Raw genomic sequence first — 243,793 nt, 5'->3', positions numbered from 1 at the left:
GATATCTTAAAACTGCTGGCATTTCACTATCTGATCTTTGAAGTCCTGTTAATATTTTCCTTTTGCTCTTGTTCCTCTAAAATCAAATTTTCTACTTGAAAGAATACAGTCCAAGAACACACACGGCCGCGCCTGCCCAACTGCCCAGTGGAACAGGTTCGCCCTTCCCGCCCTCAGGCCGGGGAGGGACCATAACTTCCAGGCCCTCGGACCACGAGCCTGACGCCGCGCGGAAGGCCAAGGTCCTCCGGCCTCGGGGGCGGATCGTGACGGCATGCCTCAGGGAAGGGCCGGCAGGCGGCGCCTCACTGTCTGCCCACATCCCTCTCTTTACAGTTGAGGAAAGGCGGGTGGGCGCAGGGCGACACTCGGAAGCCCAGAGTGACACTGAAAGGTGCCCAAACACGTCAGTGTCCTTCACACCTCGGGCCGGTTTCCCTCCTCCTCCTCACCGAGGACGCGTCCCGCTGGGCTCCCAGTCCTTCCCCTCTTCTTTCCCCCGGGGCTGCCCCCGACCCCCCAAAAAAGGAAGGCGCACCACACGCTGCGGGGCAAAGTGACCGCTCCAGGGGGCGGAGCATGCGCGGTGGCGACGCCGCTTCGGACGCCTCCACGTCGCGCTCTGCCGCGCAGGCGCAGGCTCCGCCCCCTGGACTCTCCGCCTTCACGGGCCGCGCCCCCTCGGCGAGGGTCAGAGGCCGCGGGGCGGGCGGCGGTGACGCGCGCGGAAGCGCCGTGGGTAGCCTCGGAAGCCGGCGGGCAGCAGAGCAGCGGCGGCCACGGCCGGGCGCCCCGACGGCAGGGGCCCCGGATCGCTCGGAGGCGCTGACCCCCTGCGGCCCCGCCGTCGTCCTCGGCGGCCCCATGAGTCGGGAGACCATGCCCCAGCCGGGAGCCTGGTTGGGCGCAAGCCGTGCCGAGAAGCTGGCGCGGGAGGCGGGGGCCGTGTCTCCGGGCCCCGGCAGAGCCGCCCCGCGGGAAGGCGGGAAGTCGGCGGCCAGCGGGCAGCCGCGGGCCGCGGTGCGGTGCCCGGCAGAGCAGTAAGTCGCAGAGCGCGGGCGGTGGGAGGGGGCACAGGGCTCGGTCCCCTCCGGGAGGCTGGGCGTGGGATGGGGTGGGCTGGGAAGCAGCCGGCAGAGGGCCCTGCGTACCCTCGATTCTAAGTGAGGTAGTCGGGGCAGCGGCGTCTGAAGACAGTTGTAACCAGAGTACAAAGGTTTTTTCCGGAGGGACCCTCTCCCAGTTATGGTCACCTAGTGCCTCCTCCCCCGTTTATTGTCTATCTGCAAAACTCTGAAGTTAAGAAAGCGCCAGAAACTTGGGAAACAAACCCGAGAAGCGTACTGTATTATAACAACACCCAGTGGATTTTTCCTCCAACCTGGTAGGAAAATGGAGCCATGCGGCAGGTGTGTTCTTGAAGGCTGGTCGCCGCTTGATGAGCGTCCCACCTGTTGCTAGACTTCGCGCGGAGTCTGATCCAATCTGGTTGCTTGTTAACGGCTTACCAGCTATCCCCATTTAGTTTTAAATACGGAAGGGAGCGCGGGTTAGATCCATTCCTTACGGAACTGTGAAAAAGCGGCATCAATCAGAAGCGTTTATAGGTTCTGCGAGGGGATGGGGGTGGAAGCAGAATACACAGTTGAAGGCTGAAACTTTTCTACACTTTCCAAGCTCTAACCACATGTAAATGCCTTTGAATTCCCAAATTGAGTAAAGCATTCCGACAACCGGTTTGACAGATAACGTAATTGGCAGGAAAACAGAATTTTAAAGTGTGTTTAAATGCTTTTTTAAAAATATAAAGTTTTGCATTTCCTAAAAAGGAGTCCTTTGCAGGATTGTTATGCAGCTAGTGTATTGTAATACTCTCCTTTGCGTGGTTCTTTACCATGGGCTATGGCATTCTCATTTATTGAGCACCCAAACCCTTTTCGATGTAATTATCCACACTTAATGAATGGCCACTGGGAAGTATTTAGAGTAGGAGGTTTCAAACTCTGGCCCCCAGGAGTGAGGAGGTAGGTAACCTTGGTAAAGCTGGCCAGGTAGGTGTTCTCTGTTGGGGGTAGTCTAAGTTTCAGCCTATAAGTTGGCCTTTCTATATTAAAAAACAAACGGATATTCGGACTTTTATCTGAAATGTCCTGACTTTAAAATACATATTTTTTAATTGAAACCCATAACAGGTCCATGTGTGAGCTGATGTGACCTGTGGTTTCAATTTTGCTCCTTGAGTTGGAGATCTCAGACTCTGCAGCCTGTAAAATAGGAGCGTCTTCTGCCTCTCCCCCCTCCCCCCTCTATCCCCCCCCCCCCCAAGCCCATGCAGGTGCCTAACTGCTGCCACCTCACTTCTGCCCCCATCTAATGGCCTTGGTGCTCAGATGCTGCTCCTCAGCCTCTGCAGAGCAGTTTCGTGTCCCCTGGGTGATGCAGAAATTATGAAGTGAGCGTTATGTTCCCGAAAGTATACATAGTTATTTGGCAACTTTTCCTGCTGCGTGTGGTTCCCAGAGTCTGTGGGAAATGGGTCATGGTGTGGAAGGAGCGCTCCTTCCTGATGAAAAGGTCTTGTGGCCTCTTCTGTCTTCTGCCAGTAGAATTATAGATTTAGAGCTGAAAGGAACCTAAAAAGCTCAGCCTAGGTTTGTCATTTTACACATTAGGAAACTGAGTTGCAGATCGATAGGTACAGCTTGCCCAGGGAGACACAGGGAGTAGGTTTCAAGGCCAAGTTCCCTGATGCCTGGGTGGGAACCTCCTCCAGTCTCTTTCTGGCTTCCTCAGCAAAGCAGGCAGAGGGACATGAATTAAGACAGCAAACTTCAGATTTTTGTTTTCCTGGACTAGATGTTTCATTTTGTAGTTTATTTAGAGCTTAATTTCTTTTTCTTCCTGCTTTTGTTGTCGATGATCTTATTCTCTTTAACTCATAAGAGAACAAGAGGGAGCAAGGAAAGGAGGTGAAGATAACTTAAGGTGTCACCAACTGCCGAACATCACATCTTATATTTTTGAGCTTTCTTGCCAATTATATAGGCAGTGAGGCTATTTCTGTTTGCTCTGTGATATTTTCTTAAGGGCTAGAGAAACTGCATCTTATAAACTGCTTATTTTATAGTTTGCAATATAATGTGTGCACATCAGTTCTTATATGATGAAATATGCAACCTAATGGTTGGGTAAAGATTTAAATAAACAGTGTAATGTCTGAATTACAACCTAAAATACTTTTAAAGTGTGTTTTTCTGTCATTGGAGCCAACTCTGTTCTTCTCAACCTAAGAATTGGGTTTGCCCTGCACAGGAATTTGAATAAAATATTTGTACCTGAATATATGAAATAGCATAAAACTACAGATGTTTTGAGATACCTTGCAGTCATTTTTAATGCATTCTATAGACAGTAATTATGAGTACAAACCATAGCCCAACTTTATAGCCATCAATCATTTCAGATGTCTCTTTGAAGTGTGCAGTGATACATATGGGAAGGGATGGATCATTACTTAGGCAGTGCTGTAAGATACTGATTCTTTTAGACCAGCGATTTTCAACCGGTAGGCTGCAAGAATTTTTAAAACTTGCAATATTTGACTATTGAGTCAAAAGCACTGACCTCTTTCCCCTTAGATTATCAAATGAAAAAAATGACAACAGCCACCCTGGCCGGTGTGGCTCAGTTGGTTGAAACATTGTCCCATATACCTAGGTTTCGGGTACAGAAGGCAACTCATCAGTGTTCTCTCTCACATCGATGTTTCTCTCTCTCTCTCTCTCCCCCCCCCCACTCCCTCTTTCTCTCTCTTCCTCTCCCTTTTCCTCTCTCTAAAATCAAAAAGCATATCCTCAGGTGAGGATTAAAGAAAAAAATAATAGCAGCCAATACAACAATAGCATCCAGTGTAGATGATTTAAAAAAAAAATTATATGTATTTTTTTTTTTTTTTCAGATCAGCAAAATGTATTTTTTTGATGTACCGAAGAATTTTAGTAATTAGTTGGGTGTGCCATTAGATGAAAAAGTTTGAAAATTGCTGCTTTAGACTAAGTTCACTGCATTTCCTAAGGGAGAGAAGTACAAAGAATGACACAAAAACCAAATGGATAAGCTACTTTGTGAATCTTTTCCCCCTTCATCCCTCTCTCCCTTCTTTTCTTTCCTTCTTAGCTCTTTTGAGGTTGACTGGCATCCTACCCCACCCCCCTTAAGCCCTGAGAATGGGGCTCCTGAAGGAGCCCCATTTAAATACCTGGTAGGTCAGATCAGATTCAGTTGGCTTTTTTTTTTTGGACGCATCTTCATTGCTTGTATCATCAGCAGGTCTCTTATGCTTCATCTCCTGCTCAGTCCTACATTTGAAACTTATGCTATGTCCATGCCTTCGCTTAGGGAAGTGAGAAGCGAGACTGCTTTGTGGCTCTTCTCTGCCCACCTGCCTCGTGGTGGGACAGGGTTTGAATCTGCGGTCCCTGGGCTGGCTGTGGGTGGGTAGGGGGAGCATGTCTGTGAACTCCTCAAATTGAAGGCAACTCTTTATGTGTATTTATGTGTTTCTGGGCTGAGATTCTGATGAGCTGTGGCTTCTCAAAAGATCTGTGAATAACAACTAATTGTTAAAACATTGTTCTTGGGTGTTGCTAAATATACTACTGTGCTAGTGTGTTTTCCCACCCAGCTCACACCTCAGGAGCTTCTAGGGGCTATATTTGATGGGGTTTCAGCTATGCCCACCTGCCTGCCCCTTCCCTCACCTGGATGTAGAGCCAGCTTCTTAGGGCTTAGATATCTTTGAGAATCAAGCCTCACTGCTGAGGGTTCAGGGTCGTCCCCATATACCTCTGGAAGTCGCGTGGAGTATCATGAGCCAGTAATGGAAAGTCCAGTTTCAGAAGGGTGGTGGAATTTTGGCCTGGGTGCTGGTACTTTCCTGCATTTGATGTGTTGTCCACCCATCTCTACAACTGGTAAGCGGTGGAGAAAGGCTCGGTTGAATGGTCTTTGCTTTTCCTGTGTGGGAAGGTGCATTGGTGTCACAGTGGTTGACACTGTCTCACCAACACTGCCTGGGCCACTAGTCTCCCATGACAGGCCAGGTTAAGCATGAACTGCAGTGTTCAAGTTAAGGGAGCTGAACAAAATCATCTTCATCTTAGCTTTTTTAGACAAGGGGAAGTTGGTGCAAGTGTTCATAATGGTGAGGGATTAAAATGCTGTCTTGTTAGCTTTGCATATATGTCAGCATTGACTTTTTTCATGTTAGATCTTACTTGTATCAGAAATTGAAAAATTGGCTTCACAAAATGTGTTCTGCTTCACTGAGCTCTGTGTTTTTAGTTTATAGCTTTTGTTTTTAGGAATAGTGTAATTTTGTTTCTATGTAGTAAGCATTTTTAAATTAAGTTTTCAAAAATGTATTGTTATATAGGTCTTTGAACAGCAAGAGGAAGCTTATAATTTAGAATGCAATCTCATGTAACTTTCTCAATGGTGTATGTTGCCTTAATATTAATAAAATATGTTACCTCTAGCATAAGAGAAAATGGGAACTTGAATATACACACTTTAAAATAACATTATGGTGCTAAACTAAACATTTTCTAAGGAGGAGTTGCTAACAGTTTGGTTTTAAAATTTAATTCAACTGTATAATTGCGTGTGATTCACATGCCATGGTCCCTAGGAAATCAAGTCACATTTATGACTTTGTCTTACTTTTCTTTGCTGGTACTAGTTCCGGAGGGAACTTTGCTGTGGTAATCATTTAAGTCTGTGTGCTTCAGTGGCCTCTTTTGTGCCAAATGGTAGACATGCCCCCCTCCCCCATTTGGCACTTACAAAAGATTGGCACATTTCTGAAACGGTAACATTTTATTTATCATTTAATATCCTTTTCCTATTATTATTTCACTGTTTTCCTTTCCCGTAACAAAAATTCAGACCTCTAGCTATTTTAGATTCACAGCTTTAAATAAAATTTCATTTTTGTTGTTTTCAGCTTTAATATTTTGATATTTAAAAAGTTTAAAACAAAAGTTTATTGAGTGAAGTATTTTCTTAAATTAGTTTTCTTGCTCTCACACATCTCTCTCTTTCTAGTTGGTAGTGCTTATGTTGAATAAATATCTTATTTTGGCTATTAAATGTCTTGTTTTTTAACATACTGATTGAGCTTTATTGCTTAAACTTAAAAATTACCTTCTCTACAAGGAAATACAGCTTTAGGATAATTTTTAAGATGGCCTTTAAAGGCCATGTTACAATTTTCTTGGTGACCTTAGAAAACTAGCAAGTGTCCTTGGTGGCCATGGAAGTTAGCAAATATTTGTGCACGAGATCTGAATGAAATCTAGTTGTGGCTAAACTAATTTGAATATACTCTGGGCCCCGTTCATCAATTTCTGCTTTGTTTCTTTTGTATATCCTGAAACACTGCCTTTTAAAAAATTTCCAACTAGAGGCCCCGTGCACGAAATTCATGCATGCATTGGGTGCGGGGTGGGGTCCTTCAGCCTGGCCTGCGCCCTCTCTGGGCGGGACCCCTTGCTCCTTGCCGCCCGCCTGCTCACTGCTCCTTACTGCTCGGCTTGCTGCTCCTTAGCGCTGCTGTGGGGGTGGGAGAGGCTCCTGCCACTGCTGCTGTGCTTGCCAGTTGTGAGCCTGGCTTTTGGCTGAGCGGCGCTCCAGCTGTGGGAGTGCACTGACCACCAGGGGGCAGCTCCTGCGTTGTGCGTCTGACCCCTGGTGGTCAGTGCGCGTCATAGCGACCAGTCGTTCTGGTCGTTCCTCTATAACGGTTGCTGGGCTTTTATTATATAGATAATCTCACTTTCTGTTTCTGTCTTCCCTTTGATTTCTTTCCGTTCCTCTCTTGTTGGCCTTTGTGGAAATTTGTATTTGTGACTGGACTGAGAAATGTTTGTTCAGAGAACCCCATCTGGGCACTGGTATTGCGATTGCACTTTGGTTACTTTGTAGATTGAAAAGGAAGAGGACAAAGTATAGCCAAATGTGCATGTAGCACAGCTACAGAATTTCCCCGGAGGTAGAATGTTTAACGACTAATAGATTCCTGGTCTGTTAGAAGTAAGAACTGGAAGAGGAACCATGTAGATCAGCGATTTTCAACCTGGTGCCTCAGGAATTTTAAAACATGTGATACCTATTTTGTCAAGGGCACTGACCTCTTCTCCTTCAGATTGTCAAATAAAAAACTGACAACAGCCAACACAAGAGTAGCTGTCCAGTGTGAAACAATCAAAATGATACCTATTTTTTTTGTCAGATTGGCAAAAAATACATTTTTTGGTGTGCTGCAGAATTTTACTAATTAGTTTATGAGTACTATGAGATGATGTAGGTCATTTAGATCTTATCCAGTCTTCTCTTTATGAAGACGAGAGAACCGAGGACAAGATTAGGTAAGTGCTTGCCCAAAGAAATGCTTCTAGTAATATTTTGAAAGTGATTCACTTGAGTGTTTCTGTTATAGGATCAGAATTTTTCACATTTGATCAAGCTCGGAACGTGGCCCGAAAGATATTAAATTAGCAAAAGAAGAACTAACACATTTAGTCACTTTTTATTTTAGGTGTTTGATGTATAGGCTCTGGGAATCTGGTTTCTGTTTGTTTTGAACTCTGGCACAGGCTCCATGGGTGACATCACACCTTTTACTTGAAATCTGACTGGAGCCAGAGTATGTGGAAAGTACCTTTTCCCTAATATGACCCCTCAACCCCAGAACATTAAAAAAATCAGCCCAGCCCTGATGTGTTTGGCTCAGTGGATAGAGCGTCGGCCTGCGGACTGAAGGGTCCCGGGTTCGATTCCAGTCAAGGGCATGTACCTGGGTTGCAGGCACATCCCCAGTGGGAGGTGTGCAGGAGGCAGCTGATCGATGTTTCTCTCTCATCGATGTTTCTAACTAACTATCCTCTCCCTTTCCTCTCTGTAAGAAATCAATAAAATATATTTAAAAAAAAAATCAGCCCACACATACCCCAGCACCTTTATTTTAGAGAGAAAAGGGGGATGAGAAATGATTATTGTTTATTAATACTTTGAACCAATGGATATAGTATGAGAATTAATAGGAATAGCTAACTTTGAGTGCTGAATATTTTACATTGTCTCTTCCCATAACAACCCTTTGAGGTGGGTACTCTTACTGTCCTTGGTTAAATTTAGGCGCTGAGAGGTGTAGTTTAGTTCCACAGTCATACATACGGCTGATAAGGGCTGCAGTGAGGACATTTTAACTCTGGGTTCCCACTCCAGCCATGGCATTCTACAGCAGGGTCCCCACATAGTACATGTCCTGCTGTGGTAGGCCCATTGCCCATCAGGCAGAGGGAATGGGGAGAGCCAATCACAGGTTGTGAAAGTGCTTGGCTGGGAAACCTTGGACTGGTGTGGGTGTGTGTAGGGAATCACGGAATACTGGCTAGACTGGTAGGTTAAGTCCACATTTTAGACTTTTCTGCTTATTTGGGAGCCATTGAAGAGTTTCAGGTGGGGTGGGGAGAAGCAGATATATTAGATTCCCCACCTCTCTCAGCACACCTTCATCTGTCTCTCCCCTCACCCCTTCCTCTTTCTTCCAGCTGTACTAGGCCATGGAGAAGGAGCAGGGGAACTAAGGGAATTGGGGATGGGAGTATTTCAGTCGTTCACTTAATTCCTTATTGTTTATTGACCTATTAACTCCTCCTTCCTGTGTGCCATTGTGCATGGAGCCTCTTGTCATGTGTGAGGGTGGGGGTGTGCTGTCATCGGGAAGGAGTATAGGGAATTGAGGGTCTGATCACTCCTTGTGTGTACATTAGTCAGTTTCCTTGGTCTCAGTTCTCGGTGTCTCCTGTACCTTCTGAAGTACTTGGCCTTTCTGGGGTTCTGCAGGGTTTACTGGTCTTCTCTTCAACAGATGCCCTTCCACAGGCAGCAGGGCTCCCTGTCCTTCGTCATTTACTCCTCGTTTGTCCACTTTTGGACTTTCACATGTCTTGTGGTTTTAGCAAAGGTAGTGTTTCTGTTGCTCCTCATTGTCATGTTGTGGTGTAAGTTGAGGGGGAGAGAAGGCACCCTAAAACCAAAAGTCCCATCATCTTTGTCTAGCAACCTTATCTCCCTTTCTAATACTTAGTAGGTTCTTGTTAGTTCAGTAAGTGAGACTAGAGACTCTTTAGGAAACTGTTATATAAGTACCAAGTCAGTAGCAGTGGCAGCAGTAAGAGTATGTGGGACAGTAGGGATATGCTCAGCGGAACATGAATATGAGGGTCATAGAGCAGGGGGAGCCTTGGAAGGTATTTATTTTTTTAGCTCTGGTGACTTGTAATAATTGATGCTCGCCTATTGTTGTTATTAGAGTACCTATTGTCAAGTTTGCTTGTGACATTAAGATGGGCCATCGGCCTGCATACCTATATGAACACTTTTAATAGCACTGTATTTATTCTTGGAACTTGATAGACTATGACAGTGCTTCATTGATAAGACACATGCTAAGATGCTTACATGTGCAGATGAGGCATTAATAGACTTGTAATTAAAATGGCCTCAGAGCCAGGTAGCAAATGGAGTGATGTAAAATGTCTCATTTGAAGTGAGAAACTCTGAAGTGAAATGATAGAAACACAAGTATCGAAGATGAAAGACCCATATTTTATCAGATTGTCATTAATATGAAAAAAATTAAACTTTAAATGTCTTATCAATTTTTAAGCACCTGCATTTGTGATAAGAGGGAAACTGTCAGTGCAACAGCTTTGAAATGTCTCATTTGGTGTGATTTCAGCGAGGAGGACATGTATCGTGCTGCGGATGAAATAGAAAAGGAGAAAGAGTTACTTATACATGAAAGAGGGTTATCAGGTATGTTTGGAACTGTTTTATTTATTGTTTTATTGTTCTACTGTTTATAGTAGAAAATGCTGTTAAATCCGTATATCCATGTTCATAAAATATTAAGATGTACTTCCTAAGGGATATGCATATGGTCTTAGCTGTGTGCAATTATTCATTTTGTTAAAGTCTGGTGAGTATTGTTTCCTGAGGTCTTAACATTTTATTGGAAGTATTCTTTTCATTGCATTTTTGCACCCATCAGGATTTGTTGAATCTCTTGACACTACCCTCTCTTAGTTCTTGATTTCCTTACATTCTTGGAGGTGGAGTTTGGATTTGCAATGCAGTTTTCATTTCACATGGGAAGACTAATAGAGAACTGTGTCTTTGCATCAGATGGCCATGCGGATTTAACTGACTTATAAGAAAGAATGATCATGGGATTGGTAGCACTAATTCTCTCGTTTCATGATTTTGTGTCCATGTTTCTGCTCAGTCATGCCTGCTCTTCTCACCCCAACCAGGGCCCTTTGACCCATCATTGCTGCTAGAGCGAGGCATTACATCCTGGCATCCTCCACTGTGGGCACAGCCAGAAGGGCTGTGTGTGAAGTACCTCCTTACTTGTGCAGGAGCTGAGTGGGGATGCTCCAATTGGGGATTTGTCATAGATGAGGCACAAGTGGCATTTTCTCTCTTATTCCCAGTGTAATGTGTGTGTTCTAGTGGTTTGTTTTGAGAACTAGCTTCTGTTTATTTTATGGTTAACAAAAGCATTACCGCCCTAGCCGGTTTGGCTCTGTGGATAGAGCGTCGGCCTGGGGACTGAAGGGTCCCGGGTTCGATTCCAGTCAAGGGCATGTACCTTGGTTGCGGGCACATCCCCAGTGGGGGGTGTGCAGGAGGCAGCTGATCGATGCTTCTCTCTCATTGATGTTTCCATCTCTCTATCTTTCTCCCTTCCTCTCTGTAAAAAATCAATAAAATATGTTTTAAAAAAAAGAAAAAGAAAAAAATAGGTTAGTTGCTAATTTAAAAAAAAAAAAAAAAAAAAAAAAAAGCATTACCGTATGTGTAATTCGGAAGAAATGATACAAAGTGGGGTTTTGTTGATGGTTTTCAAGTCTTCCTCAGCTAGGAATTGGTGGAACTCCTCACTGGTGGCCATAGGAGATGTTCTTTGTAGGGGCCTGGTCAGATGTATTCTTGGGCCACACTGTTCTAGTCCTCCATGAAATTGCTGAGGATGCTTGGTTTCTGCTGCAATTGCACAGAATTCACTTCTGATGCAGAGTTCTTATTAGTCATACTAGAGGCTCAGTGCACGAAATTCATGCACTCGGGGTGGGGCGGTTTCCCTCAGCCCGGCCTGCACCCTCTTGCAGTCCAGGAGCCCTCGAGGGATGTCCATCTGACAGCGTAGGCCCGCTCCTCGTGAGCCCAGCTTCTGGCTGAGCGGCACTTCCCCTGTGGGAGCGCACTGACCACCAGGGGGCAGCTCCTGCGTTGAGCGTCTGCCCCCTGGTGGTCAGTGCATATCATAGCAACCGGTTGTTCTGCTGTTTGATCAATTTGCATATTAGCCTTTTATTATATAGGATTCCTGAGGAAGAAGTGATTCTTTGGCTATTGTGCATTCTTGCTACATTTGCAGAGACCTCACTTTCTCCTTCACTCTGAAGGCTCTTTTTTGCCTGCCAGTACAGCCCTAATGCAGGCAGTTTAGCTTTTCAGTGGGCCTGGTCACTTCCAGCGTTAGTCTGAGATTAAAATGGACCCCTTTATATGCTTTCTTGCATCTCAGCCCTCTGGGTTTATTCAGTGCCCTCCTGAAATAACAGCCTTTGGAAGGGCCTCTGTAAGGATCTGTTGGTGGGAAGCTCTGTATGTTTGAAAATTTTATTTCAAGAAACCAAGATGGCGGCATAGGTAAGCACCTAAACTGCTGCCTCGCACAACAATTTCAAAACTACAACTAAAAGACAGAATGGACATCATCCAGAACCACAGGAAGGCTGGCTGAGTGGAAATTCTACAACTAGAAGGAAAGAGGAAAGCTCACAGAGAATCAGAGGAGCGGCAAAGGGCTGAGGTATGGAGACACGCACGCAGAGAGGAAGGGCGGCTGAGTGCTTGGCTGACTTTCTCTGGTGGGAGGGGGAAGGAAGGCCCCGACTGTACTGAACCCCAGTTCCGACTGCACTGAACCCCAGTTCCGGGTGAAACCCCGTGGACCCAGGCTCATACAGGGGGAGTCTAGACTGTCAGGTAGAGAGAAAGGCACGCGGAAACTCGGAGACTCGGGGGAGCCGCGGTGGGCCGGGGTCTGGAGGCGCACGCGTGCGAGTGCTCGCAGAGAAGACTGAATGCGGAGGTTGCCGCAGGCATTCCCTAGCGGAAGGGAGTTGGAAGCTCCTGACTGCACTGAACCCCAGTTCCGAATGCACTGAACCCCAGTTCCGGGCGAGCCCCTGGGGACCCACGCTCTTACGGGGGGAATCTGGACTGTCAGGCGGAAACTCAGGGGAGCTGCGGAAGGCAGAGGTCTGGAGGCACGCGCTCAAGGGCAGGGCTGACGGGAAGCCAAGACTGTCTGCTCTGCCCTGAGACTCCGCCCCATCCAAGCTGAGCACAGAGGCTTTTGCAATTTTGCAAGTCTAATCCTATAAGGCTGTCTCCAGCACCAAACTCCCAGCGTAGACACAGCTGATCCTCACAGCCAACTGGCCTGGAGGTCAGTTCCTCCCAGTGATACCAACAACAATCAAGACTTAACTACAACAAGGCTGTGCACACAGTCCACAAAGGGGTGCACCAAGAGTGTCCACCTCAGGTTAACTGGGGAGGCCGACCCACTGGGCCATATAGGAAACCTAGCATACAAAGCTACCCTACCAACTCAGGGAAGCAGCGAAAATGCGGAGACAAAGAAACAGATCACAAATGAGAGAAATGGAGGAAAACAAATGACTGGATATAGAATTCAAAACCACGGTTATAAGGCTTTTTAAGAATATCCTAGAAAAGGCTGATAAATTTAGCAAGACCCTCGAAGATATGAAAAAGGACCAACTAGAAATTAAACATACACTGACTGAAATAAAAAATATTATGCAGAGACCCAACAGCAGCCTGGAGGAACACAAGAATCAAGGCAAAGATTTGAAATACAAAGAAGCAAAAAACACTCAACCAGAAAAGCAAAAAGAAAAAAGAATCCAAAAAGTTGAAGATAGTGTAAGAAGCCTCTGGGACAACTTCAAGCGTACCAACATCAGAATTATGGGGGTGCCAGAAGAAGAGAGAGAGCAAGATACTGAAAACCTATTTGAAGAAATAGTGACCGAAAACTTCCCCCACCTGGTGAAAGAAATAGACTTACAAGTCCAGGAAGCGCACAGAACCCCAAACAAAAGGAATCCAAAGGGGACCACACCAAGACACATCATAATTAAAATGCCAAGAGCAAAAGACAGGGAATATTAAAAGCAGCAAGAGAAAAACAGTTAATTACCTACAAGGGAGCACCCATACGATTGTCAGCTGATTTCTCAACAGAAACTATGCAGGCCAGATGGGAGTGGCAAGAAATATTCTAAGTGATGAATAGCAAGAACCTACAACCAAGATTACTCTACCCAGCAAAGTTATCATTCAGAATGGAAGGTCAGATAAAGAGCTTCACAGATAAGAAAAAGCTAAAGGAGTTCACCACCACCAAACCACTATTATATGAAATGCTAAAAGGTATTCTTTAAAAAGAGGAAGAAGAAAAAAGTAAAGATAAAAATTAGGAACAACAAATACATATCTATAAACAAGTGAACCTAAAAATCAAGTGAATTAAAAATCTGAGGAACAGAATAACTGGTGAATATAATAGAATCAGGGGCATAGAAAAGGAGTGGACTGATAATTCTCAGGGGGAAAGGAGTATGGGGGTGCAGGAAGAGACTGGACAAAAATCGTACACCTATGGATGAGGACAGTGTGGGGGGAGGTAAGGGCAGAGGGTGGGGTGGGAACCGGGTGGAGGGGAGCTATGCGGGGGGGGGGGGGGGGGGAGGAGAAACAATTGTAATAATCTGAACAATAAAGATTTATTAAATTAAAAAAAATTTTATTTCACTTTTTTCCTTGAGTAACTCCAGATGAATAGTTGTTGCCTGTAATCTTTTTGAAGAATATTTTATTGTGTTGTATTCTGGTTTCTGTTGTTAGTTAAAACATTGCAGTCAGACTAATCCTTGGTAGATAATCTGCCTTTTCCTTCTTCTCTTTGTCTTAGGTGTTTCTCCTTGATAACTCTAAAGTGTGGATTTTTTTTAACGTGTTGCTTGATATTTTTTTCTATTTGCATTTCTGGGTGTACCAGTTTTCATCCGTTCGGGAGAATTCTCAGCTATTATCTTTATGAATATTGCCTTTTCCAGTTCTCTATTTACTCCTTCCAGAACTCTAATTAGATATTTGCTAGCCCCTATTCAGTCATCCGAGGCTCCCAATTACACACGCTTTCATATATATTTTTAATCTTGTAGCCTCTGTTGCATTCTAGATGGTTTATTCAGACCTATTTTCTTTCTCTACCACTCCTCCCCCATTTGCCTGGTCGTTTTTGTTAGTTTATTGTTCTCTGCTCATGTTTTTAATTTCTTTATTTTTTAAAGCATTTTAAACATACTCTTCTGCATCTGGTAATTTCATTTTTTAAAAATCCTGATAGATATAATTATGCCATTTGCTATTTTGCTTATTTCTTTCTTTAAAGTTTGAATTATAAGCTCAGCTCTTGCATATCTGTGAGAGTTCACGCAACTTGGCTTGAGTGTGAGAAAATTTGGCCTTGTTTCTTCCAGGCACCCAGGGTGTCACCTCCCTTGGGCCACTTTATATGAATTTCTAGACTTGTGTTTCCAGGGTCTCGTGGCTAATCTGAATTTACACCCTGTCCCTGTCTGAGAGCTGGCCTGTGGTTATGAATTCTCAAGTCAGAGTTCAGGTCAACAAGGTTTTCTTACGTTCACTCTTTGTTAGTGAAAAGGTTTCTTACACCTTCTCCAGGGATCAGCATACTATGGCTCCCTAGCCAAACTTGACGTGCCACCTGGTTTTGTAGATAAAATGTCATTAGAACTTCTCAGTTACATATTATCAGTGGTGGCTTTCATGCATGGTAAAGTGGAGTAGTTGTGACAGAACTTTATGGCCCCCAAAGCCTATGTTATTTATTGTCTGGTTCATTATAGAAAAGATGTGTAATTCTTGCCCTTCCCCCTCCCCCCTCCCCACATTTGCCTGGTCTTTTTTTTTTCTTTTTTTAATATATTTTATTGATTTTTTACAGAGAGGAAGGGAGAGAGATAGAGAGTTAGAAACATCAATGAGAGAGAAACATCGATTAGCTGCCTCCTGCACACCCCCTACTGGGGATGTGCCTGCAACCAAGGTACATGCCCTTGACCGGACTCGAACCTGGGACCCTTCAGTCTGCAGGCCAGTGCTCTTTCCACTGAGCCAAACCAGCTAGGGCTGCCTGGTCTTTTTTGATAGCTTATTGTTGAGTCTCAGCTTTCTGGAGGGGTTCATCTGTAACTTCCCATCTCCCAAGGGTCTGATATTTGACTTTTTCACCACATGGTGTTAAGAACCAGGCCTTTTGTTTGTTTCATCTCCTGGTTACCTTCTGTTTTTCAGCCTCTTCCCCCCTTTTCCCATTAGAAATGTTCTTTCTGCTAGTCAGAGTCTATGTGGTTTGCAATTAAAGAAAGGAGGTGTTGTACACTCTCAGCTGCTTGCTGTCTGTCCTGCGCCTCCAGCCCCTGGCCTAGAGGTTGGCATTCAGTGGCTGTAGAGCCTGCCTCTCAAAAAATAGCAGCAGGATGGGAATTAAAGTACCATTTTGATCTAGCAGCTGTGCAGGTACCCCGTGTCCTCACCCTCACTGCCTCATGTGCACATCTGACTCAGCACAAGATTGTGGCCTGGGCCTGGCTTCTTGGCCAAGTGAGGTGCCCTGCTTCTTCTCCTCAGGCCTGAGTGGTAGGCCTGCCTGCCTGCCTGCCCTGCCCAGGAGGCAGGTGTCATTTTGGCATGTGCAGGAATGACGACTGCAAGCAAGGAGAGGAGGAAGGCTGGACTTTCTTCCCTGGAGGCCTCTCCTGAGCAGGAAGCGTGCTCTGCCTGGTGGAGAATGTGGCCCAGTAAATGTCCTTGACTCTGGACATTAGCAGTTCCTCATGGTTTGTGGGGAGGCGAGTGGAAAAGCAGAGATAAGGCAACTCTTTCCTCTACTAAATAGTCAAAAAATGTTTCTTGAATTTAAAGCGATAGGTCTTTATTTGAAGATTGGATGTGCAGCATTGGTATTTGTGGTCTCTGTATAATGTAGGGTTCTGTTTCACCTTTAAGCCAATCCTGACTTATGCTACAGGAGTTGTCAGCTACATGTATCTATGTTGTCTGTATACGTGTCTGTATTCCCCTTTTCATACAAGGTTTATTTTCTTTATAAAGGGATTCACCATGAGATTTTAAAAAATAGACAGTTCTTAATGTTTTACATTAAAAAAAATGATTTACCTGAACTACAGGAAGGGCTTAGAGGCTTCTTTTTTGTGCTCCTTAGTCATCTCAGCATCCTTCACACCCTTGCTTGTGAATGCCTGTTGTCTTTTTTCAGTAGTCTCTTTAAACCCATTCAGGACAAAATCTGGGTCGTAAGCCTTCATATTCCTAGCTCAGTGGTTGGCATACTGCGGCTCGCGAGCCACGGTTTGCCGCTCTGTTGACTAATGAGTTTGCCGACCACTGACCTAGACTCTCGATTCCAATAATTACAGGCTGTTGTTGTTCCTTGTGATTAAGCCCCTATCCCAGTGGTCGGCAAACTCATTAGTCAACAGAGTGGCAAACCGCGAGCCGCAGTTTGCTGACCACTGTCCTAGCTCAGTGGTTGATGTGTATTAGACACTCAGTAAATATTTGTTGAATTGAGCCGAATATAATATTTTTATTTTATGTCAACTTCCTCTGGAGTGGATACATTTTAAGGTTCTTCTGTGTTTATATCCTAATTTCTTTGCTAACGTTTACTTCTTCAATAATTTTTAAAAAGAAAGTCAAGATATGCCTGAGAATTTACTTCCCTTTCTTCCTAAAACATACACATAGATATATGCATATGCGTGTATATGTGTAGACCACAAAATCCAACCCCAAACAATAAGGAAAACTAAAGGCCATTTTCTTACTATATCATTTGTCTGATCATAAGTTGTATTTTTAATTTTGTTTTATTAGAGTAAAATGAGGTCTGTGGTTCAACTAACATTGAGAGCCCTTTTAGTTTTTGACTTATTATCAATTATTGTAGTCTTTGGGGATCAGGGCAGGATATAAATTAATAAAAACAAATACATGTTTTGTTACCGAAGTGTTATCTCTTTGTATAATGGATGAGAAAAACTTATTACAAGTAATTAGATGTATTTTCTCATAGCTCAGACTGTTCCATGTTTAATTGATTGAAACAGTATTTGTGGACACCTGTGTCTGAGCAGCTGCAGGTTCTGGGGACACAGCCTGGAAATAAAATAAGCCCCTGCCCTCAAGGAGCTGTGTTTTACTGTGTTTGTGTGTGGGTGTAGGTGTGAGTGTGGAGTGGGGTGGGGCGGGGAGGGGGATACAGAAAAAGAAATATGTTGGGTGTTGATCATTGCCAAGAAGAAAAAGAGAACAGTGTTAAGAATATAGAGTGAAGGTGTGCGACATTTTGATATAGGGGTCTCAGAGGTGAGCAGAGGCCTGCATGGAATGTGGGAGCAGGTGCCTAGGGAAGAGCTAGATGTATTGGAGGAATACAGGGGAGGCTGCAGGTGGAGCAGGAGATATCTGTGAGGGGAGTGGTGACAGCCAAGTCCAGAGAGACAGTTAGGCCAGGACAGCGGCCCTTGTAGGTAGTAAGGACATCAATTCTACTCCACCTGAGATGGGAGGCCCCAGGAGCTCTCAGAACCCCGGAGTGATGGATATCGTTAAAGTTCATCACTCTGGCTGCCAATGGGAGAATGGCTAGTAGGGTGTGTGATAAAGGAGACTGGTTGGGAGACCACTGTGGTTATCTAGGAGCGAGGGGATAGTGGTCTGGATCAGATGGTCGGCAATGGTGAGATCCCAGATTTTTTTTTAATGCAATGAGAGAAAGTAATCCCTGCATAAAGAAGTACCGTTGTTCTGATTATGCTTTTTTTTTCATTATTTCCCCCTCTCTGTTTCTGTTTGACTCTTTAACAGAACCTAAATTAAGTGTAGCTCCTGAAATGGATATCATGGACTACTGCAAAAAAGAATGGAGGGGAAATACTCAAAAAGCTACATGTATGAAAAAGGTATGACACCTACATGCACATATTTCAAATAGTCTGTCATAGGTAATTATTTAGTGTGTCCTTTTATATTGTTAGACATTAATTATGACAATTGCTATTACACTATGTAAATATTAGTGTTCTGATTTTAGAGATAAGGAACAGCTGCCAAAGATAAGGGACTTTTTCCAAGTCCCAGTATTAAAATAGAATCATCAGTTTTTTAGTAACATGATTTCCTTGAAAAACACAGAAATGACTCTGCTGTTTAGAGTTGGGCCAGCCATTGTCCTCTTGGATTCATTTGGGAATGCCCTTCTGGCCTGGTGAGGTAAAAGATGTCCTATCCCCTACTGTCCCCACCTGGGTTTGGTTTCATGCCCTCCAGTCTTAGGGGCTGGGCCCTCCTGCACTCCCCAAGCACAGGGATCTGGAACTCCTCCCCTCATTTAGGGTGTCCCAGGAGCTGTCCCCTCTCAACACCATTGCACAGATTGGTGACCCTAAGGTAGTCTCCCAGGCTGTAGGACATGCCATGGTCCTGTTGTGACTGGGCTGGCTCGTTGCTCAGGTCAGATCCCCTGACTCATTCCTACTGCACAGCTAGCTGAACAGCACACCATTGCTTGCCCTTGAACGTGTCCTGAATCCAACATTCCTTACTAGTGTGAACCATGCAAAATTGCTACCATTCGACAGTTGTGAGCTGCAAAAATGAGTTTCAGTCTAACTCTTCCACCACCTCTTGTAAATTCTGTGTTATATCCCCTGCTCATTTTTCTCTTGGGTTTATTTGCATTATGAATTTGAATGCACTTCTTATATACTGGAGATATTGATCTATTATACTTGGTAGATATTTTTCTAATATATTTTTTTGTTTGTAACTATTGTTTAGGATTTAAAATGTTTAAATAGCCCTAGCTGGTTTGGTTCAGTGGATAGAGCGTCGGCCTGTGGACTGAAGGGTCCCAGGTTCGATTCTGGTCAAGGGCATGAACCTTGGTTGCGGGCACATCCCCAGTAGTGGGTGTGCAGGAGGCAGCTGATCGATGTTTCTCTCTCATCAATGTTTCTAACACTCTATCCCTCTCCCTTCCTCTCTGTAAAAAAATCAATAAAATATATATATAAAAATAATGTTTAAATATTTGAATACATTTGGTCTTTTTCTCAGAGCTTGTTTTTGTAGACAGTATTGCATATCTTTCGGCAGGCAACTCAGCTGCCCAGGCCTGCCCGGAAATGAGCTGATCTTAACTCAGAGTGTAGCTGTCACTTTTCAAGCTCTGAGAGCAAATGTCAGCTCTGCCCCCTGCAGGTGTGGACTGCAGGCTCTTTGTGTCTCAGTTCCTTGTGAGAGAACTCAATCAGGAAATAGCGGGACTCTCAGTTCCTGCCAGCGGTGAAGGGTGAAGAACATCTAGATTTGTGAGGCTCTGCTGAATGTGCATATCAGCCACGCATAGATTTTCTAACAACCTTCACCTGGTATCAGACTAGATAACCAGTAGGCCAGTATCTAAACAACACAGGCATAGCTCATTTTATTGTGCTTTGCTTTGTCGCAACCCTGTGTTGAGCAGGTGTATTGATGCCATTTTTCCATCAGGCTCAGGTGATTGTTAGCATTTTTTTAGCAATAAAGTAGGGTGTTTGTTGTTTTTTTCTTTTTTTTTTTCAGTTTCAGTTTACATTCAGTATTATTTTGTATTGGTGTCAGGTGTACAGCATAGTGGTTTCACAATCATATACTTTACAAGTGTTCCCCTGATATATCCGGTATCCAGCTGGCACATACATAGTTATTACAATATTATTGACTATATTCCCTATGTTGTACTTTATATCCCTATGACTATTTTGTAACTACCAATTGTGTGTTTTTAATTAAGGAATATACATTGCTTTTTTAGGCATAATATTATTGCACACTTAATAGACTACAGTGCAGTGTAAACATAACTTGTATATGCATTGGGAAACCAAAAAATTCAGGTGACTTGCTTTATTGAGATATTCACTTTACTGCGGTGGTCTGGAACTGAGCCTATAATATCTCCTAGGTATACCCATATTTTTTCATCTTCCCCAGAAATACTGTCACTGACTTGCAATTTTATTATATGACCTCATTCTCTTTAAAGGATTTTTCTAACAACTGGAACCTGGAAGTCCATAATTGAAGATGACCCCTAAGTTATCCAAATATTCCATATTTTGGAACTTATGCTGAAATCATTTCTCTGTCATTTTATTTTAAGAAAAAGATTTGACCCTGTGGTTGGATTTTTCAGGGACCAAAATTTAATCAAAGGCACATCAGTTAGAAAAACGTCGTCATATCAGGACTCGTGGCCATAATTAGAGCATCTCGGGCCTGATAACATCTTGGGTCTCAGTTCTTTTTTTAGTCCTCATTTGTCTGTTTGGGTATTCTTTTGGAGATGTGTATAAATACAAATTTAATTTTGAAAGCTTAACTCACCTCTGAAATAGCGTGAGTAATGTATGCATTTTGAGAGGTGCAGTTGCTGTTGAGCTATCATGAAAATTCAAGTTAATTGAGGGTCCACCATAGTGAAGAGATGCACATTAGTAGACATGAGTCTGCTTGATGGACCTTTATCTGTCACAGTGATTGGACCACTACCTAAAAATGGGATTCTCAAAATTTTGTTATAAAGAACTAATTTCATACCCACTAAGAACACTGCCCTGTGACTTGGACCTTGAACACAGCTCATGATGAGGGTGCAGCACTTGGACACAGGGTGGCTCTCTGTGTGGTGAGAGTGAGACTCCTTTCTTTGAGTGAGTGCAGGGTAGGAAGCGGTCTCCAGAAACTGTCGAGGAAGAACAGGCCAAGCGAAAGGATAGACAGGATCGAAGTGAGCGAGTTGGGGGAGCACTGAGGTTGATATGATGCCTGAGCAGTGCCCAGCCAGGGAGATCAGATCATCAGAGGCCTGTGGACCGGTCACTAGGATTTTATAGTGTCCTTTTGTAGAGTATACTTCAAAATATTCCATTTGAGTGCTGTTTTTGAGAGCATGTCACTGAACTTTTTCATTTCCTCCTTTCACTTCCAGATTGAACAAGAATGACAAATCCACTTTTAAAATAGTATAACAGAATTATCCAAGAATTAGACATTTTTAAATGTGCCATGGAAATTTGGGATTTTGGGGTGTGTGTGTCTGTATGTGTTTTAATACAGAGATACAAATGTAGTACATCTTTCTCTTCTTTCCTATCTTTTCATTGAAGAGTTTAGGGTCAATTTAAATACAGATTAAGCCCTTCAGAATTATCTATAATAATAAAAGCGTAATATGCTAATTAGACTGGACAGCTGAACGACCTTCCCGATGTCATTCTGGATGTCCTTTTGGATGAAGCTGCCATGGCGGGGGCCGAGGCAGAGGTGGTTAGTGGTGACCAGGCAGGCAGGCGAGCAGTTCGGGGCCATCAGGCAGGGAGGTGAGCAGTTAGGGGCGATCAGGCAGGCAAGCAGAGTGGTTAGGGGCGATCAGGCAGGCAGAGGTGGTTAGGGGTGATCAGGCAGGCAGGTGAGCAGTTAGGGATGATGAGGCAGGCAGGCAGAGCGTTCAGGGGTGATCAGGCAGGTAGGCAGAGTGGTTAGGGGCGATGAGACAGGCAGGCAGGTGAGCAGTTAGGAGCCAGTGATCCTGGATTGCAAGAGGGTGCAGGCCGGGCTGAGGAACCCCCACCCCCCCATCACCTCCCGTGCACGAATTTTGTGCACCCAGCCTCTAGTCAATACATAATTACAATTATCCATACATTCAGTTATCAATACATAAATCAATACATAAGTGTGCAACAATTGCTTAGGAAGGGACATATAACTCCAACTTTGAGAGTGGTTAGTATTTTAATAATACTTGGTGTATTACTTATATGTTATAATGTATTGCATCTGTTAACATGCTGATATTTTGTACAGTAATAACATTTGTTAATATCTTTTGATTAATAAAGAAAGAATTACAATGTCTTACATGAAGGACTCAACCGGTCTTGTTTCCAGTCTTTTATGGGCACATTTTTTCCACAAGAATAAAACTCTCCCTGAAGTTAGTAACAACCATTTTGAATTCTTTGATGCTTTCACCCAGGGCTACGAAGAGGTATCTCAGAAATTCACCTCCATAAGGCGAGTCCGCGGAGATAACTACTGTGCGCTGAGGGCCACGCTGTTCCAGGCCATGAGCCAGCCAGCGGGGCTGCCCTCCTGGCTGCAGGACCCGGAGCTCACGCTGGTACGCTGCTGCTGCAGGTTTGCGTCCGTAATGTTTCCAATCGTTTCTGTGAGAAAGACTTCCCTTTTCTGCCCGTGCTCTGTGCTAGCCCAGTCTGCAATATGACGTCAGCATGTGGGTTCATTGGGTTTTGTGTGGTTGGGATGATTTTGCATAGTAAAAGTGACCAAAAATAGTATTTCCCAGAAGAGAAAAATGATAAAATTCATTTGAACAGTTGAGCTGAATTAGTGAGCAGGTGTTAAGAGTTTGTAAAGGAGCAGTTTGGTTTCCGTGCTGCTGCTGAATTAAATGGAGTGTGCATTGGTCTTTCTGAGAACCTGCTGGGGTTTTAGGGTGCTCATTTCTGTAATTCTAGCACCAGTTCGAGAAACTAGCACCCTCTGTGCAGTATTAGGAGGATTGGCTTCGTAGGTGGTTGGGTAGCAGCACTAGAAGCGGGTGATTGATGTCACCTTGGGAGGGGCTTCCTGGGAGGTGAAGGTCGGGCATCTGAGATGTGGTAGTGACACCCAGGAAATCATGTCTCATTGTGTCGTTGTGTCCACACACATCAGATGAGGTCACATCATAGGTTGGGTGATAGAATACCCCAAAAGAGTTTGGTGGAAGGGAATGATTGAGCAAAACTGACAATAGGGCATAATTAGAAAAAAATTGGAGGTCTTGTGCTTATATTTTTTTAAAAAGCAAAAACAAAACTCAAAGTGCTAGCTGTGGGATATCCACCTTACTGGCAACTTATGAGGGGGAAAAGGACATGAGGATCTTAATTGATTGCAAGCCCCACATAAGCCCGGGTGACGTGATGGCCGGCAGTGGGAGGGGAGCCCTGCTTTAAAGGTGCGCTTCCAACAGCGACAGCCCATTTTGGTCAGCTCCCATCTCAAGGAGCAAGTGCAACTCTGTGCCATTCCTCAGAACAGATGGGAGTGTGACCACGGCGATTCATCTCGTTTTGGGAACAGTGAAGGAGCTGGGGTATTTGAAGTTGAAGGGGCCTAGAAGAAAGGATTTTTAGCTGCCAGCTAAGCTAATTAGAGGTCTGTTAGGTGGATGAATGATTACATGCCTTCAGTGGGCAAAACCAGAACCAGTGGGTGGAGGATACTACTGTCCATCCTGTGATTATCCATTGTATAAACCGATATAAATCAGCACACCTGTGTAAACTGTGAAAGCTATTTTTTTTTTTCTAAGCAAAGATATGTTATCTTAAGCAGGTTACTCAGTATTAGCTTACTGTTTTTTTTTTTTTAAATATAGAGACAAAAGCAGTTGATCCACTAGGCTGTTTTGTCCTTTGCAAATCATGACATTTATAGGTAGTGAAAAATTTCAGAATTGCTGATTACTTGGCAAAAGCATGCCTGTGGCTGGCTATAAGACACTTAGGGAAGCAAATGTGAGTGATTTCACTCTTTTTTGCTTTAGCTTTAGTATTTGACTGTCATAATTTAATAGATCGTGACATAAAATTTCCCTTGTTTTAGGCTGAGCCTTTTTCTTTAAGGGGCTATTTAAATTTATGGATTTAATTGACATAATGAATTTGAATTTTTATATTTCCCAAGAAACTCTGATGTAGTAGTGTGCTGCATAATTAAACATATAAAATATGCCCCATGAAAGTAAAGCATAGTGTTCCTTTTATTTTATTGACAGGATGCCTATAGGTATTAAAAGCAGTCAAGGTGGATTGTGCTTGCTTTCTGATCCCCATTAGAATATGTTGCGTGAATGAGCAGTGGGGCTTTAAGATGATTTTCCTGATTTAATTTGAGTCACGTGGAAATAGTTTTTAAATTCTCAAGTGCTCTTCCCAATTTCTTCCTTTTCTGTGAATATCTGCCAACAAATACAGTTTCTCTCTTGGAGCATAATCTGATTAGTTAGTTGGTCACAGTGGTATTATTGGCATTATTTTTGAATGCCAAGAGGCCGGTGCCACAGAAGAAGCGGCTTATGCCTGGCTGTGACTTTAGTATTTAAGTTTATTAAACTTTCGTTCTGTTAATGCCAGCTAAAGAAATGACTATTCTTTTCTTGTTCTCCTCTAACTAGAAGACTTGTTCTCCTTTTGGCTTTCCAACCCCCAGCGACTTTCCTTGATTTGAGCACTGTTTTTACAGGGACAGTTTTATCGATCGCTTGAGCAGGTGACACTTGTACCACATGCTTCATATTTGAGGTGCCAGAGCAGGAAGGGGTACCAGACTTGGTTGTTGCACTTGACCAAGCTATTTTCTAAGCACCTCCCAGTTGTCCCTCGTGCTCTCCGAGGATGCCATTGCACTCCTGTTCTCACTGACAAGGGCCAGGTTGAGTGAGGGAGTGGGTGGCGCAGCGTGACTGGAAGATGTTGGGGTGGAACTAAGTGCATAGACGGCGGGGTGGTGAGGCCTTCTGAGGCTGGCAGTGCACCCAAGGGTGTTGGGGTACCTGGATCACCTTGCCCCAGAAATGGGGTCTCTCCATCTCTAGGAACTACTTGTAACTCTGTAATAAGTAAACATCTTAATATTTATTTGTTAACACAGATGCTTAAGACAAGTAGATCAAGTGAAACTTAAATAATTCTCTGGCTATGAAACAAAATCTTACTGAGGTTTTGGTATGAAAGTGAGTGTGACCATTTACTCCCCATCTTCCTGATATAGCAGAATAACTTGTATTGTGTCACATTAAGTAAAACTCTGCTTGCTGTTAGAACTTGGTATAAATTATTTGTGTTAAAATTGGGTCGGCTTGGTACATTAAATACTTGGACCAGGCCCACAATAAGTCTCTGACAATGGATCTCTCTCAGTTTACCCTGATCCTTGCTCTTTCTGAAATACCAGGGGCCTCTTTTGACCACTACCCTGTGTCCAATGACAGTCATATGGCCTGGCCAGTTCATGGCACAACACCTCTGGTTATTGTGTGTGCATTGGCCGTTTAGAAGTCCTGGCCACATGTGGGGACACAGAAAGGCTGCCCCAGCAGGCAGGTTAGAGGGAATCTGGTGTTAGCATTATTAGGGTCTCCTGAACTGCACTGGCTTAAGTAACCCACCTCTTCAGCTTTTGGGGTCAGACAGGTCCTGGGACACCTAAGTTTTTGTGTGAACCCAGAACCAGCCTCAGCCCATGGCTGTGCTGTGCTGTGCTGAACATCCCTTGACCTTAGTGTACATTCCATCAAGACTGTGTGAGCCCAGGGAAGCTGTCTTTTGTTACCAAGGAACGCGTGCCCTTTCGCTAGTTGTATTGAAAGGTGTTCCCTGTTGCATTTTGCCCTCTTCCCTCTCTCCTAGAATAGGACATGGAAGGGATGCGAGAGAGCTGGGCTGAGAGCCTCTCCCCTTAGTCTGATCTCAGTGGAGAGAGCCTGGACTTGGCTTTCTGCCTGTGCTCAGCTCCTCTGGCCTCGCTCCTTCCCCGCCTGGGAGGTTAAGCTTTGTCCTCACTGCCCCTCGGACAGTTCAGCTGTCCCTCACCTCCTGTCCTTGCCTGGGCTCCCTATGTGTTGTTTCTGCATCTGTCAGATCCCAGTTTTGGTATCTGACCGCAGGCAGATTACCTAACAACCTTGGAGGTGCTTGGCGTGGCTGTTCTTAAACTTGGAACAGGCCTAGGTCCCTGAGAGGTGGTGCCCTTCAGGGTAGTCCTTTGCTTTCCAAGTTTTCTAAGCTTTAGAATGTCTCTGAGTGGGTGGGACCTGTGGTAGTGTTTGCTTAGAGTGGGTTAGACTCTAAGGTATATTGAAACTTATTTTATGAGTTAGTTTTAGGAATGACACATTTTTATTTGCTATCCCTTTAATCATGGTGTTGGTTTTAAGAATTATAGACTTGTTAGAGAAAACAGGGTGTTTTTATAATTCAGTCACAGATTGAATTATACTTAAGCTAATTACCTATTTTATTCTTAAATATTTCCCATCATTATTTCGTGTTTAAGTCTTGTTTCTTGCTCAAATTTATAACAGAAGTCCAGTCTCTTAAGGTGCAGGAGAAAAGAATGGCTATTTGTGTGTTCTATGTATTATGAGCCCTGAAAGCACTTAAAATTATGTTCACTTTTTTCTTCTGAATAAATAATTCCAACTCAATTATTTTTTTTCTTTGTAGTTTCTTTTTCACACCTTATTTTTTGGACTTTCTCCACTGTCTCCTAGAACTGTGCACTCTGAGTTGGAGGATTGCTCTAGCAACACTGAGCAATACATGGAAGGATCGAGGAGATGGACTTTTATTTGGGTTTCTGGCTGCATAGTTAGATCTTTGGGGTCTCCTGGGTAATTCAGCTGAGTGTTGTGCCTGCTTTTTAGATACCTGCACAGTGTCCCGTGATTCTCAGATGGGCTTATGGGCTTCCCTTACTCGGTTCCCAGCTCACATCTGTATAGCCAAGATTTTCTGCTCACTTGCACTTCTGTATGCCCAGTTGTGATTTTAGCTTGTTGCCACTTGAGGGCATTTTAGGTTCTGGATGAAACTGAGAACCTAATTTAAGGTTTGCAGCAGAGCTGCCCGCATGCTGCCAAAATGCAGGACAGTGTGGGCACGGAGCTGGGTGGCTCGTGGGTGGGTGGTCCTTTGTCATTATGATAAGCCCCTTCCCCCTTATGAGTGAGTGTGGATGAGCATCACTGGGGGAACTGCAAGAGGAATTTACATCCCAATGGTGGTTTTGTTTTTTGCAGAGATGAAACCACCTTTGTTTTACATGATTGGTATAGACTGAGAAGGTAAAACTGGAATTACCATTATGAAAGGGTAGGCAGGGTCTTAGATTCCGGAAGAACTGAACATATGGTCTCATTCAAAACTATTTATGCCCTAGCCAGTTTGGCTCAGTGGATAGAGCTTCGGCCTTTGGACTAAAGAGTCCCGAGTTCAATTCCAGTCAAGGGCACATGCCCGGTTGCAGGCTCGATCCCCAGTAGGGAGCATGCAGGAGGCAGCCAATCAATGATTCTTTCCCATCAGTGATGTTTCTATCTCTCCTTCTCCTTTCTTCTCTGAAATCAATAAAAATATGTTTTTTAAAAACCACCTATTTATAACTGTTAAACAAGCTCAGGTTCCACATAGGATGTCGTAGGAATTAATTATTCTTTAATGATCTTTTGACAGGGAGGTGAACTTTTTTTTCCCCTCTAAATTTTATAGCAGTGACACGACATGCCTGTGCCCAACCTAATAATATGGATTTTTCTCCTGACACACTGGAGACTGTTGGGAGAATGAGTTCCCATGCTGTCATCCATCAAGTTGTGTCCCATCTTGTCTTTCAGACTCCAGATTTCACTGATGATTGGGGGGAAATTACAAAAGAGAAGCAGGCAAAGTATGAGTTCAGCTGCCACTTCTTTAATGAGCTAGGCCAGTGGTCAGCAAACTGCGGCTCACGAGCCACATGCAGCTCGCGAGCCGCGGTTTGCCGCTCTGTTGACTAATGAGTTTGCCGACCACTGAGCTAGGCCATCACAGCTCTCTTAACCTCTACTTCTTATTCTCAGTGCTGTTTTTTATCTTACTATACTAAGCAGTGGAACTAGATACAATATTGCTTCATTGAATATTAAAACTTTGAGTATATGTGTTAATATCAAAATTATGTTTTATTTTTCTAGTCAGGAAGGGAGCTGGTTTTTACTTTATCCTGGACCATCTTACAAGTCCTGGAGCCCCTTCCAGAGTCAGGCAGTATGGAGTGCTAGGGAGGCTGCCAGAGACCCAGCAGCTGGAGGCTTCTGTGAAGAGGCTCCTTCACGTACACTCACAAAGTGCTGTGCAGGGTTCCTGGCTGAGGTGGTTGTGCAGGGTAGATTGAGCCCCTGTATCTCAACCCAAACCTTCATTTCACTCTAGTAGTCCTCCTTAGGGCAGTACTTTCTGGGATCCTCACTTCCAGGTTTAGGTGATTCAGCCTCAACTCACATGACAGGTTTGCAGGGATTAATTCTGGAAACGAAGGTAGGAACATTAGTGATAAAGAAATGGGAGAAAGAGGACAAAGGGCTTTGTGGTTTCTTACAGCTTGGTTTGTGTGATGGACTTTTCGGAAGGTTAATGTTCTTTGTCTCTGTTTCTTCATACTCCAGTTACCAGAAAAACTCATAAGCAAATACAGCTGGATCAAGCAGTGGAAACTTGGATTGAAATTTGAGGGGAAGAGCGAGGACCTGGTTGATAAAATTAAGGAGTCCCTCACTTTACTAAGGAAGAAGGTTTGGAACATGTAATTTTCTTTCTTTGTGAAGTGCAAAAGCTCCTGCTCCTAATTGCCCCAGCAGACCATTTTTTCCTCTTGAATTTATTGGAGTGACATTGGTTAATAAAATTATATAGGATTCAGGTATGCAATTCTATAATACATCATCTGTATATTGTATTATGTGTTCACCACCCAAGTCAAAGTCTCCTTTTATCACCATTTATCCCCCCTCAGCAGACCACTTCATAGTCCTCACTTAGTGGATTACCAGATGTTCTTGGCTGGTTTTTAGGCAAAATAATTTTGGACCAACACAAACCCTTCCTGTGAGGTCTTTGGTAAAATTGAGAAATATTAACATCAATTATTCTTGGAGGAGATGATATGTTTAATGACTTGTTTAACTGTGTTAAAAGGAAACCATAACAAATATAGTCTTTGTACTAAGTCATACTAACAAGTTTCAGTGATACATTTAGTCCATATTTTTCTTTTAAAAAAATGTTTTTATTGAATTGAGAGAGAGGAAGGGAGAGGAAGAAAAAGACAGAAACATCAATATGAGAAAAACATGGATCGGCTGCCTTCTACATGCACCCAACCAGGGATCAAGTTCAAACCCTGGGAATGTGCCCTGACTGGGAACTGAACCAGTGACCTTTCAGTGGTGCACAGGATGATGCTCAACTAGCTGAGCCACACCGGCTAGGGACAGTCCAAATTTCTTATCGTAATATCAGCGATATGAATTCATGCCCCATTAGACTTTCAGCTTCATGAAAGACTATTCATTTCTTTATACCCAGTGCCTAGACCTGAGCCTGACACACAATAGGCATTCGGTAAATACCTTGTTGATGGATGAACTGAGGACCTGACTTCCTGGAACCTAGTTTGGGTTTGCAGTCATAGAAGTATTTACTGCATAGGAACAGTATTTACTGTCATAGGAACACTAGTGATGGAATGGGAGGACAAGGAAGACAGAGGGATTCCTTTGTTCTTGCATGTTAAGCAGAGCACAGGATTTGTGGGGGTTGGAGACCTGTGCTGCCCAGTCCCTGGGTCAGTGGAGAGTTGAGGACAGGGCTCTGGCCCTGTAGGAGTGAGTGAGAAGGCTCTGTTCAGTCACTTGTGATTTCCTTTTTATCTCTTTTAAGTTCTCGTGAAATTGCAATTTTTGCTTTTTTTAGGTGTATCTAGGGTAACTGGATCCTCATTTTGGGGAATGTTTAAGTGATTGCAATTTACAGTAATGTGAAAATTATTAATAAACTGAGCTACATTCCCAGCACTTTCTATGGGCCAGGCCATACACTAAAAGTTGTATGTATTTAATTCTTACAACTACCAAGGTGATGTTGCTATGGTTATCCCATTTTTACAGCTGAGAAAACTAAGGCCCCTCAGTTGGTTAATGCCCTGCAAAAGCCATCAGCTGCTTGGGTGAGGCCTTCATTCCATCCTGACTCTAGCTATGCTCTTGACTGGCAACTTGTCTACTTCTGGAAAATGAGGTGTTCCAGCTTTCAACCCACTTGTTGGAGAGTCCTGTGGTGCTGTCATTACCATTAAAATTTACTCTTGGATTTAAAATTTTAATGAGTTTTCAGGGGAGCAGTAGTTACTGGTGATTCATAAGGACTAGTTTTATATTGGCATCTTCTATTCTCATTTACTTTAATTTAAAAGTACATGTATTTATGGGGTTTTCTTGTTCACATAAAGAGTGTGCCTATTTTAGCTGAATACCTGACACTGCTCTATTCTTAATCAGGAGTCATTTAGAATTTCCTGAATGGATTTATTCATTTGAAACTTTTAAGAGGTTAGAAGGTTAAATTTAGTAAACTAATATTTAGGAGATCCCCTAAGCTTCCTTGCCCATCTTCATTTTTGAAGTTTTCTGGATAACTGTACCTGTAAGCCCCCTTACAGAGAGGAGTAATTTTAGCTCTTCACAGCTTCGCACCCAGGACTCACACGTGCATGTTAGGTCTTCCATAAATATTTCCGATTGATTGAGTCTCATTACCTGTGAAGTTAGGGTTCCAAATTGCCATTCCACAGTCCCAGTGCTTCTCCTTAGTGCATTGTACTTTTGTTTCAAATTAATGGGGCAGAAACTGAATAAGGATTTGTGTGGTCTAAAGAGTAGTACCATTGTTTGAGCTGGAAACTTGAATGTTGTGACCTACGGTTGCCTACTTTTGAAAATGATTTTGTGCTCAAAGTATGGAAGTATACCAGGGACTTTTAGAACAAAAATGTAATTATTATGTAACTTTTTTTATTGCAGTGGGCAGGCTTGGCTGAACTGAGAACTGCTGAAGCAAGGCAGATAGCTTGTGATGAACTGTTCACAAATGAAGAGGAAGAATACAGCCTTTATGAAGCTGTAAAATTTTTAATGTTACACAGAGCCATTGAACTATATGATGATAAAGAGAAGGGAGAGGACGTACCATTTTTCTCTGTGCTTCTGTTTGCTCGGGACACATCCAGTGACCCTGGACAGCTACTGAGGAACCATCTAAATCAGGTGGGACACACTGGTGGCCTCGAACAGGTGAGTTATACCTTGGCGTATTACCCCAGAACACCAGCGTTAACCATCAAACGTTATCTCATAGTGCTTGGGTGTCAGGAATTCAGGGGCAGCTTAGTGGGAGACTCTGGCTTGAGGTCTCAGGTGGTTGTAATCATCTGAGGACTTGACTCGGGTTGGAGGATCCATGTCCAACATGGCTCACTCACCTGGCTATTGGCAGGAGGCCTCAGTTCCTCACTGGTAGGGGGTAGTTCCTTGCCATGTGGGGCTTTATGTAGATAGGGCTCACAACATGGCAACTGGCTTCTCTCAGAAAGTAATTCAAGGAGAGAGTGGGGAAGAAGCTACAATGCCTTTTATGATCTAATCTTGGAATTCACACCCCATCACACTTACCCATATAATATTTGTTAGCAAGTCACTAAGTTCACCTCTTACAGAATTGTGAACCTATTTTAGGACTAACATGGTTATCTCAGCCTGGGCTTGCTTCTGAAGGTGGTAATGGGATCAGTATCTTTGGATCTGGTAGTCTAAAAAAAAAGAGTCATGTGAAGGGTGTTTAATCTTGGCAGCTGTAGCTGTATTAGCTAGGGTCCTTTAAAAATAGAAATGGGGTCACCTTAGCCAGTAGAGCGCAGGCTGCTCTTGGATCTTTTACACAGAGACCCAATGCAGTACTGTCCTAGGAGGCAACAGTTGGCTCGCTTTGCACTCTCTGTCTTTGGCAAGTTCATTACGTTGCCTTAAAAAGCTTACGTCTTTTTTTAGTTGAATAGCCAACCACTAAAGTCACATTAAGGCTACCCTTCCAAAGTGCTTCCTTCCTTCTTCCATGGCTGGCTCTTTGGCTTGCCTTTTCCTGGTCTGTCTGAAAGAGCAAAGATGATGGTCATGCTGGGTCAGGCAGGATTGAAGATAATTATTTTAAAAATAATCTGTACTTGTAAGTTACCTAATGTCTCCTGAACAGTAGCAAGTACATTGCAGTGAAAAGCCTGGTAGAGCATGTTTTGCATGTTAGGCTGAAGTTGGTCCTTTCTGGGTCTCCACAAGGTCTGCTGTTATGGAGAGTCCAATTTTTAAAAAACAGCTTTATTGAGATAATTTACCTACCATAAAGTTTGCCCTTTTAAAGTATGCAGCTCAATGGGTTTTTAATATGTTTACAGAGTTTTGCAGCTATCACAGTCTAATTTTAGACTATTTTATCACCCCTAAAAGAAACCTCATGCCCATTCTTACTCCCCACCAGTTCTAGGCAGCCAGTAATCTACTTTCTGTCACCTTAGATTTGTCTACTATGGAGAGAGTTCATATAAATGGAATCATAAATCATATAATATGTGGTCTTTTGTGACTAGTTTCTTCCACAGCTTAGTGTTTTTAAGGTTCATGCATATTGTATCATGTGTCAATTCTTCATTCCTTTTTATTGACAAATACTATTCCATGGTATGAATATATCACATTTTATTCATCAGTTGATGGATATTTGGTTCATTCCTTTTTTAACTATTCTGAAAAATCCTGCTGTGAACATTCATGTGCAAGTTTTTTGTGTGGACATATGTTTTCAGTTCTCTTGGTTATGTACCTGGGAGTGGAATTGCTGGGGCACATGGCAGTTCTTTATTTAGTGTGGAGGAGCAGCTGTATCATTGGTCATTCCCACCTGCAGTGTTTCTGAGTCCCACATCCACACCTCACATAACATACAGGTAACCATTTTAAAGTGTACAGCTCAGTGGCCTTTAGTACATTTACCTGTTGTGTGGCCATCACCTGTATCAAATCATTTCATGCCCGAAAAGAAAAGACCTGGTAAGCAGTCACTCCCCACATCTTTTGTTTTTTTTTTTTTGTGTTTTTTTTTTAAATATATTTTATTGATATTTTACAGAGAGGAAGGGAGAGGGATAGAGAGCTAGAAACATCGATGAGAGAGAAACATCGATCAGCTGCCTCCTGCACACCTCCCACTGGGGATGTGCCCTCAACCAAGGTACATGCCCTTGACCGGAATCGAACCTGGGACCCTTCAGTCCGCAGGCCGACGCTCTATCCACTGAGCCAAACCGGTTTCGGCTCTTTTGTTGTTTTGATTGGAGCCATTCTACAGGGTGTGATGCGGTATCTCACCATGGTTTTGATTCCATTCCCTTGATGACTTTTCATGTGCATATTGGGCATTTGCATATCTTCTTTGGAGAACTGTTTGGACTCTGCTCAGTTTTTAAATTGGTCATTTGTTTTTTTATTGAGTTGTAAGAATTGTGATAAATTCTGGTTACAAGTCCCTCATCAGATACGATCTATTCTTGGTGATTTGCTTGTTTACAACGACCATATGAAAGAGGGCTAGGGCTAGGTCCGTGGGGAGGAAGAAGGGTTTTGGCTTAGTCGGCATGGCCTGGGACACCTGGGATGGAGCAGGAGGTAAGTGGCATCTTTTAGGGTGGCTGCCCTTCACTTACCCGTTTGTTCTGCTCCCCAGATTGAAATGTTCCTGCTGGCCTATGCTGTGCGCCACACCATCCAGGTGTACCGGCTCTCCAAGTACAGCACTGAGGAGTTCATCACGGTCTACCCCACAGACCCACCCAGGGACTGGCCGGTGGTGACCCTGATCGCCGAGGACGATCGGCACTACAACATCCCCGTCAGAGTGTGTGAGGAGACGAGTTTGTGAGAGACATAAACCCGGACAGCCTGGCAGCAGGGCCAAAGTGTGCGGGCAGCTCCTCAGCTCGGGCCTCGGCCTGCTGGTCTCTTAGAATGAATTACGTGGACTCTTGGACCCTGTGAGCCAAGCTGGCCTGGGATGTTCTGAAGACTAGCTTCTGATAATGAGTTAACCAAGTTTTCTCCTCATTTATGATGCAATATGTTTTAGTGGGACCTTTCAGAGCCACATCTGTTGGAAGGTGCATACTCCATCTTTTCCATAAAACAAATACTTTAGTATCAGGAGAATATGTTTTTTATCTCTAACCAAACTTTCTCTATTAGTAAACTGGCTTTCAATTTTATTTTTAATAGTAATTTGTTTTGGTGGTAATGGGTCTCTGTGGTGCCCTTCTTATGCAGTCTGCTTACGCGGTATAATTCTGGGATGGAGTCTGCTAATGGCACAGTCTCAACATCCTCTGATAGTCCTGGCAAGCAGTGATTTGGATTTACATACTAATTAAAGCTACCTTAAACAGATTATTTAATAGAAGATTGAGAATTGGTTTTTTAAAGGCTGAAGAGGAGCAGGAGGGAGACTATGGCACCTGGAAATCCTTGCTCTTCGAGGACATGACCAGTGTTGAGGCCGCAGCCACACCAGGTCTGGTGCTGGGTGCAAGTGGTGTGCTTTAGTGTCGGGCTGTTTATTACTCTGTGGCTCACTATTAGAGTCAGAACAGAGCTCAGATCTCCCTGCGTTTTTAGAGGAGGAAACCAAGGCCAAATGACCGCAGGCACTCATCTGAGTTTAGGGGTGGGATAAGCTGGATCCAGGTCTTCCTGTGCCCTTTTCCTGCTATTTTTTAGGATGTTTCTATTGCCAAATACATCTGCTGGCAGGATCTCAGGTTTTTCATGAGTGAGTTTAAGCAGAAGTGTGTACTAAAGCAGTGCAAAAGTATGGCTATGCTGCATCTGCCCCTGGTTTGTTTTGGAAAGCCTGAGGGAGGCAGTGTTCTGGGCCATGATAAGTTGCCTGCATGGTGACCGGGTGGTGGTTACGGGGCAGCCTAGCTGAGCGTGGCCTGCATTAGGACTTGAATTGTCTACGTGAGGCGTGGACTGTGGACACTGCTCACAGTAACCAGACACGTCACTCTTTAAGGTTGTACCAGCAGCACCTGAATTGGCTCAGCATTAGTGGAGGTGGTGTTTCCCTAAAGCACTGAGCTTTATTTTAGAATAACTTAAATCTTTATTTGGTGCAGTTTAATAGTTTATAAGCTCTCTAATCTGTGTTTTTTCAGAGGGGTGAACCTTTTTTGAAAATCTAAGTTTTGCTTTCAATTCAAATTCTTAGTTGAGAAAACTCAGAGGCCACACAAAACTACACAGACTGTTACGTTAGTATTTTCCCCATGACCTCGTCAGTACTAGTCACCACATTTTGGTAGATGCTAATTCCCTGAATCAAATTCTGCTCTAAATGTGTGTGGATTGGAGAGGCTTGTGTTTTTCACTGTGAAATGCAATGGTGCCTGGATAGGAGGTGCCTAGAAGCCACGTTCAAGTAATAATAATGACTTCTTGTTGGCTTTGATGCTTCATTTTAGTATTTGTAACATAACAGGAAATACATACCATTCTTGAATATTTTTAAAAGCATAACTTCAGCCGAAACCAGTTTGGTTCAGTGGATAGAGCGTCGGCCTGTGGACTAAAGGGTCCCAGGTTCGATTCCGGTCAAGGGCATGTACCCTGGTTGTGGGCACATCCCCAGTGGGAGGTGTGCAGGAGGCAGCTGATCAATGTTTCTCTCTCATCAATGTTTCTAGCTCTCTATCCCTCTCCCTTCCTCTCTGTAAAATATCAATAAAATATATTAAAAACACAACACATAACTTCAAATGTGTGGGTTGAACAAGGCAGCAGGGGTCTGTGTTCCTCTGACCGTTTGTTCATACCCACCATTGAATGTAATGGTACTCATGACCATTTGTCTTTGAAGTTTGAAAATAATCTAAGTGAACTTGAACTGGACTTCTGGGCAACTTAATTGTTTACATTTTATACTTTTTTCTTGTTTCTATGTATGATGTTGTTAAATTGTGGTCTTCACTCCTACACTGATAAAAATTCAAAAAGGTAAGTTTAATTGGTTTTCTGTCCCAAGGCCTTATTTGACTCTGCTCTCAGACATCGTCCAGGCTTAGCGGGGTCACAGCATAAGAGGAGCAAAGCTGTCCATGAAACAGTGCTTCAGGAAATACAGACGATTGGCCAACTTTAAAAATAACATATGTTTGTTGCAACATGCAACTTCAATTACTCAGATTCCTAATTCCATTTCTCATTCCTGGTCTTGGGCTGGTCAGTGACATGAGCAGAATAAAAATGTAATTGAGACCAAAATGGATTCAAGAGAACAATTATTTTAGAAGGACCTCTAAAATGATCAAGTATCTAGAAGGAAAGTTAGTGGGAACTGCACTGTGCTTACTTTCAATCCCAGTTTATTGCAAGAGTTCAGATTTTGGACCCTATGATTTTGGCAGAAAGATGATCTCCACCTTAAGCAGGCATGACTTATTCCTGAGTTCATTTAAAGTACATTTAAATATTAATGGTACATAAAAAATTAATAAAGAATTTCTGTGTAGCAAGTTCCATGGCATTAGCTTTGCTCCTTTAGAATTTTTTCTGGCTCCCCTCCTCACCTGCATATACAGCTGTTCATCTCACCCATACACGTGGAACGGTGATGTCGGCAGTGGAGAACATGAGGCCAGTGTGTGATTTTTCACTTGTGATCTAGACGTAGGTGGAATTTGATCTGAAATGCTTGCAGTTCCTCTTCCTTCGAATACGGCATATCTGAAAATGTTTTAAATGCACAGAACAAGACTGACCCTGTTTTCTTTATATAGCAATTTCCACTTTTATTATACTGTTATATATTCAGTTAATGCCTTACGAAATTTTTCTTTAAGAAAAACAGACATTGCCTTTGTGTTCTTTCATTAGTCTTACCAGGTAAAATCTCAGACCACATGCACTAACACCTCTGATGGGAGAAACAGCCTTTGCAGGTTATATGCTTGTTTTCTTTTTAGTATTTTTGTTTTAAGAGGCTGTGCTAGTCCTCCTGCTCTCACCCTCACCCCTACATGCTGTTTTCTTCCAGATAATGACTGAAGTGCTTATGAAAATGACATCATTGCATTTAATGATGTAGCGCCTTTACTATCAGCATAGATGTAGGACTCCAGTATTCTTCCTGGCTATTCTCCTTTCTGATGTTAAAATAAAGTTAGATTATCTTCTTTTCTCTCTCTCTTAAGCAACACTTTGCAGGTACTCCCCCTTGAAAGCCAGAAAGTTATTTTCAGAAGTATATACCTCCAGGGCATCTCACTTGTAGGCATACATCAAAATAAATGCCTTTTTAAAAGATCTGTGACTACTGTGAAGTGAATCTTAAATGTGTGTGAAAGGCCTGGAGTGTCCTCAAATAGTTTAGCAGAAGCAGAATCCAGTGTCAAGTCATTTAAAAATGGCCCAAGGAACTGTACAAAGTGAACCTAAGGAGGACTGATTTTAGATAAGAAATGTCACATAGAAACAAAGCAACAGATGCCCTGCTGACCTCCTGGGCTTAAATTATAAAAGAATACAAATCTGAAAGAGGGGAGGACTTATGTGGGTGGATTCTGCAAATTCCTTTTTCTAAAGTTTATTCCCCACGTAACAGAAGTGTAACATTTAATGCCTTTGGGTAACCTCATTGGTGATCTCTTCTGAGGGGTGGAGAGACCAGGGAGCCAGTGCTGAGTTGTACAGAGAATAAAGATGGGCACCTCTTTTAAACGTTTATGTAATTCTATTTATAACCTGGAGCCATGGAAAGCACAAAACTAAACTAATTTGACTCCCTGCACAGCATCTTAGTGGCAGTAGCATTGGGAGCAAGGTGGGCTCGCCATGCCCAGGAGGGGTGTGTGTGTTGTATGTGCATGCAAGCACATACATGTATATAAATGTATGTGTGCTGAAGTCACATAGTGACTGTCTCATGTCAGGAGGCCTACAACAGGGGGCCCAGCAGAATTGGGTAGGGTGGAGGGGAGCTGTCCCATTTGTATTTTTTTATGGTAAATTGAAATTTATGACTGGAAATGGTGGAATGGGTTAGTGTGTATAATTAAACTATACAGAGTGGCCATTGATTCTGAAAATACATTAATTGTATTGAAATGTTATATCAACAAACCATTTATTGTATGTCTCTGTTCCCAGGCCTTATGGTCACCTGTATATTTAAATATTTCAAATGCTTATTAATAGCCAGAGCTATTAATGGAGAACATTGACTGGAGTTTTATCTCAGTCTTGTTGATTTCTTGGGTGTAAGTCTGGGTCAGGGATGAAATTGCCAAAACATGGGTAACAGCAAGGAAACGGTCCAGTCCGGGCTTGAAATTTCAAGTTAGCAGTCGTTTCCCTGTGGTTAAACTTAATAAAGTAATTTTGTATTTAATTTTAACAGTTGTATTATATTGAAAAATGCCTTCGCATAAATGGTGCTATAGTATGGTACCCCTCCCTTTCAGGTTCACTCTGATTACTTCTGAGTATTTAGATATGGGAACAAAGAGCCAAAATGAATGTATTTAATGAGTTATCTGCTCTTTTCCATTGCTTTTATAGAAATGTATTGTCACCTGCCCTGGTATTTCTCCTGCTGCAGGCGGGGCTGGGAAGGGAGAGCAGCAGGAAAACGAGGTGTGAACCTGGCCCTGCTCTTCTTGGCTTGTTTAGTCAAGTCTCTGTTTACACTATAAAATGTCAACATTTGTCAAAAAATTCTCCTGCTCTGAAAAACATGCCCAGGCTCTGGTCCGTTTGGGGCCTCGCCTCCCACCTGCCTCTGCAGCGGGACACCTGGCTCAGGGCATAAGAGTTTCCTTTGTGACTTGTTGAGTCTCATCTTCACAGTAAAAAAATAAACAGAAAATAAAAACTCAGAAGCCTGGCTGTGTTGCTGTAGTTCAGTGCCTGCCTTTGAGGACTTATTGGGGTCCAGTGCTTTAACTTTCCAGTACCCCCAAACAGGCCTGCGGTGCCCAGTGACTTCACAGTGTGAACCCATAGGATGTGCTTACCCCAGATTAGGTGCCTGGTTCTGGAATTGGGTTTGGGTTCAGTATCAGTCCCATCATCCACTATTAGGGTGAGCTGGGGCCAGTCACTTGACCTCCCCCCATCTGCATCCCCACCACACAGCCTGTCTTGTGAGGGAGGGGCGTGAAGTGAGGTGTACAACACTTGAGAGACTTCGAGGAAGGTCCCCTCAGCCTGCAAGGGAGGGCTACAGCCATAATCCAGACCCAGCTTTCCTGGATGTTAGACAAGGAGAGGCCTGCTGTCTGTGCAACCTTCTTCGGTGCTCAAAACTATTCAGACGGATGGAAATGCACCCGGAAGTGTGATAGCAAGAACTGTGCATTGCCCGTCAACCAGAAGTGAATGATGTGAAATGGGGGAAGACTGGGCTTTCAAAGGTATTCCTGGGCATAGAGAATGAAGGATGAGCCAGCAGAGACCTGCCTGCCTGTTAGTGGAAGAACTGCTTCCGGCCCCCTGTACAGCCCCAGAGAGGCAGAACAGAATTGGCCTTTGGGTGGAAAAGCTCTGGGTGACATTCAACCCCCCAATTCCCTAAAGCTCCATGACCCCGCAGCCCCAGCCTCCACCCTCAAGGATGACTGTGAGGTTTGATGACAGTGGTCTGCTACTTTACATTCACTGGGACGATTTAGACTATTTCTTACAGCCTAAAACAGTGCTTTCTAAATACTCCTGTAGTGCCATCTCCCCAAGTCAGGAACTGGAGTGCAGTTTAGGGCAGATGAAATGCTCTCATGATGTGCTGTGCTGTTTATTTAGGAAATGGCCCTCCTCCAAATGTCAGCATGCTGAGAGTAAAAAGCACATATACTACATGATTATATCCTAATTGTGCTAGATGGTAAGGAATTGTGATGTACTAAATTTTTTTTTTTTAAATCTGTAAGAGCCCAACCACTATGCTCAATTAATATTTGACAAAGGAGGCAGGAGCATACATTGGAGCAGAAACATTCACTTCAATAAATGGTGTTGGAAAAATTGGACAGGTACATGCAAAAAATGAAACTAGCCCACCAACTTACACCATACACAAGAATAAACTCAAAGTGGATAAAAGAAATGTAAGGCATGAAACCATAAAAATCTTAGAAGAAAACATAGGTAGTAAAATCTCAGACATCTTATGCAGCAATATGTTTGAGGATACATCTCCTACAGCAAAGGAAACTAAGGAGAGAATAAACAAATGGGACTACATCAAAATAAAAAGCTGCTGCACAATAAAAGAGACTACCATCAAATTGAAAAGGAAACCCACTGAATGGGAGAACATATTTGCCAATAATACATCTGATAAGGGGTTAATATCCAAAATATAGAAAGTACTCATACAACTCAACAAAAAGAAGACAATCCAATTTAAAAAATGGGCAGACGACCTGAATAGAAATTTCTCCAAGGAGGGCATACAAATGGCCGAGACTCATGAAAACATGCTCAAAATCACTAATCATCAGAGAAATGCAAATTAAAACCACAATGACATATCACCTCACACCTGTCAGAATGGCTATCATAAAAAAATCAACAAACAACAGTGCTGGCGAGGATGTGGAGAAAAAGGAACACTAGTTCACTACTGATGGGAATGCAGATTGGTACAGCCACTGTGGAAAACATTATGGAGTTTCCTCAAAAAATTAAAAATGGAACTTCCATTTGACCCAGCGATCCCACTTCTGGGAATATATCCTAAAACCCCCAAAACACCAGTCGGAAAGAATATACCCCTATGTTCAAAGCAGCGTTATTTACAATAGCTAAGATTTGGAAACAGCCCAAGTCCCCATCAGTAAATGAATGGATAAAAAAGCTGTGGGCCATTTACACTGGAATACTGTGCAACTGTATAAAAGAGGGATCACTTACCCTTTGGAACAGCATGGATGGACCTGGAAAATACGCTAAGTGAAATAAGCCAAACTGAGAAAGACAGATATCACATGATCTCACTTATTTGCGGAATCTAACGAACAAAATGAATTGACCAACAAAATAAGACCCGAAGCAGGGAGGACAGACCCCAACATACCTCGATGTGTGGTTGGGGGACGAGAAGAGATAAACCAAAGAACTTATCTATATATATAAAAGCCAAGCAACTGGAATGACGGAACAACCGGAATGACTGGTTGCTATGACGTGCACTGTGATGGCCAACTGGCCCAATCGGGGCCCCGATTGCCCCCCCCCCAATCGGGGGTGGGGCTGGCCGGCAAGCCTTCTGTGTCCCCCCTGCAAACCCAGCCCCAATTGGCCCCCATTGTGAGGGGCGGCTGGACCCCACCCGTGCACGAATTTGTGCACCAGGCCTCTAGTATACTTATATGCATAGTCCATGGATATGGGCAATAGGGTAGTGAAGACCTTGGGGGTGGGTAGGGACTGGCAGGAGTGGGGTGGAGGGGAACGGGAGATAACTGTAATACTATCAACAATAAAAAACACATTGAAAATAAAATAAAAATAAGAAGAGAGAGTTGGAGAGGAGAAGGTCACAGGAGGGAGGGCTGATGTGCAGGCGACCTAGGGTCAGAGCATGTTCAGGTGAGGAAAGTGTGAATGCCTTCATTCATTCACCAAAGAGTGCCTGGTCAGGGCAGCTCAGTTCCAAATCCAGAGGCAAGGATGAGCTGGCCCAGCCCTGCCCTCCCTGTCCCTCCCAGACCCTCTCTTACCCTCCCCACCTTTGAGACCCCACTTGCCTCTGTACAAATGAGCTGAACTGGCATGACTCCAGGGGTAGAATCACAAAGCAACTTTATTTTTGTTTCCTACAGCTCGAGTAGGAGAACACCACCCTGCTCATGCTTGGATAATAAAGAGACCTTATTATTTCAAGTTGCCAAATGCTGTTCCAGTTGTAAAATTGGAGTAACCCATCTGGTATAGGAGTCAAAGGTGGCTAATTTTGAACTCCCTGTCTGGCCCTCCAGTGTTGGGGAAGAGGAGGCAGGGCAGGGGGGCAGGGGAGCAAAGACCTTACTCGGTGCCTGCTGTCCTGAGCCAGCCTCACTCCCTGGGCCTGGCCAGTTCTCATGCTCCCGGTCTTGCCTGGGGTTCTCTCTGGGATCTTTGGAGATCCCTTCATGCCCACCTCCTGCCCCAGTTCAGGGCCCCAGGTCAGCTTGCTGATCAGTGTGGCCCAGGTCTGGTTCGTGGGGAAGACTAGCACCCTGTGCCATGTCAGACTGAGTGTGGGCCAGCACGCCCAGAGCCCCTCTCCTGCGGCTCCCTGTTCTGTCAGATCTGACAGGGCACCTAGACACCGAATCCCACCACAGTAGGGCCCATTGCAAGCTCCCCGAGTACCCCCTGAAAAGCCCTCTCTCTAGGCTTAAGGTATCGGGGACTCTCCCACACATTTGTATACACCCCTGAAGAGGAGAAACCGTCTTTCCAGATTCTCTTTCTAAATGTCTCCTCTTTTATGCCCTCATGGTGAATGAAGAGTCAAGGAGAAGATTTGGAATAGGGCCAGGGGTTCAGGTGCTGGAGCAGGAGGCTGGGTGCCATCAGGAGTCCCTATTGTGTGTTGCTACTGCTTTTTGGGGGTTAGCATCCTCCTGTTCCCTGGCTGGGCTCTCATTTACTACACACGGTCCAGGCTCAGCCCGGTGCCCACCCATGTCCCTGCAGGGCCATCCTGGCAGCAACCCAGCACCTAGAGAGAGAGGAAGGGCCGGCCAGGAAGGGCTGGTGAAGGGGTTGGGGGGCAGGTGGTCAGACCGCTGGGAATGGTGGTACAGGTTGTGCACTGCAGAATTCCAGGAGGGGTCATTTCCATCCTGGTCTGGCAGCCGTGAGCCTGGACAAGGCTCCTGCAGCATCCAGGCCCTCGGGGTCCAAGAACACCTGAGGGAGGGAGGAGTGAGAGACAGAGGAGGAAGGGCCGAAGGCAGTGACTTGAGGGCAGAAGGGTGGGTGGAGCAGGTTTCTGGGTGGTGATGACGTCATTCACCTAGTCAGGAGAAAGCATGGGAGGGGTGGAGAAGAGCTGTGCCGGGAGGGGCTGAAGGCCAAGGCCTCGCCGGCCCCTCTGAGATGTTGGGAGGTGGCTGGAACAAGCCAGGGCTGGGCAAGCAGCCCCGAGGATCATCGTGAATTTGGAATCGGAACAGGCCCAGATTAGGTCACCTGGGAACATGCAGAACTAGATTCCCAGCTAAGGAGGGAGCAAGCCCAGGGCCTGGGAGCCATTTTATTCTTTTACAAAGAAGGTGGAATTAAACAGCATTTAGAACAGTTGTGGGTGAGGAAGGTGCTGAAATCTGTGCAGTGGGGGCATGTGGGGGAAGGCAGAGCAGAGCTAAGTTAGTGTGTGGAGTTGCCAGGCATGGTGGAGAAGTCGCTCTTTGAACCAGTCATGCACGAATTTGTGAGCTTCTGTCCCACCAAGGTAAGAATCAGGGTCAGATTTAGGGTTTAGGATTTAGGGTTAGGGTTTAGGGTTAAGGTTAGGGTTTAGGGTTAGGGCTAGAGTTTGGGTTTAGGGTTAGTGTTAGGGTTAGGATTTAGGGTTAGGGTTAGGATTTAGGGTTAGGATTAGGGTTAGGGTCACGGTTAGGATTGCTTCTGTCTTGGAGCTGACCCAACCAGTGTGCCTCAGCCACTTTCCCTCAGAGTATGAATGTGATGAAAGAACTTGGGCGTAGAGGTGAATGATAATTATTGTATTTGTTCATTCCTTACTGGTCTTTCGATTCAAAGCACCCGGGAGCACCTGAGCTGAGCCAGTCTGACTAGAGAGGCTGCAGAGGAGGGAAAACAGATGGGGGTCAGTGGGTGTGTGTGGGAGTGTCATGGAGTAGATTTCTCAGTGGATGGTAAAGTGATTCACCTGGCTGTCAGGTGGGAGCGTGGGAGAGATTTGCCCTCGTGGTACTGCTGTGGGGAAAATTCACGATTTGATGCCAGCAAGGCTCCCCAGCGTGACATTACAGCAGGGCAGGAAGACACGCCATCTCCCAAGTGCCATGGGTGGAACGAAAGATGACTTCTTAGACTTAAAAATCATGGCAGTGTTAAAGCATTAGTGGCAGAAAAGGGAAGTGTGGTAGAGGTAGGGCTGAGACCTAGGATTTTAACTCAAAGCCATGTAATGAAGCAGCTCAGGGGAAAAAGACCAATCCACGCAAGTCAGTGGAATGCCTACACCCTTGTTGATTACAGGTATCTTAACACATTGCGGGCAGATCACGAGCATTCTCGTGTTCTCATATTACACAGTGTTTTACATAAATGTTAAAGGCCCCCCTTAAAATTAAATACCCATTGCATTTTGAAGTTATTTATTACATGTTCTTACAAGCTAATATCTTATTAAAGTATGATACTTTGTAAAACGTTTTTTGTACTTGTTCAGTAGAAACTTATCTGGCCACTGGGTAAAGCTAGCAATAAAACTACTGGTGCACAATGTATTAAAACACTTTCTCCATGTCACCTCCCATAGAAGTTCACAAAAATTAAGGGCCGAGATTCTTTGAGGTTAAGACATTACATTTAAAAAAAGAGGCATGCCTTTCATGTAAAGATTGATAAGAACAGTCTCTTAGATGTGGGCAGGAGGGGATTTCAGGGTTCTGTTCCTCTGGCTTTCCTAGCACCCCTCTAAGTCTGGTACCCCTTTTTAGAAGGGAAGAGAAGTTGGGGTTCAGAGAAGTACTTTCAGTATTACTGTAGTTATGGGAAGTACAAATTTATTTTAATACAAAGTAGAGCTTGAAGAAATAGGTCATATTTAAATACTAAGGCATTTAGAGAACTATCCCAGTGGTTAGAGGTTTTAGCTACCAAGGCAAAGGGCGAAATTTTAATATCTCCAGTACGTTTGACAAAAAAAGGAAATTGCAGTCAGCTGCCATGTAATTTGGGGTGTGTAAACAGACTCATGGTTGGAATAAGACAATCAAGAAGCTAAAAGCAATCGCAATTGTATGCCAACTGTTGAAACTTTACTTAAACTAAAATTAGAATATGAAAGCTACTTGACAATATATGAGCACAAATCCCCCAAATAATTTTTAAAAAGCAAAGTAGATAGAAATTCTCTTAACAATGCAAAAGCTTACATCTGTTAAGTACATATACAGCACTTGTTTAAATGCAACGTATATTTTATATTGACCTCTGCAGTCAATTTTAATCAAAGGCTGCACAACTATTTTAACGTAATTGGTTTCAACAGTTTAAATTAAATCCACAGTTTTGCTGTGAAACTGAAAAGCCCGTGAATTGACCACCAAGCCCACGTGGAATGACTCCCACTAGACTTAATTTTATTTTTTAAAAAACCTGGATCACTGCTGATGATCTGATCTGAAATGAAGAATGAGGTAATTTTATTTTTCCATGGCAGGATCCCGTGCCGTGTTCTAAATCCTAGATCATACATAGAATGTTGGCCCAGAAGGAGCCTGAGCAGGAATGGCCCGGGCCTCTCATTGGACAGGTGACCAAGGTGAGGCCGGAGAGGTGTGTGATGTGGACTGTCATGCTATGAACCCACGGCCCAGCACGGAAGCTCCCCTTAGATGAACGGGTGTGGGCTTGAACAGACTCCTGGGTGGCTCTGTCAAGACTTCTGAGCTCTACACCAGCTCCCTGGTCACGCCAGCTTTTGACCTTTGCCCTCTCAATACATCGCTAAGCAAGCCAAATATGTCAGAGACCCAAGGGGCTGTGTATCTGCCCCACAAACCTTGTGGACGTAGCACCCGATGGAAGGGGCTGCTTCAGGGTGACTGGTCCACCCTTTGGGTGTTGAGTGATTGGCATGGATATGTGTACCCTATACTCGTTTGTTAGACCGAAACTGTGGGTCTCCCATGTTCACAGCCCCATGCTTCAGGGAACCAGAGGCCAGCTGGCTGTAATGTTCCCCAACTCCAAAGGCACCATTTCCTGTCCCGGGTTCATAGTTGGAGGACATCTGCTAAATCTGAGTAATGACCAATTTCCACGGGCCACTGAATTTCCACCAGACCGGACAGGCAACGAACGGTACACACGGCTGGTCTGCCTCCACCGCCCCCTTCTTTAACCTGAGACCACGTATACTTCTGGAGAGAGAAAGGGCTCCTAGCTCTTGTGTGCTTTTGTTTTACACGGACCATAGAAGACAACGTCAAGTTCTTATAGCAAAGTACACTTTGAGTTGCCTAACTTAACAAGAGGTACCCTGTAAGAACCTTCTGCATCTACGGGGGGGGGGGGGGGGGGGGGGGGGGGGGCTGGCCGCTGTCTTACCACTGTGTGTTCTGTAAGCAGTCTGTTAGAGACCCTGGCTGATCACAAACGAAGCCGAGAAAAACATTCTTTTGGAACCACTTGGACTTGGCAACGGTAATTAAAGAAAAACAAACTTAGGAGGCCTACCTTTGCTGCTGTTCTTAGCAGAGGCAGCAATGGCTAATAGTTCTACCCTCCCCTCTGGAGAGGCCACTGAAGTAAACTTCAAACAAGATCTCACCATCCCTCGTCCTTAATTTTCCCTTCGAGACGGGACAGTCACGTTTTTCTGGCTCCGAAGTGCGTTATTTTGATTCCATAATGCAACTTCTCTCCTTTAGAACATTCATATGTTTCAGATGCACCACCTGCCCCAGGGCAGGCAGCTGGGCTTTTGCGCTGGGGCCTCAGATTTTCTCTACCTCCTGTTTTACGTGTGGTTAGGTCAGCTGACGAGTCACGTGGTGTTTTGCTGCCGCAAATGACAGAAAAAGAGACACCCACACGGAGGGCATCTCGCATGTTTACCAAACACGTTGCTCAGAAACATGCTTTTTGATGAAAGAGCTGTGTGTGAGCGTGGCCGTCTGCGGGAGGCAGGCAGGGCGGCTGGTTTCAGGGAATCGGCTGCACGTGCAAAGCAGCTGCCTCAACACTTACAAATCGCCATGTCTTGGAAAGCCCTGCCCATCGCAACGTTGGTTACCCCCTCCCCCAAAACACACACACACAACCAAAAAGGGCAGCACTTGGAATGTAGAAGACCCCCTCCCTGGCCTGTGCATCACTTTGGAGACTTCATCTTAAGTTAGAGGTCAGTCACCTGCAAAGTGAGAGGCCGGACACTGGCCCGCTGGGACACAGGCTGCCCTGGGCCCTGGTCTGCTCAGAGAGTTACTGGAGTCGTCTTCTCAAACACAAGAAGATATTTCTCAAAGTCATGTCCTTTAATTACTACAGTATAAATACTTTCTATTTTGCAACACAGGTTCTTATTCTCCCACTTCAGCTTGAATTAAAAAGTAAAAAAAAAAAAAAATCCACTTACCCATGAGAGACCCCCAAACGACGACTGGTTAGGAGGGGAGGGAGCCGTGGATTCTTTTCACTTCTTACTCTTAAGGTCTCACTGAATAACTGCTCTGATGTTTGGGGATGGAATGACTTGCCCCACCCCGAGAGACCCGGAAAACGCTGCTGGTGAGGACCACAGAGCCGGCCCTGGTTGGGAAGCACCCTGGGGGCCAGACAACCACACGGAGACCCGCCTCCCTCCTCCTGGCCTCCGGCCCCGCCCCTCCCATGACTTTATTGGGAGACTCGAGGAGTGAAACGGTGCGTCTACATTGGCGAAACTGTACTTGGCCCCTCCAATATTGCCTAACCAGTTGTCGGCTAGCTCATTAGTCAACAGAGCTGCAGTTTGCCGACCACTGGCCTACCTAACCCAACGCTTAAAGTCTCAAAGTCATATCACCTGCTGACACTAAAACAACACAAAACAAAACACAAAATGGGGTGGGTCGGGAGGAGGAGACGATCTTCGGCACAAGATAAGGCCAAGGCAGGCAGCGAGGGGGTGCACCTGACTTTTACCTAATGATGTAAACGAGCGGCTTTCTGTGCCCAAATTACAGAATCCCAAACAGGTGAGAGGTTCCTGCCAAAGTTCAAACCTCTCAACACGCCCTGAGCCACGTGGTCCTATTGAGGCCTTCCTGGAGCAAGCCTCGCCTGGTTCTTCCTGCTCCTGGGTGTCTCACTGATGCCCAGGGCCACCGAGATCCTGCTTTTGGGTTCAGAGTGCACACAGCCCCTCAAAAGAGCAGGGAGGCCATGGAGGAGTTGCTCTGACCTGGGCTTGTGCAGAGAAAACCCTCCTCCAGAAACACTGCGTTGAGCTGCCCGAACTCACCTGTCAGCATTTAAATTAAAAATGCCTTGATGCCCCTGTAAGTTTTAGGTTCTCTTTGTCTGCAAGCAGTCACTCAGCATGGAGAATGTCACACCGGGTCTCTTCATGGTCCTTGACACGAGACCCTCACGGCATCCCTAAATCTATCAGCTGAGCAATGTGCAATAAAAAACAAACAAAAAACCTGTGTTGTCCTGGCCGGTATGGCTCAGTTGGTTGGGCATTGTCCCATGTACCAAAAGGTTGCTGGTTCCATTTCTGGTCAGGGCATATGCCCAGGTTTTGGGCTCAATCCCTGGCAGAGGGTGGACATTCAGGAGGCAGCCACTCGATGTTTCGCTTTCACATCAATGTTTCTCCCTCTCCCTTCCTCTCTCTCTCAAAAGAAAAAAAAATATTTTAAACAAAACACAAACACCTGTGTTGGCGGGATGTTTCTTTGATCAGCAAAGTCAGAAGAATGCCCCTCCTTACTCTGAAAAGTGGGAAGAAGAAGTGTCCCCACTTCTCTGGTTTGACTGCCTTTCCTGTCATGGTTCTCAGAAGAGATGCAGACCTTGCCAGCGATGGGGTTTGCTTGGGAAGCTAAGGTGTGTGCTTGTCAGGATGCTACGCAGCCCAGCTGAAGGAACTGAGAGGCCGTGAGTTTTCTCTTCTAGAGAGGAAGGGTCCGAGCCTGAGGCTGGGGGGCAGTGGGGCTGGGGTGGCCGGAGTGGACAGGACTGTCGCAGGGGCAGTCGCTGTGGTCTGGTCTGGGGGTTGCTTCCTGGGTTCTCCAAAATTCTACCAAAACACCATAGCCTGTGAACCGTTCACTGAGGGGGCTTGGAAGTGCTAACAACACGTTCTTGTTGCCTAATGGCGTCTCTAGTTGATGGTTCCCCGATTTAGAGGGAAAGAATTCGCTTTTTCAATTTTTTTCCTTTTTCCCCCCCGCTTTTTCAATTTTTAAGTTCTAACCCCACAGCATGAAACATCACCTGGGTTAAAGGAATATTGCTGCTTAATATTCTAGTCACGTACTTTAAAAAAAGCCGATACAATTAGATTTTTTCCCATCTTCTCAGATCTGCCTCTGAAAGCACCCCAAAGCTGTGCATCCCAGTTTTCAGCACTCAGACCTCCGGCGGAGCACCTGTGGATTGGTCCTGGTAGTGGCATCCCTGAGGGTCTCTGGGTGTCCAGAAACATGAATGCAACCCGTGATACGCATGCCTGACTTTATGCCCTTACATCCCCTTTTCTAGAGGAACAATAGGATCACACAGCACTGAATACAGTAAGTTCAAGCGCCTGGCCTTTTCCTTTCGTCTTTTTCCCTTTCCAGCATCTATTTCCCCCACCAGTGTCTACACCAGCTAACCCAGTGGTCGGCAAACTCATTAGTCAACAGAGCGGCAAACCGCGGCTTGCGAGCTGCAGTTTGCCAACCACTGAGCTAACCCATTGATACCCGTTACCCAGGATCAAAAATAGTTCTCTTGTCATTTACAGGTCCTTATATTTAGGTATAAATGACAGGCTTTGTACAACTGCTACAAATAAGAGACAATGTTCATCAATACAATACGTTTCAACTGGCAGATATGTGGACACACAAGCAATTGCCATGTTGTATTAGAGACATTTTATTGAAAATGCGAAAATAGGAAATGTATTATAGCCTAAAATAAATTACATAACATATACAGTATATATTTATATCTTTAAAATAGTTTTGTGTCTAGGTTCTTTCAGTCTAGGAATTTTGACGAAATCAAGAATTTACTGAACTGTGTCCATATTTTTTTTTTTTTTTAAAGAAAAAACCCGCTTTCCAAAACTTAGAAAAATATACTGCACTAAATGGATTTCAAATGTGTCATCTCAGGGAGTATCACATAGTGACTTTGAAGTTGTTTTATAAAATGTCTTGCTTTATCTTGTGGCGTGAGAGGGGTGTACACGAGGAATTACCTGTACCGCATGGTTATGACTAAGAATGGCTGGGCCAGGTAAGACATCTACTTCAAAAGTTACGATACGACAACCTGGCTTGAGAATGCTAGATTATGACTTAAAGCTGCAGGTCACTGTAAAAACTAAAAGGTCGAGTTAGAATGCTCCAATTCCCTTGCTCTAGCGCCACCTTCAGGAAAGGTGAGTGGAAAACAAGCCTTCGGGGGAAGCCATGCGGAAGGATGCTGAAATTCGGAGATGCGCTTTGGTGACAAGGTTAAAGTTAGCTCAGGTATGTACACGGCGGTGGGGCATGGTGTGAGAGCTCACCCAGGTCTAGCAGGAGGCCAGGTGAGATGCGAGTGGTCGGTGCTGTCAGCGGGCTGTCCCTGTGGCATCTCACACTTTTCTCTCCATCCAGCTGCCCAGCGCACTCACAGATGCCCTGTTCAGTGGGAACGGCCCGCGCAGGCTGGTCCTCTGCACAGGTGCAGTGGACAGGCGATGATGACTCCATGGTGGAAGGCCACCGGGGTTACCACTCTCTGCACAGCCATGCTGCTGGGAAGCCATGGAAAGCCGAGTTGTAACCTGCGGATTCTTCGGAGAGATGCAGAGGGACAGGTGCAGTGCGTGGCCTGCTGGGCAGTGGTGGCCGCGGGCGAGGGAGGGCAGAGCCGCAGTCCTTTGGTTCCAAGTGGACATCGTCTGAGGGAGGGAGACAACGTGGACTACGAGGCAGCTATGTCTTTTGGGTTTTCATGAAGCGGGGCATGAAGTCAACTGTTTTGTGGGTTTTTACAAAGCATCAGCAGAGCCCATTCCCGAGGTCCCGCTGTGTGGGGGCACACCCAGTATGCTGGAGTTTACATGGAACCTTTCAGCCAAGGCCTCTTTCGTTACCAAAACCAAAACCAAAACTCGGCAGGAGAGGAGACGGTGCTGGGGCGTCGTCTCCACTGTCCCCGCAGTGCCCGTGCGTCCCGTGCCTTATTCGTTGTCCTCTTTCATTTCCACGATGTCCCTGCTCTCCTCGGCGGCAGGGATGTCCGTCATGGCCGAGTCCTCCCCCTCCACGGCTGACTCGTTCTCCATCTTCTTTTTCTAGACCAAGGAAGACACGTAAGCGTGGGCTGTGGCAGGGACACAGCAGAGCCAAGAGCAGGGGGAGGCCCCCAGGGTCTCAGACTTGGGTCTCGAGGATGGTTGGGGTGACCTCACCGAGGCTGCACCTTCGCCCAGCGTGTGCCTCTCTGTTTGGTTACTTGGACGCTGGCACTGTGCCAGGCACTCTGGGCGATCCTGTCCCAACGCTCTCCCCAGTGCCCTCTGAACGCACCGTCAGCTGATGGCAACCTGCCTCTTCCCGGGGACACCCCTTCTGCCTGCCCCCCCTTCTCAGCAGGGCCTGTGCTCTCCCCACCCTCCTGCTCAGGGCCCAACAGACACTTTGTCCTTGGGATGAGCATGCGACCCGATGCTGTTGGAGCATTCCTCCCTCGGGGCCAGCCCCAGGCTTGCTGTCATTCTCTCCCACCCTGTGCCTGGCTGTCCTAACTCCAGGTGGCTGCCCTGAGGCCTTGACCCTGCAGTGCGGGCCCAGCTGAAGGACCGGGAGGCCTCCCATGGTGGGCCCACAGGAGCCACTCAAGTCTTCCTCCACCTGGGAGGAGGCTTCCCAGCCATGCAGGCGTGTCTGTCCCCACGTCTCACCTGTTTCCGATAGACATAGCATGCGGCTATGGCGACCATGGTGGATTCTCCCACAAATCCCGCGAGGAGGGAGCCCACGCCCAGGGTGGCTCCGTGGACCCTGGGGATGAGAAAGTAAAGACCATTAGTTTGTTAAATCCGTGCGGAGGCACACACAGTGTCAGAATCCAGCAGACACCCAGCAAAGGTGTAGACAAGAGGCACCAGACAATTGCATTCAGAGTCTGCACCTAATGAACGGTGCACCTGCATGGGGAGGGGGCCTGGACCTCCAGGCAGAGCTGCCTCCCCTGCCCCCCTCGGGGCCTCAGCTCAGCACCTCTGGTGGCCGGGCCATGTCCCCCGCGAGCCCGCAGCACCTTCCACCCCTCCTCTTTGCACAGTGCGGGTTTCCAAGTTGGAGGGACTGAGTAACGCCCCTTCCGTGGGAGACTGGGAGTCGTGGTGAGTGCTCAGTGAATAGTGTGTATGGGCCTGACCCTGAAAGGACTTTTCTAGAATGGATCTCAACAGCCTCCCATCTGGTTCGCAGGCAGAGAATAGGACAACTTTGCATTTCCACTTCTAGATACGCGTGGGGATTTCACACAAAAAAGCAAATGCAACCATCTAAACAGAACTTAAGTGGCAGAAGGACCCACAGCCCCACGCCCCCAACGACTCACCCCAGGTAGGGCAGGACCACCAGGCTGGTGATGAGGACGATGATGCGCAGCACGGAGCTGGGGGCCAGGACAAAGGTCTTCTTCAGGGTCATCAGCCACCCGGTGAGATGAGCCCTCACAGTGACTGAGGGGAGAGCAAAGGGCTCGTCAGCCACCACCCCTTCTCCAGGTCCTGCAGCCGGGGTTCTTGGGATGCTGGCTGGGACCCAGGCCCTGCTGCTGCTGCCCTGGGCGTCACCTCGTCCTCCTGCCAGGCTCCTGGTCCCTGCGTCAGGGCCGGGCAGGGCAGCCCGTGCCTACCTCAGCTCCTGCCCCATCACAGCCCTTAGTGTCCAGACAGCGAGTGGTTGCAGGCAGCTCCCTCCTCCACAGTGACCGCCCCTGGGACAGTCCTGTCCACTCCTGCCACCCCAGCCTCAAGCTCGGACCCTTCCTCTCTAGAAGAGAAAACTCAGGGAGAAGAGACGGCTGCCCGTGATCAAACCTGATTCTGAGTGAGGAGCAAACCTGGACCAAAAGCCCAGAGACAAGGTGCCGGGGAGGAAAGGGGGCTGCCCTGTCCACATCCCTGATGTCCTCAGCCGTCCCCGACCACGCAAACCTCAGCACCTCCCTCCTCCTGCCCCTGGCAGTTCCCCGTCATTCCGACAGGTGGATGTGTCGCAGACACCTCGCCCCGTCTCCCCATCCAGACGGGAACTGCGGGAGGGCAGGCACCCAGCCTGGGCGCCGTGGAGGGCTCCAGCAACAGGTGTGAACTGCTGACTTACTTTGGTTTTGGAGGAAAACAGTTATCAACAAGAAGTGCCCCGGATGTATGACCTCAAACTGGAGGGCGTTTAAGGAGCGCTCACCTGGGGTGAAACCTCGTGTCCAGGGAGGAAGCCCATTGGGAGGAAGCCCTGCTGTCCTCCTGCTCTAACCGTGCACCCTGCCGGCCCAGGGTGGAGGGCTGTGTTTAAGAGGCTCAGACACACACTTGGGTTTGGGCAAGGGCAAAGGTGAGGGCGCACAGGTAGAATGCTAATGTGGTTGGCCTACACCCCGCAGGCTGCACACGCAGGTGGGAGCTGGACCCGTCTGGAAGCCCTTAGGATGACAGGTGAGGTAGTCTTCAGCGGAGATGAATTGGAGTCTCCTGGACCTCCAGCCCCTCCTCCAGGCAACACTGTGAGAGCAGCGCCTCTAGGTGGCGTCGCCTTCCAGAGCTTGGCTCCCCTCCACCCCTGATCCTCCATCCCTCCATGTCTGCCACAGCTGAGAAGGCAACACCCAAGGGACCCAGCCTCCAGGAGTGCTTGGCCCCTAAGAGCAGGGCAGCTTGTGTGACTCAGGGGACAACGGGGGCTGGCGGGTGCATAGGGCTGGCCGAGCTCCATGGCCCGTTTCTTAACCTCACTGTGGCTCTCTGTAGATTTTGGCTCCTCAGCTCACTGACTGGGGTGGAATTTTTGGGCAAGAAAATTTTTAACAGGAAACAACATGCACTTGGTACAGAGTTTAACAGGGAATCTAGCACAAAGGTCTTCCTTCCTCCAGGCCTGGCTCCCGGGGGCCCTTGTCCTGCTTCCCAGAGGCAAGCACTGTGAGCCCTTTGGTGAGTTACTTCTAGAAATGGTATGTAGACAGGCAAGCACTTACCCTGCACATGGCATACACAGGCATACATAATGGGTGGTATATGTGCTACAGACATGATAGCATACTAAGCAACCGCTCTGCAGCCTGCTTTTCTCATTTCATAAAGCACTACCTCCTTCTTTACGGCACACCTCACACCACTCAGCCGATTTGCAAATTTTCTGGCTTCTACTTTGGCTGTGGGCTTGTCCTCTCTGGCCACATGCCCTCTGGCCTCAACTCTGCCCCTAGATTCTTGTCTCCAGCAGTCCCTCTCTTTCTCCGTCTGGATCCAGGTTTTACAGGCTACTCCCCTCACCCCAGTTCACTCCTGAAATTAACGTACCTACAATTTGACTTCTGGATATACAGTTCTAAGGGTTTGGACACAGGCCTAGGTTCGTGTCCCCGCTACAATCAGGGTGCGGAGCAGTTCTTTGCCCTCGAACTCCTCATGCTGTCCCTGGGGGTCTGCTTTCTTTTTCCTGTGTTTGCCACCGCTCTCCTTTAAGAAACTGATTATTTCTGTGGGCATTGTGTCGTGAACTTTCATCCTCCTGGGCCATGTCTCCGCCTCTTTCCAGGCCACTGTGAAGATTTATGGTTTTGTTTGGGACACGATTGCAAACACTTGCAAAGACTGAGCCAGGCAGGGGGGTGAGGAGGGACTTGTCTTTCGTTCGGTTTTGCTTTACCTGGGACGGGGAAGAAGGAGAAGATCCGCAAAGGAATGACGCAGAGCTCTGCGAAGGCGAAGTCCACGCCGATGATGTCTATCAAAATCTTCTCGGACACGTTGGGGGTCCAGAACATCACAAAGCAGAGCTGGGGGTGGGGAGCGGGTAGGAGTCAGCCAGGTTGTGAGGAAAAGGCATCAAGGAGTGGAATGAGAAAGCCAGGCATTCTAATGTCCCGAGGAGCTCAGAGGGAGGGTGACCCGCTCAAGCAGGAGGCTGGCATACTGGTCCTCAGGCCGCCATCACCCTGCTCTGTTCTCACCGCTGGTACAGGCCCCCGCCCACCTACCACATCTCCACATCTGCCCCACAGAGGCCCGGGCAGCGGGCAGATATAGACACACTGAGTGGGTAAGGGGGCCGGTGAGCGGGGCCAGTGGGCTCCCATGGAAGGCTTAGCTGGACTGCTAACCAGCTCAGTCCGTTCAGGGGGAACATGTCTGTTAACACAATTCTTACAGCTTTCACCCAATAATAAAAAGTGCTCTGGAAGCATCTGGATGCATGCAGCACCCCTGAATCAGCATAGCCAATGGAGATGGAAACAGCAATGCTGAGATTAACCACAGGCCCGGAAGCCTGCAAGAGATAGTTCAGAGAATGAGAGACCACAGCCATGAGGTGGGGAACTCTGGATACTGAACCCCTTTGAGAAAGTGGGAACTGAACTGGACGGGGGGAAAGCGGAGTGAAAATCCCACCAGTTCCCAAATAATTCTCTCTCTTCCTGAAGGTGCAAGTGAGTGATTCTTCTCTGAAACGAAAGTGAATGCGTTATAAAATGAATGACAGTCGTTCGAAAACAGAACACTGACATTTTAGACTGTAACACCCTTTAGGCCTTGGGCAAATTAGGTTTCCTGAAATTAGGCTGGTCCTGTTTACTTTGTCATGTTGAAATATTAAAAAAAAAAAATACCGGGGAGGATCTAGAATATGTTTCACTTGATAACTGCAATGGAGCTTTAATTCTGCCATATCCTTTTCAGCATCTGGGAAGAATATCTCTGGGGGTATTGCAGCCTATTTCCAAAATGACAGATGCATCATCATTTAACCCTATGCCTGCTGCCCCTACTTACAGCCCACCTCTGACATGAAGGAAAAAATATTTCCTCAGACGTCGCAACTCGGAGCTCCGAGGCTTTATCACCGCGTGCCCCGGGCAAGTGGCCTTGTCATCGTTTTTCCCATGGCAAAGCCGCCAGCCTGAAACAGTGCGGTATCGCTCACGCCTACAGCTCAGGGATGGCGACAATTTCGTGTCGCAACTTCAAAACGACACTGAGCAGGGCAGTGGGAAATATCCGGACTTGATTTGTGCCTCAGGACCCAGGAAGATTAAGCCACACTTACTGAAGGACCACACTCTGCTAAAAATGAGAGCTTCCGGGACAATCGCTGTCATGCCGTGTGTATTTAGGAGCCAGCGATGACCTGAACGTGAGACGATGTCCCCTGTTGCAATCTCTTGGCTTTGGGAAATCACTGCACAATGGCCTTTCGGTTACAACAGGCCAAGGGGAAGGGAGGGAGTCACCGCATGTCAGAGAGGAGGGTGCAGCCAGCGCCTGTGGCAAAGCCAGGTGATTCCCCGCTCTGAGCTCTCTGCTTGGGTGATGGGCACCCCAAGGCGTTTCACGGCCTTGGAAGACCTTGGAGTCCAGTTGGAAGACAGGACCGTGGTGAACACACCCACATCACTTGAGACATTTCCAAAAATACCCAGTAACCTGGGCCGGTGACCACAAAATGTTAAGGTTTGGTGGATCCCTCACAGAGCTTCCCAGGAGGGTGGTTTCGATATTCCATTTCTCAAATGCCACAGTGTGATTCAACGTGGCACCACTGAACCACTCTCTTCTGTCTGGCACTATCTGTGCCAAGTGTGCCCTGAATGCCCCATCAGGCCACATGCTCCTGAGGCGCCTCTTCAGAGCTGTCTGCCACGCCCACCTAGAGCCTAGGCCGGGCCTTCTAGAACAATGCAGCCTAATGCCGTCAGCCTGGGGATCGAGCAATCACAGGTCATTATTGAAAGCGAAGGAATGCCACGGGTAACGTATCGAAGCTTCCTTTCTTTTTCTTCCGGAAGTCTCTGAATTAGGCCCTTTGCCTTTGCCATGCTTCCAGATGAAAATGCTCCTTGCCTGCCAGTAAGTCCCTAAAAACGTGACTATTTCTTGCATTGCCCGGAGAGGAATATCTGCAACATAGCAATAGGTCCGGTGCTGGTTAGAAGCTGCAGTTCCTCTCTGCAGGTCAGCGTTCCCTAAGGCCGTGGTTGGCAAACTGCGGCTCGCGAGCCACATGCGGCTCTTTGGCCCCTTGAGTGTGGCTCTTGCACAAAATAACACGGCCTGGGTGAGTCTATTTTAAAGAAGTGGCGTTAGAAGAAGTTTAAGTTTAAAAAATTTGGCTCTCAAAAGAAATTTCAATCGTTGTACTGTTGATATTTGGCTCTGTTGACTAATGAGTTTGCTGACCACTGCCCTAAGGAACGTGTGGAGCCCCAGCTAACAACCAGAGCAAAGGTAACCAGTCGGTTTCAGAAAACAGGAAGCTGTAGAGGTGAACCTAACAAAGAATATTTCAGGAAAGTGTCATTCAAATGAGTTCACCCAGAGGAGGCTTGGCTCAGAACATGCCCTCCCAGTTGACCACGACATGCTGTGTTCCTCAAATATTTGCAGAGCTTAACGACATTGACTTTCCCAAACCAGGAAAACAAACCTAATAAACTACTGACAATGAACGTGATTTGTTCCTTAGAGCAGCTGCAGGGCTGGCTTTTCTGCTGCAGACTTGCTGTCAATCTTGTCTCATTAGGAAGCAGCCAGCTACATAGAAGCACCCACCCAGTGCCCAGATCTTGGTTTTTCTATTTATTTCCCAATAGTAGGAACCAGGGCTGCCTGGAGAAATGGCTCGTTCTAGATCCGCCTGGAATAATATGTCAAAGGACACAAGAGCCCAGCAGGAAGTGTTCTCCATGGGCAAAGCTGGAACAATTTTGGCAACAAAATAAATACTGTAGTACTGAATACAGAGTATACAACAAATACCTATGAGTCAATCCTATCTAATAAAGAGGGGATATGCTCATTGACCCTCATGCTGTCACAAAATGGTGGCACCCACAGCCAATGAGGGAATACGCTAATTGACTGCCCCGCCCTCAAAGATGGTGGTGCCCACAGCCACAAGATGGGGGCTCCCAGTCTCCTCAGCCCCGCCCGGGGGGCATGCACATGGCAAGGCTGGGCCCACCCCCAGGTGGGCCTGGCCACTCCGCACGCCTGCCTCTGGAGTCCCCCAGTCCCCTCAGCCCGCCAGCTGCCCAGGGCCGGCACGAGGTGCAGGTAAGCCTTGGATGGCGGCTGCCCAGGGCCACCTGAGGCTCAGGTAACCAGGGCCGGCCAAGGCTTGCGCTGCCGGCAGTGGCAGCAGCAGAGGTGTGATGCATGCAGCACCCCTGAGGGCTCCCGGACTGTGAGAGGGGGCAGGCTGGGCTGAGGGACACCCCCCCCTCCAGTGTATGAATTTTCATGCATCAGGCCTCTAGTCTATATATATAAAAGCCCAGTGAACTAACAGCGGAACGACCAGAATGACCGGTCAACCAGTCACTATGATGTGCACTGACCACCAGGGGCAGACGCTCAATGCAGGAGCTGCCCCCTGGTGGCCAGTGTGCTCCCACAGTGGGAGCGCCACTCGGTTGACTGATGAGCGGCACTCCCGCAGCAGGCTGATCCCCACAGGCCACGCCCCCCACCAATGCACGAATCCCGAGCACAAGGCTTCTAGTATTGATATAAATAAGCAAATAGGGTCAGATCTCTGGCCCAGAATTTTATCTAATTCATGTAGATACTCCCTTCCCAGGGAGGTGAAGCATACCTATACCTCCGCATCCAGAAGTGTGGGCTGACCATAGCAACTCCCCTCCAAGGAGAGCTCGGCATGGAAAGGGGGAAAGAGTACCTTTACAGTGGAGAGACCTGGCAACCATGACCTCGGGAGGTGGTCAAGGTCAACATCAGCAGTGATGAGTCATGCTGATGGCATGTGCTCCTGATAAGATGTGAGGAGACTCACACTTGACCCAGGTGATCTTCCTCCCCAAATCCAAAGCCCCCTCTAACCACGAGAAAAACCTCAGACAAACCCAAGTTGAGGCACATTTACACAAAACCTAACCGGCACTCCTTAACACTGGGAACGCCTCAAGAACAAGCCAAGTCTGGGAAACACACACCAGAGGGGGCTAAGGAGATAAGATGACAAGGGCTGTGAGAGAAAAGCTAGTGCAGTGGTCGGCAAACTCATTAGTCAACAGAGCCAAATATCAACAGTACGATTGAAATTTCTTTTGAGAGCCAAATTTTTTAAACTTAAACTTCTTCTAACGCCACTTCTTCAAAATAGACTCGCCCAGGCCATGGTATTTTGTGGAAGAGCCACACTCAAGGGGCCAAAGAGCCGCATGTGGCTCACGAGCTGCGGTTTGCCGGCCACTGAGCTAGTGAAACCTGAATCAACTGTGCAATTCAGTTCATAGTAACGTGTCAATGTTCATTCCTTAGTGTGACAAATGAATCACAGCCAAGTGAGGGATGAAGGGTGTGTGGGAACTGTGTGCTATTTTCACAATGTTTGTGTAAACCTAAAATAATCCTGAAATAAAAAGGTTATGAAAGAGAAGAAAGAAAGGAAGAAAGGAGGAGACCTATGACCCAACACCCTTTTATTTGACAGGCTATGTGATTCTTTTTCTGAGGACCAGATACTGACCATGAGATTTTTACTTTGAACTTTGAAACATTTATTGGCATTTCAACATATATTCATCGCTCGTAAAGTATAGTCCATTCCAGACATACCTTCTGCCTTCACGATCACTGGCATCTCCTTTCTTTCATTACATTAGCCTCCTTGGAAACTAACCCCCATTGGGCTGCAGCCCTTGTATTCACAGCCTTCCCATGCAGTTTCTGGTTAGTGTATGTGCCGTGGTCAGATTTCTAGTGATGGTCTGGTTGGGCAGATCAAGGAGTAATTTAGCATCTTCCTTAGAAGCAACCTGTTAAGCAGGCTTTAATGTATGGAGTTGTTCCACTTTAAAGGCAGCATTTAACCTTTCATTTCTAAATCCCTATAATGATGAACGAAGTGATGACTAAGTTTTACCATAGATTAAGGTCCCCACATAGGATTATAGTGTGCATTAAGGAGGAAGCAAGTCCCAACCCTTACAGATATAACAACCCATCTGAGATGCTACAGTCTGAATCCACGTGACTAGGCCAGTGGTCGGCAAACTCATTAGTCAACAGAGCCAAATATCAACAGTACAATGATTGAAATTTCTTTTGAGAGCCAAATATTTTAAACCTAAACTTCATCTAATGCCACTTCTTCAAAATAGACTCTCCCAGGCCGTGGTATTTTGTGGAAGAGCCACACTCAAGGGGCCAAAGAGCCGCATGTGGCTCGCGAGCCATGGTTTGCCGACCACGGGCCTAGACCCACAGAAGGGGGATCCTCCTAAGGCCTGCTTTCTCCCCCACAGAGTCTGTTTCTGACCCGCCCTGGGACCGTCTCAGATTCTTTCCCAAGAAGGTGGGATTTGAAGAAGCCAGTTGTCTCCATCAGCATTTGGACTCGGAGCACCCACCAACCCAGCCACAGCGGGGCAGGCATTTCTGCTCAGCCGGAGAGGGTGCCAGCCCACAAGGGAACATTGCCAAGAGCCCTGGTTTTGACGTCGTTCCAGAGCTCCCTAAGCTCCCGCCATTACCCTGAATAATCAGGATTAGTACCAAGCCAGAGAGTCTTGTCCCCTGCAGTTAGAAGAAGTGAAATGTATGCAGCTGTTATGCATTAAAATTGCTGGCCCTGGGCATCATTTTCATTTGGAGCCTTTACTTAGTAAGAGAAGTTCAACGACTGTTTAATTGGGTTTAAGTCTCCACTGCCTAAACCTGAGGTTAACCCTCAACAATACCGCATACAAAGAGGTGGTCACAGCCTGGCTTGGGGCTGCAAGATGGTGAGTAAATTGATTTACATTCTGGTGCCAGCTCCTTAGCCCTCGGATGACCAGACCACCAGTGTGTCTGTGGCCCCGTGATCCGCATAGATGCTTCTACCCTCGAGGGGCACAGTGAGTGGGACCAGTTGGTCTTACTCTCATTATTGTAAAAGGTTTCCTGGGACCGGAGTAAAATGCTACCAGTGAGCTGTCTGTAGGTGGTGAGATTAGGATTGATTTTATTTTCCTCTTTGAATTTCCCCCTGTTTTCCACAAAGAGCATGTGTTTCTTTTTCTTTACCAGATTTTTTTTTTTTTTTTTAAATAACAGGGGCCCCTGTATCTGTCCATCTTAATAAGTATTTAGGACAGGGATGAGCAAAGTCCTGATTCAGAGTGAGGGGCTGACAGCTGGGTTTTACAGACAGCATCTTGGGACACTGCGCCTGGTGTCACTCCCCAGAAGGCACACTAATTTGATTTCCCTGTGGATGGAGGGGCCCGAACAAGGCAGGACACTGTCAGATATCACACACGCCTACCTTGCTTGAGGAGAGAGAGAGAGAGAGAGAGAGAGAGAGAGAGAGAGAGAGAGAGAGAGAGAGAGAGAGAGCTGATGTACACCCCAGGAATGCCATTTGGCCTTTGGTTCTTAGCATCAACTTGCACTGGCTGCACACAGGTGGCAGGTGGGTGGGTGGGTGGGGTGGGAAAGTTCATCAGCGTTTTGTGGGTCATGGTTATGACTCCAGCTTTTGGTCCCAGAGAGACAGGAGCCATGGGAGGTGGCAGGTGGAGGAGTGATGTGATGATTGCCATTTTGACAGGCTGGGTGAGGATGGAGTATGGGGGTGGGGGTGCAGGGCAGAAGCAGAGAGTCCTGCCAGGGGGATACAGTAACATAAGGGAGATGGCCTGGGATCATCAGGAGGTGGGGAATGGCGGAACTGGAGGTATCTGAACTTAGTGCTAACAAGATGTGCTGAGGGACCCGTGTGGGGTATGAGGAGAGTGATGTGAGGTGAGTGAGTGTTTCTCTAGCTTCAGGCTGGATGCTTGGCCGCCCTCTGGGGACCCTCTGGCCTGTCCTCTCCACGGTTTCTCACTCTCACGTGCTGACTACCAGCTGAACCAGATGGGGTCACTCCCTAGAGCCCTCCTAAGGCTAACAGCGAGCCCATGAGAAATCACCACATCCCCCCTGGATGACACGGCATCCCATTAGGATGACTCTTGGCACCAGGGGAGTCCCAATTCTGAAGAAAAAAATATGCCCTTTTACTAGAGTGCAAACCCCTAAAGTCTACATAATGTGTGAAAGGGCCGATGAGCCCACTTTCTGGTGAGGAGCATGATAGAGGGTGGCAGGGAGTGAGCCTGTCCTGATGGCCAGAGGAAGGGGGCTATTGCCCTGCAGAGCTGAGCATGCTCTGAAGGGGGGTTGGGTAACAAGCCAGATGGGTGTGCAGGAAAACCGCAGCACAGCACGGGAGAACGTTACAGGGAGGGAGCACTTTCTGAGGAAGGATCGTTAGCATTATTACCATATGTAACAATATATATTATAATGCATAATATATAATGCACATTGGATTACAATATATACTATTATTACAATGGTATACGGAGAGGAGATGCAGGGGACTTTTTATGTAAGGTCAGGCAGGTACAATTTTTATGGGGCTGAAATAGATGGAGTAAACTCCATCTACTACTGAGAAACACAGAGCTTTGTTTTCAGTTAAAGTAGGGAGCTTGGATGGGCACTTTACACAATGTTTTCGTAGTACCTAGTATTCTCAATGTGGCTTGTTGACCATCATAACCACTGTTACACTTCTATCTGGAATAGCTTCATAAGGGAGTTGACGAAACCACTATTATAGCACATCTAACGGTAAAACGTTAACATTTTCAGATATCGTTTTAAAATCAGTTGTTTTTAAAGAATATGGAAGCGAACTCACCCCAAATGTCATTTAGATTTAATGAAACTGCCAAACAGGCACACTTCGTCAGATCACTGAGTGCTCCTTTCTGACCTAAGCCACACAATTCTCAGGAAGGCCAAAACACACCTCAAACAGCAGGGGGCGCCATGCACCAAGCCTGCAGAGGGCGCTCAGGCTGTCAAACCTCTGCCCATCAAACCTCTGCCCATTCCATCCATTTGCGGAATGTTTAATTCTTTCCTATTCTTACTCCGATTTGAAGAGTATTTAGGAGATTCCAATCCAGCTTCTGTTTAGCCTTTACTTTTCCGTGACTGTTAACAGAAACTGGATGGCAGCTGGCGGCGACAGCAGCACAACAATGTGAACGTACTGACCTGCACACTTAGAAATGGTCCAGATGCCAAGTTTTAAGTCAGGTGTATTTTTATCACAATTAAAACTACTTTTAAGAAATTGGAGCATGCTCATAACATCGCGGTGTGCTCCTTCACTTGCTAATTGTTTTAAGACTGCATTGTGGATCTGTACTGCCTTTTTATCACAAGGGCTTCGGGAGAGTTTTGGGGACCATTCTTTTTTTTTTAAAAAAAAATATATTTTATTAACTTTTTACAGAGAGGAAGAGAGAGGGATAGAGAGTTAGAAACATCGATAAGAGAGAAACATAGATCAGCTGCCTCCTGCACATCTCCTCCTGGGGATGTGCCCGCAAACAAGGTACGTGCTCTTGACGGGAATCGAACCTGGGACCCTTCAGTCCACAGGCCTACGCTCCATCCACTGAGCCAAACCGGTTAGGGCTGGGGACCATTCTTAATTGCTTTACTCTCCTCTGAGTTCCCCTGAACAAACCAGTCAACCCCTCAAATCCGCAATAATGATAGCTTAAAAAGTGAATGCTGGGCTACTGAAGTATGAAGGGGGGCAGAGGGTCTGTGGGAAGGAGGGAACTCATCAATGATCACACACCAAAGGCTTTCCATTGGTGATTTCATTTAACCCTCATAAAATCCTGGGAGAGGCAGGATTTCCTATTCCTTTTCCAAAGGGGTCATCAGGGCCTAGAAGGGCTGTGTGACTTGGCTCAGGTCACCCGCTGGTAAAGGGTGAGGCCAGGATTTCAACCCCGGCCTTGGGGACTCAGAAGCCTTGCTCCCTCCGTATTTCCGGGATGTCTGAAGCTGCCCGAAGAGCCCAGTGGCCCAAACTATGCTCCCAGAGGCGCCATGAGAGGGTTTTCAATTTGGCTGATTTACCTTTGGTCCTTTCTGACCTCCCCACAATGCACAAGAGAGTCATTTTCTGCCGGATCCTGGGAACAATGAGAAGGCAGTCTGGGGCGCGGGGGTGGGGCTGCCGGGCAGAAACAAAGCCTCAAACAGGCTGTCCTTGTTGGAGACACAGGGTCAGCGTGGCACCACGGCCATGGCTGGAATAAGGCCTGTGGTGTCCCTGCCCCATGGCGGAGTGACAGCTCATGGGTGAGGTCAGCAGCAGGAAGCTGAGGCTGGGTCCCTATGCCAGTGGGAACAGCATAACGGTATTTTAAGATGAGCTGAACCTCACTGAAGGGGATTATCGCAGCATGTCACAGAGAGAGCCCGACTGCCTCCTTCTCTGATGGCCGCCTTTTGCTCTCCTCCCCTGTTGGCCTGGGCCCTCAGGCCTAAGATTCTGAAGCTTTGGAACTAAAATGTTTTAAGTCCTCTTGGCCACAAGGGCCCTGGCAGGCAAGGTATGACCAGGCGATTCCCCGTGTTGTCTGCAAGTCACCTCCTCTCCAACCTAATCCCCCAGACAAGGCTGATCTCGGGAAGCTGGGGGCCCATGGACATAGCCTGATGGCCCAGGAGGAGATGCCGCTCATGTGCAGGACAGCGACCATGTCCTCAGGCAGGCCCTGCAGGGAGAGGGGTCAGGAGGCAGGCAGGAGGGCAGAGTTTGGGGCTCACTCATAGGGAGGAACAGGGCCTTCCACCAAGAAGCGGGCGAAGGAAAAATCAGAAAGAGAAAAGGAAAACCAGCCGAGGACAGTGTCACAGACGGCAAGGCATGAGCAGGGGATGGAGGAGTGGGCCACATCAGACATGAAACATGAGAACCGGACAGGGCCCCTGGAGCTGGGCAATGAGACAGTGGGGGCCTCGGTAAGCTCTGTAAGGAGATAAGAGATGGGCAAAGACACCAATCAAAGGAGCGATCCCGGAAGGAAGTAGGGCCCCCTTGCTCCCCGAGAGGAGGCAGGTGGCTGGGCAGGGGGACAGAGGGCCTGGTAGCCAGGAAGGTGGGGAAGGGTGCTTTCAGGTAATTGTCTCAAGAAGTTCGAATGTCAAGGAGAGGAGAAATGTAGTCTGCCTGCGGAAAAAGAGACGTTTTTATGTTTCCTTTAATTTGCTTAAAGATTGGGAGCCTTAAATATATTTAAAGCAGTGAGTTGGGAGAGGCTGAAACCGGAGAGAGAGGGAGAAACAGAGGCAGTGCCTGAGCAGAAAGGCGCGGTGGAGCAATGCAGGTGAATATGCACTGAGGTGCCCTCAAACTCGGGGTGCATGTCCACGGCGGGTCATGAATACATACGCAGGGAGTGCAGGGCTGCTGGGCTCCTGGACATCCGATTACCTGCAAATGTGTCCCGTTAGGGGGGCCTTCCCTGACCATCTTGTCAGGCTTCTCCCTCACCTTCTTTTCTTTTACTTAATTTTCTCCCGAGCACCTGTGACTCTCTGTTGCAAGCTGCATAATGGCCACCCCAAAAGATATATTCACCCCCAGTCCCCAGCACAAGTATTCATTACTTTATATGGTAACAGGTGTGATTAAGTTAAGGGTCTTGAAATAAGATTAGCTGAGATTGTCTGGGTGGGCCCGAAATACCATCACAAATGTCCTTGTGTAAGATCCAGGCAAAGGAAGTTTTGAGGCAGACACAGAGGGGAAGAGGGGATGTGAAGACAGGGGCAGAGATGGGAGTCACGGAGTCACAGAGTCACGTGGCCAAGGAATGCAAGCAGCCACCGGAGCTGGAGGCAAGGGACAGATTCTTCTCTAAAAGTCACTGGACGGAGTGTGACTGCTGACACCTTCATTTCAGCTCCATGACCTAAACTGACCTCTGGCCTCCAGAACTGTGAGAGAATAAATTTGCTGTTTTAAGACATCAGCTTTGTGGTAATTTGTCACAGCAGCCACAGGAAACTAATACACTCCACCGTGCATGCTTATTGCCTGTCTTCTCTCTGAGATTATAAATTCCGCAAGAAAAGAGCCTATGGTCTGGCCTGTGGTCTGAGCATCAACCTATAAACCAGGAGGTCATGATGCGATTCCTTGGGCTGGGTCCCCGGTCGGGGGCAAGGAGGAGGCAGCTGATCAAAGAAACATCAATGATGAGAGAGAATCATTGAAGGGAGAGGGAGAGATAGAAACATCAATGATGAGAGAGAATAAATCTCTTCCTCTCCCTTCCTCTCTGAAATCAATTTAAAAAATTAATAAAAAAGAAAAGAGCCCGTAGATCTCTTTCACTGTGGTGGTCCCAGAGCCTGGGGCAACATATGTAGGGTGTCAGACATGTGTAAAATGACTTCGGGAATAAATATGTATGTGTTCTTTCTCTGGAGAGCCGTGCCCGTAAACAGAGAACCCCTCAGCATCATCTATCTCTTTGAAAGTGTCTGTTCCACAGCCCCAGGCTTTGATAATCACATCTTAATGCATACACGTGTGGCTTATAATCTCCCCTTGCTGGCATTTCTAATTTGGTTGGTGTGTACAGATCTATGGGACGTCTAAGCCAGAAGCCTAAATACATCACTTTCTCTCTTTCTGCTCTCACTGCAGCTTGTGGGGAACTGACATTTCAAATTAGCAAGACAACCGACCACTGGAGCGGGCACTGTCTGCCCCTGGCACTGGAGGCTACAAACAGGAAGGTGTGATGGGGCATCCAGAGCCTTCCCAGGCCTCAGGGAGGAAAACGTTATTCATTGGCATCCATTATACCAAGAGCCGCCGGGGCTGGAGGCAGGGGACAGACACTTACCCTCACTCGGAATCCCCTGGCTCTGGGAATGCTAGGTGACAGCACCCATGCTTTGCTGACACCAAGCCTGCTGCTATGTAAGCTATGGATTCTTTTTAAAGTCTTAAAAGGTGGGTCTTCTTATTCCTCCTATGGCAGCTAGGGCGTCTGAGGCTGGTATGTTTAAGTGACCATCCCAAAGCCATCCAGCTGGTGGGCGATGGAGCCAAGGCTTGAACCCAGGCCCTCGGGCTTCAAGGCCCACATCCATAAGCACTGTGCTATGTGGCCCTGAATTCAAGCTTGAGCTAAATCCCTCTTTTTTGGCCCTCTCTTCTCAACTCATTAAAATAAAAGAGGGCAGTCAGGTGCCACAAGAGTCCCAGAGGCATGCAGGGCATCAGTTCAGAGGCGCTGGCTTGGCGGGTGCCCCATGGCTTTCTAGAAACTTCTTCTTCTTCTTTTTTTTTTTGTAAAGGCCAATTCTTTCTTCAAACCACATGGTTAAGTGCCATCTCTCAGAGACAGACAGGCTCTTGCAAACCTCCCGGCACCTGGTTAAAGGTGAGTAGGTTTTCTAGGCACTATTGTTTTCTCAGCATCACGTCCTGGTTCTCTGAACCTTGTTCAGAAGGTCCGAGGAGACCCCCAGAATAACCTCGTGGCACAACCTGTGTTGACTTCACTGTGCCGGAACCAGTGGGCCATCTGACCCAGAGCTGGAAATGCAGTAGTAAACTCATTAGGATAAAAATAAGAAATGTTTTCAGCAAAGGCCCTATGTCACTCTGCAAACAGCAACTTTACTTTCCAGGTCACTTTTGTAGTTTGTCAGCCAGGAGGAATACCTCTGTGGAACCAGGTGGTTTTTTTATTGTTTTCCTTAGTTCCTGAGCCTAATGGTTTCTGGCTTCATTAAACACACAAAATGGCCACTTAGCATGCTAACTGGGTGTTTGTGTCCTTGTCATGCTCATTTAACACACTACCTGATGGACCTTCCTCTGCTGGGTGTTTCTTAATATATTTGAGATCGTTTACAAAAACTACTTTGAGGTGTTTGACTTGGGCTTTGCTGACTCCCCGCATGCTGACCTGATGTCAGTCAATAGGACATGGAGCGTTTCAGGCCACCAGGAACGTGCTCGTGGTCAGAGCCTCGGCGCACCTGGGGGTGTGAGCAGGTGCTGAGATCGGAAACCGAGACGCCATGAGCACCACAACGTGTCTGGCCCCCAACTCGTATTGTGATTATTTTAGGAGGGCCTGCACTAGGCATTTGATCCAGCTGAGGTCTGGGCCCTACACACTGTAATGTGCCCAGACTGCTTCTGTCTTTAAACTGAGATGAATACAAATGATTAAAAAAAAAAAAGCCATAGAGAGTAATAAAATAAAATTCCTGGACGTCTCTGAGTCAATCCCCACTGATTTATTTTACCATTTTCATGCACAACAGTTTGTGACCGCCAGCTACCAAACCCTTCCCTGAAAATTGGGGACTATTTTGGCTTTTCAGTATTAATAGGGAGTGGATTTTGTAAGGGCCTGGCTGAGGTGCGGTGCATTATTCGACTAATGGAAAGCAGGATAAAACCAAAAAAGCAAAGTAACTTAAATCTAGCACAGATACTTCTAGTGGATGCTATGATGCCAATTACACCCCCCCCCGCCCCCGCCAAAGCCATTCACAAAGATATAATTCAGCATCTAAGTGTGGGCACAGGGCTGTACCATGTGAAAACCATGTCTAAGCAAATCCTCCACTCAGATTATTACATAGAAAATATGGAAGCACAGCAAAAGGCAGTATTGCCTCACAGTAGTGGGGTGTGGGCAGGGCCATGCTCCCTCCGCAGGTGTCAGGGGAGGATCTGTTCCAGGCATCTCCTGCCTTCTGGCAGCATAACTCGAGTCTTCCCATGGCGTTTGTGTGCATGTCTGTATCCAAATGCCCCCGCTTATAAGAACACCAGGCATGCTGGGTGAGGGGTCCACCTAACCCACCTTAACCCTATTTCCAAACGAGGCCACATTCTGAGGTACTGGGAGTTAGGACTTCGACATAGGAATTTTTGGTGGACACAATTTAACCCATACAAATCAGAATAGAAGATCCATGTTTGCGTGCCAATTCACACTTTCCCTTTTTACCACCCACTGACATCAAAAAGCAAAACTCGCAAAGATCCAGAGTAAACACCTATTTTAACTTCTTTTAAAAAAGAGAACCAGATCCTTAAGTAGTACCAGTCACTAGCCTCAGACCTTATACCCCAGTGTGGGAAGCAATGTAATTTATGGCATACTAGCAGGCTCCCCTACCTCTCGGCATTAAGTGACAGCAACACACACACACACACACCACCAGCACCACCAGCACCAGCACCAGCACCAGCACCACTATCACCATCAGCAGCACCACCACCAGTACCACCAGTACCAGCACCATCACTATCACTACCACCACCAGCACCACCGGTACCACTAGCACCAGCACCAGCACCAGTACCAGCACCATCACCATCACCATCACCATCACCATCACCATCACCATCACCATCACCATCACCATCACCATCACCACCACCAGCACCACCTGCTCGTGTGGTTCAGAGGAAGCGGGTGGGGCATGAAGAATGAGCCTGCAAGGCTGGCTTCTAGCTGGTATACGGACAAGTTACTCACCCTCCCTGAGTCATTTCCTTTCCTAAAATATGATGGGTCATCTCCAAGTTCCTTTCCAACAGAGGTTTCCGAGTCTCTATTTTCTTGGTGGAAATCTACCCTCAGGTACTTCTAGTTACAGAAGGTAGCATTAGAATAACTAAATTTAAAAAAACCTCTACATGGGAAAACAAAATATATTTCTAGATCTTAGATAGTGGTCATTTCAAAATAAACCTGTGCTTGATTTAGAAGTACAGATTACTGCCCGTGAGCTGAAGGAGAGATAAAATATCCTCAAATCCAATCTGGTCGAGTTCCCCCTCAGACTCACTGTAGCGATGGGAAGATGGTTAAATGGAGTGAAAGGAGACAGACGAGGAGAGCCAGCAACAACCCAGAGCTTCCAGCTTTCTATGCGAAAGGGGTCCAGGTCACAGAACCTGGCACCCCAACCAACTTGACGTGAGACTCCCAGTCATTTAAGACATCTCCCAACACTGAGGCCTTTTCCTGCAACAGAAACCTTCTCTGTTTTTCCTAAACGACTCTTAAACAGATTCAAGGTTGTTCTGTGTTTTACTAATATTTTAGGGAATTAGGGAAAAACTTGCACACCATAGAGAGAAATAATGAAAACAGGGGAGCCGGGTTGCACGGGGTAACCTGTCCTGACGCGCACAGGCATGCTACCAGAAATTCCTCGGGTCAGGTGGCACTGGAATATATTTCTGACACCCTACCAGTTTCATGAGAGACAAATAGGTGGGAGGGGCTGGGTTGGAGTGACAGGCAGCTGAGGACAGACACAAGGTCATCAGCTGTCAGAGGTGTTTTGTGATGGGCTCTTTGACCCATGTTGCCCTTGTTACAATCGACTCAGGTGTTGGATCAATGAATCCAATATTAAGCTGTGGATTTTTAAAAAATCCATTAAAGATTTAAAACATACATAGGCTTGATTTTAAAGGACCACTGCCAGGACTCATCCAGCTAAACAGTTCTCGTGATGACAGTAAGAAGGGCTACGGTTACTGTGTCCCTGTCACCAGCAGAACCCAACACCTCTTGCTGCCTTAGGTCCCGCTATCAGTCACTGTTTCTGAGAATGGCACACACACAGGCATTTCAGCACAGGATCCTCATATTGTACTAGAAAAAAGGGGAATGTCTACAGGACTTGACAGGCAATGCGGACCACCACAACAAAGGGAGACCAATAGAGTTCAAAAGACCAGTACTTCCTTAGATCCTCTTCTTGTCTCCATCCAAAGTCTACCATGTAAGCTTGTTTATAAATGGTGTGTATGCTCGTTGGCTACAGTTAATAAGTGTTATAAACAACCTTAAATTATATACCATGTGCTTTGGATTACAGTGCGTGTACATGTTTTCTCCATGTTTTTGAGCATTATCTTCTACATCTGAACTGCCATGGGAGCTGATAAAGGAAGGATGTGTGCTGTTTAAAGCTGTGCAGTTGCCCACGGGCCCTGCCAGCTGCACAGTGTGAGGGGCCCCTGCTCACAGCTGTACCTGGAAAGACGGCACAGAGAGCGGGATGCTGTAGGTGCTCCATCGATACGTGTTGCGTGGAGAATAAATAAATATGTGACATCAGCATCAACGTAATTAGGAAAGGAACTTTCACCGGGGAAATCAAAATATCACCAATTAAGTTTGGAAAAGGGACAGGGATGGTAATACGTTTGTCTCCGGCGGTTCAAAAACGGGCTGGAAATTATTCAGCAAGACAAGAGTATGATTAAAATGGAAGGCGAGGCCTGCCTTCCTTCAGCATGTAAGAAGTCCCAAGAAACACCACGACCCTTGCTTCCTGGATTCAATGGCTCCCTCAAATAACCATCGCTCGTATTTTGGGATGAAAATGTTTTGAAGAGCTTATTAATTAACCTAGCATAACCTCACATTTTGGGACACACGGCATCTCCTTTTTAATATAACCATTGCTCCTTTTCCCAAAACACGCGAGGGGGTGTCTCCTTACCGTGAGCGACAGGGCCATGCACACGAACGTGAACCTCTTGATGTGGGCCGCCGTGACCGTGCTGCTTGCGCTCACCAGTTTATTGCTGGGGTTGTTCTAGGGGGAGAAAGGACAATTGTCACTGGGCTCCGGGTCATCCTCGACTGACCGCATGTGCATCTCAAAAAGCATCTCACCCTGGATGGTTTGGCTCAGTGGATAGAGCACCCGCCTTTGAACTGAAGGGTCCCGGGTTTGATTCCGGTCAAGGGCACGCACCAGGGTTGTTGGCTCCTCCCCGGCCCGGGCCCTGGTCAGGGCTTGTGTAGGAGAAAACCAATTGATGTGTGCCTCTCACATTGTTATTTCTCTCTGTCTTTCCCTCTCTCTTCCACTCTCTCTAAAAATCAATTGAAAAATATCCTCGGGTGAGAATTAAAAAAAAAAAAAAAAAAAAGCATCTCGTTTGTGTTCTATGTGATGTGCGTAAACCACAGGTGGGGATCATCAGCCCAAGGGACATATAGGGCCTGTGAAATCATTTGGTCTGGCCCTGCCAAGGCATTAGGGGTGAGTTAATTAAATATTTGACCAAATATAGTAGGCTAATTTTAAGCTGATAATTTTGTATGGCCCAAGAATCCTATCTAATAAAAGAGTAATATGCAGATTGACCATCACTCCAACACACAAGATGGCTGCCCCCATGTGGTCAAAGATCCTGTCCCCATGTGGACACAAGATGGCCACCACAAGATGGCCAGCAGGGGAAGGCAGTTGGGAGGGACCAGGCCTACAAGGGAGGGCAGTTGGGGGTGATCAAGCCTGCAGTAGAGGGCAGTTAGTGGTGACCCGGCCAGCAGAGGAGGGAAGTTGGGGGTGACTGGGTATGCAGGGAAGGGCAGTTGGGGGGACCCAGGCCTGCAGGGGAGAGCAGTTGGGGGGTACCAGGCCTGCAGGGGAGGGCAGTTAGGGGTGACCAGGCCTGCAGGGGAGCAGTTAGGCATCAATCAGGCTGACAGGGGAGTGGCTAGGGGGTGATCAGGCTGGCAGGCAGAAGCAGTTAGGGGCAATCAGGAAGGCAAGCAGGCGAGCAGTTGGGAGCCATTAGTCCTGGATTGTGAGAGGGATCCCAGATTGGAGAGGGTGCAGGCTGGGCTGAGGGACAACCCCCCCGCCCCCCATGCACGAATTTCGTGCACCGGGCCTCTAGTGATATTATAAATCTCCAAATGGCCTTTGGCAGGAAAAAGGTCCCCTATTCCTGGTCTAAAGTATAGATTTCAAGTGACAGCTTGGAAGATGGCTGTCACTTTGAGTCTCTCTCTCAGACAGCTGTCAGGTTTCTGGATATGAACAGTATCCAGAGAGAGTTCTAGACTGAAGAGTGGCCAGTGCCTCCTGAGTCAGTCCCCTCCCTTTGATGCTGGGTGCCCAACAACCAGTCCAGGGCCTTGGCCGTGTGCACCCTCTCTTGGCCACTGTGGGCACCTCCCTGAATGCCATGGCCCTGCTCTGTGATCTTTGGGCCCTTCCTCCCCACCAACTGGACTCTAAGATGGAGTGAGCATTCAAGGCCCTGCTTGCCCTGACCCAGACTCCCTTCCCTGCCGTGACTTTTCAAGCTCAGTCCCAAAGGGAACCGTTTACTCTTCCCCTCACCCACTTGGTGCTTCCAGGCTTTTGTACTTTTGTTCCTCCTCCTCTCGTTAGATCTTCTAATCATAAAAAACACCCCTTTATTCAAGGCTCATCATCCTGACAGGACACTGGTTCCTTAAAGCCTCTCGGATCTTTCCCCTCCAAACTGCCTCTGCCCCTTCCTGTAGTGAGACCCCGAAGTCAGGGCTGGCGTCCTGGCCTGTACTCAGGGCTTGCGTCAAAGCCCCGTGAGGGGTGGGCTCGCTCTCTGAGATAAAGGACCATGTCTCTCACCCATCTCTTTAGCTCCTACAACTTAGTACAATCTTCCCCAAGCACAAAAAGTGCTCAACAGCCTTTGTGACATTGAATTTTAAGCAAATAACGCAGATGGCTCTGCTGACTTCTTACACATCCCTGAATCTGAGCCTTGCTGAGGCCACCCCAGTGCCACCGCTCAGCGAGCTATCACCCAGTCCAAGTGCGTGCCTGGCCCTCTACTGTGGAAACCAGCAGAGCAGAACAATTCCCTCCTCATTGTGGATCCAATTAGTCCCAGAGCAGACTAATGAAAACATACTCCGCATCCCGCCCAAGGAGACACACAGCAGAGATATCACAGGTCCAACTGGAAAAGAACTGTTGATGTTTCCCCAACTTCAGGGGCCAAAGCAATCTCTCCAATCCCATCCTCTTGCAGATGCAGCCAGCACCAACGCTGGATGAGCTGACACGGCCTCATCTCCAGTCTCTAATGCATAGCTGCTGCCATGGCCAAGTGCAGACCACAGTGGGGAGGACCTCTGTCCATCTCCACCCACTCCAGGGATCTGTGGGAGTGGTTCCCCGGGTGGGCCAAGTGAGAAGGCAGCCACCTGGAAGGAATTAAGCACAGGTCTCCTGGGGTGACAGTGACGTGCCACGGCTCCTTCAGGGACACTTTTATTTTTAAAATAGCAACTATTTCTGCAAGTACGGTTAGAATAAGCTAGCACGTATCACTAGATCGGCATCTGCGCTTTGTGTTGTTTGTCCAATCTGCTCAGAAACATGCTCTTTCGCAGATGAGAACTGAACATTAGAGAGAATTGTGCAAGTGGAAAACTCTAGTTCAATGTCGAGCTAGCACCCTCAGAAGTTATGAGAGAAATTTTAAATCTCTGATTCTGCAACCCATGAAGAGGCTGAGGATTTCAACTGTCAGTGCGGCGAATTCTGGAAGTCCACACAGAGGTGCCTAAGGTTTGGGTGAATAGAAGCATTCACAGGAATGGCCGGAGTGGCCCAGCAGAACGCCTGGAAACAATGGGTGGGGTTTCGAAAGGGCTCTGAGTAACTAACTCCAGCTTCTGGCTAGAAGTACGCTCGTTAAAGGAATTGTCTCACAGCGCCCAGCCTCTGCGGTCGTGCATAAAACAATGTTGTTCTTGGATGCGCCTAGCGAAGCTGTACAGTGCTGTATTGTTAAGCTTTATTATTTCAGGGGAGTCAAAAACAATTTCAGATGAGACTTTCATGGCTAGGAGGTTCTAACGCTTCAATACCTGCTATGCTCATCAAGTTTTATTATCTAATCTTGTTCTCCTAGAGCTAGAGATTTAGCAAGAAGACTTACACCCATTTTGGTTTTCTAGGATTTACTTGTATACACATGTTCCTTGAAATGAAAACAATGATTTCTATCAGTAGACTGGATGAAACCCATCAAACACGGGCTGCCCACCTTCTCCTGCAAGTGCCTCGTGCCTCTGAAGTCTGCGCTCAGAGGCCTGGGAAGCAGAACTCAAATGCATTTTTTTCTAAGAGATGCTCTGCATCCTGAGGTTGCAAAGAATGTTTGCAATAGGTGGACGGTCCAACTGATGGTCTCCCGGGGAAACTCCACACCGGGTAAAGCGTACTGGGTACCACTGCTGCTCTATCTCCCGTGAGGCTGTGGGGTAGCAATCCCAGGAGTGTATTGAGGTGAGTTGCTATTCATGGGTGTGGGAATAAGGGCAGGTGATCCGCTGGAGACCCCAGGCAAAGAGGCTTTCTCTCCTTGCCTCCCAGAGCTTTTGTTGGGATTAGATAAAAGGATATTGGTAATCACTTCGTAAGGTATACAAATGTCTAATCACTAGGATGTACACCTGAAACTTATTATAATATTGTATGTCAACTTTAATTGAAAAGTAAATTAAAAAAAAGATAAAATGACATTGGCAATGGCTCTGAACTAGTTCTATAGGAATTCAAGGCCAAACAGTTGCTATTAAGAGTACCGGGAGCAGGTTGTGTGCTTCTTCCCCATTTTTTATTTTAAAACTTTGCACACTATCTTTTTGGGGGTCTGTTTTGATAGACGTTTGTTTTAGGATAAAAGGCTACTAGTTTTAGGTTCAAATAACTAAGCCTGATGACATAGACATTTACAGGATGTTCCTGACCCAGCCAAAGGCCACATGACCAGAGGGTTATGTGCTCCCTGGGCTGTGTCAGCAGCAGCAGGGGACAGAGCTGCTGTCAACAGCTTTCAGCTGCAATAAGCCGCTGCATCCAGACCCACGAGGACCCACACCCGCTGCAGAGACCACTCCAGCGTGCATGGACCCCGCACACCGAAGACTTCCGTAAACTTCTGAGCTCAAGCACACACTTCCTATCTGTACCTTCACAACTGCTATGAAGTTAGTGTTAGTTTAACTAAAGAAAACGAAACAAAACCACAGAAACAAAATCCAAAGTCTTAATTTTTTTTGAGAGTATATTTTCCCTTTTGCAAACACATAATTTCTCAGTAGATTAACCCAAACGTGAACATCATTTTGGAGAGGTATTATAGACTCAGCATCAAGGTAAGCTTGAATTTACCTCTGTTATTTTCTGAGGGAATATTCCACAATTACCGTCAACATCCCCAATACCACATTAACCTTCCCAAGGGAGGAGAGATTGGGAAACATCAAAGTGCTCCTCGCCAGAGATGCCTGTCTATCAAATACTAATTTACAGAGTGTGTTTCAGACACCACGCCATACAGGTTCTCACCTTATCAAAAGCAGGGTAGACAGCCCGGATTTCCGTCAACCAACCATATGGCATGTGACCCACGGGGTATGTGGCTGTCAAAATCGCCACTGCCTGCAAGAGGAAGAGCCAGCAGAGTTAGCGGTGGGCATTGGCAGAGAGCATCTCCAGTAGCAGCCGTCTGCCATGCGGCAAAGCAAGCTGTCTCGGTGTGGCCACCGCTGACAAGTCACTCCACACTGGGTGACAGGCATCGGCCTACCCCAGGATGGCCTGGGAGGGGCAGGTGCTCCACTGTGTCCCTGGGAGTGGCACAAGCTGGCCCCGGGAGAGCACCTGGGACCAGGAGCATGGGTCTTGTTTTACAGGAATCCAACAAGAAGCAGGTCCAAGTCCAGGTTGCTGGCTCGAGAAGCCAGTTCAACCCAAGTCCAGACTCCAAAATCTTTGCTCTTTCCATAGAGCCAAACCACACCCTCTAGTCCAGCCCAATTCTTGAATCTCCAGTTGTGATTCTGAGCCCTCTCTGCTCTCTGGATGGCCTTTGCTCAGGATCCACTCTCCGCCTCCATCCTGTCCTTCAGGGTGACTGATGGCACGTGTTGGTTGATGGCTTTACGTGTTCTCTCCTTCTGACTCTCAACTCCCTTCCAATCTGTGCAGGCAGCAGAGCCCGGTTTTTAGTTTTAATTTAAGAAAACTAAATAACTATTGCTTACAGGAAGTCAAACATGTTCTTCCATGAAAGTGGGTTTCTTTCCTTCTGTGAACGACAAGGAAGGAAATGAAAACAAAGCATCTAACCCTACACCGTGGCCGAGTCCAACTCTCTAGCTAGGTAGCAAAGGAGGAGTGCAGGCTTCCTCCGTTTTAATTGACATAACAGCCACGCCAGAAGCATGAGGGGCATTCTCAGCAGGCTGAAGAAACTGCTGTGGGGACGGGTACAGTGCCAGAAACATGAGTGCTGGAATTAGGAGGGCCTGGATTCAAACCTCCACTTCCTCACCTGCCAGCTGTGTGCTGCATGAACCTGCCAGGCGTCCCTTCCCGCTCCCCCAGCAGAACCAGGAGAAAAACAACATCCATCCCACAGGGTTATGGGGAGTCAATGAAATGTGCATAAGTAGATGACAAATAGATGTCCGTTCTGTACCCCATAAGTTGTGCCTCTATGCCATGGAGGGCAATTGAGAAATGGCTCTAATAAATAAATCAGTTGCCTTATTTGTTGTAAGGGGAGGATGGAATTCTAGCACACAGCTGATGGGGGTCACCTTCTCTTTACTGGGCAACCTAGACTGCCATATTTAAGTAACACAGCTGCTGTGTGTCAGAAGCCACCCAAGATGATATGACTTAATACACAAATCCAGGAACAAACTAAGGCGAGAGAAAGGCTTCTGCTTGTGATTTATGGGCTCCCCTTTCCAAGCCACCAGGAGTGGCTTCCCAGCACATGGAAACTGGCAGGAGACCCCAGGCTGGAGACATGCTGACAGCGCTGTCAGGGCACAGTATAAACAGGAGGCCCAAGGAGCAGTCACTGGCCTTCCTGAAGGGTCAGCTGTTCCAGAGGCAGGCTTGGTTCTCCAGAGGCAGCAGCGGCAGCAGCAGAGGAAACCAATGAAGTCATTTTATTTGTTCATACCATCCATGGAAGATGGAAAAAGTGATACAACTCTTTCTTTGGAGTAGCTGCCAGTTTCCAGGTAAATTTCTTGAGTTGCGAGTGAGCTCCTCATTTGGAGGAGGGCAGATGGCCAAAGAGCACATAAAGCCACAATGGGTTGGGTGGAACGTGCAGGAGGGCAGAGAAAAAAACAGGTGACAGCAGGTGGGTCCAAATGGAAGCATGGGCCCCGAACCCTCTGGGTATTTTCCCTTCTGCAGCTCTTTGGCCATCTGCAGGACAGCGGAGAGGCATCATGCTTACTCCATGGAAAAACGGAGAGGTCACTGGACGAGAGCCAGACAACCTGGATTCTAATACTGGCCCAGCTTCTTGCTAGTTTTGTGTCGTTAACCGTGGGTCCTTGCCTCAGTTTCCCCATATGGTCATTGAGAAGGATGAATGAGATGTCTTCTTTCAGACTCACAAATATGTGGTATTACATGATTGTAAGTCACCGAATGAGTTCCTCATGGCTTCCTAGTGGGGATGTGTCATATAATGTAATATCACAGAATTACTTGAGCTCTCAGGATGCACTGGAAACAAATCTGTAACCCACCTCCCCAACCCCTATTCATTAATAAGGTGACAGTGAGTGCCCACATCCCCGGAAACTGCCCTACCTCTGTAGCTGCAGAACTGCCGCCAAGGTCCCTGGAAACAAAGAGGTTGACAATAGGTCTACTGATTCTCTGGGTAGCCAAGATGAGCGCCAACGGCCACCAGAAGCTCAGCATCTTTCTGATTGTTGCATCTCCCTGCATCAAGAAATGGAGGTAGGACATCAGCCAGTCAGAGAAAGACATGTGCCACATGATTTCACTCATATTTGGAATTTAATGAACACACTGAACTACCAAGCAGACTCATAGATAGAGAGCAGGCAGATAGCTCTGGAGGTGGTGGTATTGGGGGGTAGGGGAGTGGAGGGATTGAGCAAAATAGAAAAAAAAAAGAGAGAGAACTCATGGACATGGACAACAGTGTGAAGATTGCAGAGGTGGAAGGGGTGGGTGGAGGTGGAAGAGGGCACAGACAGAATAAATGGCCATGGGAAAAAAATAAAATAAAAATCTTATATAATAAAAGCCTAATATGCTAAGTGTCCGGCTGTCTCTTCAACCAATCAAAGCATAATATGCTAATGATATGCTAAGGCCGCTCAACTGCTTGCTATGATGTGCACTGACCACCAGGGGGTAGATGCTCTGACCAGTAGGTTAGCTTGCTGCTGGGGTCCGGCCTATCAGGACTGAGGGAGATGGGCTGGACATGCCCTGGAGCCCTCCCGTGGTCCCTCCCCTGCTGGCCAACCTCCTACATCCCTCCCCGGCCCCAATCATGCACTGGCAGGGTCCCTTGGCCTGGCCTGCACCCTCTCGCAATCTGGGCTGAGAGACCACCCTCCCCAGTGCACAATTTTCGTGCACCAGGCCTCTAGTAAATAAATAAAATAAAATAAAAGTAATGGAGGCAAAAGTTCACTAAACACTAGAAGTGAAACAGGAAGAACAATTAGGAGCCAAAGCCTTTCTTTTTGATGTCAATCCCAAGTCAATTCACTGAACTTAAAAAATAATATAAGGAAAAGCCTCTGTAGACAAGCCAAGTTGAATTAAAATAAAATGTACAGTGAAAATGAAATGAACTCAGACAGTTGGCACGCTGCTGTGAAATCAAAACACACATTTAGCCTTGAGCGATCCAAACCACTATTTTCCAAACAGGGCAACTCTAACCCAGGCAGAAACCAACTCCATGGCCCGAGAAACAAGTTGGAAATTAGTTTTTGTTTAAATCATCAAGCTGACTGGCTGGAAGCCATGTCAGGAAGAGGTAACTCTTTTTTCTTCTTCTTCTTTCTTTAAAATTGAATTTATTGGCATTACATTAGTCAATAAAATTATATAGGTTTCAAGTGTACAATTCTGCAATACATCACCTGCATATTGCATTGTGTGCTCACCATCCAAAGTCTAGTCTCCTTCCAGCACCATTTACCTTCCCTTTACCCTCTTTCACCTGCCTCCCACCCCTGAAGAAGTAACTTTTAAAAGTAAAAAATATTTATAATTTAAAAAAATATTTTGAAATCAGCTCACAAATATGCCTAGTTATTTGGGCACTACATACATCTCCTACAGAGGTTCTTATTCTAATGAGCCCGAGCAGAGTGCCTCAGTGTTGAGTGTCAACCCATGAACCAGGAGCTCACAGTTCGATTCCTGGTCAGGGCACAAGCCTGGGTTGTGGGCTCCATCCCCAGTAGGGGGCATGCAGGAGGCAGCTGATCAATGATTCTCTCTCATCCACAGGACTCCCCTTTCCAAGCCACGAGGAGTGGCTTCCCAGCACATGGAAACCTCCTGGATTCAAACCTCCAAGGCCCACCCCCCCCCCCGCCCCGTCTCTCTCTCGTTTTCTCTCCCTTCCTCTCTGGAAAAAAAAAAGGCTCTCACAGAAATCATATAAATGTTTAGAAGCATAAGTAAAATAAAAGCACAGTAACGAAAATGTGAGAGTTTTGTTGAGAATGCCACAGCAAAGATGTGTGCTATCTTCAGCCCAGCTTTCACTAAATAACGTCGGTTTTGATTCTTCATGAGGGTAAAAGTTACATCATGGGACCATCTCAGCCACTTTAATGTATTTTCCTTTGCTGGTGGCTGCCTCTTAAGAGATGGAGTGCCATCATCAAGGTCAATTAGATGTGGTTGTCCTTGGGACAGAAATAACTAGTTCCAGTTTTATTGGTGGCCTGACCCAGGATTGTGGTAAGTGGGCAATACAATTCATGTTCTGACATGATGAAAGTAACATGTGGTCAAAGGTGGGGTCAGGGGTGGAGTGTGGTGATTTATTCAGGGCTACATTTAATCACCCACATCTGCCTTATAGCCAGATGGAAATAAATCCAAATGATGTCTAGTACCTAAGGGTAGGAGATCAGCATACATATAAATCAGGCCCTGTGTACACCTCTGATGGAAAGGAAGCTTTGGTCATTTGTACAAGATTATACCTTGCTTGCATCTTACTCAAATTTCAAAGCCCAGGCCAAGCTCTGCTTCCATCAGGGAGGTGTGTCGGCCACATCACCCACTTCCTCCTGTCAGCATCAGTGGCTCTCACTGCAATGTTCTCACTGCATCTATGCACTGTCTTGGGTTCACATCTGTACTGATCTTATCTGCCAAATGGGGACATACAGCTGCTTGACATATTTTAAAATTTTCTGTGTCCCTCTATGGTACCTAAATGCTCTTCTCACTCCATACAAGGTACCTGAATGAGCGACTGTGTTTGGCCAACACAGAGTGTAGGAACAACGCCTGAATCCCTTGTGTAAATTAAAAATGATCAAATGTGAGTTCAAAGGGACCATGGGGGCTAAAGTCTTTGAAGACTGTAGAATAATTTACTGTTGACAAAAGAGTAAGAAAAACCATCAATGCTGTATGCACTCCTCAGCCTGACTTGAGTCACTGAGCCCCAGTCTCATACAGAGATACAGAGCTGGACAGCAACCTCTAAGATCCCTTCCACCCCCAGAGCTCATGAATTCTCCAGCTGTCTGTCCCTGTGGACACTCCCTGGCACTTGACATCTCAGCGAGTGTGCTTAGTGTACTGACTTCTCATCTCACGGAGGGGCGGGGTAAAGTTTCATCCCACTCAGATGTACAGACCGGCTGCCACGAGTTCTAAGGACGTACCCCCAGCTCCGGCCCACTCCGGTCGGGGATGATGTCGTGGATGTTCCGGTAGTAGCCCAGGCACAAGGTGGCGCAGCGCACAAGGGCGCCCATGTACAAGGAGAGGATGGGGATGAGCAGGGGCTCCCGGCACTCCAGGTGGCTGTGAAGCAAGATGGCTACAAAAACGACCTGCGAGATGGGTAGACAAGAGTGAGTTAGAGGAGAGGAGTCAGAACCAGTCCACAGAGGCACAGCCCAGTTTCTTGCACCCAATGGAAACCGATTTCTGAGGGAAAACCTCCATGTTGATGAGAAAGGGGACAGAAATTGGGCTCTGGCTCAATACTGCTCTCACAGAATTCAGGGTCAGACATTTGGGATTCACAGGGGGAGCACACCATCATTTTGTTATATTCACCACCAAGATTCTTTTCAGGCAACTGCACATATGGTTAAGGTTATTGCTGAAAAATGTTGGCTTCCCAGCTGAAACCGGTTTGGCTCAGTGGATGGAGCGTCGGCCTGCGGACTGAAGGGTCCCAGGTTCGATTCCGGTCAAGGGCATGTACCTTGGTTGCCGGCACATCCCCAGTGGGAGGTGTGCAGGAGGCAGCTGATCGATGTTTCTCTCTCATCGATGTTTCTAGCTCTCTATCCCTCTCCCTTCCTCTCTGTGAAATATCAATAAAATATATTTAAAAAAAAATGTTGGCTTCCCAGACCCCAAAAGATACAGTAGAGCTTTACCCTCTTGAGGCTAGATACCTGAGGCCCTAAGTTACCTTACACACACACACACACACACACACACACACACACACACACACACACACAGTGGTGATCAATGACAATAGTATACAGAAGAGTTTACATTAGTGTTTATAAGATGGAATTCACTAAAATTGCTCCAAAGGTACCAATAACCGGTTATTATAAAACAAGCTAAATTAAAAATATTAATTAATAAAAACGGAATAGGTCAAAAAATAGTCAAGAGGGTTATAAATAATAACTAAGTTTCTTTTTTTTTTTTAAATATATTTTATTGATTTTTTACAGAGAGGAAGGAAGAGGGACAGAGAGTTAGAAACATCGATCAGCTGCCTCCTGCACACCTCCCACTGGGGATGTGCCCGCAACCAAGTTATGTGCCCCCGACCGGAATCGAACCTGGGACCCTTCAGTCCACAGGCCGACGCTCTATCCACTGAGCCAAACCGGTTTTGGCATAATAACTAAGTTTCTAAAGCAAATGAAATCTTCTATTTACCCTCCCTGTCCTGCAGAAATCCGAGAGGCAGCCCAGCCTCTGTCCAGAGTCCTGGGACCCGCACATTCAGAAGACCACTGGGGCATTCTGAGTTCAGAGTAGGGTAATGGGCGAGGGGGGATGTCCCTGAGTTACATCAATAGGCAAATATCTACCAACCGGCAGGCATGTAAAATACAGCCCCACTGAGCGACCCTGACCAAAGGAGGCTTATTCTGATCACTGCAGTCTCAAGAAATCAGGGATGACAGAAAGTTAGAAACGAAGCGGGAGTCTGAGCAAGACTCACTGATGAGTACATCCACTGCATAGGGACCACAGAAAAGCAGGGAGATCCAGAGAAACTCTTCTGAGCGACATAAAAGTATTAGCTATAGAGGTGATTTGCTTGTACACAGGCAGTTATTTCAAACCCAGGAAGTGAGAGAGACCCCAGCACAGATGTCCTCATGGGAATGCAGGACCGAGGTGCTGCGTGGCTCCATGGACACACCAGGCTGCCCACAGCACAGGGAGAGGTCACAAGCTGGAGCAATACTCACAGTCACGCTCATGCTTCAAGGACATAGCAGAGATGCCCATGGCTGACGCCATGACCACTGCTTCTCAGTGGGAACAACTGTCGTGTTAACTAAGAACTGCAGGGAAGCCTCGTGAAGAACCCACTGTGTTTGGATCAGAAGTTTGAGACCTTTGTGTGGTGGACCAAGATGCCCATAAATTTCTTTAATGAATCAGAGGCCTCTAAGTCTCCCCAACATGCAAACGCAGACTAGTGTGTCTACAGCAAGTGTAACATAGGACTCATGCAAACCTACCGTGTAAACTGAGATGATTATATTTAGAGATTTTTAAAAGTATATATGTTTTTATTGATTGTTAGAGACAGAGGAAGTGAGAGATAGAAACTTTGATGAGAGAGAAACATAATCCATAGGCTGCCTCCTGCACGTTCCCTACTGGGGATCAAGCCTGTAACCCAGGCATGTGCCTGACCAGAATCGAACCAGTGACCTCTTAGTTCAATGCTCAACTACTGAGCCACACCAGCTGGGCCATATTTAGAGATTTAAAACTTGTACGAAAAATGAATAGGTGAAGGCCAACTCCTCGTCTGCCAAGTCCAGGATGGCTCCTGGGTCCATTAGGATGGCCACGCAGGACCAAGAAGGAGGGTCTGGACTTGACGGAACAGGGCAAAGCGATACGTGTGGAGATAACAAGAAAATGGTGCAAGCACAGCGAGCAAGAGCGGGACAAAGGGACAGGAGGGTCATTCGGCCAATAAAGCTCTGGAGGTCAAGGTGAAGGTTTTGTCACTCTCCTGTCTTTTTAAGGATGTGGTCCAATACTTACCATAGCCCTTACATCTTCGTGGTGGATGGTATCACTTATCAATTCAAATAACCCTGAGCCTTGGCATTTCAATCTAGAATTACGAGTTTGAGTCTCAAATAGCCATTGAAGAATGTCGGGTTATTTTCTGAGGGAAACCTACTGTGTCAATGGTGAGGATTTTCCCGGTGAGAGCCTGTTATGTACCGGGCCTGTGCCAAGTGCCGGGAAGTCAGTGATAAATCACACATCCCGGGCTCTGTAGTCTTGGAGCTGACAGTCTAGGGGAGGAGGCAGAAATGGGGACCAAACAGTGATGCCAGTGAGCGACCGCTGACAAACTGTGACAGGGCCTGAGGGAAAGAGGGCGATGGCTGGGGAGCCAGGCTGTGGGGGGAGGAAGGGCACCCCATGTGGAGTGTGTCTGAGACCTACAACCTCAGCAGAAGTAGCGGGGTAGGGGGAGGAGCCAGAGGGAGGCAGGAGAACTGGGGCAGAACATTTCCTTCTGGGCAGAGGGATCCACAAATACCCCAGTGGGAGAGGCTGGGCCACAGGAGGCCCTGAAAGGAGGACCTGCCGCTGGAGTGCAGGGAGCAAGGGGGCAGGAGGACAGGCCCTCAAAGAGGAAGCCGGGCTGTGGGTCCAGCACGTGCAGGCCACGGACTCTGGCTTTTATCTCATGAACACCAGGAAGCAATTTTAAAGCAGGCTTTGGGACAGTTGTGAGGGGACGGGAATTTCCCTGAGAATAGATCACTGTGGCCAAGGGGTAAGGATGGACATCCAGGGCAGAAAGGAGAGGCTCATGAGTTAGGAGGCATCTCAGGTAGTGCAGATGACAGGGGGTTCCTCAGACCAGGGGGAGCACAGCAGAGATGGGGAGAAGAGGGAAGATTTAAAAAAAAGTCTAGCCCTAGCCGGTTTTGCTCAGTGGTTAGAGCACTGGCCTGCAGATTGAAGGGTCCTGGGTTTGATTCCAGTCAAGGGCACATGCTCAGGTTTCGGGTTTGATCCCCAGAAGGGGGCGTGTAGGAGGCAGCCAATCAATGATTCTCTCTCATCATTGATGTTTCTATCTCTCTCTCCCTCTCCTTTCCTCTCTGAAATCAATAAAATTTTTTTTTTTTTTTTTAAAGTCCAGGATGAAACTGAAAAGGCTTGGTGATGAAGAAGGATGCTCTAGGTTGGATCCCAGATCCTTGGGGTCTAGCTGACTTCCGAAGGCAAGGGCTGATGACAGCAGAAAGATTAAAGGACTGAAGGTCCCAGGAAGGTCCAAAAGCCTCAAGAGAATTCTCATTTTGATATTGAGCAAGCTAAGAACATGCAATGAAACAAACACAGCAACATTTTTCATAAATCCCTTGGCAATATCATTGGAACATATGACTGTTACAATAACAGCGGCACAGAAAAGCATTGCACATTTGAACCAAACCAGGAGCTTTTTTGTGCGACTGTGTGAAATCAATTAGCTTAGTAAAATTTGTAAATAATGGGAATTGCCAATGCAGTCCAAAGCATTATCAACTATTTTCATTTTATCGTTGGTGATTACTTGCCTTCTATGCCAAGGTAGTAGTATTTTAAAGGACTTTTCCTAGAAACTATTTACTCATTTCCAAATTCAATAATTAACAAATGCTTTTAGGTAATAAGAGAAATGAAGCGAGGGTGGGGTGGGGGTGGGGGTAAAAGATTTAAGAACAAAAATTAAATTTACTCCCCCAAGCATATTGTGTTAGGAACCCAAACTATAAGGCTTAAAATAACTACTTCGCCAGGAATAGACCGAACCCAGGTGCCAACTGAATCCAGCTTCCATGGCTCCTACTAACCAGACCCATTTATTCTGAATTTAGGAGCCCTCCCAACAGACGAGGGCCAGGACCAGGTTTAAAACTGAGAAGGAACATGGCTGTAGGTTCACGCACAGGTGTGTGACATGCATGTACAGGCATGCACACACAGTGTTAGCAGGAATGAATTTAAATTGCTTTCAATTGTGATCTATGGAGTCAATGCAATGAATCTGAAAATTTAACTCTTGGTCTTTAGGGCGGGACTAACAGTATAACAGTAGATTATTCCAAAAAGATGGCTAAAGGACTAGCGTGTACAATAGGGGAAACCAGGAAGGTAAGCACGGAAATGTTCATGGAATAGAATGGAGAACGGAGAAGGGAGCTTAGAAATCAGTCCAGCCTCCTCCTCCATGGAAAAATCCTTCTCCTATATCCCTGAATGTTGAACTAAGTCTAATTTATAGATTATAGTTATAAAATCTAAGTTTCTGCCGACATCTTTCATGTGGTATCCCTGGTAGATGAAGGAAGAACAGAGAATGGAAAACCAGGGCTGGTGCCAGACCCCAGGAAACTGGACTCAGCACAAAGTGCAAGGGAGGCTTCTTCCCCGGCAGCCTCTGACTTCCTGGTTCTTTTAAATGTGGGAAATGACGTGTGGATGGCAGCCCTGTGTGGCAACAACATTTTTTTTCCAGTGGAAGGGAGAGGGAGAGAGAGATAGAAACATCAATGATGAGAGAGAATCTCTGATCTGCTGCCTCCTGCACGCCCTCCACTGGGGGTTGAGCCTGCAAACTGGGCATGTGTCCTGACCGGGAGTTGAACTCTAACCGCCTGGTTCATAGGTCAATGCTCAATCACTGAGCCATGCCGGCCAGGCCATTAGCAACAACATTTAAGAATAATTCTTAAGTGCTCTAAAACTGAGTGACAGGCCATGTGTTGTTAGCCACATGGAGGGCCGAGGGTCCATGAAGCCAAGTGCACAGAGACCCTATGGCCACCCCAAGAGGTCCCAGCTATGACTTTAGAGTCATTCCACACGCAAACTCTTTAAAAGTCAAGGTCAGAACCTCTGATACTAGCCCTAACTGGTTTGGCTCAGCGGATAGAGCATCGACTGGTTTGGCTCAGCGGATAGAGCATCAGCCTGTGGACTGAAGGGTCCCAGGTTTGATTCCGGTCAAGGGCATGTACCTTGGTTGCAGGCACATCCCCAGTGGGGGGTGTCCAAGAGGCAGCTGATCAATGTTTCTTTCTCATTGATGTTTCTAACTCTCTGTCCCTCTCCCTTCCTCTCTGTGAAAAATCAATAAAATATGTTAAAAAAAAAAAAGAACCTCTGATACTAACTTAACTTCCTAAAACCCTAATTCTAGTGAGATTATACAGACTTATATCACAGGGGACTCCTTTTCTCATTGGATTCACAAACATTTACGTTTGATGTACCGCAGAGTGAATGAATGGACAGGAGGCATCAGCCAGTTCTGCGAACGCTGACTGACCCCATACTTACCTGAGCTATGACATCTGAGATTGAGGCACACCCCACCAGGAAGCTGTATTTGTGTTTTAGGAGAATGCCAGCATGGGTCCATGCCTGCCAGAAAAAAAGGAATTTGGCATGAGGTACACCTTTGGGATTATATTATTTCTGATTGTTGCGATGCGCTGGGCACTCTTGGAATAGGTTTTATACCCCCTAAAACCTCTGTAGTGCAGGCTGGTAACTCTTTGGTTGGTAAAATGTCTATACCTGGGTCTGGGGGCTACATCCCTGTTAGATTTTTAGGAGGAATCAGTGGCTACACAGCATTTACCTCATACCAACTGTATGCAGACTAGTGTACTGGTTAGGGTCACGTGCCTGGTGGAAGAGCTGGGCAAACACCAAGAATGGAGGAATCTCTCTCCCAAAGCAGCCAGAATCACAGAGCAGCAGACCATCATAATGGGGCTCAACTTGGTTCTGAGTTACCACCGTCATTACTGATTCTCACTGACTATTAAGGTCCCACTATTTCCTTCTCTTCAAGTTTGGGTGGGATCTGATCTACCACTTTGTGCCTTTGAGGGAAGGAAGAGGAAGGTCCTTTAAGGGGAGTAGACAATGAAAAGTGCAGGGGACTGCAGGGTAGAATGTCATGATAGGATCGGTTGAAGTTCATGATAGTATCAGTTTAAGGATCATCTTCCAAACCTGGAAAGGACGATCTGGCCTGACACAGAAACGACATCTCATCTCAGCTAAATGGCCCTGTGCCAAGACTTTACATAGCAGCTGCCACATCTACTTCCTTCCTCAGCTTATGGGTCCCAAGGAGCCAAATATGAAAAGAAATGCAAACTGTAGATAACATTTGCAAATAGCGTCAGGGCTATCTTTGTTGACCAAAAGCCATCTGGATGATAAGCTTTGTGGTTTTCAAATATTATCTCTCCAACCAATATATCAGGGCCATGCTGTAGGTGTGTGTGTGTGTGTGTGTGTGTGTGTGTGTGTGTGTGCACGCGCGTGCGCATGTGTGTGCTGGGGGAGATGACCTGCTCTTTCTACATGTTCATTATTTTGTTTTTTATTAGAAATCTCTTACCTTTGGAGTCTTTCGGGGAAGTGATAGATGAAACATGGAAGAAAAGGGTACTAATCATATTTTGGTGTTATACTAAGTGTTAGAAACTCTACCGTTGCAAATGAACAAAGCTGAAGGAAAGTGGAATACAGGGCAACTAAGAGTTTGCGATTCACTTTTACTAATAGTCCCATTTCCTGAATTCACTGTGTGACTGTAATTCTCTGTGTTTACAGAGTCCCATGCAGACAGTGCGCAGGCATAGAGCAATATCCTGGACTCTGTCTGGGATTCGAGGCTGTCACTTCATTTAGCTCTGACTGATTTGAAAGCACTGTGGGGCCATGGTCAGCCAGCAGGGACACCTTGGGGAACCTGGTTCTATGGGTCCCAACCCATTTGCTTTTCTCTTTTTTTTCTGGCTATGTGTCAACCTGATGATTAAAGAAAAAAAAAAAAAAGAAAATCTAGATATATGTGTTCTGATGGCTAAATTTTCCCACTAAAGTGAAGTCCTAACAATTGAGAATCAGAACCTTCGCATCAAACCTAAGAGTTTAATAGTTAAGGCTACCCTGCAAACTTGTAGAAAGCTGTTATTGATCTAACTGTAGGCAAACTAAGACTTTTGGTAATATCTGAGAAGATTGGCCACATATACATTTTACGTTGTTTCGTCTTCCATGGATTTGGGGCTGCTGCCTCACCCTAAGACAGATATCTCCTTACCTCAGTTGTCTGATGTAAATAAAAGCTGAGATAAGGATGGTAAAAACTGTACTGATCATCATATTTTTAAGTCTCCTTCTAAGGGTAATTTAAAATGAAGCCCAAAGAAAGGGCTTATTTTTCAGCGTTGGATATTAGTGGCATATAGATACATATATATAATTTTTGCTAAGTCTCCTTTATGTCTATAATACAGATGGATAGAAGAAAAACATTGCATGAGAATTCTTCAGAATCCTGAAAAAGAATTTAATCTATGGAAGTGAGCTGCCCTTAGCTAATGTGGTAAAGCTGGTATTTAAAGGAATGAAATCCTATCAGTATATTAAAGAGATTCTTACTCTAAAAAGCTTTAGGTATTCATACCACACAAGTGGTACATTTATCAGAAAGCTATCCTGATCCCCCATATCCTGAATATATCAGAATAGAACTTCACATTTCAATCAAAATTTTCACATGGGCTCTCTTGCTGCCTGCCACAATTTACAGCGAGTACAGACACTTCTCATAAAATACACTGACAAGATGGACTGGTTCATTAAATGGTCAATTGGAACCCTTCTGGTTACTGGATATAAAATTGTGCAGCCACTATGGAAATCAGTTTGATGATTCCTCAAAAAATTAATAAGAGAATTACTATATGACCCAGCAATTTCACTTTTAGGTGTCTACCCCAAAGAACTAAAGCAGGGACTGGAAGAGATATTTGGACCCCCATTCATAGCAGCATTATTCACAATAGCCAAAAGGTGGAGGTAACCAAATGTCCAATTGATGAATTAATATACAAAATGGGAAGTATACATATAATGGAATATTATTTGGCTTGAAAAGGACATTTCGACACATGCTGCAACATGATGAACCCTGAAGACATTATTTGAAGACAAATACTGGATGACGCCACTTATATGAGGTCCCTAGAGGAGTCAAATCATAGAGACAGAAAGTACAAGGGTGGTTGCCAGGGGCTAGGGAGGGGGGATGGGGAGTTTAGTGGGGACAGAGTTTCAGTTTTACAAGATGAAAAGAGGTCTGAAGATTCACAACCGTGTGAATGTACTGAACTATACACATAAAAATGGCTAAAATGCTAAATTTTACGTTCTGTATATTTTACCGCAGTTAACACAAGCCAGCGATCTTCCCTACTCACCATCGCATCCATGAAAGGGAAGGCAGCAAGATAGAGGAAGGCCCTTCTCGTTTTGCTCCCCACGGACTCGTCCACATGGTGCAGTTTATTGATGATGTAGTAGCCTAGGTCACTGTAAGCTGCAAACATACAGAGCGATATTTAGAAAATGTTATCTTTATATGCTCTTTCTCTCAACAGTTTAAAAACAATTTTAAATGTAATTTATTTTTTTAAATTAGGAAATTTAGATGAGTAAAAAGAAGAAAACCATCCACAATCTCATCCCTCTACCTGGTGGGGGGCGAGGGTCATGGTGAATTCTCTGGGCTCTAATTGCTCAGTTCTTTTATGGGGGGTTGTGGCGAGAGTATGTGGCGTATGCATGTGTGTTTTAAGAGAAAATGTGATCATCCTATATAATAAAAAGGTAATATGCAAATTGACCCTACCAGCAGAACAACCAGAACGACCACTGGACCAATCACTATGAGGCACACTGACCACCTCTTGGTCCCTTTCCCCGGCTGGCAGGCTCCGATTGCCTGATGGCCACATGCTGCAGGGCTGGGGCCGGCGAGTGGGCAGGAACAGCCGACCTCTTGGTCCCTTCCCCTGGCTGTCAAGCACCGATCACCCGATGTTGAATGGGGAACCAGGGGTGGGTGGCAGCGGGGGGCAGGGCTGGCTGCGGGCAGCTGGGGAAGATGGCCCTGATCGCAGGCCAGGCCTAGGGACCGTACCTGAGCACGAATTTCGTGTGCTGGGCCTCTAGTACTTATATACACTCCTTTGTAAACCGTGACTACCTTTCCCTGACATGCTTCTACATTTTCATGGTTGCACTGAATTCCTTTCTGTAGGTATACTTAGTATCAACTTACTCAGTCTCCTATTATTGTACATTCAGGTGGTTTCCATTATTTGATATTATAAAAGAAGGTTTGATGGATAGGTTTGAAGCTAAAGGTTTAAACATACTCTTAATCATTTACTAAGAGAAAATTCCTAGATGTTACTATGCCTTCTCAGAAAAATTTTATAGCTAGCTTTTCACCATTAGCTATTCATTTTGTTTCATTTGGTGGGGGGTGTGGAGAGAGAGCGTGGCAACTGTGGGGATAGCCCTGCCGGTGGAAAAATGGTATCTCTGAGGTGCTTTTAAAGTCCTTCCAACACCAGGACTTGTGACCAGTGTGTGACTGGAACATAATGTCACTTAACTAACGTGGGCTGAATGAATGTGCAGGTGCCAACTAGGCATAAAGGGAAGACAGAGAAAGGTCTTCCTTATGTGTTCGCTAGGCATTCCAACGGACAGGATCAGCAAGGATGAAGTGAATGATTACGTGTTTTCTACCTCACTGATTCATGTTTGGACTATCCAGGAAGATGATCATCTTTGTGTTTCTCACAGTGTTTTACATAGCGCTTTAACAGGAGTGCCCTGCTGTTTTCATCCTTTTATAAATATGAGCATTCACGTACTTGACAACCACAGAAGCTGCTTTGAAAGCAGAAAGGAGAGAGAATGCAGCGAGAGTCTCGCTTCATTAGAAACAATAAGACGACCCATTCTCCCCCCGCAAAGCTCGGGGACAACTTACTACCACATTAACTGGTAAAAAGAAATGTCTCTCCCATCCTTTGTCAGGACTCCTCTTGAACTACAGGAATTAAGTGAGGTCTGTAGGATGATATCAAGGATATTTAAATGCACACATGGGTGCAGAGGTGCAAGTCTGTGATTTCAGGGGGTAGAGGCGGGAAGGGCTAAGCCATATGGGGAGGCAAAAGCAGGAGGAGAGGCTGAGTCCTCCAAGGAGGGGCCGTGGGGAAATCCATAAGGTGGGCTGCCAGGTGAGCAGAGGTGGCAGGTGCGGAATGGGGCAGGGCCAGCAGGCCATGAGGCAGCAAGAGGATACATCCAGGAGGGGAGTTGTCACGTGGCAGAAAGAGGGTGGGAAAGTGGGATTAGTTACAGGCCAGGGACGAAGAAGGAAGGAGGCAGCTTCGATGTCTGTGTTGGAGTCAGAAGGCACATGGACGAACGTGGATTAGAGAAGGCATGATGGAGGCATGCAGACCTGAACTATGCTGGCGGAATCACAAAGTAACATGATGATGTACTTTATCATGAAAACTGTCTAGTTTAGGTGCTGAACCTTGGAAATGTCATCTCAGAATTTATTGTTGCTGCTGTTGATCTGTACGTGTGTTTTCTTTCATTCAGGAAACGTCCCCTGGGACCCGCAAGCAGATGGTGCTGACCCTGCCCACACCGCTGCCCCACCCTGGCAGAGGCCGCTGGCCACACACAAGGCAGTCAGGCCGGCGAGCAGAGCGGCACAATGCCAAGTGCAAGAGGCCAGCGTTGGCTATGAATAGCGCAGGAGCTAGAATTCCCTGCTAAAGGTTAGAGTCGATATAAAACGCCAGCCGAGTGGACTTGGCTGTACAGCCGAAGCTGGAGCCGCACAACGGGTGACAGGCTGAGATCTGGAGGGTGGTGGTGTGGCTTGAGCTGTGTCCCCTCACAATTCCCTTGTTGAGTCCTAGCCCCAGTTCTCAGAATGTGACCTTAATCTGGCAACAGGGACCTTGCAGATATAATTAGTTACAATGAGGTCATGCTGGAGTAGAGTGGGCTCCCAACTCAATAGGATTGGTGTCCTTCGCGTTTGGACAGAGATAGACACGCACAAGGGAATGCCACGTGAACAGGGAGACAGAGAGCAGGTGACGCAAGGGTGGCCGTAGGTGCCAGCAAAGTACCAGGCGTGGGGAGAGGCCTGGACAAGTGGCCCTCACGGCTCAGAAAGAACCAACCCTGCGACACCTTGATCCTCTCGCCTCCAGACCTGGGGGGCAGCCCATTTCTGTTGTTGAGCTGCTCAGGCTGCGCTACTTTGTCAGCATCCAGGCGGCTCCTCAGAAAGGGAGGGAGTTCTTTTCCTGGGAGACTCCAGGGCAGCGGCAGGAAAGATGGGACCTGTTCTGAGAGCGGGCATATGTTTGCTGTGTGGCCTGGGAGGGTAGAGATCAATGCAAATGAGCTGCTCGGCCTTTGGTAAATATTCCTACTCATGTTAGGATAGTGTGACTAAAACAGCAAAAACAGGCCTTTCTGCAGAGTAATGCAGGAAACCTTCAAAGCTTAGCTGGGTCTGAGGCTGATGGTGCTGAGCCCAGCCCTGCTTCCTGCTGCCAGCAGGGTCCTCTCATCCCTGCTGTTTGCAGCCTGCAGCTGGTGCTGAGCCCTTCAGGGTCCCTGGTCCCCTCGTACTTAGGGACTGATGGGACCAAGGTGCCTTTGCTTCTCTTCCCTTCTTTTCCTCCTTTCGGTACTAGAAAAATTTGGAGGCCAAGAAAAGCTTTTTCTCCTGTTTTCTTTTTTTTTTTTTTCCTTTTTCCTTTCTTCCCTCTACTCCTCCCCTACATGCAGAAGAAGAGACTGATCATAACTGCAAAGGTTGTTTCCCCCCCTGTGAGCAGGGATATAAATCCAAGCAGCTGTCTTTGCCATCCCCCCTCCCTCCCCAGCCTGTGCCCTGGAGCTGTTTGTGGCTGTGCTGTTGGCTGGGGGTAATTTGTTTAAAGGGCTTTGCATGGAGTCTCTAATTACCAGGTCAGCTGCCTCAACAACATCCAGTAACCTTCAACTTCTCTACACTGCCTTCCCAAGATTGTTCCGAAGCAGCTTGTAGTCCTTATGAAGAGCAGAATGTTAAACAGGAAAATTGAACAAGGTGTTTAAGCAGATGTAAATGGATTTCCTGCTGGGGCCACAGTAAGGGGACATTGGCCTGACCTGTTTACAGGTCGGCAGCTTTGACTCTGCCCAAACAAGAAGACACCAGAGGGCCCATCCAAATCCAGGCTCCTCTGACCTCAGCCTGCCAGGGTCATGGATCCTTTCCAGAATCAGTGGTTCTCAAGCTTGTTCATCCAGTAATTAACCAGCCCTTGTTGCAAAAGGCCATGAAACATTAATATTCACCGAAACATTTTCCCATGGAATCGAGGAGAAAGCCCTCCTCCCATTTTAAGCATAGGATAATATGTGTATTTCCAAGAGGTAAATTTGAGAAACCTTATTTTTACTCAAATCCCCAAGTTGCGAAGCTTGAAAGACTACTGATTGGCCCACTATGATCTGTTGATTAGACACAGGGGGCGGTAACTTCACCCCTGTGTCTCTAAGGTATCATTTCCAAATTGGTGCATTTGCATGACTGATATTGAATTCACTTTAACAAAAGTGGTTGAATGACTTCTGTATGTCTGGCAGTGTGCCACCTAACATATAGCTGTAGAGAGTCCGGTCATCTGCATCAGAATGGGTCACAGACATATGATTGGCTCATCCATATCTGCACTGTGCAACATTCATCTGGAAGATATGGGGATGGGAGGTACAAACATTGCCCAGGCCTTGGACAGGTAGCATAAACGTATACACAAAGTAAGTAAAGTTAATGTGGAATAGTAATACAAGAACAACAATTCTATCTCACTGACATCAAGATATGGAAGAGAGGGTTTTGTATTGATTTTTGTATAATATCTGCTTTTCTCTAGAGAACATGCCTTAGTATGTCTGAATTCCCGGATCTAGCCCAGTGTTTGCCACATAGGAGGTATGCATTATATATTGATTGAATAAATTCATGAATCCATAACCTCCAAAGAGGTGATTGGGACAGACTGATTGCAAAATGGTCCCAGCTGGCCATTTAGACCAGCTTACAGTCAGCTGACAGCCCCCCAGCGAGCCCACCAAGATCAGCAGAGCCTGCTCCTATCAGCTGACCACAGAGGCATGAGCACAGCCATGTCCAAAAGAACTACCCAGCCAACCCATAGTCTGGTGAGCAAGAATACATGCTTGTATTGTGAATCACTGAATATAGGGGTGGTTTGTTCTATAGCAATAAGTTGTGAGATGTACTGAAACTGCCCGTTCATTCCTAGCCCCCTCATTGGTTTAAATTACATCGATTTGTACCAATTCAGCCTTTAGAGGGCTGCTTTATGATCCATGAATAATGGAAAAATTTGTTGACAAGGGAAGACAGAGAAACAGAACCACTCTAGAAATGACTTCACTTGTTCACAGCAAAACTGTTGTTGCTCTGAGCTCTGCTGACTGCCCAGGTGGTTTTGGACATGGGAGAGGCTTTCAGGTCACTGTTGAGAATAGACGTGTAAAGAAATAAATCCACAGCAGTGGTTTCTACATCTATGTGAAGTAGGGAGTGTCAGGCAACACTAAATCCATGCAGGTGAGAAGAGTTGGCCATGAAAATGAAAAACTGCAGAACACCGGGGTGTTGTTACAATCATGAGCCGCCTTTTGGAATTTTACATGGCTAGAGCAAAATATTAATTTAGAGCACTGGGTCAAATTCTCAGCTCTATCTTATGTCAAAGAGTAGGGGAAAATTAGAAAGAGTTATGCTGAAATACAACTCATGCATTCAGAACCAGTGAAGAGATGACTCACTCCCTCCAGGAGTCTTTTCCAAACCAACCCCCAAGAGAAGGAATCGCTTCCTCCTCTATGCTCACATGTCCTCATAGAAACGCTATTGAAAAGCTGGAAGATCTTGCCTAGCCTGTTTGGCTCAGTGGATAGAGCGTCGGCCTGTGGACTGAAGGATTCCAGTCAAGGGCACATGCCCAGGTTGTAGGTTTGATCCCTAGTAGGGGGTATGCAGGAGGCAGCTGATCAATGATTCTCTCATCATTGATGTTTCTATCTTCTCTCTCCCTCTCCCTTCCTCTCTGAAATCAATAAAAAAATACATTTTTGAAAAAGTTAAAAAAAAGAAAAACTGCATGGTCTTGATTAAAAAATAAATTCATTAAGGTGATGGAAATAGCACCCTAAAGGGAAAGTTGAAGACCATTAGGCTAGTTTCACCTGAATGAGAGAATGTAGAGAAGTTAGGTTTCAAGCCTGGATCCCCCTGGTTCGTATTTCCACTCTGTGAGTTAAGCCTGGTGACTTTGTGATATATATATATATATATATGGCTTCTTATGCTTCCTGCAGGCCCCTCAGAAGCTGTGCATGAATGGAGTAGATATTCATTTCCATATCAGTCCAACTAAGTATCATTAGGAAGATGGCCTGAGAGCCCAGAATGACTTCTCAAGTCCAATGTATTGGGAATATTTGCCTTTTTGGTTTATCTATGTCACTGTTCCCCTGCCACAAGCATAGCTATTCAAGAGGTGATTATTAAAGGAGAAATGTAAGTAGCTGTTTTCAGCATGACTAAGACGTGAACATGGGTTTAAATGTCTATGTAGGTGACACATAAAGAAGATTCTGAATGGGGAGGGTGTTTGTTGATGGTAGAAAAATAGTTTTGGAAAAGGTTGGGGATGGTGACAGGGCAACATGCCATCGGGGGCCTGTGGTCAAGTTACTGGGAAACAATAAATGAACAAGACCCAGGTATGGAAAAGCTAATGGGGTTACTAAAAAGAGAAGGAGGAAGGAAGGGGAGCAAAGATGTTTGATGCAGCAGACAGCAGAAGGCAAGAGTGATTAAAGGGTTAGGCAGAAAAGTAAAATGAGGCCAACAAACTAGAAAGAGGGCAAATCATTAAAATCTGAGTTTTGAGTGCTCAGAGGAAACTGACATGTGCTTTCTCAGCAACTGGAGAAAGCATCTGTTTGGTGGAAGAAAAAGCACTAAGATTATAAAAATATTAAAAGTGGAAAAAAACAATTGCTAAATATATCTGGTATGTAGAACCATTTTGGGGCAAATTTAGGATTTTATTATTCTATTTTAAAATTGAAAAACTTAGATTTAACTTGAAAATGACATTGACGTTTTTCCCCATGACCACATGCTCCTCACAATGGTTTCAATGACACACGTGGACACTTAACTTTTCTCTCCCATACTTACTAACAGCTACTAATAAGCTATTCCTCCCAAAAGTCTGATTTAACCATGACTGAGACCGAGTGGTAGGTTCATTCAGAAATCCATGTAGGAAGACTAGTAGCAAAAGGGAACGAATTTACCTGCTTAGACATATGTCATGTATGGAGTTTTCTCAAATACATATGTCATCTTTGAAAATGGCCCAGATCAAATCTAGCTGCAGAAGTTTTCTTCAAAACTTAGTCCACAAGTTAGAATTCAGGGCGTATGTTGGGGCGTGATAGGCACCTCCTCTCAACCCATGCCCTGAAGCTCTGAGCTCACATTAAATGGTGAATATCAACACTTTGGCTGAACATTTGGCCCATGAGTAGCATCTTCCCATCCTCACTGCTCTTAGCTCAAAATTCTCTACTACATTAAAAAGGCAAGACACAAAGGCCTTCCCCCATTTCCTTGCAGATTCGCCGTTATGTGAGTAAGCATTAGCCGCCATCTGAGTATACTGCAAATGGCGTGGGTTAATCTCCTGGTCCTTTATTCAGCCAGTGCTGGCTTTAAGGTACACAAGGGGTTTCTGAAGTGTCGTTTGCAGGTTCTGGGCAACTGGGTCCAATACATGTGCCATTCAATTTTTACACCAGATCAGCCAAGCTGTTTTAAAGTCACAAAATTACGGCCTCTGGGTTTTATCACCACTGAGAAGGCAGTAGACGCAGAACTGTGGCCCTAAAGGTAGGTGCTTTTCCAGGGTCCTGCTGAAACTGTTGGCAAGTGACTATATATGTGATATGGCTTCCTTATTGTTTCATGGAAAGAATGTTGTGCCCAAAGTATTTAGTCTTGTCTTTGAATAAAACAGAATAACAAAGCCCTTTGGAAGAAGTTAATTTTAATATATAATCTGTCATTTGTTCTCACTACGGATAAGTGTTCATTTTAAATAACATCCTTTTATTTTAATTCTTCAGATTATGTGAGTGTACGATAATGCACGTCTCTAACGAAAGCACCCGCTCTCCTGCGGGCTTTACTGAATGCTGATCCTAGACCGCATCACTTGTTAATGAAATCTCTCCCTCTGCGGGAATCAGAGAAACAAAACTACATTTTCCGAGAGAAAACACACAACATTCCAGGCTATGTTAAAAAGGCAAACCACCAGGCCTTACCCCATCCATTTTCTTGAGCTAGGAGCACGAGCTCTATTAACCTCCGGCTCTTGAAATTTGCATGAGAAAGATTTAATAATTGCCGAAGAAATCACTTATTACAACACATGCATTTACCTAAATGTAAAGGAATGAGAAATGACCAAAGCTAGGCCACAGCCTTACCTATGAGGGTGTGAAAGACCGCGGCGATGGCACCGGCCACCACCATGCACAGGACGGCTTTGGTTCTGTCTCGCTTGCTGTTCACAAACACCAGGCCCACATTTTTAAAGTCACTCATGGGACCCGTGAAGAACTTCATCAGGGAATAGGCCAGTCCATAGCTGGCCAGCATTTCCACCGCATCCTCCTTGACAGCCGCGATGCCCCGGTTCAAGGCCTGCGAGTGGAAAGACAACCCACAAACAGCATTAGAAAGCCCTTCTCATCTCCGGGGAATCACACTTCTAAAACAAAGCTCAACAGATCACGTTTCCATGGAAACGCTAAGCCGCTTATAGGGCGAATCTCACTGTAATTTCATAAAAGTTATTAGTTTTCATTTTCATCCATATTAGCTTCCGTCTGAAGTAGCTTCCTGCGGGGGAGATGCCTGTCCATTAAAGTCATAAAGAAAACACACCCAATGAGCATTATATGTTAATATCAGAAAATAATTCTAAGAAGTTTTGGTTAAAAGCTTAACATGTTAAATGTTATTTGTAGGCTGAATCTGTATAACAGCAATAGGCATTCTGGAAATGAGTCAACCACTTTAGATGGAGTGGATAATTATTTGTTGTTCCTTTAAATGAAGATGTGTGTGTGTGTGTGTGTGTGTGTGTGTGTGTGTGTGGTAGGTATCCACACCCATAACCTGAAATACTGTGTGTGCATTAGGTAGGTATCCTTCATGGCCTAGAATGAGTTCTGTGCTGTGAATAAAGGTATCAAAGGAATTTATTATGCCATCAATGGATGCTATTTACCCGATTCTTACTATACTTTAACTTGAAATATATTCCTAAGTTCTGTGCAGACAGATATGAAAAGAAAATCATTAAACCAAATATACTGTTTTTAAATTATGCCTGCTCAACAAGATGCAATCATAGACTATTCTGATTATATTAACCATCTTTCCTGAGGGCCCTTTGAGGCACCGAGGGCTTGGTCTGGTCAGGGTGGCATTTCCAAACTAACTTTCCCATCAACTAGACAATCAATAACACTGGAGATGGTGGGAATGGATGTCCAAGTGGAAAGAATTCTATTTTTTAAATGTTGCCAGAACATTGTCTCGGTCTTTATGTACAGACAACTGACTGAGCAGAAGGGTCAGCTTTCTGCAGAGTTCTATACTTCTAAAAAATAGATGTTATGTTTTAGAGCAGTTTTAGGTTCACAGTAAAATGTAGCGGAAAGTACTGTTTCCATACAACTGCTGCCCCAGCACAAAGAGTCCTCCCCTCCCCACAACCTGTCAACATGCCCTACCACCGTAGGACATTTATTACAATCAATGGACCTCCAATGGATGCATTGTTATCACTGAGAGCCCGCAGTGCACACTGGGGTTTAACTTGGTGTTATACATTCTAGGGCAGTGGTTCTCAACCTTTCTAATGCCGTGACCCTTTAATACAGTTGCTCATGTTGTGGTGACCCCCAACCATAAAATTATTTTCGTTGCTACTTCATAACTGTGATTTTGCTACTATTATGAATTGTAATGTAAATATCTGTGTTTACTGCTGTAGAGCCTAAGACCATCGGAAAACACAGATATTTACATTACGATTCATTAACAGTAGCAAAATTACAGTTATGAAGTAGCAACGAAAATAATTTTATGGTTGGGGGTCACCACAACATGAGCAATTGTATTAAAGGGTCGCGGCATTAGAAAGGTTGAGAACCACTGTAATCTAGGGGTTTTGACAACTATGTAATGACATATATCCACCATTATATAGTTGAACATTCTATGCAAAGCACTTAGCAAAAAATGAATTTATAAGAAAGTATTAATGTGCAAAATGATTTGAGAAAAATCTAGAATTAAAATGTATGATAGGCCCTAGCCGGTTTGGCTCAGTGGATAGAACGTCGGCCTGTGGTCCCAGGTTCAATTCTGGTCAAGGGCACATGCCACGATTGTGGGCTTGATCCCCAGTGTAGGGCATGCAGGAGGAAGCCAATCAATGATTCTCTCTCATTATTGATTTCTATCTCCCTCTTCCTTCCTCTCTGAAATCAATAAAAATCTATTTTTTAAAAAATGTATAAAACGTATAGTAATTCAGTATCATTCTCTGACAAAGCTAGTTTCTGGTAATTATTTCCAATTATATCTCTAACCATTTGGCATCCCACCCAGATCCCTATACTGGGTAGTGCATCCATCCCCAGATATTGTGAGTTGTCCACTAATGGCTCACAGCTGCCCCTAGCCACTCTGGGTAGGTTAAGCTACACTTGACTCCCAGGCAGCATGGGGCCAATGGCTGCCTCATGTGAGGGACCATTGCCTCAGTGAGGGACCATTCTGGCACAATTGGTGCTCCAGAGCTCCCTGTGGGACTAGGTGGAAGCGAATCTAAAGAGGAGACCACATCCTTACTTAACTTTAACTCTTCCCCATCGCCCACTGCTTCCCTCTCCTCCCGAGAACACTTGCTCCATAAGTCACTTGGACAAGAATTCCCCAACACAGGGTCTGCTTCCACAGAACCCAACTCAGGACACCTTCTAATTACACTCCTCTCAGATGCTGAGAACGGTTATGGTTGGTTCTTTTTCCTTCTTGTCCTTCCCAAAATCCATAGCTGTACATTGGTTTACTTTTTCATTGCTGAAATGTTTGTTCAAATTTAAACGAACATATGACTTAGCACAAGTTTTAAAAGCATACCGGAGGGCACCTAAATAATGTAGAATTAAACTTCGTATGTGTTCTCTGCAATGCTTTCTACTTGTACCGACAGTTCACTGACTGAGCCTGAAGCCCAGTGCTGAGGCAGGTGAGAAGGAAAAAGACACAGGAGTGACAGCGCTGTCCCCAACACTGAGTGTGCAAACTCCCCTTAGCTCACCATTTATGGTCATGTGAGGAAAGAGCACTGGGCTTAGAGCCACCCAGACGGAGTTGGACCTGCTCCTATCACTAAACTACTGAGTGGCCTTGGCCAAGGTCCTTATTCTTGCTGAAACAGCCCAACTGATCTTAGACTGGATACAAGCAGTGTACAGGGCACACCAAGCAGTGACTGGAGAAGGCACTAAAACCAAGGATTTTTGCCTATTTTGTTTACCACTCTACTCCCACCTCTTTGCTACAGCACAAAGGTTCAAATATTTGTTAAATGAACGAGCTATTTCCTACCAGGAACTTCAATGTTCATACTGATTTTTATGAACTTAAAAAATATTTTATTATGAGATGTTATTACTTGTAAGATAAACCATTGATTTAACATTTTTAGTGATCACATTGAATGTACATAGTGATTGGAAAACATATCCAGATTTTAAGAAATATTAAAATGGAAGGGGAAAAAGGAGTGTTAGAATTGAGGATATTAACATTATCAACCTCTCTATTATTCCCATTTATAGCAAGCATTTCCTCAAATTTGTTCACTTTCTTAACTTCATAATTTTCTCCTGACACAGAAATATTTATTATGTAGTCTATCAATCATTTCATGGAGTTTCTTTCCATACTTATGGACTCTGCATCTAACCCACCCACAGATAAGGCAATTTTGTTCTAGTTTATGGTTTCAATTGCACACTTAGCTTTTTAATACTCCTGGAACTTATGCTTAAAATTAATTTTCTCAATATAGTTTATTTCTTGAATAAAACACTCGGTACTCATTAATTTGGGATGTTTCCTTATCAGTCATTAGTTCTTATATGGCCTTCAGTCACCTACCGTCTGCCTGTCTCATTTTGCTTGCCCTGTTTTCCTTCAAAGCATGTTCATCATCTGACATTACATTGTCTGTTTACTTGTTATTTGTCTTATTGTCTCTCTTGCGCATTTGAAAGCAAGCTCCATGGCATAGAAAACTTTGTCTGGTCCATGCTACATCCCCAGACCTACAACATGATAGGGGGTCACATGACCAGTATTTGAGAGAATGAAGTACAGTGGGCACAAGCAGTATAAATGTTTACTGAGGCAGGTGAAGAAATGAAATATGCTAATGAGCTGGGGACTCCCGAGAGGAGCTTATTCAGATGGACTAGACAAGAAAACCTCTCCACGACCGTGACATTTGAGCTGAGTCCTGAAGAATAAGAATGAACCAGTTGAATGAAAAGCTAGAGGAAGGCACAGGCCTGCAGGAGGGCTTAGAACAGAAGGGAGGCCAGTAAGAAAAATAGAGAGGGGGATAGGGTGAGTATGGAAAAACAGGCCACTCGAGGTCATTCCAGGTCTTGGTGAAGAATGTGTGTTTTGTTTTAAGAGCAATGAGAAGCCATTTAAAGGTCGGAGCATAAGGTGGACAGAGGCTCACACTGGCTGTGGGGATAAGAGTGGATTGGAGAGGGAAGAGCAGAAGCAGGAAGTCAAGAGTTTTGTGGTCACCTGGGAAAGAGAAGGTGCTGGCTTGGACTAGGGTGGAATAGAGAAGATGAAGAGAAGCAGAGTGCTTTGAGTTTTTTTGGATGTAAAAAGAATGAAATTGATGGTGGACTACAGGGTGGACATAAAGAAAAGGGAGAAACCAAAGATGACTTGAATTTTTTTGGCTTGAGTCACTGGTCAAATGGTGTAGCTATTGACTGAGATGAGGAGACCAGGAAGGGAAGATTTGGGAGGAAAAAGCAAGAGCTCCATTTGGGGGCCCCTGTGGAGTCTGAGCTGCCCATTGAATCCTAGCAGAAAAGTCAAGCAGGATAGTTGACTACATGAGTCTGGAGTCCAGGAGAGACATCTGGACCACGGACATAATACAGTATTTAAAGGCAGGAGTTAAATGAGATCATCTAGACAAAATATAGATGGAAAGGAGTCCAAGATTTAGCCCTATAGCACTCTAGGAATAAATTTAAACACCGTCAGGATGTGGCAAGCCTCCCATGTTACACCAGTGTTATAATTATGTGTAGTTCAGCATTAATGAGCTAGCCAGTACTGTTCTGCCATGTTACCCCGAACATGGGCTGCATCTCTAGCCAAGACCAGAAAGAAAAGTTGCTGTGGCTGGTAAAGAGGAAGAGCTACAGTCCTGAAATTCAGCTAAACAAGTGTCTGATGTCTTTAGAATGAATTAGGCCTGAGTCAGAATACTGTCCCCAGAGAGTCAGAAGTAGGTTCACCTGCTGTCTACAGGCAAGTTTCTAAACACTCAGAAAGGGAACACATATTAGATGAGAGCCATATCCAACAGTACTCCAACTATTGTAAATATGAAGCTACCCTTCAGCCACGGCCTGGCCTGGTCCCTGATGGAATGTGATGGGGCCTTGCTCACACCCAATCATGTATGTGGAACATCTGACTTAAAAACATACCGGGGTCCAGAAGGTGTTCAGTGGGTCCTACATGCCTAAGTATCTCACAGTGTTTGCCAAGTTCATGGTGCTCTAGTTTATGATGCTTCCCCCCCGCCCCACCACCAAAAGTTAGCCAATGACAGAATATTAAAAAGAAAAGCAAAACAAAACACCCAATACCACACAACTCCAGGGAAATGGCTAAAAAATCCCTCATGTCATCTCTCTGGTATGAGCAGTCTTTGATCGTTAAACCCTAAGGGAGATTCTGACATTTCAAACTTAGGCTCTGGAAACCAGAAACATCTTTGTACTGCAGATGGAGATTCTTCAGACCAAGGGTCGCCAACTCACCTCCCATCATCTCATGCCATTGTTAACAGTAAGCATCCCTTGCTAGCTGGGAGGAATGCTGTGCTCCCTGGGGAACGGGTCCAGGGGGTGACATCTCCTCCCTGAGAGCAGGTCTGGAGCAAGCTTATCTTCTGTCCAGGCGATCTGTGAGGCTCTCCCTGTTTCTCCCACTCTCTCTATTCTAATTCTCACTACTCTTCTCACTCTCTTGACTCCTCTACCTTCTCTATCTTGGCTCCTCCTGTCTGTCCTTCCTTACTACTCTAGCCTAGATTTTATGATCATTCCTTTAATCACACCCATGTCAATAATACCCACAACTTATTATCTGAAAATCTCTGACCTTGGAGTCATCTTATCCATATTTATAGACTTCTACTTGGACTTATACATGGCTAGAATCAAACATACAACAACACAGACTGTGACCATAACACACTCATCGTTTCCATCCTCAACTGGGCTGCTAGCTGCTCCATTATCCTTCCATCTTTTCCATTCTCAGCAGGCAAACTCACCTCTTATTTCATCTGGAATATGAAATCCACCAGGTAGAAAGAAAATATATTGTTGCTTCTCCCCTTAAAACAAACCTCAACAAAACAGATCTGCGCCCAACCCTCCCTCACCTCCTCTCTCCTGATCCAATGGAAAGGTCAGTCTGGCCAGGGTGAGTACAGGGCTGTCTACCTGGGTCTTTACAACTGTGTCCCTCCAACCTTGCCAGGAGCCTTGTCACAAGCCACCATCTTCCTCTCCTGCTTGTCTGATTTTTGCTACTTGCCTGGCTCTTTCCCAACATTTACTTGTACAAACATAAGTCTCTTCCATTTTAAAAATAAACCTGTGCCCTGGCTGGTTTGGCTCAGTGGATAGAGCGTCGGCCTGCAGACTGAAGGGTCCTGGGTTCGATTCCAGTCAAGAGCACATGCCCATGTTGCAGGCTCAGTCCCCAGTAGGGGTCGTGCAGGAGGCAGCCCATCAATGATTCTCTCTCATCATTGATGTTTCTATCTCTCTCTCCCTCTCCCTTCCTCTCTCAAATCAATAAAAATATATTAAAAAAATAAAAAATAAAAAAAAAATAAACCTGCTCCTGACTCTTCTCTACCTCTAGTTACCACCCTCCTTCTCACCTCCTTTCATAGGTAACTTCTCATCATTTGCACTTCTTTTTTTTTTTTTTTTTTTCATTTACCCTCAGCCTGTTCAAATAGCAGCTCTCAAACTGCAGGAACCTGGTCTGTACCCCCAAAACTACAGCTATAACATGGTCTCACCACATTACAGGGTCAATAAGCAATAATTTGTTGAATACACACTGAGTTCTGGCTTCTGCCTTCCCTCCCCCACACATGCTCTTCCTGCTAACCAACTGGGCACTTTTCTGTCCTCACCTGTCTCACCTCTCAGTAGATCTGACCCTGTTGGCCATGGTCTCTTTGAAACCCCGCTTCCCCTTAGCTATAATGACTTTGAGGTTTCTACGTTTCTCTCCTACCTCTTCTGCTTCAGCTCTTCCCCTTGATGCTTTCTCTTTCTTCATCTCTTAAATGTTGGTGTTCCCAGGGGTCTGTCTGGGCCCTTTCCTCTTTTCATTCTCCATTCTCGCTCAGAGATTCCACCCCCTCCCACAACTCCAATTACTTTCTGTCTGCTCCACGGCTCAGATCCACCTCTCCAGGCCTTTTCTGTGGGAGAGAGGAAATTTCAGGCAACATTTCCAGTCAAGGGTTGCACTGACAGATTAGCAAAATGCACTTCACTTCTGAGGGTGGGTGTGCATGTTTACCATCCCTTTTGCAGTTTCATTAGTATGCATGGGGGCTCTTCTGTTTTAGCCTCTGACAACTGCTTTTTTTCTTTTCCTTTCTTCCTCATGGGCATATTCCTCCTTTGATTTTCTAAGAACTTTCCTCAGGATTTTCATCGCTTCCTGCTCAAGATCACTGACCACATCAGAACCATCTGCTAAGCAGTCAGGGAATACATCATTTCTCCCTTGAATTATTCGAACGACTTTCAGCTGCACTTCTATGTTTTTCTGGACCATCACTGCTTTAAAGAGAGTAAAATCTCCTGCGGCCAACACAGGTCGCAAAGTGGTCTGTGACGTGCAGGTCTTTGCAAGAGGAGAAGTGCATGCTTCTGGAAATTGATCTTAGTTAGTTTCAACTTCTTTGAGGTAACTTTCTAACAGATTTTCAACTAGTTCTTTGTATTCCTGATGTATCTCAGCACAGGTCAATTTGCCTTCTTCTTCATTATCATCAAAAATTTCCCATTTTCTGCTTCATGATGTCCAAGATGGGGATGGACCAGCCTGGGCCTCGCAGGAACCCGGCGATACTCTCCACCACCCATTCTACCTCGGTATCTTCTTCCACAACCATCCTACCCTCTGGGGCACCAGGGAACCTTAAGCCAGACCCCCGGAGCCAGCTAAGGCTTTTGAGCCGCATGTTGCCCAGAGCAAATTGGGAAGAGTTGCCCCCACAGTCGCCCTGCCAGGAGTGCTGTGTCTTTTATGAGTGCTGTTTGCAGTTTTCTGGATATACCAGTACATACCATCCTCTCTCTCATCTCAAGGCTTATGCTTAAGCTCTTTTCTCTACACAGAACCACCTTTACCCCTGTTCCCACCCATTCACCCGGTAAACTTATCATCAGTTTAGGAATCGCATCTTCTGGGAAGCTGTCTCCTAGGGTTAGCCCTGCCTCTGTGCTCTGCAACCTACATGGACCCTGGGCCCGTCACTGCACTCGACAGGTGTGCTGTGGTTGCCTGTGTACTTGACCCCCATCTCACTAGACTCCTTGAAGCAGGAATTGGCTTATTTGTCACCAGTTTTCCTACATCTACTCAGCATAGTGCTGAGCATAGTTGAAAATCAGTACATGAGAAAATGAATGTGTTCGCTATAACACACAGCCTAGATCTAGTAGCAAATCTGGTATCTTATATCTGGTCAATAAAATCTCCAACTGCAGGTTTGGTTTTCTGGGTAAATAAACTTATGTTTGGTGGAATCTATGTATTTAAAATACGCAAAGGGATGGCGGTAGCACCACAGACCTTCTTGGAGTCCTGATGTTATCTCAAGAGACAGGCAAGGGCTTCCACCGGCATTTCTCCCCTGCCATACTGGCACCGGTACCTACTGGATAAAGGTTGGCTGCTTAACTGTAGACACACAGACATAAATAGAATTCCATATTGGGTCACATGATTAGCTTCTTAGGTGTAAAGCTTAAGCAAAGATTATTTCTGACTCTTTTTTTTTTTTTTTTTCACGTCCTTTGGATGTCAACTGGGATACAGGACAAATTGTTCCTCTATGGAGTCAAATCCTGTAACAGAAGTCAGCTGCTGTCAGAAGCAAATAAGAAGTTTAGATTCAGAGGGTAAGAGAACCTCCTGCCCAGATCCTGGAGAAGCGGAGAGAACCCTGCTGAGAGCCCCAGACAGCCAGGGCATGACCTCCACATTCTGAAAGGGGGGTGCTTGGGAGGGCAACCAGGCACCGAGAGAGATGGCCACATGATTCAGGGAGGGCCAAAGGCTGTTGGACCCTGATCTTGTAACTGATATTCATGGCCACATGGTCAAAAGAAATCGATCATGTTGCTCATATAGAAATGGCATTTCAATTTCCTCCACAAAAGGGTGCTGAGTTGGAAACTGGTATTGTTCCCTAAAATAGCAAGAGACTATTATATGAGATGCTAAACATCCCATTTTTTTACTTTGAGTAAGATGAATACTTCCTTCGCTGGCCTCATCCTGGATTAGAAAAACCAATGGGACAGAGGGCTGGCTAAGAACTCTGTCTTGCTATTGACGGCCATCTAATCTCTTTGATAAAAGACTACTCCTGTCTACAGCTTCAACATAAACCAAACCACTATTGCCACAGATGAAATAGTTTTAAAATCTTTTTCAAACCCAAGATCCTCAGAAAATGCACATCTGTGGAAATGTGGAAATTCAGAGGCCCACGCGCAGGCAAAGCGACCTGTGGGAACCGCTTCTCCCAAGGACATGGATAATCACCATCCTGGACTTCAGTCGTCTCCAGGAGCCCGGGTGCTGTAATTTTCCACTGTTATTGTTCTGTTGGTCTGTATTTTAAAAAGCGGTTTGGGTTAAATTAGATCATTTGTCTTCCCGGTAGTTTTCCAAGCCATGCTTTATTTTCTCAAGGATCTATAGTGCTCTAAACGAGACACCCTCGCTCTGTTTGGCTGGCACTCCAGCCAAGAACTTGACACCCACACACGAGATTGTGGTTAAAGGGAGTAGCAGTCAAACGAAGCCTGGCCTCCTCAGTGTCCCAGGCATGGCTCCGTGGGGCGGTGTCCATATTTAGTGCTTCCCGAAAACCCGGAGGCAACACAGGGCAAGTCCAAAATATGACACTTGTGTTACTTCCCAAACCTGGAGAGGAGTTTCTATAAAGAATAGATACACTACTAAACAGGTATGAAGTCCAGCTAACTCGGTTTTCTCCTGTGGGTTTCTTTTGCACTTCAGGGGAAATAAAAGCATTTTGCCTTTGACCTCATCATCTGGAAATATGTTAGTTCATTCAATATATTGTAGTGTCATAGGACCCTCCTCAAATCCTCTGGAGTTTTCATATAAACATCAAGCTTATTCACCTAAATTTAACTTTAATTAAAGATGGTGGGAGGCTTGATAGGGAAGAGATATTACTATGAACATCCTACTGTGCTTAAAAAATCCCCAAAGTTTCCCATGCCACTTAAGAATCTTTACTTATTCCTCACCTTGAGATCGCATCTTTATTACAGAAATGCCCATACTTCTTTACACTTATAAAGTTATATGATTCCCAAATGAAAATATTTCTTGGTTAATATCTCAAGATTATATCCATTCCACTTCCAAGCTGAGTTTTCAATGCTTTTATATTGAAAAACAACAATACAACTTCATAAAAAATAGTCGGAATAGACTCTGAGATCCGGAGAGTTTTTTTTTTTGTTTGTTTGGTTTTTTTTTTGGTGTTTTTTTCCTCCCTAAATCTTTCTCCCTGCCTACATACTGATTACTCCAGCATCTTAAATTTAGCTGTGGATCTCTGAGCATCTCAAAAGCGCCATTCTGTTTTTCTGACTGTAACATTTGGAAGTGTCTTCTATTGCCTCCTATTGACATTTATAATGTATTTATACTAAGAGAAGGAAAAGGGGATGCCTACTTGCATTTGGAGCTCATGAAACCCAGTAAGCACAGTAATGATGGTGATGAGAGTATCTTAGCCGCTAACATTTGCCGAGGGCTCGCTCTGTGACAATTGCTGCTCTCAGATCTTTACTTCTCTCGACAACTCTGTGATTTCCACGATTTCCCAGCCTGCTGCTGGGGAAGCTGGTGCAGGGAGAGGCTAAGTCACTTTGCCTGGGTGACAGGGAGCTGAAGAAGAATCCAGACAGCTGACCTCAGGTCTTTTGATCATAACCATCACTCTATTACACTGAAACCAAGCCCTCCTTCCACTTTGCTTCAGATATTACAGATCGTGCCAATTGCTTCTTATGTAAACAGAGGGGATTAGCTGATTAGATCAAAGACAACTTTTGGATAAAGCCAAAATTATAAAATTGCCAAAGGTCCTGAAGTGAAGATTATTTCTTCAACAGTAATGTGTAGCAAGTACTGCTCCTGCAAATGTGGAAGACAAATGGAGTGAAACTGAAGTCATCATACATTTAAGTTGTGACAAGAAAATGAGAAGAAAAGTCAGATTACTTATGCTCTGCTATTGGCACCACACAGCGTGGGGACGAATACATGCCTGTGACCCCAGCCCTGCAGGGGCCGCCCTGAGCTCAGGCACCTGCTCCACCAGCACCAGTGTGGCCCGATGCTCAGAGGCTCTGGACAGTGGACAAGGATGTTTATGGGCTTCTTTTACACATGGGATAATGCATCACCCCAGTATCTACAACTTGTCCAAAAAATTTATTGGCTTCTCAGCTGCAGAATTCATTTATTTTTACTTGGGGTTCAGTTATGACTCGACGCTGGTATTTATATGACTGGCACACATAAGCCTTGTGAAAAGTTTCTAAGGGTGGGGCTTTTGAACTGGTTGCTTTTAGGCGGTGGGTGCAAGAGAGTAAAAATTGGGCATTAAACAGGTCAGTCCATCTAGTCCACGGATGTTCTATACCAGTGACCTATGTACACATGCACAGACATGCACACACATGTACAGGCATACACACACACACATACACACACACACACACACCTGGAAAGGAATCCCAACAAAACTCAGGAAGACAATATTTAATGTGACAAAGCTGTCTTTGGTGTTTGCCTGGCAGAAGCCTCCAGGGAGGTCCCTGTGACCGCCTGGGAAGGGTGTCTATCAAAACAGTAGAGCTACAACAAAGACTCTGATAGTTTAAAGTTAAAAAAAGGAGTAACTTCATTAATGCACTCATTTCCACATATTCTGATCAATTAGAATCAAATTGAATCATCAAAATAAATGAAATGCCAAATTCCTGGGGTGCAAAGCCAAGTAACCATCCCACAAAGTGAACGTTGCTATGTTATTGGCACACTTTTCATAATACCTGGGATGAGACCTCTTAGAAGAACTCCCTCTGTTCGTCTCACTTGAAATATGCCATGGTGTCCAACAGTTTTAAAAACAAGGCTGAATACTAGAAGCTGTGTGCTGGCCAAAAGACAGTTGTAAAACCTCGACCTGGGGCGGGAGAAAAGAGGAATCCTCTCTCTTTTGACACTCTGTCCTGCTGCTGCTTACTTAAGGTGACCTACTTCCACCTTTTTTTTACTTTAGCACCTAAATCCTGATTTATTTACAAACAGGTAAAACAAATATTCTAATGCAGTCTGATTAGAGAATAAAGGCACCTATCCCGCCGGTCTGTGGTCTGTAGGGTCAGAGAAAGCTTCCTGGAGGCTGTCAATGCCCCCCTTGAATTCCCTCACTGAGCTACCTCTGAATACCAGCTGAAATGCCAGCATCTTCCTTGTCCCTTCGGCCCATCCTCTGAGATCAAGGTCAAGTCTTCCCGCCCCCAGGGACCCTACTCAACCAGTCTCAGCCACAGGACAGCTCCTGTCATAGGTCATCACTCATTTATCCATAGAACTATTTCATTCATTTAAATGTACTAAGTAAGTATGGCTACTGGCATGGCACCATGCTCTTTATTGACCAATGAAAACAATACGGTGGTCAAACACGTGCTAACCTTTAATGACCACCAGGTCACGCACATTAGTCAATGAAGAGCACAGTGCCAGGCCAACAGGACATACTCCCTACATATATTTGAATCTTTCTTTATATTCCTCACAAATCTTAGAACTAGGGGCTTGAATGAGTTGTTACTCACTGGTTAACTTTCGTAAGGACCAGGGCAGTTTTGTATGACAAGAAGGACAGATTTGAGAACCTGAAGATGAAAAAAGTGGTGGGTGGGGAAGACAGTATAAAGGCTGAGAGAGGTACACGTAGAAAGGCTATCAGAGAAACAAGTGTGCTAGAATATAAACACAACACTACAGCTAGTCAAATCATATAGACAGCAGGCTGAAAGGGGTCAATGGGGGGAAAAGGGGGGCTTATGTAATACTTTCAACAATAAAGAATTATTTAAAAAATTAAAAAAACAAATCATATAGATAAGACAGTAATTCTAATTGATCAAATGGGTCCAAAAGGGAACTTCTGAACAAAAATATATGGAATGTGACCTAAATATCTGTGCAAAAGAAAAAAAATTAGCTTAAACTCTTTTAGTATAACCACGTCTAAACTCATCTGACATTACCTATAACAGCATTTACATAAGAATTTAGAATCATTCCAACCTCAGTGTTAGGATTCTTGTACCACGTCTCATGATCTTGAGCTTCTTTATGGGTTAAATGCTGTGTTTTTTTTTTTTTTTTTTTAAAAAGCAAATTGAATATTCCCACAACACATTTCAATTACCATAGTCTAGTTCAATTGCCCTAAACTTATGTTGTTTTTCCAAAGGGGCAGTGATTCAGAAGACCCTTTTCTAGAAATTCTTTGAAGTGTTCAGTGTCTTGGCTTGGTAAACTCTCCTTAACACTAAAGAAAAAAACAAAGTAAACCTTTTTTCCTATTTTACTGGGAGTAAAAGGGAGTTTTCTAAGGTTATTTGTTAAGTTTCTAAATGATAAAGTGCAGATTTTTAGAATTGCACTATAAGGACAAAAATAATGGTAATTCTGGATTTTGATTAGTAAATAGATTTTCTCATTATATAAAATTCATAACTCTGACAGTAAAATTTAATCTGTTTTAAAATAAGCTTTATAATGCTTGTTAATTGTTCAACACAGAATATGATGCTTCCTCACAAATTAAAATGCATTCAGATTTTCCCCTTGGTCTTTCTAAAAGACCCTTTCTACAAAACAAAAGATACTTCTCTATAATTACTCACTTCTATGTAAAGATGAAAGTATGCTAAATAGAGAAAATAGGATATAAACTATTACATCATGTAATGTCTAACCCTCTCAAACACTTATGCATTTAAAACTCGTCCCATATGACTACTACATGTTTTCTGGGCTGATGCAAAAATTGAAGAAGTCAAAGAGAAAAACACCGACCAGCGAAAAACAGGAAGTCCCAACTTTGAAAAAAACTCATTCCACCTTCTATGCAAACCACTAGAAGATTAGACAAACTAAGTGTTTGTTGACATTGGCTGCAAATTTTGAAAAGGAATAGAGCTTTAAAAATATTCCGGAAGGAGACTCAAACTCTCTTTTTCACTGCTTCTTTTCGACTTCTTTCCTTTTGTAAAATATATTTCAGAGGAACTGCTAAGTAGAAATCTCAGATTATTTTCATGTTTCTCCCTGTATAGATGAGGAGAGTTGTAGGAAGCTCTGACTGTTGCCAAGCAACCTCTAAAGCAGGTATAAGGGTCTGTGCTGGGCATTTTCTCTTGAGTTATCACTTTTCATTTGATCCTCTGAAAACCCAGCACGGTAGGGAGTCCCAGCTCTTGTGGAAGATGGGGAGACGGAGGAGGCTCATAGAGAAAAACGGAGCTATTAATAGCAGAATTGGTACTCTGGCCTCTAAATCCAGCAGGGGGCTCTGGAAAGCATGTGGGTCATCTGTTTAGATCTGAGCTTCCTACTGGACTAGCTGTGTGATCTTGGGCACATGACTTTATCTCTCCGTGATTCAGAATAGCAGAATAGGAATGCTCACCCAAATCTGTCTCCTGTAGGACAGATCTTAGGATTAACTGAGATTATGTGTGTGACAGTGCTTAGTACCAAAGGAGGCATGTCATCAACCCCCTCTCCCTCCTCCAATTAGGAGATCGGAGATACAATGTTTGGGTGTGAGTCCCTGACCTAGAGCACAGGCCCTGACACATCAGAGATGCCCAAGCCCCCAAGGGCCTCAGGATGCAGTTCTGGTTCAGGGCGGACTAAAATTTAAGAAACTCATAGATACAGACAGCAGTATGGTGGTTACCAGAGGGAAGGGCATGGAGGGTAAAGGGGGACAAATATATGGTGACAGAAGAAGATTTGGCTTTGGGTGGTGGGCACACAATGCCATATACAGATCAGGTATCATAGAAATGTACTTAAAACTTATATGATCTTATGAACTAATGTCACCCCAATAAATTTAATTAAAAAAATTAGCCCTGAAGACCTGTGGCGGGTCTAAATGTCTTCTTGCTTTTTAGAATAGCACAGCCAGTGGAGTGATTCAAGGCAAAAATGGCTTCCTTGATGAATGTGGTCACTCCCACTTGGCCCCTTAGTGTGGTCCGGTGGGGACTGGGTATTGGACAAGCTCAGTTTTCCAGAAGTGACCATGAGGACCCAAACTGCCTGAGAGTTCATGCCTCTCGTCAGTAGGGAGGAGAGGGGCACCAAGGAAATAGATAACGGTGGTAGCTGCTTTGTGATTTCCATAAAAAAAGCAAAGACACAGATTCAACGAAGTGGTTCTAAAAGCACCTCCTACACCACGTGCCGGTGCTGCCCAGCCAGGCTCCTCCAGCTTTAAGAGCCCCGTCTGTCCCTCCTTTTCTTTTTATAAGCATGGTTCCCTGGCTTCAAAGATTCAGCCTCAGTCAAAAGCAGCCGTAGCTAAGCAAAATCAAGCAACCTTCTCATGACGTAATATTTGTCCTCATTAGTCTGACAGCTTTAGAAGGAAATGTGCGCAGTGTGTGCCACGTACACGTTCAAAAGCAGCTTTCAGTGACACCTCATTAAGTCAGAAATCTACTCCGGCTGCTAGGATCATGAAGAGGCTGCTCGAAGGAGAGCTGGGTGTGGAGGGTCAGGTGGGGTCATGTGATCCTGATGCCAAAATGAGGTGCTTGGGACCGAGTTCTCCTTATCTCGCAAAATCAAAGAATAAGTTCATGGACAAAGAGGTAAGCGAAAGCAAAGTTTATTGAGAGATAGACAGACTCCCTCTAGCATGGAGGGGACCCAAGTGGGTTGCCCTGGAAGCTGTCTAGGGGTAAGATATATGCCCTACTGGCTTCTGATTGGTTCTTTCAAAGAGGAAGCTCTCAGTTTATTGGTTATTCCCAGTTGGGTTGCCCTAGCAGCTCCCACCTAGCTGGGTCTACTTTCCCTCCCATGGTCCTGTCCCTGACTACCTAACCTTCCTCTATTTCCTTAATCCCAGGCATGGGAATTTAGATTGGATGAGACAAGCAATAGGAAAGACCTGGAGCTTGTAAGGGTAGAGTTTATGAAGATGGATTTGGTAGGAATGTGTGTAATGGACTAAAATGTCAAGAAAGCAGAGTTAGAAAACTACCCCTTGCCACAGAATCCCAGGGAACAGGTGTGGCATCCAGGACCTAAGGCATTGGTGACAGGAAAGAAAGTTGGGAGTCAACATTTATTTTGATGTAAGAAATAAGGTCTGTTTCTCATCTGCCTCGATCACCCCACTCCTGAGTCAGTCTCCCTGAGGGTGGGGCCTGTCTCTAGATTGTCAATCAGCATTAGTTGTCTAGCTGAGACGCAACAGGGGTGTCACTGCCTGTAGCTGGGTACCGGTGACACAAGGTGGAAACAACACCTGGACCATCCATTCTCCAAGTCATGTAAAATGGAAATAAAATAATACTTCATTCCAATGAAGCCTAAAATTGAAGAGGTGAACTTCCTGCTAAGTTTAAAGGGGAATATAATCCATAGGGAAGGACATTTGGCCAGTGCCAAGCTGCCTCAATCTCTGTCAGCCTTGACCCTGACATCTGAGGATCCTGGACATGAAGAATGGCAACAGGGATATGGTGAGGTGCTGTAGACGAAATATACTTTGTCACTCAGTCAGCCACACACTGATCCTACCCTGTGTGCAAGGACAGCTCACAGGACCCCGGTGACCCCTACCGCTAAGTGCCCCTCGCCTCTGGTGGCTTTGCCCTGAGAGGCTGTGCCCTTGTGGACCTGGCAGCTGGTAAGGACTGCAGGGCATCAGGGCCAGGGGGCCACTGGACATCCAGCAGCACAGTTCCCGGAAAGGGACAGTAGGCTTAAGTGGTCTGAGACGCATAGAGATGAAGAGGCAGAATGAACCGGAAAGGGCCAGGGGCCAGAACCAGGACAATGACAGCACTGAGGGACAGGGGGTAAGATGGTCAGGAAGGCGATAGCAAGAGGGGCCCTGTTGCTCTTCTTGCCTTTCACTGTGCCTGCTCCTCACTTGAGACACTCAATCCCAAGCGAGTTTGCCCTGGAAGTTTGTAGGTGACCACCCAGTGGCCCAGGGTGCTGGGTGGCCCTGGGAGGCAGCAAGCAGGGCCCTGGCAGGAGTGGTTCCCTGCCCGGTTTGCTCTCTCCCTCTTCATCTGCTATCATTGCTTTTCTTTGTTACTGACTGTTGAACAATGAACGGGGTGACCGCCCACTGGGGCAAAAATGTGTTTCTCTAAGTGCGAGAAGTCATGCTAACCAATGATGCATTGGCGTCTGCAAAGCAAATGTCTGTACTAAGCCAACACTTATCTGATGGCAAAGTTCTGTTGGGATAAACAGAAATATCTCTGGGATCTGTTTACACTGCTGAGACCCAGGTCCCGTGGGATGGCGAAGAAGTCAGAGCAACTGCATAGCTCTATTCTCTCAAGCAAAAGATGACGGGTGTGTGGACGCTGGGAAGTCCTGACCGTTTCAGGCAGGGAAGTCTTCCTGGGAAGCCTGCTGGGAACCAGCCTGTTCTGGGGCCAGAGGGCCTATCGAAAGACACTTATTTTAGCCCCAGTGGATGGAGACCTGAAAACAGCCAGATTACTAAAGCTGGAAGGGTGACCGGCAGCTCCCTGTGTGCCCAGCCTGGCCTATGAATCCAGTGTGGCTGCGGTTGGGATACACAGAAAGGAGGGGGTGGAACAGCAGACAGAGGCCCTGACTGTGAATTGAAGATGTTTATGGGTCTTGGGGGACAGTGTGGGGGAGGTTCCCAATTAAATGCCCATTCTCTCCCTCTCCTTTTCTCTTTCTCACTCTAATTACTTAATAGTTCTCCTTCCACAGAAAATCCTTTTGCTTACTCTTAGATCAGTTTAGAGACACATTTTCCCAGGGTTACTAACTGTTATACTGTGTGATGTGCTGCGGTTAAAAGCTGACCCCCACAGGCAGATCACGTCTTACGGTACAGTGTTTCCCATGGTGGCGATAAAACACGATATGCAAACATTAGCGCTCGATACAATGCACACATTACAAGCTTGCTTTTTGAGAGACATGGCCTTAAGATTTGCACACCAAGATCTGGAACTGGCCAGTCTTCTTGGAGTGGGGTTTAGGTCGCCTTTAGCACTATGTTGCCCCAGGACTGTGAAGAAACACGTAAATGTGCATGTACTTCAACACAAGGTGAGCCGTGGAAATACAATGTTTTGTGTGCTTTGGGAGGCGTGCGCTTGGGTCTCCCTTGCTGGGCAGTATGTGTTCCGGGGTAATGGAACCAGAAGGCAGAGCACAGAAACAAGGTGTGCTCCACGGGACTTGGCTGAGTGGTACAAAAACGCCTGGACCCAGGTGTGGTCCAGGCTTCTCCACTGCCCCTCCCTCATCACAGGCTGCTTCCTTTCTGAAGCTGGATCCTTCATGTTTGTGCACAGGAACGTTTCCCATTTTCTCTGTGGCATGTTAACAGCAACATGAAATTTGGTCACTGTTTTGGAGCCCCTACCACCAAACATCAAAATACAGTCAGCAACAGGATGGTGGAAAAATGGACCTTCAGCTCTGGCCGGTTTGGCTCAGTGGATAGAGTGTTGGCCTGTAGACCGAAGGGTCCCACATTCGATTTGGTCAAGGGCACATATCTCCATTGCAGGCTTGATCCCCGGCCCTTGTTGGGGCACGTGCAGGAGGCAACCACATCGATGTTTCTCTCTCTGTGTCTCTCCCTCTCCCTTCCACTCTCTCTAAAAAATCAATGAAAAAATATTCTCAGGTGAGGATTGACAACAACAACAAAAATGGACCTTTGTTGGTAATAAAATCTAATCATGACATTAAAAACAACCATAAGCACAAAAAAGAGAGAATGCAGATGTAGCTTTTCTCCTAAACGAGAAGAATCCCCTTAACAACACTTTGTGGATCTTAAACTCACTTTCGGTGAAAATACATTCAAAATCATGTGAAATCGATTAATGAGATATAAAAAATCCAAGAAGGAAAGTGCTGGATTTTTAAAGCAAACCCTCACTGTTTTTAAATGAGAATTGTGCAAGGGATGATGCAACAGCAGACTGTAGCATGAAAAATATAAAAACAAATATTCTGAGGCCAGTCCAGATACCTTGGGCTGGTTAATGATTCCTTTTGCAATGTGACACATTTTAGTGTTCTATTCCTTGGAGCCTTCTATAGTTAAAATTATACTGCACACATTTTCATTATCAGAGTGGATCACAGTTGAAGAACATCCTTCTGACATATTCTTACAAAGAAATTTGTATATGTGCCTTTTGAGTGTAATTTGGTGTACATATCTTGGAAAATTTAACAGAATCATTAGACTAAAGGTTGCCTTTTTTTTTTTTTTAAACCAGGTTGTTTTATTAACCTCCTTTCTTTATATAGGACCCTATTAGATAAATAATTCTCTATGACCCTCCTGTAAACAAATTCTATTGTATCCACTCTCTCCCTAATGCCTCACCTGGTGATTATCAACACAAGTTCTGAAATACCCTAGGTTTGGAAATTTAAAAAATATATATATTTTTATTGATTTCAGAGAGGAACGGAGAGGTAGAGAGAGGTATACACATCAATGATGAGAGACAATTATTGATCGGCTGCCTCCTACACACCCCACACTGGGGATCGAGCCCGCAACCGAGGCATGTGCCCTGAATCAAATCGTGACCTCCTGACACTGGGGATCGAGCCCGCAACCGAGGCATGTGCCCTGAATCAAATCGTGACCTCCTGGTTCAGAGGTCGATGCTCAATCACTGAGCCATGCCGGCTGGGCCTATGACTAGAATTTGATGAGCTCACGCAGTGCTTCTGAAAGTATGTTCCAGGAACACTGTTGCTTCGAGATGTTAATATGTGCTCTACATATTTTTAAAAGCCTAGGTATGTAAATAACTATAGGATTCAAAGTTAAAATCTTTTTCAAAAGACCCACCTTCTCAATGACTTTATATGCCAATGCGTATTATAAATCTCCAAGGAAACAATGGTATTCCCAGATGGTTTTGCTGACACAAGTCTGTCTTTGGGGTGCACGTCACACTGCTGACTTGTCTAAATAAGATACACTGTTGCCAGGTGCACACACACAGCTGAATGAATACAGTATAGTATATCTTTTGAACAGGACAAAAAAGACTCATTATCAGTGCTCACTGGAAGTCCAAACAGGGTGATGTCATGAGGAGCAGTATAATCAGCCTGTAGGATCTAGATCCTTCCCAGGCGCAACTGGCTTTGGCTTCCTAGAGGTCACTGAGTCACTTTGTATGATCTCAATGGCCTCAGAGGTCCTGTTATGATGGATTCTCCTCATCCTTGCATGACAGCCCAAGGAAGCTGGAGATTATCCAGGTCCAGCTCTTTTGAAGGTTAGTTCAGCCTTTCTTGCTGTAGGTATTTATCTGAGGTATCTAGTTTCCATGGAGTCTGTTTCAGGATTCTTCTAATTACCTTGATGTTGTCTATGGACCTAACCTACACATGTCTTCTCTGTACCAGACAGTAGCTCACATTAGTTGATGGTATCAAAGGATGTATAAACCACTTTGTAGTCAGTTCCAAGCCACAGTAAGTATATTACCCTACTCCGCCCACAGAAAGTCAGGACCACGCTGACACAGGGCAGCACGTGCTGCCAGCTCTTTATCTAGATACCGTGGCGCCCTCCTTAACCTGCTGTCACTCGACAGGTCCGCTGATAGCCTCCGGCCCCAACGGTCTGTGCTGCTAAGTATTCTGGTTAGCACTTGTTTACAATCAAGGTGGGGAGATACGGTAAACGTATACAATAGACATATAGTCATATACACTTGGGGGTGACTTCGTGCCGTAATTCTCAGTTCTTCCACACTCTTGCCATGTCTACACATTTATGTTTTATAAACAATAAGGTATAAGCTGCTTAATTCAATAGTTGTTGAATAAAATAAAACTGTTAATAAATGAAAGAGAATTACCCCCATGTAGCTCCTCTTTTTCCTCACTACACCTTCTCCCTGTTCCCCCCCAAACAACAACAACAACAACAACAACAACAACAACAAAACTCTAAACAACCCATCAAAAAATATATTTGAGGGGTGGAAACAATCTATATAAGCCTACTGCTGGAACATGATTAAAACAGGGGACTTAAGCCCAGCCGGTGTCACTCAGTGGTTGGGTGTCGACCTATGAACTAGGAGGTCAGGGTTCCATTCCCAGTCAAGGGCACATACCTGGGTTGTAGGCTCGATCCCCGGTAGGGGGTGTGCAGGAGGCAGCCAATCAATGATTCTCTCTCATCTTTGATGTTTCTGTCTCTCCCTCTCCCTTCCTCTCTAAAATCAATAAAAATATGGACAATAACAAAACAGGGGGCTTAATGTTTTAAATGGAATACTCATCACAATTTAATAATTTTTAAATCACCATTGGATAATTATCTTGGAGTCCAACAGAACACTCGCTATGGCAGTGCCTGATGAGCGTTTGGTATTTTACCATCATTCATGCTATGAACCCCACCCTTTCTCAGGGAGGTCGGAGGAGTGCTCACTGGGGCTTTGGCTGGAGGTCATCCTCCTGCTAGGAGGGCAGAGATGACTTTGTAGACCATTCGGAACGGAAAGGGCGAGTTCCTGTGTGTGTTGTTCTTGGAGGCCCTTCCAGTGGGAATGGGCCGTGGTGGCTCTTCTATCAGATGTGCTCTATCTATGGTCATCATCCGTTTGAACTGTCCTCTTGTAACCTCTTGTAAGTATAAAAGGGAAATGCAGAAAAGACAGTGGGCCCTTGAACTGGTCGGCACCTGATACACTATCAAAGGAGAAAGAAAAACAAAGTACCTTTGCACCGTAGAGCTCTTCCCTGTAGGAAGCCCCTGGGGTTTCAGATATACAGTCCTGGACAGGATTGGTTGTCATGCATGCAGAAGATACAGTTCTACCTAATAAAATATTTTCTTATTTTTTTTACTCCATGTGATGAATGTTTCTTATGCCTCTTTCTTACTATCCCAGCACTAAGTCAACTACCAAAGTCCCAGCTACGGGGTTCTGCTGCAGGGATGGCCATACTATCCCTTCTATGTTATCGAGTCAACACACTGAGTTCGTAAGATTAAGGATTCTAATATTTCTTGAGCATTGTTTCCTTAGGTACCAATTCTTAACCAGTTGTGAGAAAGGTAAGCCTATGAAAATATTTTCAATTTTTATGTGTGTCTTTACATGTACCTGTGGTAGAGTCATCTGCGACACACACACACACACACACAAATATATTTCAGAGAGGAAGGGAGAGGGAGAGAGAGATAGAAACATCAATAATGAGAATCACTGACTGGCTGCCTCCAGCATGCCCCCGCACTGGGGATTGAACCCGCAACATGAGCATGTGCCCTGACCGGGAATCAAATCGTGACCTCCTGGTTCATAGGTTGACACTCAGCCACCGGCTGGGATTAAATTATAAATCTTTAAAAAGCAGGCACTGTGACTCCCTAGAGCAGGGGTGGGCAAACTTTTTGACTCGAAGGCCACAATGGGTTCTTAAACTGGACCGGAGGGCAGGAACAAAAGCATGGATGGAGTGTTTGTGTGAACTAATATAAGTTCAAAGTAAAGGAGCGGAGGGGAGAGCAAGAGAACCCTTCGCTCTTTCGGCTCCGCGGGCCGGATAGAACAGCCGAATGGGCCGGATCCGGCCCGCGGGCCGTAGTTCGCCCACGGCTGCCCTAGAGTAAGTGGCACAGGTAAGGGAAATGTCTGAAAGCTCTGAAGAGATGTGTGCGCCTCACAACAGAAAGCTCTGACCACCCCGCCCGCCCCCCTCCAGTTTTGTAGGTCTTGAAAAAAACCGTTCATGAGATGAAATGATGCTTTTCTAGGGAGAGAAAATACAGAAGTAAGTACGACCTACATTGTTCAAGTATCATCCCTCTGGTAGCACAGACCTTTCAGGCTGGGGCCAGGAGCCTCTAAAGAAAACCTTGGACCACAGGGAGTTGGGCGGCTGACTCAACAGGAGGTTTCTTCCTCTGAGTCAGCTTGGCTCACTGTCCCGCTAGAGTGGGTGCTGGGCTCCTGAAGTCAAAACAGAATTAAGGTCTGAAACCAAGCTTTTGCTCACAAAGGAGCCTAAACAGGAAGCTAGTTTTTGGATGCCAGCTGGCCTGTAGCCACAGACACGGACTCTGTTTCCAGTCTCTGGTGGCACTGCCGCCCGATATTCTGATGTGCACCACCAGCAGCTTCTGAACCCCGTCCAAGGGCGGGGAGACGCAAGATGCAATTCTGAATTTCATGGGAGAGGAGAATAACCATTATCAAAGCATGCCAATTATTAACTTTTAAAATGACGAGCAGTACCTGATAGCACTGAGCAGGATTAATGATCACTGATTTTGAGTTTAAAGAACCCAAGTAACAAGACTAATTACATTAACCTTGAATTCAGTGCCTGGCCATTTATTTCAGTGTTTTCAGGAATCTCCTGCAACACCAAGAAACTAAAGAGATAATTGCATATCACCTTCTACTTTTGGTGTCCTCAGAAGCCACCACTTGTCTGCCCTTGCCTCCCTGCCTTATTATTCCTTGGTGAACTTCCTGTTTCTAAATTGCAAATTCTGCAAAAACAAAAACATTTAGTAGGAGATCGAACCTTGTGAATCACCATCAAGGTCATTTTTTACCTCTGATGGTAGCATAGGGCATTCATAAAATTCCAGATCCAACTTTTCCGTGGCGAGAAGATGTTATGTTACAGAGAACTATGATTTCAACAGGACACTGTGGGTGAAGAGGGCAGGTGGGAAACACATGGACAATTAAAAGCCAAAGATAAACCATGTTCCTGTAAATACAGCTCCTGATCTGTCCAGCACAGCCACACAACCTCCTAAATAAGGGAACCCCACTACCCGGAGCAGCAGAGTGCATCCTGAACTCTGACTGGGGCTGGTAACAGAGCAGTCATTGGCTCTCCAAAGTCTCAGCTCTACCTATGAAATAAGCTCAGCCACTCATGCCTTTACTCATACGTTAGAAGAAGACAGGGCTGACCAATGACTGCAGCCCAGAGACAGGGAAGAGGAAGAGAGGAGAAACCTGAACTCTTAGGACTCCTCTCTCATGGCTCCAGACCAGACACATACTTCCAGACGAAGAAGCCTCCGTGTGCAACTGCCCACCGTCTGTGGAAGGCAGGATTGCTGGCTGCAGCTCAGAAAACCCCCAGTCTCCTGTAGACCCTTTTTAATTGCCTCGTGGGTGTGTACCAGTACTGTTGCGACTACCAGTTTAAGAGCATTCTGCATATGTTACACATTGTCCCCAAATGCAAGCAAACAATTAACCTTGTGTGATAAAAACAGCAACAAAGAGGATACTGAAACTTTTGTTTTTTTCCAACCCACTGAAATGTTAGGTTGCTAACATCGGAACCCATTTCGATTTCAGAGGAACCCCCTTTCCTTGTCCTGGGTTCCAACTCAAAGAGGAACTTTGGCACTTCCTTTCAAGTTCCTGTTTTCTGCTTAAAAAGAAAATTCTTGTCTGCTGTTAACGCTTTTCCCACTTAAACAACCAAATCACCTTGGCAACAAGGGCTAGAATATCACATTCACTTTTTTTATAGCGTCCATGTCTGATACTATCTATCTTATTCAATTTCTTCTTCTATTCGAATCCTTCAAGGTCTGAAGAGCCAGAGGAAAAGCACATGACTCCTCGGTGGCTCAATAGGAGCCCTTTTCCAAGTTTGAATGTAGAAAATAATATATTTTCCTCTTTCAGTTCATGGTACCATCATAGCCCTTTCCTCCCTGTCTCCCTATATTTATATTTTTCTCTATAAAATTATTGACTAGATACTCTCAATCATTTGATCCTGAAGATAGTTGTTTTTTCTTTTTTTTTTTGTTTTAAGAGTATATGCCTTTTTAAAAAACAACCAAATCGAAAGAGCCCCAAGAAGTTTGAAAACTACCAAGGGAAAACAGATTAATCTTTAAGGGTTAATGTTCCCTCAAATTAAAACTAAAATAAAAACTCATTTTATGCCAAAATGTCAGTAAGCCCTTCCTGGGTGTGTAGGTAACAGGGCTCTCTCCTTTACCCAGCATTAGCCAGGTCCTCTGAGCCCTCTTCTCAAGGAGGCCTCATTGACCTTGGGCTGTTTTTGGTCTGCCTAGTCCATTGGTAGCAAGAATCCTGCTAAGTCAGTTTAGAGAGAATCCCCCACCATGGATATCTGATCACTCTCAATATCTGATCGAATTCCTTACCTCAACCCTGGGTGTCTGAAGCACTTGACCTGCCCTTGGGAAGAATCCTGTTAGGTTGATTTAGCAAGAATCCCCCTACCCCTTGATGCCTCCTCTTAGTAATTTTCCACCCCTATCCTCTCACGTTGCTCATTGGCAGTAAAGTTCACTAGTCCTTGAGGTATTTGAAGCTGACCTTGACCTCTTTCCTGTTGAGGTCATCTTCCCCCCTATTGCAAGAGTCCTGAATAAAGGCTTCTCTACCATTTTAACAAGTACCAGACAACTTTTCTTTAATATGGGAGACAATCAAAAGGTGAATAAAGTAGAATCTTGACCCATCATTGCTTCTCCTGTGCTTTGCTTGGATTCATTCCTCAGGTCAGGCCCTCCTTCCTCCTGCTTCCCTCCTCACCCCAGTCCACTTATCCTTCAAAATGCAGCTCAGGTGCTGAGGTCCTTGTGAAAGGAATTTTTAGGGGTGAAATAGGCAGGTGTAGGATATTTTAGAAATTAAGGGGTCCATGGAAAAAAACACAGGGCTACACAGTTGCAAAAGGGTACATTTCCATAAGACAAGGAAGGAGGGAGCAGCAGAAGTTACATTTCCATAATACAAGGGAGCAGCAGAAGTTACATTTCCATAAGATAAGGGAGCTGGGAGTAGCAAAAGGTACATATTTACAGAATAAAGGGAAGGAGGAAGAAAGCCCAGAAACAATAAGGAAGGAGGGGAAGACAGCCTCAAGTGTCCCATGTGAGGTTCCACCTTTGAGCTCAGGAGTTGCTATAGTAACTAATCTAAGGAAATAGTGACCAATCAGAGGGGATATCAAGGCATAAAGATCTGCAGCCTTTATAAACTGTAGGAAAAAGGGACTCAGTGGGACTCTTTCACCTCCCAGAGAGGGAGTCTGTGCTGTGAGATTCTTCCCCCTTCCCCACGTGGGTCTCTATACTTGTTCTTCATAAATGTCCACCTTTGCTATACCACTTTTCGTCCGTGGTTTCATTCTTTGATTCCCACCAGACAAGAGCCTGGGAAGCCATCCTGCCCAGGGGTACACTGTGTGTTCCAGTCCAGAAAATCCCATTTCACTTGAGACAGTGTTCCCTTCTTTCATGTTAGAACCAATTATTCCTTTTCCAGTGTTGTTTCCATAGACAATTATTAGTCCCTGCATGGCATGTGCTTCATTCACATATAGCTTTATAAAGTTATTTACATGTTTTCCTGCTCAACTAGACCATCAATGATGTGAGGACAGAAGACTGCATGTGTGGTATGGGTGTGAATGCATGTGATCAGTCGATGTACTAGCCCAGCTTCTAACAAATATCAGGTATCTAAAAATGTACATAAATGGATACCAAAGTGGATGGATTAAGCCAGTTCCCTTTTTTTTTCCCCCTTACCTCTGTGGACGAAAGGGGCCACAGGCTAACCTGACAAGCTCAGGGAAGGCCTGCATGGCGGTCTTGCAAACTCAGAGACCTAAAGTCACCACAAAAGATGGTCTGAAATTAAACTTTAACTAAAAGCAATTATGGTGGGTAGTTACATGCTAGGCCGGTATCTACACTGACAAGGTCAACATTTACCTTAACTGAGCCTGTCTTTTTGCATCTATAATAACATACCCTTGAAATGTCTGGGTAACTTGTAACTTCCCTTTTTCTGGACTCCCTGGGGCACAACCTAATGTGCTGGGCGCCAGGACAGATACCACAAATTATCATATTAGTTGTTCCTGCACCCACCTAAGTACGTGTCTATCGTTTTGCTTCTTATCCAATCCCAGGGGTTTCCCGCTTTACTTTCTCCCGTCTCTCTAGTCTATCACCAGTGGATTTCATCGAACCCACCTTTGTCCCTTCCTTTGACTGCAATGTCGATAAATATAGATGTAACCTACCATTCTCTGGAGCATTATCTCAATCTGTTGAGGTTCCGCTTCCCGGCAATTGTCGACAATTTGGCTCAAATAAACTCACAAAAATTCATTACAGGTTTGAATGTTTTTATGTTAACAACTTAAAAGTCTGTTTCCAACACCAAGGTACATTTTATGGCATTCCTTGACTCAGACTCAAGGATATACCTTGGATCTATCTGTCTGCAATAGCTCACACTCTCAACCTACACCTTCTGGGGGTCATTAAGTTCACTAATAGTCCCCCAATTCAATTCTTTCTCTCTTGCCCTCCCTCAACTCTCTAAATAAAATTTCACTACTTACAAATTGGCAAATCGGTTGACAACGCACTGTAGATAAGATGGTGAACAGTGTTCCTGACCTACAAAATGTCCCCAGTTGTTATTATAATGCAGAGGCCATATTATGCTGATTTTTTTTCTTTTCCCAACCTAAAAATATTTTACTTTGTTGACGTAAAGTGGTTGAAGGAAGGAGGTTGCTGTCACAGGAGACATTCTACTTTTGGATCTGCCAGATCTGAGTGTGTTACCTTCAATAGCTCAACTGTTTGGGCCTTGGTTTCCTTACATACAAAATAAAAGAGGGTTGGTTTAGAAGCTCCAAGCAAAGAGAGAGGAGTTACTTCACATGGGTCTAAGTTTAATTTCTTTCCTACCTCGAACAGCTGCACTGCTGATTACTTTTTTCTCATAACACTTTCACTCCCAACGACCTGATTTCCATCAGAGAGTGATTGGAGGCACAAGAAAGGAGCAGGCGTCAGAGGGAGGGAATGGTTCAGATCGGAAATGGTCAACTGTAGAAGGAGAACAGACCGTGACCTCTGACAGAGGATGGAGAAGTCTTGTTGATGGCTTGTTTCTCTGGATCTCCTCTCTCACAGAACGTTCTCATTCAGGCGTCAATATTTTCATGAGACCCAAGCCTTTCCGCTGCCTTTCTTGGAATAAGGATGATGAGCCCACCTGACTGTTCCTCAGTGGAGCCTCTGTAACAGGCTGGTCTGGCACCAAGAAAAGCTTCTCAAAAATTCACCCAACCGAGAGGCAGGGCAGTCAACATGACAAGCCTCGAGCTTCGGCCAGAATACAACGTGATGGCAAAACAAACTCTCCCACAGGGAAAAGAAAAACACTCTTTGGGGATATGAAGAAAGAAGCAGCCACAGGCCGGGAACACGTACTTGCATCTAATTCTACGGATCTTGGCTTTGCTATATGTATTGCCATGAGTTTCTGCTGGATATATTTCTTAAATTTAAAAATTATAGAACGTCTGCTTTGATGATCGTGGGCATGCTATTTTCTAAATTCAAATATTACACTGAATAAAACGCTTAAATTCCTTCAGACATGGTTTCTCATTTTTCTGTTGTTTTTGCCAAGGAGGCAGATGGAAAGGATGTATCGTGTAAGAGTCTAGGATTGGTCGCCGCGGAGTAGAAATGATGAATCAAGGCTGACAAAGTCTGTTTGGCTTTCCAGGGTGCGTCTTGGCAGCCCGTGCCACATGTGTCAGCGGCTGTCTGACTCTGCGTGGTGCTGGCTGATGGAGGGAGGATTCTGTGTGTGACGCTATGGAAACTCTCAAGCATGAGTGGAAATGAGTGAAATGAAAGGATGAAAATAAGAGGATCCAAAAGGGATAAAGGAAAACCTGAAGAGCCCTCGCTGGGTTAGCTCAGTGGAAAGAGTGCTGGCCTGCGAACTGAAGGGTCCCAGGTTGGATTCTGGTCAAGGGCACATGCCTGGGTTGCGGGCTTGATCTCCAGTAGGGGACGTGCAGGAGGAAGCCAATCAATGATCCTCTCTCATCATTGATGTTTCTATCTCTCTTTCCCTCTCCCTTTCTCTCTGAAATCAATAAAGATATATTTTTTTAAAAAAAGAAAGAAAACCTGATGAGCTCACATGAATGTAAGAAAGAAACACAGATATTTCTGAACTATCATGAGATGGGACACATATATAGTGTTGAGTCAATCCTCCCCCAATTTATACACTCTGCGTTCACTGTCCAGTCACCTCTTCTACACCCCACTGTATTATCCTATTTAGACATAGGCAAGAGTGTGACACCGGCCATCACTTCATATGTCTAAGTGCTTACTTCCTAAGGGTACTTTATCTAGAGAATCGTTCCCAAGTGGCAGCCATGTCTCAAGTCTGCACAGCCTCTAAGAGCAGCATTCAGCATAGATAAGCGTTACCAGGAGAGCGGTGTCACCCACACATTCGTGGTGCAAGATAGAGTCTGTTATAATAATAGCAGTAAAATAAAAAAAAAAAAAAGTGGATGCAAAAAGAGCAAGATTTAAGACACCAATAGCTAGGTACACTTTGTTAGGTATCCAATTAGTCTGCCCATAATGGCTATGATTCGTTATGCATCCTGGTGAAACCTTTAGTTTTTTTCTTTTACCTCCTTGATTTCACATAGAAGCCAGGGTTTTGCTCAGACTCCACATTCAAGTTTTCATTGGTCTCCAGAAGAACCAGCAGGGGGAGAAATTGCCCCCCTCCACTGGCATCTACCCCTTCCTGAGCTGTCCCAGCTTTTTACCTTTTTTTTTTTTTTATCGAGGCAGATGCAGAGCAAGGATTATACCCATATAAGCAGCTGCTTCTATGCAACCGGCTTTCACATACCCCCAGTCTCCTGGTTGCCACCCTTATAGCAGGAATATAGCGATTCTGCCCTGGCTTCTTTCACAAAGAAATAAAATACCTCACTGAAATACTATCATTCTGGTTTTTGATCCCTTGAAATATGCACATAATAGACACTAAGTAAAGGATCTTTCAGCAAAGGCCTTAACAAAGAATTCATATTGAATTGCTTCTGCAGCACTGCTTCCGCAAAAAGCTAACTTAAAAAAAAATCATGAAATACCTTATCTGAAGTTTATTGAGGTGTTAACAGAGAGACCAGAAGTAGTTTCACTATACGCTCAACTCTCAACAGGGAATTCATGATCAGGCTGCTGGCAGGAGCTGCCCCTTTTCTGTCACTGTGGGCCAGTCCTGAAAGAGCTCATCTCAGGCCTGGACAGTGATTCTCTGGGGACTTTCCATAGCTATCTTCAGAAAAAGGAAATGCTGGCAGTCCATACTATTGTGCTGTCTTTCTCTCTTTCTGTGGCATAACTCATCGCCAAACGTTGAGGAAACCCATTCTGGCGGGAAACAGACTGATGCACAGATCTGTGCATCCCCATGCTACATGGGACATGAAGGCTTGCACCAGGTTCTGGACTCTCTAATGACATAAGCCTTCACCAAGGGGCCCAGCATTTATACACGGAGGTCCTCTCTGCAGTGAAAGCTGTTCTAAGGTTACAATGGAATTCTTTATCATCTTTTTAGTATGCTTACTTTTGCCATAGAGAGAGCCACTTTCCATATGAACTCTCATTGACCTCCAGCAAGTGGGTTAAAATAAATTAAACCTAATCTCTAAAAACCTTTGCAACTCAGTAGAGAGCATCACCGGGAAATACATGCCCACACATTTTGGGCTGAACACCGTGGTATAAATTAAGAACAGTTTGGTGGTTAACAGAGGGAAGGAGAGGTGATGGGGTAAATGGTAAAGGGGGCTAAATATATGATGACAGAAGATGATTTAACTTTGGGTGGTGGGCACATAATATAATATACAGATCATGTATCATAGAAATGTACACTTGAAACTATATTATCTTATTAACCAATGTCACCTCGATAAATTTAATTAAAAAATTATAGCGAGAAATTTTTTTTTCTATAAAAAAACTTTATTCCTACAGAAACTGTTAAGACCAGGAAAATCCACTACTTTATAAATAAGCTTTATTAAGGTTTTAGGCCAGCTTCTACACTTTGGTTGCAAGTATAATAAAATCTCTATATAATATAATAGTAAAAAACAATGAACTTTCTAAATAAGTAAGAACTTTGCTTTAATCATTGACTTTATTTTAGCCTGCTTAAAGTAGTATTTTTTTAAGTTGGAATAAATAAAAACTTATATATCATCTCTATATATAAAAGCCAAGTGACTGGAACAACAGAACGACTGGAACAACTGGAAGGACCACTCACTATGACATGCACTGCAGCAGCCAACTGGCCTGATCAGGGCCCCCACCCCAATAGGGGGTGGGGGTGGCTGGCCAACCTCCTGTGGCCCCTCCCCCTGGCTGGCCCAACCTCACCCATGCACGAATTCATGCACCGGGCCTCTAGTTATAAAATAAAATTGCCCTAAAGTTTTAATGAATGGCTTTCAATGCAACTTATTGTTTTCCATAGCAGGAAAGACTTTATACAGGGCTACTGCCATAAGGGGTCAATACTATTACAATATGAGAGATCAAGGTCAACTCCAAATACAGAAAGGACAAGTTAGGTTTTATAGCTAGCCAATGAGCAGAGTGAGGAGGTTAGGAAGGAAAAATTACTAAGAGGAGACATCAGGGGTAGGAGGATTCTTGCCAAACTAGCCTAATAGGGTTCTTACTAAAGGCTGGCCAAGGGTTCTTAGACATGGAGGGTGGGGAGGATGAGGAACTTGATCAGATATTGAGGGTGATCAGATAAAGGGTGAAGATTCCCTCTAAACTGACAGCAGGATTCTTGCTAAAGGCTGGCCAGGCAAGTGCAGACACAGAAGGCCAAGGTCAAGAACAGGGATAACTGAAAATTGGTTATAGATAGAATCTTTGTCAATTTCTACAATACCAAAAATTTCAGTTATTGAACTTCAAAAACAAGCAGAGACTTTATGAAAGTCTGACATCAAGAGGATGACGGATTTGTGGGTTTGTAAAGACGGCCCATGTAATTCTAAACACATGCCTCTATTACTAATCCTTTGAGGGCATCACCTAGCAAAACCTCCCTCTCCAATCAACAGTGAAAAACTCAAAGGTCACAGCTTCTTCAGAATGAGGGCCATCTGGTTGGCCATCTCTTGACACTGACCACAGCATGTTGTCACCTTACTTAGAATTACGGTAACAGCTCTTTTACTCTGAAAATGGAATGGCATAAAATAGCCCCAACTTCCAGAGGAAGCAACAAGGAGGAAATTCACCACAAATAAAGACTCTGTGAATGGTTCTGGTAATAAGTTAACACTAATTGTTTTGGTAATTGCAGCTTATAGTTGCTGTAAGTGAGAGCTTCAGGCATTTGGAATAGCATTGTGCCATTTCCCCACTGACCAGACCAAATAAAGACATAAGCATTCATTAAGCAAAATGTCCACATTTTCAGGGGCATAAGCCTATTACAATACAAGCAACCATTAGTTGGAAAGTAATATGATAACCAAGGAAAGCGTTGTGACTATAATTGAGTCTTTATTTTCGACTGTATTGCATCCATGCAGCTATGGCAACAGTGGGCCCAGATAAATGAGTGAGAGAAAGGATTCCTTTACATTAAGACTGTATGATATTGAATTTTAATTTCCTTTAGGAAAGGACTAACATCAGATTAGTGGGGTTTTCCCCCATAAAGACAAAGTCAACACTGTTGTAGAGCAGCATTTGACCTGTACAAATAAAGAATTCAAATTTTTAAGTTATATTTTCCAGAAAATCCTGTCAACATTTTCCTTTTCGAGAACCAACATTCAGTTTTCTGCACATGAGCAGACATTTCATATAATCCCTCTCTTCCTCCTATCTGAATACAAACAGACCATCAGTGAATTCACTTGATGAAAACGTTTGCCCTGGGTTGTCCAATGCAGCAACCACTAACCACATGTGGCTACTGAGCACCTGGGCCGTGGCCAGTCTGGGCTGAGATGGGCTGTAAGTGCAAAACTCACACTGCACTTCAAAGACTGAGCACAAAAAATCTCATAGTAGTTTTATTTTGATTACACATTGAAATAATAGTATTTTGGACATACTGAATTAAAAAATATATTACACAAATTATTTTCACGTTTATTTTTACCTGTTACCTGGGGCTACTAGAATATTTTGAATCACATAAGTGGCTCCCGTGACTTCTGTGGTAGGACAGGGCTGCATTAGCCAGTTCTTTGGGGAAGGCTGTTTTTCCTAGCCAGCTGAGCAGAATGAGTATTTCACACTTCAGAAACAGCACACCAGCAGAATCACAGAATGACCCTACCAGGGCCCATCTGCTCAGAGACTGATATAACTCTGTTATATAAGCCTTTGACTGTACATAAAAAGAGAATGGACTTCATTTTTCACGATATACAGCATGCATTTCAGAAGCAATACCAACCGCAATAGTAAAAACTCTGCCAATAAACAACAGAATTTCATGACCACAAATGTTCAAATCCAAGAAATACAGGAAAACCACTTTTGCCCTTTCTTGTGCCCTATGTACCTGCCACTGAAAACCACTAAAACAGTATTAATTTGAGGTTATCGGGGCCTGGTGACATTAAGTACACCATTATGAAATTTTACAACACTAAACGACACCAAACTCTCACCTACACATCTGACATTGACTGTAGTTGTTGCAAAGGGCAAAGTATGAACTTCAGAGATTACTGCTGACAGTTGGTTGGGCAGTCAAAACGCTGAATCCATACTATTTTTTTTTTTTTACCTACAGCATAAGGAAATAACTTTATTTTATTGGTTATAAGTGCATGGACTGTGTGATTCATTTAGATATCAGTGTGTCTATCTCTAGTTATATCTAGGAATAACAACAGCAATAACTAAAAAATAATGGTTTTTTAAAAAGAAAAGAGATCCTGTTTAGGAAATGACAAATTTGCTGTGGAAATGAACAATTTACAACGATACGTGGCAAGACAGCAATCAGAGCACAGAGTTTGAGTGGGCAATCCTCCTACAAAGAACTCAACAATTGGGAAATGGAGAGAGAAAATGTGGGTTATTTTCATGTCAACTGGAGATCAAAACTAGCAAATGCCTTTCAAGTTCACAGCCTCTGATACATAAGAAGTCATTTCCACATTTAAACTTTCCTTTTTTCCTGCGGCGTCTTTGTCCAGATAAACAGGCAGCAGACAGAAACCCACTGAACGAGTAGGTGGTAGCAAGAATATCATACTGACGAAGAGTCTGCCGGAGCTTCAGACAGCCTTGACTGAAGAAAAACACTATCCCCATGACATTTTGTCTCCACAAATATCAAGGCTGAAACGACATATTCCCAGCCAGATAATCCTCCTTAAAAGAGGAAAAACATAGGCTCTGATGAAATATGAATAGGTAAAAGTTAAAAATTGATGGAAAACTAATTTCCTCCCATTTTTTAATGGTTGGGGTGGGGGTGGGGGTGGGGGTGTGGAGAATGAAAGTCGAGTAGCCTTAGTCTAGAAATAGTTCATCTGGTACATACAACCTATTCCTGTTAGAAATCAAAATCAAAACTGGACTAGAAGCCTAAAGGGCAATAATGCCTGAGTGAGTACAGATAGCAAAAGTGGCTTCTTTTTGAATGTTCTAAGTGAGCTGCTTTGAATTAGGGAAGGCATGATGATGCACGTCCATGGTCATGAAAGCTAACACAGCAGCCTTATGTGCCACAGCACCAAAGATACCCTCAAGGGCAGCGCATGGAATGAGAATCACCATGCTATGCTACACATAATAAAAATGAGCAGTCAGCCCTAGCCGGTTTGGCTCAGTGGATAGAGCATCGGCCTGCAGACTGAAGGGTCCCAGATTTGATTCCAACCAAGGGCACGCACATCCATTGCAGGCTCAATCCCTGGCCCTGGTGTGAGTGTGGGAGGCAACCAATCTCTCTCTCTCTCTCCCCCACCCCCCTTCCACTCTCTCTAAAAATCAATGGGAAAATATCCTTGGGTGAGAATTAAAAAACAAAATGAGCAGTCATTTCCAAACAATGCCAGCTAATAAACTCAATGACACATTCTGCAGGTGTGAGGGCATTTACTGGGCTGATGTGAGTGACTGCCAACACTCCTGGTTCCTAGTTCGTTATAAAAGGGTCCCTGGCTCTCAAGGATGAGGTCCTCAGTCCAAAGTCCCTACTAAATTACCAGGGTTACAGCCCACGAAGCTGGCCCTGGATAGTTCCCCTTTCTGCCTGGCCCAGACCTGAGCGTGGCCTGCCAGAGCTCACCTCTGGGCCCCCGGGCCCTGGTCACACACCCTGGAAGATGAGCAGTGTCACTTTATCAACTCTGGGAAAATTACTTTGAAGAACAAATGTGATAAGAAAATTATCCCACTGTTCACCTACAAGGGCTCACAGAATTGTGCTTTTTATCTTTTCTTTCTTTGATGCTATACTCAAAAGATTATAGCACTCATACCAGTGACATCAGGTTATTTAACTGCTATGATTAAACTATTAATTGCAGATCCAATGTAAGGGACCTAACTGATTTTTCAAGGGAGATCTAAACTCTGCACAGTGGAAAACACCTAGAGACCTAGAGGTGAAAAGCATAGGACCATTACATGTTAGGAATGGACAGATCAAACAGGCAGCCTAATTTTCTCATGTTTTTATAAAACCAAAACATGGCAGCATAGAAACGAAATCAAGCATATGAGCCAGATATTCAAAAGTAGGCGCCATCCTCGCTTGGTTGCCATACTGAGACTTCTCAAGAGGCAGAGGAGGCCACAAACAACTGGGCAAACACCCAACTGTCCTGTGTTTTGGCCAAAAGTGTTTAAGTAGAGACGCCGGCACACAGCAATTCTAATTACTCAGCTCTTCTACGGCCTAACAAAACCCTTTGTACCAGTCCACATCTGCTGCTGCCTTCTGACATCTGTGTAAATTTCAACTTTTCAGAGATTTTACAAACATATCTTAGTTTCATATAGAAATTTGGTATCTTGGGAATTGATAAAGATTGCAATGAACTGACTCATTTTAACCGACCATGCAGATTCCCTTAAGAAACTAATTGCCTAATTCGAAGATCAGTCTTGAATTATACTCTTATCTTTTCTCTCTTAGATGCTATGCTCAAAAGATTATAGCACTCATACCAGTGACATCAGGTTATTTAACCCCTGTGATTAAAATATTAATTGCAGATCCAATGCAAGGGAACTAACTGATTTTTCAAGGAATATCTAAACAGATATCAGAGGTTAAGACATTAAAGCTCCTTTTTCAGACTAGTGCAAGGCATGCATGGTTAACCTGATAATAAACAGCATGCTTAAGCAAATAAACTAAAGTAAACCAAAGGATAAAGTACACACCAATGTGTGTTTTTCCATGCGCATGTGTATTAGGTTGTCTTGCCAAGCCACCCAGCTCATAACAAATTAATGGGTGCTATATCAGGTAGAATGAACACCCCATATTGGATTAAGTCTCTTTTGCTGTACTCCTCGATTTGACTCCCTAAGCAGAAAACAGAGTTGACGACAATAAATTTGCTTCCTACCAGTTTTATCAGGTTATAGATTAAAGAGATAGAGGAAAACACAAATTGGCAGCTTGGCTAATCCTGTTTGTGATTCAACAATTCATTTTTTTTTCATTTGGATTAATGGCTTCTCTGTAATTCAGTTTCTTCATCCATCAAATGTGCACAATTCTGGTACCTATCTCATAAGGGATGTGGTGAGGAGTAAATAAATTAATTTTTATTAAGTAAGATGAAATAAGCATGTAAAGTTCTTACTATTTTGTTATAGAGTAAGTGCTCCATTGATGCTAGCTTTTTATTTTATTCAGAAATGATAATGTCACTGACTTCCTTCTGCATGAACATTAGAAGTTGAGTGTTGTGTGCCAGATAAAGGGAGTAGATTTTCCCATTCATTCTTAAAATGAAACTGAAAAATGCTTATGCTTCATAGTAAAACCATAAACCAGTCAAAGTCCTCATTTTGCTACTGTTTACTCATGGTCTGACCAATTTTCATGTTCTTCTCTGCTTCCTGGGCATGTAGCTAAACTACATTTCCCACTTTCCTCTGCAGTTAGATGGGGCCATGTGATCAGTCCTGGCCAATGGAATGTGAGAGAAGTAATGAACTGTAATAAAGTCAATGGGAGGTGGAAGATGTGGGAATGTGGGAGGTCTGGCCCCTAAGAAATTCTCACTCAGCAAACAAACCTTATCTTCCCTCACTTGCCAGTTGGATACTTAATCAGTGAAGAAACTTAAGAGGCAGAACTATTATATACAAGGCACTGGGATTCCTAGATGTCCCCATGGAACAGAGCCATCTCACTGACACGGGCTGTGGCACAAACAAGAAAGAAGCGTTTATTATACTAAGTAACTGAGATGTCAGCACTGTTTGCTCAGGCAGTTCATAGACCCTGATCCATGCTTTCTCCTTCCCTCAGGCATGACTCTCACTTATTGTAGTAACAATAACAGCTAATCCTTTCACCTTGAGCCAAACACAGTTTAAATGCTTGACATATATTAGCTCTTTTAATTCTCTCAACAATCCCATGAGCCAGGTGTTGTTTTTGCTGTTGTTGTTGTTTGTTTTTTCAGATAAGGAAAGTGAAATACAAAGAGTTTAATCACTTATCTAAGGTACACAGCCAAGGCAAGTTGATGTGCCGGGGTGCAAACAATCTAGCTCGAGAGTTGGTGTTCTCAATCACTCATCTATACTGCCTTTTAAATATAAAGGTACACATACTACCCACACAATTACTCAGTCCACGAAGGGCTGAGAAGATTGTCAATAAAAGGGCCCCCAAAGCTCCCTGTCATAGCACCTCTCACGGTCTCTGTTAGGCAGGTATCTCATCATTCCTTTGGCTTCCCAGGTTTCTAACTAAGGATCCAATCTGGGCACATTCCATAAATTCTCTGACCTTTGTTTCATCTCTCCTTATATCAAAACTGCTCTGGCCTATAACCTATCACCTATTTTTCTTGTGATTCTACTTGCAGAGAGCTTATAACTCAGCAATTTGATAGTTATGTCAAGCTTCTCCTCTCAGATTATTTTTTTATTTCAACAGAGATTTAGGAGGAGCCTTCAAGAGACAATGCCATCATCTGAAATGGTTAATCTGACAGTTTCCAACATCTCCAGGTAGGTGTAGGGGTTATATTTGTTTGAATAAAAGGGAATATATGGCACACTGCTGATCATTCCATGTGGGCACAGCTGTATCATAGGATGAAAACATATTAACTACAGACAAATTGTGAAACACATCCCCTTGTTTCTAAGCTGTTGTTGCAACACCCTACTTTAAGCACTACCATCTATTTTATGCTATTTAGAAAAAGGGACCATGGTAATCTCACCACACAATTAGCCATTAAGCTGTCCATGACAGCTCAGCTTGGATTCCATCCAAGGATATCTTCTATCATTAAAAACAAGCTTGTGCCCAGCTAGCATGGCTCAGAGGCTGAGCGTTGATCTATGAACCAGAAGGTCACCAGTTCGATCCCTAGTCAGGGTACATACCTGGGTTGCGGGCTTGATCCCCAGTGGGGGGTGTACAGGAAGCAGCCAATCAGTGATTCTCTCTCATTTTTGATGTCTCTATCTCTCTCTCCCTCTCCCTTCCTCTCTGAAATCAATATATACATGCACAAGCTTGTGTTTAATGCAGTTCCCTGGGCCCCCACCCTGGAAAAAAAACCCATTGGTAACAATATATGCCCTTCAGTAAGGATCTCATTGCATGAAAAATTTACTTTTGAAAATATTTCATGGCCTAGAGACTCTAGCCATGCTATTGGATTATCTGTTTATCAAAATAAAGCACATCTCCTTTCACTATATCCAAATCAGCAGTAAAAGAACCAGCCCAAGTCCAGTGCACCTATCTTTAAGACCTGAATTACTTAAGGGCATTTCTTATGGGACACTCATTCAGAAGAAGCAATTTCAAAGCATGGACCTTTTGCTACCGTTTTAGTTAACTGATGACTCTTGTTGTCCATTATAATGAAGAGAAGGAATAGAATCCAGAAGAACCTAAATATCAGGCTCTGTGCTAAGCACCCCACATGTTTTCTCTAGTCTAACATTCACTACTACCCTATGAAATATGTTTTACCATCATTTGTCTACCAGCCCTTTACAGAGGAGGAAGCAGGCTGGGAGAAGGTGACGTAATGGAGGTCACGCCATTAGTGAGTGGCAAAGCCAGTACTTGCGATCAGGTAGATTGGTCCGTATACCATACTGGGTAAAACCAGAAACACTTATTTTGATACGCAGATGCTGAGGTCCCTCTGTTCTCCTTCTGCAATCTGGCTGGTGAGACTTCTAGAAATAACTGGATCACATAATCAAAAGCCAAACATACTATAAAGTTTGAATTCTGCTTCTTCCGGAAAATGTCAAGTTCTACAAATAATACAGGCTTCTCTCTGAGAAGTGTCAAATTCCTACTTTATAAATAAACTACCAAATGCTTAGGAAGAACGCATTTGGGCAAGTTGCTTGTTCTCGTGCAGCAAATCAAGAGAAATGCCTGACAGGATGTAGAATTCACTGCCAGGCCAACCATTACACATCATGTGTCTTGAGAATCAGTCTTTGAGGAAACCGTCCCACAAAAGTCAAACCAAATAAAAAGTCTTGTTGCATACTTCCTATGTTTTAGAAAGGGGCCTGCGACAAATATAAGCATCCTCGGGATCTAGAAATACATTAATAAGTTTTGTGTCTTCATCAAAGTTCATCAATTCTCTCTCAGCTGAATAGATTCAGCCTAGAAAACATCAATCTACCCTTTAAAATAATCCCTCCCAATATTTGTACCAGGTTGTGTAAGTCAGAGAATTATTAATCCTCAATTGCTGACTCTGGTTTTGGCATTTTTGGAGCATGGGATAAAGTCACCCACCTGTTCCTTATCTGGAAGATGGCTGGAGGGAAGAATTAATGTCAGGAAAGTACAGTGTTTCAAGTTGAAAAGCACCTTATTAAATAACACACATAGACTTAAGGATACCTACTCGGCATGCTCTTTAAAATGGGTCTGGCCAGCCCTGGCCAGTTTGCAGTGGTTAGAGTGCTGGTCCTCAGACCGAAGGGTCTCGGTTTTGATTCCTGGTCAAGGGCACATATCTCGCTTTTAGGCTTAATCCTGGCCCGATCAGGGTGCGTGTGGGAGGTAACCAATCGATGTGTCTCTCTCACATTGGTGTCTCTCTCTCTCTCTTAATCTCTCTCTCCCTCCTCCCTCCCTTCCACTCTCTCTAAAAATCAATGGGAAAATATCCTCAAATGAGGATTAAAAAAAGAAAAAAAAAAGGCTCTGGACAGCAAAATTGTTAGAAAAAATTCTTGTGTGTCTGAGGCTGCCCTGCAAAACCTTAGAATCCTTGTGTCTGGGCTCATTGGGCAAACATGTTTTCCTAACACAGTGACATATTCCTTGTGGCTGGCCCCTAACACTGGGATGCCTCGTTCCCGTTACACACTTACACAGGCTGTGGTAAGTGAAGGTGGGGACAACATGAATAAGAAATCGAGGAAAGCAAGGCCCCCGTGGTACTATGATAAGTGAAGAGGCCAAATCAAACACACTGGAGGCTGCGGGGAAAGGCAGTGGCCGAGATGTTCCCTCATGGGCCGGGGTATTTAAAGGTGTTGGGTTGGGAGTGGGAGTGGGAGTGTGCACATGCGTGTGTGTAAGCGGGGGGCAGGGGGTACCTGTGTGTGCACCTTTAAGGAAAAAAAGCAACATTGCTAATATAGAAGAAAAATTTGGCCACAACTGAAAGGTTACAACAGCAAATGCAAACACATCAGCAAAGAGCAGTTAAGAGTTCAAGGCTGTAGGTCTGTTTCCCCAAACTGCTTCCCCACTGGCCACCCTCACACGTACTGCCCAGGAAAAGAGCCCCGGGCAGACCCGCTGGCAAAGCCCCACGCGGCCTGGCTTTCCTGGGGCTTTGCCTGGTTTATCACTGAAAGTCCACGATCCAGGGAACCCTGCAGTCGGGGCAAACTGGGCCAGTTGGTCACTCCAAAGGTGTCTCCTGTTAACTCATTCTCTCAGTATGCCTTCATGGAGAGGTGGTTCCATATTTTTTTAAGGACACACTTCTAGATGAAGTGACTTGCCTGTTTTTGATACATAGACTATAATTTAATGGAAATTATCATTTAAAAATATATTTTTATTGATTTCAGAGAGGAAGGGAGGGGGAGAGAGAGATAGAAACATCAATGATGAGAGAGTCACTGATCGGCTGCCTCCTGCACGACCCCCACTGGGGATTGAACCCACAACCCAACATGTGCCCTGACCAGGAATCGAACTGTGACCTCCTGGTTCATAGGTTGATGCTCAACCACTCTGGCCAGGCGGAAAGTATAAGCTTGAATATTCTCAATGCTGGACCACCCATAAAGTGACAAATTAAAACATATCTAACGCTGTTTTTAAAGTCATAAGGCAATCTCTAGTTTTTTGCTCTTTCTTTTTTTTATAATTAAGATGTACTATTTATCCCCCCTTACCAATACTTCACTCCATCCCTTCTCCATTCTCGGACATGAAATGCCAACCAACCATACTTTCTTGTTCCCCTCTTTCTCTCGAGAGGAGGACGTGCCATGATAAAGCAAAGACAGGAAAGGGCCCAGGACTCAAGGAAGGACAGCATCGTTTCCTCCTTCTGGCACGACCACGATTTGGCTCATGTTGCAGCCAAAAGCCTGGGGCACTGCTTCAGGCACTGGATGCCACTTCAGGCTCCTCCGTGACCCCAGGCTGCCTGGCAATGGCGCCCTTTCCCTCAGGTTACTGCTTTGGGATTCTGGAGACAACTATTACTCATTTGCTGATTTTGAAAAAGTCACAGAACCCCATTTTTTCCCATGAGTATTTAAATATATACTAATCCTTTGCCAAGGTCAGGGATCAGGAAAAAAATCTTTGAAAATTACTTTATTGTAGTCAACCCAATATAGCCAGACTTACTTGAATCTGGGCATGGGTGGTTCAGGGGCAGAATTCTCACCTCCTAAACTTACTTGGTCACAGGACCCAATTTTCACCTAAAACTTCTTATTATCCTGCCACATATTTTGGGAAACCAGCTCAACTAAGGGAGCATGGGGGTAGAATTGAAAACAAACAGTATCTTTCCCTCAACTAGCACATTAATCTTGCTAATTAGGGGAAAAAGACTTAATTTGGGGTGGTGAACACACAATACAATATACAGATGATGTATTATAGAATTGTACACCTGAAACCTATATAATTTTATTAACCAATTCACCACAATAAATTAAAAAAAAGTTTAAAAAATTTTGCAAGAAGAGTTGGAGGAGGTAAGTTTCTAAAAAAGGTTAAAATAAGCTTTAATTACTATTTGTGTTTTAGTTTCCTAACTCTAAAATGGGGATAAGGATCTCTGTTCCCCCATGAAAGCAGTGAAAAATTTGGAAGAAATATGATAATTGAGATACTGGAAAATAAACCAACACCTAACCTTTCTGAAGAGGAGAAAATGAACTAGTTCAGAAAAATTATTTCCAGCCTGCCTTCCAATGGACAATGAGAACATATCTAGCTACAACCCAACGAGTGAGTGGCCGGAGACAATTTCTGGTGTGTGGGATGTTTTCTATCTCCTGATGAAGTCGTATTGCTGCTTTGGTGGACCCCGAGCTAGGCCAGTTTGGTGGGGAGGCTCCGTCAACTGGCATTCTTATTCCTGTCTCAGAGCATTTGGGCAGCAAACAGAACTGCCTTGTGAAGGCTTTTCTCCTAACATGATATCTTCAGATGTCCCAGAAGCAGGTGAACACCCATTCCATTCTCAAACCATAGCTTAGCCATCTATGTTGGAAGTTCTATCAGAGAATTAACACTGAAAACAAAAACTGGCTTGACACACTGATTAAACAGGAGATATATCTTGATAGTCCAACACTCCCTGCTGTCTAAAGCTCAGGTCTTTGGTGGTGGTGTGGGTGGTGGTGGTGGTGGTTGTTCATTCACAAACAAGGGTGTAAGCGATCCAGGGCAATGAATAACACATTAGAAAAGCTTTAAAATTTTAAAAACATTTTTTAACTAACCTGTTTAGCGGTGGGAAATACCAATTTTAATAGTAACGGGAGCAAGAGAGGTCAAATAAGATTCCTGCTCGCTCAGGCACCAACTTGGCCTAAATGCCAAACATGGCTCCCTTCCACGGGGTTCATAAGCATCTTTAAGGTACGAAGACAGACTATAGTGACTCTATATAAAATCTAGAAGTGCAAGGAAAGAAGGACTGAGGATGTGGCAAAGAACATGAGTACTACCGCTGGCCTGTTGGCACACAGGAGAGCTCTGCTGTCTGACCCTGGACAGGTTATCTGCTGTCTTTAACTTTCCTTTCCATCTGTATATTGGGGATAACAGCAGTGCATCATAGGGAAAGCATTCATTTAACCTTCTTGCCCAGCTGGCGTGGCTCAGTAGTTGAGCATCTAGCTATGAACCAGGAGGTCATGGTTCGATTCCCGGTCAGGCACATACTTGGGTTTTGGGCTTGATCCCTAGTGTGGGGTGTGCAGGAGGCAGCTGATCAAAGATTCTCTCTTATCATTGATGTTTCTACCTCTCTTTCCCTTTCCCTTTCTCTCTGATATAAATAAAGATATATAAAAAAATGCTTAGTCTTTATAAGGTCTAGAGTGATAAGCCCTCCATAAATGGTGTTGGCTTATTATTATTAATTACTAGAGGCCCGGTGCATGAATTTGTGCCTGGCCTGTGGGATTGGGCTGAAACTGGCTCTCTGACATCTCCCAAGGGGTCTCAGATTGCGAGAGGGTGCAGGCCAGGTTGAGGGACCCCACCGGTGCTTGATTGGGGGCCGAGGAGAGATATGGGAGGTTGGCCAGTGGGGAGGGACCACGGGAGGGCTCCAGGGCGTGTCCTGCCCACCTCTCTCAGTCCTGATTGGCCAGATCCCAGCAGCAAGCTAACCTACCGGTCAGAGCATCTGCCCCCTGGTGGTCAGTGCACATCAGAGCAAGCAGTTGAGCAGCCTTAGCATATTATGTTTTGATTGGTTGAACGACCGGTAGACTGAACACTTAGCATATTAGGCTTTTATTACATAGGATTATTACTGCTAATTTCAGTACAGGCAATCATGCTCAAAGAGCACAGGGAGAAGTGGACACCATTAGGGGGGAAGCCCATATATACTGCTGATTTACTAGGGCAGTGGTCAGCAAACTGCAGCTCACGAGCCGCGGTTTGCTGCTCTGTTGACTAATGAGTTTGCCGACCATTGGGATAGGGGCTTAATCACAAGGAACAACAACAGCCTGTAATTATTGGAATCAAGAGTCTAGGTCAGTGGTCGGCACACTCATTAGTCAACAGAGCCGCAGTTTGCCGACCACTGTACTAGGGCGTTTCTCGAGATTCTTAAAAAAGTGTAAAGATAATTGTGTGGTCATGGGTATGCCGCTTAATGTCTCTGTACCATTGTTTCCTCACTTGGAGAAAGAGGATCATAACAGTAGGGTTACTTAGCAGGTTAATGAGTTAATATACATAAAGCACATAGAGCAGTCCAGGCTACATGACTGTTAGTACCATCTTAAGGACAAAGAAAAGCACTGTTCTCAATTCAAATTACTCAGCCAACGTCAGTAAGAAAGCTTATTGATATCAATTATATTAATGAATCAAACTCCCGATACTAATACAATTAATTTCTATGGTGCTATCTATATATATGAATAATTTGGATTTGGACAGAGCTTATAAAATATTGGAGTGCTTCCATGCTTATTGTTTATTCTGAGACTAAGGGAGACTAATGTTGCTAAAGAGATGAATGTGTGCCTCTGGTTAATCATTAGAATAATTTGTCTGGGGGAGAGTGTGTCTCGTAAAAGGAAACCTTAGAAACACCTAACAGCCTGTGCCCAGCGCCGTACATGTTGAAATGCTTATCAAGTCCAGCACTACTGACCCTGAAAACCAATTTTACAACCACACCATTCATCCTTCCGGTAGCGTGGTGTGTTGGTGATAAGAAGCAGCTCGGATCCCACGTTCTGCTCTAACCACCAGCTCACCCTGCTTACCGTCAGCCCACGGTGAGCCCTCAGGAGATCCACAGACACCCATACAGCGTTCACTGTGACCTTTTGGCGTGTGACATTCTGGCAGTTGCTTCTGCTGGCTGCGAATCACTTTTCCTGTTTGTCTTTCTGCTTAACCACTCAACCCTCTTTGTCTTCTGACAGAATCATACTCCGGGGCAACCCTCTCCATCTTTGGAAAACCACATGCATCTTTCCCTGGGAGCCATGCTCTTCCTACCTGCAAGCCTCGAGTCAGAAAGCTCGCCTGGCCTGCGGGAGGGACCGCTGCTGCCTGAGGTGACGGGAGAGGAGACAGGAGGGGAGACAGAAGGGGAGAAACCCCAACGCTAACAACGGGTCCCCGAGGGAGGAGCTGTTTGCTTAACTCCAACAAGATTATTTTATTTGGCAGATGACTCTTTGCACACTTTCTGACGGAGGAAAGTTTAGAAACTTTATTTTTCCAATAAGTCAATGCACAGAACTAAGCACTGTGCGGTGTGAATTTTTCTGCCAGGGTATACAAACCGCAGGTGTGCGCAGGCAAAAACCCCAGCCAAATCCCTCCTGGCCCCGAAGGTGTACATGTGTTGGCCTCGGAAGAGAATCATTACCCACGTGAAGGTAAAGAGCACCACAGGCCTGAGCCCTGGGGACTCGGGTGTTTGTAAACAGTCTGAGGATCTCTTTGAACAACAACCCAAATGGAAAACTAGTCATACAAGTCTTAGCAAAGATCCTTAAAGTGATTTTGACTTAATCTATCCTTCACTTTTAGCAAACTGAGCCTAGTGCCATCCATGAAGTTTAACGGAGGGGCGAGGTCTAGAGAATAAAGCATGAGATGTATGTGTGAGTTGCCATAGCGACCATGGCAACTCATTTTTCACTTCCTAAATTGCATCCTTAGGTTTAAACCTAAGTGCTGAACTAGAAAAGATACAGACTTACTTTTTATTTTTGGAAAAGGAAAGATTATGTTATTTCATTTTAATCCTCAATATAGAGAGTATTGAACACAGGTTAAAAATGCTAACATAAGTTACTAGTAAATTAAAACCTTGTAAATTGAAGACACACACACACACACACACACACACACACACACGGTTTTGGCGTGCCTCTTATAGCACAGTGTATTCTGTCAAGGGTAAGTGTCTAGACTGAATTCTTAGAGTTTTATCAGTTAAGAACAAAACCCAGAGAGGGTCCTTTTTTTTTTTTTCATCTTAAGTATATAAAAGAGCCTTTGTTTGGTTCTATTTTCAAGGCTGGTTAGATTTTGATCAGTCTCCAAACTCATATTACTTTTAGCCTGAAATCAAGACTAGAAAAAGCCAAGCCCTAGATTTTCCTTTTCCTGGAAGAAACTGCAATACACTGGACAACGGAATGAAAGTCCTAATGGCACTCACTTGTTAGCGTTTGAGCTCCATGTTCTAACTCTGCACCACAAATAAGACACTTCATGCATGTTGTGGGTGTCTGTAGGACCCAGGGTTTAATTTCACCTGTGAGAAATGTGAAGATGGGACACACAACATCAGAAGTAGAATCTCGGTCTTAACTATCAAGCACCATGTAGCCAAGTGCAGGTTGAACCAGAGAAAATGGTCCATACCTGACCTTTCTGTGAGCTAGCATAACAAATGTCCATGCCGCCTGGCTGGTATGGTTCAGTGAATGAGCGTCCATTTATGAACCAGGAAGTTACAGTTCAATTCCCTGTTAGGGCACACACCCGGGTTTCAGGCTGTATCCCCAGTAGTGAGCGTGCAGGAGGCAGCTGATCGATGATGGATGATTCTTATCATTGATGTTTCTATCTCTCTCTCCCTCTCCCTTTCTCTCTGAAATCAATACAAATATATTAAAAAACAAACAAATGTCCATGCTGGCCTTGTCCATAACATTTAGCGACACCCTCTACAAATGTCACAGAAACCCTCAAAGAATGAGCTAGAAAATAATGAGAAGTTATTTTTTTTATAGTTTATTTGTTGATTTTTATTGATTTTTAGAGAGAGGGAGGGAGGGAAGGAAAAAGAGAGAGAGAGGGATAAACATTGATGTTAGAGAGAAACATCGATCAGTTGCCTCCTGCATGTGCCTTGACTGAAGATCGAACTATGGAAAGTTCTTAAATGCAAGTTCTTACATGGCAAGAGCCATATAAGCGATAGGTGGTAACACTTTGCTTTCATCCTGACCACACAGCCTATGGACAGATTTGCTCATAAAGAGACTCCAACAATCTTTCATTCTCAGCAAGTGGAGCATTTGGCCAGAACAAGGAATTCCCCCAATTTTTCTTATAACAGTTCATTTCTTCCTCTTTCTGTATCTGAGATACGATTCAAAGATTTCTAGGAAGTAACATTATATTATTCCAGCATGACCCACCATTTTCCATTTTGTCCTAGGTCAGAACCACATTTAAAAAGGTGTTTCTGCTACAGTTTTCTACTAAGTTGGTGATGGTGAAACAGCTAGCTGGTGTATAGCTCTGATCTCCCCTAAGGATGGGGTGTGGCTTCTCACTGGCTCATCGCCCTGCCAATCATCTCTTTACCTGCTGGCTTTGGAGATGGTTTCAGGTAGGAGTGAACCACATGTAAAGCTCAGCTCACTGGCAGGTCTGAAGGCCAACGACAGAGACCAGCTGTGACCAAATGACATGCCCAGAGACTGGTCTGGGAGGCCCACACCAGTTCAGCAACTCTGTGGAGTCCTGGGGCAGCCTCGGTGGTTCAGTCTTGGGTAGTGTGATTTGGCCCATAGCATGCCCATTGGTTCAGCCCCTCCTAGGGCCTTAGCAACCAGCTATGCCTCATTCTGCATAAGACATGGGGGAACTGAAATGAGCGGGTCATCCAGGCCTGCAGAGTGTCAAAGCCCCTAGTGCTCCCAGGTGGCGTGGCTCAGTGGTTGAGTGTCGACCCATGAACCTGGAGGTCATGGTTCGATTCCCAGTCAGGGAACCTGCCCAGTTGTGGGCTTGATCCCCAACGTGGTACATGCAGGAGGCAGCCGATCAATGATTCTCTCTCATCAGGGATGCTTCTATCTCTCTCTCCCTCTCCCTTCCTCTCTGAAATAAAAAAATAATAATTTTTTCAAAAAAAACCTTTAGTATGACAAACACTGAAGTGTGTCCTCCATTCACCAAGTGCCCGTGAGCCATGACTGACCAATCATGTCATAACCTCATGGTGATTTACTTCCCCTTCTTCTCTCAGTAGTGGCACCTAGAGCAGAATGTTCTGGACACACAGGGCAGAGCACATAAAGAACTTAGATAGAATACCTGTGCCGGGCACGCTCCGTTCCCATTGTGGTTCCGCTGTGGGACAGGAGAGCAGGAGGCCTTGGCTGCAGACCAGGCAACTTCCTTAGCTGGCCTGCGGGAGCTGTCTCCGCCTCTGCCTCGGGCCTCAGTTCCCCTGAAGTTAGCTATGACATAAAGTCTTTTTTTTTTTTTTTTTTTTTTTTTTTAAGATTCCCCAAGGTTGGCAGTCTTGGGACAATTCTGATGTTTTGTTTCTCTCCTCAAGTCCATCTTTCTCTACACAATAAGCCAACAGGCCTGCTTATTTCCCAAACACACAATTATCTTCTACTTGCCAAGTTTCCCTGACCTCACTTTTGGCCCAAGGTGTTTCTAGCTACATGCACTATTTCAGTGCTTTCTTCAAACTCCTTGGCTCCTAGCTCATAGCAGCAGTTACACTTTCGTTTAGAAGGGGCTCTTTAACCTAAAAGACACCAGTGCTGTTTCTTTCTCAACTGCGGCCTTCCAGCTCTTCTGACTCGCTCTCATTTTGCTCAGCCTTCATGGTGGCTATTTTCATTTTGTTAGGGGGTCGTCGCTACAGCTCACATCTGGAGGACAGCGGAGGTCAAGGATACATTTTATTTTATTTTTTCCTGTTTTCAGTTGCAAGCGGAAGCCCGGCCACGTGCCTCCCTCAGGTGGCTGTGTGAAGAGGACCCCCTTCCACTAGCTGCCACATTTTGCTTCACGGGCGCACAAGAAGACCCTGCAGATCCGGGATGTGTTGGCTGGCACTCCTCACACCTTAAGAATTTTTCATGTGTCTGAGTTTGAGAGTTATTTCTGTATTTTGTGCATATCCCTTCTCCCCTTCCCCTCCGCCCCCCGCCCCGCCCCTTCTCTGTGTATAACACGCTCTTTGTCTGCACCCAGGATTCCGGTACTTCTAGGACCGTTTTCCAGGAGCACTGGAAACATCAGGTGGCTATCATTTTTCTACTTAAAAACGTGTCCCTCCGGCAGAGAAACTGCTTTCCAACCCATCGCACTGTCACTTCTTCCTGCTCTCCCATTCCTGTGTATGTAAGCACGGGAGGGGAAAAAACCTTTCTTTACAACGGAACTTTCAGACGAGACCTGAACCACACATCTGATCACTTAACATCCAGATTAATGGTGCTGGCAGAAGCATGCTTTCCAGTAACTCCGCCATTTCATTATTTTGGCAAAAACAACGACAACAACAAAAACCCCACCAACAAGCATCATGTTACCTGTTTACCTAATGAGTGACTATGGTGAGAGCCTAGTTTGGGTGGAAATGAGCCAAGTTGTCCTTCTTCCACCCCCTCCCCCCTGCCCCCGGTTCTATACCTGAGACAACCCTCCTGAGGTTAAGGCTTCACTGTCGGCAGAACACATGGTGGTTTTTGTTTGTTTTTTAACTTTTCTGATTTCATTAAGAAGATACAAGAAGACAACATATAGTAATCAAAATGGGGTGTGTGTGTGTTTAGCGGTGTGTGTCCAGAAAGAGCTACCTTGGAAGAGTGTCTCATATGACGTTAGTGCCTCCTGCTCTTGTCATATAGTGCCATATATTTACAGGGTCTTCCGAACCCCTACACAAAGACTTGGGTTGGCAGTGACTTGAGAGAAGGTCCCCCTGGGCCCAGCCCTAGGAGAAACCACACAGGAGTGCCAGAGTTCCCCAGGATTCCAACCCACTGAGGGAGCCATCCAGAGCCCAGCGTGACTCTCCCCACACTGGGCTCTGTGGGGTGGCTTTAACATCCGACAATACTGGTCCACGACCATAGGTGCAAGAAGACCCAGGGTATGTCTGACGAGCGATGAGCCAAAAGTAATGGATTAATCACCCTGGTACTACAAACTGTGGTACAGAAAATCCCTATGCAGGCTTTTCACCAGCTAAGAGATTCTAGTAAAACTCTTATTTTGACACAGTTAAATCCTAACCTTGTGAGTGTCTTTTGGTAAATCAGGCTTAAAGTGCCACCTCAAGCTGCCAGGAAGTGATTATAATTATAAAAGTTTAAGGACTGCTACCAAACTAAGAATACTACTTTCAGGGTTCAAGAAGGCCACCCTCACTGCTCTCCTTTACAACAAGCACACACGACAGTCCTCGCACACGGAGCGGTAGGAAACAGCTGTATTTACAATGCATTTACATATATCAGGTGTGACGGAGTTTGGACTATGACAAGAAGTGGACAGATTTATTTAATAATCACTTGTAAGTGCTTTTTAGTCATTCAGCTTTTCAGAGCGTTTCTTTTTTAAAATCATTTTATAAGTGGGCAATGAGAGTTCAAGAGTAAATGACCAAACCATAGATATGCACCTCCCGATTGTTCTGGGCTGTTTCTGTCGAGACTAGTTCATGTCACTCACACCACTCATGTGAGAGAGAGAGTGGGCACACTTAAGTGGTGAAGTGCACGGCTAAGGCGACTGCCGAGAATGAATCTCAAATCAGGTGCTTTTCAAACAGGAGCCTTGCAGGTTGTCTTGTAAGATGAAGGGCTTTTCATCACAAGCAGTGCCCTGCTCCTAAGGAGAGCAAGGGGGCCGGTGAACCACTAAAAGCACGGTGGGCAAGAGCAAAATCTTTCTTGTATTATTTTCATTCATATGGGGGAGAGGGAGGAGACAAAGAGGTAAACATAGGCACCTCAAAATGAATGATTATGTGGCCAGTAAAGAAAACTGAGGTCATTGAGGGAGAGAAAGTGCTATTCACAATTTTTGAAATAAAATCGACTTTGCTGCCAGGTGGGCGTGGTTCAGTGGTTGAGCGTTAACCTATGAACCAGGAGATGGCGATTCATTCCCGGTCAGGGCACATGCCTGGGTCACGGGCTTGGTCCCCAGGCGGGGGCGTGCAGGAGGCAACTGATGGATGATTCTCTTATCATTGATGTCTCTCTCTCTCTCTCTCTCTCTCTCTCTCTCTCCCTCTCCCTTCCTCTCTGAAATCAATAAAAAAAAATATATTTACAAATATAAAATAAAACAAAACAATAAAATTGACTTTGCTGTGGAGGCTGCCACTACTGTGCTCTGAATATCTGCTGTTAGAAGGATGCCCTGACTGGAGGGGGAAGGAAGGGAGTCTGCCCTGGCCAGGTAGCTCAGTTGGTTAGAGTTAGAGTGTCGTCCCAATACACCAAGGTTGCGGGTTCAATCCCCGGTCAGGGCACATACAAGTATCAACCAATGAATACACCAATAAGTGGGACAATAAATCTCTCTCTCTCTCTTTCTCTCAAAACAATAAATGAAATTTTTAAAAAAGGGAGGAAGTCTGTAATCCTTCGGGACATGCAGGCAAAAGAGAAGCAGCAAGTTCACAGTGTGGCTAAGTGAACAAAAGGGTTGTAATCAAGAAGGATGGTGTAGCAAGGGTCGCCTCTGTATTCCCGGGGGCCACCTATGCGCAGGGCAAGCCTTTCATTTCAGCTGTGCTTCGATCCATAACTGCCTGAGGCCACATCAGCTGAGGGACAATCCGATGCTCAGGCTGCCAAGACATATGTAAGGGTCCATGTGTTTTGTGCTTGTAGATATGGATCCAGTCTTTCTGACAACCTTAGGATAAAGAGTTTCTCACACTCAGCGTGGGGAGCAGATGCTTCCAAATAACCCGTGCTCACTATGAAACCAATGAAAGTGACAGTCGAAAAGTCAGTAAGAGTTTTTAATTTGCTCTTTAAAATGTTACACTCTGTTCTATGAAAAGGGAATCTTCGAGTGTCATTTTGCACCTTTTTGTGGTAATGCAGTAGTAATAATTAGGGAGAAAATGCTATTTATTATGAGGAGAAGTTAAATTATAAATTATTTTAAAAAGAAAAATAGTGATTTATCTTCCTCCATTCGCCCCCCTCACCTCACCCTCCCAGCTTTCCAAAAAATAAAAATTAAAAAAATTAAAAAGCAAACAAACAAGCAAAAACATCTCAAAGAGAAGATAACAGAACAAAAATGTTTTTATGCCTAGGAACTGTCCATTCCTGTAACAATAATAACAGCACATGCATAAAAAGGTTACTTCTACACTCTGACATGTAGAAATAATAATATGTAGACTATGGGAAGCCTAGAGTTGCCAGAAGATTAATTGTACTGTACTCCCATCCAGTTTGGGCTGCAGGCTTTATTTTCAAAGCCCTCCTATCAGCTTTATGGCAAGTTTTTACTTTCTTTCTTTTTAAAATGAAACACCATCCTTTTTTTCTTTTCTTTTTTTAAAAATCTGGCTTACTTGAAACAACCTATAATGCTTTACATCATGCTAAGGGAAACACCCCTTACAGAAAACCACAGAAAATTATCAAAATGTTGCCAAGGTCATGTAGTCAATGATTTAATAACCTAAAAAGGGAAATTCCTGCAAGCAAGTACCTGTCCCGGTTCAGAGTAAGGAAGACAGGGCCCTAGTTTACCAAACAGTGTTGTGTTTTGAAAACATATCACTCCTACTTCCATCTTTTCCCTTTAGGCTTTGCATCTCTACCTCTGTTGCTAAGGAGCTGGCATATACTATTACTAGAGAGCAGATTTCTTCTTTATAAACTTGGGAAGGCAGGCTAAGTCCCCAATGCACTTTTGCTTCTCTCTTCTCATTTGGACTTTGGGCAGGAAAGCATTCTAGTTCTACTTTGGACCATAGTCTCTCCCTTTGTATAATGGTACGTGAGGTGACAAATTCAGAATCCCCACAGCAAAGGAATCTCCCCTCTTACAATGTTAACATGTTAAGCGCCCAGTCACCAGTGACTGACACTATACTTTCTGTCTGGAAGGCAAAACAGGCTGGGTGCTTAACGTGTTAAATATACAGAGATAGTCCATAATTTATTATAGGTTATTTTGCTATAAATTTAATAGATGGTGATAGTGGTGGAGAAGACTTAATAGCAATATTGTTGGCTAGCCATGAGATTACTTTTTAGTTATTCTCTGTTTGGATTCCATGCTATGATGTGTCATATAACATTGCCATTATGATTACATATTAATATGGCATATTAAAAGCTTTTCGGTTTGGCCACAGCCCACTCTGACGATCAAAAGTGCAAAGTACACAATGCTCTTTGCCAGGAGAGAATAGCTAACATAATAACCACTCTTCTCATTCGAATTGCTCTGCATCTGGTCTATTCAGTCCAATTCTTAGCCACGGCTGTGCGGGATGGTCCCTCTCCCTGGATGGAGATACATGCATGTCAATCAGACCAGACTGCCATCCCTTATGATTCTGCTTCCACCGTCACTGGGCTATGCAGCCCTGAAGAGAAGCTCTTCTTCTCTTTGGGGCTGAGGGCTGGGAGTGGTGGGGAGGGGGCTCCATCACCCCTCCCACCTGCCCTCCCATCCCCTCCTTCTCGCCAGGCAGCAACTCAATGGCACGCAAATCACCCCGACTTTCCTTCCCTGAGGTGAAATCACCTCCTGCAAAAGGCATGGTTCTACGTGTTTTCTTTCACCAGGAAAGGATTCCCACCCAAACTCAGGAATAGCCCAGCCAATGTGGCTCAGTGGCTAAGCGTAGACCTATGAATCCGATGGTCGATTCCTGGTCAGGGCACGTGCCCGAGCTGCGGGCTCGATCTGCAGTAGGAAGCATGCAGGAGGCAGCTGATCAATGATTCTCTCTCATCCCTGATGTTTCTATCTCTCTCACTCCCTCTCCCTTCCTCTTTGAAATCAATAAAAATATATATTTTTTAAAAATTGTTTTTCAGGGTAGTCAGAGCCGCTGGTATCTACATGACAACCGGTAGACAGACCCGAGTATCAAGTCCATGCCACTAGCAATGCGCTCCATGACAAGGTTCCAGACTCAACGTGGCAATGAAGTGAGGCCATTCTGTTTGCACGTTAACACATCGACATCCTCCTGCCGCAACCCTGAGCTAAGGGCATGCACAGGGAGTGTGCACAGGAGGAAATCTAATAAATTCTGTTGTCCCCTCATTTAGAGGGACAGATGTGCCTCAGCTGAGAGAAGAGGGGACACCTGCACGAACCTTGAGCAAGCTGCATTTGTTATGTCACTTCTATGTTCAGGCATTTAGTCACTTCATCTATTTATTTCATTCCAGCACCTTCTCAGGTTCCTCCTCTGTGCTGAGCGCCGCAGGGAAGGAACCAGCAGGCAGGCCCAAGGAGCAGCGCCACACCAGCCCACCCTTGGGGGTCCGTGGGGAGATGAGGAGACAGATGTGCCGGTGGATGGACTTCAGAGACAGGAGGAGGCACCGGACGATGGCAGCAGCCCTGGCGCCTCCCAGTAGGTGGAATGAATGTGACTCTCTCGGCCTCTTCTGGAGCTGCTGCCATGAAAAGGCAAGAAACTCATCACCATAGACATGCAGGCTACCTAATCTGAACTTAATGAATGCTTGGAAGGAAAAAGAAATCTTTAAAAAAAAAAAGACACCTGATTTATGAAAAGGTGCTGAAAAGCAAAGAAAACTGTAATGTCTGCCAGGAGGTTCAGCCAATTAAAGCCCAGAAAGCCCCACTGAGTATTTTTTCACCTGATGATTAGATTTTAAGAAAGTCATACTCTGGGGAGGGTGAAGTGGGTTAAGGGGGTCAAAACAGAAGGAAATCAGATTTCAAATGGTGAGCACGCAGCAGAGTACACAGAGGTAGAATTAAAATCTCGTACACCTGAAAATGATATGTTATTAACCAGTTTACACCAATACATTTAAAAAATATATATTTTTATTGATTTCAGAGAGGAAGGGAAAGAAAGAGAGAGATGGAAACATCAACAATGAGAGAGAATCATTGATCAGCTGCCTCCTGCATGTCCCACACTGGGGAATCAAGCCTGCAACCTGAATTGAACCATGACCTCCTGGTTCATAGGTCGACACTCAACCCTGAGCCACACCAGCCGGGCAATAAATTTAATTTAAAAATAAAAATAAATAAGAAAGGAAGAAAGCAATACTTACAGCCTAGATAAGGAGAAGGAACTTCGGGCACTCGTGTTAGTTCTGAGGAGGGCAGGGTGGGGCCAGGCGAAATGTGGCCCAGTGTTTTTGCGAAGGCAGAGCGATATGTCATGACTGATTAAGGAATTAGAGAGAGCTGTGTGTATAAGGTCAGAATTCAGGAGCCTGGGGCGGAACCTGCAGGTGACGTTGCACCCTGCCAGGCCTGTGCTGTGACACCCCCCCACCCGGACCCCAGTGCTGACAGGAGCACCCATCCTCCTCACTGTGGCAGAGCAGGCCCTCAAACAGGGGATGGGAGGAGGTCGGGACTCAGAAGCATCCCGAGAAGGGACAGCTGTCCACGGGCTGTGGCCCTTTGCCTCAAGCATGATCGTGGGCCCTCAGCGGCTCTGAGCCTGGCCGCCTCTTTGCTCTCTGGGTCAGTTTTCTGTAACTCCACGACTGGACTCGTGCTCCTCTGCACTCTGAGGGAACCGCTGCAGTCCCGCTAGGACGCACCTTCCAGGATGCGGGAGGGAAATGGAGCTCTCCTCGCAGGAGGGCCTAGGGTGCTGGGGCCAGTGGGCTCCCCCATCCTCGTCCTCTACAGGTGAGACTGGGGGTGGCCTCACCCTGCTCCCAGGCAGGGCCTGTGCACTGTGGAACCACTATTACATGTAATGAGAATATATGTACCAACTATAAAGTGCTCTACAGATGAGAAGCGTGCACCAGGCAAGGGAAAGGGCAATGTTCCTCTTGATGCATCCTAAATAAGACCGCCAATTCAGCTCAAGTAAACAGAAAACAAAAGGGCTTAAGCATTTATTTTTCATACACTCAATCTAAGGCATCTGTATTATACTGGTTGATTCTAAAATAAAGAAGATGTGAATGTAAGCATATGTGAGTGTTTGAATATCCTATATAATAAAAGGCTACTATGCAAATCGACTGAATGGCAGAATGACCGGTCGCTATGATGTGCACTGACCACCAGGGGACAGACGCTCAATGGAGGAGCTGCCCCCTGGTGGTCAGTGCGCTCCCACAGGGGGAGCACTGCTCTCCCAAAAGCTGGGCTCACGGCTGGCCAGTGCAGCGGCCTCTGCAGCAGAGCTAAGGACCCCTTGGGGATGTCCAACTGGGAGTGGGCCTAAGCCGGCAGTTGGACATCCCCCAGGGGTTCCAGACTGTGAGAGGGCACAGGCCAGCTGAGGCACCCACCCTCCAGTGCACGAATGTTGTGCACTGGGCCTCTAGTAATATATATGAGTAGAGGTATTTCTTTGACAATATGGATGTGGTCTAATTACAGAAAATTCTGATCTTCCTTGTAGCTATGATCCTTCCTATTAACTGCTGCTTTTTCCAGATGTCCATGGAATGGAGACACAAGTAAGCCTAAGTCTGTAACTGCAGGTAGGTGTTTTTAAATTTCACTCTCACTAGGAAACATAACAATAATACATTTAAAAATAGAACTTGAATGCCACTGAAGGACTGATTAGGGAACAGGAAACACGACATGGAAGTGGCAGGGCCCTTGGAAATTAACCGGGCGTGCACGACATGGCTGGGGAACAAGAAATGACAGGGCAGGGAGCAGGAACTTTAAATCCAGGTAGATATCGATTATGACAAGTGTTTCTCTAACCGTAAAGAAATGGGTCATTTTCCGCGTGAAACATTGAACACTGCCTTCCAGGTTGCACAGCAGACATCTCACCACCAGCACGTTTCGGACTGTGGCAAGTCACAGGCAACAGCTTCACACGCTAAGGGCTGACCCCACATAGTTTCCTCCACCCCGGCTGCCGACCCTGCTGGCGGGGTCAGCGGGAAGCAGGATCCTGCAGCAGCCCGCAGGGCCATCCAGTCTCGCTCCTCTGCCCTTGGTCTCTCCCAGTCCACTCAGGAGAATTCACCCAGCCCCACTCGTTAATTCCACTCAGGCGACCTGTTTCACATCCATTCTCCTCTCTTCCAAGTTTTGTCAAGTCATCCCTGGGAGCGTGTGGCACTCCCATTTACGGGTTTTCAAATTAGCGTGCTCACAGCCAGAGTCACGCGCATCCAGAAGAAGCTGAATGTAAATGAACCCAATCTGTAAGGTGTGGCACCCCTCTCCCCCAACTGCCACTGCCTTGCTTTCCTTTCCTGGTTATTAAACCAACGGTTCTTAAAGGCAACGAAGACAAGAAATAGATTTCCATATTACTGCTCTCCCTGTGACTACGATTCTAAGTGTGGTTTTGTACTCCTCTTCCTTGCAGATAGGTAATGTTTTAATAACACTAGGGGCTACGTAACTTGTGGTGGAGCAGCCTGGAAACCTAACCATGATTTTGTGATATTATTTCTATAGGAAAATGCATTCTAAATACATTTTATAAATTACAACCACACTACAAACTGAGGACAACGCGAAAAACAAACATACAGCCCTGGAGGGAGCTGGTCCAAGGTTAGCCTGCTCCCTGCTGCTTACACAGTAAACGTTTAATGCCCAGACAGAGCAAGCCGAGGAGGGCCGCAGAGCCAGTTCCAGACGGCACCAGGCACCTGGTCCAGCTCCAATATTACCCTTAGCAGAGCACGGTGAGGACTTCCCTCCAAGCCCTAAGAGCGTATTCCAAGGCCAAATATTCATAAATGTTTTTGAATCATCCATATCACTGTTTCATTAAGGCAAACGGCTGAGAACTGACTACATTATAATAAAGTAGATTTACATTTTGAAATGAAATAAAAGGAATATTTATAGCATTAGCATTTAGGTAAAATTACAAAAATCTCCCTTTTACAGAGAACTAATGAAGTTGCCCCAGGAAGGAGGGGGAGAGAAGTCAAGGGAGTGGGGAGGGAGAGAGAGAGCGAGGGGGGGCGGGAAGAGGAGGCTATCTGGACACTAAGTAGTTATTGTGGCTCCCACCATTATGCATAACTTGTATTCTCTCTCAGGCAAGCAATTTAAAACACTTCACTAAATGTATTAAAGAAACGTGATGAAATGGAACCCATTTTCTTCACTCCCAAAGCTCTTCTAAAGTTTGGTGTTGACCTCATCTGCCCATCCCCTCCCACCCCAATCATATGCGGCCAAAATCCATTTGTTCCCTCCACTTCCTCCCTCACCCCCAAGCCTAATCCGGAATCTAGGCCACCTCTACCTCTCTGGTAGTCACCACAAGCGCCTCTCAATGGATTTCCCTGCCTCTGGTCTCACCTCCCTCTAATTCATTAGCTACACTGAAACCAAAATTATCTTTCAAATATGCGAGTCAGACCACACCCCATGGAAGAAACCTTCCCAGTTCCCAGGGCTCTCAGGATCCAGGCAGAGCTCCTTAGCCTGACTGGGTGCCGCTCACCCTCTCATCCCGCTGCCTGCTCCCTCCTGGTCTTGTTCCCTGTTCCAATAGAACTAAGTACCCGTCTTTCCTCACCCGAAACTCCCTGGCTTTCCAGGATAGGGACACACCCTCCGCCTCAGGTCTCAGTCTCTGCTTGAACAGGAAGCTTCCTGGACCCTTAGGATGATGGGTTAAAGCAGTGGTGCTCAACCTTTCTAATGCCGCGACCCTTTAAAACAGTTGCTCATGTTGTGGTGACCCCCAACCATAAAATTATTTTTGTTGCGACTTCATAACTGTAATTTTGCTACTGTTATGAATCGTAATGTAAATATCTGTGTTTTCCGATGGTCTTAGGTGACCCACAGGTTGAGAACCGCTGCTATAGAGCCTAAGGCCATCGGAAAACACAGATATTTGCATTACGATTCATTAATAGTAGCAAAATTATAGTTATGAAGTAGCAACGAAAATAATTTTATGGTTGGGGGTCACCACAACATGAGCAACTGTTTTAAAGGGTCGCGGCATTAGAAAGGTTGAGAACCACTGGGTTAAAGGCTCCTTTTGTAAGAGGACATCCTCTGTTGAGACAAATCCTCTGAAACCCTGATCTTCCTCTGTCTCAGACCTGACCACACTATTTGGTAAGCGCCTGCTGGCTGCTTGCCCTTCGTGATAAATCTCTGTGCAGGCCAGGACTGCATCAGTCCTTTTCTTCTTCTGTCCTAAGTGACTGCCTAGGACGTAGTAGGTGTCCAAGAAACATTTGCTGAGTGAACTCACTCATGAAGACACCTTTGCCCTCTGTGTTCCATAGTCCTTATTATTTAACTAGAGGCGCGGTGCACGAAATTTGTGTGTGTGTGGGGGGAGGGCACATGTCCCTCAGCCCAGCCTACACCCTCTCCAATCAGGGACCCCTCGAGAGATGTCCGACTGCCCGTTTAGGCCTGATCCCAATGGGCAGTTGGACATCCCTCTCACAATCCAGGACTGCTGGCTCCCAACCACTCGCCTGCCTGCCTGCCTGAGTGCCCCTAACTGCTTCTGCCTGCCAGTCTGATCACCCCCTAAATGCCAGCCTGGTCACTTGTAATTGTCCTCCCCTGCAGGCCTGGTACTCCCCAACTGACCTCCCCTGCAGGCCTGGTTGTCCCCAACTGCCCACCCCTGCAGGCCTGGTCACCCCTAACTGCCCTCCCCTGCAGGCCTGGTCCCCCTCAACTGCCCTCCCCTGCAGGCCTGATCGCCCACAACTGCCCTCCCCTGCTGGCCATCTTGTGTTCACATGGGGGCAGCCATCTTTGACCACATGGGGGCAGCCATCTTGTGTGTTGGAGTGATGGTCAATTTGCATATTACCTCTTTATTATATAGGACTAGAGGCCTGTTGCATGATATTCATGCAAGAATAGGCCCCTGGCTTCACTCCCAGCTGCCCGGAAGCCGGCAAGTCCCTGCTCCCCGGCTGCCCGGAAGCGGGCAAGTCCCCGCTCCCCAGCTGCCCAGGAGCCAGAAAGTCCCCACTCCCTGGCTTCCCGGGAGCCGGCAAGTCCCACTCCCCAGCCGCCCAGGAGCTGGCAAGTCCCTGCTCCCTGGCTGCCCAGGAGCCGGCAAGTCCCCACTCTCCGGCCACCTGGGAGCCGGCATATCCCCGCTCCCCGGCCACCCAGGAACCGGAAAGTCCCCTCTCCCTGGCTGCCCGGGAGCCGGCAAATCTCCACTCCCCGGCCGCCTGGGAGCCGGCACGTCCCCGCTCCCCGGCCGCCCGGGAGCCAGCAAGTCCTCGCTCCCTGGCCGCCCGGGAGCCGGCAAGTCCTCGCTTCTGTCTGGAGCAGCACTCCAGTAGCTCCCTCTGCCGCCCCACTTCCCCTCATAGCAGGCTTCACACCACTCTGCGCCTGCATATGCCAATTAACCTCCATCTTTGTTGGTTTAATTTGCATACTCACTCTGATTGGCTGTGGGCATAGCGGAGTGATGCTTAATTTGCATGTTTCTCTTTTATTAGGTAAGATAGTAAAAACACTCTAAATTGTGTATTAGAACCTGGGAAGTGAGGTATAACTTTCATCTCATTAAGCAGCCATACATTACTTCAAACACCTTGGTGTGTTACTGCCATGATTGTCAACAAAACGGAGAAAGGCTTGGTCCCATTGTTAAGTCTAGATTAGAGAAGGGGTCAGTGGTATATGTAGCCACCTTCCTCCAAACCTGTGTCCAACAACAGCCTATAATCAAAGGGAACTTAAATTTAACTCATCATTTCAAAAAGTACGTTGCCTAAATCCAAGTAATTCCCTTAAAAAAACCTATACTGAACAAATCCAGCCTTAAATGTATTTTTCACAAAGTATGAAAATGAAAACAACAAAACAAACAAAAAATAGCAGCAACAAGCCTGGCTGGTGTGGGTCAGTGTTTGAGCATGGACCCACCAGTTCAGCTCCCAGTCAGGGCACATGCCCAGGTTGTGGTCTCAATCCCCAGTAGGGGGTGTGCAGGAGGCAGCTGATCGATGCTGTTTATCTCTCATTGATATTTCTTTCTATCCCTCTCCCTTTCTCTCTCTCTGAAAATCAATAAAAACATTAAACAAACAAACAGCAGCAACAGTACTGCTGACACACATATTATAAAACAAGTGTCCCCAGCATCTGTCCTCCAGTATGCTTCAGCTTGCCTTCAACCCAACTGGTTCTAATTTAAGAAATCCTCTTTATGCAAGTCATTGGATCAATGAAAAGCAAGAAAAGTCAGCTAAAATGTATAAAAATAAACAGGTGTAGCAGCAGCATACCAAGCTCAAAGTCTTAGGCAATTCTACTTTACCTATGTGTAGCATGTCACACTTTTCAAAGCACTTTTGTGCCCAGTCTCTGTTTGGTCTACACCTCCAAAAGAAGGTAAGTAAGCCCTTTATCCCCATTTGACAGTTGGGAAAGCTGAATCCCACAGAGGTCAAATTCTTTGCTCAAGGTCATAGGGCCAGTGGGTGCAGGGATAGAGTTCAAATCCATGGGTCCTGACTGTCAAGAGTGGGTGCTCTTCCTCTCAGCCACGCTGTGGTAAGCTTGCACCACTGCTGGAAACCGCGGAGGAGCAGCCACAGAACTTAGTGCACCTCAGAATGAGCAGGAACCTCTTCCCTCTCCCTCTGCTCTGCCCCTTTCCTCTAAGGTGGCCTGTAAATAGCAAGAAGGCCAGGGTAAATGGAGGAAACCGCGGTCAGGGTGGTAGGGAAGAGAACATTTTCTCGTCCATCTCCCTAAATGTCACTAGCTCCCGTATCCCAAGAACACAGCCAGTACCAGATCTCCTATGAGATGCTAAGCATGAGCCATCATCCAGAGGAGCCAGGCTGCTGCAGAGAAGCTGACCTGGCACAACTATTCAGTTCATGTTTAAAGTGGGCAAGGTGCCTGGCTGCCGTGGCTCAGTGGGTGAGTGTCGACCTATGAACCAGGAGGTCACGGTTCAATTCCCGGTCAGGGCACATGCCTGGGTTGCAGGCTCGATCCCCAGTGTGAGCCGTGCAGGAGGCAGCCGATCAATGATCTTCTCATCATTGATGTTTCTATCTCTCTCCCTCTCCCTTCCTCTCTGAAATCAATAAAAATATATGTAAAAAAATAAATAAATAAAGTAGGCAAGGTGATACCCCATGTGCCTAGAGCAGGCCTGGGCACCTAGAAAGGTCAGGACATTTTTTTTCCTCTCCCAGGTGTTCACTGGGAAGTTGTGGGAAGAAAACTCCTTGAGCCTCATTGAACTCATTACACACACACACACACACACACACACACACACACACACACATACACACAGCATTTTCTCTGCCTTGAAACTTGCAGGGACAGGTATCTTCCCAGAAACATGCAAGTAAAACCAACACAATCCTTTTCCTTCCGAGCTCATGCCTGACCTCACTCAGAGTACGTACTTGGTCTGAAACATGCTGAAACATATGGGGGAAAATGAGTTAATTAAAAAACATTTTTAAAAATGTTGATAACATACACATATATAAATAAAATTTATCATTTTAACAATTTTTAATATAGTGCAATGGCATAAGTACATTCACATTATTGTGCAACCGTCATGGTTCAATTCCAGGTCAGGGCACAAGCCTGGGCTGTGGGCTCAGTCCCGGGTGGGGTGTGCAGGAGGTAGCTGATCAATGATTCTCTCTCATCACTGATGTTTCTTCTCTCTCTCCCTATCCGTTCCTCTCTGAAATCAATCAATAGAGGATATATATTTTAAAAGTAATTCCCCATTTTTTTCCTTCTCCCTAAAGCCTAGTAACTACTAGTCTACTTTCTGGCCCTATGAATTTGACTCCTCTAGGCACTTCAGATAAGTGGAAGCATACAATAGTTGTCCTTTTGTGTCTAGCTTATTTCATGTAGCATCATGTTTTCAAGGTTCATCTATGCTGGAGCACACATCATAATTCCATTCCTTTTTAGGGATGCATAAATGTTTATTGTAGTACATATCACATTTTGTTTTATGATGTTAGCTTTCTAGGGAGACTTAATTTTAAGCATATCTGAACTTCAAAATGATCAGCAGTTCATACAATTGAAGGATGTATGTCAATGGAAGAATTAAAAGCACCAAATAGTACAAATTAAGGAAAAAAGTTATTTTCCACAAAGTCAAACTCTCTAGCTGCTTTAAATCCACGAAAATTCACAATCTTGAGGCCTGTTTTGCGACGGGAAAGAATATCATTGACCTCCAATGCAGTTATCTGGGGGACCAAATGCCTGTGTGCCATTTTGCACGAGCAATTAAAAAGGCTCTCTACTCAGAACAGTGGCTGTTGCTGGGGAAGGGCGCCAGGGAACCTCGTGGGCTGATGGAAATGCTCCACACCTTGACTGGGGTGTGGCTTATGTACAGATAGGCATTTGGCATTTGTCAATACCTGTGGACCTGTATACATAAGATCTGTACATTTCACTGTATGTAAATTTTACTTTGATTTTTAAAGATGAGAGGAAAACAACCTGAAAGAAGGCAGGGTATGCCTAAAGGAAATTAGAGTAAATAAGAATGTTTGAAAAACAAAAGTGGTTCTGCAGGATAGCCTCTGACGCTCACTGCCACCCTCTGCTTTAGGGACCCTTCGGTGGGTCTCCACCATCCCTGGAAATAAGTCCTGGCCTCGGAATACTGGTTTGTCTGGGGAAGTCTGGGAACCACTTGGTGGACTAACCTCAGATGGTGCCAGGAACCTGCCCAAGTTTGGTACACCGCCCACCAGGTGTGAGGCCAGGTGGCGAAACACCTAAAGGTGTGCGGCTGTGTGGGAGCAGAAAGCAGGTACAACCTGACTGCACGGCAGGCTCCTGGTGAGGAAATGCAGAAAAGGGCGGGACAAGGACCATAACCACCCCAGAGGAGAAACAAGGTCTCAGAGAGGGCCAGGGAGCCACGTCTGAGTGTGGAGTCTGGAGCCAAGATGCTGGACTCAGGCTGCGTGCAAGGTGTCCTTCCAGCGGCTTTGGCACTGGACTCGGCCAGAACGCTGGAGGGTGAAAGTTACCTCTTTCTTATTATGTGGTTATTTGTTACTCTCCTCAGCTCAGTCTGTCTTCCTGGAATGTCAAGTTTAGGCTACGCATTGTGGGAGGCCTCTCTGCCCTAGTCGTGGTGAATTTCCTGCCAAGCCATTTAAAGCTCCCAGACTGTCAGACAATTTTTTTTCCTTTGTAATCTGCTGTTTTAGATTCTCCACACTACTACGTCCTTTTATTGAAATGCACGGCCCGGTGGCCAGCAGATCTCGGGTTGCTGTGGAGCAGCATTCAAGAGCGCACGGATTTCTTATGGGTCTAAAAAGCAGCTTTGAAAAACAAAACAGCCACACACCGAAGCCAAATGGGAAATTAGAAAAGGACAGTCAGGGACTCAAATACTTCCCTAGACTTGATGTTATATTTTTAATAACATTAAAACGTATCGGTGTGGACTCATTAAGTGAAGACAATAACCTGAGTGACCAGACTATTGATCCTGAAAGCTAGTCCTCCTTGGTTCTCAAGAAATAAGCTACCTTAACGTCTCACTTAATTTCTCACAGCCAACTTCTGCCCCTTCTTCCTGGCTCATCTTGCTCCTACTGATAAGACTTTCTGCTTTTCAGCCATTTAATTCCAACTACATGCCCAGAATCCTCCCAGTCTTGAGTCAGGGTCCCCCCTGCCAGCCTCATCTCCATCCAGGTGCTCTGGTGGATTACAGGCACCCTGCAGACACTGACGGGGGGGGGGGGGGGGGGGGGTGGTGGTGGGGGGGTGGGGGGGGGGCGCAGAGTAAGTGCCCTGGGAATGTGGGCTTGGAGGTGCATGGGGCTGCCTCTCACTTCCTTAAGCTCCAGGTTAAGGAGCCACACACAGTCCCTCCTCCAGCCCTAAGGTTGGGGACAGAGATGTTGACACATGTTAATAAGAGGACTGCCAATTCATACCAGCAAACCCATCTTCACAGAGAGGCAATCCTCTAACAGCGCCAAAGGTGTCCGACTCATTGAAAGCCTCACCATATCCATCTAGTCAGATCAAAATACCGTAAAAAAAATCTGAAATCAGCCAGGAACTGTGAGCTAACAAACCAAACTGTATTCCTCCCAATGAGAAATGAAGTTGGTCCAACTGTCCCTAGGGACCCCATGGCATTTCCTGAACCAGACGTACAGCCTGTTCTTTGATAACTCTTTATCTAGGGCAGTGGTCGGCAAACGCATTAGTCAACAGAGCGGCAAACTGTGGCTCGCGAGCCACGTGTGGCTCGCGAGCCGCAGTTTGCCGACCACTGATCTAGGGGAATAAGCACCCTCTCTGCCCTGACAAATAATCAAGTTTACGCGCCTTCTCAGATGGACTTTGAAAACACGTTCGGTCTGAAGAAGCAACCACACAGCAGAACCAGAAAGCTGGGACGCATAGGTCTTCTAGTTGACAGAGATAACTATTGTGTCTGTCATTTTCAACTCATTTGTTCTCAGCACTGTGAGTGGTGTTTGGTTGCTGGAATAGCAGCTGAACGATTTCAACACCATGGAAATAGCAAAAATGAAGAACAAAACCTGGGTTTGTAGGGCTTGATAGGAAGTCGGCTACTTTACCTACCTTCTAACTATTTTCACCATCTCAGATGGGTGCTGTCCATTTCGAAAGAAGGAAGCAGGGGCTACAACCTCCAGATGAGAACTATGTCTAAACAGCTTGCCACGACCACACTCTTAGTGCTCTACTGCAATTTCTGAGCACCTCGCCAGATGCTATCATCAACTGCACTGTGCAATTAGACCTTCTGCCCCACGGTGCTGATTGCAAAGGTGTTTCATGTATGTTTTCTTTCTTTCTTTCTTTTAATCCTCACCTGAGGATATTTTCCATCGATTTTTAGAGAGAATGGAAGAGAGAGGGAAAGACAGAGAGAAATAACGATGTGAGAGAAACACACCGATTGGTTGCCTCCTGCATGTGCCCTGACCAGGGCCTGGGCCGGGGAGGAGCCTGCAACCGCAGTACATGCCCTTGGCCAGAATCGAACCCGGGACCCTTCGGTTTACAGGCTAATGCTCTATCCACTGAGCAAACTGGCCAAGGCTCATGGACGTTTTCTTAACCAGGATCCAAGCAATTTGAGGGCAGAGGCCGTGTGAAATATGGCAACGCTTCCCTTGTACTCAGGTCACGTCACTGATGGTAACTCTAGAACCTCTCTAGAACAGAAACAAAATCCGCGCAGGGTAGGAAGGCAAGAGGCACAGAGCATAGATGTTTTTCCCAAAGGAGGCCTCCAAAATTATTTACTCTTCATATTTCATGGAATGCTAATGAAGTTTAGGGACTCAGAGCAAATCCAAAGCAGAAAATTAAAAAGCAAGTAGTCAACATGTATTAGCTACTTTTATTACTTACTAGAGGCCCAGTGCACAAAATTCATGCACTCGGGGTGGGGTCCTCAGCCTGGCCTACGCCCTCTCGCAGTCTGGGAGCCCTCGTCAGATATCCGACTGACAACTTAGGCCCGCTCCAGAGCTGGCAGTCAGACATCCTTAGCGCTCTCGCCACCACAGCTGTGCTCACCAGCCATGAGCCTGGCTTCTGGCTGAGTGGCGCTCCCCCTATGGGAGAGCACTGACCACCAAAGGGCAGCTCCTGCATTGAGTGTCTGCCCCCTGGTGGTCAGTGCACATCATAACAACTGGTCAACCGGTTGACTGTCTGCCCCCTGGTGGTAAGTGCACATCATAGTGAGCGGTTGAGCAACTTTAGCCTATTATTAGCATATTACTCTTTGATTGGCTGAATGGACGACCAGATGACTGGACACTTAGCATATTAGGCTTTTATTATATAGGATTATTTTTACTTTATTTGTTGGTGCCAATATCACCTGCCAGTGGATATCTAAAAATTGCCCAATACAACAACGGACATTCACAAGTCACCAAAAAATATTTTATGTTACATTTTGTATATTATGTTTATTCAATAAGATAGAGAAATGTGCAACACAGATTTCCAGCAACAATGATTTTCATACTAAAAAAAGCAATAATTTGCATTTTAAAGGATAAGCTTCAACCCTAGCTGGTTTGGCTCAGTGAATAGAGCATCAGCCTGCGGACTGAAGGGTCCCAGGTTTGATTCCGGTCAAGGGCACATGCCCAGGTTGCGAGCTCAATCCCCAGTGTGGGGTATGCAGGAGGCAGCCGATCAATGATTCTCTCTCATCATTGATGTTTCTATCTCTCTCTTCCTCTCTGAAATCAATAAAATATATTTTTTAAAAAAGGATAAGCTTCAGTTATCACATAGATAGCTCATACCCACATAACACTGCATAAAACAGTTTTCTATATTTTTAATTCATCTCCACAGCAACTAATAGAATCACAGGTGTTAAAAAAAATTCCAGACTGATTTTTTTAAATGTAGACATCATCCAAGTCACTTAAGTATGTTACACCAGCAGTTTAATGAGATTTATTTATTCCAACACACATGGTCTCTTGTCCCCCCAACCCCCTCCACAAACCCTCTGCCTCACTGCCTCAAACAGACAAACGAGAATGAAATGGCACAGAGACCAAATTATTTACCACTAATACAAAAAAAAGTGTTTAAGTATGATTTTAAATAGCATAATATTTGATTATATGAGAATAATTACAGTATTCTCATATAATCAAATATTATGCTATTTAAAATCATACTTAAACACTTTTTAAACACAGAACTGCGCTTGTCATGACTACAAAGTGCGACAGTAGCATAAATGATAGCACACAGAACACTTTAAAAACTGCTTTCAAAGAATTTGATGTATTACTAGAAAGGGATTTAGATATTGTCTTGATGTGTATGGTATTTGAATATTTGTGAAGGACATGCTTGGAAAGTATTTTGACAAATTAGTAGGTAGGCTGGTCATCAAACCACCTCGATAAATAAATGAGCAAACAGCCCTAGCTAGTTTGGCTCAGTGGATAGAGCACCAGCCTGCGGACTGAAGGGTCCCAAGTTCGATTCTGGCCAAGGGCACATGCCCGGGTTTCGGGCTCAATCCCCAGTAGGAGGTGTGCAGGAGGCAGCCAATTAATGATTCTCTCTCATCATTGTTACTTCTATCTCTCTTTCCCTCACCCTTCCTCTCTGAGAGCAATAAAAATATATTTAAAAAAATAATAATAAATGAGCAAACAAACTAACCATAGGATTGATTATACTGCCATGGCTCTAGGAACAATCTGTGTTCCTAAGTACATCGGAAGAGATCCTTTAAATGTAGACGTACATCTGAAGGGAACTGGGAAACATGGCAGAGAAGACAGTATCAATTGGATTAAGGAGGTCACTGTGTCCTTGACTAAATATGGACTGCCAGAAGAGAGTGACCTCATTTTCTATGTATGAATGAGAAGCTGAAATAGGCAGCAAGTTATGCCAAGCAGAAAGCCCAAGGTTGTCAGAGAAAACATTATCACCTTATTACAAAAAAGAGGCTCACTGAAATTTTATATTACAAAAATTCAACCAACCAAACAATAATACCCCTCCCCCCAAACTCACCATTTAAACAATAGGGGAATATACCACAAAGGAAATTACAGTATTCTCATATAATCAAATATGCTATTTAAAATCATACTTAAACACGTTTTAAATATATGGAAAAGGCATATATAGAGGGGGGGGGAGAATGGGGGAAGGGAGAGAAACAGAAGCAGATCTTCAATTATGTTGGAGAAAGAAAAGATTGGGAGGAGATATCCAAAATGTTAAAGGAGGGTTTTTTTTCCTTTAGAGCATAATTATAGTTATTTTTCCCTCTATACTTAACCAAACTTCAAACAGCATATATGCCTTTCATAATTAAAAAAAGAAACATTATTTTGAAATTTATTCCATTAGTGTTGAATAAATTGGAAGGGGAAAGGTTTCCCCTTTACAGTTACTTAAAATCTTAGCTTTAGCCCAGCCAGTGTGGCTCATAAGTGTCGACCTATGAACCAGGAGGTCACGGCTCGATTCCTGGTCAGGGCACATGCCCTGGTTTCAGGCTTGATCCCCAGTAGGGGGCGTGCAGGAGGCAGCCGATCAATGATTCTCTCATTAATGTTTTTAATCTCTCTCCCTCTCCCTTCCTCTCTGAAATCAATAAAAATATATTAAAATAATAATAATAAAAACTCCTGGGCCTATCTCAGCATGTGAGCGTGACTAGAGGAGGCAGAGAGCAGAATGGCTAAGGGCCAGGCAGATATGGATGTGAACTCAGGCTCTGCCCTGCACTGCCTGCGTGATCTTGGACAAGTAACATGCCTAGGCCTCTCATTCTTTCCTCATATTGGACATGTGTTGAGCTGTTGTCAGCACATCTGAAGTGCTCAAAAACTGGAAGTAATTAGTATTTTAATTATCAATCTATAAAAATGAACACAAAATGATAATTCTAGATACACTGAGTGGCCAGATTATTATGATCTCTGAACACATAATAATCTGGCCACTCAGTATATATATGTATGTTAGAGGCCTAGTGCATGAATTCGTGCATGGGTGGGGTCTGGCCAGCCTGGCCAAGGGGAGGGGACATGGGCGGTTGGCCAGCCTGCCTGCTGGTCGAACTCCTGGTCGAGGGGACAATTTGCATATTAGCCTTTTATTACATAGGATATACACTGAGTGGCCAGATTATTATGCGTTCAGAGATCATAATAATCTGGCCACACAGTGTATACTGTAAGTATCGTATTCTATTCACCTACAGGGCTCTACAAATGTCATTTTACATTTTTTAATACATTCACATTCTTTTCTATGGTCCCTATGTTTAATATTATAAAGCAGGACATTCTATTGCATATATTTTTTATTTTTAGTGTAGAATTTAACTTTCCCGCCTCCTTTAAATGATTGCCACCATCAAAACTGAAAATATGGTAATAGGTTTTGCTAGTCTTGTTAGAGTAAATAGCCCATAATATTTGGGTTCCTCCCTGATTGAGCTATGAAATTGCAGGGAAATCTACATACAATGTCGATAATGTTCATGGAGAATAATATCAGGACACTCTGGACAGATTGTTAGAGGCTTCCTCATGCCCCCTAACCCCACATACACTAATAGCTGAGATAATTCATGTGTAATTCCTACACACAATCACATATGTGCCGCTTATTCAAATTTCAGTGGAATCTTTAATGTAGCTGGATTTCCATTGTAAAAGTTCTGGCCCAGCTGGTGTGGCTCAGTGGTTGAGCGTTGACCTATGGATCTGGAGGTCACGGTTTGATTCCCTGTCAGGGTACATGCCTGGGATGCAGGCTCGATCCCCAGCAGGGGCAGGAGGCAGCCGATTATTAATTCTCTCTCATCATTAATGTTTCTATTTCCCTTCCTCCCTGAAATCAATGAAAAAATTTTTTAAAGTTCTGCCCACATTTTCTTCAGAAACCACAAACTGAGATGTTTATAATAATAAAAACACCCTCCTCTAAGAAACATTCAAAATGATTTTACTATCCTTTTGTCCTGGTCAAGTCAGAGTCTTAAAAGCTGATGAGATGTTTTATTTCCTAATTTTGTGTTTCTTAATTATCTCAAAAGCATGAGAACCAGGGGTTGTTTTGATCTTTACACTCCCATGTCACCTCCACACTTTAGGATTAGGCAATTTCTGAAATATGAAATCACTGTTCACTCAGGCCGAGGCGTCATACACCTGCTAATTCTGAAAGAAGAATGGTAGAGATCTGCATGTGTCCCTCTGTCTAGAACTCAAAAAAAATTCACGTCAAGAGCTGTATGTTTTCAAAGTCTAACATAGACCCACTTTTGCAAATAGATTCATTTCTCTTCATCTTTATTGTGCTTTGAAGCAGTTGGGGTAAAATGCTCTTGTATTTATTACCCACATATGACCAGGTCATGCTTTAGCTCACACTGTAATTCTTCCCTCATTTAAAATTAAGAAAAAATAAGCTCCATTCTTCTCACCTTGCACAGTTTGCAAAACAATTAATATCTGCTACTGGAAGGCAAAGCAAGGCTTTGAGAACCTATGAATTTCTTCCCTGCATCTTTCCACCCCCAACTCTGATAAAATATCTCTACTTCCAGGCAGCATCTCCCCTCCTAAATATGCTGGCATTTAAGGGATAAGGCCCTCAAATAACATTTGTTGATAAAACTTGCTTCTGTGCAAAAAGATAACTGTTCTAGGACGTTGCTTATGTCAGCCATGATTATGAGGTTAGCAATGTTGTAAAGATGAGTTTGAATTAGTAGACCCACTAGGGTAAACCCTCTGTTTAGTCGTCTCTTTTGTAACTCAGGAGATCCTTTCCCTTACCCTAAAATCAAATATTAGCCTTGTATTAAATCAAAGTAAATGGCCCGGCCATCGTGGCTCAGTGATTGAGCATTGACCTATGAACCAGGAGGTCACGGTTCGATTCCTGGTCAGGGCAGATGCCCAGGTTGTGGGCTTGATCCCCATTGTGGGGTGTGTAGGAGGGAGTGGATCAATGATTCTTTCTCATCATTAATGTTCCTATCTCTCTCTCCCTCTCCCTTCCTCTCTGAAATCAATAAAAATATTTAAAAATAAAAATATTTTTTAAAAAAATCAAAGCAAATGTGAGGCAATACTATGACATGCTTCAGGTCATTTAATTATGACAAAGAATACTCTTATTTCCTCCAGTTATCCCTATATAATTCACACACACACACACACACACACACACACACACACTACAGTGTTCAGGGCGAAGCGATCAGTTGAGCATCCTGTGCTGACAACCTTTGGAGCAGCTCCAAAAAAATAAGCCTTAATATAGTAAAAGGTTCAGGTGAACAGACAGCACTTGACTCACCTTAAATGTGCCATGTAGTAAATGTGGGTCTAAAAACCTTTCCACAGATTATAGGAAATGCCCAAAGTCACCAGTGAATTATTAAAGAGGGTGAGGTGGGCAGGAAGAGGGTGGAGCAGCAGGGAAGCATTGAGGTGGTACTCGAAGGGCACAGGGGCAAGAGAAAAGATATCATAGCTAATCAGAGGAAATTACTGGGCTTCTAGACACAGGCCTCTAGAGACTGTACTACACTGCGGACACTTATATGCAATAAAATTCGAAGTAAAAGTAGCTTACAATGTCACTAAGTATCAGGGAGCTTATAGGGTAGCAATCAATCAGAAGTTCTCAGCAAAGAAACAAATGCAAGCAGATATTCACCAAAAGGAGGTGCCAAACCAACGCTTTTCTGAAAAGAAAAGAAAAAAAAAAAAAACCAAACCGGTTCTTTTTTAAAAAAACTAAAAGTTCATCAAAATAGGTGCATTTTAAAAATAGAACATCATTTGAAGTGTCTTGACTTAAAAAGAACATAAATAAGGTGTTACAAAACACTGGGAGTGTTGCCCATTACACACGCTGGCCAGTTCCAACTCCTGCACATCAAGGTGGCATGTTACTGTCCACCCCCCTCCTCTTCCTGGCCTTAAAATGCAACTGCTCCCCGCTGGGGGCCCTGCGAGAAAACGGTCCCCACCGGCTAAGTGCAGAGCACCAATGCCTCGGTGCTGGGGAGCCTGCAGCGCCAGTTTTACAATGACGCCACATGGAGACAAACGGTGAAAAACCTGGAAAAGAAACACGGACAAGAAAGCAACGAACAAAAATGTATCCTCCCCCCCCCACCCCCCCGCTTTTAGCGGTGCAAGAAAAAACAAACACACCCAAAATCCTAAACTAGAGATGATCAATGGTCGCTTGTCAGGACACACTGGGGACACCCCTAATCCATAGCTGGGCTGAAAACACAAATCTCCCCAACATCACCATCACCATCATCACCAGCCCCGGATAAATAACAAACCAGCACCTGAACTACTAGAAACTACATTTTACTTACAGACCTGCGGTTTACATAATCACAAATTACATAATACTCCTACTGTGCACGGAAAACCCTTCTATAGGTGAAGTGCCAAACCCGCCTATGTTTTAACAATTTCCAGAGAAGAGAGAGAGAGAGAGAGAGAGAGAGAGAGAGAGAGAGAGAGAGAGAGAGCTGGAAAACTCTGCTGAATAACTGGGGGAGGGGGCAATGGACTGCTGGAAAAGTCATCCTTGACAGGCTGCAAACCCAACCAACTGTTCCGGGATAAAAAGGAACTCGGAGCAGGTGACTCCCATCTGCCCCCATCCCATGGCGATATAGGGCGTCCAAGGCCGAGGCAGAGCGAACCCGGAGCAGGGCGCCGGGCACGGGGCGCGGGGCGGTGCTGCCAGTTCGGGGCGGGGGGCGCGGCGGGGCTTACCTGCTCCCCGAAGTCGATGGCTATGTTGGTGATGCCCAGGGGCACCAGGAACCGGATCAGGGGCCAGTAGTGCGTGAGCGCCGGGAATTTCACCATAGTCCCCACCGTGGGCTGACCCCACACACATCTGCCGCCGCGAAGAGACTGTGCCGGGAGGCTCAGGGCGCACGGGCCGAGCGGGGCCTCGGGCGGCGGCGGCGGCGGCTCCTTGTCGCTGCTGCGGCGCCCTCTCCAAGCGCGGCGGCTCTAGCAGGAGATCCGCAAGCTCAAGTCCATCCCTGCTGCCCTCCCACACAACAAAGATCTGCCGGGAAAAAAAAGAGGAGGGACGGCGGCGGCGGCAGCAGCAGAAGGCTCCGCTGACAGCGGCTCCATTATAAGCGCTCTGGGCCCGGAAATAAATAAATAACCGCGCGCACGAGGCGCCGCCGCCACCGCCGCCGCCGTGCGGAGGAAATCGGGGCGGGCGCGGAGGCGCGGACTCCGTCGGCAGCCGGAGGGTGGGAGGGTGGGAGGGTGGCGGGCTGGGGAGGAGGCCGGGCGAGAGGGCGGGCGGCTCCCTCTTTCCCACCGCCGCCTTCCCTAGGCGCGGCCGCAGGGGGCGCTGCGCACGCACAGGCCGCGGGCAGCCGCCTCCCGGGCCACCCGCCAGCTGCCGCCTCCGCTGCGTCCCGGGGCGCGCGGGCTGGGACTCGCTGCAGTTCCCGCTGGCCCGGGGGTGGCGTCACGGCCTGGAGCCCGAGGGCCGGGCGCGGGGGGGGGCGGGGGGGGAACACTGAGCAGCGGGAGGCACGAGGCGATACGGAGGCCCGAGGAGGGGGGAAGGAGAGGTCGGTCTCTGCATCCCGGTGCGGGGCTGGGGTCCCCGATCTGCCCGTGTGTGTGTGTGTGTGTGTGTGTGTGTGTGTGTGTGTGTGTGTGTGTGTGTGAGAGAGAGAGAGAGAGAGAGAGAGAGAGAGAGAGAGAGAGAGAGAGAGAGAGAGAGACTGGCAGTGGGGGCAAAAGACAAGAGCGTGGTCGCGAGGAGCCTTCGGGGGCACAGTGGCCGGTAGGGAGCGGGTTTGGGCAGCCGGGGCTGTGGTCCCATTCGGGCAACTAGGGACCCGGGAGAGATGGAGGTGCCTCTGAGAGGCCCACTGCGCCTTTTGCCCCGGGGATGCGGTCACCGTCGCCTCTGGACACACTGAGAAAGATGCTCAGGCTGGGCTGGCCGCCCTTAACGGCGTTCACACCTGCCCCCAGCACAGTCTGCAGACAGGGAGCCGAGATTCTTCTTGATGCAGCAGGGTTGTAAAAAAACACACACACACACAAAAACTAGAAAAGTCTGTCTCTTTTGAATAAACAAGGGGGAAGAAAGACAAATCTGTTTTATAATGCTGTGGCCCAGTGATTTCAGAGCAGATAAGAGATGTGCGGAGTGTTTTACCTAAAACTTCAGAGGAGTCTGACAGCAAAGCCAGCATCCATCTCTGCACCCAGCGCACTGTGGCCAGGTTTGAGGCCCTGATGAATGAGAAGGGCCTGGGAGGCCGGGAAATATGGATAATCTCTGTACCTTCGCTCAACTTTTTTCCTTGAACCAAAAACTGCTAAAAAAGGGGGGAGCTATTAAAAGGGGGGTGGGGGGGAAGAGCCTCGTGTATGGCCAATTTCACGTGCAGTTGTCACCAAGGTCCCGGCACCTAGAAGGACCTGTGGCTGGTTTAATGCTCTCTTGAAATTCCTCATTTTAGAAGGGGCGTGGCAAATGACCAAGCCAGTCCTGCTCCCATTGTTTTGCATTCCCCCCACTACCACAAGCATCTTAACGTTTAATTAGCATAATGAATTAAAGTAATTTATCATTAAAAGTAGTAAAATAATTTCACACCTAGGAATGTTACCTCACATTTAGCTTTGTATAGCTTTCGTCAATAGTGAGCTTGAGACCTCCACGCCCTGGTTTCAGATGTTTCGCAATTATTTGGAAGTATTATACATTTTCCATATTTTATGCCCTTTAAGAGACCTTTTTAAATCCCACACAGTGTGAACAAGGCCTTGAGAAATAGGAAGCTAATTTACCTTGTGGCTCTGATGTAACCTCAAATTGCATCCTCGGTAATTAAAATGAAATTTTGGTAATTATTTATTGTGTTACTATAAATGTGTCAAATAATTTATTGAAAAGACTGCCCAGCAAAACAGGAAGTTCTCATGTATAGGACTCTCCTGAGGAGCAAATTCCTGAAAGGTGTGTTTTAATATAGTCAAATCTCATTTTAAATATACTAAGGAATTCTCTGGGAAGGAGTTCTTTTCTAAAGCAAATATCACCTTACGGTTTATCCATTCTGTTAGTCTAGGTTTCTGTGGGCTCATTCTACCTAAAGCAATCTAATTACACTGACCTTTGACTAGAATGTGGGTTGGTGAGGTCCGGATCAATCCTCATCAAGTGCTGTTTGCTTTGGCTGGTCCCTAGACAAGGACAGGACACACGGCTGCTGCTGACTGATGCAAGCACACACCTGCGACCCAAAGGAGGAATGGTGAGAGTTCTAGTAAGTCAATGAACTATCATCATCCCTGTTTGAATATTCTAAAAGTGTATTTTTTTAATGAGGAATTTAAGAACATCTTCTTTGATTATGGCAAAGAGCACTTTTTAGATTTGAAAGGCCTCAATTTCAATCAATGTAAGTGAATGAGACATTTAGTTATTTTTTTTTCTATCAAAGAGTCAAAATCATCTGGAGAGTAGGATGCTAAGTGAAATAAGCCAGTCTGAAAAAGACAAGTATCACATGATCTCACTCATTTGTGGAGTCTAATAAACAAAATAAACTTATGAACAAAATAGATCCAGAGACATAGAAGCATGGAACAACAGTCAAATCTCAGAGGCGTGGCGGGTGGTGGGAATGTGGATGGGTAGGAAGAGATTCACCAAAGAACTTGTATGCATATATGCTTAACCCATGGACACAGACAACAGGGTGGTGAAGGCCTGGGCCGAGGTGGGGGCAGGCTAGAAGGGGTCAATGGGAGTCTGGGGGGGGGGGGGGTACGGGAAATATGTAATACTTTTAACAATAAAGATTTAATTTAGAAAAGAAAAAGAAAAAAGTGTCAAAATCAGGTAGATTTCAAGGGGAATTTTTGGCCTCTCTCTCTTCCTCTTTTTAGCTTAATAGTTGTTTGAAAAGACAACTTCAGAATGTAAGTGATGATAATTAATAGGCAGGTTTCTCTCTTACCCAGAACCCCAAGAAGAGATCCCAGTCATTTAAGTTAGATTCAGAGGTTGTTATTTTTCAGAGGGTATAGCTTTATCTTAAATTCAAAAGTCTTCAGGTTAGATTTGATTGCTATATTCAACAGTGTAAAAAAAAAAGTACATACAGTATAGAAAAAAGTACTGGGAAAATATGCTCAACTATTAACAATGGTTATAGTTGCATTATTTATTATAATTTTTTATTATTATTACTATCAGTACTCATTTTTCTTTTATACTTTTTCTGTTTTTAACTCAATGAACATTTATAAATTTATAAATAGAAAAAAAGAGCTTTAAAAATATTTACAAAGCTTCATCAGAAGTGCAAGTTAGCATTGATTTCAGAGCACAGAAAAGTTATTATTCCCAGAACAATGTTATAAATGACCAGCAATATATTATTATTTTGATGCCTTAAATTATTAACTCCAATATTTGAAGAAGCTAATACAAAAAGAGAAACTAAAAATTACATATGTGTATTTTAAAAATACACAGATGCTTTCAAAATGTTGAATTGTAAAAAGCAAAAGGGGAAAATTTGTACGTGCTGGTATGGAGTGATCTGCAGAGTATTTTGGCACTTGAAAAAAAAAAAGATTCCAGACTATAAAATTGTATGCTAGTTTTGTGGTAAAAAGGGAAAGAAGTGTTAATATGGTTGTGTATGCATATGTGTACATATGCATATATTTCTGAAAAAAACCCCACACGCTTATATTTCTGAAAAAACCACATTGGAAGTATAAACCAAAAATTTCTAAATAATTTTTAATTTAGGAGGAAGAGGACATGATAGAATAGGGATGGAAGAAGAACTCTGAATGTACCTCCTTAGCTACTTCTGGCTTTGTTTATCCTATATAATAAATGTTCATCCTATATAATAAAAGCCTAATACGCTAAGTATCTGGTCATCTGGTTATCCGTTCAACCAATCAAAATGTAATATGCTAATGATATGCTAAGGCCACTCAACTGCTCACTATGACGTGCACTAACCACCACGGGGCAGACACTCTGACTGGTAGCTTAGCTTGCTGCTGGGGTCTGGCCTATCTGAGCGAGATGGCTGGACATGCCCTGGAGTCCTCCTGCAGTCCCTCTCCGGCTGGCCAACCTCCCGCATCCCTCTCTGGCCCTGATTGTGCACTGGTGGATCCCTTGGCCTGACCTGTGCCCTTTTGCAATCCGGGACCTCTCAGGGGATGTTGGAGAGCAGATTTCAGCCTGATCCCGCAGGCCAGGTCGAGGGATCCCACTGGTGCATGAATTCGTGCACCAGGCTTCTAGTGTTGTACATAAAGTTAAATGAAAAGAAAAGGATTATGGACAGCAAACATAAATGTCATGTTTTTTTTTTTTCTTTTTATTCCTCTTTTAATCTGAGAAAAGGATTTGAGGCAGCTTTCATCAGAGCACAGATATATATATGCCTTAACCATTTTTATAAATTTTTATTTTCCTGTAATTTCTAGAAAATAAAACATTTGGGAGCCTCTTGCCAGGTCAATTATCAACTCACTCCTACATCTGAGTAGTGGCCTATGAAACAAAAGTTTGGGGATGGATTCTACTCATGCCACTCAGAACACCACCACATCACCTGACTTTCAGAGCTATGAAACGGATGCACCTTTTGTCGGTGAGCATTTGATGATTTGCTGACTTATATTTGGCTTCTATGGTGAAACACAGGAGGTAAGTGTGTATGTAATTCATCCTGCCCTGCAAACCTAAGGTCTGGCAATTCTTAATGAACAAATGAAATGGAAGATGTAACTAAGATTAAAATGTAACTACTTTTTGTTCCCCTTTTTTTTCTCTTCAACTTCTGCTTTTGTTTGTTTTATTTAAGTGTCCAAAATAACATATAATGTCTGTAATTAAAAATATTTTAAATGTTTAAATTTTTATTCTTACTACTTACTTTTTAAAGTTCTACTTACTTTTTAAAGTTCTTTAAACATATTGTGTCTTAAATATTTCCTGTATAATTCTATCTCACTTTGATAATTTCTCTTCCACTTTATATTTGGCAATCACAGTGAGAGCTGCATTAGTCTCTATTTCTAGTGTATAAGTCTGATATCTATCACAAAATATTAAATTTCCTGAGGTTGGGAACTATTTAAAATACTATTCTATCTTCTTTCTCCTCCCTACTTTTCACTTCCCCTCCTCGGACAATAATAAGCACTAAATAATATGTTTTGAATTGAGTTTTTAATGATGTTTCATTATTTTTTGTTGTTGATTTTTAGAGATAGAGGAAGGGAGTGGGAGAGAGAGAGAGAGAAACATCGATATGATGTGAGAGTGAAACATTGATCGGCTACCTTTTGCATTTTCCCTACTGGGGATCAAGCCTGCAACCAGGCATGTGTCTGACTGGGAATCGAACCAGCAACCTTTAGGTGCACAAGAAGATGCCCAACCAACTGAGCCACACCAGCCAGGGCAGTTTTTAATGTTTAATCTGTAAGTTGACAAGTGTATAATCCTTTCCATTGTGCATCGACATCCTTAACATTTTAATAATACATAGAAATCAGATTCCTAGCTTCTCAGACCTTACTATCCCAGAGAAGCAGTAGAAAGAGAATGTTTCTTTTAATTGTTACTATAGAATCTATTTTTTTTCTTTTTAGTGTTACTCATTAAATTAGAGCAGATATTAATTCATTAGACAAATATGTAGTACAGTGTCACCTTCACATTAACCTATAGCATATCCCTAAATTCCTATATTCCCACCAGAGCATTTGCTTATTTCAAAATGTTCCTGATTTTAAAATGGTATACTGCTACTTATTACATAACTTCACTTGTGACTCAATAGATTGATTAATTAAGCAAGGTGTTAATGAAATCTCCATATAGATCAGTTTAAATTGTTTTACTTCATTCAGCAACCTCTTTTGAGTGGCTATGGTGTGCCAGGCCTGGCGCAATGTGCTGGGTATATGTTATGGAATAAAACAAACGTAATCCCACTAAGATTGGGAATAAAAGGTATGTTCTTTCACGATTCCTATTCAGCACCATACTGGAGGTCCTAGCCAATGCAATCAGGAAAGTAAAATAAATAAAAGGCATACACCATTGGAGAGAAAAATAATTTGTTACTGACAGATGATGAGATAATGTACACAGAAAATCCCGGAGATTCTATAAGAAAACTACACACTAATATGTGAGGTCACAGGATAGATACAAAGTCAATACACAATAATCGATTGTACTTACATATACTAGCAGTAAAAAATTGGAAATTGAAATGAAAAAAGAAACAACACCCTGTCATTTACAATAGTATTAAAATCTGTGAAATACTTATGAACAGATCCACAAAACATGTGCAAGCCTGTATATTGAAAACTACGAACAGTAGGACTTTAAAAAGACCTAAATAAATGGAGAGGTGTGATGTGTTAATGGATCAGAAACCTAACCATTATTAAGATCTTAATTTTCTCCATGTTGGTCTACAGATTAAACATAATCTCAATCAAAATCCTTTGGAACAGAAAAGCAGGGGACGGAGGATAGTCAAAACAATGTGAAGAACAAATCTGGAGTATGCAGAGAACCTGATTTCAAGGCTTAATCGCCACAGTGTGATGCTGATACAATAGACATACAAACCAGGAGAATAGCATGAGGAGTCAGAAATAGATCCTCACATATATGGCCAATTGATTTTTCATCAAAATGCCAAGGTAATTGAATGGAGAAAGAATAATATTTTCAACAAATGGTGATGGGACAATTGGACATTCATATGCAAAAGAATAATCTTCGAGCCATACTTCATGCCATATATACAAATGGACAAAAATTAGATTATAGATTTAATTCAATGACAAAACTTCTAGACAAAAATGTTTGTGTCCCGCCATGGTGGCTCAGTGATTGAGCATCGACCTATGAATCAGGAGGTCACAGCTCGATTCCTGGGCAGGGAATATGCCCAGGTTGCAGGCTCAATCCCCAGTGTGGGGTGTGCAGGGGGCAGCCAATCAATGATTCTCTCTCACCATTGATGTTTCTATCTCTCTCCCTCCCCATTCCTCTCGGAAATAAAAAAAAATAATAATCTTTGTGGCCTTAGATTAGGGAAAGATTTCTTGCATCCACATCAAAAGCACAAACCACATACAAAAACCATTCATTTCTCACAACTAATCTATGAGAAGGTATATTAGTTGAGTCCCTTTGTTCAATGTAAGAGGAGTTATCTTAAACTAGCCTGAGCTGAAAAGAAGGATTTATTATGAAGACACAGGTATGTCCCACAGAACCCAAGCCCATAGCAGTTTCCCTCAGGAAAGGACTAGAACCAAGGACCAATCCAGAGGCTAAGAATTAGGCCGGATTCTTCTTAAGAATATGCTTTTCACTATAAAAACTCCCAATTTTCCTTTCTCCTTTGGAACACTCTGGGTATTGCCTAGTTGTGGTTCTGATTTGTGGATCCTAAGACCCTTGGCCTCCTGGTTCATTTAAGTTGGTTGATAGGTGGCTGGTCTGATAGGATTGAGTCCTTGGACCCACTGCCTTGTTGCCAGGAAACAAAAAGGCAGAAAAGCACCCATAGTCATTCATCAGGCAGACCCACTCATCTGCACAGCTGAAAATGGTGGACATAGAATTTTTGGTCTCTCTGATTCCAAAGCCAGTTTTCCCAATTACTTTCTCTTAAGTTCCTTTTGGCGTGGCCACATTCATGCTGAGTTTGAGTTGGGGTTGCTGCCCAAGGTGGACTGAGCTAGGAATTGCTCAGGAAGGCAGCCCCAAATTGGATTGAGGCAGGGAAGCCTGCAGGAAGGGCTGGGGTCTGTGGCAGGTCAGGAATTGGGACACATTAGGGTATGGTCTCTGTGGCCAAGGTCAAGACTGGACTTCAGGGAAGCTGTAGTGGCTTTATCCAGGTGGAGGCAGTGGCTGGGAGCTGCTCACAGAGAGACTTGTTTTGGTTAAAGATGAACCTCTAGATTTGTTTTTTGGTGAAATGCCTAACCCAAGAAATGTTCCAGTCATGTCTTAAAAGACTTAGCCCCTCCAGAGAGGATCTGGTTTTCCTGAGTCAGTGATTCTTTCTTCCTCTGTCTAAGAATGCTGCCAGTTTGACTCCAAAAGAATGTTTTGCCCTTAGGGTGGATGGGGGCTCAGGTGGCTCTGGAATGAGACAGAGTCCTCTTAGCTTGGAGTTGGGAATTTTCCAGTTCTCTCCTGGTGCTGGGCTCCAGGTGGACGTTTGACCTGAACCTGACACTAACTCACCCCATCAGCTCCCGTAGCCAGGGTGTCTACCAGACCAGGTATCCATGAGGAGCCTTATCTTGGGGTGGCTTGGCTGCCTACCAGACCAGAGTTGTTTTGCAGGAGGCCCCATCCAAGCAGTAGAGAAAAGCATCTCATACTTGCCCCAGCATTTCCTAAGAACTCTGCTTAGTGCTTTTAAGGCATGTTTACAATGTTGTATTGCTCATGTGTTCACCTCTCCTTGGTGTTCCATGCAGAACATGTGGCCAAAGCTCAAAAAATATGTAGATCAAATCCGAGGTCAGTGTTATACTCTGGTCCAGGTTGTGGGCTCGATCCCCAGTATGGGATGTGCAGGAGGCAGCCACTTGATGATTCTTTCTCATCATTGATGTTTCTATCTCTCTTTCCCTCTCCATTCTCTCTCTCAAATCAATAAAAACATATTTTAAAAATGTGTAGATGAATAATAAATTTCAGATTTGGGAGAGCCATTGGACAGCAGTTTTCAATGCAAATTATGGGACCAATTTATTTGGTTTGCTTTACCAGGACTTACCTAACTTTTCTCCACAACATTCCATATATTTAACTCTATAGAATCTTCAAAGCAGCATAATAGGCATTAAGGGTAAGATTGACTCTGTTTTCTGAACTCCAAATACCATCTTTGGTTACTTTTCAAAGCCAGTGTTGGAGGTGTAGTTTAGAAGCAGAAATCTAAGTTTTAGCTGGAATATAAAAATGAAAGAACACATTACTGGAATTGGAAAAAAAATGTCCAGGACATTTGCTGACTGTACGAGAAGACAATTTAGTCCAACTGTCCTCCTTATGTGTGTATCTGGCAGAAGCAAACCCTGTGACAACAGAAAGAGGGTTAGCCAATGACATTCCTTCTTGCCTTGTTGATCTCCATTTCTTTCTTCTTACTGTTCTTAGGTTCCAGTGGGGAGGTTTGGGTGTGACCATGGGCGGTCTAGATGTTGAAGGGCCAGGAAGAAAGGCAGGATGTGTAAAGCACCTAGACAAATAATAATTCATAATAAAAATAACAAGCACATCCACAGGTAGTATTTAATCAGTGACATACTATACTCAGTGCTTTAATGCAGTACCTCCTCATTCATTCATCCATTCTTCATTCATTCAATTGTTCAACAGCTATTATGAGTCAAGCAGCATTCTAGGTGCTAAGGTGCCAAGGTACAGCAATGAATGAAACAAAGTCTTGCTCTCATGGAGCTTACATTCTAGTAGTGAGACAGACAACAAACAAATACACATATAATGCAAAGTAGACAAGCCCTAAGAAGAAAAATAAATCTGAACACAGATAAAGGGGAACAGAGATGGGCCGAGGGAAGTCATTCTGCTGAGTAGGTATCTGTCTGCTTTTCAGGCAGAGGGAACAGCAGTGCCTTGAGCCTGGAAGGGCTTGGCGTGTTGAAAGAGGGAGAAAGAGAAAGAGTGGTTGGTGATGAGGTCCACGGGGTGGCTGGGGGTCCGAGTGGAACGGGAAGCCATTGGAGATTATTGCACAGGGACATGTTTTGACATAGGTTTTAAAGGAATTGTCCACTTGCTGAGTGGAGAAAAGCTGGGTTGGGAGCAGGGAGGCTTGAAGCCATGAGCTTAATTAGAGGAGGTGAGAAAAGTGCATTCCGGAAATACCCTGAAGTTATGATGGCTGTATTTGAAGATGGATTTGGACGTGTGGTGAGGATGAGAGAGAAGGCATGTTTTGACCTGAGTCCAAACTAGCAAACCATTTACAGACACGGGCAGTACCGGAGGAGGAGCTGACCTGGGGATGAAAATCAAGTTTAGTGATGCTTTGTGATGCTTATTACACATCCGATGGAAATGTCAGAGAGACAGTTGAGTGGTAAGTTAGTCTGGAGCTCAGAGGGGAGGCTGGAGATTAGAATCTGGTGATATCAGGAAAAAGGTGCTATGTGAAGTCATGGGCCTGGATGAGGCCATCAGGGGAGTGAGAAGATACAATACTTCAACATGCATGAGTAGGAAATGGACAGGTGCTCAGGGGAGTTCAAAGAAGTGGGAGGAAAACCAAGAGAAAGTGCCTATTTTGACATCAAATCAAGAAAGTGACCAACTATGTCAAGTAAGATGAAGATAGAATTGGCCACAGGGTTTAGCAACATGCATTCCATTAATCTTAAAACCTTATGTGGTGGGTACTATAGTTACTCACACTTTACAAATGAGGAAGCAAGACTCAGAGAGGCTTAGTAACTTTGCTGGGGCTCACACCAGTGAGGCTAAGTCCAGGTCTCACAGCTCCTGCCTGGACTACGCTGGGGACACCCCTTCCCTTTCCTACTTCCAGTTTGTGAGTCGTCGACTTTTCACCTCACCTCCCGGGTAAACAGGGACAATGCTCCAAGGAAGAAGCCTATCTCCGCTCCATTTGGAGAGTGACAGATTCTTGCAAAATCTTTTGAGAGAATGAAGCAAAACGAGGACAGTGAGGATAAGAGCATTTAAGAGAATCCTGCCTTACCACTTATCTCCAGTTTGAGCTCATGATTGCTTTATAATGTTCTTATTAGCATGCACTTTGTGTGTGTGTGTGTGTGTGTGTGTGTGTGTGTGTGTGTGTGTGTGTGTGTGAGAGAGAGAGAGAGAGAGAGAGAGAGAGAGAGAGAGAGAGAGAGAGAGAGAGAGAGAGAGAATCAAAATAAAAAGTGTTTATAACCAAAAAAATGTAGTGGGGAATTTGCGGGCTTTTCTGAGAGGTTGCAGGCTACAAAACAGATTTGTGTGTGCAATCTAAACTCTGTGTTTGTTCTTTTTCTTTTCCTCTCTTTTATGCTTAATGCACATTAAAAAAACTAATTAGGACACTGTAGGAATAGCGTAAGCAACTAAAAATGTTATGTATTGACTGCAAAATATTTTGCACAAAAAGGCATTTTCAATTTCTGAGGAAAAAAGTAGCTAATACCCTGCCCTACTTTACATATATTATTTTCTGCTGGTATGTTCTTAAAATTAGTACTACATTGAACATAGATTTTCAAGTCTAAGTTCCCCATCTAAAGTTGAATAGATCTAGAGTAGGTACGTTTTACAGGCTGTAGGTGCCAATACAGTTTTTAGATGATGGTTATAGAAGAACAGACTCTTAATTTCAGTGTGAATTAGCTTCCTAGGTTGGTTTACAACAATGGGAATTTATGTTCTCACAGTTCTAGAGGCTTGAAGTTCAAAATCAAAGTGTCAGCAGAGCTATGCTCCCTCTGGAGACTCCAAGGGAGCATCTCCCTGGACTCCCCCAGTTGCTGATGGCTTCAAGCATTCCCCGGTTTGTGGCATCGAAACTAATTTCTGCCTTTGTCTTCACGGGCTTCCACCCCAGTCTCTGCCTGTCTCAGGTGAGAACTCTGCCATTGGATTTAGAGCCCATCCCAAAGCCAGGATTATCTCATTTTGTGATTCTTTTTTTTTAAATTAAATATATTTTATCGATTTTTTACAGAGAGGATGGAAGAGGGATAGAGAGTTAGAAACATCGATGAGAGAGAAACATCGATCAGCTGCCTCTTGCACACCTCCTAATGGGGATGTGCCCGCAACCAAGTTACATGCCCTTGACCAGAATCGAACCTGGGACCTTTCAGTCCGCAGGCCGATGCTCTATCCACTGAGCCAAACTGGTTTTGGCTCATTTCGTGATTCTTAATTATATTTGCAAACACCCTTTTCTCTAAAAAAAGATTTTATTTACAGGTTCTGGGGCTTAGGGTTTGGATGTATATTTTGAGGGGCACTATTCTACCTACTATATAAAAGTTGTAGGGGGGAAAAAGGCACCTTAATAAATCCAACTGAAAGTAACTTCACAGGGTCATCTGATCATAAATTCCTAACTGTGCAGGTCTTGGTGAGTAGTCATGCCTGAGGCATAGAACTTTTTAGTGAAAGGTGGATTTTTGCCTTAAGCAAGCCCTGTTCATTGTTTCTGTGCATGTAGGTTAACACACCTTTGAAATGCTTATTTTTCAGACTCCAGGGAAGAGCAACCATCCTCAAGAGAACACATGACCCTGTTAACTATCCTGTAATCCCTGCCTTGCTTTCTCCCACCTTCATGTAATTACCCTTTGGTTCCCTCCTTAATTTCAAATGCATATAAGAAACTGCAAAACTGGCATTCTCCAGAAGATTTGAGATCTTGCTTCTCAGCAATTGTCATCAATCTGGCTGTTTAAACAAACTCATAAAAATTCTATGCAGGTTTGACAAAACAAAGACTCTTTGGTAATCCTTATTTAATCCTCATAACAATGCAGTGAATTTTTGCTGTCTCTCCATTTTTTAAATTATAATATATTTTTATTGATTATATTTAGAGAGGAAGGGAGAGGGAGAGAGAGAGATAGAAACATCAATGATGAGAGAGATTCATTGATCGGCTGCCTCCTGCACGCCCCACCCACACTGGGGATTGAGTCCACCATCTGGGCATGTGCCCTGACTGGGAATTGAACCGTGACCTCCCTCCTTCCTGGTTCATAGGTCGATGCTCAACCACAGAGCCACACTGGTCAGGCATGGCTCCAGTTTGTAGACTTAGCAACAGAAGCTTAGAAAGGTTAAGTGATGTACCTAAGGTCACCCATTTGTCAGGTGGTGGAACTGAGCCTTGGATGAAGGTATGTCTGACTCCTCAGCCCACGTTCTTCCTAATCACTTTGGAATGACTGAATGAGTAAAAGCACCTACAATGAACTTTATATTTACCATAACCTGCAAAGCGTAGGTGGCTAATCATAGCTTTGACCCCGAATGGGACCAGAGTTTGCCATTCCAAAATATGGCCCTTTGGGAATATTGATTATTTTAGGCTTGATACTTTAAGAAACAGCAGACAGGGGAGAAACTCTAAGAACTAAGTAGCAGTTATCCTTTGTAAAAGGACATCCCCATTTGTGAGGGTCTACTAGGAAGAGGAGCAGATCTAAATCCCTAGAAACTCTTTTCAATTGAGAAGGTAGGACTTAAATCTGCATAACCATCCTGCGCTTGTTTACTGTGCTTTCCCCATCACCGCCCATAACTGACTCGCCACCACCACCAACCTCCTTTTGTCTTTGGCTGAAGGTAGTATTTAAGGTGATAGCTTTGGTCTTTGGCAAGTTTCTCGGTTTACTTGGGCTCCTCCCGTGTATACAGGAGGTATACATATTATTAAAGTTTAATTTGTTTTTCTCCTGCTAATCTATCTCATGCCAATTTTATTATTAGACCAGCCAGAAGAACCTACAAGGGTAGAGTAAAAGTTTTCCTCCCTAGTAGGCTATCCAGAGCAATGGTTCCCAGTGCTGGTCCATGGGCCAGAGTCAGCTCAGACCTAAAGATTTACCAATATAAGGATATTCTGGATATAAAATATATCTTCAATATAAGGATATTCTGGATATAAAATAAATTTGTTCTATTAGAGAACTGCCTTTATGCCCTGGCCAGTGTGGCTCAGTTGGTGGAGCGCCATCCCATGGTCGTAGGCACTGAGGGTTTGTTGGTTTGATTCCTGATCAGAGCAAATGCCCAGGTTTTGGGTTTGATTCCCTGTTGGAGGATGTGTGGGAGGCACCTGATCAACGTTTCTCTCTCACATCCATATTTCTCTCTTTCTCTCTCTCTCTCTCCCTTCCTCTCTCTCTAAAAAATAAATAAAAACATTTTTTAAAAGAACTTCCTTTATGAAAGATCATGTCCATTCTTTTCTTATATTTTTACATAATTAGTAGTGTTTTTTTTGTTGTTGTTTTTAACATCTTACTTGGTAAAATAGACTGACCATTTTAAGTTAGAATCTTTAAAAAAAAAAAAAGACTTCTGTGAGATCCCAATGCCTGGGAATGACTGTTCTAGAGACAATTAAGAAACAATCAACCAGAGTCCCTATTTGAGGGCAGATAGGCAGGTGCTTTTAGTGTATGATTGTGAGATTGCAATAAGAGTTACTTCTCAGAAATATCCTTTTTTCTACCATGCCCTGCTGATTCTGAGCAGGCCTTCATAAGACACCCCTTCCCACATCAAATCCACGAGAGGAACACCCTTTGATTTGAGCAAAATGGTTGCAGGCTTTGTCTTTTAAAAAGTTCTGTTCAAATGAAGTCCTTGGAGAGCATACATTTCTACAGACTGAGAGCAAGGCAGCTGGAATTCCAGGCAGGAGGTTGACTGAGGGGTGAGTAGAGGGAGGAGAACAGGGCACTTCCCAGAAAGACCAGGAGTGTTTGAGTGAGGGAACTGAGCTAGTGAGAGCAAGTCTTAAATAACAGGCATACCCAGAGTATTGGCAATCAAGTGCACAGAGAGAAGATAAAAGAATGCAGAGGCTTTTGAGGGTATATGCTAAATGAAATAAGTCAGATGGAAAAGGACAAAAACCATGTAATGTCACTCATGTGGAATATGAAACAAAAAAAGTAATAAATAAACAAGACAAAATAAACTCATAGACATGGACAACAGAATTGTGATTACCATAGGAAAGGAGGGTGGGAGAAGGGAGAAGTGGGTAAAGGGAACCAAATATATGGTAACAGATGGAAACTAGATTTTTGGCCTAGTCAGTTTGGCTCAGTGGATAGAGAGGTGGCCTGTGGACTGAAGGGTCCCAGGTTCAGTTCCAGTCAAGGGCACATGTCCAGGTTGTGGGCTCAATCCCCAGTAGGGAGTGTGTGGGAGGTAGCCAATCAATGATTCTCTCTAATCATTGATATTTCTATCTCCCTTCCTCTCTGAAGTCAATAAAAATATATTTAAAAAAAGAAACTAGATTTTTGGTGGTGAACACACAATAGGTTATACAGATATCAAATTACAATGTTGGTACTCCTGAAATTTATATAATTTTATTAACCAATATTATCTCAATTAAAAAAAAAGGAATGGGAAAAGCAAAAGTCCAAATAAAAATAAGTACAACAAACAAAACTCCCATGATGTCATAAAAAATGGGCTAGTTTCCACATGGAAGTGTCAAATGAGCTGATGGAATTCTTACAGTTTCTCTAATTCAGGAAGAATAGTCATGCAGGATCTCTTTCTCATTGTGTTCATATCATTGCTGGCGATTAGAGTGACTGACAGGATAAATATGGGTAATTATGCTCTTCCTTACCCACACTTTTCTACACTCAGCCTTACCTAACAGAACTGACCTGGTACCCACAGCTACAAAAAGAATATCCTGAGTCAAGTAGTATCACAAAACATAAAAGATATTTAAACATGAACCATGACCCCAGAAAGGGCGTGGTATGTGGCAGGCATCATTTTTATTGTCTCCTTAGTGAGTCATGAATCACTGCACCGAATAAACTGCTGACACACTTTCCAGCAGAATTCACCACCCTGGTAGTAAAACTACCCCCCCATGCTGAGTAGCTCAAGAGTTAAAAAGCCACCTGTATGAGGTAACAAGCATCAGAGCAACATCAGAAAGATTGCATATGACCAGAACTGGAACGATCCTGCCACATAATGGATTTATTATGTCTCATATACAATCGCCTCTTTTTCTGAACCAGCAATGTTGAAATTAGCAATGGTTAAGAATCAAATCTGGTGGTATTTCTCATCTTTAAATATTTCAATATTAGAAGGAAACAAGGACTTCTGAATGGCAAAGGAGAGAAAGGCCCAGGAATATATCTTCACTGTGAGAGAGCTGACCCCCTAAACTTATATTAATCTTTATTGATTTGTGGGTGAGGGTGGGATTAAAGTAGTTGTAGGTTTGGAATATAGTGGATCTCCAATGAAAGCACTAAGCATATACTCTCAGCGTCTGCCTCCCAGGGAAGTGTTGGAGATTGGCAGTGGGATGACAATCAAGACGGAATCTCTGTTCTCAGGGTGTTTACAATCTAGATGGGGTGTAAGATATGTATGTGCATAACCCTAATAAAAGGTAGAAAGTGATGAATGCTGGAGAGAGATATACAGGAGGTGAGAAGGGAGGGAGTTCTCCTGGCTGGGGCAAGGACAGCTTCATGGAACAGGAGGCATCTGCACTGAGCCCGCCCTCAGGGTGGGGTTTAGAAGAGGACCTGAGACGTTTGGGGTTGTACTACCCGTAATTAAGATTAGGGTGCATCAAGATGTAGGGACATGCATTCCTGGAAGAGGAAGCCGCATGAGTCTGAAAGCACAGGGCTGTTTCCATGGGGTAACCTGGGCAGGTGGAAAGTAGGGCTCCTAGTGATGAGCTGTAGAGTTAGGTCGGAAGACAAGATGAGCTTTGAAAACCAGACTGAAGAGTTTGACCTTTATTCTGTATGTGATTATTGCAGACAATACTGCTGTTTGCCAACTCAGCAGATACTACTTAACTCTTTTATTTTCTTTGCTAGCAGAGCAGATCATAAACATTGCACTTTATAGAGCATTAGCATTTATAAAAAAGCTTTGTGTTTGGCCAGAGTAATGAGGTCTGAGCTGATCAGTTCTTCCTCCCTCCCTCCCTCCCTCCTTTCTCTCTCTCTCTCTCTCTCTCTCTCTCTCTCTCTCTCTCTCTCTCTCTCTTGATCAGTCCTTTCTATGGACAACCCTGAAGAGATGGTGGAGGAGTGGCAGGAGGGAGAGAGACCTGAGATAGCCAAAAGGAAAAAATAAAGTTGGTGGAGCATAGTAGCAAGAGGACACATCTTAGAACCATCTAGAGTAAAAGAAAATTTACAAAAGTCACTTCACAAATACTGGAAAGGCAATAACTTTCTAAACAGTCTGGAATGATAACAACACATTTATTTTTATTTGATTCATTCTAGTGGACAACTTAATTCCACCACAGAACCATGAGGTCTGTACTAACCCAGGACAGTGGCCACCAGAAAGCTCTCCTCCATGCTTTGACCTATGTTGTTGGCGCACATTAACACCTCCTTCCTACCCCACAACTGTATCAGTAATCATGTTAAACATAGATGGACTCTAGTGGGTTGAATTGTGTCCACACCCAAAAGATATGTTCAAGTCCTACCTCTGGTACCTGTGGATATGATCTTATTTGGAAATAGGGTCTTTGTATATGTAATCAAGTTGAGATAATGTACACGAGAGTAGATTCTAAGAGTTCTCATCATAAGGCAAAAAAAAAAAAATTATTTTCTTTTTGTGTTTGTATTTCTATGAGAGGATGTCAGCTAAACTTACCATGGTAATCACTTTACAATATATGTTAAGTCAACGCATTTGGCACACTTTAAACTTATACAGTGCTGTATATCAATGATATCTCAATAAAACGGGAAAGAAAACGTTAAGGTCACACTGAGTGAGGTGAACCTTTAATGCCATGGCTGCTGTCACTTGCAGAAAGGAAGATTTGGACGCAGAGACAGAACAGACAACAGGGAGGAAGGCACGTGAGGCAGAGGCCAACGGAGGCAGAAGCTGGTGTTATTCTGCCACAAGCCAAGAAACGCCAAGAGCTGCCACACCATCAGAAGTGAGAAGAGGCAAGAAAGGATTCCTCCCTAGAGCCTTCCAAGGGAGTGTGGTCCTGCTGACACCTTCCTTTTGTACGTCTAGCGGGCGGAACTTTGAGAGAAGACATTTCAGTTCAGTCATCCAGTTTTGGTCATTTGTTCTGACAATTCTAGGAAACTAACACAAAGACAATCACTGCAATTAAAAGGCAAAGGTTATCATGCTTAATGAGAAATAACCTATGTGTTGCTTGTAAAAGACACATTTTAAAACAAAAACACAGATAAGCTGAATGTCAACAGATGGAGAATAATATACCACACAAACACTAGCGATATTAGGATCAAACCAGGTAGATTAGATAAGAGGAAATATCTCGCTGATAAAATAAGCTATTCAACAGAAACACATAACAATTCCAAATTGTATACACCTAATAACATGCCTTTAAACCATATGAAGCAAATATTAGCAGAACTAAAAGGACAAATAACGATCCACATTAGAGTTACAGATATTGTTGCACATATCTCTCAGTAACTGATAGAATAAGCAGTGTGGACAAAACATGGGGTTCTATGGAAAGTGAAGTCAAACAGTGATTTGATCATAAATTCCTAACTGGGCAGATCATGATGGGTAGACATGCCCCAGGCCTATAACTTCTTTAAATAAAAGGCCTATCTTTGCCTTAAGCAAGGCCTGTCCATTGTTTCTTTGAAATACTCCCTTTCGGATCCACCAAGAGAACATATAATCTTAACTCTTCTATAATCCTATTTCTAAATTTCTTCCTCCCCCCTTCATATAATCTTCCTTAGACTCCCTCCGTCATTTCAAATGCATAAAAGAAGCTGCAAGCTGTAATTATCCAAAACACTTATTTCAGTCTGTTGAAATCTTGCTTCCTATCCTCTTTCTGGCTCAAATAAATTTTTATGAAAATTCTCTACAGCTTTGGACATTCTGACATGAAAGAAATCAGTACGCACAACAAAATATTTGAGCAATGCAATTTACCAACTTGATTTGAGCATTGAGATGAACTAGTACTTAACCACCGACAGATGGATGTCGGTGGTTACATCCATCTGTTGGTGGTTAAGCACTACTTCAGCTCAATGCTCAAATCATGGGCGTCTCCAAAGTGTTGGCTGGTTTTTGGTTTATTTATTAAAAAGTTTCCTCCTTATAGTAGTTACACAGACATTCTATAAAGATAGAGTGGGAATAGCTTGGAACTTTCCCGCTTTATTTCCTACCTTCCAGTGCTTTGGTGAAGGGACATTAGTGTTTTAGGCAGTTCGACAGAGATGAGCAGAGCAAGAATGATGGGCCAGGTACAGAAGCAGAGCAAGGATGTTGGGCCAGGATGGAATGCTCCGGGTACATAGCAATGGACAATCGATTGTGGGGTGGGAGCTCACCCCTAGGGTGCCTTTTCCTCCCCTAGCACATCTCTGGTCATGAGGTTTGGACCCCCTGACCTTACCTCCCTGGAGATAACATCTAGGCCTCAGTTGTATTACAGCTCCAGGCCCAGAAAAGCAACAAAACCAGCCAGCACTGATGTCAGGACCAGCTGCATGGAATAATGACGCCCTGCCCTGGTGCCCGCCAATCAATCAGTGGAGACCATAACCCTGAAAGGACATACTTGGAAAACTGCTGAATATTCTGTTTTTTAAAAAATATATTTTTATTGACTTCAGAGAGGAAGGGAGAGAGAGCTAGAAACATCAGTGATGAGAGAGAAACATCGATTGCCTGCCTCCTACACGCCCCCTACTGGGGATCAAGCCTGCAGCCTGGGCATGTGCCCTTGACGGGAACCGAACCCAGGACCTGACGCTCTATCCACTGAGCCAAACTGGGTAAGGCTGAATAATCTATTAAGATCTTTTCCTGGGACCTCCCCTAAAATCTCTACCTTTAAAACCCTTAGGAGCACGCCTGTGCCTCTCCCTTTCCCTTCCCCCTTTCACCCCCAGGCACCTTACCATTAGCTCCCTCACACCCAAGCTCCAAGGGCCCTTCCTTTACCTTCATAACTTGTTTCCTAAGTCCATTTCTTCTAGGAATTACTTCTTCTACCTCTGTGATTTACCAAATACATGGTCTCTTACAGTTTGGGCCTTGGTTCTGATTTTTTTCTAGCCAGAACCCAAGTACTGGGATTGCTAAACCCAGGTTTGGTCTAACCTTACCAGTAAGACACCTGGTACCATTCCCACTGCCTACACCATTAGGAGAAATAAAGGGACCAGGATAGTTAGGATTTGAGTGGCTCAAGAAATATACAAGTGATGACATGACCAGAATTATAAATACAAAGATTTATTTTGGGGGGTGGAGTAGCGGTGGCTAAGAGGCCAAAGTAGTGAGTGCAGGAGCCAGTGTGGTTGACAACCAGGGACCGGAGTCAGAGTCCAGGCCCAGGGAAGCAGGACAACCTTTCTTCTCTCCCTGGAAACAGGGGAGAGGTGAGGCTTTTAAAAGGGAAATGAGATAAGGAGTGGGCCAGTGGAAAATTATGGGAGGCCACAGAGTACAGAGGTTAAGAGTGTGAACTTTGGAGTCACATTGCCTGAGTTTGAATCCAGTTCTAACTCTTACTAGCTGTGTGACCTTGGGCAAGTTACTTCACCTCTCTGTGCCTCATTCTCCTAACTGAAAAGTAGGAGAAACAATGGTACTAGGTGATAATGTCGTGGTGAGGATTAAACAAGTAGATCAGCTTGTTATGAAGATAAACAAGTTGATATGGTTGCCGTGTTCCCGGCACACTGTTCAGATGTTTGCTGCTTCTGAGGAGAGCCATCTCAGGGGCACTGCTTGAGCTATAGGTGTCCAAGCAATTGAAGGTATTGGTGCAAAGATACAAGGCAGGACAGAGGGCACCTAGTCAAGGTGCCCTGGGCCTTGGGGTCATCCTTATAGCATTAGAAGGAACCCTGAGGCAGGTGGCCTCTGGAGGGTCCCAGGGCAAAGAGTCTGGGAAACAAAAGTGCCCTTTCATTAGATTTAGTAGGCTCTTCATCTTTTTATCCAGCTCTTAAACTTAGTGCCATTTTTCTGATTATGAAGGCTCCACATTGCAGCTTTATTTGTAATAGGTAAAAATGGGAATCTACTTAAATGTCTATCAATAAGGGAATGAATTAATTATGGTAAATTTAATAACCATTCTAAAGCAGTCAAAATAAATAAATTGGTTCAATACATAGCAACCTGAATGACTCTCAAAATATCATGTTAGTGAAAAAAGTAAGTTGTAGTGTAATAAAATGTACATAAATTTTGAAGTACACAAAAGGCAATATTATATGATGTTAATAAAAGCATAATATATAAAAATTAACAAAAACCCCAGACTAGATGAATGTATACTCACGAAGAGAGGGTCTGCAACTAGGAACAAAGTGGACTCAAATGTCATCTCGAATATTCTATTTCTCCTTCTCCTTCTCCTTCTCCTTCTCCTTCTCCTTCTCCTTCTCCTTCTCCTTCTCCTTCTCCTTCTCCTTCTCCTTCTTCTTACAGTTTATCAGTGGTGTGTGTTTTTTTAATATCACCCAAGAATATGCATGCTAAAAAAGGTGGGGAGAGAGAGAAAGAGAGAGAAACATCAATCTGTTGCCTTCCATATGCTCCCTGACCAGGCATGTGCTCTGATTGGGAATTGAACTATCAACATTTCAGTGCACTGGACAATGCTCAACCAAAGGGACAACACTCAGCCACTCAGGCCAGGCCATTCTATTTCTTCATTAAATGTCTTTTGCAAAAACAACAGTTAATTCTGGATGGAGGTCCATTATCTCCTTGTACTTTCTCTTATTTTTCTATATTTTCTCTTATTTAAAATTAGAGGCCTAGTGCACGGAATTCGTGCACTCGGTGCAGAGGGGATGTCCCTCAGCCTGGCCGGTGCCCTCTTCCAGTCCAGAAGCCCTCAGGGAATGTTTGACTGATGGCTTAGGCCAGGGGTCCTCAAACAACTGCTCGCGGGCCACATGCGGCCCACTGAGGACATTTATCTGGCCCGCCGGGTGCCGCTGCCTGTCCTGCTTAGCAGCCGACTCGTCCCGGGCCTGCAGTGCGCATAGGAATTTGTTCATAGTTGTTTTTTTTAAACTATAGTCCAGCCCTCCAATGGTCTGAGGGACAGTGAACTGGCCCCCTGTTTAAAAAGTTTGAGGACCCCTGGCTTAGGCCCTGGCCAATGCCATCAGTTGGACATTCTTAGTGCTGCCGCGGAGGTGGGAGAGGCTCCCGCCACACCGCTGTGCTTGTCAGCTGTGAGCCTGGCTTCTGGCTGAGCAGCGCTCCCCCTGTGGGAGCACACTGACCACCAGGGGACAGCTCCTGCATTGAGCATCTGCCCCTGGTGGTCAGTGTGTGTCATAGCAAACAATCACACTGCCGTTTGGTCAGTTTGCATATTAGCCTTTTATTATATAGGAAATATTTTTGTGCCCATTGTAGAAAATTTAGAAAATAAAGCATAGAAGAAGCAAGTAACTATTCAGATATACTAGTAATTGTGAGGGGTAAAAATAGAATATTGAGGACTAGTTATGTTTATGGGAAATATTAATTATGCTCTGTTAACTGTGATTGCCTTGTCCTGGTTGAAAGAAGGACCTTATAACCTGGCTGGGAGTTATATGCCCCTGGAACCTGGGAGTCAACCTTGGACTTGGGAGTCAACTTTGGAATGCGGTCCATTCTCATTCAAGAACTGCCTATTATCATGGAAAGATTAAAAACCTTGTTGACCAAACAATGAAGTCCCCCCCCCCACCCCTGCAGCCCACATTGCCTACTTCCCCAGACCTGTAATCTCTACTTGCCCATGTAATCTTTGTCCTACCCAATATAAGCAGGTAGTTTATGGGGGGTTGCAGAGCAGGTTTCTGTGGATGACCTGCTACTCTCCCATACTGCCAGTAAATGCTCATATATCACTCAACCCTGTCTGCTGAATTGGCTCAAGTAGTGACAGGCAACCTTGGTTGTCTGGTTTCATAGTTGCTGCCATCATTTCGTCCTATCACGATGTGTGTGTAGATGGTATGTTTAAAATTGTACTGTACATACAGTTTTATGCTCTTTAAAGTTAATGTATTATATTTTCCTTTGTCATCATCTAAAGACATGACTATCACTCTGGCCAGTGTTTTGCAGTGGTTAGAGCCCCCTGCCCTTCTCCCTGTACTGAAGGGTCTCAGGTTCAATTTCCAGTCACGGGTATGTACCTGGGTTTTGGGTTTGCTCTCTGCCCCCATCAGGGTAGTGGGGGAGGCAGCCATTCATGTGTGTGTGTCTCTCTCCCTTCATCCCTCACTTCCACTCTATCTAAGATCAATGAAAAAATATCCTGGGGTGAGGATTAACAGGAAAAAAAAAAAAAAGACGATTTTCAGTGGCTACAAAATAGTTCATCTCCTACACAAATTACAATTTATTCTATCATTTTCCCATACCTGGATATATAAACTATTTCCAGCTATTAGTCACTGTAAATAATGAGACTGTGAGCATTGTATATTTCTGATTATTCCATTAAGATAAATGTCTAGGTATAGAATTATGGGTTCAAAATGTATGGGAATTTTTAAGGCTATTGATACACATTATCAAAATGGTTTTCCAAAAGTTTGGACAATTGACACTTCCACCAGTGCCGTATAGGATACAAGCTGATTGTAAGATCCTTTAATCCAATAATAAGACTTCAAACTCATCCTACCTCTTTTGCAAATTTGTTTTTCTGGTCCTCAGGCCTATTTTTTTTGGATTTCCTCTAGTGGGCCGTTAGGCCTCAGGAAGGGAGTGGCTTCTGGCTGCAAGACAGGCCAGGTGGGTGATTTCCCTAATATTTGCTCCTGTGGGAACCTCAGAGCCAACCTCTTCCCTCAGATGAATTCAGTCACTTCCAGTCATTAGGTTGAGGGCGTCTTATTACTGCACACCACCTCCTACTCTGTGGCTAACACGTACCCTAGTCTTCCTTCATAGAGGAAGGACAACCTGTTATTTTGCAGTTGTTGCTATTTTATATCAATAGGAAGCCAGTGACAATATTCTCAGCCAAAACAGAGTCCCTTTTTCTTCTTTTTTTTAAAAAAATATATTTTTATTGATTTCAAAGTAGAAGGGAGAGGGAGAGAGAGATAGAAACATCAATGATAAAAGAGAATCATTGATTGGCTGCCTCCTGCACATCCCACACTGGGGATTGAGTCTACACCCCAGGCATGTGCCCTGACCGGGAATCGAACCACAGCCTCCAGGTTCATAGTTTGATGCCCAACAATTGAGCCACGCTGGCTGGGTGTGACTGTCCTTTTCTTAACATAAAAAACATTGAAACCTGTAAAGAATTTTTGTGAGTTTATTTGAGCCAAACTGTCGAGAATTGCCAGGAAGCAGAACCTCAATGGATTGAGATAATGCTCCAGAGAATGGCAGGTTTTCATCCATTTTTATACATTGCAATCAAAGGAGGGGATGTAGGTGGGTTACATGAAATCTATTGGTGATAGATTAGAGAGGTGGGAGAAAGCAAAGCGGTGTGGGGGGGTGGGCGGGAAGCGGTAGGGGGTGATAAAAAGTAAAATGAATAGCCACATACTTAGGTGGGTACAGGATAGTCAACGGTCAACAATTAACATGATAACAACAACAATGAAGGACCCCAAGGGGTCCGGAAAAAGGGAAGCTACAAGTTACCCAGACATTTCAAGGATATGTTATCATAGATGCAAAAAGACAGACTCAGTTAAGGTGAAGGTTGACCTTGTCAGTGAAGATACCGGCCTAGGACGTAACTACCCACCATAACTGCTTTAGTTAAAAGTTTCATTTCAGACCATCCTTTGTGGTTCCTTTAGGTCTTTGAGTTTGCAAGACCGCCATGCAGGCCTCCCCTGAGCTTGTCAGGTCAGCATGTGGCCCCTTTCATCCACACTTTCTAACTGTGATAATCCAGCTCCGATGCTCTCAATGGCAGGCAAAAATTCCTTTAATCTGGGAATACCTCTCCGTATCTGAAAATGTTTCTAATTAGTGGGCTATTGATTCATATCAAATGGTCCAGTGAAAGAACTAATGGTTTAGTCCTAGCCTATTAATTGGCATGTAACATGTATAGGGTGGGGCAAAAGTAGGTTTACACTTGTTCATATGAAAAATAATACAATAATTACTAAAACTAGTTTTACACTTGTTTATATGGAAAATAATACAATAATTACTAAATATTAATACAGGAATAAACTCTGTCTTGTGTACTCACAATTGTAAACTTACTTTTGTCCCACCCTGTATTTGTTACAGCCCACATATTCACTGTTAGCATTTGTAGACATAAGCCCCAACTATTTTTATTTTTATATTTTATTGATTTTTTTATAGAGAGGAAGGGAGAGGGATAGAGAGTTAGAAACATCGATGAGAGAGAATAATTGATCAGCTGCCTCCTGCACACTCCCTACTGGGGATGTGCCTGCAATTAAGGTACATGCCCTTGACCAGGAATCGAACCCAGGATCCTTCAGTCCCCAGGCCGATGCTCTATCCACTGAGCCAAACCAGCTAGGGCAGCCCCAACTATTTTAATAGAGCCTTCTACCTTGTTATACTATATTGCTTTTAAACTTACATAGATATAAAGCAGAAATTATTTGCATACCAACTGTCACCATAAGAGCTCCATCCACTCAGGATTTTAAAGTAGAAAAGTAGCTACCCCCTACTGTTCTTAGGATAAATAGCCATAGTCTCACCATATCCCATAGTCTGTCTGATGTTGTTCTATCAAACCTCCTTGACCTTCTTTCTAGACTATAAACACGGCATGTTCCCTCTGGCCAGAGGGCCTTTGCACATGCTATTTCCATTGCTTGGAATAGTTTGCTTCCTCCTGGAAATTATTCTTGACCCAGCAGGTCCCAAACTAGGACCTTTCTTTGCCCAGTCTTAGTGGATGAGCTTAAAAACCACATCTTCAGGAAAGGCTGTTCCTGATGCCCCAGGCCCCATGTCCCTCTGATGTATGTTGTTATAGCATGTTGTGTTTTTGCCTGTGATACGTTGTAGTTTCCAATTCTCTATGTTTATCTGTGTTGTCATTGTGTGAGGTCTGTCTCTCCCATTGATCTGTGAGCTTCATGTGGGAAGGAACAACATTTTCTTACCATCCTAAGCATGGCTGCCGGCACAGTGTGAGGCCTATGGGAGCTGGATCAACACTTGTCAAATGAATAAACTGATACTGGCATAATGAGGCTGATGGCTTGGCTGGGTTAGTGTGGTGGCTGAGTGCCCTCGTATGCAAGTTTCTTGCAAGGGGACAGATTCTTTCTTATGCCATAGAAGTGTGCCATTCTGAGTAGAGGCTTTCAAGACAGATGGGCAGGTTTCCTCACCTTTCTCACCTACTAGTGATGGGACCTTGTTACTACCTTTGCCGCAGTCTCATTTTAAAATGGGATCAATATCTTCACAATTTCTCCATCCTAAGCCACCACTGACTTTAAGATGACCATCATTGCCCTAGCTGGTTTGGCTCAGTGGATAGAACGTCGGCCTGCAGACTGAAGGGTCCTGGGTTCCATTCCAGCCAAGGGCACATACCCAGGTTACAGGCTCAATCCCCACTGAGAGGGGGTGCAGGAGGCAGCTGATCAATGATTCTCTCTCATCATTGATGTTTCTATCTCTCTCTCCCTCTCCCTTCCTCTCTGAAATAAAAAAAATATATATATATTTTAAAAAAGTAAAAAATAAATAAAAGGTGACCATCATTTAATGATACCTTTCTAGTGGGAAAAAACCCAAACCATTCACCCTGCCACAAATCAACATTGCTCCCATATTAAATATGCAAATTGGTTGTAAAACATACCCAACATGTTAATAAGTAAGTAAATAGGTTTTCAGCTTAGAATTTAGACTAAATTTGGAAGTTCCTACCATAAAGAATGGTTGTCAATATTAAAAGAGATGAATGCATGCTCAGTGTCCGGCTGAGTGCCTGGCACGCAGTAAGCCTTCAATAAAATGATGCCTATTGCGTTTATTACTATTTTTTAAAAATATTTTTATTGATTTCAGAGAAGAAGGGAGAGGGAGAGAGAGATTGAAACATCAATGATGAGAGAGAATCATTGATTGGCTGCCCCCTGCACGCCCCACACTGGGGATTGAGCCCGCAACCTGGGCATGTGCCCTTGACCAGAATCGAATCTGGGACCCTTCAGTCCGCAGGCTCACGCTCAATCCACTGAGCCAAACCAGCCAGGGAGAGTTTATCACTATTATTGCTATCATTTAGTGTGAAATTATTAACTTGATTTTAGCCTGTGGGTTGTATATCCCCAATGAGAGTAAAGGGCCCATGTCCTTTATTGCTTTACAAAGTCAATGCCCCCTAGTCTTTTGTAAGGTACAGTGAACACGCGCTAGGCGTCATAGTGGAGATAAACTGAAGACTGCAGACCACCAGGACCAAAGCTGCTCTGGACCTGCCTCCTGCAGGGGCTCCAGTGTGGGGAAAGAAGCCGGAGGGTGGGGCGCTGGTCCTCAGACTCACACGCTCAGAATCCAGCTCCTTTTCTAAAGAAAAGCCCCAGTTTGCTGGGCCTGCCTTTGCTCTCTCTGTTGTGGTCAGGATGTTATTGTTGTCTTTTCTGTGTTTTCATGGAAGAGCATGGGAGCATGTTTATTCTAAGAGATTATTGCTGGGCGTTTTCAGTCCTGCTGCGCCCCTTTCCAGGCCTTCATTACTTCTTGTTGCCCCATGCAGTTGCCTCCCACAGGCCTCCACACTTTCCTCCCTGCAAGCGGTCCGACTTAATTCAGTGCCACATAGATGAGCGAGGTGCTGTCATGGGAGTCATCCGTCTAAGGTCTGGGAATGGTCTTCTCACTCCCCTGGTGTCTAGCTGAGCCGTACAGGCCCAGAGCCATGTAAAGCATTATCCTCATAAACCTGTGGAGGAGAGCATCAACCCCCTGAGTTAGTCCGGTGTAGGTATTGAGGGGAAGCCGAGTGTGCCACTCAAAATATGACTTAAGGGATATTGATTATTTTTAGCTGGTTATTTTTAAAAAACAAAAGGTTCAGAAAGAAACTTTGACCTTCCCCCTAACTGCCTAAAAGAATTCAGGTAGCCTGGGTGGTTTGGCTGAGTGGTTGAGCATAGATCTATGAACCAGGAGGTTACAGTTCGATTCCGGTCAGGGCACATACCTGGGTTGCGAGGTTCATCCCTAGCAGGGGTTGTGTAGGAGGCAGTCAATCATGACTCTCCCTCATCATTGATGTTTCTATCTCTCTCTCCCTCTCCCTTCCTCTTTGACATGTACATGAATTTAGGTAGAGGACCTGTTGCAGGAAGGGAGATACCATCATAGATACTAGTAACTGTAGTTTCATGTGAATTAGTGTGTGATAGGGAGGGAGGAACCTAGCCAGGGCCCCTTGATCAAAGTCCTCCCTGTGTCCCACTGTTAAAGAAGACCCAGCAAACATTTATTTACCAAACGTTAGCTTTTCCATCTCCATGTGATTTGCCTTCCTCCCCTTTGAAGCCCAAACCACACACCCCTGCCCTCCTCCTTAGCTCAAGATGGCATATAACCCTTTATTACCCAATCTGTCCTGGGTCCCACTTTGTTATGCAACCCCTGTGTGTACATACATAATAAATTGGTACACACAAATTTTCCCGTTATTCTGTTTCAGGTTACTTTGACTATTGGTCCAGCTAGGAGAATTTAGAAGGGTAGAACGAATATTATTTTTTCCTTCCCCACAGAATGTTTCTCACGTCAGATCCCATTCTAACTTCCCAGCCTTCCCTCTGGTCAACCCTGGTTTGTGCCTGACTCCCCGCCAATCTCATCCACCCAGTTAAGTCTCAGTCTGCTCTGCCTTCTGGACCATTTTCCCTCACTCTGACCTCCCTTTGACCACCCTTAGCGCACTTATCTGCGCTTATCCTGCAGCTCTCCGTGTCTCCACGCTCCTCATGTGGAATGCGGTCAGACCTGCATGTGGCTGGTTTCCTTCCCAGGCCGTACACTCCTTGCTCTGTAGTGTTTACCTACAGTGCACATAGAATGAGTAAGTGACTTTTTTGCTTGCTAAAATATTAAAAGGATCAATAATTAGGTATCCATTATATGTCAATACATTAAAACTGCAGAAGAAACAGGAAGGTGCCTAGTGAAGGGATCTTTCTTTGCAATAGTCATTTCTTCTTTGGTGTGCTCTGCCTTTGAACTCATTTAAGGGTGTAAAGGGGCTGTTCTTTTCTTCGATGTGCAGAGGAGGGAGGTACACGTTGATAGATTGTGCTATTGTAGCTATGGGTCCTTTCATGCTGTAGCCCAAGCTCAGGATGTGGTCAGAATAGATGGTTAAATCAATGTGAAGGGTGTGTTGCATTCAGAGGTGAGAACTAAGAGCTGCAGATGGGATCCGTGGCCTGGATGTAGGGCACAGCTGGGCAAGGTTGTGTTTCCCCTAACTGCTATCTTCTCAGCCCCAGTTACTGGGGCAAGAGCAATGCCTGAACATTCTCATTCCTAAGAGCTGGGCTGACTCTCCCAGCTTTCAAAGTAGGTGCCAGAGAAAATTGTTCTAAGCCAATGGTCTGGCAGTGGAAGTCCCTGGTGTGTCAGGGCACCCTCACAAAATACTTCGGTATGTGACATAGCCTGTTGGGTAGTCCATGTCGTGTTTTATGGTTCCCTTGAGTTTCAGGTGTTCTTTGGAAAGTAATGTCTTCTTGCATATTTTAAAAAAGTGCGAACAGATATAACTTCTAAACCCTTTGCTTTTTTCAGTGACTAAATTACACTCAAATCTCTATCTTGTGGCAGATATGTTTCCAAGTGTTGACAGTAGGGTTTTACTGATTGATAGGTGATTTTCAGGTTTTTAAAAAATTATCAAAAAGTCAAAATAGCAATTCTGAATTAACAACAACAAAAACCCTAAAAAGCCCCGGTAAATGTTAGAACAGGCTCAGGGATTGGGAGGTGTGGGTTCCCACCTCAGCCTGAGGTTGATTGAATTTGATGATTTGAGTAAATTATTTTCTTCTCTCTCTATCTGCCTCTCCAGCTATAGAACAGAGACAAAGATGACAGCCCCTCCCCCTTCCCCCCCCCCCCAAAAAAAAAGATGGGAAGTAAATAAAATGGCAACATATCCTTAGACTAAAAGGCCATATATACATTTGATTTAAGAAGTAAGCCAAAGACGTTTTTAGGTGCTATTATTTCTATGTAGATCCTTTATGAAAAATTCCTACTCAGTGACAGGTGACAAGTTGCTCATCTGTCATAAACTAGTTTGTAAAAATCATTTATCTTTTCCTTCTTCTCTGCATTATCACCTTAATGTTCAGGCACTGCAAAAAGTAGCTCTGTTCTCAATGATGGACATCATGTGAGTGGTCATTCCATCTGTGTGTTCCATGTCACTTCTGTCCACTGTGAGCACTGAGCCAGTCCCCAGTGCTGGGGAAGGGGTTCCCTGTATGGTGCTGGCTTCCCTCAGAACAGTCAACCACAGAAGCTCCAGGGCATGAGGTTCTCCTGAACCTAATTATTCTTGCATTATTTTAATCGGATGCTAATGGAAATCGGCAGGTGAGTGACCTCTCATTAGGCTTTGGAAAATTTCTCAGGCAGAATCTGTTCAACGAGAAAAGTCATTCTTCAAGGCTTTTTGAGTATTGTGATTTTAAAAAATATATATTTTCATTGATTTTTAGAGGTAGAGGAAGGGAGAGGGAGGGAGAGAGAGAAAAAAACATTGATTGGCTGCCTCCTATATACCCTCCACCTGGGCAGAGCCTGGCACCTGGGCATGTGCCCTGACCAGGAGTGGATCTGGCAATCTTTCAGTGCATGAGGCAACGCCCAACCAACTGAGCCACACCAGCTAGGATGAGTCTTGTGATTTTTATCAGAATAAAGTTATTTGCCTTAAGGATTTTTCTAAACCCATTACTTTCCTGTAAAAGACTTACAATTGAAATAATACATTTCTCATTATGTAGTTATTTTCATTTCCTGGAAGGCTCAAAATATTAAAAAAATATTTTAAACTCCTATTCAAGAACCATTTTCACCACTATAAAATTCACAAATGACGATATCCAGTGACTGTTTTAATACCTTGATACCATATTAGTAAAATCCAGATGTACTAAGAAAAAGGCTCTGCTACCTTAATGATATTGCAGTGCTCTATTAGAAATGCTGAACTAACACTCCGGCTGGAATCGGAGAGGCAAGGGCATTCCATTACTTGAAGAGCATCATATGACGCCTAATGACCTAGACTCCTGGAGGAAGGATGGCCATGCTGTCTATCTTACCTGGAAGGCACCCATCCTTCAGCTCAGCTTTGTGTGGATAATGCTTCTTAAGGCCACATTTTCTCATTTGCCTTTTTCTTTCACTTACATGAAAGTCACCAGTTTTAGGGTAGATCTCACATAATCACTCGTGGAGTACTGCATCTCAGGCCCTTTCTTCTGGATCGTAAAGCCCATTTTTGAAGCGTGGCAACATTATCTACACACAGGTCCGTCTAATTCATTGGAACTGCCAACTTTGGGAGTCACCTGATGATCTGTGTTAATTTATGCTTTGTGTACCATTCTAGTCTGGCTAAAATGCTACCATCATTTAAAATAATGCGTTGTAGCTGCCTAAAAATGTTCAAGGTTGCTTCTGAATCATAAATACATAATATGTTTTAAATGCATATATAAAATAATTCATCTATTGTATTTAGGAAACTATTTGTTGTATGCAAATTATTGCTAATGTTAACTCAGTAGGATTAAGCAAAAAAAGCAAGATTATTAGTGGTCAGAATTTTTTAGTGTAATAACATTTTATTCCTTAAAAACAATACTTTGTAGACTTTCAGCACCTTCCATTTAAATTATTTAAAGTTGTTAACTGGCTGGCATGGCACAGTGGCTGAGCATCGACCTATGAAATAGGAGGTCTCGTCTCCATTCCCTGTCAGGGCACACGCCCAGGTTGTGGGCTACATCCCTAGTGTGGGGTGTGCAGAAGGCTGCAATCAATGACCCTCTCTCATCATTGATGTTTCTGTCTCTCTCTCCCTCTCCCTTCCTCTCTGAAATCAATAAAAATATATATTTTAAAAATTGTTTTGTAGGAGATACTTTTTCAATTTTTCATGTAAAGTAAGAAAACTCACATGGCCTATTAGAGTATCAGTTGTACAGTCAGAAAAAGAATCTCCATGGGCTTGTTCCAGCAAAATAGACTTTTCTACCGCCGATAATATTTTTACCTAAAAATTGTTGATGAGTCTATATTTAATTTCTTCCTCTCCTCCTTGGAAAGGTCTTCCTGGGTTTTAATAATATTTTAAGTATACATAGTTATTTTAGTCCTCAGATATTAGTACCTGAAACAATCCATTTCAAGATAATTTCTTCCATCTGTAGCAAAAAATGGTCAATTTATTTGCTTAAGATTTTAATGAAGTTAATGGTAACTGCGTCATGGAAATAACCAGTCCTTTATGTTTTTATCATGCATTTTAGCAAAGAATTGACATCCATCTTAGTATTGTTACCCAACTGGTCCACATTTTGTCCTGCTTACAACATAATTGGTTGCTTGGGTCAGGAAAGCATTTTAAAATTCCTTCGCAAGTTGTCTTTCAACACATTAGGGATGGGAGTGGAGACAGTATGCCAGCTATCTGGAACTGAAATGGAATGTCTGTCAGCATCAGTTGCATCATAGATGCTGCTGTGGCCACTCCTGCAAATTAGTGTTCCCAGAAAAGCTATGACATGTGTGTAATGGAATATAGGTGTGTCAAATGGAAAGAATATCTTTGAAAGATTCTTGAGATCATATTTATATTTGTGTTACCATTTCTTTTCTAGAGGTATATGAATAAACAGCTATTTAGTTATATAAATACTAGAGGCCCGGTGCATGAAAATTCATGCTCTGGAGTGGGGGTCCCTCAACCCAGCCTGGCCCCTCTCACAGTCTGGGAGCCCTCAGGGGCAGGAGGCAACCCGGTGATCAGGGGAAGGCGATGCCCTCATCACACCTCTGCTGCTGCCACTGCTGGTAGCTCCTCAGCTGGCCTCTGGTTACCTGAGTAGCGGGTGGCCCTGCACGGCTGGGTAGCCATCATCCAAGGCTTGCCTGTGTCTTGGGCCCACCATGGGTGGCTGGGCAGCCAACATCCGAGGCTTGCCTGTGCCTTGGGCTGGCCCTGGGCGGCTGGGGGGCTGAGGGCACTGGGGGACTCTGGAGGCAGGTGCAGAACAGCTGGACCTGCCTGGGGGCGGGCCTGGCCGTGCCGTGTACCTGCCGCCCCAGCGGGGCTGAGGGGACTGGGCGCCGCCATCTTGTGGCTGTGTGCGCCGCCATCTTTGAGGGTGTGGCAGTCAATTAGCATATTCCCTCCTTATTGGCTGTGGGTGCTGCCAGCTTTGTGAGGGCATGACGGTCAATTAGCATATTCCCTCTTTATTAGATAGGATTACCCTGGGAATGAACCCATTAACATGAATGCTTGCCAACCAATGGTGATAATTTCTCTAGGTTTCTTCACTTTTTTTTCAGCTCCTGTTCTTACCAATATTCTGCATTTGTGCAATGGTAGTCTTCTAGCAGGCTATGGTCGATGGTGGCATTTTCCCTGATCGATTATTCTTCTTGGAACTCTCGTGTCTCTCAAAATGTTAATAGTTGTTTCATAAAGAAAAGATTTTCCTGGCTGTGTTAGTCAGGTTTCTCTAGAGAAAAAGAGCTGATAGTGTGTATAAATAGGAAAACATTTATTATAAAGAATTGGCTCATGTGAATATGGAGGCTGGCAAGTCCAAAATCTGCAGTGTGGACCAGCAGGCTGGAGGCCCAGGGAGCCGATGGTGCTCATGTAGACTGAAGGTCACTGGAAAAGCCTCTCTTGCTTGGGGAGGGCCTGTCTGTTTGTTCTATTCAGAACTTCAAATGACTGATGAGGCCCACTGATGTTATGGAGACAGATCTGCTCTACCCAAAATGTTGGATTTAAATGTTAATCTCATCCTCGAGGATATGGGTCATTAATAGGCCTGCCTGGCTTGAATTGTTGTAATTTTATATTGACCTTAATCACAAGGCATGGTACTGTAAGGGACACCCTAAGGCAGTGGTTCTCAACCTTCCTAATGCCACGACCCTTTAATACAGTTCCTCATGTTGTGGTGACCCCCAACCATAAAATTATTTTCATTGTGCTTTCCAATGGTCTTCGGCGACCCCCAGGTTGAGAACCACTGCTGTAGAGCCTAAGACCATCGGAAAACACAGATATTTACATTACGATTCATTAGCAGTAGCAAAATTACAGTTATGAAGTAGCAACGAAAATAATTTTATGGTTGGGGGTCACCACAACATGAGCAACTGTATTAAAGGGTCGCGGCATTAGGAAGGTTGAGAACCACTGCCCTAAGGGAACTCCCGTGTTCCAGACATACTCTTCCTTTTTTTTTTTTTTTTTTAATATATATTTTATTGATATTTTACAGAGAGGAAGGGAGAGGGATAGAGAGCTAGAAACATCGATGAGAGAGAAACATCGATCAGCTGCCTCCTGCACACCTCCTACTGGGGATGTGCCCACAACCAAGGTACATGCCCTTGACCGGAATCGAACCCGGGACCCTTCAGCCCGCAGGCCGACGCTCTATCCATTGAGCCAAACCGGTTTCGGCCATACTCTTCCTTAGTGCCATTGTGGAGTAGCCCTTCAATTTCCCCTTGGTCATCAGGATCAATCACCTGAGCCAGCACAGCAACTCCCTTCTCTGTCTGTTGATTCAGAGGCATGAGGAACCCAAAGTGGCTGGGTAGCAGTCTTAACTTCCAGTTCAGTGGAATCACTGTGTGTCTCCCAGTGGAAGCATTTCTCCCTTTGGAACTAAGGTCTCTTGGCCATCAGGCATAGAGTAGAAGGTCATGGGAGTAGGAAGCAAAAATGTTGCTGGTGGATCAGTAGGGGTAATAGCGAGAGGTGCCACTCCCATTTCCACCTTGATTCTTGGGTCTGTAAATCCTGGCTACTAGAGAAACAGCACATGATGGAAACTAACACAGAGTACATACAATCTTATGGAGGATCTCGCCACAGCCGTGCCAGGTATAACTATCTAGCTGGCGCTGTAACTGAGTCTTCAAAAGGGCATTCTGCTATTCCAGTGAGCCCGCTGCTTCAGATGGTGGGGAATGTTGGAATCCCGGTGAGTCCCCGAGCATGGGCCCATTGCTGTATTTCATTTGCCTTGAAGACCGTGAAGTGAGTTCCTTGACCAAAAGCAATTCTGTGTGCATATCAGGGCTGATGGACACTCATGGATGGTAGTTTTGGCAGAAGCGCTGCATGCAGGGAAGGAAAATCCATATCCAGAGTGTCTATTTTTTGTTCAGTAAGAACAAAACACTGCCCCTCCTATGATGGAAGCAGTCCAGTGTAATTGACCTGCCCCCACACAGTCCATTGTAACTAACCTGGCTAGCTTATCACTCCACTTCTGGCACTTGGCACTTCTGTACTAGGCAGGGTTCTCCCAGTCTGAAGGCAGGCAGGCTGGAGGCTCAGCAGAGATGTTGAAGTCTGAACACATTCTGCTGGAGCAGTGGTCGGCAAACCGCGGCTCACTAGCTGCGGTTTGCTGCTCTGTTGACTAATGAGTTTGCCGACCACTGGACTAGACTAAATGTTACCGTGTGGTTGGAAGCTGTGAGGATTAGGCAATTGTGGCATATTGTGTGCAAAGAGGTAAAGGGTAGTATATGACAGTGGTCGGCAAACTCATTAGTCAACAGAGTGGCAAACTGCGGCTTGCGAGCCGCATGTGGCTCGCGAGCCTCGGTTTGCCGACCACTGTGCTGGAGGATCTCTTCTTGTTTTGGTCAGGTCCTCATCTGATTGGAGGAGGCCCACCCACATTATGGAGGACAATCTGCTCTACTCAAAGTTTAAGTGTTAATCTCATCCAAAAACACCCTCCAAGTTGACATATAAAAGTAACTGTCACACTGGCAAAAAATTAAAAAAAAAAAATGGGGGAAGGGAACACTGCATGTTTTAGTCCCTTTTTGGAGGAAGGACCACATTCACATAAAGGCCCTGCAGTGAAGATGCATTTTTCTCCATCTCTATAACCCCATTTGTCCCAGGTTTATTTGCTCATGAAGCCTCTCCCCCTTTTCTTTTTGGAAAACATATTACCATCTTGCTGGATACTAGTGTTTAAAGGAACACAGTCAAATCGCAGCTGGCATGGCTCAGTGGTTGAGCGTCAAACTATGAACCAAGAGGTCACGGTTCAATTCCCGGTCATATGCCCTGACAAAGAGAAAGGGGATGGATGGTAAGTACAGTAATACAACACAGCCACTCTTTTCCCACTTGCATATTCATGGGCTTATGATTTCTTTTTCAACTCAAGGAAATAATGAAGCATCTTTAATCCCATATTTCTGGAAAACTTGATGAGTACCTGTCTGAGGGCAGAAAGGCATGGAAATATGATATTACTTGATAAAAACTTTCTGAAGTCGCCTTTCAGGAATGTGACAGTCTAGGTGGATCAAGGTAACTGTCAAGCCGCATAACTTTTATGAAACCAAATGTTGTTTGTCCGGTTAATTCAGGGATGATTATCACAGTGAGATAGTAATCTCTTCACCAACAGCCTTAACCCTTTCACTTTTCGCCCAACCTCAGCCATCATCCCTGGTCCTCACAGCAGAAGGAGGCATTGGAGAGAGACAGGGGGAGTAGAGAGCAGAGAGGAGAGGTGGGAACAGACAGCCGAGAACTGTTGATTTGGAAAAGATGCCCTTAAAAAGGGCAATCTTTGATAAGTTGACCTGTGTGCTAAATTATGAAGCATGGATTTAACACACCACGAAAAACTAAAGAATTGCCAAGGCTTTCAGGCAGGGAGTGAAGAGATATGCATTAAAATCATTCCAATATGCACTGGTTGCTATGGAGAGTCAGGTGAGAATAAGTATTCATATGTTTTGTGGATCTCTATTGTATATATTTATTAAGAACATAGCTTCTGCCCTGGCTGCATTCTCGGTGGTTAGAGCGTCAACCTGGGCACAGATGGGACTCAGGTTCAATTCCAGGTCAAGGCCACATACCTGGGTTGCAGGTTCATCTCCCCAGGATCCAATTATTGTTATCTTGTTGTTGTTGTTTCTCCTCACTGGAGGATATTTTCCCCTTGATTTTTAGAGGGAATATAAGGGAGGGGGAGAAGCAGAGAGAGAAACATCAAAATGAGAGAGACCCATCGATTGGTTACCACTCATAAGCACCCTGACCAGGGCTGAGGATTGAGCCTGCAACTGAGGTACATGCCCTTGACTGGAATGGAACCTGGGACCTTTCAGTCCGAGGGCTGGCACTCTATCCACTGAGCCAAACTGGCCAGGGCCAATTATTGTATTTTTGTGAGAACTCTGGTTACACAGTTGCATAGGTTTGGAATGATCTGCCCTACCCTATTTTTCTCAATAATGCTGTGATTTTTTGTGAGGTGTCTTCAGGTATGCATATGTCACAATCTAGCAGAAATGTTGATGTCTCTTTTCAAGTAGACATGAAGTGAAGTGTTGAATGAATAAGGGGAAGTGACTTATCCACATAATAGTGTGATTATTGTTTTTTTTTTTTTAAATTTATGTCAGGGAAGGTTTAAAGAACTCACACTGTAGCTAAATTAAAAAAATTTAAAAAATATATTTTTATTGATTTCAGAGAGGGAGAGGGAGAGAGAGATAGAAACAGCAATGGTAAAAGAAAATCATTGATCGCTGCCTCCTGCATGCCCCCTACTGGGGATTGAGCCTGCAATCCAGGCATGTGCCCTTGAGTAGAATCGAACCTAGACCTTCAGTCCGCAGGCCGACGCTCTATCAAATGAGCCAAACCGGCCAGGGCAAAACAGACCTTTTCCCCCCATGACAGAAGTAAATCACCGGGTACCCTCTGAATCCACTCTTCTCCCTTCTCCATCATGTTCTGTGCCCTGAGAGACTGGACTTATCTGCATACATCAATGGCAACTCTCTTGCCACCTGGCCCCAGGTTGGGTCCAGCCAATGGGAAGTAAAAGAGGGGATCCGAGGGTGCGAGAAGAGTGAGGTGGGGTGCCTTTAATAATACTCTTGGTCTGTATGTGCCCCCTAGTTCCTGCTGTGATCCTGATGGCTAAACAACTTTTTGAAGGTTTACGTATTTTCCAACCTTTAACAGATGAATGAGTGAGGCAACTTCATTAATTCTTGCTATATGCATCTTTGTCTAATTAGAAATTCACAAGAAATGGAGAGAGAGATATTTCACTATATCTTCAAATAAAAGAAAAGAGCATCTCCTCTTTGTCAAATGTGTATTAAAAATACAATAAGATACATTTGAAAAAGTGCCATTTAAAACATAATTCCATCTGTTTCTTGATGATTCAGAAGATCTTTCCATAGATAGCAGTGTCTCAGGAGCCATGACTATGAGTAACAATGATAATTGTGCTAAAGATGTGTGAAAAGTCTGGTTAATAGAATAACAAAGAGAAGAACTTTCTAAACTTTGGGTATAATAACCCTATATGTGTCTACTATAGAAATCCCCCATGAACACTGCCAGGTTATTAATAAAACAGAGACTCAGAAAAATGACCCCATTTTAAAAGTATTTTATAATACTTTTAAAATAAAATCAGAAATACTTGTTGATTGTCTCCTGTTTTCCAGACACTATTATGGTGTGTTTACCGTATTTCCTTTCATCATCAGGGCAACCCAACAAAATGGATTTTATTACCTGCTTTACAGATGAAGAAACAGGCTCAGAGAAGGTGAGTGACCAGCCCAAGATCACACACCTGGAAAGAGGCAAAGCCTGGGCTAGAGACCAGGTCTGTTTGAGTGTACAGTACATATTCTCTCATTTGCCCAATTGCCATTTTGAGGATTGTTAAATGGAAATTCTGGCTTTTCCGAGTGTGCATGGTTTTGAGGGATCCCAAAGAGGTCGATCCCAGCTGGCAACTGGTGCTTTTCTTTCTGTTTTTGCTTCTAGGTGGAACTGATACTCATGTTTCAGGCAGCGTCGCGTGTCATTACCCACTGCAATGGCATAATGCACCCACATTAGCGGGCAAGACCATCCTTCACGATAATGGCCTGCAGTCAGTGCACTGTGAGATCCTAGCCCTGAACTTTTCACCTGAGGAAGTGATGGGAAGCCACCTTTCTAGGCAATCACTCACAATGCCGCGTATTGAAGCAGAGAGTTTTAGAGCTGGAGGGGGATACTTATAATGAAAGCAATAATTTTTACTTACTCTTAAAGACCTGTCTCAAAATAGTAGACTACCCTCAGCAGGCAAAAGGCAATTTTTATTTTTCATGCTCCATAAACAAGGCAACAGGCTCTGTGTGAGGAGGTAAAATAAAGGCTTATTCTTCAATAGCTTCTGTTCCTCAGACTTATATCTGAGTATGTGTTAAGTCCTGAAGGGTGACTCAGTCCTGGACTGAGGGTAGCCTGGTGGACGTGGCAGGCAGTGGCACAGGAGCAGGGTGGCAAGCCAGAGCCAGTGTGTTGGTGGGTATGTGCCTGTCCTTCACTGGGAGTCCACTGCTGGTTGACAAGCCAGGGAAACAGTAAAGTTGGGAGCAAAGGCTCTGGAGAGAGACTGCCTGGCTTCCTATCCTGGCCCTGTCACTTACCTCTCTGTGCCTCAGTTTCCCTGCCTGCTGGAGGGGTTCAGAATTGGCTTTCCCAAGATGTTGGTATCTCTTTTCAAGAAGACATGAAATAAAGAAGTATTGAATAAATAAAATGTATTAAAAACATTTTTAGAAATATAGGAAGTGACTTACCCACAGAACAGTGACTCACTTTGACAAGTGGATTATTCTGAGCTGAAGGCAATTGAGAAGCTTCTACTAGTATCTCTTCCCTAAAGAATCTAAACTAGCCCTAGCTGGTTTGGTGCAGTAGATGGAGCGTCTGCCTGTGGACTGAAGGGTCCCCGTTTGATTCCGGTCAAGGGCACATGCCTGGGGTGTGGGCTCGATCCCCAGTAGGGGGTGTGCAGGAGGCAGCGGATCAATGATTCTCATCATTGATGTTTCTCTCTCTCTCGTTCTCCTTTCCTCTCTGAAATCAGTAACATATTAAAAAAAAAAAAAAGAATCTAAACAAGGGGCTTTTTTTTTTTATTTTTTAACTAGGGGCTTTGACCATAATAAGAGTTCTAACCAGAGATTAATTTTCATGAGCTATCTATAGGGCAGGATGAACATCTACATATATAATTAAATTTGGTCATCTTCTCTTGCTAATCTGTCTCATGTCTATTTGATCATTAGAGCAGCCGGAAGAATTAGAGGGTAGAGAAAAGTTCCTTCCTCCCCCACACCATGAAATGACAATAACAAGCGTGTGCATCTGAGGGGTGGTTGTGAACCCTGGGTCAGGTAACATATGTGTAGAACTTAGATTGGTGCTTTACACAGGGTATACCATATATATGTTAATAGCAATTATTACAATTCTAAAATTCTAAAATTTCAGAGGCTCAGAGGTGTGAATTAACTTGTCTAAGACCACACAGCTAGTAAGTGAGTGACTGGGAGTGGAACCCAGGTCTGCCCAAATTCAAAACTCTTTTCTCTTTTATGGGCAGAGAAGAGCGAGCCAGGAGAGCTGCTGTAAAAGCTAACAATGCTCCGCTGATGTTCCCAGTGATACTTTGTGTCTAAAAAGGGAATGCTGGATGAGGTCACCCCAGGACTGCCCAGGGGACCTCACTGTTAGACCAGGGGGAACCAGGGACAAGTTTATGGTGCCAAAGGCAAGAGTCAACATTAAAATCCAGACCCATGTGAGATCCCACCTAAGATAATTCTGCAGGCATATGGCTTTGATGCAGGCCAATTTTGGAATATTCTTTCTCTCCGGGCCCATCATTCTTGTGTTTAAAGTGTGAAGCCATTTTCTCTGCTGAGAAACATGTGGGTCATAGCTGTGGGCCATGAAGGATATGGGCAGTCACAGTCCTTTCAATATTTGTTCAGTGGTCTATGTCTGGCCCCTAGAGCAGTGCCTGCACCCTACTTGGTGCTTGCTGAATAGTTATTAAATGAGTGGGTAAATGGATGGACGGAGGAGAGAAGGAAGAGATGTATCAATGAGTAAACTTTTTTCATGATGAAGGAGGGCAAGGAATAGCTTTAATAAACCCCATTCAATAGCCTCTGGCTAGGGCCAAATGTGAGCCCCAGGAGGTGCCCATGTGAATGGCAGGTTCTCTACTGAGCCTCTCTACTCTTCCCTCCTCCTCCTCTCCCCAGCAGGCGGTAGTACCTGGATGTGGATCCACCCACACAGGACCCACAGGGTGTCAGGACACACAAGGAGAGGAAACCCCTGGCACATCCATTTTTCACTTCCCTGGGTCGGAGTGGCTCCTGGAGCTTTCATAAAAAGCACATTGTGGCATTCATCTGGCGATGGGGGTGGAGGCGTGAGCTTGGCGCAGTAAGCCTGGGGAGGAGGCTGTGTTAGTAATTCAGGTGAGAACCGATGAGGGCTTGCATTCAAACCCAGGTGGTGAGAATGGCCTGGAGGTGATGTATTCTGGAAATATTTGTAGGGAGGATCGTGGGCACTTATTGGACTCATCATATCCTGCCCTGAGGCCTTAGATGTCCCCAAATAAAGTGAGTTTATAGTTTCCAGCTGAGAATGTTGGCCAGGCACCAGCTGTTGCTAGGAACTGGTGTTTTTAGAATGGCCACTATGTTCACTGTATTTGAATTTCTGAGTACCATCTGTTTGGCTCTACAGCGTGTTTCTTTCTATATTTAATAGAGACCTATTGAAATGGCATTTAATTCAGAATTTTTGCATCTAGGAGGTCACTGTACCTTTTTCTACTACCCTAGCTTTGTAGCTAGCCCCCGTCTCTGTTTCTTTCTCTCTCTCTCTCTCATCTTTCTTCTGTAACCATGACTCATTCTACATATTGCAGAAGCACCCTCCCCTATAACTTTGTTTCTGATCCCACAGAGGTAAAACTTTTGTAGCTTGGAGGCAGCCCTACATTTCATTAATAATTTTCTTGCCCCTGATCCGTGAGTTGCAGTAGATGGAGGCTCTGGCAGAGAGAGGGCATATCTGGTGTCAGAGCCCCACATCATTCTAAAGACAGGTTCTCACTTGCGCCAATGCTCCTCCTGTGAAGTCTGTATTTCTTTTCCCAGAGATGTGCTGCAATCACGAACAGCTTCAGGGCCTGTCCTTGTTCTGATGAGTAACATTTGCCTGCCAGCCATTGTCTGACCCACCAGGAGACTGCTTCAACCAGGCAGAGGGCAGACCACAGTCACCTTGGAGTGTCCCCTTTGTGCCATCCGCTGAGGACCTGCCTTTTTGCTCTTACCAGTTTTCTGTGCTGGGTTCCAGCCTCTTTGGATCTGTGCCTCCCTGCTTAATGTGGACTCTTGGGTGCTGGCTTTCTGACCTCAGCTTTGCCCAAGTTCAAATCTACTGCCCACTGCCCAGCTTGGGCCTCTGGGTGTCATGCTTTGACTTGAAACCTTCTCTGGTTTGGTCTTGGGACCCAACTATTGCCTTTTCCCTGTTGGTCCTGTCCTTGGCCTGGCTGCCCCACTTGAGCCTGTTTGGCTAAAAGAAATGGTGCCCTTGTTCCTGACATTGTTACGTGACCCCTATACCCTTCATTCATTCCACACTGAACCCAAGATTTCTAAGTTCTCTCTCTCCCATCATTCATCAAAATATGAAAATCCAACTTCTGATCCAGAAATGTCATTCAATGAACCTATACTTTGGTATACTTTGATTATACGTTTTAGATTAAAGCTGTGCTCTTGGTCTGTGTTTAACTGATCATATCTACTTTGTTGGGTATCTTCTGTTTTTACTCTTGGAGGAGTTAGTTTTTGGTTTAAATTACTTTGTAGTGTAACCAATGTCACTAAGAGTATAACCCAATTGGGAATACATTTAGAGAATATTAAGGCTATTGATGATTACTGAAAGGTTATTTCCTTGTGAAATGGAAGTAATATTAGGAAAAAGATTAATGTACTTTCTCTTCTGAACTTTTTGGTAAGTTACCTTCTTGCTAATGACCCTGAGGTATCCATCTGTCTCATGGGTGTGCACTGGGGTAAGTAATGGGATTTCTGTTGCTATTACAATAGAAATGTCAAGGGAAATTTAAAAATTAATCCTCAACTTCTGACAGTCCAAATACTTTCTTGCTGCCAAACAACAGGCTTGAAGGCCAGGGTTTGCTGACAGAAGATCCCAAGTTATCAAAGTCTGAAACCCAGCCTTTCTGTTCCTGAGCCTTTGTGGGAAGAAGAGGAAGAAAAAGGCCAAGAAAAGGAAGAAATAAGAGTGTAGTCTTTCCCTACTTCCAGCTTTTTTGAAGCGTAATTGACAATTAAAAATTGTATATATTATGCTAAGTAAAATAAATCAGGCAGAAAAAAACCCCAAACCACATCATTTCATTCATATGTGGAATAAAAAACAAAAAGTAACTAATGAACTAGCAAAACAAAAACAAACTCATGGATACAGACAAAAGAATGGTTACCAGATGAGACCGGGTAGAGGCTGGGGGAAGTGGGTAAAGGGGGTCAAATATGTGGTATGGGAAGGACACTAGACTTTGGATGGTGAGTGTTGTAGGCAGTTAGACAGATATGAGCAGAGCAAGGATGATGTGCCAGGTACAGAAGGTATTAAGCCTGAAAAGTCCCCCAGGTGCCTAGTAATGGACAATCAAGTGTACAACTGATTGACCATTGCTAGGCACCTGGGGCTTTCCACCCTGGTGACCTTCTGTACCAGGCCCATGGTCCTTGCTCTGCTCATGTCTGTCTAACTGCCTACCACAGTTCTATTTTTAATTTTTTGAGGAACCTCTCTATGTTTTCCATAGTGGCTGCACCAGATTACGACATTCTTACCAACAATGCACAAAGGTTCCCCTTTCTCCACATTGTCTTGATTGCATCTTTCTGGGAGAGAGTCCAGTGAAAGAAGGTGTGTTACTAAGTTGAGGCAATGCTGAAACTGTTGGGTCTTTGCTCCAACTTTGTGTTTGGAGGTCTGGGAGGAGATTGTCTTGCAGGCTGCTCCCTCATAGACCTGGGGACATCCACGTGGAAGTAAACTTGGAAACGCAGACTGGGACTTCGTTTGCCTGAGTTGCTCTCGTTCTGGAGGGGCACGAATGGGGCCTAGAATTTCCCTGGAGCTCCTGTGATGGGGTGGGACCGGACATGCAAAAGGAACTGAGTTTCAGGTCAGTAGGAGAGCAGGAAGTGGACCTTCAGCGAAGGTCAAAGAAGGACCACTCAGGCTGAGAGCTCAAGGAGGATGTGCTAGAGACTCGGGACTCCAGCGAAGAGGAACACCTGACCACGTGTTTCTAATGATTTATTTTGACCCAGTAAAGGAAGATTAGAGTGTTGTACACATGATCATATTTCCTTAATACAAAACCTGTAAAACCTGGAAGGATGTGGGACAAGAATTTGATGGTGGCTGCACTGGTTATTAGAATTACAGATAATCTTGACTTTTTCCTTCTAATATATTTTATGAGAAAATGCTCATTTTATAACAAAGAAAATAATAAATCTATTTAAAAAATAAAGAAGACTAAAAGAGAATCATACCAGACACATTATTTTGCAACTTAACTTTTATTGTTATTTTTAAAAAAATTTTTAAATTGATTTCAGAGAGGAAGGGAGAGGGAGAGAGATAGAAACATCCATGATGAGAGAGACTCATTGATCGGCTGCTTTCTGCAGCCCCACCCTGGGGATAGTGCCCGTAAGCCGGGCATGTGCCCCGACTGGGAATCAAACCCTGACCTCCTGGTTCATAGGTCGATGCTCAATCACTGAGCCATGCCAGCCAGGCCTACAACTTAACTTTTAGTATTCCAAAGCCACATACTCATATAATTTTACACAAGTAAAATCACACTTTTTTTTCATCATTTTCTTTTAAAATTTTCTTCTATCTTTTACCCTCTCCCTTCTCACCCCACCTTTTACTCTCTCAGGTAAAATGTTAGCAACCTCGTGTGTACACTTTAGTACTTTTTTCTATGTAACCATATATAAATATACTTGAATATGCATATATACATATATACATCATATACCTGCATACAAACATTTAGATATATACATATATGTAAATACATTTATAAATTTTTTTGTGTGTGTGATGGGATGATACTAGGAACACATTTCTGCATTTTAGTTTTTGGACTTACTATACCTCCTGGAAAGTCTCCCCACTCAATTGGCATAAATCCAATTCATTTAAAAAATATATGCTTTCATTGATTTTAGAAAGAGGAAGGGAGAAGGATTGGTAGAAATATCTATTGGCTACCTCCTGCATGCTCCCCCACTGGGGCTTGAGCCCGCAACTTGGGCATGTGCTCTGACCCAGAATTGAACCGTGACCTCCTGGTTCATGGGTCAACACTCAACACTGAGCCACACCAGCTGGGCTCCAATTCACTTTTAAAATTTATTTATTTATTTATTTACTTATTTATTTATTTACTTTATTTTTATTTATTTCCAATTCGTTTTTAATGGCTCTGTAATATTCTATGGTGTTGACATATTATAATTCATGCATCCATTGATGAGATTTTGGAACAAGTCTTAATTTTTACAGATGGGGGCTATTTGGCCACTATCATTTCAAAGCTTATTATATGTCTTATATTTTAAATAAATTTAACAATGAAGTTGTATTAATAAGATGATGTTAATACACTGAGATGTTTTTGTTTTGTTTTGTTAATACTCACCGGAGTATATGTTTCCCCCCATTGATTTTTAGAGAGAGTGGAAGGTAGGGGGAGAGACAGAAACATCAGTGTGAGAGAGACACATGGACTGGTTGCCTCCCACATGTACCTTGAATGGGACCAGGGATCAAGCCTGCAACGGAGGTATATGACCTTGACCAGAACTGAACTCGGGACTCTTCAGGCCAAAGGTCAACACTGTCCACTGAGCTAAACCAGCTAGGGTAATACACTGAGATTTTTATCCACTTACTTCTAATGACATTCAAATATGTTATTCTATTTTAGGGCCACAACAATAATCCTTGGCTAATGTGAGTGGTATGGAGTAAAGTTGTAGGACAATAAATGAACAATATTAGAGAATCTCTACTATGTAAGATACAAACCTCACTTTAATTAGTGGTTTGCCACAGAGCTCTTTAATAGAATATGTGCCAGGGATTTCTGTGGAGGGATGAAAATTGGGCCAAAATAACAAAGATGGTGACTTGTATCTGAATTAATTGTTGAAAAAGAGGCTTGATCATCTGAAAGCAATGAAGTTTTTATAGTTTTATTGAAATTTCCATTGCAATTGTTATTGATATTTTGCATTCAAGCGCAGACCACATCTGACTTTTAGAGAATAGTAAAATAATATTAGCTTATTATTGTCAAACTTTCCTTGATCTCTCTAGGAATTAGCTTATGCCCCCAAAGATTTGAGTTATAGACTGCCCATACCTAACTGAGATAACTTCATTGTATATCTAAGGCCAAAGTTTTGGAAGGTTATATACATACTAGAGGCCTGGTGCATGAAATTCGTGCACGAGGGTGGGGTGGGGAGGTTGTTCCTCAGCCCATCCTGCACCCTCTCCAATCTGGGACCCCTCGAGGGATGTTCAACTGCCTGTTTACAGGGATTGGGCCATGGGGGTGTGGCCAGCCTGGGTGAGAGGCTGAGGGCTATTTTCAGGCTGGCCACACCCCCTTCAGGGTGGGGGTCCCCGCTGGGGTGTCTGGCCAGCCTGGGTGACGGGCTGATGGCTGTTTGCAGGCTGGCCAAGCACCCCAGCAGGGACCCTCACCCCATGGGGGTGCCTGGCCAGCCTGCGTGAGGGGCTGATGGCTGTTTGCAGGCTGGCCAAGCCCCCCAGCAGGGACCCTCACCCCATGGGGGTGCCTGGCCAGCCTGGGTGAGGGGCTGATGGCTGTTTGCAGGCTGGCCACAGCCCCTTAAGGGTGGGGGGTCCCGCTGGGGTGCCTGGCCAGCCTGGGTGAGGGACTGAGGGCTGTTTGCAGGCTGGCCACACCACCCAGTGACCCAAGCTCCCAGCCCCTCCTTTTTTTTTTTTTTCTTTTTTTTTTTTCCCAGTGCCTCCTTGAGTGGAGGTCAGGGCCAGCTGGAAGCAGGTATCTGGGATTTATTTATCTCCTATAATTGAAACTTTGTAGCCTTGAGCGGAGGCCAGGGCTGGTCAGAGCAGGCGGGAAGCTTGGCTTCCTCCATTGCCGGGGAAACCCAAGCCTCCTGCTCGCTCTGTGGCTACAGCCATCTTGGTTGGGTTAATTTGCATACTCACTCCTGATTGGCTGTGGGGCGTGGCTTATGGGCGTAGTGGAGGTATGGTCAATTTTCATGTTTCTCTTTTATTAGTGTAGATATGAATGGAATCCTATTATTTTTGCCTCTTTTTTTGTCAGACCTATCTCACTTAGTGTGATATTTTCAAGACCCATCCATGTTGTTCCAAATGGTGGTATTTCATCTTTTCTTATGGTGGTATTTCATCTTTTCTTATGGTGGTATTTTATTATATATACTAGTGGCCCGGTGCACGAAATTCGTGCATGGGGTGGGGTGTTCCTCAGCCCGGCCTGCACCCTCTCCAATCTGGGACCCCTCAAAGGATGTCCTACTGCTGGTTTACAGGGATCAGGCCTAAACCAGCAGTCGGACATCCCTCTCACAATCCGGGACTGCTGGCTTAGCTGTTCACCTGCCTGCCTGCCTGCCTGATTGCCCCTAACCACTCTGCCTGCCAACCTACTCGCCCCCCACTGTCCCCCACCACCTGCCTGCTTGCCCCCAAATGCCCCCCTGCCAGCCAGATCACCCCTAACTGCCCCCTCTGCTGGCCTGCTCACCTCTACCTTCCCTCCCCACTGGCCTGCTCATTCCAAACTGCCCACCCCTGCTGTCCTGATCACCTCCAACTGACCCCCACTGACGGCCTGCTCACCCCCAACTGCCCCCCTGCTGGCCTGTTTACACCAAACTGCTCCCCCCCCCCCTGCTGTCCTGATCACCTCCAACTGACCCCCACTGACGGCCTGCTCACCCCCAACTGGCCTTCCTGCTGGTCTGCTTACTCCCAATGGTCCCTGCCATTCCATCCTGGCCTGATCACCCCCCTGGCAACCCAAGGTCCCAGCCCCTCCTTTTTTTCTTTTTCTTTTTTTTCAGCGCCTCCTTGAGAGGAGGCCAGGGCCAGCCAGGGCGGGCGGGAAGCTTGGCTTCCTCCATCCCTGGGGGAAACCCAAGCCTCCTGCTCAGCTCCAGCTCTGTGGTGGCCACCATTTTTGTTGGGATTTATTTATCTTCTATAATTGAAACTTTGTAGCCTTGAGCAGAGGCTAGGGCCGGCCAGGGCAGGTGGGAAGCTTGGCTTCCTCCATTACTAGGGCAACGCAAGCCTCCTGCTTGCTCCAGCTCTGTGGCTGGCCACCATCTTGGTTGGGTTAATTTGCATACTCGCTCCTGATTGGCTGTGGGTATAGTGGAGTGATGGTTAATCTGCATGTTTCTCTTTTATTAGTATAGATAAACCCCCATTTAATTTTTTAAAAACTTTTTTGAGTTGTGAATCTCATTGTTTGATAATAGATGAAGATTATACTTTTTATTTTAGTTTGCCAAGAATTTAAAACCATGCCAGCTAAATGAGATAAATGCCAATATTGCTTAGCCGAGTTAACTCTGACAACAGTGTTTAAATCACTTCCTATCATTCTAACTACAGGAGGAGAGGTTGTCAGCCTGTCACTTTTGCTTTAAATATCTAACTGTGGCTTCTCTTACAAACAAGAATTGTGAAACATACTCACCCACTGTCATAAACAAGCACATAATAAAATTTTTCACTATTACAAACAAGCACATAATAAAATTTTTACTCATAAGCTCAAGTTTAAAACCAAGAGATTTGCTAATGCTGAACACAAGTCTTCAGTCACACAGACAATTTGTAGTGTATAATGGATAAGGCTGATTTTTTAAAAACAAAAATGTTACTTACTTCTTTGTAGGAATAAGAACCAGAATTACCTGAGAGTCTGCCCAGTGTTCTCTTTACTGTTTCAACCACTGGACTCTGGACAAAAGCCAGGGCATCCTCAGCTCACAGTCAAGAGACTTAAAAGGGAAACTGAGGCTTGGGTAAAGCCTGTAGAGAGCAGTGGAGTCCCCTTAGTGCTGACAGGGCTTAATCACCACCCTTGCCTTCGGAATGTTTTTCTAGTATTGCATCTCATCTCCGGGGATGGCAAAGAAGGTGGAACGCAGGCAGCCGTGGTGAGAGATCTGGTGTGAGAGAGCTTCTTCACCTCCCACACATCCTTACCCAGTGTGGGCTGAGTTCCGGACAGCCAGCCTTCCCTAACCTCCAGGCTGACTCACCCTGTGCTTGCGACCTAGTCATATCCCGTCTCTGCATTATGTGCTCCACAGGCAGGGCTGGGTCCTGGCTGGCTCACCAGTGCCGGGCAGAGGCCACAGTCCTCTCAGGGCCTTTGGCTGCTAGCATTAGGAGAGTCCTTGGGGGCCATCCCTTATCCTCCTTGCTTTGCTGCCGATGACATTGAGGCTCAAGGAGATTGTTCAGTGGTCAAGTCCTAAGTGGGTCCCATTTCTCATTTTCTATCCTCTGGATCTCTGTCCTTTTTACCCCACTGGGCTCACTCCCCTACGGAGCTCTGATTCTCTCGATGGGAGACCCACCCCTTTGGAATTACTCTGGTCAGTTACCTTGGGAGAAGTGGAATCATGGTCAACATTAGTGCAAAGGGGTCAGTCACCCACCTTGTTACAGAAGATGGCTATAAGTCAGGGTGCTGAGGTTACCTCAGTCTGTTGAATGAGGTAAGATTTCATCTGGGTTGTGAGGCACTGGCCTGGTGAGCTGGTAAGAGCAGGGCAGGGAATGGGACTGTCACTGTTCCTTCTGGGCTTTCCCCATCCAAATCTGCTCTAACACCCAGTCCTCACCAGCAACTTCACCACCCCGAAATGCTAGTCTGTGCATCTCAAGAACATTTAGGGACTTGTATCTCAGCTGTGAGCTCAGTGGCTGAGAGCTGCTCCATAGAGACAAAACATTATTATTGGTACTTTGGGATCATTAAGGCTTCCAGTCACAGGTGCTCAATTTCTTTTAGCCTTTCTTGCCTGCAATATTTTCATTACCCAAATGAAGGAAAACATACTTCTAATTCTGGATAATACTAAATTGTGACAACTTCATCAGGATTTAGGTGGAATTAAATTTCTTTATAACTAGTTTAAATTCTAAATGGGCTAAATGACTTTCCTATGCTTTCTCTTTACTTTAGAGAATTAGAAAGTAAGCTACATTTTATCTTCTCCTGGAGCTTTCCAAACAAACAAAAACTGCTCGATGGGAGCTACCAGGTACAGATGGTGAATGGAATAATCTTTTAGAAATAGAGAGCCATTATTGCAAGTATTAACCACTTTGTTTTCAATGAAAGATGTAAGCAAGCCTTAGCTAGAGGCAGCATCTGAGTTTCCTTTTCATCATTCTGTAAAAGGAAATACTAGCTGTGGATTTTTGCCCTTTAAATTCTATTGAAAAATTAGATGTAAGAAGACTGCTTAACACAGGGAGGCAGATGTCCACTTAACATGAACACTTTCTCAGATGATCAAGGATCTGTGCTATGTACCCTGTCTCTCAATTATAATATGCATTAGTCATGTTATTCCATGCATGAAGGCTGGTAACCAATTACATCACAGAAACTTACTTCCCAAGGTCCATAGATGACAGAGAAAATTTAAACAGAAAAGTGAGCTATTGGGGTATTCAAACTATGTTCACTCTACAGGAGCCGAACAGGATTAAAGAGAATATTAACAATCAGTGTCTTTGGTTTCTATAAAATTATAACCTATGCATTTTAAAGCAGCCTAATTCATGATTATCCATATTTTTTTATAACCCCAGCAGTTCACATCTCTGATTTGCTACAGTGTACTTGTGAGAAAGACTTTTTCATAATACCACATTTTAGTGAAAACAAAATTTGTAAACTTGGGGGTACTGCATAGTTACTGAAATCCTGGGATATAGTATAGCAAAATGAATTCAAATCCAGACTCCAGTGACTTACTCTCACTTTGAGCATTACTTAAGCCCACTCAACTTGTTTTCTCACTTATGGAATGAAAAAGTCAGTAGCAGATGCCTCAAAGGTTTGTTCCGAGGGTGAAATGTAAAGTGTTTAAGGCAGTGTCTGGTATGCAGTAAGTGGCCAGGGCAGATAGCTATTTTTATTAGTTTTTATTCATGCTGCCTCTTACATCAAGATTGATTTTAGCAACATCATTCTTCCTTTCGCAAATAAAAAAATTTTATTTCTCAATTTAGTTTTGTCCCATTAAAAGGTTTACAAACCTTGCACAGCTGGTGTGGCTCAGTAGTTGAGTGTCGACCTATGAACCAGGAGGTCACAGTTCAATTCCTGGTCAGGGCACATGCCCGGATTGTGGGCTTGATTCCCAGTGTGGGGCAGGCAGGAGGCAGCCAATCAATGATTCTTTCTCATCATTGATGTTTCTATCTCTCTATCCCCCTCCCTTCCTCCCTGAAATCAACTAAAAAATATATTTAGAGAAAGGTTATAAGTCTCAAATCAATTTGGGATCATTTCTTATAGCAACTCAAGATAGTATTTTATCTTAACCCTATTAGGATTTAAGAATGTTTCTTTGTCAAATGATCTTGGGAAGTGGTGAGATAAGCTATCTTTTATCTATATGGATCAGACTGTTGAATCTCAGAGGTGGGGGTGGGTGGTTGGGTGGGAAGATATCAACCAAAGAACTTGTATGCATATATGCATAACCCATGGATAAGACAATAGGGTGGTGAAGGCCTGGGGTGGGAAGCGGGTGTGTGCGTGTGTGTGTGTGTGTGTGTGTGTGTGTGTGTGTGTGTTTTAGAAAGGGACAATGGGGAAAAAGGGGGACATACGTGTAATACTTTCAACAATAAAGATTTAAAAATAAAAAAAGAGAGAGATTAAAAAATTACTAGATACAGTAGTAAGAAAATAGAAAAATGACTTTTCTATGCCATTATATACCATGTTTGATTTAAACAGTGTCACATAGTTGGACATTTAAGTTGTTGTAAATAGTGCAGAACATAAATAATAGGTAGAAAAAAAATTTTAAAATTATATTCATTGAAAACCTTTTCTAAAGACTATGAAATGGACCCCAAAACTTGACCCATTGAATGATCTCAGCACCCTTGTCAAAAAGCAGTTGGCATAGGGAACTCATACAACTTAACAAAAGGAAGATAAACAATCCAATAAAAAACTGGGCAAAGAACCTAAATAGACACTTTTTGAAAGAGGACATACAGAAGGCCAAGAGACACATGAAAACATGCTCAAAGTCACTAATCATCCGAGAGATGCAAATCACAACAATGAGGTACCTGTCAGAATGGCTATCATCAACAAATCAACAAATTACAAGTGCTGGCGAGAATGCAGAGACAAAGGAACCCTTGTGCAGTGCTGGTGGGAATGCAGACTGGTGCAGCCACTGTGGAGAACAGTATGGAGTTTCCTCAAAAAACTAAAAATGGAACTGCCATTTGACCCAGTAATACCACTTCCAGGAATATATCCTAAGAAAACAGAAACACCAGTCCGAAAGGATATATGCACCCCTATGTTCATAGCAGCACAATTTACAATAGCTAAGATTTGGAAATAGCCTAAGTGCCCATCAGCAGATGAGTGGATTAGAAAACTGGTATATATACACAATGGAATACTATACTGCTGTAAAAAAGGAATTCTTACCATTTGCAACAGCATGGATGGAACTGGAGAACATATGCTAAGTCAGAGAAAGATAAATATCACATGATCTCACTCATTTGTGGAATATAATGAACAACATAAACTGATGAACAAAAATAGAACCAGAGTCATAGAAGCATTGAACAGACTGTCCAACCTATGAGGGAAGGTGAAGGGAGGGGGTAAGAGATCAACCACAGGACTTGTATGCATCCATATGAGCATAACCAATGGACACAGACAGGGGGTGGTGGTGGTGAGGGCATGTGCTGGGGGTGGGGGGCGGCTGGTGAGAGGTCGATGGGGGGAAAAGAAGACTTATGCAACACTTTAAACAATAAAGAATTTAAATAATAATAAGAAAAGGCAGTTGGCCACAGATGCTTAGGTTTATTTTTAGACTATTAGTTCTAGTCCATTGGTCTATATGTCTATCTTCATGCCAGTACTATACTGTTTAGATTACTGTAGCTTTATAGTTAGTTATGAAATCAGGAAGTATGAGTCTTTTATTTATTTTTTCTTTTTCAATATTGTTTTGGCAGTTCAGAGCCACTTGCACTTCCAAAATGGCTTTTGCATTTCTCCAAAAAAGACTACTGGAATTATTTATTTATTTATTTTGAGCTATTGGAATTTTAATAGGAATTGCACTTAATCTGTAGATTGCTTTGAAGTGTATTGTCCTCTCAACAATATTAAGTCTTCCTCCCCAGGAACACAGGATGTCTTTTCATTTATTTAGGTTTTCTTTCAAAATTAATTGGTTAATTTTATTGCTAGGTTTTATTATTTTGTATACTATTGTAAATAGAGTTGTTTTCTTAGTTTTTTTTCCTTGAATTGTTCATTGCTAATATATATGTGTGTTGGTTTTATATCCTGCAACTTTGCTGGTCATTTTTGGGTAGACTCTTTGAGATTTTCTTTATATGAATACATGCCATCAGCAAATAAATATAGTTTTAATTCTTTCTTTCCAAATTGCATGCCTTTCATTATTACTTTTCTTGCCAAATTACTCTGGGTAGGACATCCAGTACAAGTTTGAATAATAGTGGTGAAAATGGGAACAAGAATGCCCATTTTCATCATTTCTAGTCAACATTCTACCAAAAGTAATGGATTTTGCAGAACATTTTTCATTTATTCCATTTCACAAACTAAAGCCAGTGTTTTAACAATGCCCCACCCTTTTTGAGGTTAGGTGTTTTGGCAAATTGCTATATTGAACATATCTAAGAACACAGAAAAACTGGAATAGTTCTCTTAGAAGGAACAAAACTGTGTCTTATTGATGAGATTTACTTCCTGGTAAGAACCAATTAACTAAGAATCATTTCTAAAATTAGGGTTATTAATTTAGTCAGGTTGATGTTTTTAATAGACACGTGTATTTTTTCTACTTTATAACATATAATGAATTAAAAGCAGTGAGAGAGTTGGGAACTGCCATCAGCTAACACTTAGGGAAGCGACAATTGACAACAAGGGAGAATGTGGGAGGAAAAACAGAATTAAAAGAAGGAGTTCAATAACAGGGCAAGTGAAATGCTGATTACTTCATTGACCATATCAATGCAATCAATAACTTTTATGATGACCTTGAGTTAGCAATTAGAAATCAAGTTATGTTTAATATAACCCATTCAGTACATTTACACATGAAATCAAACATAAAATTAAAAAGTCTTCAGAAAAGAAAGTTTCAATTTAATTAATTTTATACTTACATTGCATATCTTGTTCCTTGAAATGCCAGAGAAATTAGTCATTGTAAGAAACGATAAAACAACTTTTGAAGCAGAGTTCTCTGACATATTTCTTCTCCAAGAGCTTCGTGGGGGTGATTTGAGTATAGTTTTACCAATAAATATTTAGACCAAGAGACAGATGGTCATTTCCCTAGCAACTAAATCTTAGGAACCACATAATTTATTGTCCAAATCAGTACACTTTTGAGAAAGAAGGGATGCACTATTAATTTTGCCAGGACAACAGGCATACACCAGTACTGTCTTAGACAAACTGAGATGGTTGGTCATTCTAATTGAGACCACTAGGACCATGTGAGTGTTTTCCCTCATTATTACCACTGTGTTATCCTGGAAAAAAATTAGTCACAAGATAAAATTTTATTCTTCAAAGCTGTAAGTCAGATTTTCTGTGGAGAAGAAAGTGAGGTAAGTGGTAGCCCTTTCCAGTTTTCCTATATTCTTTTCTGGAGTTGCTTGTCCTGGTGATGTGAGGCTACGTGAAGGTCAACCCAAATCAAGTGGATACGGAGTGTGGCCAAGACAGAGCTGGTGGGTTTAGGTCCATGCAGAGACCAGGGTGAAGAGGAGCTGGCTTCAGCTCAGATCTTTTTGGCCATTCTTGTGTCCCCCTCAGACTTCATAGCAAAACAAAGCAGGCTGGGACCATCTGAGTTCCACCAGGGCCCACACAATGTGGGAAAGACCTAAGATTTGGTCTGGACTAGTTTCTAGGGATTAGCAGGGACTGAGAAAGATAACCCTTCTCATTAGGAACAGTTTTACTCCCTGTCATTTTGTTGATAAGTAATTTCACATCAAAGCAATCACCACCATAAGGAAAGCTATTACAGGAACATACTTAATCATATGAATGTCATTTATGATTCCAAGGGCTAAAAGGTAATGATGGTTAAAAATCAGACGTGATTCAGTTTAGGTAAACATGGTAAAAGTTACTTGTCAATTGTAGTAAGACCTTACATTTGATAATCACTTTCCAGTGGAAGATTGCTTGTGCATCCCTCTGATGAAGACATAGAGGATAAGGATGGCTATTAAAACAATGATAAAAGTAATGAGAGTCATCTGTGAGCATCTACTAAGTACTAGGCACAAGTATCATAGTTTCCTCATTTGTTAAAGGAAGTTAATACAGATCCTACTTGAATCTCAGGGTAGTGGGAACATCAAATGTGAGGCACGAAAAGTACTTTTAAATACTTCTCATGGTATAAAGCACTGTGAAAAGAATTAGTAAAAAGACTCTGTTTCAGTCATACTTGTGACATTTTCCTTTGTTTGATTTTTTTTTCTTTGTATTTAGATGTGCAAAAGATAGGGAGAAAAATGATCCCCCCCCCCCCGCCTCATCATTCATCCCACTTTTCAATAGTTTCTATGAAGGTGCCTTTGGCTGGTTAGTCTTTGAGTTTTTTTATTTTTTTAAAAAATTTATTTTTATTTATTTTTTATTTAATAAATCTTTATTGTTCAGATTATTACAATTGTTTCTCCTTTTCCCCCCCATAGCTCCTCTCCACCCAGTTCCCACCCCACCCTTTGTCCTTATCTCCCCCGACACTGTCCTTATCCATAGGTGTACGATTTTTGTCCAGTTTCTTCCTGCACCTCCCATACCCCTTTCCCCCTGAGAATTGTCAGTCCACTCCCTTTCTATGCCCCTGATTCTATTATATTCATCAGTTTATTCTGTTCCTCAGATTTTTAATTCACTTGATTTTTAGGTTCACTTGTTGATAGATATGTATTTGTTGTTCATAATTTTTATTTATTTATTTATTTTTTCAGGTTTTAATTTTTATTTTTTTTCTTTTTTCTTATTTTTATTTTTATTTTAATAAATCTTTATTCAGATTATTACAATTGTTTCTCCTTTTTCCCCCCATAGCTCCCCTCCACCCAGTTCCCACACCACCTTCTGCCCTAACCTCCCCCCTCCACTGTCCTCATCCATAGGTGTATGATTTTTGTCCAGTCTCTTCATGAACCCCCCATACCCCTTTCCCCCTGAGAATTATCAGTTCATTCCCTTTCTATGCCCCTGATTCTATTATATTCACCAGATTATTCTGTTCTTCAGGTTTTTAATTCACTTGATTTTTAGGTTCACTTGTTGATAGATATGTATTTGCTGTTAATAATTTTTATCTTTACTTTTTTCTTCTTCCTCTTCTTAAAGAATGCCTTTCAGCATTTCATATAATACTGGTTTGATAGTGATGAACTCCTTTAGTTTTTTCTTATCTGTGAAGCTCTTTATCTGACCTTCTATTCTGAATAATAGCTTTGCTGGGTAGAGTAATCTTGGTTGTAGGTTCTTGCTGTTCATCACTTTGAATATTTCTTGCCACTCCCGTCTGGCCTGCATAGTTTCTGTTGAGAAATCAGCTGACAATCGTATGGGTGCTCCCTTGTAGGTAATTAACTGTTTTTCTCTTGCTGCTTTTAATATTCTCTCTTTGTCTTTTGCTCTTGGCATTTTAATTATGATGTGTCTTGGTGTGGTCCTCTTTGGATTCCTTTTGTTTGGGGTTCTGTGCTCTTCCTGGACTTGTAAGTCTATTTCTTTCACCAGGTGGGGGAAGTTTTCTGTCATTATTTCTTCCAATAGGTTTTCAGTATCTTGCTCTCTCTCTTCTTCTGGTACCCCCATAATTCTGATGTTGGTACGCTTAAAGTTGTCCCAGAGGCTTCTTACACTATCTTCAACTTTTTGGATTCTTTTTTCTTTTTTTTGCTTTTCCAGTTGAGTGTTTTTTTCTTCTTTGTATTTCAAATCTTTGACTTGATTCTTGCATTCCTCTAGTCTGCTGTTGGGTCTCTGTATAATATTTTTTATTTCAGTCAGTGTATGTTTAATTTCTAGTTGGTCCTTTTTCATATCTTCGAGGGTCTTGCTAAATTTATTGGCCTTTTCTAGGATGTTCTTGAAAAGCCTTATAACTGTGGTTTTGAATTCTATATCCAGTCGTTTGTTTTCCTCCATTTCTCTCATTTGTGATCTGTTTCTTTGACGCCGCATTTTCATTGCTTCCCTGAGTTGGTAGGGTAGCTTTGTGTGCTAGGTTTTCTATATGGCCCAGTGGGTCGGCCTCCCCAGTTAACCTGAGGTGGACACTCTTGGTGCACCCCTTTGTGGACTGTGTGTACAGCCTTGTTGTAGTTAAGTCTTGATTGTTGTTAGTATCACTGGGAGGAATTGACCTGCAGGCCAATTGGCTGTGAGGATCAGCTGTGTCTACACTGGGAGATTTTTGGTGCTGGAGACAGCCTTATAGGATTAGCCTTGCCAGATTGCAAAAGCCTCTGTGCTCAGCTTGGAAGGGGTGGGGTCTCAGGGCGGAGCAGACAGTCTTGGCTTCCCGTCAGCTTTGCCCTTGCATGAGTCTCCAGACCTCTACCTTCCATGGTTCCTGAGTTTTCGCCTTACAGTCCAGATTTCCCCTGTAAGGGCGTGGGTCCCCAGGGGCTTGCCCAGAACTGCGGTTCAGTGTAGTCGGAACTGGGGTTCAGTGCAGTCAGGAGCTTCCAACTCCCTTCCGCTAGGGAATGCCTGTGATAACCTCCACAGTCAGTCTTTGTGTGCACTCGCACCTCCAGACCCCTGCCACCGCAGCTCCCCTGAGTCTCCGAATCTCCGAGTCTCCGTGTGCCTTTCTCTCTACCTGACAGTCCAAACTCCCCCTGTGTGAGCCTGGGTCCACAGGGTTTCGCCCGGAACTGAGGTTCACTGCAGTCAGAACTGGGGTTTAGTGCAGTCGGGGGCTTCCTTCCCCCTCCCACCAGAGAAAGCCAGCCAAGCACTTTGCCACCCTTCCTCTCTGTGCGCGTGTGTCTGCGTACCTCAGCTCTTTGCCGCTCCTTCTCCGTGAGCTTTCCTCTTTCCTTCTAGTTGTAGAATTTCCACTCAGCCAGCTTTCCTGTGGTTCTGGATGGTGTCGTTCTGTCTTTTAGTTGTAGTTTTGAAATTATTGTGCAGGGCAGCAGTTTAGGTGCTTACCTATGCCGCCATCTTGGTTTCTCCTAGTCTTTGAGTTTTTTGCAGGTATTAATTTCTTCATAAATAAGTACAATTCTGAATGCCTTCTATATCCTTAGTGATTATTAAGAACTAGAGGCCCAGTGCACAAAATTTGTGCACGGGGGTGGGGGTCCCCTCAGCCCAGCCTGCACCCTCTCCGATCTGGGACTCCTTGGGGGATGTCCGACTGCTGGTTTAGGCTCAATCTTCACATCCCCTTTTCCCTCTGAGATTTATCAGTCTGTAATATTTTCATCTGTAATATTTTCATCCCGGGAATCAGGCCTAAACCGGCAGTCGGACATCCCTCTCACAATCCTGGACCACTGGCTCCTAATAGCTCACCTGCCTGCCTGCCTGCCTGGTTGTCCCTAACTGCCCCCCCCTGCCAGCCTAGTCACCCCTCACTTCCCCCCCTCCTAGCCTAATTGCCCCCAACTGCTCCCCCTGCCAGCCTGGTCACCCCCAATTGCCCCCCTTGCCGGCCTGGTCACTCCCAACTGCACCCCCCCCCACTGGCCTGGTCACCCCTAACTGCCCCCCCCCCCCGCCCCGCTGGCCTGGTCTCCGCCAATTGCACCCCCCCCCCCCCCCAGTGACCTGGTCACCCCGTGCAGCCTGCTTGTTCAGTCGTTTGGTTGTCCCTCACTAACCCCCCTGCCGGCCTGGTTGTAGATAGCCATCTTGTGAGGATTTTGAGGTTTTGTTTTTTTAAAGGATTTCTGAGGTTTTAAATGTTAAGAGAAGCTGTTAGAACAACCGAGGTTTTAATTAATAGAAATCTCCAACTCAAATTAATAGAAATGTTAGGAAATGTAAGGAACTTTTTCATGTTTCTTAACAAGAATTTCATAGGTAGGTTGGCTCCTGCTGTGTAATCTCAGGGGCCTAGCTCTGCTTTCTGTGTTCTTTGAATTTCCAGTATGACAATAGTAACAAATTATTGTTAATAGCAACACTTGGAAACACATTAGCATCTCTCATACATTTCTGTAAATTCTATTTACTTTGACTTTCACCGTGGGTTGACCTCATGGCTGCAGTTCAGGTATTGAAGTGAACAAGGCATTATCTAAAGCAAGAAAGGTAAATTTTCCCCAAAGATTTGTTTGTTTGTTTTGTTTTGTTTTGCCAAGATTTAATTGGATGTCACCTCTAAGCCATTGCCAACAAGAGGAATGGGGTCAGGGTCACCATAACTGGCCATTTGGGGTGGGATGGATTTTGAGGAGTCAACCTTCAAGACTACTATACTAAGTGATTGAAAGGATTAAGCCACCTGACATTATGTAACTTTCAGGGAAACTCTTCGAAGCAGATGCTTTCTAAGGCTGCTTCATTGATGGAGATGGCAAAGCCTTGGCCTTTTGCACATGTAGTCATTCAGGTAGACCATGATCAGTACGAAAAAATTGATAGTCTAGTCCCTGTTTTGTTGTCATTGTTTATTATATGTTGTCATTAAATTGTTTTATTCTGAGATTTCTGTGTAGTTTCTGGGGAGATATGTGAAGGATGAAATGTACTCTCTCTCTTTTTCTAATTGGAGTATCCATCCCAATGCAAATATATTCATTACAATAATTTTTCATGCAAATTACAAGGCAGCCTTTGGGGAAATTATTTCTTAGCTTCCAGAAATGTATTTGAGATTCTAATATGTTTCTAAGTGTTAGAATTAACAGTACTTTGATAATGTTGGCATCTTGAAAATTCAAAGAACATTGATAATAATAAGGGAGTCCCTGGGAATGGCATCTGGTAGGTTCTTCTTTCTCTTTATTAATTCACTCAAAGTACTACATCAAAACTCTTAAAAGTGAGGTGTTCTGGGGTTAGTCTACCTGAATTCACATGTTGGTGGTTTATCACTTATCAGTCGTGTGACCTTGAACAACTTAAATAGGTTCTTATACCTAAGTATCCACTATGGAAAAATAAGTATAATAATACTACCTGCCTTGTAGGTTTGTTGTGAGGGTTCAATTAGATAACGTATGGATGGTACTTAGCCTAGTGACTGGCATGTAGAAAGCAGATATTAATTAAATTTTGTAATGAATTTTCCTAATTAATGTTAATTACTACTACTACTACCATTACTGCTATCACTACTACAGCTCTTAGTATGTACCAATGGGTGTGCTGTTCTGAACAACAGAAAAAAAAGCATAATTTGAGATTAGTGTATTCTGGTGGAGCCAAGGTTGAAGTGAGGAAAGTACTATTGAGCTTATTATTTCTTTGAGGAATTAAGAACAGGAAAGTAAGGTGGAACCAAGGAATGGAAGCCTTATTTCCATGTGCAGATAGACAAAGCACTGTAGTAACATATTTTAAACCACCCACCCATTCTCTTTTTCAATTAAACTGAGTCTATAATTCCAATTGAAGACATTGAGATGCAAGAAAATGCTACTCTTTTGGGTTGGCAGGAAAAAGCCAAGAGAATATTGGTTATACCTTATAATGACTTTTGCAGAAAAATATGAGCTTCAAGGTCTTGACAAGAGAGAAATGGCACCTCTAAAATTCTGCATCTCTTTCCTGGCAACTTACGGACTCTATTTTAAATGCTATTCTTGTACTAGTTTGCAGTCAATCTGGACTGGAATACCATTGCCCATTGTCAAAAGGACAACTACCTAGATAATGACATCCCTATCTGTTCCTTGAGAAAGAAAACAATTCCTATTTGATGAGAAGGGAATAATGAGCTAGACAGTCTGTATGTGGTGATGTAATGGAAAGTGCTTTTCCTGATGAAAGCTTGTTGGAATAAGACAAATCCTCATTTATTTTGTGTCTTCATCTAAAAATCCACAAAGACAGTGCTTATGATTAAGGCCACCCCTGAATGAAGAACCATTTCTATTACTGGATCCTCTGAAGGAAATATTTGAGGGCCTGAAGCTTCCAATGTCAATTGAGATAATCTTCTGGCGAATTCCTGGTCTGGACAACGTACCCAAACTAGTTTCCCTGGATGACTGGAATCTGCTTAGCATTTAGCATATCAAGTGGCCCTTAGCCTCTGCCTTTTTCTTCTACTGACTTCTGTCCCTCTTCTTACATGTGAATGAACGTTTGATGTTGCGACAAGAACAGCTCATTATGCTTATGACAAAGCACAAAAAACGGCCTAGAAAAGTATCTACTGATCACGCAATCATGAACCATGACTAATAGTTATCTAAGTGGAATTAAGGGTAATGGCTCCAAGAAGTCCATAGGAAAAAAGTGCTCAGTGTTTTCTAGCAGTAACAGTGGAATGGTTCTTTCCTCTCTCTTCCATAGAACCTTTACCCTAAATCTCAAACTGCTTAGCAAGAACCCTCTTATATGCCTTAGAAGAATTCCTTTTGAAAAGCCTTATAAAACTGTGTTCGGAAACATTATGTTATAGAGAAATGAAAAGAAGCTTGAAGTTGGCCAAATTAGTCAACAGAGATCATGTTTAAATGCTGCCCACTCAAGTCACTGATGTCATTAGCGCCCACCCCAACCCCCATTGGGAACAGCAGCTGTATTATAGGCTATTGTGAAAAGATTTTCTGAAAGTTCAATTCCAGAGCATGTTTCTTGCCTTTTATTTTTGTTTTTAATATAGTTAGAGCAGGCAGAGATCTTCGATAGAGACTGTTCTTCCATTAGGCATTGGAATTAAAAAAGATACAAGTGGTAGATATTTCTTTCATGGACTGCAGCCATCTCTTGAGGGAAAATTAATTCCTCCCAGAGCACATTTTGGCTTGAAGATACAAGGAAGTGAAGTAGCTGGTGTAATATCCTGAAACAGCCACCTGCATGCTCTGTTTTTCCCAGCACCTCTGTGGAAAGATGTAGAGACCTCAGCGAGCTGGAAAACCTGCCTCCTATGCTCACAGACCTATAGGTCCTAAAGAAATGGAATACATTTTCTCCATTTTCTGTGGAAAGCTAACCTATCAAACCAAATCAAATCACATCAGATAATACTTTTATCTTAAGCATTATTTCTGGGTTATCTTTTTGTTTCTCAGCATATATGGCAGCTCAGCCGGTTAGAAACTGTGACATCAGCTTGGTTCCAAAATAACCTTTGGAATTCATTATCCCTTTCCTATTTCATAAGGATTTGAGCAAAGGGGTGATTTGGTATATTTTTATTCTATGCTTTAATCCTATTAAGTATCTGAAATAAAAATAAACAACAGTTAAGACAAATAAAAAAACCCTGAGGTCTACTAGACAATACAAATCAGAATCTCCATATTTATAAAGCTCTTTCCTCCCAATTTCATGGTCTAAAAGGAATTACATGTTCTGTAGATATTCATAGAGGCAGGAACTAAAGGATTACCTCACCTGAAATCCCCAACCTGACAGCTACTTACATCTGTCACGTTAAATATAGTTCTGTTTCTTTACCTTACTCACCGATGTGACATTTATCAAATCCTCACACAAAAGTGTAGGTTGGAGAGGATGACAAGATTGCATTATTTAATGGACTACTAAGATCGACTGAAAACAATGAAGGTTAACTTTAGATGTCTTTCTTTTTGTTTAGAGGTCAAAAGAGGGTTTGCCAATATGCATACACATCATTTAGGGAAGTTTACATTCAGGAAAGGGGCTATTATCTGAAGTGATTTGTACTTGGAAATATTGGTATGAGAGAGGATTATGCTGATGCTCAATTTTTTATAGAAATGACAAGACATTCTATTTAATCAACTCTGAATGATGTACCTGAAAAACTTGATTGCTTTAAAATCACATGTATTAATTAGACCCTATAACCAATGATGCAAAGTTGCATTTAGAGCTATATGTTATAATACATTGTTCAAAATTCTCATTTTCACCGGTCCTGCCTTATTTTAGTATATACAACCATGCATCAAGGATAGGTAGATATGTCAGGGTCATGGAGCCAAGCAGGACTTTCCTGTGGAAAATTTCACAGGTTATCAAAGCTGCCAGTACTGTTAGCTTTCACCTGATAACAAAGCATCTCTGTTATTTATGCAAATTGTTTGTCTCTTGATCTCTCATTGTTACTTCCGAAAGTTAAAAAACCCCTTCTACTGAAATGATAGGTGACTTCGAGGTACACAGCCTTGAAAGTGACCCCCTATCTCCATTGCAGGGCTTTTCTGTCCGACTCAAAGCCCAGTGTTGTATCTTGTAAAAATACAGCTGTGATTAGAGCTAGGGTTGTTTTTGTTGTTGTTGCTGTTTATGATTAGCGAATATATAACTTTAAGTTAAGGGATTGCATCTGTCCTCAAAGTGGGCATTTTATTTGTTCAAATAATAGGCCGTTTTTGAATTCCCGTGAGAGAGAGTATATTGCCCACACAGGGGAATGAGTCAGCACACTGTAAGTTCTCTTGCTGGTTGTCTCACGCTCTCTTCCAGTGTCACTCACCTGCAGAAGCCTGCCTTCTCTTCCACTTTTGCTGACCCTTCATTGAGTCTGTGAGCAAGCCAACCCTCCCTTTGGAGCTCTCCAGAATCTACAAACTAAAACTTCCTGGGAATGAAATCAATCTTTTCCTACCACTCAGCCCAAATCAAAGATCCAAGAGAACAATTCTCTTTCATTAATCCAACTCTCTTCCAAACTCAGTTTTTCTGTCTCCAATTCCTCAAATGTCACAGGCTTCTTTCCAGCAGCCCAGCGTTTACTCACCTGGCCAAGGGATACAGACTCATGCTTCTGGTTAGATCTCTTCTTGTCTTCTCTGGGAAAATATTAGAGTTTCTCAACCTGTGTTATTACTTGGTTAGCAGCCAAACTGAGAGTACAGCTACTTTATATAGGATTGCTTTTCTGCTATATATTGAGCTTTTACATTGACATCATCACTAACATATAGAAACAACCTTAAATTATAATAATGAAAAGGCTTGGAATGACCCGCCCCCCACCACCACCTCCAAGTCCTGTCCCCTTGTATACAAAATTAATGAGATACTTTTTTTTTTTACATTTTTTTAATTGTTTGAAGTATTAAAAATAGTAGTACATATGTCTCTTTTTTTCCCCCATTGACCTCCCCCACCCTCCCCTTCCCCCCCAGTACATGCCTTTACCTGCCCCCCCCCACAGTGTCTTTTATCCATTGATTATGCTTATATGCATGCGTACAAGTCTTTCGGTTGATCTCTTATAGCCCACCCCCCCACAAAACCTCCTCTGCCTTCCCACTGTAGTTTGACAGTCTGTTCAATGCTTCTTTGCTTCTGTATCTATTTTTCCCCCTTTTCTTTCCTTTAAAAAATCTTGCCTCTGCAGACTAGAAATAAACATATAATAACAAAAAATGTTTGAGTCCCAATTTCAATGTCCAACAGTTCTGATTCCCCGTTTCAATGTCAAACAGTTCCTTATGTGTACATGTCAGCAATGATATCTGGATGGTGGGCACATGGTGGCAATGCAGGTCCAACCCTCTCTGGTTTGGTCCTAGGCACGCTGCTGCGTCGCACAGCTTCTGACTGCTAGCGTGGCAAGGCGTCGTCAGCGTCTCCCATCTCTGGACTGTTTCTCCTCTTGTCTTCATGGTTGGAGCAGACCTGTCAATTCCTCTCTGTTGCAGGAATCCACATGGTCTTGGAGTTGTTTTCTGAAAATATACAAACATATTCTCGACCGAAAGTTAATAAAGGAATCTTTTCTATATAATTGATTTGGGATCCTTTTTATTTTTCCCCAAACGATTTTCTTTTGTCTTATTTAGACACCATGTGTGTTTTTCATAGGTGTCTTGCTGTTAGCATTACAAATAAAAATTAATTTTGTAAAGTAAAAATTTTCTAGAAGTAATTTACTTACAGGATATTTTTCCTTACATGATATTACCCTACTATCCCCCCTTTTTTGATTAATGGAGGCTTTTGTAAATTTTATAATGCAGTCTTGATAACTTTAAATTTTAATTTTTTGCACAAAAATATGACTGCTTTAGTTTCATTGCATGTTCAGGAATTTTACCATGAGATGAACTACCAATAGAAATTTTAGTTAACACTTTAGGAACAGCTTTTTGTCCAGTACAATTAAATTTTCTTGAATATTCACTTATTTGAATTAGCCTATTTAAATTAATCTGAAAACTTGATTATTATTTTACTGTCAAATTTAATACTCTACCAACAATCTTAGTTTACCCTGTAATGAGATACTTTTTAAACCGAGAGTTGGAAGGGCTTTCACACAGTTAAGCTTCACAGGGGACTTCCGGTTGTCTTAACACTTTTTAAGATTGTCCTGGAGTGTTATTCCATGAGGTCCATAGTTGTGTCTACTTTTGTGCACCATTGTATTTCTTGTGCTCAGAACAGTATTTGACACAGAGCAAGTTCTCAGCATGCAGTCTGCCCTTTGGCTAGTGTGGGAAGTTCAAAGATGTTGGTAGTGCTGGTTTGAGGACCTGAGCATGGGAGAGTAGGCATTCTATACCTGGTCCTGAGTACCTGGGAACTTGTAATCATGTTAGCCACATCATGCTCAGAACCATTAAGGTTGGCAGCTGTCTAATGTGTCTATTTAGTGAGAAGTAAACAGGGAAATTTCCATTTCTAGAACATGTTAATTGGATGCAGGTTTTAAATTTTGCTCAGAACCATTTAAAATGCCTCTGATTGGAAATAACATCCTATTCAAACATTTGGGAAAACAGAAGTAAAAACTCCCTGTTTATGACCATCTGACTGGTGGATTAAGAGAATTGTGCTGGGCCCGGCTGACGTGACTCAGTGGTTGAGCGTAGACCTATAAACCAAGAGGTCAGGGTTCAGTTCCCGGTCAGGGCGCGTGCCCAGGTTGTGGGCTTAATCCCCAGTGTAGAGTGTGCAGGAGGCAGCTGATCAATGATTTTCTATATGTATGTATAAAAGGCTAAGCGACCAGCCGACTGGCTGACCAGCCAGTAGGTCTGACCTGCACTGTCCACCAGGGGGCAGACGCTCAATGCAGGAGCTGCCGAGTGACAGCAACTTTGCAGAGTGCTCTCTCACACTTGGGACCCCGCAGGGGACGTCAGACTGCTGGTTTCGGCCCGATCCCCGCAGGCCAGGCTGAGGGACCCCACCTGCCGGAGGGACTCAGCTCACTCCACAGACACCCTTTGAGCCCTGGCACTGCCCCAGGTGCGGCCGGCTGGGGAGAGACCACGGGAGGTTGGCTCCAGGGTGTGTCCAGCCCATCTTGCTCCATCCTGCCCCACCAGCCACCTTCTAATTAATTTCCTTTCAATGTGCATGAATCTGTGCACTGGGCCTCTAGTATATAGATAAAGAGAATTGTCCTGGGTTTTGGCCCTATTTAAGAATTCTATTTGCTACTGTGTACTATTTTATTCACTGCTTTGTAAAAAACAAAGAACCAGGAGTCGTGAGCTTAAATAGTACAATTGCCTGGTTGAAACTCTAGCAGGTGGAATGCAATATTAGGTTCTCAAAACACAAGTTCACTGGCTGGGAATGAATGAAGAACTGCTACTTTACAACATGCCCCCAGTTAATATTCCATTATGTGTAACAAAGCATTGGCATTTGCCATCCACTGGAGGGCACCAGTATGTAGTTCAGTTTTAGAACCATAATATTAAGATGGGACTTTTAATTTTTATTATTTTATTATTATTTTCAAAATTCACTTTAAGGGATTCACCCAAGTATCCAACAATGTTTGCACTGGGAAGGGGCTTAGTGACCATCCAATCATAGATTCATCCGCAAAGACATTCATTACTGATAGGTTTCATGAGCTGGCCAGCACTAAACAACGGGTTAGAAACAGAGCTAAATGTTAAATTCAGTACTGTTTTTCCACTATACTGTTACCTACTTCCTTTCCTTACGCTCTCCTCTGATCATTATTTACTAGCCCCTAGCAGGAAGGACTCACTTCTGCAGTGTAATCTGCCGAAGCTGTGCTGGAACAGCCCGGGCGAGGCACATTCTTCCTGTTGAGGGGTTTGGCCCTGGAAGCCTTGTCCTTTGCAGTGCCACAATGAGCCTTTGTGGCTGTCCTTCCTCAGGGAACCGGTCAAGACGCTCGCTTCCACTTCTGGGCCATTGTGTGCTTCCCGTGGCAATGTTATAGCGAGGAGGAGATTGGGGTTTCAGATTTTAATTCTTTTAGCTTAAGCTTGAACAGGATGTCAATGGGCCAGGAAAACACAGCACAATTTGTTGTATTCTGTAGTTTTATTTAGGGCGTTTAGAAAATTGAGTGGAAAGAATAGAATGAGACCTAAGAGACATAAAGTAACAAGAGGTTATTATAAATGCAAAAACAAGTTGTCTAATGTCTTTGCAAGTAATTTAAGCGTCAGTGTAGTCTAGTATATATATAAAGAGAATTGTCCTGGGTTTTGGCCCTATTTAAGAATTCTATAAGCTCCCAGGGCAATCCCAGGCAAAATCAACCCCTTACATAGTTCTACACACCTACACATTTTTGAAGAAATAACCTCCACATTTACTATTGTATAAGAACAAACATGTACATTTACTATTGTATATTCTTATACAATACGAATAAATGTTTAATTAAAATATAACAAAAGTAAAGAAAATTATGTGTTGGTTTTCACAATGTGAACACAAATTATAAGTGCCATCCAGGCCAAGATGTAAAACATTACTGGTAACTCTGAAGCTCTCCTCAGGACCCTTCTCAGTAAATCCTCTTCTTCCCCAAAAGGTAACAATATCCTGACTTCAATCAGTAATTGTTGATTTTGCAAGTTTTGGAACTTTAAATAAATGAAATGATAGAATACTCTCTGGTGTCTGGTTTCTGTTAGTTAACATTTGACCTTGAGATTCATTTATGTTGTTAATCTAGTGCAAGCATATCAAACTCAAAGGCTAACACAAGCCAAATAAACAAGGTTTAAGTTTATGTGGGCTTCAAGAAAACAAAAGCTTCAATTTTCTTTTTTTTTAAAAAAAATATTTTTATTGATTTCAGAGAGGAAGAGAAAGATAGAAACATCAATGATGAGAGAGAATCATTGATTGGCTGCCTTTTGCACCTCCCTACTGGGGATCAAGCCTACAACCCAGGCATGTGCCTTTGACTAGTATTGAACCCAGGACCCTTCAGTCCACAGACTGATGCTCTATCCACTGAGCCAAACCAGCTAGGGCTAAAAGCTTCAATTTTCATAGAAACGTAGGCTTATTTCGATAGAGACATGCTGAATACAAAGGGCTGAAATAAATGAGTAATAGTTAACATAAAATAATAGAACATTTAAATAAAAATTAATATTTTTTCTTAAACATTAACTTACCAGACACTGAATAACTGCACAAATGAATAAGCATAATGCAAATAAACCTATTTTTCTTGTTCTCCAAAAGTGAAATATTTCCTGTTGTGCACACCAAACAAGTCAGTCCAAGACTAATGATGTGGTAATCAGCTGCTAAAATATTTGCTGCTAGTATTAGTGGAGAGAAATGGTGCGCCTGCGCATAAGGCACATAAGGGTAGTGAATGCAAACAATTATAGTAATCAGTCATTAGTGAAGTTGTAGTTTGTTATCAATAATTATGTATAACAGGATATTGTAAAAATTAAGTTACAAAATTTTTATTAAAACGCTTTTTATATATCATTATATTGGCTGGGCTGCAAAAATATTCATTGTGGGCCACATGCAGTCCACGGGCCTCAAGTTTGACAGGCTTGATCTAGTGGGTTTGTTCAGTCTCATTACCACATACCATCCCATTATATGAACAAAACACTATCCATTTGTGGTTGATGAACTTATGAGTTGTTTCTGGTTTCTGGCTACTATTCAGAGTGCTGCTATGAGCATTCTTGTACATGTCTTTTGGTACACATGTGCTCATTGTCTTTTGGGGATGACACTTGGGAGTAGAATTGCTGGACATGGAGGAAGCATATGGTCAAGGGTACATAGTAGTATATCATTGTGGTTTTAGTTTGCATTTTCCTGATGATTAATGATAAATGACTTTGCATATGTTAGATGGACATTTGGATGTGTGTTTTTTTGTTTTTTGTTTTTGCTAAGTGCCTGTTCAAGTCTATTGCCTATTTTTCTATTGAATGGCCTTGTTGTCTCATTAACTTGTAGGAGTTTTGAAATACATTGAATATGAGTACTTTATTAGATATCTGAATAGCAATTCCTGCCACCCCCCTTCCCAGTCTGTTATGCGCCTTTTCACTTTCTTTCTTTTTTTTTAATTATTGGAACTTTATTTTTATTTATTTTAAAATAAATCTTTATTGTTCAGATTATTACAGGTGTTCCTCTTTTTTTCCCCCCATAACTCCCCTCCAGCTGATTTCCCACCCCACCCCATGCCCTTACCCCCCGCCACTGTCTTTATCCATAGGTGTAAGATTTTTGTCCAATCTTTTCCCGCACCCTTCACACCCCCTTCCCCCTGAGAATTCAGTCCACTCCCTTTCTATGTCCCTGATTCTATTATATTCACCAGTCCATTCTGTTCTTCAGATTTTTTATTCACTTGATTTTTAGATTCACTTGTTGGTAGGTATGTATTTGATGTCATTTTGTTGTTCATAATTTTTATCTTTACCTTTTTCTTCTTCTCCCTCTTCTTAAAGAATACCCTTCAGCATTTCATGTAATCCTGGTTTGGTGGTGATGAACTCCTTTAGCTTTTTCTTGTCTGTGAAGCTCTTTATCTGACCTTCAACTCTGAATGATAGCTTTGCTGAGTAGAGTAATCTTGGTTATAGGTTCTTGCTGTTCATCACTTTGAATATTTCTTGCCACTCCCTTCTGGCCTGCATAGTTTCTGCTGAGAAATCAGCTGACAGTCGTATGGGTACTCCCTTGTAGGTAACTAACTGTTTTTCTCTTGCTGCTTTTAATATTCTCTCTTTGTCTTTTGCCCTTGGAATTTTAATTATGATGTGTCTTGGTGTGGTCCTCTTTGGATTCCTCTTGTATGGGGTTCTGTGCGCTTCCCGAGCTTGT

The 243,793-nt window shown here is 44.3% G+C and overlaps 2 protein-coding genes and 1 pseudogene across 3 annotated transcripts; 1 reads left to right on the top strand and 2 right to left on the bottom strand.

Moving 5' to 3' along the window:
* Nucleotides 1-694: 694 nt before the first annotated feature.
* On the top strand, nucleotides 695-37,393 carry OTULIN (OTU deubiquitinase with linear linkage specificity). Its single transcript, XM_080680354.1, has 7 exons — nucleotides 695-1,040; nucleotides 9,806-9,882; nucleotides 18,151-18,245; nucleotides 22,367-22,510; nucleotides 28,604-28,729; nucleotides 31,016-31,285; nucleotides 33,765-37,393. Exons 1-7 carry the CDS (start codon nucleotides 865-867, stop codon nucleotides 33,957-33,959), a joined length of 1,083 nt encoding a protein of 360 aa, XP_080536480.1. The 5' UTR covers nucleotides 695-864; the 3' UTR covers nucleotides 33,960-37,393.
* Nucleotides 37,394-49,888: 12,495 nt separating this feature from the next.
* ANKH (ANKH inorganic pyrophosphate transport regulator) lies at nucleotides 49,889-173,469 on the bottom strand. Its single transcript, XM_080680353.1, has 12 exons — nucleotides 172,886-173,469; nucleotides 98,748-98,964; nucleotides 90,524-90,642; nucleotides 87,576-87,659; nucleotides 81,659-81,829; nucleotides 78,567-78,701; nucleotides 76,290-76,382; nucleotides 71,640-71,735; nucleotides 54,910-55,039; nucleotides 52,595-52,718; nucleotides 51,930-52,029; nucleotides 49,889-51,320 (listed from the first exon to the last, which is right to left on the bottom strand). Exons 1-12 carry the CDS (start codon nucleotides 172,979-172,981, stop codon nucleotides 51,207-51,209), a joined length of 1,479 nt encoding a protein of 492 aa, XP_080536479.1. The 5' UTR covers nucleotides 172,982-173,469; the 3' UTR covers nucleotides 49,889-51,206.
* LOC308254607 (cilia- and flagella-associated protein 36-like) lies at nucleotides 106,218-106,822 on the bottom strand (annotated as a pseudogene). Its single transcript has one exon. The product of its transcript is annotated as a cilia- and flagella-associated protein 36-like (transcript).
* Nucleotides 173,470-243,793: the final 70,324 nt, after the last annotated feature.

This window comes from Plecotus auritus (assembly GCF_963455305.1).
Source record: "Plecotus auritus genome assembly, chromosome: 7".
Taxonomy (NCBI): Eukaryota; Metazoa; Chordata; class Mammalia; order Chiroptera; family Vespertilionidae; genus Plecotus; species Plecotus auritus.
This window is presented reverse-complemented; position numbering and strand designations above follow the sequence as displayed.

Coding starts and splice junctions, on each gene's coding strand:
- ANKH (XM_080680353.1), bottom strand. CDS start 172,981: ATGGTGAAATTCCCGGCGCTCACGCACTACTGGCCCCTGATCCGGTTC. Junction 71,736..76,289: donor TCTACCCTGCTTTTGATAAG/GTGAGAACCTGT, acceptor TTCTCCCCCTAG/AACAACCCCAGCAATAAACT. Junction 55,040..71,639: donor GCATGGCCCTGTCGCTCACG/GTAAGGAGACAC, acceptor CCCCACCCCCAG/CTCTGCTTTGTGATGTTCTG.
- OTULIN (XM_080680354.1), top strand. CDS start 865: ATGAGTCGGGAGACCATGCCCCAGCCGGGAGCCTGGTTGGGCGCAAGC. Junction 1,041..9,805: donor GTGCGGTGCCCGGCAGAGCA/GTAAGTCGCAGA, acceptor GTGTGATTTCAG/CGAGGAGGACATGTATCGTG. Junction 28,730..31,015: donor TCACTTTACTAAGGAAGAAG/GTTTGGAACATG, acceptor TTTTTATTGCAG/TGGGCAGGCTTGGCTGAACT.